The 236764-nt window shown below is 49.1% G+C and overlaps 6 protein-coding genes across 7 annotated transcripts; 2 read left to right on the top strand and 4 right to left on the bottom strand.

Moving 5' to 3' along the window:
* Positions 1-2608: 2608 nt before the first annotated feature.
* CCDC158 (coiled-coil domain containing 158) lies at positions 2609-13420 on the bottom strand. The gene is given in 16 exon segments (XM_062493680.1): positions 2609-2616; positions 3061-3162; positions 3498-3510; positions 3946-4052; positions 5031-5122; positions 5891-6045; positions 7555-7647; positions 8687-8845; positions 9538-9590; positions 9593-9649; positions 9770-9912; positions 10690-10892; positions 11607-11992; positions 11995-12085; positions 12941-13065; positions 13351-13420. Coding segments are annotated over 16 exon segments (1857 nt in total).
* Positions 13421-22232: 8812 nt separating this feature from the next.
* Positions 22233-132863, top strand: SHROOM3 (shroom family member 3). The gene is made up of 11 exons (XM_062494055.1): positions 22233-23607; positions 55014-55168; positions 107646-107774; positions 115401-115532; positions 117611-120803; positions 122880-122956; positions 125816-126712; positions 127675-128169; positions 128954-129104; positions 131391-131663; positions 132203-132863. The coding sequence occupies exons 1-11, from the start codon at positions 23443-23445 to the stop codon at positions 132560-132562; spliced, it is 6027 nt and encodes a 2008-aa protein (XP_062350039.1). The 5' UTR covers positions 22233-23442; the 3' UTR covers positions 132563-132863.
* Positions 132864-140605: 7742 nt separating this feature from the next.
* LOC134044712 (16 kDa beta-galactoside-binding lectin-like) lies at positions 140606-143400 on the bottom strand. The gene is given in 5 exon segments (XM_062494054.1): positions 140606-140749; positions 141249-141420; positions 141551-141630; positions 143304-143349; positions 143351-143400. Coding segments are annotated over 5 exon segments (492 nt in total).
* A 13091-nt stretch (positions 143401-156491) lies between these two features.
* Positions 156492-158585, bottom strand: SOWAHB (sosondowah ankyrin repeat domain family member B). The gene has a single exon (XM_062493679.1). It carries the CDS (start codon positions 158583-158585, stop codon positions 156492-156494), a length of 2094 nt encoding a protein of 697 aa, XP_062349663.1.
* Positions 158586-161625: 3040 nt separating this feature from the next.
* SEPTIN11 (septin 11) lies at positions 161626-197629 on the top strand. Of its 2 annotated transcripts, none has more exons than XM_062494053.1 (9): positions 161626-161643; positions 185760-185874; positions 187871-188066; positions 188987-189173; positions 190783-190944; positions 192535-192631; positions 193522-193690; positions 196749-196881; positions 197304-197629. In XM_062494053.1, the coding sequence occupies exons 1-9, from the start codon at positions 161641-161643 to the stop codon at positions 197493-197495; spliced, it is 1254 nt and encodes a 417-aa protein (XP_062350037.1). In that variant the 5' UTR covers positions 161626-161640; the 3' UTR covers positions 197496-197629. The 2 variants fall into 2 exon arrangements, with proteins under 2 accessions (XP_062350037.1, XP_062350036.1); XM_062494052.1 differs by lacking the exon at positions 161626-161643 and adding an exon at positions 162652-162721.
* Positions 197630-208963: 11334 nt separating this feature from the next.
* Positions 208964-232075, bottom strand: CCNI (cyclin I). Its single transcript, XM_062493185.1, has 7 exons — positions 231826-232075; positions 220286-220442; positions 214857-214991; positions 212479-212553; positions 212149-212289; positions 211175-211405; positions 208964-210581 (listed from the first exon to the last, which is right to left on the bottom strand). The coding sequence occupies exons 2-7, from the start codon at positions 220397-220399 to the stop codon at positions 210120-210122; spliced, it is 1158 nt and encodes a 385-aa protein (XP_062349169.1). The 5' UTR covers positions 220400-220442; positions 231826-232075; the 3' UTR covers positions 208964-210119.
* Positions 232076-236764: the final 4689 nt, after the last annotated feature.

The following is a 236764-nucleotide window of genomic DNA, read 5'->3' as shown; positions in this document are numbered from 1 at the left end:
TTGGTACCCACTGCTAGGGCTTGGGGAGCCTGCTGGGAGGTGTGGTAACACTGTAACAGGAACTTAAGTGTTGTAATTTATATAATGTATTAAGGAAACAATAAACATTTTCAGAGTGACAGTTCATTACCAGTTGACCAATGACCTCACTCCTTTTGGTAACTTTCATCCAAGTGAGCCACTTGACCTGAAGTCTTAGTGCTAAGGAATTGCTGAGAAGCGGCCCTCCCTCTTGTGAGTAACAAAAGGTTGAACCCCAAAATAGTTCCTTCTCTACCCCCTACTGTCCAGCAATCATCTCGGCTCAAATGAAAGGCTTGGCAGGCAGATGCACTCCTGCTGAGGGGAGAGCAAAGGTCAGAAAGGACTGTCTCGGCTTAATGAATTACTTTGTCAGGGTGGGAGGAGGCTTTTAAAAAAGCCTGGAATTCTGTGATGGCCAGGGAATAGGGTTCTGGCTGGAACAGACTCAGGCGGCCTACTGAGGAACAAGACCGCAGTACTGTCAGTGGATACTTGGCTTAAACTTGTATAAGAACAAGTGATGGAAATACTCTTACTGGGAGTTTGATAGCAGCTGTTCAGTGAGAGTGAGTTGGGCCGCCTGCTCCGGCAGACCTGGCCACAAAATAGCTCAAGGAACTCCTGGGAGAGTATTGAGGGAAGGGTGAGGAGGGAGAGACTAAGGAACAAGTGCACTGGCGAGTCACGAGTTCTGGTTTTTATCCAGTAAAACAACCTCAGATGCATTCTTTGCACTTGGATTTTCTAACAAGAAACTGAAGTGGATGCTATAGCTAATAGACAGCAGCACTAGAAGGTGATCTTGAGAAACCCCTGAAGTCAAGGTAGAACATTTCACTTGAAGGTGATTACAAATACCTTCCCCTCTAATGCCAGCTCTTCAAACAGTGAGATACTGTCAAGTTAAAAGGCACTTGTGCAGCCGCTGCTGCCTGAGCATATTTATGCACATGCTGGAGGCTTGTTTGAGGAGATCATCTGTGCTATTAGATTAAGTTATTCACGGGCAAGCTACTTAGCCCATGCTAGAATAGATGCTCTAATGCAATGGTGAACGTGTTAAACAGACCAACCCTGAGAAGTCTTTCCCATTGAGAACATTTATTTTTTTTCAATTAAACACCCCGTGCTTTGATACTGCAGTCCTCATGATTGTATCATCTTGCTGAATGATCAGCTGCAGTTTCTACAGAAACCTGCACTGAGCTTTTGCTACAGCCTCTAAATTATTATGCCATTCCCATCACTGCTTCCCCAGCACGACCTCTGCCATGTAAATAAAATGGTTTGTATATAGCGAAACAAAGAAATCTCCATTTCAGTTTTTCTGGAGAAATCTATTTGTATTTTCTCCAAATTTCACAAGGGTGTTTTCTCATTATGGAACAATCTATTTGCTCAAAGGTGAAAGTAGATTTAAACCAAGTTGCTGCACAAAAGAGATGCTGCTGGAATGGCTGACAGCTGTCTAATACAATGTCCTGGCTGTGAAAGCAGTGAAGCTGCAAGTGACAAACAATTTAATGTTGACATTCCTCTGTGGATCTAATAGCCACTGGCTCAGAAGATCTCCCAGCAAACAATAAAGTGTCTCACTCAGAGCTTGGCAAAGCTGGCAACCACAGAGCTGCCTTCAAAGTCCACCTGCTTGCATCTCTAACAGCAAACTTCTGACCAATGAGACACTTGGATTTCTTTTATGTGAAACACAGACTATTGCTTTTTGTGAAGTAGTTTGATGCATAGATGCTGAATGCTGCAGCTGGATGGTGAGCTGTGCAAGCAGCCTGAGGGGGCTGGGCATAAACCATTTCAAAGTCTCCTACAAAAACCATCACTGCAGCTAATTTGCTTTGCAAAAACCCACTGTGCCCATCCCATGTTCTCTCTGGGAGCTGGACTTACCCTTTGGAGTCTGTTCATATATTAGCCTGCTGTTAGGTTCTCTCTCCTGGGGGCTGGTTGCCATCTGTGGCATCCTTGCTGTGGGCAAGCTTGGCCTAACAGTGCTCCTGTGCCCATCCACCTGCATGACATGGAATAACAAGGGCTGGTGGGGTTGCAGAGGCCAGCATGTCTGAAGCTCATCTATTTACAAGCCTGTTCCTTGCCTGCTGCTGGTGGCAGAGGGGAAGGCCAGACGTGTCCCCAACTGTGCTGGATTCCAGCAAAAGGCTGTAAAGCTGCTGGTTTGGACTGGTAGGTGTCCCTGCCTCCTCTCTGGCTCTCTGAACCCTCCACCTGCTCCCTGCCCTTGGCACACAACTGCAGCTTCTGAAACTCTTCTTAGCTTGGCTCCTTGAACGCAACTGGAAGTGCACGTAGCAGTGACCTTTCCCAGGGGTTCTTACTCTCTACAACTGACTCTCCTCTTAAGCAAATTTTGGAAGATTTGTCCCATGTGTGTGGCAAGTCCAAACTGTGATACTTGCACCATGTAAACCAATCCTTTCATTTTCAATGTAACTGATTCCTAGCAAAGAGGAAATGCTTTCACTAATCTTTTGAGTGATCTTGCAAGATGGTTGGAAAAACTATTAGAAACAGTATAAAAAAATTAGGAAATCTAAAAACATTCCTCCAGTTAAAACACTGTTGGCAATAACAGAGGACAGCTTAGGAAAAACTCAGTAATTTCTTCTCCCCACACAAGACTCAAACTCAGGTTTGATGAGTCCATTCTGCTTAAATGAATCACAGTGGAGTGTGGAATTCAAACTTCAGGAGGAAGAATTTGGGTTAGATATTAGGGAGACACTCTTCCCTGTGAGGGAGGGGAGGCCCTGGAACAGGTTGCCCAGAGAAGCTGTGGCTGGCCTATCCCTGCCAAGTGTCCAAGGCCAGGCTGGAGGGGGCTTGGAGCAATGTGGGACAGTGGGAGGTGGCAAGGGCTTGGAATGAGATTATCCTTAAGGTCTCTTTCCACTCTGTACCTTCTGCTCATTTAAAACAAGAGCTATAAACAAGAGTTTAAAAAATTGTAAGGGCTTTTATTATTAATCCTTAAAAACATAATCAATTTTGAACACAACTTACCTACATCAAAGTGATCACTAATGCATGCAGTGCCTTCACTTGCACAGCTTTCCTTGGATTTCTTGCTCTTCACCTCCTGAGCTCTGATCACTGGAGACACGGCTGGAAATAGCAGAAGAACAGATTAGCTGAACACCACCTTCTGTTCCAAAGGTTGAGGTCTCAGGTAGAGCCACCTGAAGCTTCAGCAAGTCCTTCCATAACAAGTTATGCCTGTACCCACCATGCCCTTACAAAAGCAGCTTCAGTTTGCAATTCTTTATGTGAATATAGAAAAAACACCGAGGATATTAATGGATGGCCAAGAACAAAAATGAGAACACTTACCCTTGATTTATTTAAATAAATAAGTTCATTAGTTTTACCTACATGAGGTCACTTGTATGTCCCTAACAGAAATGCACTGAGCTATGAGGGGAAATAATCATTTCCCAGACTTGTGCAACGAGACTTAAAGGAGAAAAAGGGAAGAGACTGGATATGCAATAAGAAAAACTGCAGAGAAAAGAAACCCTATCTCATTTGGTATCCTGCCATCCCAGGAGCTCACGCAACTAAGTTTTGGAAATCTTGCAGTTTCCCTGAAAGCATCACCAGCTTGTCAAAAATTCGCTGTAATTGGCCATGACAGCACACAAGGACACCCCTGAGCAGCTGCCATGTTTGACATGTTAAGGATCCTGAATCTTATTAGATTTAAAGGGCATTGTGGAGTTAATCTAATTACTCTCCCAGGAGCAGGATAATGAAGAAGTGGGTACTGCTAGTAAAACTAGTGTGTGCTACTAAAAGCACAGGTAGTGCTTTGGCAGGTACCAAGAACAGTTTCTGGAGAGTGTGTGTTTTTTTCAATAAAACAGGAATATTTTTGGTAAACATTGGCACTTTGTTTTCTTTTATCTCTAATAATGATTCCACCAGGTTTTGCAGCCTTTGCATCATGTTCTGTAGCCTCTTTGGTGTGGGCTCACTACTTTCCATGAACTGAGAAGCTAGGGAAAATAGTAATAATATTATCATCAATAATAATAAAAAAGGTCATTATAAATTACCTAAACATTCCCTTTAAATTGAAGTTCTTACAAAATAAAAGCTGCACCAACATCTTCAGTAAATCCCAGAAGTTTGCTAAATGTGTTACAAGAAACCACAACAGCTATTACAAATATTTTTTTTTCTGCAAATATTGACGACAAGCATCCTTAGAGCCTTTTAATTTGAGTAAGGCAATTCACCAAACCTTAAAATCAGCAGTGCATGGAATTTATCTTCTCACTAGTCCTTGTTCACTTCCCAAACAGGGAATATTGTGGCTGCTCACAACCCAGGACTCCCTGTCCATTACAAACTCCTCTTGCTCAACTACTTCTCTAGTCTTCTTGGTAAAAAAAACCCTATTTGCAGCTGTTTTGGAGAATCCCTGGTTGCTGCAGTTGAACTCTAAATTCAACTATATCAGTTCCTGAAGGCAGTTTTCACAGCATCTATGGGCAAGAAAAGAGAAGGTAGTTAAGAATGATATCTTCAAACCCTGCTGCTCAAAGCCACATCCCCATATTTCTCTTAGATAACAAAATTCATGTCATCACAGTTTAAAAGGTACTGACCATCCAGTACTTGGAAAGAAAGCAACAATTTTTGATTCCTCTAAAAAGCCCACCCCTATCTAAACACCCAAATCAAGAACTCAAGAGCCTGAATTTAGGCTCCAAAAACGTGACAGTGCTACTTATGCTAATGACACAAGTAACATGGAAGTTAGCAATTTTGGGTGTGCTCATGTCAGACTCTGAGGAGCCGCTTTCCAAAAAGATAGAGATTTTGTAGGAAGTGCAATCCAGACTTTGTAATAGCACCTGCCAAGAGGTATTTGAGTAAATTCCCAGGAAAAGACAGTGTACTTGGACTATATTCTTCATAGTTATCTGTGATGTTTCAGTTTGACCTCAGTGCTGCCAGTGAAAACTTACCAAGGGACGTAAGGAGCAGGGAAACATCCTGGGGCTGATGATCTGCAGGATGTGAGCAGGAAGGAGCCCGGAAAGCAAAATGAGGGCAAAATCTGCATTCTGGAAGGATTATGCTAAAGGTTGGTCATGCTAGCCAGCATCCACGGTGAGAATGTGAAGCTCTCACATGGTCTTATACTATGTATGGAAATTAAAAGCAAACAACATAAGTATTTTTCAGAGCTCTTGCTTAGAGGGATGAAAGCAACATGAAAGCTTGGTTTTATAACTCCCAGGAAGCTCTTAGCATTATGAATAAAACAATACAAACAACCTCAGTACTGGGGCTGTATTAAAAAAGCCTTAGAAAGTGAACCTCAAATGAGTACTGTAAGAAGCAGGTTACTCAGCTAAGTGAAAACACTTCTCACTGTCCTAATATGTGCTTGTCCACTATGCTTGCTGTAGCAGCCTCTCCAGCTGCATTATGAAGTACCCTTATGTTCTGGATTAGAAACACCAGAATTTGTGCTGTATTGATTTTTCAGCTTCATGTTCTGCTGTCATTTTTGGAAAAAAAAAGAAATTGCTGCATTTGGATATTTACATATGGCAGGAAAAGAAGGAGTCGTGAACAAAAATAAAAACAAGCACTAGAGGCAAATGGTGTTGTCACCTTCTATTTCCCTACCATCTAAAGCAACTGAGGAGCCTGAGAAACAACAGAAGCTTCCAGATTATCTCAAATTTATGTGTAAACCTAACCCCTCTTGCAAAAACACATCCCACACTGCTCCTGAAGCACATCAAGAGCCAGATCCCAGTTTCAGAGGGCACTGCAAGTACACAGCACACAACAGAAATAAATCTATTATTCTTACACTGCATTCTTCATGGTTGTTAAAAGGGATTTTCTCCCACCATGGCTGCTGAGATCCACGGAGGGAATGTCACTGTCTGAGATTGTTAATTCTTGAATAAACCTCTTTAGATCTTGCAATGGTTCTTCCTTCAGCATGTCCAGCTTGGAAGGCTTCTGAAACAAAATAATTCAATTGAAAAGGATTTACAAAGGCAGTCTGTTATCAGTTCTTACCCCAGCTCATCCAAATGCACATAGTTTTTTCCCCCTTGACTCCTGTTTTGTCCCTTTTAAGCTGTGACCCCAGGTACTGATGTACAGGGCACAGACACAGCAGCACCTGGGGATGTTTGCCAGGCACTCATTGCTGTAGCAGCCGAGCTGCCTGCAGGTACAAAGCCCTTCATTGCCACAGCCATCTCACATGAAGCACAATATTATTCTCATTTTACTGCTCAGGACTTGAGGCAAAGGCCTGCTTCAAAGAACCCTTTCTTTCAGTGAAAACGGCATTATTCACTGCTGAGAACTGGATTTTTCAGCTTTTCACATGTTTGCAGCACTGTTCCCACAGACCTTTGCTCCATTGGGGGATGGAACTGGTTGGAAGCATTTTGCTACCCCATTTTAATAAAAAAAAAAAACAAGTAATTTAATTTTTACTGTGAACACACTGGTTTCTGCAGGGCTTATATGGGGAACAAATCCTCAGCTTCATAATGGGTCAAAGTGACACTGAGTCAGACCAAATGCTCCTTTTTGGCATTTCAGCTAGGAAACCAGACCATCACTAAGTGTTGGAGCTGCTTCGTTTCATACAATAACTAATGATGCAGGAACCAAGAAGATTAAAGCAGACTGATTCAAGTGCTCCTGCAACCTGTTGGGTCCTCACTGTGGTACTAAAATAAACATCAGTCCTTTTTCCTTCTATATCTTCAGAAGTACAAATTGATTAACTCAGAGTAAAGAGAATGGGAGTGCCTGATGCTGCAGGGATTTCACAGAAGGAACTATCCTTTGCTCCTCGATGTAAATGTTTGCCACCACATGAGGAAGTAAACCAGAAAATATTCCTGAAAAATGCCTGCACTAACTTGTGGTCTCCTATAGGTTTTGAGGTTGAAATTAATGAAAATACCTGGGAGCTACATCAGGCTACTTCTGGAGATTTAGACAAAATGCATGAAGAAAACAAGTAAAGATTTTTTTTTAATGAGAAATTAAGAGTTGATGTTTTCTGTAATGAAAAATCAGAGCAACACTAGAATTTCGTTTAAATCTAAAGGTAGAGGTACAAAACCAAAAGGAAGAACAATAATGTGGATAAAACTGAAGAAAATGATAATGTCTTATGATGAAACTGCTGTTCCCAAGGTACTATTCACTTACAGCAGGAGCCTCACTGCAGCCTCAAGAGCCCATGGTTAGAAATAAAGCAAAAGTAAAAACCATCCTCTGTCCATCTCAATAGTAAAGATGGGGAGTGGACTCCATCTACTGTTTTGTTGTCCTTACTGTAAATAGCACTTCAGAAACCTGGAATTACGGACATGTGCAGCACTGAGTAATTCCACATGGAAAAGGGTTTCAGAACAGATTTCTGAGAGTTGTTTGCACTCACGAGGGTTAAACCTACAGGCAGGCCCCAAAGCAAATGAAGCTTCTGAGGAAGGCACTCACTCTCACGTGCAAGGTGTGCTGCAGCCTGCAGAGCACTGCTTCCTGCTGCTGCCACTGGATGATGCACTGGCACTCTGCAAACTGCAGGGGTGCCTGCAACAGAGCACAGAAGGGCCACGAAAGAGCTGTGCTACCTCTCTGGGCATTGCACTCTTGGCTGTCCTCTCTCTCACAAAGAAACAAGGTGCACACAGGGGTGCTGTACTTACCTCCTGCTATCAGCATAGAAATACCGCAGGATGCCTTTGCTGACATGCTCACAAGAGCAACTGGTTACACAGCAGCCATAACATGCCCACCAGAATGTCCCAGAAGGGACAATACCCTTCCAGGGCCAGTCTCAGATCCACTGAACACCTCTGGGATTAGAAAATCCAGCTGCGCTAGTGAGGCAAAACTACACTCAAGGGATGGCTGAGAGCTTGGCTCACACACCTTAGTTAAGTTGCTGTCTACCTTTCCTTCCTTAAAAAACTGACTCTGTAAAGGGGTGAGAATAGCCATACCCTTCAATAAAGGTAAGCTTCCAGTGACAAGCACTTAAAATAAGAAATGCTACACTTGGGAGGAGCTATTACAATTCTATCACCTTTCTTTTTTTTAAGGAATTTGAGAATGACTTTCTATGACCTTGCATAGAAATTTACATCCGAAAAGGTTTCAATCCTGAGAGGACTCTTCCTTCTGGAAGGGCAGCATCTTACCTGCAGGGCTCCTGGGATTTCTGTGCCAGTCAGACCAGAGCTAACCCTAGGGATCAGGTATGCCAGCAACAGAAATCAAACCTAAATAAAAGGAAAAGGCAAACAGAACAACACCATGCTTTGTAAAAATTCCCTCACATGGAAGAAGAGAGAAAGCAGCCGTGCCCAGAGTCAGTGGAAAGTTCTACAGCCTTTTTTCACACAACCCTTCTACTAGAAATTCCCTGTAGTTTAGATTCTCCTGAGCTAATAAGGAGTAAAACAAGACATTTCTCAATGAAAATAGAAGCCTCTTGCTATTAAAAAGCTCTTCAGGTGAGGATCTTACAGCACGTGTGAAAACAACATATGAAAGCCAACCCTCCTCTTCCCAGGGGACTGGGAGAACATGCAGAATTCTCCCTCAACTGAGAGTTTCCTTACATTACCTTATCAAGGGCTCTCTCCATCTTGGATAGTTTTTCTTTCAGGCGTTTGTCTTGTGATCTCAGGATCTCCAAGTCCCCAGCAATCCTGATATTTTCTGCTCTAATACAGCTCAATTTTTGACTTAGTTGACTAATTTCTTCTCTGAGGTAATGCTTCTCCTGAATTTAGGATGAGGACATACTATGAGTCCAAAATGCATAAACTGTAGACGTGCTGTACATTTCTATCTTTGGAATATCTGAGCTAACCCTTCGAGAAGCTTAGGTATTGGATGTTGCACAAAGATGAGGCTCGGTAACAAGAAGAAAGGGTAACTGGACTGGTTTTAGTGAAACAACATCTCAACTTTTTGATCATTATTGAAAATGGAATTTTAGGCTTCAGGATCCACAGGATCCCAAGCCAGTGAAGAAATAGGACAGGTTACAGAGAACAAATATAAAAGATCATTCAGTGAACTACAGCTCTTGGTTACTGAGTGATTTGTTACAGAAAGTGGAAAAGGACTCATGGTGATAGACAGACACTGACACAGAGTGTTGCTGTCCAGAACTGCCTCAGAATCCTGAGAGGAAGCAATGAGGACCAGGATCAGAAGGATACTCAATGTGTAAGTTGACCATTCTAGGAATAACTGATAGGTAAGAGCCTGATTCTCATCACAACTCCTCTCATTCTTCCAAGAACAAATATAAATTAAGACCTGCCTCTGCAGAAGGCTCATTTCCATGGACACCTAGTAAAACTATTTTGGGTCCTTCATGGGCTGACTGTGCTTTTGCCCATGCATTTCTCCCAAGACAAATCTCTCTAAGTGCAGTTAAATACTTTTAAAAGGAGCATTTTTTACCTCAGCTGCATTTGCCATTGCCTCTTCCAAGATTTTCATCTTGCTCTGTATGCATCTATCTGTCCTCTCTTGGCTGTGATCTGCTTCTGCATCCTTCCTGCATCTGCTAGAGCTGGAAAACACAAGGTTAATTCTGAGTGAATAATGAGAATTATGACTGCAATACTTCCAAATACTCTCTGATTGGTAAGAGAAATGTATGTGATTTTTGTGAAATTCAATCCGCAGTTACCATTGCCATCAAATCCGTCCACAGTCTTCAGAGCAGTCCTGGCCTGTTTCAGTTCAGCTTGGGCCAACTTCAACTGCATTTGCAGTCTGTTTGCACTCTTTTCCATTTCCTTGATTTCACCCTGATAATTCCTCTTCAAATGCCTCTGGTGAGAGAAAGACCCAAATCAGAGTGACAAAAAAATTTTCCTTCTTCTAAACTGAGAATACTGATCTGCTGCCAGTTTGTGACAAAGGTAATGCTCCTAAGGGGTACTTCCTGAGGGTCCAGGGGTGTGCAGAGAGAAAAGCATGTCACCAGGAGCATCCAGCCAGCTGCCATGCAGAGTTAACTGAGAATAACCTTGGATTTTGGTGGCTTCTCTGGGTCCAGATCCTACTTTTTCTAAGTTTTAAATAACATATTCATATTTATACATTTCAAAAGTATTTTTATTTTTAGAATTTTATACATCTGTATGTATTGTAATAATATCTCTGGATGGGGTTTCCCACATATTAGTTGCAAAAATATTGAAGCCAAAGCATCTGCTTTTGTTGTAGCAGAAAATTTGCAACAAAACAAAGTTTCACTATAATTTTGACCAGCCACGGCTAATGGGATCCAGCACTGCTCCTACATACCACACTGGAAAAAAAAAGGTCAGGTTGTTATTCTGTGATTTACTACATCTGCTTTTTCCACCTCCTGACTCAGGCAGTTTCAAGTATTTCTTGCTCATAGTGAGATAGGCCATAAAGATTGTGTTCCCCCCCCCTCAGTGCCAGAGCCCCACGCCGTGACACAGCTCCCTGGAACCATCTGACCATCCTGGGCTGGCAGGAGCCTCAGGCTGTACCAGCAGCCATATTTGGATTCAGCCAGCAGGCTGCTCTTTTATTTTTAACATGAGCCCAAATTAGCAGCCATGGGAGCTGAGCTGAGGCTCCCTACCTGCAAGGCCAGCTAGCTCCCTCTGGCCAGCCTGGAGTTCCTACAGGAGCTCACCTTCTTCCAGTTTTGCATCATTCAGTGCCTGGAGCCTCTTGGTGCATGTGTTAACCTGCTGAACCCTTTCCAGCTCCAGCTCGCTCAGCCTGGCTTCCATTTCAAGTATTCTGGCTTCTTTCTCATCCCTTGCACTCTGCTTACATAAAAAACAATTTTGTGTGATATACATAATTACATAAAATAACCACAAATGTGGGTGGACAACACTGCTTACAACCCCAGTTTGGGGCAAGAAAGCAAGCCCCTGAGTGAAAGAGACCAATTATTGGCGTGAAAATTGCTAATCCAGGCAAAGAGGGTGCAGCAGAATTGGATCTGATGGCTTTAAAGAATAACTAACCTTACCAGGTGTAGCATATCAACACGATTCCCATTGTCTTGTAGCAGCCCCCTATGTGTACTCAAATGCCTTCTCACAAAAGAGGACTAAATTCCCTGTCTGGAGTGATTTTCCATCTCAAGATGCTGACCTGCATGGGACTACCACATCCTGTATTTCTTGTCTGAGAAATAACCAGTGTCCTCAGCTGGGAATTCTGAGTGCTGCCTGTCGGCTCCTTCTCACTAACACTTGGTATTTCTGGTTCTGTTCTGGCTTGGACACTCATCTCACCGAGGTCATTCCAGCACACACCAGCCTTTTGGCAGCTGCTTTTCACCAGAGAATTATTCATGGGTCATGTTATACTATTATCCTCCTCTGCCCAACTAACTGAGTGCTGTTAGAGTTCCAGGGGCATTGCCTGCCCTTCCTCAAAACAACACTATCAGCACATTAGGGCAGAGATTTAAAACCATAAAACATTTACTGTCATAAAGAGACACAAATACACTATTGTTTGCATACCTTAAGTTCTTCTGCTTTGAGTTTCCAGCCATTTAGTTCTTTTTTCAGCTGGGATTTCTCCACCTCCATTACAGCAGCAGTTTGGCCATGCTGGCCCATGATCTGGGTCAGGCTATCAATTGATTTTTGGAAGATCTCAACAATCCTTTCCTTCTCCAACAGGCACAGTTTCAGCACCTCACCCTCTGACTGCACCTCGTGCAAGGAGCAGCCCGCTTCACTCCTCCCAGGCTGGAGCTCCTGCATCCTGCTGCCAGGCTGGCAACGTAGCTCCCTGATTTCCTGGCTGGTGGCTCCAAGGGCTCTCTCCTTGTCCTGCAGACAGGCCACCAGAGCTGAGCCTGTTTGCTCAGCAGCCTCTGCTTGGCTGCCAGATGCACCAATGTGACTTGATGCAGAGCTTCCTTTGTCATCTCCAGCTGCACAAAGAGGAGAGTCTCCCAATGCTTTCGTTGGTTTTTTTCCTCAATTGCAGCCATCTGAAGAATACCAATACAAGGATCAACCAAGAGATTTTTTTATTTTCACCTTTTGAATGTCCTGGCACATTTCTGGTTTTCTGTAGAACATGTTCAACACCTGAGTTGTACAGAAAAATTAGGTCAGGATGCTTTGACTCCTCTCTCTCCATTTTAGTAACTAAACAGAATATTGAATTTTTTAAACACAGGAAATAAAAAATGTTAAACTGATGCAAAAAAATTTAATCAACTGGCCATGTTAATACAAAATTCAGGGCACTTAAGGCTAAAGTGATAAAACTCTACTGGCTGCTCTGTGAAGTTGGGGAAAAATAATCACATGAACAATTTATTACTGATTTAATTCCTGCAAGCAGAAATGAGCAACATTTAAAGCACAAAGTACTGTGACTGAGAAACTGGTAATAGTGCAAAGTACAAACGGAATAAAACAGTGAACTTCCGGGTGGGAGGATTTTCAACCAAAAATAATGGATTGAGAAAATGCAGAAGGATGTACGAGTTAGCTCAAGCCTCTGGTTTGGTAGAAAATAAAGTCATCAACTGTATCTTTACTCATCATGCAAAGAAGGTTACCTAATTACAGCCCAGTCTGGAAAAAAGGGGAGTGTAAAGGCAGTTTCTACTTCGCCAAAAGGAATTCTGACACAGCATTCACTGGTTCATAAACCCAATCTTGATTATGGTTTTATTTAAAACTGCATCAAGTAAAGCCTTATGAAAGCCTTTAAGTTAGCAACCACTCTTACAGACAGCTCACATTCAACAATGTGTTTGGTAGATGTGGTGTCATTAAACTTTCTGGAAATGTACAAAAAGCCATTTTGGAGGCTGAGAGACAAAACCACCAACCTGCCACTCCATTTGCCTGTGACACTCCATCCTCATTTCCTTCACTGCTTTTTCCATGCTCTGCAGCTGCAAGTTTCTATTGTCCAGGTGCCCCCTGAGCTGCTCCATGGGGATGCTGTTCTTTGCTCTGATCCCAAAATGGCTTTATCTGCTCTCTTTCCTATGGAGTTCAGTCTATAAGAAATTAAAGTTGTCGCCCTCCTAAATAAATTCACGAGTTTTTTGTTCTCTTAACGATAATTTAATATTTAAATCATGTTAAAAACACTGACGTACACATTTCAGAGCTCCTCATTTCAACAACATGAATTTAAAATATGGCCCAAACAGAATTACTAAGGAGCATTTCTGCTAAACATAACTTCTGCTGTTGTTTACTGCTTGAATATTGGATAAGTCTTCCAAACTACGTGTTAAAGCACCAAGGTTCCTTAACAGAGGGATCTGAACTGTGAGCTTATAGTGGAGGTAGCTCAGCATCGTCATATGATTTGCAGAGGTTTCTGTGTCTTTGAATTTATGACAAAGTCTTAATTCTCAATGTCCCTCATTGCTATTGGCAAAGGCCCTTGGGCCTTTAACAGCTAATTCAAATTTCTAGTTATAAATAATCCTCCAAATTAATTAGAAGGGGAAACAAAGCAAGGAGCAAATCTGAACACCAGAAATAAGGAGAGGCTTTTAGAAAGCAAGTTTTTTCATTACTATCACTTGTTTTTACCAACAGTTGATGAATCTGGTAATTTGGATTTCCAGATTTTTGTCCGTGTTGTGCCTGGTCTGTCTGAGCTTCTGCTGTCTCAGAAGCAGCTAGGTGCAACTGCTTCTCAAGACCTTGGACCTAGGAAAAAAGCAAATATTCATGAAGAATTATCTTAAGGCATTCTCTTTAAACAGTACATTCCATTTCTTCTAGTTTTCTCCTAGGACCTAACTGAAAGAAGCACAAATGTTATTTTTGACCCAGCAGAGTTTTCCCTGGGTATACTCATAATTGTGTTGTCTTCTTTAGTGATTAAGCTCAGTCTCATTTCAGAGTTAACTGAGGTTCTGGAGAGTAATTTGGCTGCCACCCTGATCCAGATCTCTTCAGAAGTCCCTTATCTACCACATAAATGCTGAGTGGAATGGTAAAATAACACTTGGGGGAATTATTTTTTTTTTTCCCCACAGAGGACTATTCCTTCACCATGGCTACCATCAGAAATCTCCAGAAAAACACGTTTTGTATCAAGCAGTGCTCACTTTCTCTGAAAGGAGGCAACTTCTGCCAGTGTGTAAGATGACAGACCAGTCTAAAAGGCTATTTCGTAAAGATACTCGTATGTGCAAAGCTTAAGATAATATAATTTATTCTATTATCCAGATTGCTTCAGAAAAACTATCTCTCATCAAAAAGACTTGGCTCCGGTCTCTGGAACATTTCACACCTCTACACACTCAGTTTTCCTGGCACCAATGCTAACAGGCAAATCCATACACACCTTGTTTTCAAATATCCTCCTCACTGCTTCTAACTGGGAGCAGAGCTGACAACCTGTGGATTCCAGGTGACAGACTTCATATGGATGCACCAAACTTGGGGTCCTTGCTTGTTCTCTATGGGAAGTGTGAGGTGGAGACATTAGAAACTGTAAGAACCATCAAAGGAGAAGCAGCCCCAGCCTCCTCATCCTCAGCCTGCCTAACACAAGGATGTTTTGTCTCTCCTCTATGTTGAGTGGGTTTGTGGGCTTATTTCCCCTTTTCAGTTCACAGTGCGTGCAACCAGAGCTTCACTTGAACAAAAGCACTGGGAAACCAAAAGAAGAGGGCAGAGAGTGGAGTGTAGGAGCAGCACAAGCTTCCTCTCCAATTCAGGTTACTCTTTAGCATTCCCTGTACTAGAATCAAAACCTAGACGTCATGATCTGTCTCCACCCGGCTTCGGAGGCTGCTTGCAAGCTGCAGGCACTGTCAGCGTTAAGAGGCAGTGCTGCCACCTCGTGCTCATGCTCATTGCTTACCTGCCCAATCCTCCTCCCAAAAGAAAACGCTGGCTGCAATTCCATCTTGGAAAATAGTAACTCCTTTCACTGGTCAGGAATACAGTCAATTCGATGTTCGGTTATTAAGTATCAAGCTATGGATAGTTTTACTTTGAAGGGGTTACTGTATAACTCAAGGGGGTGGTGGGGCAAACATTAGGACATCCCCAACAACAAAGGACAAAGCTCTCAGCAAAACCAGCAAGAAAAAGCTGGTTTCACCACCAAAATCACTTTCAGATTTTTTTAATTTTAATGGTGGAACTGGTGTCCCAACAAATTCCACGAGCCCACTTAAGTGACACCTGGAAAAGTAAGGTGCAGAGATTCTTCCAAAATAGAATTTTCGGGGCAGTAAATAAAACAGGAGATTGTCAGCATGGAAGGAAAAAGCAGCAGAAAGTCATCAGCAAATTGACGGAAGAATTACTGAAGTCCTCAAAAACATTGCTTGCTACCCCCTAGTCACCCCACCCCAAATACAACCATCATCACAAAGGAGTTTTCTGTGGAACACGTGAAAAATGTCTGGATATGCTTTATGAATTAAAAAAAAAATTATTTGATGTTGCTAGATTGTTATTCTTAGAGGGAAGCTACTCCCTGAGGAAGCCTGCTGTGCCTCTCAGAGCTCATACTCTCCAGAGGATACATCTGTCTCAGCCTTCAGAGCTGCTATCCTCTAGTCCATCTCTTTCCAACTGCATTTCCAGCAGTTTGCTCTGCCACTCACACTTAAATGGATTTCCTGTTGCTCACACAGCTCGGTGCTCCAAAGGAGAAAAAACAACGAATCAAATTAAACCAACCAAAATACTGAAGACACGACCTGAATAAAAAAAGAGGCTGCTCAAAATAATGCTGATGAAACTGCCCAAAGACTCAGCAGTGACAAGGACTCACCTAGATTTAAAAAGCTGCCCAAAATTTCAACTCGCTTCATGCAGCCTCTTCTGCACATCTCCACCTTTCTGAGAGAAACTGTAGAGTAAGAGGAGGGTTTGGTTATAAAAAACCTTGAGCAGAGAAGGAAGCAAAGCTGAGCCCGTTCACTCTGTCTTATTTTATTGGAATTGATCAGGCAATGGACTATTTGCTCCATTCCTGAAGGTGTGATGCCCGTTTGAAGCATCAGTCTGAGTGAATCAGTATATCACATCTCAGTTTGCCATCAATTTTCAAACATATTTATGACCCTTCTGTGGGAGAAACCTTCAAATATTAGATACACCACGGTTTATAAAAATCACTAAATCCAAGCAATACCTTGCTTGGGGGGTGGGGGAAGGACACATAGCAGGGACAGGAATTTTCTAACACAAAACTTTTGTACTACCTTAATTCCTGGATATTCTTGTTCATTGGGACAGCACCCCTGCGAAGAAAAATGTATGTATTTACTTTTTAATCTATTAAGAATCAACTTTACGTAACAAAATTAATTCTGCCCATGTAATTTTAAAACTGCAGGAGGACTTCAAGATATTTAAGGGGAGGCGAGTCTCCCTCTTTTTCCAAACCTCCTGGTTTGTTTTGTCGGGACGAACGCAGATGCGGACAGAAAAGAAAACGTAGAGAAAAAAAGAAGAGAAAAAGAAATAAGAGAAAAAAAGAAGAGAAGTAGAAAGAGATTAAAGGTAGGTGAGAAAAAAAGAGACGAGGAAAGAGGCAAAAACCGGTTACTCAGCGGCAGTTTTAAATCATGTTATATAGACACGTTTCTTGTTTAAGCTTCTTTGATTTTCCTGTGTGCCCAGTCCTCCGGAGCACTCGGGGCCACACCGCAATCCAAGAGGGAGCTCCAGCAGCGGTGGCCGTACCTGGCTAATTGAAGGCCTCACACCGGGGAGTAACGGGGAGCTCTTGGTCCCACAGCCCGACCGTGAGGAGCCAGAAATGCGAGCGGAGGAGAAAACCCCCTCAGCCCTCCCGTGGCAGGCACTGGAGCTCCAGGAGCCGCTCCGTGAGGCGGGACAGGTCCCGTCGCTTTCCCGCCATCCCTCCGCTTCCCTCCGCGGGCCGTGAGGGACGGGCCGCCCGCGCAGCTCCGCACCCTCAGCGCTCCCAGCTCCGTAAGGGCGCTGCTGCCGACACCCCCCGCCCTGGGGAGAGCCGCCACCCTCCTCCCGCCTGCTCCTCGCTCGGGCTCCATCCCGAGCCGCCGGCCGCTCCTGCCACACCCGCTCGCTCCGTTGGGAATTGCGGCGCCCAGCCCCTCAGCTCCCAACATGGCCGCCGCCCCCTCACGGCGGGGGCGCCATTTTGCGGTCGGGAGTCCCAGGTGGTTTCGCGACGCCGTGCTTGAGGCTGGAGGTAGAAATGCTCTCAGGGGGAGAGGGGAAGGGCCTGGATAGTTTTCCATGGGATACTGAGCCAGTAAAATGGCACATTTTGGAGGGGTGACCGTGAGATGCCTGAAGACAGAAGTCGGGCTGAGGGGACTTTGTCCCGCAAAAGAGCCCAGAGGGTCAAAAGCAAAAGATTCAAAAGCATCTCGCTCTAATCCCAGTTCACTAATAAAAACTGGAATGTTTATATATTTATTTTTACATGAATCTCGTCAGTGACGACAAGTTTCTGTGTCCCCTGGTATTTTCAAGGTGAGGGAGAGGGTGCAGAGTCAAGAGGGAATCACCTCCCAGGAAATCACATGTCTGACTGTGCCATGTTGGATCCCTATTTCAGGAAGGAACACACAGGTGTCCCTACGCTGTCCCTGTTTCAGGTTGTTCAAAAGACCACCGTGATGCAAGTTTCCAGGAACAGGTGAATGAACTGGGCCCAAAAGGAAGTCCTCAGCTGGAGAGATTAAGTCCGAGAAAACTCAAGAGACAGACAGGTATGTTGTTCGATTGAAATTTCTGACTAAGATGAAAACCACATAACCATTCCTCAAGGGTACCACATAATTTTCACTGACCAGAGAAAAAACCATCCACCTAGTGCTAAAAGACAGACAAAAGGAGAAAAGTCGTCTTACATGGACTTCTACAGAAAATTAAGAATTAGCCAGCTGCAAACAGACCTCTGGTCTCCATTCTTGCTGCACTGCTATCCCAAGTGGAAAACAACTCGAGGAAAGGACTTTTACTGCACCACCCAGACGAGGCAGCAGCAAAAGGGTTTTTCTTATCCACAGGGATAAGAGGCAAATGAGCGTTTAGGTAAATAAAATACCCTACAATATCCTGAAGCTTTCTCATATCCTCAAGCGAGATTTTAATGCTCCAACAGTCCCGGGTGCTAACAAAGCATGAAAACTCACCTGGGAGGGGGCCAGCACCTACCTCTGGCAGGAGGCGCTGGGCTTTGTTTCTCCGGGATTTTGGATAGGGCACTGAGATTTTGCTCCTTACTGTGGGGCTGGGAAAGAAAGGGATCACTCATCCCCCCACTGTCACTCCTGGTTTTTTTTCAGTGGTGCGGGTTGGGAATCCACCTTCCCAAGCCCTGCTGGGGACCACCTGCTCCTTACTCCAGCCCCTGCGCTTGACTCGGTAACCTCGGGAACAAGCTCCTCCCTCAGGAGCCGATCATGTGCATGAGGGAGAGCCAATAAACGCCGTACCCAGGGCTTGATTTCTCTCCCCAGTGTCCTTCAAAGCCTGGCTTCAGCGGGAAAATTAATATTTTTTTTGCAGAGCACCACCTGTCCTGACTGCTGGTGCCTTTTTTTATCCCTTGTTTCCTGGGCGTCCAGGTCTGGAACACCCAGCAGCCCCTGTCACTCTTGAGACGAAATAACTCTCTTAGGATCAAATTCCCGTGTAACTTCCCTCCTATTTTCGAATACCTCTGAAAAGGTATCGAGATGCAAATACAAACTGCTTGTGTTTAAATTAGTCCATTCCTCCCAGAGAGAGGACGGTGAGCTGTACAGGGGGGATCGAGCCTCAGAGGAAGGGATTGGAGTGATTTATGCCAGCAGAGATTACTCAAATACCTGGGCCGTACCTACCAGCCACTTCAGAGCTGGTTAAAGGCTCTGAGAGTGGCTTGAACCATTTAGTGATGACCTTATTTGGGGTGGGAATGTTGTGCTGTTGTGATGTTGCACTGTGATGACTCTTTTTGATTCCTGGTTCCTGATTCAAGCTCTGTTTTCAGAAGAGTGGTGACATGAGATAGATGAAAATTCAGAAATTCAAAAAAAATTCAGGGAAAACCTGCAGTACTGAGTTCAAACGCCCTGGATTCGCGTCCTTCAGCTGTGGCAGCACTTGTGCTCTCCTCAGAGGGATGGATCCATTCCTCACCTTGGCTTGTTGCTTTTCAGTTTGATTTGAGGAGCTGAGCAACCCAGAGCAGTTCTGTGCCAGAGGCAATATTAAATGGAGAACTCCTTTCCTGTTCTCCAAAGAAAATTCTTTCTGTCCAGACTTCAAAGACAAGTGCCTTTTCCAACACCAGAAGGACGTGGATCCATTAATTTCACATGTTACTTCTGTTTCTCAGCTTTGTTCTTTCCTTTCACTCTCAGATCTCTCTTTTCCCCTTTCACTGTCAGATTTTTCATACTTTTACCTCAGGCCTATCCAGACACACAGGCTTATTCTGTGATTTGGAAGGAAGATGAACTCAAATCCAGCTGGGAATCTGGGTGGAGGTTCCCTGTGTAGCCCTAGGAATTTTCCTCTGGAAACACCGTCTGAGCATTGGTTGATGATTGCAATCCCTTTGATACCATGCAGTGCTGTAACGTGTTTTCTCTCTTGTTATTTCTTCTTTTAGATGCCAGACTGACATTTTCCAGAGCTAAGGACATAGATATGTTACAGTCAGCCCCAGCTGATGGGAGGTAAGTATAGGAATGCCATATTTTTTATTTATTTATTCCTGATTTTTTTTTTTTTTAAATACAATGAACTTCCAGGGGAATTGCTACCCCAGGAGGAAATGATTAATTCCTGAAGGGGTCCTGGGCTGATCCAGGAGAGCTGTGTCTTTTGACACTTGTGTTTTGTTCCATCCTACTGCAGATTTAGGCGAATGGCTTCAGGACTCCTGGGGAGAGGAAGAAGCTGGGCCCACTGGTGCCTGAAGGATGTCCATTATTTAAAATTCCTGATGCTCCTCAACTTACACAGAGCCCTGTCTGGGAGGAAAAGAGAAGTTCTTCAGTGATAAAACCCGGGACCAGGGGAAAAGGAGCATTTCTTTTTCAGCCTTTTCATGCTTCCTGAGTGGCTATCAACAAACCACTCTCTCTGAAAGGTAGGAGGGCCCGCATTATTTCACACAACTTCTCTTTCGACACAAACTGTGAATCTGCTTCCTCCCAGCTTACAGGATAGAACTAAGCAGCAGGCAGATTTAAACTAAGCCTAGTGTTGGGTTCTCCTGACAAAAGGGCAGTAACGACTGTGCACAAGATGAGCTGAATTTCGTCTCTTTGATTAGATCAGGCACTTTGAGTACTCAGGACAGATCCTGCTTCATTTTTGAAAGGGGAAAGTGTAGTAAATGCCCGTTAGCTAAGGAAATGGTAGCGCGTAAATCGATCGGCTTTGACTGTGACAATTTCTGGTTTCAGCAGACGGGGGCAGTGTTGCTCTGGTGAACTTCATTTGCAAAAGAAACTTGGAGTATTTCAAGGAATTTAGGAAAAGCAGTTGCCAGCTGCCTTGATTGATGATAAATACAGGGTTTGATTGGGACCTCTGAAAAGTGAAATCAGTGGTAATTTTTCCTGCTTTAGCAATGTAGTGCTCGATGAGGGAAAGGGCTTTGACATGACCGTTACAAATTTATTTTCCCTTACACCGAAACTGTGCAAAACTTCAAATATATTGTTCTGTGTGGAAAGTACTTTTCTGAGCCCAGGTCTCTTTTGGGTGCATCCCATCAAGGAGTATCTCAGCTCTGTCCTGAGAGGAATTCCTGTGTGGAATAAGATCCTGCTGAGGAAGTAGCACAGTATTTGGCAGCCCTTTTTGGGTGATTGATCCAACCTTTTTCTTTAGCTGGTTGTGAGTCTCCGATACATGGGAGCACCTACATGTGACCTTTTTTGAGCTGGATTAACAGGATGAAAAAAACCAGCAGATCTGGAGGTGGCAAGAGGAGAAAATTCTGTGCTTGCAATGGTGATAAATTTGACGGAGTTTTTGGCAAAGATGGTACTGGATTCAGCACTTGAAATGAACCACAGTGCTGGAGAAGAAGTTTAAGTGTCTCTCAGAAATCTGTTGGTAACTTTTAATCATCAGATGTAGCAGGCCCCATAAGAAATAGAGCTCTCACTGGAAATCTGGTGTCTGCAGGCAGGTGTGGTGACAAACATTTTGTGTGGGAAATGGATGCAATCCCGAGAAGTGCCTCTGCCTGTCCGCAGGCTGGTGTGTCCTTACACAGCCTTACCTGTTCCTGCTGGCTGTGGAGAGGAGGAGGCACGGTCCCGAGAGAGCTCCCGGAGCCCTCGCCCGTCCCTGGAAAGGCTGTGCAGAGCATGGGAATGAATTATTGCTCTTTGTGGTGGCTTGGAGTGAGGGTTTTCCCACTGAAACATTAGGAGCGTAAAACCTCACAAATCTGATTTGAGTCAGGCTAAAGGGTGAGTTCTGGATAATAGCAATCCGTGAGCCGGACCAGGATGTGAGGTTAGTGAAAACTCAGCCCCAGGGAGGGAAGCTGAGGGGGTAAAGCTCAGGATAAGCAAGGATTGAGGAATCATCTACCATGAAAAAGAAAGCAAGGGGCCTCTTTCCTGTGTTCATCTCCATGGCTGTTGGGAATGAAACCTAGGACACATAGGGCAAATAGAAGGCTCTGGGAACCTGTTACATCTTGTAGGGAATGGGATGGGGATGGGAATGGGGTGGCACGGACAAATGCAAGGATCCCTGGGTTTAGACTCCCAGCTCCAAAGCTTTTCCCCCACATTCAATAAGGTTGTGTTTACACAAGGCCCTGAGGGCCTGCAAACCCGAAGGAGAAATAATGCTCATCCCAGGCATGGTGAGGTCAAAAGCTGGGAGTGCCTTAGAGGCACAGACACAACGGTGTGCTTCCTCAGCTCTGCCAGCAGGAAGGGCAGTGGGCTCTGGTCTCTTCTCTCTGTTGTCCCGTTCGAGATTAAAAATGAAATTAAAAATCAGGAAAGGTTTTGCACACCTTCAGTGACACATGCTGTGACGTATGGTAAGTGATGAGCCAAGTCCCTAAGTCTGCGTGCACATAAGGAAGAGCAGATGCACCCACATCCACGTGTTCTGCCTGCATTAATGAAAGTATCCAGAGTTTTTGGTGGTGTTTCTTTTTTCATTTATAGGGAAAACATTTGCCTTTTCTGGCAATGGAAATGGGGAAAAGAAATATGTCCCGGGAAGCTGGTAGGCTCCACGCAGAGGAAAAGCACTTTATGAGAGCAGAATTATTAGCAGTGCTCCACTGAGCTGATTTGGAACAGGTCCATTGTGTTTTCAGCAACTGGCAGTTGGGATTGTTACAATTCCTTGGCAAGGACAATAGAAAGATGGTTGTTTCCGGGGACATAATAAAAGGGTGAGCCCCGGCTTTTGCACACTGCATTTTATAATTGCGTGCTTGATGTGCACAATTGGGCAGCACTGCCGTACTTCCCTTAATCCGTCTCTCTCTCTCTCCCCCCTCGCTTCCTCACCCTCCCTCAGAGCAGCAGTAGCTGCTGCAGCTTTGGCAGCTCATCGGGGAGAGAGAGCACCGAAAATGAAAAGAGTTCAGCTCTCCCATTAACGTTTTTCCCAGAGGATTCATTTCACCTGCTTCTCCAGTTTTCCCAGTAACTTTTTTTTCACCCTTTAATCCAATAACTATGGAGTTATTTCACATTTTAAACCCCTCTAAAGGGTTTTAGGAATGGACTTGCTCTCTCCTCCTCCACCAGACTTTTTTTTTTTTTTTGACAAGTCAGAAAATTGTGAAGTAAGCGAACAGAGTAACTGAGAGCTGAGAGGGAGAAGACGCTTCCATTCTTTTAGTGCAGCGGGCTGAGGCAAAAAGGCCATTGTAATGGTAAATCGCATGCAGAAAGGAAGAAAAGACTGATAATCAATCACAAATGAAGCATTCGTTTGGATTTTGGCAATTTACTGGCCAGGGGCTTTTAAATCCATAAACTTTTTGTTTTGGTTTGTTTTTTTCCCTTTTTTTTATTTTTTTGCCCCATCCTGAAAAGTGCAGTTTTCATCTGCTGAAGGCAGAAAAAGATCTTTACCGACATTTCTCTCATGCCCAGAGTACCTGGGAATGGGGACAGCTGAGTGCAGAAGCTAAGATCCCGAGGGAGAAGCAGCGTGCTGAAATGTTGATGGGGCTGTTTTTAACTCCTCACCTTGGACTCCGGCTCTGAAGCAGAACTTTCCACCTCAGGCTCTTCTTGTTCCTCGTATTCCGGGATGACTTGTGGTGGGCTTCTGGGGACTTTGATTTCCAACCTGGTCGCTCTGTGACTGCCTGAGTGGGTTTTGCATTTGCTCGAGTATGTGATTAGGACAGATGAGGATGTTAGACAACATTAACACCAGCATATCCCCGTCAGAGTGCAGCATCACCCACAAGGGCAGATACATCTACCTGGAGGCACTGCTGCAAGGAGGGGCTCCATGGGGATTTACGCTGAAGGGTGGGCTGGAGCACGGACAGCCATTAATCATCTCAAAGGTACTTTTCTCATTTTCTATGCCATGCAAGCAAGGTGGGAGTGGTGCCCCACTCAGAGGGAAGGAGTTGTGGAAGTAACACTGAAATGTTATAACTCAGGTTGTATTTGGCTAGGTTTTTAAGTGCTGAGCACCTCTTCAAGTCAGCAGCTTTGCTTAGGAGCTGTGGATTTGAGAAACACAGGAGAGCTCTTGGCATTGTTCAGCTATCCAAGTGCAGGTTTTGTCCCACAGAAAGCATCGTGGCTTGCAGAAATTGGCTGTATTTATTTCACTGCTATGAATGGGAGGGAGTAGGGGACTCTCATGAAGTGATCTTGTGTGGTGAAGTCGTGGCATGTCTGAGCATGGTCAGCAGTCCATCCCCAGCACTCCTGAGGTAAAACCAAGTGAGTGCTTTCAGTCACACGGTGCAGTGTTGGCTAACTAGGAGTGTGTGTGTCAAACAGTGCAGCAACTACTTGAACCTGATTGCTAAGTGTGTAGTTTGTGCTGTGCTGGTCGTTTTGCTGCCCTACTTACTAAGTATCTGTTAAGTATGGGGTGCCTTCAAGATGTTTATTATTTAATGCATGGGTATTTTCAACAGCAGCATAGTTCTCAAGGATATTTTGAGGGGGGAAAATGGGAGAAGGAATTAGTCGTTCTCATCACAACTGGTCTGTTATCCAGGTACCTCAAGATGCAGGTGCTGAAGACCTCGGATTTTCAAAAGCAGCACCTTAAATCTTTGAATATCTGAAATATGTTTGACCTATGGTCCTAAAACTATTCAGAAAATAGGATATAGGTAATTCTGAAATTTCACCTCTAGTGGGTCCTAACCACATTTGTCCTGTATAATCAATCTGGTGCATTCTGTGTTTATAGTGTGTATGTCAAGCTACCAGTGCACAGAGAGACTTATGTCTACTCTTAGTCCCTCCTGCAAACTGGGATGTCTGTGGGGAATTCGATGGATCAGAACCAGCAGCAGATAAAAGAAAATGCTGATACTCAGAATCAATGGTGTTTAAATCCTTTGCAATTTTCAGATCCCCTTGCAACTCCCTGTGCAAACACATTCATGTGAAGACTGTTAGTCACTGAAGTAAATTAGTTGTGATTACTACATTTACATGTTGAAAGTTAAAAAAAAAAAGGGGGGAATCCCATTACAGTCTTTTCATCATAAAAGGATTTTAGGAATTTCACTCAATCATCTTTCTTCCAGGACCTTCTAGGAGGCAGTTTGGCATAGCCACAGACAGCAAAAGCAGCCTCACTGAAATGAGGCATATAATTTTCATTTTATAAACGCTTCGGACTAATACAGGCTGTTCACTGTTCCTGACAGTTGTGAGGGAAGTTTCTTTTTTGCTATGACATTCTTTTCTGATGTAAAAATCACACTCCCCCTCTTTTTTCTTTTTTTTTTCTTTCTTTTTTTTTTTTTTTTAATTGGGGGAAGGGAGACAGAGAGTATGGATGATGGCTCTGGCTGCTGAACACTGCTTAATCTATGGGATTTGGTTTCCACAACAACCAGGCCCCTTAATGTCAAACATGCCTGGAGTGTGCATAGTATGACTTGTGCCTGCCTATCCTGAAATAATGCTGCAAAAATGTGCTGGGTTTTATTTTTGGTTGGTTTTTCCCTTTTTCTCCTTGTAGTCCCTGATCAGTTTGTGCCATCAGCTTCAGCATTTCAGTGCTTTGCTCATTCAGGGGTGATGCAGAGCTGGAGAATGGCTGCATGTGAAAGCTCTGCTTTCTGGAATTCAGGCAGCTCCCCGTTTCCTGGTTTCCAGTTTCTACTGAGAAATTCCTCTGGTGCTTCAATTCACTATGAGCTCTTCAGAATTAATTGCATATTAGTCATTTAGTTAATTCAGTATTCCTCGCCTGAGCGTACTGTGAAGTAATGAGGAGCTGTGGGGAAATGATGAATTATGTTACAGGTTTAATTCTGTACAAGAGTGCTTGGAGAATCAAAGAAAGTTTTAGGTTCAAAGGGACCATTAAAGATGCAAGCACTGGGAATGATCCCACAACAGTTTTAAATAGTACTACGTATCAATACCATAAAATGTAGATGTCAGTTTTTAATTTCTGATTTTTCATAGTTAAGAAGTTTTATTTTCTGTTTTTGTTTTATTTCCCTGTTCTGTTGGCAAATAATTATTTGTATGTCTGCTTACCTGTCTTGTTTGCACTGACAGAGTGGTGCTAAATGCCCTGAGAATAAATAGAACTGGATATTTCAGCAATTATCTAAGCTGGTGCTCCTGACAGCTTGCAACAGGACTTAAAACAAAGTAACACTGATGTATTGTTCTGGAATAGCAGAGAGAGACAACAGGTCTGTGTGAATAAGGTAGCCCTCAGAACTGCTGGGGACCCGGACTGCTGATGTGTCTCAGATTCCCACCAAAGGCTTTAATGGAAGTTCAAAACCAAGAGGAGTGAATTCACAAAAAGGCCACATGCACAAAAACTGGTTCTCACAGCCCTGGGCAGCCCTTGGGAAGGACATGTTTCTCCACCAGTAATATGCCGAGAATTTACCCAAAAGTGAGGGAAACAACAGTTGGGAGTGCAAAAGTTAGGGCTGTGTTCTCAGCTGGTAGGAGGTGCTGGTACAGAGAGCCAGCTACCAGAGCCTGACTATATTTTTAGTGTATTTTTTTTAGCATTGCCTTCCAAATGAGAACAGGTTATTTGCTCTCCGTGCTGATTTGGAGGGGGGGAGGTGGCTGAGTGCACACGTGGGCACGGATAGGCAAACTCCCAGTTAAAACCAGTAGTAAAGCTCCGCTGACTCAGCCACGGTGCTCAGCACATCGTGCAACCCAGCCTAACTCAGCTCCTCAGAAGTGTGGGGTGTGCAGCTAACGTGAATTTGTGTAGCTAAAGCTCACAAATTTTTTATGTTAATGCTGCTCTTTTTTTTCCCCTGTGCAAAGACAGCCCTACACTGAAACAGTTCCATGGCAGCTGATTGTAAGTCCTCCAGGCAGCTCTGTTCATCATTCCTTTTGCTGGAGGTGGGAGCAGACCATAAATTTATTACATCTGACTCAAGTTTTTCCCTGAGACAAGCCTCAGAAGAAAGGTCCGTGGAATCCTCCCAGCATCTGTTTTTGTTGTACCAGCAGGAAAGGAATGGAAGGATGGCAAAAGGTAGTTAGTTGTATGTTCCTTTTGTGCTGTGCCTCAGGGAAATGTCCAAAACTCATGACCTAGAGGAGCACCAGAATGTCCCTGGGTAGCAGTGGGACAGTGCCCAAAAAGAGGCAAATTAACACTGTGTATTTTCCCTTTTATGTTGATTCTGTGGTATGAAATGTAGTCAATGACATGTTGTCAAATAGTCCTTTGGCAAGAGGGTTCTCAAGTTTTTAATTACTTTCATTTTTTTAGAAAAATAGGGCAGTTGCTTGTTTTGTTTTTACTGTTTAAACCCATGTGTGCTTAAAAAGTAACTCAGTGTCCAGCATGTGTCACTAAGGCTTCAAAATGAGTCGAAATCAGGTTCCCTGAAGTGACCTCCACTCCTCTGTTTCCAGACCTTGGGTCCTACATTTGAATTTCTGATTTTTTTTTTTTGTTATACCTGTTTAGCAATTTAGAAGCCTGTAATTTTGGCCCGATTTTGGGGAGATTTGCTTGCAGTGGAAATTTCATTAAACAAGTGGTTTCTTCATCTGGAAACAGAACTTAAATAACAAATGCCAAAGTGATCACAGGTGATACCACCTTTTTAATTAGAATCCAGTATTCTATGGCCTTAAAAATCATGATAATACCTAGAAGAAAACCCAGATTTCTATTTCCAAATTACTTTTTTGGCTCACCCTTAGCTGCAAGATCAAAAAAAAAAAAGTAAAAATGAAAGCCCGGACTGTTATAGGCAGTAAAGGCAAGCTGGTAACAGAAGGTTTCGTTCCCTCTCAATTTTCTCTAAGAATTTTTAACCTAAGGTAATTAATGTTAATCAGTCTCAACCATTTTGGAGGCAAGAGAGGTATTTCTGTGGTGTGTTTCTCCTCTCTACACAAACCTTTGGAACAGTTCTGGCTGTTGTAGGCCTCTGAAATGCCCTTTTATTTTGAGCTCGGTGTTGACAATGCTAACAAAGGAGTTGTTTCTCTTGCCTAGGAATTAAAGCATCCAAAGCGTTCTCCCTGGGACTGTGGCTGTGTGGGAACACTTTTCACATGCTGTGCTCGAGTTCATGGGTTCCCTTCACTCAAAAGGGCAGGTCGTTTGCAGGCACCTCATGCCAAAAGCATGACACAAACTCTGAGGTTTACTTCTCAGCAGGGATGTAGGAAGCAATAAAAGTTTGATAATAATGGGAATAGTTTGGGACAGAGCCTGAGAAATAATCCGGAATTCTTGTAAGATGTCTAAACCTTGTCTGGAGCCTGATGCAATGAACAGCAGTGGGGGCTTGCAGGAGCTGGACCTGCCTGCCTTCACAGGGGCTCCTCTGCCTGTGCTACTTCTCTGGTATTTTTGGCTGGGAGAGCTCCTAGAGCACTCAGTAACGTGCGGTGAGAATTGTTCCACCATTCTTGACAAAACAAAACTCAAAAGGCCATTCTGTACCCAGCTGGTCCACAGGCACTTAGCCCTGTCTCTGCTCCAAAGACTGGGAATCGGTGTTCTCCCAGTACCAGGAGCTCATAGCTTTTCTGCTGGAACGCCCAGAGCCCCATAAATGAAACAAAATTACCTGATGCACTGACAGGCAAAATTGCTTTGCATCTGTCCCCGTATCCCTTGGTGTGACAAGTGGCAGTTTAGGAACTGTTAGCCTTTTTGTAGGGCTGCAGGCACGAAACCCTTGGCCCATGCTCACGTGAGGGACACTTCTCTGAAGCTGGCAGCCATGAGAAACTTGTTGGCATGGGCATTAGGACATGAAACTGAGCCAAAGGCATGGTGACATCTTCTGTGATTTTTTAAAAAAATTATTTTATTTTTTTTTAACATTTCCACGATGTTCCTGTCTTTATATGGACTTTATTTTTCTCCTTCCTGCTGAAGAATAGCTCGGGGCCTGTGTTGTTAATATAAAAAAACCAACCAAACAAACAAAACCCTTCTCACCCTTGATGTCCCAATATTCTGCAAGTGGGCTGGTGATAGTGAGGGGTTCATGGTGCAAAAATCATCTGCTGGCACATCTGACCCTTGTGGCAGGCAGTGCACAAGGCAGATGTCTGATCCCAGGTATCAAGGGAGTCTGGATGCTGCAGACTGGCAGCTACTGCTGTAATTGTCTGGGGAAGCAGGAGGCAGTTCCTCACCACTCTTCCTAGTTTCTCAGGGCTCACGTTAGGGCCTCTCTAAAGACTGCTGATGCCAGCACAAGGGACAGGATCCCTACCTTTTCTTAAAGCCACGGAGTTGCTGCATGAAAAGGCTTCTATAGTCAGCCCCGCCATTAGGCTGCTCAGTGTTCTCCAGCACAAAAAGACTTCTGTTCCCCTCCTTCCACAGCACTGAATGAGCAGCCGCAGGCAAACCCAGTGCCTGACGTGAGCAGAGCCTGGTGGGCGCTGCTGCTGCTCCAGCAGGGCCAGGGGCAGCTTTCAGACTGCTGAGGGGACAGTGCCAGCTGTGCCCTGATCCATCACAGGGAGCCTGGCTGCAGGGAATTCATTGCTTGTCCCAAGCCATGAATCCCAAGGGGTGCAGACCGCTCCGTTATGAACGTGCCTGTGGAAGGAGATGATGAAAGAAAGGATTTCTCTGTGCTGAGGAGAGGTGGGGACGGTGTTTGCCAGGGGTTGGTGTCCAGTTGACCAGTCATGCTTTATAGAGTTTCCTCCTTAGCAGAGGTCAGCCCAGGCTGTGAAGTTTTGGCCTAAAACCCCAGAGACAGCTGCTCTGAAAGATCAGGTCTCTGCCCCTCACTGCTTCCACAGCAGCAGCATGGTCCTTCAAAGTCACAGAGAAGTATAAGAGAAGAAATATTTTTTTCTCAGGACAGAGAGGAATCCCATTGTGATAAAACGTGACACGTGATCCTTGGGGTCAAGAAATGAAGCCTTCATAAATCCTGCCCTGGCTTTAGCTTACATGAAAGATTAGACAGAAAAATGCCACATATCCTTGTTCCCTTGGCTGTGGCAGATACAGCCAGAGTTGAGGTTTAAAAACAGATCCTAAAACGAGACCCAGCGTTTCTATAAAGTAGATGTTTGCATGTGAAAGGGTCCACTACTTTCAGCCTTTCCCACAGTTCTTGGGAGTCCAAGGCATAGGAAGAAAACCCATCACTGATAATAGAGCTGGAGCTGAGCTAATCTCATCTTAAATTTCATTGGTGTTTACCTTCAGGAACTTTTGGGGAAGCTCAGAATTGTGAAGCATGAATCCAGCATAGGTCTATTGCATGGGAAATATTTGACCAGTGACAGGATCCCAGGGAACAGCTGGAGCTGTGTCAGGAGCTGGTTGGGAATACTAGGAAAAGGTTCTTCACCCAGAGGGTGGTCAGGCACTGAACAGGCTCCCCAGGGCAGTGGCCATGGACTCCAAGCCTGCCAGAGCACAAGGAGACAAAGAGCACTTGGACAATGCTCTTGGGCACACGACGGGATTCTTAGAGTGGTCTTGTGCAGAGCCAGGAGTTGGACTTGGTGCTTATGAGTGCCTTCCAACTCAGGATACTCTGTGAACTAGTCAGAATTGGGAGGGATCCGTCAAAGTGAAAATGAGGTGAACTGTCATTTGCTTTCCAGTGAATGCTGGTGTTTGAAGGAACAATGTCCAGAGGCCTTTGAAAATAGACTGCTAAGGCAGAAAATTTCTGTAACTCATTTATGTGCTTCCAAAGCCTTGAGTGAATCCCCATCCAGTGGCAGCAGAGAGAGCATCCAAGGCAGTGCCAGGAAACCCTGAAAGATGTTGGTACCCATCAATACCAACTGAGTACACCTGAGAGGTGGAAAAAACCTTTCCAAACTTACTTGTTTTAAGTAAGAGAAAGTTGGTGTCCACTCATTCACACAGCTGAACTGGAAATAGAGAGTTCCCGTCTTTCCAGTTTTAGCCAGCCACTGCCTATATCATAAAAAAAACCCCAACAAATAAATGATTGCACATTTCTTGAAATTGAAACTGAAGTCAGGAAAAGAGCAACAGGAGCGGAACAAGAGCAGCTTATCCAGGACACAGCTTGTTAACATCCTAACTGGTATTCAAGCCTAATACTAATTTTTCACACTTGCATTAAAAAATTCCACAAAAAAAAAATCAAACCTCAGTGAAGAATGATTCCTGCTGATAAGAAAATCACTGTGCTTAAATTCATTAATAGAATAGGCTGTGGGATACATTTCAAAGCACGGGGTGAGAAATAAGCTCCCAAATCCCATTAAGAAATAACAGGATTTATGTGCATTCCTCCCATATATTAACTTCCCCCTCTGGAAACGTCTTGTGCTGAGCTGGTGCCATTTTTCGGGCAGGTGCAGCGTTTTGCAGTTCCCACAGACTGGCCAGATAATCTGGCAGCCTGAAAGCCATTCCCCATTCTCGGTCAAGAATGGGGATTTTCCAAGCGCGCTGGAATGGGGGGTTTGGCAGCCAAATGCCGCGGCTGGGTGTTGTAGCGGGGCTCGCTCACACATTCTGCAGTGATGCCGTCAGCAGCCCCGGCCCGGCCGCATCCGCCCCTCCCGTGTTTCCAGCCCCGGCCAGCAGAGATCCAACAGATCCCGGGGTTTAACAGCCGCTGTCGGGAGCGGGGCCTTTCCTAAACGTGACATTTGGCAGCTCAAGTCTTCGGGGAATTGGTTTGTAGGATCAGCGAGGTCTGAAAATTTCTCAGTACTTGTGGAGAACTACTGAGCCCCTGAGAAGGAACGTTCACTGTAGCCCTAGGGAAATTTTTACCTTGGTTTTCTGTTGAGCTTGCGAGCAGGATTTATTTTCTCTGTCATGGTAGTGGCAACAGGATAAAGGTAAAAGGTACAACCCCTTTAATGCTGTTTATGAGTGTAATAAAGAAATCAGCTCCCAGGTGGTTGGAATTTACAGTTGTGATACAATCACGAGATGTAAGTATAAAACTCCAAATGTGGAGATGGGTGAAGAGTGAAGCAGGAGTGAGTCTGCAAATGCAGTAGGGAGTTCACTACCTTGTACAAGAATGTTGCTTGAGATTTATGCATCATTCGATACTGAATTTTACGATGTTTGCAGTGGCACATAATTGCTGGAATAATCGTGCCCTTGAAAACTTGCAGTAGTGCCAATCCATTATTGCTTTCTTTTTAATTTTTTCCGTAAAAATACGTGTTCTTTAAAGGAATGCTGCATTTAGAAAAGTGGATTGGTCTCCAGTGTCAGACCTCATGTTTTCATACACTGATTGATGACCAGTCTTGCCAGTAGACTGAGATAGACCCACATCTCTCCAATGCAGTCTCACAGAAACTGGGAAATGAGCTGATGGTATCCAGACCAAAGATCTGGCTGTCTTCCAGGGGCAAATACATAGCAAGACACATTTGCAGTTTCAAGAGAGGGGCTCCAAACGGAGAAGGAAATGTGAAACATTTGGACAGTGAGGGGTGGGGTCGTGGGGGGAATCTTCATTTTCTCAATGGTCCCTCTCCCCTCCCTCCTGCCCTGCTCAGTTTGGTGTTTGCTTAAAAGCAGTTGCCAGTGTTTGTTGAATAGTGTCAGCACAGAAGGGATGCAGCCGCTGACCTGACTAAAAGGCAACAGCAAAAGGTTAGCAGAATTAGTCTTGTACTGCAGACTTGTATTAATAGTTGTATTGTGGGGTTGTTGGCACAAACTCTGCAATTAAATAAGTTGTTGGCACTCTTCCCTAGGTTAAATTACTATGGCTGTTCCCCCTGCTTGCAAGTCAATGAATACAGCACTTTTGGGGAGGCAAGTTCAAACATTTTTGTTCTTTGGGGATTCTGCACATTCCTGGTCTCAAGCTAAGAGGTTTCTGCTGGCTTTCCAAGCAGACCTCTGTTGTTGTTCCGTCTCTGCAAACAGCCCGTGCAAACTAATGCTGGAATAACCAAGCAGGGAAGGAGGTGGGTGCGGGACAGACACCACAAAAGACTGATGGAGAAACAAATGCCCTTAGAAGAGGTCCTTGCTCTCTCCCCTGCCCAGATCTACGGATGTTTCTTAGCACTGGGATATTGTTGGAGAGGATTAGTTTTCCATCACAGCTTCATCAGGGGCAACTTGGCCTTTCTGCTGGGCCAAAAACACAGCCACACACACGGGAGGGGAGGGACTCCCTGCTTCTCCTTGCTCATACGTGCAGAGCAGCTCCTTTTTCCAGCCCCAGGCCCTATTCCTGCTCCTGCTTTAGTCACTGGCAGTTTGGTTTGGCCCAGGGGTCCCCACCCTCCTCTGTGCCATTCTGCGGGGGCCACTCTCAGCAAAAATACCTCCACAGTTGGAAAAACTTAGGATTTCCAATTTATGAACAGTTCCTTCTGCTTTGGGAACAGAAGTTCTTGCACTTTTTTCTGAGTGTGCCTCTAATGTAGCAACGCTTGACCTGCCAGCAGCACCTGTGTCCTCACCTGTTCACTAAGGGGTGCATCCAAAAATCGCTCGTCCCTCCATGTATCCAATACTTTGGGGTAGCAATCTGTAAACTTCAGGCACAAGAACTGCAGGTGCTTCAGTCTTTCTTTTCCTGTGGCCAGTGTGGAAAGGCAGCAAGACTGTGGGGTGACTCTGCTCTGTACAGTCTGAGCTGAGAAACCTGCACAGAGTACATCCAAGATTTCTAGGAAACTGGTGCTATGAAAAAAAATATCCGGGCACAGCCTTCATCTGTGCTTTCCTTAAGACTGGCTGTTCTTTAAACAAGTGTTGGACATTAATTATGAACTGCAGTTAGATGTTTCCCTGCCCACCAGGGACATGGGCTTTTCCTGGTTTATGGAGGTTGATGGAGACTGAGCCATGGACACACCAACAGAAGCTGGAGGTTTGGAGGAAGGAGTAAGGAGAAACAAAATTAATCGTGCCTTAGTGGCACATAATTTGCTATATTCATCAGCTGCTGAAACAAAACATTCCTGTGCTGGTTGGAGCTGAAGAGAACCAGGGTGAGCATCTGTTGTTCTGTAGGTTTTATTCTCAGGTTGGGATCTCGTCAGCTCTCTTTAGCTTAACAGGTTGGGCTGTGTCACCCCTTGGACGGAAGACTTTGCAAGGCAAAGGGAAATGACACAAAGTGGCTCAGTCTGTGGTCCTGCTTCGGCTGAGTCAGTGCTGAATCACTGAGCCCTCGGGATTTGGGGGAGAGGGTGTGATAGCACTGCTCTGTGAGACCTCCTGCCTCTGGTGAGGGGATACTACAGAAGCTCAGGCAGTGGCATATTGTACTGGGGAAAAAATGTGATGATGCCACAAGCAAAATTCTGGTCGGGATAAATCACACGTCAACAGCAGCATTATCATCTTGAATTTTCCTGAGTCACATTAAGCCCTCTTTGTAATTCACGGGGGGTTGTAGTCTGCCCCTGTGCTTTTGGTGACCAGTTGTAGACCAAGCACAATCCTCAGTCAAATGTCTTTGGTTGATAGCTGACTTCAGCACTCCAGAGCGAGTCTGCTTCTCTTTAGGGTAATTTGAAAACGGGACTAGTATCCTGCCTTTCCCAATAAAAGCATTATCTTCTATCAAGCCTGTGGCCGTGGCATTCCTCAATGACTGGAAGGGAGGAAATCAATCCAGTGGCGCTTGGAGCCGAGTTGTCTCCTTGCATCCCTGTGGGATGTCAGTGGGCAGCTTCACAGCAATACCTGGAAATCTGCAAGGTTAGTTTGTTGTGCCATAGGATGGCTTTAAAGTGCTTCCTATCGAGGTAGTTCCAGCAATTACCTCTGTATCTGCTACAAGTTGGGAATGTGGGAGCTAGATAAGGAAGCCAAAGTTAGAAAGACACATTTTTGTGTCGGAGAGATGAGAGGCTGGGCCTTTCCAAGCTCTGTAGCTGTCCCTGCAAATTCCCTAGCCAAAAAAATAAAAAAAAAGGGAGAGAAAGAAAAAACCCAGATGGATAAAAGCAAAGTGTGGTTGTCTCATAGCTGCTCAACAGGCAACCCTGAGATCCCTCTGGCAAGAGCAACTGAAGCTGAATTTGTCATTGTTTGGCTTGTGTCACCCAGCTGGCCGGGTCAGAGAGCTTCTCTGACCTGAGCCCGCGAGTGATGGACGGGTCTGTGGCGGGCATTATCACAGCATAATCACGTGGAGTGAAAGGAAAACCCTCTGTGCCTTTCTTAACTTCGTCTCACCCTGTTCTCCAAATCTTTAGGATAATACATCTTTTCTTATTTTACTCTGAATCTGCTCATGCTTCTGTTGTGTAATAAGGTTCTCACAGCAAAATATGGTCTGGAGAGTAGTAAATGGAATTCTTCCAAGGATCTCCGAAGATCTGCAAGGATTCTGTTGCACTGCTAAAGGAAGCATTAATCATGGAAATATTTCCTGCTGGGTTGTAGTGCGCTTTCTGATTTCCTCTGTCCCTCAGGCACCGGTGGAAATTGCGTCTGATAAGAAGGTGGTGGTTTTGTTGGTTTTTGTTTTGTTTTGTTTTGTTTTTTTGCTTGTTTAAGTTAGCTAATTTGGTTTTGGAATGGAACAGAGGGTCTGTAACTTCTTAGTGGTATTATTGCTCTTGCCAAAACTAACAGCAGCCAGGAAGAAAAATGCTGGAAACCCAAAGACCCTGGTCAGGAGGAGAACAGAAGAGGAATTTTGCTGGCCTGGGAGCTTATGAAATTCCTTTTCTCTTTCTGTGTATCTGGATATGTGTGTGTTGCTGTCTTGGGGGCAGTGTAGGAGGAGAAGTGCATTTGGGACAGGCAGTGCTGGGAGTTTGGTTGTTCACTTGGATTTACAGTTTTTATTTACTCACAGCATATTGAACACAGCATGAATACTAATTTTTAATGCACGGAAAACTTAAAGAACGTAGAATTATGTAATATTCTGTATAAAGAGACTGGTTCTTGAGGACCCTGAAGCAGTATCATGGCAAGATGGGAAGAACAGAATAAAACAAGGGACTCATGCCAAACAGACAAGTTTTGTTTGACCCTGTGTAATAAATGCAGGTGAATTTTGAAATGAAAATGATCACCAAAACCAAACCTGAAGTATTCTGCTTTAAAAATGTCAAAGTTAAAAATTTCAACCCTTCAAAGTTATTCCTGCTTCCACGCCTTTTAGGGATCAACACCCCTTACTGCATTTAGCCTGCATGTGGAAGGAGCCTTGTTCTTGCCACTGGAATCCCTACAGCAAAATAAGGGTGCCCCACTCTTGTCTTTTAAACTAAAGCTCTGCTTGAATGTGGAGTAATTTAGCTCTCATCCCACCTATGAATGACATTCCTTATTATCTTTGGGGCTTATTTTGGCCTTTTGTCTTCTGGTGAAGTGGAGCTGAACCTTGCCAGAATCCCCTTTTAAGACCTTTTCTTAATAGTACAAGGGATATCTTAAGCTCCTGGGAAAACTTAGGTAGTGAGGCAGAATTTTCATAAAGGAATGGATGAAATCACTGGATATTATTCCTGTGCATGTCATATTTCTAATGGAGGAAGATATTTTGCTTTCTTTATTATTATTGGTAACTGGAGCTCAGTGAAAAATGGATTTTCAGGTCACTGGATGTTAAAAAAAACATTTGCTCTTGTTTCAGATGGTTTGTTTCAATAACATTTTTCATTGTGACAATTCCCAGAGATAGCTTCAACTACTAAAATAAAATCAAATTATGACACGCTAATTTAAATTGAAAAATTGTAACTTTTTTTTTTTTTAAATAGTGGCCTTCAGGCTGTTTGCTTTGCAATTAATGTCTTACCAGAATCAGTGTGTGCTGGGAAGTGTTTTCACTATTAACATGATACCAATCCGATACAATCACCTAAGTCACACAGGCATTAGAAAAGTTGTTGAGCAGTCTTTAAAGCAGAGTAGATGAGAACTGGATTTGCAGGAACACTCAGTGTCCAGGGAGGTTTCCTTATTTGAACACTCATTAAAAATCTGGCTTTCTCACTCAAGTTCCCTGTTGGCAGCTGCTCGTATTTATTCAAAGCCGGAGCTCTCAGCCGTGATGCCTTTCCACCCGGAGGGGACACTGTGGCCCTTTGCCCGTGAATGCTGCAGTGCAGAGAGGCAGGGAAAGACATCCTGTGAGGACCGTCATGCCCAGGTCTGCCCGGGGGACTGGAGTTCCCTCTGCCTGAGCTAAAAAGCTCTGCTCTAAGCAGGAGCTGGGTAAGGCCAGGAAGGAGGCACTGTGTGCTCAGCATCTGTGCTTAACTTGGGCCCCACACAGCCCCGGCTGCCCAAATCTTGTTATTTCAACTATTCCAAATAACTTGTGAGATTTGTCTCTAAGTCTAGGGATAGCACTAATCCAGGCAAAGAGGTTTTGGCAGTGGAAGCGACTTGTGAGAGTGGAGCAGCTTTTCTTCAAGCCGGTGTGTGTCCACCAGTCCGGGGCTTGTGTGCGGTGTGAGCCACTGGCTTTGTGCATCCTGGAAGTGTCTAAGGCTGGGCTGGGCAGGGCTTGGAGCAGCCTGGCATAGTGGAAGGTGTCCCTGCCCATGGCAACGGTGTGAAACTACGTGGAAAGGTTTTTGTGCTCCTCTCCAACCCAGACCACTCGGTGATTCTAAGGTAGATACACCCCTGCGGGCTCCATTCGCATGGGTGCCGTAGGTTTGGGTTACAGTGACTCAGGCATCCAAATGTGCCTGTAGCTTGCCACACCTTGCTGGATTTTACTGGCCTGGTGGAGCATGCTATGGAGATGGGAGCTAGCTGTGTAGCAGAGCCCTCGAGCAGCAGTGTCAGCCAGAAGATCCCGAGACTCGGTGTTCGTTCCCAGCCTTGTTCTCAGTCCAGCGTCGCTGTGGCTGTAACTCCCAGCACGTGAGCCCTCGCCCTCAGGAGCCGCCTTGGCTGAGGGGCCCGGGTGGCAGTGCCCCTCCTGGGCCAGCCCCAGGGTTAACCGAGGACAGCGCGAGGGTGCCGGCTCCAGCCTCGCGCCTCCCCTGCCCACGGCGCGTGGGAACGGCGGGACGGCCTCGGAGGGAGCCTGGGGTGGGTGCGTGCGTGTGCTAATGAGGCCCAGAGGTGCTGCCAGCCCGGCCTCTCCAGGGCCCTTTGCACATGAGTGCCCCAAGAATGCACCGGCTATTCAACGGTAATAAGTTTTCATAAGCACACGTTTCTGACCATGGTAAATTTTGTATACCCATTCAGCTGCTAAAATCCATGGAATTTGACACTGGGGAAACAATCGCATTTGAGAAGAGTTTGTACAAAGGGGAACTCACATTGCTTCCCAGCTAGAGCTCTAGCAGTTGATTGGCTTTTCTAACACAATATCACACATTTATTCCTTAAGCAAGATTAAAACTTTAGAAGAAGAAAGATTAGTCAGCAAGACGGGAATAGAAAACATTCTTAGAGAGTTGTATTTTCCATAAAGAATCATCTGTTCTCCACAGCTGCAAAGCTAAAAGGACATTTTTTTCTTCCACAGTTTTGGATAACAGAGGTCTGCAAACACACAAAGGGGGCCTAATCCATTCTCAGCTTAGAAATACCATTGTTTTCTCTAATATTACCTATGTGGGTAAAGTAAAACATGCTCAAGGGTGTGATTAAGATGAACAAACAGGAAAGAATCATGTTCCTAGAGGTCTTGGTGTCCCAATACCCAGACAACAGCAGCAGATGCTGATTTGCCCAAGGGGTTTTCACACTGAAATGAGGGAAATGTGGTATCTTCTCCATTAGAAGAAAACACAGAATCTAAATCATGAAAAATCACAGGTGAGAGAGACCCAGTTAGCATCAAGGAGTGACAGCCATCACCACGGCACTAGCAACAAGGTGTCATCCCTGTGAAAGACAAAGAAAGCTCTTAGATTGGCTCTCTTGAGTTTCCTGGGTGAAGTGCTGAAGTACAGGAGACAAAATCTTATTCCTCACACTGCTGATCTGATATCAATTTACCACAATAACTACTCTCTGGGAAAATAAACATTAGCTCAGCAGAAGGCAAACTGCAAAACACAAAGAGGTGGAATATTCATAAAATGGTGAGCAGTCGCTCAGCTTGCACAGGAGCACTTAACTTCCTCACCCCAACGGCTGGAGCGAGGTGAGAGGAGTTCCTGGGAGTCATTAACCACAGATCCATTGTTCATTGGAAGCTTTTGCTATGGCGTGATGGATACTTCAATAGCTGCGTGGGAACTGAGGGAGATTAGGAACAAATAATAAAAGTGAAACCAGCTCACAGGTCTGATCCTTTCTGCACTGTGGCCTTGGGCAGTTTAATTCCTGGGCAGTGAGGAAAGTGGTGTGGGTCAAGAGAAGGGGCCCTGCAGCAGGACCAAGGGGGTGCTGCTTACAGTCCATTCCTACCTCAGGCCCTCACTTGTGCCCTCCTTTACCTAACTTCTGTTTTGGGACCCTTTGAGGTCTTGCTGCTGGCACACAGGAGATGCAAGATGAGAGCACACACATGACAGAGTTTCCTAATTGTAGGTGATGGGCCGTGAGAATAAGATGGACACAAAGGGCTTTTTGGGGTGTTGCACAACAAGGGCTTTGAAGAAATACATACCCTTGAGTGCCTCTGTGAGGGGCATGACAAGTGTCAGGGTAGGAATCAGCTCTTGGAATTATCCTGTAGTAAACCTGGAAAGAGTGAATGAGGTAACAGCAGTGTTTCTTCTGCTACAGCCTGGCATGAAGCGGAATTTGGTTCTGGGTATTTAAGTGTGATGGATGATCATTATTATCTGCTTGGAGAAACAGAGACACGATGGCAAAATCATCCAAGAACAGCCTTTGGGAGATGGCCAATATTCCAAATCAGTGTGCTTCGGTACTTAACTCCAGATGGATTTCCCCTGTGTGCATTTGGGGGCCTGGGCTTTTATACACTGATTTCTTCTCTAGACTTTCTGAATGAAATAAGCTTTTAGGGGACTGTGAGGTACAAGCCGACACCTAAACATATTGTGAGCATTTCAGCGAAAGCCCTTGTTTGAAACAGCAGTTTTTAAACCAAAGCATAGGGCTTCAGTTTTGCCAGTGTTTTACTTTTTTATTAGGCTAGGGAGAAGCCATACTTGGAGTTGCACTAAACCTGCAGGTTCTCTGGCTGTGTTTCACCCTGCCTTCCAGTCAAATTGGCATTTGTCTCCTAGTTCCAGAAATGTTACTGTGATGATGATGTGTGAAATGGAAACAAGACAATTAGCGTTTCAGACAGGCCAAGCTGGCACTGGAACCAACTGACTTGAACTCCAAGGGAACAAATCTGACGTGGAGCCCATTCGGGGTAAACAAAAGTCTCAAAAGAGCAGCATGCCTTTTATCTCTGATCACGGTGGGTTAACGACTGCTTGTTAGTCCGAAGGTGTTCTCTCCTTCCCCGCATGGAAAAAGGAATGGGGTTTGCCCTTTTTACTCAGGTTAAGAGTTTTGACCATGAAGTGATGAAGCATATGCTGTGAGCTATTACAGCTTCTTTGGCAAGTGGCAGGGCAAAGTTGTTCAGGGACTGTGAGCACAGGAATGGATGATAAGAGCCTTTTCATTTATTAATCACTTTAATTCACATCTAAAACTCAGCCAGCTGAAAAATAACCAGCTCTGGAGAATGGGCACGTAGAGCTCAACACGGTCAGCTCATAGCTCAGTCATGACATCCGTGTTTTACTACTTGTACTTTGGGACGCTGTGCCAGGATTAATGACTCTGGACAATGCTGAGAAAGTGTTCATTATATGCCGAAGTTTATTAGATTAACTGACTAAGAGACATTTGTGGAGATCTTCACTGGGATGCTGCCAATCCCATGTTTAAAATGGAATAGTAAGTGTTTTCAGTTTAACAAACAAAAACGCATCAGTGGTAGCTGGATGCTGAAGGGAAAATGTTAAGCTTAAGGTGGGATTTTTATTTTTAATTTTTTCCCCCCCTAGAAAAGAAAAGTTTTAGATCGATTTATGCAGGAAATAATTAGTCATGAACCTGTGTTATCATGCTGAATGTTCACACATTTAACACATTTTTGGCTGTATTTTAGAAGCCTTCCAAGACTTACATCCCCTGTAGTCCCTGGAGAGGGAGATGGCAATAGATACCTTGGACAGATGGGAGAGCTGGTGCTGGGAAGCTTCTAAACTCCCACAGCCTTTCAGGAGGAGAACGTTCAGGGTTAGAGACAGCCATCAGCCACGTACAGCTGTCCTTGCACCAGGGTTAGCCTTGCTGCTACTTGGAGTGGAAGGAGAAGGAGAGGATTTAAAACATTTTCGTTCATTAAAGTATGACAAAAGACCTTATTCTGCCCCCAGGCATGCAGCCCACAAAGCTGTTTAGGGCCTGAAAGGATCAATTGAGGCGATCCAGAGGCAGCAGGACAAAAGACCTCGGGCAGTGTAATTAGCTAAGTACTGCATGCTGCTCCTTCAGTCCCCTCTCAGTTAATCAATAGGGACAGGGATGGCTGGCTGGAAAACATCGCTAAGATCATGCACTGGCTGCAGTCACCTGGGCTCCTCTGAAAGCCATGACTGGTTTCTGGGGTTTATGTGTGTTTGATCAGTGATGGAAAACAGCTTCCCCACAGATGGACATCCAGACTCAGCAATTCTTGTGACAAATGGTGACAGTGCCACTGGCGAGTAGAGAGGAGGGACTCCATCCCTGCCTTGCACACTGTTCAGCTCTTGAGGACAATCACCAGCACAGAGTTAGATCTGCAATGTAATAGGGATCTCTAGGATCCAACAAGAAGTCAAGAGGACACCGTGATCACTGTGCTGTTTTCATACTTTGTATTTTGGCTCTCCATGCAATGAAGGCATTAATCCTGACCTCAGTGAGGGTCAGAATGCAGGAGAGAATCAAACTGCTCTGGCTTTGTTCAAATCTGGGGGTCTGTCCTGTCAGCAAAAGGGAGTTTCAACTAAAAGAGTCAGCTGATTCCTAATGCAGCTTGAGGAACAGATGCTGGGATTTTATTGGAACTGGTGCTCTGTGCAGCTTCTCAAAGGGCCAGCACTGTACTTTTCTAATTACTGTGTTGGCAAGGGTGAGAGCAAACAGCAGCAATTCAATATTAGTGTTCCTCATAGTCTCTGCTGGGACATCTGAAAACTCACCCTTGCAGCCTTAAGGTTTGTTGTCCCATTTCCCTGTGGTTTTGTTCTTCTCCTGCCAGGCCCTTTGAACGTGAGCTGGTCTTCAAAGCTCATCCAAGCTTTTCACAAGTTCAGCACAGCCTGCTTTGATACAGACTTTGATACAGTGCTTGGTTTTCACCAACTCACAAAAAGACACTTCCTCAGAGAGAAATGGTATCTTTAAACATTTAAAAGCCTGGAGGAAGGGTTGCTGCTGGCCCTCTGTAGCCATAGCAAAGGACATACCCATTCCAAGTCCTCTCACAAAGGGATTTTTTTCCCTGAAAAATCCTTCTGTGTTGTGATAATGAGGGACGAAGGGACCCCAGGCAGGTGCAAAGGAGTGCTATTGGTAACCCCTTCTGCATAGGCCTCATCCAAACCCCATAGAATGGAAAAGGCATATACTGAATTTAGCAATGTGTGGTCAAGTCCCTGGAAGGGTATTAATTAAAATAATTCCAAACAGAGCAGTGTCTGCCGCAGTATTTCTGCTTTGAGGTTTCCAGTGTACTTTTTGTTCTTTCCCCTTGGAACTTTTGCGCAATCTTCAAGTTTTCTACGGCTTGTCTCAAAGCTGTTGTTGCAAAATTGTTTGCCAGAAAGGACATTGTCATCATTCACAGGATCTATTTTTAAATTCCACCAAGATTCCTTAGGTGAGAATGTTATCCCAGAGAAGTGTACATCCCAGGGATGCTGCGGAGCGATGTGGAGCTGAAACAATTGACCACATTCACTGAAGTGGTGGGGAGACCATAGGGAAGCAGTGTAGTTACCTTCTCTGGAATTTGGCCAGCATCCCAGCTACCACTAATGCCTCTGTTCTTGCAGGAATGTCCTAGGATTTTCATTAATGCATAATTCAGCTTATAAAAACATGTGCCTGCTGCCTTATCCCCTGGAGCCACGGCAATTAAAGAAATGCTGTGTAGTGGCTGGCTTTAGCAGGCACATTCCCTTCCTTTCTAGTTATTCCTGCTTCTCGTCTCCTTCCTCCTCCCACCCCGGGATGCCAGGGTGAAGTTTCCAGTGCATTGTGTGAACGCTGTGAAGCAGGAATACAAATTTTCAACGGTTAAGGCTGAAGCTAGGAAAAAGGAAAAGGCCATGCACTGTACGGATATGAAGGACTCCATGTACCCTGATTCGTCCTCACCACATGTCTGTAACAATGCCTCCAGAACCTGGCACTACATGCAAGAAGAGAGGAGGCCAGCGAGCCAAATGGCCTTCTCATGATGCAGGAGTTAGGGCTCATTTTGTGTCAGACATAAAACTGGAGTATGGAATCTTTGTCATCCAATTCTTTCCTGACATCGAGGACCCTGCGCTGCCAAGAGGGGAACACACCATTTCACATCACCCTTTTTAGTGAGTTAGTGGGAATCTCGGAGATGTTTGTCCTGTCAGTTTACATTCAATGACATTTCTGGAAACATAAGAGCAGAAGAGCATCAAAAGAAAAAAAAAAGGGACCAAGTGGAGGAGCAGGTATGAAGGGCAATGCACATGTTCAATTTGTGTTTGCAATACCTGTGCGGGACTTGTCCCTGGTACAATATGGTAAAACAGCAATTTGAAATCCTTCCTCTAGAAGGGTTTACATTTACATGTCATCCTGGAGGTGCAGGGCAAGGTGTAAATCCAAAGCATGCAGGAAGGAGGAAGACAGCAGACAACGTGCCTGGTGTTCTTACAGGTCTGTCTACTTCATCCATCTCTGTGGCACCTGACAGCTCTGGAAACCTGGACCTGCCTCAACGTGAACAGCAGCTGAATTCATCTGTGTGTCTACTGCAGCTAAAAAATAGTTCTGCCAAAAAGTGTCCGGCTTGGTAAATGAATAAGCTTGGAAATGCAGGTAGAAATTCCCCTCCCTAAAATGTCTGGATAAGGCAGTTCCAAGCAGGATGTGGCTACTTCAGAGGATTCAGGCAAAGAGAGGGATGGGTGCTGTGTGTGATGGTGAGAGTGGCTTTAGGGAGCACCTGTCCCTGTCACCCATATCTGAAGGGATTGTTTTGAAGGCAGAAGGGAACAAATGTCTCTCCTCACACCCTGGCAGTTTTTTGCACAATTATGTCCATATCTGCAGTATAAAATTAACAAAAAAGTTCCCGGAATGCTATGAAATACCTTGTTAATCACTAGCTAAGCCTGCTCTTATCATCTTAGTTTCCAAATTGCTCCAGCATTCTCTTGAGCTGCTGAAAAACCCTCCCATACAGGTTAAAGACATTTTTGCTGTCCCATGGACAGGGAATTTCAGGGGCTTTTGGGCAGTAGTTAAAGAATTGACGCAGAGCATGAACAAAATCAATTCAGTGCTTATTAACATGAATGTTATATAATTTTTAGCAGCATAAGGTGCTTTCAGGACAAATTCATAGGGAATGTGCTCTGAGCCACAAAGTGAACGAAGCTGTCGGGAAAAAGAGACCTCAGAGACTGTCTCTGACAGAGTGGGAAGCATTGAAAGACATCAGCCAGACAAACTGGGAGGGTCAGGACCCTTTTCCTCTCATTTTGTGTGTAGACTGAGGACTGGAGCATTTCCTGATGAGCTTGCCTATGTTTTCAGAATTTAAATTCAGGAATAAGGTAAACACTGCTTCTTAAACAATTTATTCTCGCTTTCCCACACAATAGAATTTATTCAAGCATCTCCCTTTGAACCTTTCAGATCTTTTCTGTGGCTTAAGGGCAGCACTGCTCTATTTTCACAACACTAGTAATAACTGAAAAATTACTTCCAGTGAAAAATGAGTTCCCTGGAAAAGCAGTTGTCCCCTGGGTGTGGAGCAGCCGCGGGGTGGCAGCAGAGGACAGGGATAGGAACCTCAGGAACTCGGCGGCCAGTGCTGGGTCTCTCCCTCCTGGGGAGATGGATCCTACGTGTTGCTCCATCTCTCTCCTGCTGTCAGGATGGCCAGGAAGCACTTCAAGACATCCGCACGGCCAGAGAAACAACAGGCGCTTCAGTTCCCGTGCTCCTTCCCATTTGGATAACCTGCTACACAGAGACACCCATTTTATAGAACTAGCTGCTGCACTTGGATTTGTGGAGCTGACCATCCCTCTGAAGATCTCAGAGGACGAGTCTTCCTTGGAGACAAAAGAAACTGGGAAGAAGGTGGCAGAAGGGTGAGGTGACAAGCTGATCTGTAGGCAAGGAAAAGGAATCTCCCTGGCTGTGAGTCTGGCGTCTGCCATGGGCACTAAATTCACTTCAGACAACCTTTTAATAATTACAGAAGGCTGGGGGAATAAAGAAAGAGTGATGTGATTGCCAAGAGTGATGTGATGACAAGGCCTTGGAGCGTGACATTCCTCTGTGTGGCGCTGAGCCGCGCGCTGTTGCCGTCCGTGCTGTGCTCCGAGGGGAGCTGTGGCCGTGGCATTGTGCAGGGTGTGTGACCCAGCGCTGAGCCAGGATGCTGGGCTGAGCCAGCCCTGCTCCTTCTGGAATATCCCTTAGCTTTTCCTTCTCATCCCTAGGGGTGCCAGCGGTATACTCTTTGCCCTGAAGGACACCTCTCTGAATGCTGAACTGAGTTTTATTTGCTTTTGGCTGCTTTAAGCTTTGATCTTCAAAGAGTAACTACAGAATTTGATGTCTGATTCTCATTAAACGGAGAGAGAAGTGCATACCTAAATCCCTTTGGCAGCTATGGAATCCTGGCAAGAGTTCCAGTCAGTTCATCAGCTGCATCATCTGTTTTTATTTCCTGTCAGATACAGGCTATTTAGTGGTTAATGGTTTGTATTACTGGGCTCAGGGAAAAAGAAGAGCATGATAAAGAAGGGCAGAAGGTAAAAAGGGAAATGATAGCATCATGAGGCAGAGGACGACCACAGCAGAGGAGAATGAAAGCTGTGGAGACAAGTGGGAAGCCAGAAATAATGATGGGAGGATATCCAAGAGCACTTCCTTGTGGTTGTAGGAAAGGGAACATGGCCGTGAGAGGAAATACCTCAGTGCTGGGGACGTGGATGGAATATGAAAGGTCTGGTTTGGCATCTGGTTTGTGACCTCAGTCGGAGCAGGAATGTGGCTCCAGAACTTCTGTGTGGTGCTTTCTGTGACCCTGGAAAAGTTACATAAACATGGCTCCTGTTTTTATTCCTCTTTAATTTAGGAACAATACTTCCTGCTGTCTCCCTGTGGTGTTGAAAGGTCAAATTAGCTAATGGAAGGAAAGTTCTTGAGGATGATTACTGCTGTTTTCATTGCTATCATTATTGCTATTTATACTAGGTATAATGGAAGTGTTAATATTGGGGAAGGCAAATAAGGGAAAGAGAAGTGGCGAACATCGAAAGCAGTAACTGGCCATGCTGGGGCCAAGGATCTGTCTACAGGAGAGATAAGTGCTACCTGTTCCAGTAGCCAGAAAATCCCATAGCTTTAGATTCACCTAATTTATGGAATTACTTGATTGCAGGGTGGATATTCTTGACATTTCTGCTTTGAGTTCATGTGAGCAATATGCCAAGGCAGGAAGTTCACTGCCTAATAATGTGATGAGAAAAACCCTTGAGAACTGTATTTTGAGAGCTGCTGATTGCCTCCTTTCTCCTCCAGACTGATCCCAGGTGTGTACATCCCAGCCATATTTTCTTACCTGGGAATATTTTCCCATATTACCCCAAAATGAGACAATCCCAAGAAAGTCTCCTGGCAGCTGGTCGCCCTGTCAAGCCTCAGGGGGTTACAGCAGTATAGGTCATAAAAGCAAGTACAAAAAAAGCAATACAAAAGTCTGGGAAAACTTGTTCAACATCCTGCAGAGAAGAGCGTTTTGCCATTTGTACCTTGATTTTGGAGCAGCCAGGAGATTAAAGCAGTGAATTCCTTCTATGGCTGTTCCTGTGACACTAGGGTTGGCTTTCCCAAACCTTGAAAAGTTGTCCTTGGAGCAGGGAACAAACACAATTTTGCAGACACGTCTCCAACTGGTCTGCCTTCCTAGATGGCAAAAGAAGCCAGAGGGAGGGGATAGAAGGTACAGAAGGTCGTGCAGTGCACAGCAAAAGAATCTGCCAACAGCAACTAGCAATGACATGTTCCTGTGCTGATCCATTTGCACTCAGTGCCAAAGGGAGCCTTTTTGAGGCGGGCCAATTCTTGCACCTTTAGCCTTTTTGTGAGCAAATGGTAGTCCATAGCATCCCACAGTTTGAGGGATGCACTGCAACCACTGAGGGCTCTTTGGAGATGGTGTGTGTGCTCTGTACAAGTGCCTGTGGGAAGGGTTGGGGAACAGCTAATGCCACAGACTGCATACCCTAAGATCTGTAGGGTTCAGGCAGTGCCTGGACAGCACCTTACCTCAGTTTTAGTCGTAATAGCTGCTTCCACAGGCCCATCTCCATTTCTGAGGGATGCATGGCACTGAGTGAGGAGCACTGAGTGCCAGAGCTCCACAGTGGTGAGGCAGTGCTCTCTCCTGTGCTGGGTGGCCACAAGTTTGGTAGCCTCTTGTCTAGGCTGTAATGGGCTTGCTGTCAAAATGTTGTAGGAACTGGGTTTTTAATTACTGAAATCTTGTGAGTAATGTGAAGAAGGACCATAAGTTTGGGGGCAGGATGGCAAAGCAGGGTGAAAAAAGGAATCCTTGGGTGTGTTTGGGGCAGAGTAGAAGATCTTTCCAGCAGACTCTTTGGCAAACAGCTATTTTTAACTCTCCCTTTGCAAAGCAAATATTAACTCTCAGCCATGTGCAGCCACTGGCTTTGTGTGCTCTGGAGAGGGGCGAGCTGCATCAGCTACAGCAGAGGAACAGGGAATGAGTTCTTGTGGCCCTTTGAGCTGATATCGGCCCACTATCACCGCAGACCAAACAGGATCAAGTTAACATGCTCCAGGCTCCAATATTTGTGTCACCTGGTGCTGTACCCTCTGTGGCATGCTTGGAATGGATTGTTTGCAAAAAACAAACAGTGAGCAGAGAAGTAAAGCTCTCTGATTCCCAGTAGCACAGGCGGGGTGTGTTCCGCAGGCTGGGATGGGAGCTGGAAGCAGGAAGCAGAGGAAGAACAGGACAAAGTGGTCCCCTCAAAGGGCAAGCACTGCTCTGCACCTGCACTGGCATTGCTGACCCGGGTGCACCTGGGTCCTTCCTTGCCTTGCCTGGTTGCTGTGGGCTGTAAGCACCAGGAGGGAAAGGCAGGAAGAGGCATTGGTGATGGATTGGTGCAGGCTGAGGACCAGCTGGCTTTGGCCTGTCCTGCAGCTGCTCTTCTCCCTGCCCAGAGGTTCGGTCCATATGCTGCCAGTGTGTACCTGAGAGCTGATTTTGGTGCTGCCTCTCTGCTTGCTCATCACAGCTTCTCCACATCTGTTTTCCAGCCCTCTGTTTGTCAAACCTTGGGGCAGGAATTGTCCGTGATGAGGTGTTTGTACCGAGCCTCTAAAAGAGGGACCTGATACGGCTCAAAGCATTACCCACAGCAAACACAGGTTAGTTCATGTCTTGTAGGTATGAAGAGGGGTGGAGAAAACTTATTGTTAGTTTTGCCTCTTGTTACAGAAAAGATCCTGGGTGCTTCTTGAAGGCCTGAATTCCAAGCTGCATCACAGGCCCATCCTTCTTTGTGCATTAGTTGAAAGAAGACTTGATTTTCCCTGCCCCTTCCCCTTTTAAATGTAGAAATCTCTGTGGGAGCCTAACAGTTTTGTGCTTAAGAAGGTGGAAAATTATCTTAAGAGCTAAGCCTTCTTTCCTCCACTGGCTTAGGAATTTAGAGTCACCAAGAAGAGTCAGATGCAAACGAATCCAGGCATGTGTCCTTATCTCTTGGAGCCGAAGCCAGCAATCTGTTTTCCATTCACTTCTTGCCACTTTTTGCTGAGGGGCTGGCTGCTGAGATTAACCTTGCTCCCAGGGCAGGAAACGATCAGGAAGGAAATGGAAAGGTGTGGAAGTGTTGGAGACTGCAGGGCAGTCCTAGGAATGACCTTGAATCCTCACCACTTGTCAGAACTCGTGTCCCTCCTGCACAGATCCCTCTGGCACATCTGCAGCTGGATTGTAGCTTTGGTGCCACAGTCACTGTACCATCTGTACCACTTGCACTCACATGGATGTTCATTTACATGTTCAGGCTGAGGGGGGGAGGGAAAAAATGCCTTCTTTTGCTTGTGTTAAAGAACAGATTTACTTTGAAGTACTGCAAGGGTTTCAGAGCACTGCTAACCCTTCAAAACTGTCGAGTTTACCTTGTTCTTCCACTGAATAAATTTCAGCCTCTCAAGGTGAAGTCATTCAGTATGAACCTGGTCCGATTACCCGCAATAAATTAGTCTGCACACTACTATGGTTTGTACTTGGGAGCAGAAATGTTACTGTAGAACAATGCAGAACACTATGAGAAAAAAAATGCCTTCCTTGCTTAGCTTCAGCACAAAACAATAACTAATTTGGAAACTCTTTCCTTAGCTCAGAGTAAATGGCAATAGCTGAATTCTCTCCAGATGCCTGTATGCACAGGGATGGGGAAATCCAGCAGAGACATGGCTCCAGGGGGAGACCTTTGACTTAACTATTTCTTGATTGAATTGTCTTAACTGCTCTGTCACGCTGACACAGAGGCTGGCGACAATGGGGAGGAATTTCTGTCTGCTGCATGTCACTGCCCCCAAATTGTGACACGGCATTAAGGGGAGCAGCATAACCTCTGGAGACATTCAGCAGCTCTGCAACTTTGTTTTTGGGTTTGAGAACCATCTCTGAACTCCACAGGGGATTAAAAATCTCCAACACAAAGGCCACATCAATTCAGCAACTCAGCAAGTTTTCTGAGTGAGCCAAAATATGAGTGTGCCCTGCTTCTGCACTGGGTGCAATGCATGACTGGTCTGGTGTGGCTCTGCTACACATCATAGTGGACAGGTAAATGAAACATCCCAGTCTTCCCAATTTGGAGTTCCAGCGTGGGCACTGAAAAGTGACTGAAACCTTGGCTGTTGAATTTGCAATGAATGCAGTCAGATTCTCTGGTTTAACCCTTTCCCTCACGTTGCACTGGTGTTAATGGCCTTGTGAAGAGATGAGCCCTAGATTCAACAGAAACACATCTTTCTACTGGAAAGGATGGAAGTGGTTCCAGTAAAATACTTGAAAACAAGAGGTCTAAAGCAGAGAACATTTTCCTGTAATGCTGCTCCTGGGAAAGTCAGGGACTCCTTGCATCAGAGAAACCTCCCTCTCTCTATTCCTTCATGGGGCAAAATTTCTTCCTCTTTCACCCTGTCGGTTCCTATAAAATCTTTTTCAGCAGCTCAGGAATTCTGAACAGCCACCTCCAGCAGTTCATTTCTGGTGCTTCTCTTCCCATCATTTTAACACCTGACACAAAAAGGGCTGTAGTTTGTCATTGCAATTGCTGCTGCTTCTGTCAACACCCTGCCATGGTGGCTTGCTGTTTCTTCCAGGGCATCTCCAGGTGTCCCCCAGGAATTGTCCTAACCTGCTGCATGGCTCTGCTCTCACCTGTGCAACTGCATGTAGCGTGCACACATCTTTGCTGGATTGCTCCTCTTTTTTGTTGAAAAACTCAAGCAAGTAAGTTTGCAGCTTAGGAATCACATGTACCATTCATCAGAGAAAGAACACAAAGATGGAATAATCCATCTTAAGAGCTGCAGAGAATTTGTTGTTGCAAAAGCTCCTAGAAGAAAGGGAAGAGAGGGATAAATAAAGAAAACTTCTTTAGAATGATCAAGAAAGGCTCTCAGTTAGCCAGTGTTCTCCTATAGTAAGCTACAGTAACCATAGTGAGCCAAACAAAAGACAGTAAGTCTTATGTATCCTTGGTGATCTGCTCAAGCAACTTCTTGCTTTTACAGTAAGCCAAAAATGAGGGGAACACATGGGTCTGAAGTCTCCTGCAGGATCTATTGAGTGACTGGAATCCTCTTCTAATGCAAGAAAATGGTCTGGAATGTTCATGCAAAGCAGGACCAGGGGTGGCCTTTGGGATTTTCAGCAAAGGGCAGGGGGCATGTAAGGCTTTACTGCAGAAAAGACAACAGCAGGACTGGAGTTTGCAGCAGCCCAAGGAGACTGTGGAGGCTTTTGAAGTTGGGTGTCTTTTAGGAGAGGCCAGCTCAGCAGGGAGATCCTTGTCCTCTGCTTCCTAAAGAAACTGAAAAATTGGCTAGATGGGTTTGTAGTAAACAGGAGAATGGAAGAGGTGTGTGGGACACGCTGGAATTGTGGAAGTTTGATGGGATTTCACTAGAAGTAGGAACCATCCTGTGGATGGGTGGTGGAACGCGCTCTGGAAAGGGATACTTGGCTGTTGCGTTGTTCCTAATTGGCATGGACTCTCCCCAGGGGCAGGGCCTGGGAGCTAGGGATTTGCAGAGACATCTGGAGTAAGAGCCAAGCATCATCACCATCACAGGGCAGTGACACATGAATTAGACAGCACAGAGCAAGGTAGAACAATTGTGTCCATCTCTAGGTGGGAAAATGAGGGGTGGAAAACAAGAGTCTTTATGCTATTGACATGTTTTGCTGTACAGATGCTCCTGATGATTTCAAGGAAAAGGGGTCTTTCTCCCTTCCTGGTACTGCCTGGACTCTGTTCACAGCACCTGTAGTAGGACCAGCCATTGAACCCAGTCCCAAAGTTTCCAAGCCAGACTGATTTTCAGGTATTCCTCCACCCCATTCTTGCCAGAGTCACCTCTCATAACTTGACCTGGCAGAGCAGTTGGCCTAATTCAGCCAAAAGGAAAAAAAAACTTCAATCCCTGGCCAGCTCCCACTGGCTCCTCCTGCTCCTGATGGATGAGTGACAATCATTACACCCACAAGGTTTGCTGGCTGCATTTCACCTTGTTTATCTGAGCTTAACTAAACCATAAGAGGTCTTGTTGGCTATTGACTGACCCCTTGCACTAGGTCCTGTAGCTTATGGCCATCACATTTTTGCCACAAGTGATTACTGAAGGTGATTTTGGCAATGCTGTGGCTGCTCCACTTGCACACTGAAAACAACAGACTGCATTGCTGGCCTGTGCCCTGGCTGAGTGACAGCGCTGAGATCCACGGGAGATTTGGGGAAGAGTGGGAAACTTCTCACTTGGGATCAGGTGCACAGGGTGAGTCAGGCTGTTCAGAGCAGGGAAGCACAGGCAGAAGTGGTCCCCACCTGGTGTTTCTTGGCTGCTGTGGCCTGCACACTGCACACACATCTCCCATCCTCGACTCCGTGCCTCCAGCACGTCCTATCCTGGACTCTGTGCACCCTCGTGCAGTGAAGCAGGTGTTCATTTAAACAGGTTACCTCCATGTTGGGGTTTGTTTGCTTTGTTGATAATTGTTACACTGTGATAGAGCTTTGTGTTTATAGTGCAGCTTGTTTTGTTTGAATCACTCAATCCTTCCCATGAAATGTCACCACTCCTTAAACACAAATATTTTCAGAGGCATGCAAAGAGGAAGAATGGACATGGAGCGTCTGAGCTTTGTTTTGAGACACAAGGCCTTGTTTCTGGACTTTTGATGGAATCTTATGAGTCTTTTTGCCTTTTTTTGCTTCTCTGAGCAATAGTAGCAGGTCCCAGGCCTGTTGTGAATGTTTGCTCCCAGGAACTTTCAGGCATTTATATGCAGGTAACCCCAGCTGGATAGATGACAGATGAGAATGCTAACAGGCTATTAATAGATGAGAGAACTGTGTCAACAATAAAATGTAAGTCCACATGTCCATTTGTATTCTTTCTGAGTTCATAAGTAATACAGGTTTGATGCTGCCATCAAAAGCTTCCAAAGGCAGAATGCAGGTCTGGTTTTAGGTCTTGTTCTTGCACAGTTTAAGTACACAAGAGCAAAGCAAGTCACAGCCTCTGGAGTAACTTGCAGATGACTCTACTTGTGCCAACAAACTTTTCCTTAAAAGCATCCTTTACTCTGGTACTGTGGCTGGCTGCTTGGCCTTGCAGGCTGCAGTTTAAGAGCCCTTGGTGTAGAGATAAGCTGGAATGCATCAGGATTTGAAGAAAGATTTCTTTCACAGCAGTTAATAACATTATCAGCATTATCAGAAGTATTGCAGGGTTTAGTCTTCCCTGAAAGTGTTTGATTTCACATTATTTATGAAGGTGAATATGGAAGAATTCAAATGTCCATTTTCACTGAAACAGGAGAAAAAGAAAGGTTTAGCCCATGTAGTTGCAAAGAAAGCCTTAAAACAGTGTTCCCGTGAAGTGAAAAACCTCAGATATATGATTACAATTAGAACTGTTAGATGATAAAGCACAGACCATGATTCTGATGAATTTTTTAAGGTTAGGGTTTGTCCAGGCACAAGTTAATACGAATGCTTCTGGTGAGTATCGCAGCCTTTGAAGTAGCTGGTATTTGTTACAGAACGTATTTTTCCAAGCAGGACTTTTCTCCAGTATAGGTGCTGTAACATTAAACATAAACAAACAGAGAATCCCTTCTGTGGACTCTATCACAAGTTAATCTAACCCCTAGTATCCCACTATTGTATTTCATTGAAATGATACCCACCTGTTCTGCTTTACAGCAGCAATAAACTGCAGCAATACTGCATTTTTCAGTTGTTATTTATTTATACTGGCAGCAAGGGCTAATGTTTCATCTCTCACCCTTCCTGGTAATTGTGATACAAGGCTCTTTATGAGAAGGCTCATTCCTGTGGTTTTATCCATTCTTAAGAAGAAAAGAAAAAACTCATTCATCAGTGGAATGACTTCCTGGTAAGATGAATGACAGGTTTTTACCTCCCTTTGTAGGGGGTTTGGAGAATTTATTGGCTGATGTTCGGGGAAGTCAGATTTTACATTTCAGAACGTACCTGAGCTGGAATTCCTTGGTTTAGAGGAACAAGCCAGCTTTGCCTGTGAGAAATCACCATTCAACACTGAAACTAATGCCCTGGTAAAAACCTGGCCAGTGTGTCTGCATGTGCTGAGTTACATGTCTGGGGCACGGCTCAATTACACACTGCTTGGCATGACTTGAAATAAAAGCGACTTCCAGAAGTATGCGTGCAATTTCACCGCTCCGAAAATCGCAGCCCTGCAAAGAGCTGTCCTCCCTGCCTGGATCCCAGGCAGACTCCAACCCAGACACAGCCCTTCGTGTCAGCAGCGTGTCTGGGAAGGTGAGTGCCTGAAGGAGGCAGCTATACTGCTGTGCCAGGAGATGTTTCACAGCAGTGTGGTCCCGTGACCTCTGTAACACAGGTCACAGCCTCTGCTGAGCCGGGGCTGCAGGGTGCTTTGAATCGCTGTTTTTGTGGTGGCAAGCTGTGCAGTCACAGTAATGATCAGTTGTACTTGGAGCCGGTGGCACTCCCGAGTCTCCTGGAACTCAGGATTTGCAGTGCCTAGAGAGTGCATTAGTGCACAAGGCTGCAATTCAGAGATCCTGGGCCAGATTTTCTTGTCCTCTGCCTTGTCACTGACTTCTTTCTGGGCTTGATATATTTCTGCTGGCACACGGATGGGAAGTGACTACACCGTGTACCTGATGGGCCACACAGAGCAAAGGGAGGTGCCCTAGGACTCTGCTTCTAGCCTTGCCACTACACAGCCTGGAGCAGACTGCTTGCTTTCTCACAAAATTCAAATAATCAACTACTTTCTTTATATCCCTAGCTGAAAAACCCTGCAGAGATGCTGCACTTCAGTAACTACCTGCACCTGAGTGCTCCTGTTCTTCTGCCGGCCAATAAGAAAGAAGTTGTTGCTCATCAGGCATCTGGATCCCGAAGGGGAGCTTGAACAAAAAAAAACCAAAAATCATATCCAAGCTCTTCTAATCTTGGCTTTGCCCTTGGGCTGGTGCCTGGGTGCTCTTATCAAGTGGCATTCGTTCGTTCCACGGCTGTTTTGCTGGCATTTAGTGTTTCCAAATACCAAAGACTTTTCAGGCTTATTCTAAACTGTGCTTCTTGGCAGAACTCATCTGGCTGCTGATTCCAAACTCCCATCCATATGAAACATAGGGGTGGCAAGCACAGACCTTTGAGTGAGCTGGCTGGAAAAGGGAGACCAGGTGTTTTTTAATCCACGAGCAGAGTTTGGGGCTGGTAGATCAATTCATTTAACAGGAACACATGCTCAACTCTGCAGGTGAAAGCCAAACCATGTCAGGCACATCTCACTTCTCCCCTCTCTCCTGTGCAGATTGAAGAGGGAGGGAAGGCAGATTCCCTGCCTTCCAAGCTGCAGGCTGGTGATGAAGTGGTGAACATCAATGAGGTGGAGCTGAGCAGCTCCAGGAGAGAGGCCATCTCCCTGGTGAAAGGCTCCTACAAGAAGCTGAAGCTTGTCGTCCGCAGGTAGGCAAGAGCCACAATCATTCCCTGCCTTCCTCCTGCCCCACAGGCCACCCAGCCATGCCCCTCACTTCTCCAGCTGGAGGCCCATGGCTTGGCCTAATCGTAGTACAAGCCTTGTTTTGAGCACACAGGCATGAGCCCAAGGGTAAATGCTTGTTCTTTTCAGCCAATATTTCTAGGACTCCTTTGTCATCGATATGTCCAAGCATGTGAAACACCCAGTTCTCTTGCCCTGCTTCCCTGCCACATGACGCCCCAGGATCCCTGTTCTGTGATGTTCAAGCAGTCCCACCTTCCTCCCAAGCGCCTGGGGCTACCTGTTAAGGGGTGACAGTTCTGTACACAGCTCTTGCTTCATTTGCTGCATGTTGTCAGCATTGCTGTGGCAGCAGAAACATTTCCACTGGCTTCAGCAAGATTTGGAGCTGTTTGGTGTTCTGCAGGTAAGTGATAGAGGATTTTAAGTCAAAGAGGTTTGGGTCTGGAATTTGTGCCATTTGTTTTTTTAAAACCTTAATAGAAATGATACCTCTGTGTCTTTTGCTGCGGCCATGTCCAGTTGCTTTCTGTGCCAAGTAAGTGATAACTGGTATCACTGTATGGAGTGCTCTGTCCTCAGTCTCCACACTTAGCCAAAAAGGAATCTGGGTAAAGATCAGCATTAGTCAAGCAAAAGGTGTCATTTTGGGTTGCTAAACTGGAACAACTGAATAACATTTGAGTGGTGGTGCCTGAGCTGGGCAGGTATGACCAGCTCAGACACCCTCCTGCTCTCTGGGCTGTGCTTTGTGCTTTTGCTGACTCTATTTGGTTGTTTAAATAAAACCTCTTTAGGTAACCTTACAGCAATTTCTGAATATTCATATACACAGCTGTTACATTGTTTGTGCAGCCATTGGGAGAGGGTTTTCAAAAGGAGTTCATTGCAATTTGAGTGTTTTCTAAAAATACACGGTTGTTACTTTAAACCCATGTAGACTGTAATCCAACTGTACTGACTGAACAAAATATTGAATTCAAGCTAACTTAGCAAAACTGTGGAAACAGAACCTGTTTGTTATGTAATCCAACAGTTTCTCCCATTTTTTATATTCCCAAGACCTTTCCACCTTGTTTTCTTTTTTTCCTCTTTAAAGAGCATGCGAGCGGTTTTGATGCTTTTCTGGTTTGGATTACTATAGTGAACATGAAGAAAATCTGGGTGGGAGTCTTTCATGGCTTCATTCATCACCACTAGAAGGATCAAGCACATTAACTTGTAGAGGTATTACATTCACATACCATCCCCTTGCCAAGGTACTTCGAGTCCTTTGTGCACATTTAAAGCTCAGTGATAATCCATAAATTTAGAACTGGAAAATTGCAATTAAGAGCTAAGAGCCCAGTCTTCAGGTAATTTGACCCAGTCCCAGCTGACTCTGCAGTGCTGGCATGAAGGCAGCAAAACTCAGAAAATGTGGGGTCCTGACTGCTCTGTGGGCAGTGGGTCATAAGTTTCTCTGAATTCTCTCCATCGCCAGAGTTGGCCAGACTCGGCACACTGGTCAGGGTAGAAGAAGAGATTTTTGTCTCCAGTTCTATAGGGTAAGAAGGGATAAAATAAGGATTCCAGAGGACAGTGGTGAGAAAAGAGGAAAGAGGTGCAAGGTGATGACCTTGACCCCAAACAGAATGAATTTAGCCATTAAACCTGGTAAAGGCATCACTAACCTGCTTCCCACATGGGGTTGTGTTTGTTTCCTTGGAGAAGATGATATTTTCAGTACTACATCATCTGAAAATAAATTATTTTTGAAATGCTTGTGATACTGATTTTTGTAAACTTGCCATAATGACTGAATTGAAACAGATCAGGGCTGCTTGCTGCAAGTACCAGCAGTTTGAAAACTTCCTGGCCTCTTTCTGACCTGAATTTTTCATCAGTGCTCTCAGTATTCACAGCAACGCTTCCTTATGGAGTGGCACAAACTCCCACAGACATGGACTTCACTCCTCAAAAGTCATATACAAACAACAGCAAAGCCTGCTTGGTGTATGTGGTTCTGGTTCTTTGCAGAGCATATTCCAGGTCAGCATGGTTCTCAAGGTTTAGCTGTTTGTTTTTCAAATGAAAACCTCTGAAGTCCTCTGTAACACTGTGGTGGTGACACCAAATATCACACCAGATGGAAAGCACACATTTTTAAAATCAGATGTATTGTGTCATAGCCCACACAGCATACTCAGATTGCTGTTTAATCTTGGTTTTTATTTCAGCACAAAGGTAAGCCTTTAGTACTTAAAGGGTGAGCCTCTCTGTGTGTTACTGAGCAAAAGATGTTACAACACCTTGCAGGTCTGCAGACAGGCTCATGCAATGATGTGTTGTTTCCCTTGGAATGTCAGAACTGATGTGTCATCATCAGTCTTCATCAACTCCAGCTTGTTTGATCAGTGTAATAGAGGGAAAAAGTGAGAATCGTTTCAATTAAGGGAATGTGAAGGCAAAATCAGGAAAAATTCAGGGCGAGAAGAAAGGCTAGGAGGCTAAAAAAAATAACAGTAAGGTAAATTATCTATCTCACAGGGATATTTAATATTAATAAAAACCAATGGTTTAAATTAAATGACCAGCACCAGAGTATTTAGGACATGAGGACCATAGTCTGCCTCTCACTCCTGTGTAAATATCCTGCTCCAGGGAGGAACTTGCAGGAGGAGAGACATAAAGCTGTGAATTTATACACTTTCTGCTTCCTTGCTCACAGACTTATAGTAGGGCAGAGGCAGAGAAGGACCTAATGAGTAAATCCTGTGCCTATTCCCTAAGAGGATCCTAATTTGGGAGATAAATGTTGGACAGGTTTCATGGATGCTCTCTAGCTGCATTTCATTTGTCTCGTCCTCAGCTCAGAAGCCCACAGAAGTGACAGTTTTCAAAGGTTCCGTTTTCTCTGCTTCTTTAGCACAGCTACTCACATCTCCCTTGTTTCAAAGGCTGTTCCCAAAGCCAGGTCCTGCCTCTCTGCCCACTCCTCACTTGTTTTGCCCATTCAATTCCAGTACAATGGACTCAGATATGTGTATGTTTGCTCATTCCTGTACACCTCAGGCCCGCAACTGGTGTGCTCTGAGGGACCTTGCTGACATTCACACTCCCTTGTGCTGAGGGGAGAAGCAGCTGGAGTAGGAGCTGCTCTGCAGCCCAGGGGTGACTCAGTGTGCCCAAATCTCTGCTGGTGACACATGTCTCTCACCTGGCTATGAGCACAACCAGTTTCATCAGGCCTGAGGAATTCACAGGCTGATGCTGGGAAGGTCGATTTGCTCAGGGTTTGCCCATTTGGAACAGTGGGTGTGAATCACAATGGAAACTGGAGAGACCAGTTTGATGGATTCTGTAGCGGAAGGCTGGTCTACCGTCCTCAGCAAACCTCCTTACAGCGGTTTTGATACTCAGTTGATCTTTAACCAGGTGGAAGAAAAGCTGTTTGAAAGCTACAGCTACAAAAGAAGTGAGACTTAGCTCGTTTTTTGTGAAATACATCATTTTTTTCCAACCTGGTTTCTTTCTGCTGCTTCTTCTCCAACTGCAGTATCCAAGCAGAGTGGGATGCAATTTAAAAAAGACCCTTTTCAGTGGTATCAGGCTGATCTAATTGTGTTGTGCATGCCCTCATCAGCTGAAGATAAGGCTCAAGCATGGGCATGGCCTGTGTGCTTTACAGCCCCCCTCCCCCCTCCCCCCCCCCCACCCCCCAAGTAAAGTGGCCTGGAGCAGTTGCCAAAAATAGGCTTTTGCACAGGTCAGTGGGCAGGAATGGCTGCAGGAGCATCACACTGTTTACATGGCTGGACATGCAGCGTGTCCCTAACAGCAGCAATTAGGGCAGCCAGGCGTGGTGGCACGGGGCCCGCAGGGGACAAGTCCCACACACCCTTTCCAGGGCAGACATGCCTGAGCCAAGGCCTCCCCAAGCCACTCCTCAGCAGGGCAGGCAGAGGACACAGCACGTGGAGTTGTTCTTGTTGAGGGGACAGCGCGCTGTGCAGGGTTCCAGCCGCGGGCTGGGTTAATTAATGCAAAGCTCTATTAAAAATTGCTGGTGGAACAGCAATGGAAAATGCTCTGCACAGAATTACCAGGGGTTTAGGCCCTTGCTCTGCCCATACCGATGTGCTAGGGCCCTGCACATCTATTCCAGGCTGTTGCTTTTGGAGCTCAGGCCAGCACAGACTGGGATGTGAAGGCCTCTCATGGTGACACTTGTGTTTGCAGAGCCAGTGAGACTGGACAGAGCTTTAATCTCAAACTACCTGTGATTGACAGCAAAGCTGCTTACTCTAAGATCCACATGTGTGCTCTTAGCATATATGCAGTCATTCTGACACCAGCAACTGCAAGAAGCCTCTTCAAGTATTATTTATGTGGTATAACAATATTTCAGCAAAGATTAGTATTCAGGGTGGTTGATTTTCTGTTTTCAGTGGTAGGGGCTTGTGTCTGCCTCAGCCTTAGCAGTGCCTGCAATTCTTTTCCTTCTCAAAGAACCTCAGACTAAAAATACAAGTCAAATAAAGGACAAGCGGAGATAGAAAAAATCCTCCTTTTCCTGTTGTGCTAAAAAACTGTACAAAAAGGAAGGATTAAGCTTATCCTTGGCTATGACCATAATCTGCATGTTTATTTTCATGCTTCCCTACAGATCTCCCTGCACCACTTGGGTCATTTGGGTTATTCTCTTGGTACATCCCTGTCCCTGGGCCCCCTTGCCTGAACGATGAGACCTGGGGGAGATGCTGGGAGCAGAAGGTGCTGGGCTGCATGGGCCTCCCGGGGCCAGAGCTGTATTTTTCAGACAGATCTGGTTCTAATCAACTGATCTAAATACCTCGGTGGCAAGATCAGGAATTAAACCCAGACATCCTGAATACTTGTACTTATGCCAGAGCTACAGAGTTGTTCTTGGTTTGGTTTTACTATAACTAAGGCTTTAGGAAAGAATACAGGAGGAAAGTCTTCCTCTCCACCTGATGAATGAGCCTGTGGAGGTGTCGAAGGGTGGGAGGAAGATGTCAGTACAGCTGACATCTGCGGCTCAGAGCTGATTCAAGCCCATGGAAATCAATGGAAAGATTCCCACAGACTCCAAAGGCTTCGGCTCAGACCCTCACTGAGCAGTGATTTCCCTCATTGACCAGGAGAAAATGGGCTATTCCTGGAGAGAGGGGAAGCTGCTGGCATTTTTACAAAAAGACAAGTGCCAACACAATTCTTCAAAGAAGTCTGTCGACTAATCCTTTCCTCTTATGACACTAATGTAATTTTGTACCGCATTTGACAGCATGCCAAAAAATTGCATCAAATAAATCCAAGTTTTGTGAATGAAATTAATTAGAATTGGCATTGGCCCACACCCCGCTCCGCAGCAGTGCAGGAGCTCCTTCCCAAAGAGCTGCTCTGCAATGTGGTTGGGTTTTGTTCAGTGGTGATGACTGGGGGACAGGCAGAAAGGAAGGCTTCATGCACATGGAATGTGCAAGACTGACAGCTTAGAGGCTGAAGCTGGCACTGGAGGGCTGGCAGGGTGGTCTGTGTCTAGCACTGTTTTATGTTTGTTGTGAACCCCTCCTCAGCTCTGTGGCGTGCCCCTGCTTATGTCCCCTTGTGTCTCAGCTCTTTCAAAGTGCATCTTTTTAATGCTAAAAAAAAATGAGCCTTTGGTTGGAGTCTGCAGCTCCTCATGTGATGCCAATGGGTGCGATGGGCCAAAGCCCACCAGGGCCCTCACCCACTATTTGGATGGGATTTCCAAGGACTGGATACCCTGTGCCCTGATAAGGAAAGGCCTTAAAATGTCCTTGTGTCTTGGATCAAACTGGTCAGTCTTTAATATCTCTAGCATCAGGATTTTTGTAGAGGAGTTTTCCATACATTCATTGAAATGTTTGCAGTTCTTGTCTCATTAGGAAGGGACAGACCGCTGAGAGGTGAAAAGAATTTAATTTTTAAATAATTGAGAAATCCTTCCTGTCTAGGATTTCATTAGCTACAGCTCATGATTGAAAGGCTTTTAGGAAATTTACCACAGGGACTAATAAATGTGAGGAAGATCTAGATACAATTTTGGAATAAAAGAAACTTTTAGGTCACTGGTAGGGACAGTGGGAAAGTGCCTTGGAATACATGCCAGCCACCATGATGTGTTATCATCTCTGGGGTCTTAGAGACTGACCCCTCAGCTGAAGCTGTGTTAGGAACCCAGGAATTCCCAGCCACTGCCATTCCAGTTAGCTGCTCCTCTCACCCCGTGCCTGTGAATTAGTTTGCCTTCTTCAGGCAGTAATCAGCCTGGGGTTGTATTTTTCAGCAAGTGACTCTGGAAAAGCTATGAAATCTCTTCCAGTGCTGTACAAAGTACTTTTTACAGCATGAATTTCCTTCTTTTGGAGTTTCCCAAGGATTAGGTTGGAGCTGGATCAGATCACAGTAGTATGAGAACTCATACAAACAAGCATGTGTTCTCTCAGCACTCCGTGCATCGTTCACTATCTGCGATGGTGTCTGGGGTGACCTTTAGTCCACAGGGCAAATACTTGGATTGGAGAGGGATTCTGGTTACCTGTCCAGGTGCAGAGGGATGCAGGGTGACACCTTCACTGGGCAGCTGCAGAGGAAGCTGAGAATAGCTGCATTTCATCATCCCTGCTGTAAGGAGCTGCAGTTGCATGACTTTAATGCTGGGAGCTGACTATTAATACAGATTTATAAGGGGTTTCTTGGTTGGGTGGCATTCATGTGGACAGATGTATTTGTGTACACAGCCACAGCCAGGTTAAATATTTAGTTGCTCAGCTACTAATATAAAATCATTTCACAAAATCTTTGCTTTTCCCGCTTGGTCCAAGGTTTTCTCTGAAAGGGAGGTGGGGTCAGGAGAGGTTAATGAACACTGATGTAATCCTACTGATATAAATTGTGTTTGCCTGGATTTACTTCAGCAAAACAGATGTTAGGGTGTAGTGATTACTGTAACTCCCTTACGGTTTTTTATGAATGGGCTTGTACAGGTCATCCAAATCCCGTGGTATTGTTTCTCCCTTAGGGCTGGATACATGGAATATCTCAGGCAAAAGAACAAGGAAGAGCAGACACTACACAAACAGTATCGAATGGTCTTTTATATGCACAACTCTTCCTGTGTGTAGTGCACAGCAGCCTGACTAACTCACCCAAACACAGATGGACAAAGACTATGGAACTCTTGTTTTTTCTAATCCCCCTTTCTTCAGCTTGCTGCTTGACTTTGGCGTTAGAAGGGAGGCAGGGATGACCTTCAGTGTATGTATGTAAAACATTTTTGATAGGTTATACTTGCATAATAATCCATAACTTTGTTTTTTCCCTATTGAGAATGCCTAAGGAAATGAAAATCAGAAATAGTGGTTAAAAAATATATGTTTCTGGAGCTGAAAAGAGACTGTTAGCTCAGAGTTACCACTTAGGCTTTTGTGTTTACCAGGCTTTTAAAAATTATTACTATTGTCAGGTGAAATGTCAGGGGGTGAGTGGAGTCATTCAAGAAGGTAACCGCATGGAAGAGAATGATGTATTCCTTTTAGCTGAAGTAAAGGGGACATTGGAGTAGAGAAAATGTGGTGAAAAGTAGGGGTGAGCTTTGAATGTTTTGGTTTTACATCAGGGCTGGAAATGAGAACTGTTTAGGGTTGAATGGAAACGCCGTTGTGTGTTCTCTTCGGCCTGAAATGAACCATTTTGCTCCTGGTAGGAAAAGCATGTGATTTTAATCTATCTCATGTATGTTTTCAGCTTTCTCTTGGATGTTAAGGCAGCCGGGCTGGGTATAGAGCACTTGAACCTCCCTGGCTGCATTAGGCTGACTTCTGTAACGGGATGGGTCCAGCGGGTTGAGGGCCATGTGCTTTCCCGGGATTATTTCCATGGACTTCATCCCGTGTCCACAGCCTTCTCCCGTGGCATCTTTTTGAGTCCTGCAGTCGATTGCTGAGCCCCAATTTAGGGGCCAGTGAGCAACAGGGACCAACATCCCTGCCGCACCTCTACCCCACCGTTTTTATCCCCCACCCTTACTCCCAATTAGGTTTTTCACTTGCAGTTTCAGAGGTGACCTTTGAGAGAAACAACAGATCATTCCTGGCTGGCTGAAAACACTTTTTTCTTGGATATAGTTTCTTTTCTCCTCTCTCCCCGCAAAGCCCGGTGTTAATTATGAGGGGCCAAGCTCAAACCCGCGGGGAGCCGGGGCAGAGCAGACTGGCACTTTCACTCAGCACATTCCCCCTTTGCTCACGGTCCCTGCTCCTGTCTGTCAGGCTTGCTGACGACTGCTGGGTAGGAGGGCGGTAATCTGAGCCGCCTGTGCTGAGCGAACCTCCCGCTCTTTCCTGCGGGATTAGCGCCGAGGTGCCTGCGCGCACAGCACCTGTATCTGCGGCTCGCTATCGCAGCGCTGTGCGCCGCGCTCCCGGGAGCTGCTGCCATTGCCCTCTGCCAGCACCGCGCTCCCCTCGGGCCGGCCGCACCATGGGAGCACCTGAGCCTGCCTCTGGGGGCTACAAAGGTAAGCGGCCTCGGGCGGAGCCAGCCGCGGCAGGGCCAGCCACGCACGGCTTCGTGCGGGGGCCGCAGCTGGAGCGCGCCGCGGGGCTGGGGACAACGGAGGGCGGCAGTCTCAAGGGCTCCCTCTGTCCTAAAAGTCAAGAGCATCGTCAAGTTCAGAGCGAATGAGTGTTCATGCAGTGCCGGGGGACATTTTTCGGCCCCTGTTTTAAGCCGATGTTGCGCCGGCGCTCAGGGTCTGTCACTGGGAGGCTGTTGGGCGATCCAAGCAAATCGCTCAGACTTGAGGCTAGTGAAGTGCCACAAACTCGCAGGAGAGGTGAACTTGGGAGAGCCTCCAGAGCTGTGCAGCGTGTTTAGGGCCATCCCCACCCTCGATGTCCGAGGGTAATATATTAAAGCCGTGCACTTGGGACGCTGAGTCTTTGCAAGCAGGGATCTGACTCACGTCCGCACCACGATCTCCAGGGTGCAGTTTGCAGTTTTATAGTCTGGAAGAATCCACGCGGAAGTTCGTGGCACTCTTTTTGGCCTTCACGTTTTATAAGTTGGTAGTCGTTTAAAGGGGGTGTCAAACCAGGCCAAGGCTTTATGTCACTGTTCAGCAGAGATGGACCAGCCACACAGTCTGGGATATCCTCTTGGTTGGTCAATATGGAAACGTTGCAGGGAGCAGAGAGAGAATGTGAAAGAGGCTGGCTCATGTGAGATGGCCATTAGTACAGCTCCACTGCTGGCAATCAATGTAGCTCCAGTTGGGCCTGAACAGATTTGCATTCCTTGAAGACCTGTTGTATATTGCACACACACCTATCCACCCTTCTGGATTGGTCATGAATCATAAAACTAAGTTCATTGTACTTTGATTTGATTTTAATTATTTTCCGACACATGAACTCCTTTAGTAATCCCATTAACTAATCTTTAAACTCATTAGCTGCTTCATTGCTATCAGAATATTTTTAATTTGAAGTTGTTTGGGGTTGTTTTATCTTTGACTGCAGGCCAGAGCTTTAGCTGTGCTCTTCAAGCGAAGTTGTAACAGTTTTTTTTTTTCTTCTAAACTGTGGTGATCCAGTGCGCTAGGGAAAGTTGGCAGTGCAGGTCAAAGCAAGCTGTAGTGGTGCTAGTGGAATACTGGGGCAAAACTAGTTGCCAAGGGAGTATCCCTAAAGATTCCTGTGGCAGCGGAGCTGACAAGACTCCAGAGCATAAAGGAAGAAGTTGTTTTACAGCACAGATCCCATCACCCTGTTGCCTGGCCTGATGCCTACAGGGGTGAGCATGTTCCCAGGCTGCGGCTGTGAGAGGAACCTCCCATTTGAAATGTGAAGAGATTCCTGAATTAAAGAGATTTGGTGGTGACCCCCTTCAAGCAAATTGAAAGAATTCATCTTGGGCTGATGCTGCTGTTTTCTCTGGTGCGCTTTATATTGTGTTCAAGAGAAGTCTTTGGGATGCCTTCAAAGGGCTAAAGGCAATACCTCACAGAACCCCAAGTGGCTGAAGAATTACCAGATATTAGCATTTACCTCAGTTGCCAAAGCTTGGATGTTTCTTTCTGCCTTTCATAAATTACAGCCTGCAGGGACCATTTAGTAATAAATCGTAGCAACTTGGCTGTTAGAGGGCAGCCCATGTACAGAGGCACTTCAGGTCTGTGCCAGCATCTCCTTTGTTCAATAAAAGTAACAGCAGGAATTTGATTAAAGACTGATAGAAAAGACAGGGAGGGAGAAACATAGGAAAGATTAAAGAAAGAAAGAGCCACCTGGAAACTTCATTCCTCCTTTATTTCTAACTTAAGCTCGTAAATACCAAATCTAAACCATTGTGTGTGTGAGAGGGAGGGAAAATTTCCTGCATGCCTGCACAGAAAAGACTGCACATGCAGCCACCCAAAAGACTTTTAGCAAAAGTCACATTCTTTCCTCCAACTTAAGGCTTGCTCCGTGTCTCCACTGGAAATAAAAGAAACTGGAAAACAACATTATTCCCCCGGTGCTTTGGGAGGACGGCATTGAGGAGGATGAGGCGAGTTCCATTCCTGAAGGAGAGTGGCGCTGGATTTGGGCTGAGCCTGCCTGGGAGCAGGGAGCACATTTCCCAGGAGCAGCCCTGCGGCTCAGCACAATGCGATGGCCAGCTGCACACGGCCAGCCCACAGCATCTGCCCCTTTGTCTCCATCATCCTTGCTGTAACACCCCCCAGAAAAAGGAAAACCCGGTGACTTCAGCAGCCAAATGCAAATTAGCCCCAAAGAGCCGCGTTCCGTGTGATCAGCAAGCGACAGGCAAATCGCATTCAAATTCCTGAGTGAGGAGCCAGCCTGGCTGTTGTTTGGGTGTAGGAGACCAGAACGCTGCCATGACGGCGCTGGGTCACCTTTTCCTGAGCCTGGCTCTGCCCTGCAAGCTGGGAGAGCTTTGCTGGGGTCAGAGGCACACTTTGGTTCCCAGGCAGCATTTGCAGGACACAAAAGAGGACGTCTGGGACCCTGAACTCCCCGGGAATGGGGAGTTCAACCCTCAGCAAGGTTTTGCATCCTTTGAGGGCTCTTGCAGGTAATCTTGTCCTACCCCAGCCTAGATGGAGCAGCAAGGCAGAACAGAACCCTGTACCTGAAGTCTTTGGCTTCTGCATTTGATATCCCTTTTCTATACACTTGGACGTCTCTGCTGCTTAAATCATGCTTTTCCCCACCTGCCACTTCTCCTAGTCCATCTTTACATTGGTTTCTCTCTGCTTGCTTTCTCTCACGCCGTTCAGCTGTTTGTGACACCTGTTGGACAGTGAATCCTTTTTGGCCGTGGCCTTGGCTCTGAACTGTGTGCCCCTCGAGTGTTCAGGATGCGATGATGTCTTCACAGCAAAGAGGATGTCCCTGCCTCAGTCCAGCCTTCCCAACTCAAGCCCTTATCCTGAGGGCTGCTGCCTCCTCCATCCAGGGAGCAGGAGGATGCACAGCCCTACGTCAGGGTCTGGACGAGGCCCTTCGCTGCTGTTTGCTCACTCCCACTCGGACCGCTACAAGGACGCACGAACAATGTCCAGGACCGAGCCTCCGGTTAGCAAACCACATTCTCCCAGTCAGTGACACTCTCAGAAGAGAGAGTACCGGAATCCTGTATCCCGGCCGGATTTGTTGTCCCGCTGCTCCTCACATCCCGGCGCCTCGGGGAGAGGAGAGGGCGGCGCGGTGTGCCGGGGACCGCCCGGCCGCCCTGAGCCGGGGCCACGTCCCGCCGGAATGTGGGGAATGCGAATGGCATGCTTGAGTGGACAGCTTCAGAGCGGGGCGCGGGGATGGCTCTCCTGCCATCTGTTGTGAGCCCCGAGGGCCCATAGCAACAGCAGCTCAGGAATGGGGCTGCTGTTTTTTTTTTCCGTAAAGAAATTCTTCCCGGCCCTCTTCCCCGCTCCTGCATGCACACACTCATGAATAAGCGGCAGCGGGGCTGGGATTCCTGCTCCGGAGTCATCAGTGCTGAAGGAGAAAAGGCCTTTCAGAGCGGTGCGGTTTGGTTTGGTTTGGTTTGGTTTGGTTTGGTTTGGTTTGGTGTTTTCCTTTCTGAGCTGGGACATGAGCCCATGCATGTAATTTATTGTTAATTTCCAAAATCATGTTCTGTTCAAATCAGGTGTGAAGCTGTATTTGCCATGAGGTCAGTAGAGTGTCCGGTGGATGTGCAACCACTTGATTGTCCTCAATAAAACAGAGATCACTTCTGCCTTATATTACAAATACCAAGATTGCAACTGATGTAAAGAATCCCAGTGTACTGATTTGTTGTGTCCATAATTTTCATCTGGTCCCAGAGCTCTTCTGTTGTGACTGGGGAGTTTTGCTGCATCATGAAGTGGTGGGACTAGATTCTCTGAGGTTACAGGTAGCTCAGCATCACTGGTGGTACTGAGAGATGCCAACTTTTATTCCAGGGAAGATTTTGCCACATAAGAGCTCTATCTCCTGTTCACCAGTGTGAGGTGGTGTGCCATGGGGAAGGGTTAGTGCTGAAGAAGCCTTTATTCTGTCAGCAGGGATGGGAACAGACTGTCTGTCGGAATGGCTTTGCTCCTTCCTTTTCGCTGGAAATTCCCTTCTGAAATGCAGATTTCTCCCAACACTTTAATCTTTTCTCCCTGCTGTCAAGTAACTGCAGCCTCGGTCCTTCACATTGCTCAAGCTCTCGCTGTGGCTCAGCAAGGTGGATTGTTTTTAAGTGTTTCAATTCCTTTAAGATGAGGACTTACAAGCTGTAAATATACATGAGCGTTTCAAGAGGTTTGACGTGAGACATTCAGAAGCTAGGGGTATTTACCTTTCCCAAACCCTATATTGGTTTCTTCAGTGTTCTTTTAGTATTTTATTTCTATGCATAACAGCATGCAATAAATACCAAAATTTGCAGACAAGACCCCATGGACAAGAGGGAATCACAGAACTGGTGATTTTGTGCCCTTTGCAAAGAGATGTTCATGAAGAGGAGAGGGGAGGAAACCCAGTAGTTTTCCCCCCAGTGCTCAGGGCTGTGTTTGAAGCTGGGCACACAGCTACAGTGGCTTGATCACAGGGAGCAGGGTATAATTTCAGTGAAAGCTGATACGTACAGGGAGGAGGGATAAAACTCTCCCTATTACAGGTATTTATTATCACTTGACAGCTGTCAGTTTGCAGTAGAGGATTTGCCTTCCTGTCAGCTCTCTGAGAACCAGGTATATTTGCCTGAGGTTGTGGGGAAGGATAGAAATCCTGCTTTCAAGTATGGGTATCATTTAACCATGATAAGAAGGCAGGTAAAGCATTTCTTCTGAAAGACGGCTGTGGAGAACAGGGGAGTAAAGTCTTTCTGGCCCTACCCAGATGGGAAAAAACAAGTCATTAAAATCTGATACCTACCTGCTTTTAATGAGAGAAATGTTGTTCGAAGAAATAATCTCAGTCCTATCACCACCAAACTATTTTCAGGAGCCATTAGCCTTTCACCTCTTCATATGTTTTATCTCTTACTTTTGATCTCGTTCAGGGAAAACTGCAGTGCTACTGCAACCAGAGATTTGGCCTTTAATTAGGAGCTTACTCAGTCATGGCCTTGCTCTTTGCAGCCATCCTTCCCAGTAAATGACCCCCAAAAGACCATGGGGAGTGGAGTGGGGAAGCAGCAATTCAAATCAAGGACTTGGTGTCTTTAGTCATGTTTAGTTCTTCGCTGAGCCAGTATGGGTATTCTTACAGGTTCTGCAATACTCCCTCTTTAGCTTCTTCTCCCCCCACCAGGCACTCCTGCACTGAGAACAGGGGACTGTGAGCTGCCAGCCTGAACTACAGGCACAAGGCAGTTGGATTTTTGGCTGGAGACAGCCAAGAGCAAGAGCCAGCTGTGGAGGGATGTTCTCAGCTACACTGAGCAGTCACAAACTCTGGCTCAGTTTAACTGTACCTCAGCAGCAGGTTGTATCTTTGCTGTATTCTCTACTTGAAAGTTGCTGTAATGTGGAATAAGATACTTAATCTAGGCACGGATGCTCCCACAATCCCCCAGTTGGAAGGGAAGGAAACCAGATTGGGTTATTTTGGTTTTGGACAGTGGGATCAGCAAAGGGAGGCTGGAGATGACTGCGGGCTGTTAAGGTTCAATCTCATTCTCTCTCTTCAATGTTTAGCACGAGTTTTGTTCTTTGTACCATTCAGAGTAATTTCGAAACAAAGCCAGGAATGCAGGCTTGAGTCTGCTAAGATGGTCTGTGTCTTCTGGCTCATCCTGCCCAGGAGCCCACTTCTCCCTACAAAATGTTGCTACTGTTGTTGCTGTTCCTACACTGACTGCAGCAGGTCTCCAGAATTGTCAGTGTTCCTCAATATTTTCTGCCTCAGCTCCAACATACTGGATGGTCTTTGATGCTCATTTTTTTTTCCTTGCATCTGTTTAATTCAGACTGGGATCCACTTTAATGCCAACCCAGTTTTATTTCACAAGTTATCCACCATCAGTACGTGAGGATAAACAGAAATGAGTGCAAGAAGAATGTGACTTATAAATGAGATATAATACATACACATTTATTTCAGTGCTGCTTGTCCATATTTATTTCTTCTCCTTATCTATGGATATCAAAAGCACCAAAAAATGCCAGGAATGCCACATCCCATTGAGCTTCTCCTGACGGGACATTCAGAGCAACCCGCGGCAACAGCTGTAGCGCCTATTTATCCTGAAGCAGAAAATTGTACATGGCCCAGGACAATGCCCGACGTCACAGAGCGACACGGGGCCACGTCTCTGTCACGGTGGGAACTGTCCCCGGGCTGTTTGTGTGCACAAGAATCATGCTTATCATATTGCTGTAACACAGCACTTTGCATCTAATTTAAGCAATACTGGGGCTTTTGTTTGGCTCACGAGGTCTAACCCGGAGACAAAAGCCGTGGTCCAGCCTGAAGGTTATGAGACGTTACCAGACATTCATGTTCACACATACATGCTCGTCAGAGGAATTTATGGCCATTACCATGTTCTCTAATGAGTACAAAATGAGACCATTACATATTCACATAATTAGTTTGACAGATTTTCATTTAAATATAAAAAGACTTCTCGTCTTTAGAGAACAAAGGGAGGGGTTTGTTTCCAGGGCAGTTTTTGACTCGGCTTTGCTGGAGCAGGAGGCTGGGAGTGACAACTGAGGGGAGACAATTTAGTGTGAATAATTCTCAGCTATTGATTTCATGTTGCTATTTCTTTGCTGCTGCTCCAGTTCTCCTGAAGCACCTCAAGGAGAGTTGTGTGATGGGGCTTTTCAGGGGCAGCCAGGAAAGCCCAAGTGTCATTTTTTGTTCTCGAGGATTTGGGCATCAGAGAAAAAGATGTTTTTGGTTTTGTTTTTTTTTTAATTAATTAGTATTTTGAGGAAATTCTCTTTGGAAAGGCTAGCAACAGCTCACCAGTTTGTTCTGTGCCTTTTCCCATGCCTTTCTCACAACTCTTTTACCTGAGGTCACTTGTCCTTCAGGTTATTTATCTTTTTGTATTTTACATGCACTGTTGGCATCACTTCAGCTGTGGTTTTCCTGAGTTGCTTGGGATATGCAGCTTCTTCAGGCATTCATAGAGGAGCACTTGCTTGATTTCATGTCTGGGTTTTAGAGGCCACACGTTGGCCTGGTCATCTCATAACCATGAGCACTAAACATGACATGTTCCAAGCAGGAATTCTTAACAGTCAGCATGAGGTGTCCTCCAAAACCCCTGTGTGTACCCCATGTATCCAAACCAAAAGTCCTTGGATTATGGTAGATTTGGGTTGCTTTAGGCTTGAATTAAACAGCAGTATAACTGAGCAGTGCCCTTAAACATGTAAAGTTCATGTGATTCATTGCATGCGTCTGTGGGGCCACTCACCTTTGTGTAACCAGCCCATGTCCTTATCAGAGCTGACAACATTTGTTCCTAAGCAGGAGTTACATGCTGGGAGCCAGGACTAAGTGCACAGCTACTTTATTTATGCATCTAAGTGCCTCTTGGATGATGCTGGTGAATTCCAGGACGCTTGAGGTTCCCTGTGACATTTCAAAAAAAAGCTTTTTTGCTAGAAGATCTTGAGTAAAATCCACACGGGCTCGGTTGTGACCCTTCCCAGTCCTCACTTGAACCAGGTAAAGCTCAGGGCCCATTTGTCCTTTCGTTTACCATGAATGTCCCATCCCAGGATGTGCCTCCCATACATTGTGCCCAGCTGAGAGTAGGAAAAATCTGATTCACAGATCACACGTAAGTAACCATGCTGTGGAAATAGAGCTGTGAACCTGTAGAGAGCATGAGGCATTTTGCCACTTCCACATGCTGAATCCTCCCAGGAGCCTTATGTTTATCACCTGAGAAACCCCGCTGCCTTGTTCTTCCTGGACATTGCCAGGTAAAAGGTGACCTTTTCCCTGACCACGTGTGCATATAGCACATTTATGTTTTGTTCAGGATCCAAGCACTTTTATTCTGGGCTTTTTAGCTCCATCTTCCTTGTCTGGCATAGACTTTTTAAAATGATGTCATGGAAAGGAGTTTGGGCTTAGTGATGAATTAGTGCTGTTGGAATTTGAACTGCTCTTGTTTTTCAAGTTGTTCTTATCAGAGAGGCCTCGTTTCTGGAAGGGGAACAGCGGCGGCTCCGTTCAGTAAAGCTGACAAAGCAGGAAATGATCACCAGCCCTTCACAAAATCCTAACTGAACATTTACTTAGAGCCGCTGTGGGAGAGAACCAGACCCATAAATCAACCTATTAAACTTTCAGACAGGAGTTTTTGGAACTTCTCAGGCATTTCTTTTTCCTGTTGCTCTTAAGAAGCCTTTTAAAAGCACGAGCTTCGTGATGTCATTAAGGACATGAGTAAGTGACTCCAGGCCTGGGATCAAGGCAGTGAGTGACCTTACCCCTCCAGAAACAAATCCCACTGACTTCAGCCCCGGGTATTTATTAGATATAAGCACAAGCTGACATGGGGTGCCAGTTTATCAGGCAGGAGAGGTGGTTGTGTCTCTGTAGAAAGGGTAGAATTCCCTGGAATGTTTTAAGAAGGTCTGTGATGCCTTTTATGGCAGGGTGTGAAGGTTAAGCCTAGCCTGAGTGAGTGGCTGAGGGGAAGCATCTATCCTGATCCATCTATCCAGAGCCAAACTATCATCTTTTCACAGTCCAGTTCTGCACCACAGGGGACAAGAGGCATTTTGGTGTGTCTGAGATGGAGCCCTTCAGTAAGCCCTGTGTATACTGTTACTACCTGGGAGTACCTCGTGCTCTGCAGAGACACAACAACCCTTCAGGGCAATGTTTAGGGGCAAAGAAAAACACAAACTGTCAGCACTCAGCATTTAAATTCGGGGGTAAGGCAGCTAGTATTCTTCCTCTGTTTAATCCCCATGGAAGATTAAGGAAAGGATAATTAATATCTGCTGTTAAAAAATCAGCAGTATACTTCTTTCCTCATAGACAACATTAAACAAAAGGCCTGTGGTTACATGTGTAAAGCCTGATTCATAGGTATGCAGCTATTAGAGGGCCAGGATGCCTGGGTTTCATTTCTGCCTGTGCCACATACTCACTGTGGGATGAAAGGCAAGATGTTTACTGCTGTGTATTTCCATTTCTCTGTCCAGACAGTACATGTGACAGCCCTTCTTGAGGCAAGGAATGTTGTGAGGCTTAATTGCCGTGTGCGGTGCACTTTGTAAAATGCACTGCACCTCTGAAAGTATGAAAAGGAAATTAAAAGAAAAATATAAGGTCTTTCTCTGTAATTTTCAGAGGAATGTCTTTGTACTTTTAGTTGCTGTAACCGCAGCCCAGATTTTCCTGCTGAGTAGATGGTGAGAGCTGCTTCTTAGAAAAGATCACCTTCCTCAGCTGCAGTCACCCAAGAATGAGCCTTTGGTAACAAAAAGAGAAACAGATTCTTCATCATTTTCCCTCCCATCCAGGGCTTGGAAGATGGGGCTCTGCTCACAGGCCCAGAGTATTTCTTCATCTTCCTGCTTCACCTCTGCCTCAGTGACTGATTTTTGTCTCTTTGGGATGAGGCTGCCACCGTGAGCATTACAAATGTGGCTGATAATTTCAGTGCCTCTGAAAGTGTGGATAATAGAGACCCCAGGTGCCTGTAGCTCTCCCTAAGAATGAGAACATATTGGACACTGGTCTGCTCTTGGCTGTAGGCCCTTGGCTGAGAGTTTTGCTGCTTAACTTGAGATCTCTGCTGGAAATCACTTTTAGTTACAGCGTTGTGCTGTCCCTGAGGATTCTGCAGCGTTTCCGAGTGCAGTGCTCACAGGGTTCCCCAGGAATAAAGAACACATGACAAAGAACCATAAAAGAGGTACCATAAAGCAATCCTGCTGCAAAGGAGAACCCAGGCAAACTCAGCTTTATGCCTGCCTTTGTATCTTTCTTTGCAGTTGAAGATAAATCATAAGCTAAGGGGCTGGAGGTTCTTTTACTGCTCCTAGTGTGGGAATAGGTGTGGGTGGGTGTGGTCAGAGTAAAAGAGAGCTGTGCTGGGACAAAACCAGTGAGGATCAATGGTGGAGGCGGGTTTTGCTCTGCAAACTGCCTATTTGTTTCTTGGGGTATGTTGTTCATTATGTAAGTTACATACACAAGGCCAGCAAGTCACAAAAAGCAAGTTGCAGCTCAGACGGGTCTGTCGATGGAAGTAGGGAAAAAAGAGCCTCTTCCTCGCCCTGTGCTGTTTAGGAGGGCAGCAGGAAGTGCTGGACTGGCCCTGTGAATGGTGGTGCAGCTTGAAGAGAACTGAACAGCCAGAACTGGGCATCAGGAAGAATTTCTTCACTGAAAGGGTTGTCAAGCATTGACATGGGCTGCCCAGGAAAGTGTAGAGTCACCATTCCTGAAGTGTTCAGGAAGCACCTGGATGTGACACCCAGTGCCATGGATTAGTTGACAAGGGGGTGATGAGGCAAAGACTGGACTTGATGATCTTGGAGGTGATTTTCAACCTAAATGATTTTATGATAACATTACTGCACAGCACATCCAGCCTGTGATGTGTGTGGGCGGGCCATCAGGAAAACTTTCCACTGGCTTTTGCCTCACTGACAAGATCAAACACTAGAGGAAGAACAAAGGGATGGACTGGGAAATTCGGTAAAGTCCCAACAAGAGAAGTGGCTGATAAAATGCCCCTGTGCATGTCTCAGAACTGTTTCCATGGCTAAGGGCTCTTCCCCTCCTCCTGCAGGATTGCATGGACACCCCCTCCCTCCTGGCTGCAGTGGGACTAGTCAGACAGTAGGATTGCTCCTGTGAGTAAAGCTTGCAGCCCTGAGCTGCCTGCGAGTGCTGCCCCCCATTCCTGTTTATTCTTCCCAGCACTCATCTGGGGCATGAGCAGAGCACTATTTTCCAGGGCCCTGAACCTTTTTGAAGCAGACAAAATGTTAATTTGAACTGTGTCATACAACCTTGTGACCTACAACGTGCGCTGGGGTGAAAGGGGCTTTGTGCCTTGTCCCAGCTTTGTCACAGCCTCTGAGGGATGAGCAGTCAGATAATGGACAGTGGTCCAGCAATGTCAGCTGTACTTGGCACTAAGGACCAATCCCAAATTTCAGTTTTAGCAGGTGGCAGGTTGGAGCAACTCCTTTGCAATGTCCTAAATATTTTTTTACAAACAGCTTGGTCAGCTTCATGGGCTGGTTCCTGTCCAGTGCATGCTTTGGATCAGTGCTGCAGTGAGGGGATTAAGACCAAACATTTTACAAGGAAGAGAGCAATGCCCTGCAGAGAGGTGTGCTGGATGCAGGAATCAGGACTCTGGCTTAGAATTATTGCTCACTGCTATCTACATGCTTGTATCTCATACAGACAGGTGGGTTAGGAGCCGGCAGTGCTTGCTGCCATAAAAGCCGAGCAAAATCCGAGGCAGGCCCTGAGGCAGCAGGAATCTCCAGGTCTGGCATCAGGCAGTCAGCATCAGCCTGGAGGGCATTGCGGGAATCTTCAGGGCTGATTCAGCAGGTCCCTGTTTACTGCTGACAGAGTGTATTGCCTTTGGTAGAAATTTGTGGTGTGTATTGCCCGTGATGTGAATTTGTTTTATTAGTGGCATTTTGTGTGAGGCCAGTTCTGGAAACTGTGTGCTGTGACAAACACCAGTAGCTCCAGTTCTGTGCTGGTCAGAGGTGGTGTCACTGACCCTTGCAGCCTTCCTCTGCAGCAGTCCAGACATGGGAGATCCCATTGCACTCTCAGTTCTGTCCCTCACCTCCAGGGTGGCACCCGAGTTGTGCTTCACCTTTGCCTAAAGAAAAGGCCTAAGAGCTGAGCATTGTTTTTTTCATAGTTAAGGTGTTTGTAAGAGGGTCTTGCTTTAATTTCAAAGTCATTAACATCTTTTCTGTCAGGGAGCTTAACAGGCAGACATCTTTCATCTGACTCTCCCCTCTGTGGGGGGGGTGAATGGGAGTTTGTAACAAATGGCTTTTTAAAAGAATGAATAAGGGTTCCCAGTTACCATAAGCTGCCTAAGAATTCTGAAGGATCTTATCTTTTTAATGAAAATGACTCTGTTTTAAATCTGCCAGCTTGGAGTTCATACTGTCACATTTCAGGTTCCTTACCAACCTTTGCTCTTAGGGGCTAGCGTTCCAAGCTGGATTCAGTACAGATCAAATTTGCTAGTTGAGAAGATGTTTATTTTTCAGTGTCACTGCCATTCCAGCTTCCCCCCAGGGAAATGAAGAGTGCAGTGTAATAGCTGCTGCTGGGATTGCTTGCTGGCAATCACAGTTCATGCTGAAAGGAGGTGGTATGTGGTGATGCTTCCATAAGGCAGGAATGAGTAAAGTTTACAACAGTTTTCCAGGAAAGGAATACACTGGTTGCCCTGAGGAAGATTTCACTGTGATGATGCACAGCTGTGCTGCTCTTCCCAGTTCCTGAGCTCTGCCTCTGGTTCTTTTGCTTCTCCTTTAGGCAGATAGCCAACATTTTACTAGTTCCTTCTTCAGGAGTAAGTGAGGAGAATGGAAAGAGGATCCTTGGCAACTGTCCTCTTGTTACACCCCGGCATTAAAAAAAACCCAACAAAATGCTTTGCCTTGACTGCTTGCCTGTGTATTTTAAGGTTAGGCCAGGCAGGATTCCTGATCAGGGCCTGATCTCCAGCAGTACTGAGCACCTGCCCTTATCACCTGACACAAGCACAGGATGTGAGGGCGGTGGGGACATCTGTTCCCTAAAAGAAGTGGCAGGATTTATTCCCGAGGTCAAGGGACCAGCTTGCCTCTTTGCCAGATTGGAAGCACAACCTTTCCAACCAGTTTGTCAGCTCAATTGTTCAGCACCCTGCTTTGTTTATGCTATAAAACCTGGCTCCTGCATTCAGTGTGGAGTGCCAGGGGGCACAGGAGCAACAGGGTGAGCTGCTCTAAATCCTTTGCTTAAACTCCGTAAGTCCTTAGAGATGTAAAGAGAAGGTTTCTCTCTAGCTGATAGATTTATTCTCATTCCTGTGTCCCCAGTGGAGGAAACAGCCTGAGCAAATGGTGTGGAATAGAGCTCCTGGGATGTGGCTGGAATAGCCAGAGCTCCAGAGCAAAGACCCAAACACATCTTGCACCAGCAAGGATTAAAGTCAGCCTGTCAGTAGGGCTTTAACTCCCTGCCGATCTTTCACCTGAGTTGTCTTTAAACCCTTTTGGGCTCTAACAGAAACAAAGGAGAATTAGAGGGAGATTTTCCTTGCAACTTGAGCTGCTGAGTTTCAAAGATCCAGTGCTCACCTTGGGCTCCGACCTGCAGCATCCTCCAGTGAGTCCCCAGCAGTTCAATGAGCTGCTCCAGGCCTGGAGGTCAGGAGGTTTCCTTTACAGTACACAAGTACTGATGTAGCCAAAGGCAAGTCAAAAATTCATGATTTACACTTCAGTCTAGCTCTGACCAGTCCCAAACTCTGGCAATTGCTGCCCTCATGGTTTCACTGTGTTTCTTACTAGGGGTGTTTGCTGGGCTGCTCAAGCAAAAGGGCTCCTAGAATACGATTCACCAAAAGAAGTGATTCCCGAATTACCCAGTGCCGAATGTTCTGGTTTGATCCAGCAGAGCTTTTCAGGTCGTGATCAGCTTTAGGAGTGTGAGTAGTTGCACTGAAATGCTCTGGATTACCCTGGTGCTGGTGTGGGGACAGCGGACACAGCCTTGCAGGATCAAATCCTTGGATATAGGGGCCAGAGGCCATGTGCTGGAGGAAGAGAGAGGGGTCACTGCCAGCAGTCCAGTCACAGAGTAGCACTCTGGAATTCAGGGCAAAAGCACATTGGACTTTTTTGTTTAATGCCAATCTGCCTGAAGTCGTCAAACTGTGTAAGCCAAGATCAACAAAGGAGGCTAAAACCTCTCAACACGGGCTTCTCTTCTTTCCTGACAGCGATGTCAGGCACAAAATCAAACTCTTTCTGCGTGTCAGGTAAGTTAAAGACTGCAGAGTGCTCCAGAAGGGGATTCTTGGGGATTTATGTTCCATCAGCAGGATGAATTATAATTAAAGCCTGAATATTTCTGCTAAGCTGGGAAACAAAAAAGAACCATCTTAATTCTTTAAATTCCTCATGCCAGGCTGTAAAATATATTCCATTCATGGCTGTGTCTTGCTGCTTGTTCTCTCTGTGTGTCTTTCTTTAGCTTTCAGCCACCTGTTTGTAAGCAGTGTCCTGCAGGTTCTCAGGGCGCTTTGCTCCCCGCTCTCCCTGCTCTTGGACGTGCTGCTTTGACACTGAGGCCTCCTTGTCTACGGGAGACAGTCCATCAGAGCTCCCTGGCCTGCCCCGCTCCCATAACTTCATTCTTGGAAAGTTTCTGAGTTTCCTGGGTGATAAAACATGAGCAACATTTGCTCTGACCTGAATCGTTTCTGAAGCCATTGAGCCCTGTTTTGTTATGAAGGTTAGTCAGGGTGGGTGGTGGGGCATGAGAATTCCCAGTGATGGCAATTCCTGACAAGTGTCAGAAAGTCGCTGCCTGCACCTTTCACGCTGCAGGATTGTTTTGATTAGTTTTTTAGTGCATGCTGAAAAGTACATGTGACAAGCTGAGGGTGAGAGAGGCCGGCAGAACAAATCGGCACGTTACAAGATTGTCTGCCATGGCTTGGCCCCAGCTCTCACCAAAAAGGGGAAAAAAAGGAGGAAAGGGAAAAAAAAAATCAAGCTCCAGCTCTGTATACACAGCAGCTATCAAACTGTCACAGATCACCACTGCTACAGCTGGGGTTAAAATAATATAATAGCAGAGTGTTTGCTGGTCTTGTAAAAACCTCCTGTTATTCACTGGAGACCAAACTCATGAATCAAGAGGACAGTGTTTAAAACTGTTAAAAAAACTATAAAAAGACAAAAAAACCCACACAGTAAATAGCTCTGGAATGTTGTGGGTTGACTGTGGGATTTTTTCTTTCTTTGCTCTGCATTATTTATCCCCTTAAAATTAATACCGTCTGCATGATGGGTGGCTTGGGGCTTAGAGAGACTTACAGAGCAAGCTCACTACCAGTTCTCAATTACTGGGGAGTCTGATTCTATTCTCATTTACTCTGGAGTAGATGGGAAATGATTGTGCTTCCCTTCATACAGTATATGCAGGGCATAATAAAACCTTGAGTGTCTGGCCTTTGTAAAGAGAGACCTAAGCCACTCCAAATACTCTCAGTCAGTTGATTTAGTTTTTACTACATTTCTTGTGGGGATGACATGCTGTGTCTTTGCTCCCAGCCCAGCTCACAAGACCAGCATCACTTCTGGCAGAAATTAAAAAGCTTCAGGTTTGAACTTTGGAAATACTCTGTCACATGCCCAAGCTTTAATAAAAAAGCCCAACACCATTTCCATCCCGAGGGGAGTTGCTTGACCACACCTGGTAACTGAGCAATCTGCACTTCCCAGATCCATGGCAGACATTGGGTGGCACTGGCTTTTCTCATGAAAATAATCATCATTTTCTGCTCAAAACAAAGCATTTACTTTTAAGCTTGAAATTTCATTTCCTCTTAGAAGCATGACAGCTCAGGAACAGCATCATCTGGCTATCAGACACCCACTGTGCACACTCACTTGGCCTTCCCTGAACCTTCCCAGCAACTGGCAGCTCCTGCCAGCATGGCTGAAGGTCATTCTGCAGCATCTGTGCCATGAGGAAACAGGAAGGTCATAGCTAATACTGTGCCAAATTAACAGACAGGGTTTTAATTCAACACCAGTTATGGATGAGTACTTGCATAAGGAATCCCGGGCCTGCTTTAAGCAAGGCCCCTGGGCATGCACTTGAGGCTAAGCTAAGTACAAGTGCTTCCTTGGGTTGTGTCTTCAAAGAATAGAAATTTTACTGTGCTGCTGGTGGAAGGAAGTGGAATGTTACATGGGAGATTTTGTGCCCTTTCATGACATGAAGGAAGGGAATATAGGGGTTTTCATCTGAGCAAACTACTTTGCACGTAGGTTGACTGAGTGAGAAGTTGTATTATAAGGATGTTGTTTTTTTCTTTTGCAATATGGAGAGCCCATCCAGCAAAGCATCTTGTGAAGTATTAACAAGGTCCTGGTTAGCATCCAGGGGATCTTTAATCCAGGCTGTAGCTGCTTTCAGCATTAGCAGCTCCAGAGATGTATCTGGGCAGGAGTGAAAAACCACACCAGGCTAATTTGAGAGAGCAGCTGGCTACCTGGCAGTCTAGGGACCACGTGTAATTAAAAACGTTCCTGTCTCCAGCACAAGGCTTACAGATCTGTGCTGGCAGACTGTAATCAGAGATGTGGAGTGGATATATATTGGTTTGGGAGTGGGATTATTTGTACTTTCCTTGTTTCTGGTCCTCCTGTTTTATGGTGACACGTTTTCTGAGACGTGTGGAGGAGTTCAACATCCAAAGCAATCCCGGAGGGAGCAGGCTGAAGATCAAAGAGGGAGCACTGGTCTGCTGCATGTGTACCCTGTAAAGAAAGCATGCTGGATTTCAGCACATGGTTAATGAAGCAGGAGGTACACTGATCTCCTGTTACTGATACAGTGAGGAGGAACAGCCTTCTTGCATGGGGACGGGAAAACACCATAAATTTAGGACACATACACTATACCAGTGCAGCTGAGCCTGTGATGTGCCTTCATTTTGCTTAACCCTGTTTCCCATCCCAACCCTGACTCACAGGCTTTTCATCAAAAGGGATTCTTATCTTTTTCCCCCCGCTTTTCCAAAAGTGTGCGAATAACCAAGACTGGCTCCTTTAATTCAGGGGGGGCTGCAAAGTGCCCTGCCCTGCCCTTTGGAAACTCAGACCGTGAATTTCAGCACCTGCTTTTTTACACACTTAGCAGTGTTTCAGCTTTACTGTCCATATGACAGGTCAAGTAATTCCTGCTTCCTCCAGGATTGGAAATGACCTTGTTTAATTTAATGTGGGTGGGTGCAGGATACACCTCGCTGAGGCATTATCTTTTAGAATATAATAAGGTATGAAATCCTTTTAATCCATGTTTAATGTACCGTCTATGAGACAATTAGAGGTTAATTTGATAGGATGGCACCAGATATGCACAGAAAGGTTATCCTGTGTGATTCTGTTAGGTCACCTTTTCTCTAAGGATTCCCTTGTCTGCCTTTCTCCGTACTTCTTTGTGGATTCTCTCATTTCTTCGGGTGTTTCCTTATTAAATTCATCCTACTGTTCCCTTTTCATCCCTTTGCCCCTGGGGCAGAGGAGAAGTGTCAGCAGAGGACGAGGAGGAGAGGGATACTGTGTGACAGCAGCTTTTCCCCAGTCAGCTGTACAGTATCACTCCGTACCAGGAAGCGCAGGACCTTCCCAGGACTGGTTCTCATTGCTGGAGGAGGAAAGGCACTGTCTGAAGAGGCAGTGTCTAAGCCAGGAGGGATCAGGCTGTTACCCAACCACGGTCCTGATGTAAAGGGCTGGGCTGAGAGCACCCCTAGGTGTGGTTGTGAAACTGGCAGTAAAATTTGTTTCTGAGCTCTCTTCATGGGTGTTGGAGATCACAGAAGGAGCTGACTGAAACCAAGAATAGAGGGAAAACCGCTGACATTGCCTTGGCTTCTTTTTATTATAATTTCCCAAGGAGCTGTGACTCCACTGTGACACTGGAATAGGAGCCTTTACAGTTCTAAGATCATTCCAGGCTCTGGAAAAAGCGTTGGATGAGGCTGCTAAGTCATCACTCCTTTGTGCGAGCCCTTGAGACAGCGCTGGTGTGTTTGAGCTTGGACAACTCAGGATCACTAAAACACAGGGTCCTGCCCTAGCTTGAGATCCATGGCAGTGCTTTTCTGGGGGGTGACAAGGCAGCCATCTCCTTCCTGCATCCCTACTGCTGTTCCTGCCCCAGTTTAGTCACCTGGCTCTGCTGTGCTCTTGTCTCATCAGCTGGGTGCCTGCAGCAAGGGCAATTACTGCAAAGCCATGGCTGGCTGCTGGCGAGCGCATCTCTGTCATTAATCCTGCGTGCTTGTTAAAAGGGTGAGCGGGGCTGGCTGCTTCCCTTCCTGCCCCCGGCCTGGCTCCCATGCGCTGCCTCACCTCGCCCGGCACGGGCTGCAGCGCTGCTGCTGCGGACTGGGAGGGGGCTCCCGGCAGCGCTGCCCATGCAGCCCCACTCCTCCCTCCTGAAGAGGATCCTGGCGCTCTGGGGCGCGTCCCAGCGGTGCGTACCCGGCTCCGCGGCATCGGGGACGTGGCTGTGCCACTGCACACCCTGGCCTTCCTCACCTGTCGGGAAAACTTCGGCTCCTTTTGTCCGCCTGCTTGGGTGAGGGATGGGATGCTCGGGGGAGCTGCACTTTGCTCTCGCTTCTCGTTCTCTCTGGTGTCGTTTGCTTGTTCTTTTAGACGTGAACCTGTCTGGTGAGCACAGCTGGATCTGTTGTGCTGACACAACCTGGGCACAGGAGATGGTATTGAGCTGTGGGGCAGTGCCAGCCTGCCCCAGCCTGGGCATGCTGCTGTCAGCGGGCTGCTCTGCTGGCTGCTTTGCTCCATGTGGGCTCCATATGGTGAGAATGTGTCTTTTTGATGTTTAGATGATGACAAGCTGATCAGAACAGCGTGTCACCTGGAAGGTTAACCACAGGTGGCACTGTGTCACTCAGACAAGTCCTGCCTTTGCTCGGTTGTGCGCTTGGTCACCCTCCCTGTCAAGTGCATGGTATACTTGTTCCTTTTCTGCTGGTTGTGTATGTCCGGTGGAGGGGATGAGATCCAGGAGCTAGTTGAAGTACAAAAGACTGCAGAGAGATCTGTTTTGAGACCCAACACTGAGTTTACAGTCCTTTTGATCCAATTCTAAAAAACAACTTATTTGCCTTTGCGTGGGTGCATAATTAACTGTGATGGTACTGAGGATTTTCGCCCAACAGGATTTAGTGCCTAATGATAACAGGTGTGGAGCGGCCTTGTTTTATAGCAACAGAGTGTCTTATAATTTATTCTTGACCTTATGAAATTACAGGACACCTTCCTTTCCTGCCAGGGCACCATGCCTGCCTGTGGCACCGTACTTAGCGCAAATTGCTCCAGGGTTTTGGCAGGGTGGCCTTTCTCCTTTAGAGCAGATGGAGGGCACGGGCTTGTTTTCAGGCATTAAATGATGCCTCTTTCAGAGCTCTCTTGTCACGTAGTCTTGAATTACTATGCAATGTCTGAAAACTTCACTATTCAAGTGCTTACTTTCCTTGCAGACCAAATATCTGAGAATTAAGATATACCTGCTTTGGCTTTTCAAAAGTGCTTGCTATCCATGACAATCCCAAGGAAATTATTGTGAGCTGCAGTTCAGACATACTTATATAGAGGCATTTTTATTTAGATGTCTAAGATTTTAGTTTTTACCTGTTTTACCCAGCTCTAGGTTATGTCATTCTCTATCGCTTGGAGAGTCAAGTGTTTTTCTTTTGCTGTTTACTTGATAAGCGTTAAGTGCAAATTCCTCGACCTGGCCTCTTCCAATGTAAATGAACCAGAATTTGTTTTAGTGATGGAAGTTAACAAGGGTTTAATTGACGTCAGCACAGGGTGAGCAACATCACGCTATCACAGCATCAGAGTTATGATGTGGAGTGGCTCCCTGGGCTTTTCCCTCTGCCACAGCTGTCAGACCATGAGGCTGCATATGGCTGGGAAATGGCCAGTTCCAAAAGTGCCAATTGGAAAACTTCTAGAAAATGTGGATGGGACTGCTGCATGTAAGCTGGCAGAAAGGTTTTTCAGACCAGGTGACTTGCAGATGGTAACTTTATTCCTACAGGGGAAGTAAAACTTTATCCAACTGTAAAAGGGAATTCAGGCACCTAAACATTTAGTCTGCAGGTTTTGAAAGTTGAAAAAATAAAGGTTAGTTGAAGTGTGCCTTACACATGTGGTAGGTGCAGCTGTCATTGCGGGAAGGCGTTGGTGAGGTGTCTCTTTGAGGACTAATGACAGGGCAGAGCAGACAGAGTCGTGGTTGTGTGGAACAGCCCCATGTGCTTGGAACAGGCACCAACAGTAACTACAGCTGTGCCTGACACAGACTTTACCACAGGCTCCTTCCTGGGTGATGCAATTAGGCAGCTCACAGGCTTCTGGGTCTTGGCAGAGACTTCAACAAGCTCAGCCTGTTCTGAGGCAGGGCTCAGAGATCTTCCTAAGGGATCTTACAGGATAACAAATTCATTTCTTCCATCAGCATCTTGACAGTGTCTCAGACCGAGTTCCTGGCTTGCTAGGAGCAGTGTGGTCCACTGGTTCTGTGCAGCTCCCAGTGCTACATGATTGGCATTTAAGGTTCCTTTTCTGGCTTTATTGGTTGGCATAGTTCCTACTTAAACAGCATGTGCAAGAAATGGAATTATTCTTCTTACCAACACTTTGGAATAGCTACACTTATCCCAAGTGTATTTTAGATCCAAATACATTAAACTTGGACCAGCCTCATGCATTTTTTTCCCCAGTTGATCAAATAATATTATTCCTTTCAGGAAACAAATTCCAGTTGCCTTGACCTCTTGTCACAGAGGCGGAGTCCATGTACATGAGGGACAGTTCTGACTGAGGATAGTTTGACAGAACTAGACCAGGATCAGAAACTTCACACCCCTCACACTTTTGAATCATTTTTCTTTGTTTTCCCTCACAGCATTCAAAACTTTGATCTCTACTTTTGGGCCATATTTTCTGTGCTCTGGTGACCCTGCCTTTCTCTCCTGGTTTCCCTGAGCTCTGTCAATAATTCAGTGTAAACCACCCCTCATTGCAGCACCAATTCTCAAGTGGCAGCAGCAGCAGCTCTCATCAGATGTTGAGCTGCTGCCTGGCACACAGGGATGCAACCAAAACCTCCACTTGTGTCTTAAACCTTTATCAGCCCATTAAAGCAGCAGTGAGCACTGACCTAGAAATGCTGCAGCTGCAGCTCCGGCCGTGGCTGAAGAGGCTCTTGGTGACCTACTTTGTCCCATCTGGGAGCATCTTGCTGCACAAGGGTGGGTACTTCCCAGGAAACTCATCAACAAATGCCTCCTGTTGCTGAGGCTTCTGGGGAGGCTGCAGCTGAAGGGGTTAAACAGCAGGAAGCATGAAGTTCCTTTTCAGGAACTTTCCTGATGCCCTCCTTTTTCACACCCAGCTGTTAGCCTGACCTTATCTCTGTAGTGACAGTGGGATACCTTGGACATGCACTTGGAAGCCCCTGGAGGAATTGCCCAGTGTAACCAGCACAGATCAGGTCACAGAATGCTCTCCTGTAACTTTATTTTGGTTTAATCATCTTTCTTTGCTTTCCCGTTTTGCTTTGTGTAGAGCAACAGTGACATCCATTGGCTTATTAGGTGAATCTGAAGTCCTTTACACACACCATGTATTTACTCGAGGGCTAGACCAGACTGTGTCTGAGAGCTGATGAAATGCTGAATTCTCTGAATAACTGTCAGCACTGCAGAGCTAACCCAAGTAGGGAAAAGTTAGAGCAAATTTGCTTCAGGTTATTCACTCATGATGATGTCTAAAATGTAAATTGCTACAATAAAAGTCTGTTCTATTTTACAACTGCATCCTTTCTCAAAGAGGGCTTAGAAAAAAAGAAGAAAATTAGTAGAGGCTGTGGGGGAGGAACTGACAACCATAGGGTTGTAAAAAGACCCAGTGAATGAAAGACCTAAAGTCTGGAATAGAGGATTCAGTGATGAGAAAAAACAAAACAAATCATTCATGTGAGAAGCTGGTCTGGAGGATTCTCATTCCATTCCAAAAAGCCTGAAAACAGTTCAGTTTATTTTTAACCATGTGAGTGAATCAGTAGACGTCTCCTGCAGGTATTTCATTGAACAGAACCAGTGTCTGCCGTAAATTTTTGACCAGCTGTAGTTACAATCCCATTCCAAGGTCCAACGCCTTGACCTGGCCGGGAGTCCCTGTGAGAAGGAGGACTGAACTCTGAGCCCATGGGCCCAATATTGCTGCTCCAGCTCTTGGGGGTTGTGTCTGCAGCCAGGTGCAGCTTGTCCTTGTCACTGGGACACCTGGGGCTCGCACAGGCAGCACCGGGATTTTCCCTGCCAGCACCACCAGAGATAGAGGAAAAAGGGAGTTGTGCTGATTGACACCATCTGATTCAGATTCTGGTCCATGGCTTTTAATTAGAAATTAATTTTAAGTGCTGTGCAGAGCAGGCATAACTAAGGGGAGCTACAGGTGCTGAGCAAAAGGTTTTCCATTCCCTTCAGCAGCTTTGGAGCAGGCATCATGTCCACAGCACCTAAGAGGGATTTTCCCTTTATTTAGGTTTTCATTTCCAGTGGAGGAGCACATGAAACATTCCCAGCTGATGCTCAGTGTCCTGGGGAATTTCAGATTGCTCTTTGTGGGTACGTGCACAACAGAGCAGAGGAGAAGTTCATGAAGAACTTTTGTCTCCTATCCCTCCAGACTCAGCATGCTGGAAATGCTTTCATCCAGTTAATGTGATTTTAGCCTTTAGAGTCTCTCTGCTATATCTTCATATCCCATTGCTTGCCTTTGGCTGGCTCACAGCTTGAAAATGTTTCTTCTTGATATGTCAGACTATTTGACACCTCAGTCCAGCCAGAAGTCTCCATTTGGAGACCCTCTCTTCTCCTTGCCTGCCTTTGGGGACTCCTCTGTGGAGAGTTGTTGATGCATTCCTTGCTTTCCCTCCTTCCTGTGAAGTGCTTCCATGCCTCTCCAAGGCTGCATGTCTGCAGATAATGCCGGGGCAGTGTTGCTGTGCTTTCATGGACTGAGAGAAAAGCATGTAATTTCTCTTTTTTTATCTCTCTTAGTCATTCTCTGGCTGATCTGTCTCTAGCAGCTGCTTTGCAGGTTAGCTCGTACAGCATTTGGCTTTGTAGGGGCTGATCTTCCCAAGCCTTACGAAGAACTGGAATTCCCCTGGGTGTTGACTTTTTGGTGCCTGCTGAGCTCCTTTTCTCATTGCTGCAGAATGTGTTTTCACGGGGAGTGGCTGGCTGTCGGCTCAGGTTCCTTTGACTGTCCTGTGTGTGCATTTTCCACGATCAGAGAGGGATGCGGGCGGATAAAATCCCGCTGTTTGCGGATAACAAGGGATAACATTGCTGTGCTAACAGCCATTTGCAGGGCAGATATGAAAACAGTCCCATTCATACCCTCCTGATGCTGTTGAGCCTTACAGCTGCTTTGAAATTCGAGGTGAGCTGTCGCTCGATTGCATAAGGCACCGGCTTTGCCAGTGCTTCCCACAGGTGCGCTGCACTTCCCTACCCCTGCTCAGCCTGGCAGCAGCAGGAGGGTAAGCACAGCCTTCCTGTGAAGCTCCCAGCATCTTGGGGGAAGTTACAGACTGCTCATAGCTGCCATGTCTGCACATTTCCAAAGATGGAAGGGAGAACACTGTATTTGCACTCCAGAGCAGGCTCAGCCCTGTTCTTACACAGGGATACCGTCGGGATAATTCAGCAGAACACCATAAACATCCGATTTTCTTTTGGTAAGGAATAAGCCAAAAAAAGGTGGGCTTCTTTCCACTGACATTTCACTGAAAACCAGAATCCCCCCCAAAGTGCAGTTGCATGTCCAGAGACTGCACAGACCAGTTTGTCCCTGCAGACCTGGCGTTCAGGCAGCCTTTCCGGCGAAGACAAAACACGGTTATCTCCTCCAGTGTGCTGGGAGCTGCCATGAAAGGGAGGCTTTCTTCCCCATTTCCGAGAGCAGCTAGGCTTGATGCTCTCCTATCACATCAGGACCTCGTTGGGCCTGTTTGTCCCCAGTTAATGACGTCCAGTGCTGATTACTGGTGTCACGGTGGCTTCCAGCACTGCCCACTCTGCTACTGCATTTTTCTTGTGCTGCTACACCACACTGCCAAAATGCAGTAGATTTGAGGCAAGCTTTAACATGGAAAATTCAGCCTGACCTGGGATCTTGCTGGGAGCTGCTCTAAGACTTGTCCAAGTAGCACAGTGTGGCCCATTTCTCTGGCCTGCCTGGGGTACTGCGGGGCCAAGTCCCTGCCTTGGGCTTTCATGGCTCTGCTGGGGCAAAGAAGAACTGTTCCCAGTGTTTCCTGGCTCTCACATGCTGGAACTATTTGCACATTGAGAGCAAGTAATGCTTTATTACTGTTTACATGAAAGGAAGAAGGCAAAATAAATTTTAAAAAAGGGAGAGCGAGAACATCTTGTGAACCTGCTGTTCTCAGATCTCTCCGATAAGGACAGTTCCAAGCGTGTGAGAAGTTTCCTACTCCAAGATTTATTTACTTCTGAAAGAAAAGCCACCTTCATCGCATTATTTTATTTTCAATACAGGTTTTAATTTGGTGAGAAAGTATCTTCCCCTTAAAGAACCTATTCTGCCTCATTAACTCCTATAAAAAGCACCCCCCAAGCTTGAAATGTTTAAAGAAGCATAAATTAAGGCTAAGTTTGTTGCTTGCCGCTTTAATCAACAAACAACTTTAAAAAGGACTCACAAAAGGTTCTGTAAACTAAATTTATTAGTGAGCAGGAAAACAGGCCCTCAGCTGCAGCCTCCTCCCCTTTTCAGCCCCCTGGATTTGGAGGGGGGTGGGTTTTTGGAGTGTCTGGTTTTGTTTACAGTGTCTTGTTCTCTTGGGCAGGTTGTTGTGGTCCCATGGATCTCTGTCAGACTTTTGTGATGCTGCTTAACTGAAGTGACTTGGCGCAGTCTGTTAATTAGGTCTTCAAAGCCTGCTCCCTTTTTTCTTTGCAGTACAAATGTCCTTTTTTCTTCTTTTCCCTAAATCTTTTTGTCAGTAGCTCAGAAGGAAAGAGGGTTTTTTTTCACTGCCAGAGGAAACTGCTGTTCTCTCTGCCTTCTTTTCAGCTCTTGGGGATATTGGAGGAAAAGTGGATTCACACCTATTTTCTGTACTTTTCCTCTCCTTGGAATGTTTAAGAAGCCTTCTACTGTTTCCTCTTTATGCTATCATCAGGATGTATTTCTCCCTTAGGGATATCTCCACGCACAGGGTGAGGGGCGCTCACAGTGACTGTGGTAACAAGAACGAAGGACAAACTTAGGGGCATAGTCTAGAAAGTTTCAGTGCAGAGGACAGGATAGTTGAATAAAAACATTAAGAATTAACTTCCCCGAGTCACCACATGTGAATGTGTGATTTCTTTACAAATTCCCCTTAGAATTTCCTCATAATATAACAGTGAACTTCTGTAGCAACCTCTTGCATCCAGACACAGTTCAATGTTAAACTGATTTTTCATGGGGTTTATTTGGGTGAAGTCTTCATGAGGAAATTTAATAATGGGTTTTACTCATTGATGCAGGATTTGGACTTCCTTAATCTGAATTTTTTTCATGGCTATCTTAAGTTCAGTCTGAGATATGTAGTGTAAGAGAGATCCAACCAAAAATCCTTTTTGTTCACTGGAAAAAATGGCCTTGACCCATTAGAGAGCGATTTGATATTTATCTTAACACCTCCTCACCTTCCAGGAGTTAATTTGACTTGGAGATGAGCCAAGACAGGGAGTTTCTCTCAACTTCTCCCAGCTTTACAGGCTTGGATTCAAAGAGTCCTGGCTCTGAACAGCTCACGGTTCAAGTTTTCAAAACCAAAAGGCGACTGGGCACGTTTTGGAAAACCAGAGCCTCTCTGGGAGTTCTGCTCCCCCTTGATTGATGGCCCCGGCTCCAGCCCCTCTGCTCTCACTCTTCATGGTCTGTGGGTAGGTCAGCACTGCAAACACTCCTCAAAGGAAATCATCCTTCTCCACTGCAGCCCATGGTTTATCTCAAAACCCAATTTCCTCTGTCCATCCCACGCCTTCCCTTCCTCCCCCAGCAGACGTGAGGAGGGTCTCACATTTCACACCAGTTGCCTGAGCAAATGCAGGATGGGCCCTACTGTGCTGCAGCCTGGCATCTGCAGTGCCCAGAAAGCCCAGGGCATGAGGAACAGCCACAGGACAGCTCCTTTTGGGGCTGTTTCACGTTGTCTTTTCATCCTCCAAATAAGAGCTTTCCTCCATCTCTGTGGACCAGCCATATCCCAGCCTTGTGTCCAGCAGCTCATGTTACCAGAAACAAGAGGCTGGGAAAAGAGGGATGTGTGGGATGAGGGAGAGCACAGGGATTCAGGGCCACTCTTCAGAGCCATCACTGCAGGCATGGTGTGCTCCCTCCTCTAACAGCTTCATTTAAACAGGAAGAGGAGAGCTTCCTTGGTTATCCCATGTCCCCGGGAGCAGCCTTTTCACTGGGCATGGCAGTATCAGGCATCCAGGTGCCAGGGAGCCAGGGGGGTGGAGAACAAGAACACTGGAGGGGGGTTTTGTGGTGCCTATTAAAAAAAAAAAAAGATAAATGACTCCTGGGTGAATGCCTGAGTCCTTTGGCTCCCCATAGCAGAGATAGTCCTGTCATCTCTGGGAAGGGATGGGATGTGGATGTGCATCGTCCTAGGGCGTCTTCATCTACTCCCAAAGGTAAACAAAGGCAATGCCCAAATGAAGGCAATGTACATTGGTGTGTACACGGCGTTTTTAGGCTCTCTGTCCCTGTTCCAGCCCAGCTGGCAGGCTCTGGAGCTGATGGCAGCAATGTGTACACTGCCTGTTTGCTGTGACGTGGGAGCTGTAGTGAAAGTGCCTGCATGCTTTTGATCCAGGTGGGAAAGGGCAGGGAGATGGACAAGGCCTTCACTGGACCTTCCAGACACCAACTGCTATCTGTCTCTGCTGTAATTCACTCTTGCTTCCAGTGCAACTTGCTGCAATGGGAGACACAGGTCAGGAACCCATCTGGGCACTGCAGGGTCCAGCTCTGATTTCTTCAGGTTTTCCGTAAGTCCAAGGACAGGCGTTTCCAAAGCAGTGAGAACAGCAGCAGGACAGAGGAACACTTCAAACGACCCGTGATTGTTGAGGGAGATTACATGACCTCTGCTCCTGAGCTGAAATACCATTAAACTGCCATCGGAAGCAAACACCAAGTAAGAAACCAAAATCCTGGAAAAAAAAAATTAAAAAGCCCTGAGTCCTCCCCCTGGCTCTCAGCCCATGCAGGATATGATATTTGATACTGATGTCACCAGAGTCAGCCGGTAGAGAAATCCTGCTTAGTTACAGACATTCATTCTTTTTTTTTTCTTTTTGTATGGAAGGGCTTTTCCTTCAGAATAAGCACTGAAGGGCATGTAGGCTGGTCCTGCTGGGAAATGTTGTGGAGGTAGTTCAATGGGAGCTGAGCTGTGCTGTCCCATACAGGACATGCCATCTGGGGCTGCTCCACCTGAACAGGGAACAAACAGTTTTCCACTGAAGCAGGAGCAGGAGGGAATTGCCCAAAGGCCAAGGTGTGACTGGGATGGGTTATCTATGCAGTGGGCAATGAGGCATTCCAGCCAGGTCTCTGGGCACCTCCGAGATGTGAGTGCCATCAGGCAGGGCTCCCTGCAGCTGTGCTGGCTGCTCCAGGGCAGCAGGGATGCAAGTTGTGCGGAAGGTTTCGTTTTGTCAGCAGTATGTGCTTATTGTGATCCCTCCCAGTAAATTCCCACTTGGATTAGTTGCTTGTCATCCATCTGCCTCAGGGTGAGTCACTGTGCTATCCTAAGTGCTATCGTGCTTCAGTAAATAGCCCAAGGTTATGGGGAGCCTCAGGTTTATGCTACTGGTGGTAATGTTTTTGTTATTGTTTTTATCACAGAAGGACAAGCGTTCATGGCTTCTTACGATCACATCCCAAACCCGGACTTTGTTTCATTGCCTGGTAACATCTGTGGCCCTGTTTGCCACTCAGTATCTTGCCAAATGGCTGGCCAAGATGCAAAGTACACTTAAAGTGTTTAAAATATCAATAAAAACATCTGGAGTCATTTCATGGAGCAAATTATCATGGGTCCTTCTGGCTCCTAATGGAATGATCCTGAGCAGGTGACACACACTGCACGTGCAGTGTGGGAATATACGGCGTTCTATGTAGCCTTCCAGTCAGGGAGGGCAGAAATCATGCCTTTGGGAGAGATGACAGCAAAAGCCATGCCTCCAGTGGGTGACACCTGCACAGAGGAGCTCTGCTGGCAGCAGGGTCACCCTGGCTGGTGGTACACACATCGGCTCTTGGGCTGGGTGATGGGTGTGCTCGGCTTGGATCAGAAAGGACCTCTTGCCTTTTTGAAAGGGGACAGGAAGGCAGCACCACCTGAGTCATCCTTATTACCAGGCTATTTAATCCTGCTTCCCAAACCTGCCCTTTGTGTCACAAGACAGGGATCTAGATCCGTTGAAATTATTAACCCGTCCTGGTGACGCATCCCTGTAGGCACGTGCACGGGAGGGGTCTGTTGTTGTCCCGGGTGGAAATCCAGCTGAGAACTCAAAGCCAGGTGTGTGACAGCACCCCAGGTTTTATACACACCAAATATTCTCCCTAGGAAGCACAAGTGAAAAAAATATGCAGAAATGGCCCTTAATCTGCTGGGACAGGTGCCACCTCATGATGAGCTCCATCATTAGGACTCAGAAGAAATGCTCACTGCCTTTGTAATCTCACCTCAGGTGTTTTTTCTGCATCTCCCACACTGGTTTATCACTATGATTCCTGCAGCTGATGAAGTATTAAACATTTCAGCTGCTGGTTATGAGTGTGCAGGTAAGGAGAGAGACATCAACATGAAAAGTAGCAGTGGCTGAGCATAATTTCACCTGATACAGATGCACCTGTTCAATATTCTGGTTCAAATGAAACCAACAGGAACCATTTTAAGTGAAGTCAGAATAAAGCTACATGTAAACAGAGTAAAATTATCTATGTAGCATGACGTGATAGCTTAACAGTGGGTGAACAAATGGCTTCAGGGAGGCCAGTGCCTCTTGTGAAGAGCATGTGGGGAGTGGGATTCTTTCCTGCTCAGATGAAGATCCCATCCCTTTCCCTCACTCTATAAAATATCACTCTTTTTCTATATAAAATAGGGATATTTTTGAGTGATGTTTGAATGTTCCTGGATAAAAGATCCATTATGGGCCAGATACTCACTTTGCAAAGAGCAACTTTTCCAGCATCTTCTTCAGTTCACCTCTTTGTGTTCAAAAGGTGTTTTCTTTCCTTCACATTCCTCCACTTGCCATCTTTGTTCCACATGGCTCTCTGGTGCTGCCAGCAGCTTGCACAGGAGTTTGAGTTCAGGGGTTGTTAAAGGAGCAGGCACTGTATTTGCATCCACGTGCAAATCCAAAAAACAGGGGTGAACATGGAGACACCACTTGAGAGGAAACAGCTACCTGAGAAAAAAACAGGAGGCTTAAAGGAGGGTACAGAGCAGCAAGGTAGAGGCAGGTGTTTGGAATCAAAAGGGCAGGAAGAAAGATGGCAAGGGGCAGGAAAGCAGAGACCGATTTCATTTCTCCTGCAAAATCTGTCACCACTGGGAACAGGAAAATTAAATCCTGCAGTCTTTACCCAGGAAGGCTTTAATTCCCCAGGCACAAACCAGCTTGGCTCTGTGAGAGCACCGTGCTTGTTGCATGCCAGCCCAAAGCAGGGCATTAGAAGTACAAACTCTTGTTTGAAACTTGAACACCTTCCCGTGCGTGACACAAATCATTGTGCGGAGTCAAGGGTTTTTAGTTTTTCACAACACTACGAGAAATGGAAAGGATTTATTTATCTTGGCTCTGCCTGACATCTTCCTTTGTGAGACACAAGAGTTCATGTAGTTTCAAAATTAATTTCATATGGCTCATTTGCTGGTTAAATGTCCTGCATGAAACGAACCTAGCAGGTGCCAGCAGACGCTGTTAAATCCGTCCCGGCAGGAGCGCGGCTTTGCTGCGGCCCGTGCCACTCGTTCCCGAGGCGGGACATCAGCGGGCAATCGGAAGCACCCGCAACCTCCTCTGATTTATGAGAAGGTGCGACTGGGCTTTTGCAGGGACAGGGGAAGAACGGCGGGGCTTTGGAGGGAGCCCGGTTCTCCGAGCCGTGCGCCCGGCCGGGAGCTCAGGCGGAGCTGGCGCTGGTGCTGCGGGGATGGAGATGCGGCGGCCGGGCTGTGGCGGGACGGGAGAGCTCGCCGGGGGCTCCGGGCCGCGGGCGCCGTGCCGGGGGGGCTGTCCCGGTGCGGGGCGGTGCCGGGGGCGGGTGCCCGCCGCGGCACCTGCCGGGGGCGGCCGGAGGCGCCGCCGGGCTCCGGCGCCCTCGCCCGGCGCGACTGCGAGCGCGGAGCCGTCCGCGCCCCGGGGCACGGTGAGTGCGGGCGCTGCGGGAGGAGCGGGGATGCGCGGGAGCGAGGGATGCGCGGGCAGCGCATCGGGGTGCTGGAGGCGGCGCGGCGGACGAGACCCGGTGCGATGGAGCTGCCTGGGATGCGGGGCGGGCGCGCTCCTGCTCCGAAGGCCGGGCAGCGCGGGATAACAAAAGACGGCGGCCCCGCAGCCCGGCCGACTCCGGCGGAGTTTCCCGGAGAAGGGCGCCCGCCCCCTTCCCTTCCAGCTGCTGTTTTCTTGTTCGGTGCCTTCGGGGCCTCTGGGTGCTGGGAAGAAGCAGTCGGGGAGGGAAGTGGTGCGGGATGAGACCCCGTCGTGCGGCTCTTTCCCCTGTCCGTACGTGAATCTCCTTCCTCGGAGGGGTTCCCAGGCGGGAGTTAAACGCCGTCGTTGTGCTGTGATTGCCCGGACCCGTCTGGAGCTGTATCATCCTCTGTCCCAGCGGGGCTTGTGGGTCCTTTACTGCTCTGTCTCTGGATGCAATTGCCGGACATCAGAGCAGCGGGAAGTTTCGCGTGCGCTCTCGCCGCGTTACATGTTTTAGTAAGCAGTGTAGTGTTCCTGCACGGAGTTCGGCTGGCAGGCGCCTTGCAACGAGATACTGGGACAGAAGCTGAGAAGTTTTATCTTCCGGTTGGCAGTTGACCCACAGACTCCTTTAAGTGGCTAAGAAGAGAATTATATTCAAACTTAACACTATTAGCCAGCATTTTCCTTTATAAATTTGGGAGGAATGAGGAACAGACCTCATTTGCCTTCACTCCAACTTTCTCCCCTGCTTCTTCGCCCACGAGGTCCAAAGGTCTGCTTTTCTCATTCCCTGCTGTAATGCTTTTTAAATTCTGATCTCTGTATGTTGTTCTGCCTAAAAAAATCCAGCCTAAAATTTAGTTTGCTTTAGGTGCCACCAGCAGCACCCACTGAAACACGTTCATTTCTCATCCTATAGCCTGAGCCGTCTTCAACCCTGTCAGCAGAGGGGTGAAACTCAGCAGCTGGCTGTGTTTGCTCAGCCGTGGGGGGCTGACTCTGCTCCTGCAAGGTGCTTGTCCAGATTTTCCTCAACACCAGCAGAAACAACAGTAGGGAAAAATCAATGCCCTAAAACTCCTTTGACTGAGAGAGGTGAAGTCCAGGCCAGCCTACAAGTGGGAGAGGGAGGGGTGCTGTGCACATCCATTATATGGGGATTTAGAGGATTGAGAGCTTGTTGGCCCACATTAAATGGTGCTTGGCACCTCTGGTTCTTTAATCGAAGGGGAAGTTCAGTTCGACTGAAATCAGGATTACTGTAAATTTTAAGGGAAAGTTCATTTAATAATCACAGAGGCTTATCTTCCAGAGGTCAGCAGGCCAGAAGTTTAACTATAAAACATTGCTCAAAAGGCAATAAGGATATAAAAGAACAGCTGCAGCCTACTTGGCGTTGCTCTGCAGAGAGGGCTGCTGCGGTAGCATGTGGGAGCCCTGCCTCTGGGAGACAGGCAAGCTGTGGTCCTGCAGCAGCCAGGGGCCTCCACAAATGCCCCTGTTTTCCCCAGGCCTGGACAGATTTTTTTATGACAATAAAAGCAGGGTGATGTAGAGCCCTTCTCCCTCTGTAGAGTATCCTAGCTCCTGTCAGCAGTGGGAGAAAAGCTGGTCTGTAGCAGGAGGATGCAGCTGGCATTGGTGAGCAGATGGACTTGGGAAGGCTGCAGAGGGAAGAGCAGTGATGGGGAAAACATCCTTCCTGCATTTGTTTAGTTAGGGTGGACCCTGCTTTAATGGTCAGCCCCCTGGGTGAGCAACCATCCTTCACTTGATGTTTGCAGAGCAGCTGGCATGGTGGGGCCTGGTCCATCCCATCCCCTGGCTTCTTCACTCCAGCAGCAGTGTAAGTAAATAAATCAGGAGGATATGACATCAGACAGGGTGTTTTATAATGCCCTGTGTGATTCCCACTTGGCTAACATTTGTTGAGGCCCAGAGTGACTGTGGCTGGCGCTAGCAAGCTGCTGGACTTTAATGGGTGTGGAGTAGAGAATGGCTCCTGGTCAGCAGGATCAGGCTGTAGAGACACTGCTCTGTATCTCAAGGTGCACACTGCTAGGGTGTTCAAGTCAGTGGAAAAGAAAACCCGTGTGTTTGAAACCGTGGTTTAGGAGGTTGTTCCCAAGTTAAACTGGAGTGAAAACTTTGATGTGCTGCACTGCTGCATGCTTGCCTCTGCTCAGATGAGAGCCACTTCCCTAATCCCTGGCATTCAAGTTGCACCAGGGCTCAAGTTAGTGGCAATGTCCTTGGGTTTAAAGAAGCATGGGGAATTTCAGTCATCAGTTGCTCATGAGGGAGGGGGATTGGGTGGGTTTTTGATGTAGCAGTAACTGCTGTATTGGCTCAGTTTTAGAGGTTGGGATCAGAAGAGTAAATTTATGCCTTTAAAAGAGGAATTTGATGGAAATGAAACCAGCCCACTTCACCCTGATTAGATTTCATCATGTTGTGCCTTCAAAATGCCTTCAGCATCCTGACAACAAGGGCAGAGACTTGAGTAGCATCCAAAAGTTAAAAGGACACGGTTCCTATGGATTATCAGCGTGTCTGTTATGTAAAAAAAAAAATCTAATCTTTACTATTCTTCCAGCAACTCAAAACGGTGTTGAAGAAAAGCATTCAGGGAGACAATAAAAATAGCCAGGCCAAGTGCTCTCCAGCAGGGACCTGATCCCATCTCATGCGCTGCAGAGGGCACAGATTCCTTTGCACTTACAAATGGGCTCCAGGCTGGAGACAGACTCCATTTCAGCCTAATTTAAGCAAAGGACGTGATGATAACTGGTGGCCAGTACAGTTATAGTGGGGACAGGGCCCCCGTGCACGATGGCTGCATCCTCATCATGCTGTGGCAGCTTAAATTTCCCTGGGTAGATGGGAGCAAATATGTGCTATAGTGAGGCATAGCTCTGAAAACTCAGCTGCAGCCCTGATGGAAATACGAAGCCTGGAGTGTGTTTGTCCAATACTGCGTGCTCCCATCCAAGCTAGGGAGAAGTAAATGGCCTATACCACCCCCCAGGAGCAGAAATTATCCACAGGGAGAAGGAGAAGCTGGGATATTTGAAGTGACTCTGGCAGCCAAGGAGTTTGCCTTGTGAAACCGTGGTATGATTTGTTTGTCTTCCTGTGCAGGCATTGTTTGCCTAGGAGCCCACTCACCCCTGGCCAGAGTGCTTAATTCCCTGCAGGCCAGACCTCTGGAGGGATCTGCTCTGTGTTGGGGAGGCAGCAGTTAAGCCAGGCCAGAGAGGTGTGTGTTGAGAGGTGGATTGAAAAGGAAAGGTTTTATGGGGCCCAGTGGCTCTGTTGTGAAGGATGCCAAACCTCCAGGCTGGAAACGGGGGGCTATCACTGTTGAAGCAAAAAGGGAGCTTAGTTTCTAAGTGGCTACTGAGTTTGCTACCTTGTTTCTGTCAAAGGTTTGCAGGGGTGATACTGATTAATGTCACATCCTTTCCTCAAGCCTGTCTGTTCCCTTCCTATTCCATCTCACCAGGCTCAGCCTGACACTGTTTATTAGGCCACTTGTCCCTGATTTGTGAGGAGTAAATATTGACACTGATGGCTGCTTAATAGGCCTTGGGTTTGCTGCTTTCTCTCCGAAGAGTTTGGCACTTGTGACTGAATTTGTGTTTGGGACTGGCTCTGCCAAGGTTCCATTTTGGGAGGGATGTTGGTAATGACTATGTTCACAGCTTGTGCTGCATATGAAGAGAGGCTGGGAGTGGGGATATGTGTTGCTCCCCTTTTTCCTGTTGATATGCAGAGATTTCCAGGCTGTGACTCCGAATCACTACATGTCCCTAGCGAAGGTGTGGCTTCCTTTGAGAGGATGCTGCTGTTTTTGCTGGGAAGAAGAGTTTTCGGTGTCTTGTTAACCTCTAACTGCTGTGAAGGCCTCAGGTCAGACTGCCACTTGGCCATGCTGTGAGTGCTCCTCTCCTCTCTCCTCTCCTCCTCCTCCTCCTCCTCCTCTCCCGCTCCCTCTCCCTCTCCCTCTCCTCTCCTCTCCCTTACTGTGCTTGGGGGTGGCCACTCCAAGGAAATGCAGCTCATGCTTTTCCCAAGTGTTTGGGGTGCATTTTTAAGATAGGTCTGAAACGAGGAAAGTCCAATTAAAAGCTGATAGGCATTTAGGCTAAGTGGGATTTCCTGGGTTTCCCAAGAGCTGTGAAAGGTTTTGCATCTACAGAGCAGCATCTTCATGTTTCTGGAAACCCAGGAGGATCCGAGACTTTCCCCTGGAAGTCAAAGCCATATGCTAAGCTGTAGTGGAATTTCTCTCCACTCTTCCTGGGAGTGCTTCACCTCAGAGGTACTGGAGGGCAGCATCACTGGGGAAGCCACAATCTCATCCAGGTGAGATTCCCACAGCCTCTGCAGGTGCTAAACCAGCTCCACAGCGCCTGCAGAGAACATCCCAATGCCCAGCCTCGGATCTTGCTTCAAGCCGAAGCAATGATTTGGATCTAGACTCAGGATCATCATACCAAAACACAGTAGACAGGCTGATGGGGAAGAGTTTTTCTGCTGGCAGGGCACATGGAAGAGGTCCTGCACACAGGGCCATGTACAGGACAGATGCTCGTGGTATCTCCTCAGCAGAGGGATGGCAGATGACTCCCAATGCTGCTAAAATGGCTGGGGGCAACTGGAGTCAGGAAGGCCAGTAGCCCCTTTGCAGGGGGTTGTGTGAGAACAGTGGGGATGAACTGAGGCATAGGACCAGGTGAGAGGGGCCTCCTTCATCTCACATTCCTTGTCTCGGTTGCAGCCCTCATCCTTTTCCAAGCTCGCCTCTGCCAGACTGGGAGATGCTAAAAATATTTGGAGTGACAAACAGATATTTATTAGCTTAGCAGCCAGCATTTCTGTCACTTGCTTTGGGCTCTCTCGCTGAGCTGGCCAAGTCCTCATCTCCTTCCTCAATCTGTCATCACTTCTTGCTTGGGCAAATCTCCTGCTGAAATCCCCAGGAAGTAAATGGAATGCTGTGTTGAGTAAGGTGTTCAGGAATTTGTCCAGGAAGAGGTTGGCATGTGAGATGGAGAAGCAGCTCATAAGGAGTAGCTCATATTCTGAGGATTAGGCATTGCTACACTTTGAAAGGTGATTTAGACCTGTACACTCCACCCATCAAGTAACTGCAATTAAAATCTGGAATACCAGGAAACACTGCAGATAATCAGGTTAGAGAGAGCTGAGAAACAGCTCAGCTGCTGCAGACTTGGCTTCTTGGTGCTGAGTGTCTGCTGTGCCTGTGACAAATGTGAGTATGAGGCTTTCTTTTGCCCCCGCTGAAGAGATGCTCATGTTGTCACTCCAGTAGTACACATCACTGAGACCAGTTTTCAAAAAGCAGCTGAGCCACTGTTGCAGCACTTTGGTAACATCCGTATTTCCATAGGAGAGCTGCTGGGCTAAAATTTCAGGGTGTGTTCCTTAAAGTGCTAGGTGTCACCAGTACAGGGGAGGAAGAGATCCAGCTGTGCTGGCAGAAGAGATTAATGCCCCACTTGCTCATAGTGCCAGACCTCATCCATCTGCCACTGGAACAGTTCCTGTAAGCACTCCCTTAATCTTTAGCTTTAAACCATTTAAATTGTTGTTCTGAACTGACCTAGTTTGGTTTGCATGGAACATATTAGGAGCTGCACCAGCAGATGCAGCCTGGTCCCAGCTCCAAGCTGCTGGCGGAAAAGTTTCACAGTGAAAGCTGGGCTTGCCTTTCAGGTCTCAGGTCTGCACCCTGTGGCCAGGTCCCACGTGGGACATCCCTTGCCTGACATTCCTGACATTCAACCACCCCTAGGATGGCCCTTTGGTAGCTGGAAAACATTGCTGTTCTGAAGGGTGAGTGTAAAAAGAGTAACTGTGGGGAAATGCCTTCTGCTGATTGCATCTCTTGCTGTGAACATAACTATTATTTCAGCACGGAGGGCCTGTGGGCTTTTCCTGTGGAATCATTTTGGTTCCCAAATCCTAACATGGAAACTAATCCTTATATGAATATGATCTTTCCTTCCTCCTTGTTGTGCTGCTTTTCTTTGTAGGAGCTGCAGTCACATTTTTTGTTTTGCTTACACTTGTCCTTTAGAGGCAGCTTGTGCTTTGGTGTGTGTAATGTAAGTTAAACGTTGTCATTTCTCAGAAGGACTTCAGATCCATCCACATGATTCAGTGTGAGGACACCCCAGAAGCTGTCAGAATGATGATTTACCTGTGTGTGGTGGCCATGGCCCTTACAGGGACAAGTTAAAGACCCTGCTGCTTACCTGAGCACTGCCATACATTATCTTCGTCTCAGGCACCTCTGCCCAACAGATCAGATGCACAACAGAGAGAGCTGATCCCAGTGTTTTATGGCCAGGTCTGAAGAATTGTTCCTCACAGCTTCCTGGTCCTGAACAGCCTGTGAGGAAAGGGGTTGCTCTGATTCCCCAGGCTGATCCTGCGGTGTCCCCAAAGGCATCTCTGAAAAACATCAGGAGATGCTCAGTAATTGTCAAGAACAAGTCGATAGGATAGCCCTGTTAGCTGTGGGATATAAAAGAATTAAAGTGTCATTTCTCTGTGGTTTTACTCCTGTCTTGACACACTAAGTAGGTAGATCTGGTTTTGAGAGGGTTAAAGCTCTCTGAGCACAAGGTGCAGGAAATCATTTCACATGCAGGTAGAGGTGGGGTGAGGGTGGATCACACACCACTTTCTTGACAGACCAGGACAGTTGTCACTTCTCAGTTGTCTTCTCCTGAGAAGGTGAGATCTCCCCTGAGCAGGCAAGGTGCTCCTCAAGTCAGTGCTGCTTGGGAGTCCTTTGCTTCCATTGAACTTCATCCCAAATTAGAACTTCAGAGAATTAAGCCACAGTCGTAGGAAGATCTGGGCCAGAGCTGCACGGAGCGCACTTTGGGATCAAGCTCTCTGGGTGGTACTGGGGCACAAAGGGCAAGCTGTGACAGAGTAAACCACTATTACAGACAGCCAGGAATTCACTAAGGATAAAAGCTCATGCCTGAGCCCTACAGGTTCTCCCTTCCAGCCAGGACCCAGGTTGTTTTGGCAGGGCCGTGCAGGGAACTGTGCACTCCAGCACCAGCTGGGCAGCACAAGAAAGGACTGGGGGCTGTGGGGCTGCGTGCCCAGCTGCCTCCGAGGGCCAACTGCTCATGCAAAGCAGGGGAGGCCCCTGATTCAGAAAGCGTGGATTTAGGGTGCCTTTAAAACAGTGGCAGTCTCCGGGTCGGGGTCTGGGTGCAATGGAATGCTTATTGTCAAAGCTAAAGACCAGAGGGAACGCTGCATATTGTGGGCACAAATGCAGCTGGCACGAACCAAAAATGTGCATGTGAGTGCCTTTCTAAGTACCCAGTAATCCTCCAGGGCAAAACGGGGATTAGGGCTCTCTGGCAGACAAAGAGGGAGTTCATTTTCTCAAAGATCCCTTGGCCAATGAAGTGAGGAACCCAAATGAATGCCAGGGCTCCTTTCAGCTCTCTGCTTGCAAACAGGTACGGCGCCGGAGCAGCTGGTTTGTGTGGGGCTGTGCAAACACAGCACGGCCAGATTGTGGGATTTGGGTCAGGTCAACTAAAACCCATCCAGTCCCAGAGGAAAGGGGGAGCTGGACAAGTAGGACTAGACAGCGTTGCACAGCGAAAACGCGGTCTCCATTCTCCAGATTTTTTCTTGGTGGACCTGAAGGTCAGCACTCATTGAGGTTGTTTAAGTAGGAGTTGCCTGGGTGAAGAGCCCTCCGAGGAGGAAAGCTGTGAGTCTGGATTAATTCCAGGTGACTTCTCAGCCTCTGTTGCTTTGCCCTGAAATTCTGCGTGCTCGGAATCTCCACGTAGGAGCCATTAGACAGAAAGTGATGGGTGCCTGAATGGGGGATATATCCATCTAAAATTCACCATCCTGTGATTTCTTTAATTTGCCTCCAAGCAATGGCCTGTGCAGGTAGAAGAGCACAAATCCCTCTGCACTGTTTCTGGGAAAATTCTTCTTTTGCCTTTTGGGCATTGGCTTATGGCACAAAGATCAGCTTTAGTAATCCTGTCTTACCAGATACCGGGGTGGATGTGCCTGTGATGTGTACAGAAAATGTGCCTGTGATGTGTACAGAAAATGTGCATTCAGTAGTCCTGTTTCTTAGAAGCAGGAGCCAGCAACACTGTGAATGCATTTGGGTTGTTCTGGCTTTTTCCCCTGAGTTTTACTGACCCATCTGAATCCTACACACGGGTGTTATTGTTTCTGCTTGAGATCCTGGATCTTGCTGCAGATCTCTGGAAAGAATGTCTAATTCAGGCCCAAGATTCATGTGCTCAACAAGCCTTATTGGGATTGCAAACTCTGTCTTGCCCTGCTTAGGATGAACATGTGCTTCCAGGAGTTACACAGGTGGAGCCTGTTGTGCTCCGGATTCATGGACCAGACTTGAATTTCTTGTGTGCCTAATTTAAAACTGTGCAGTTGAACCTGGCTGTGTCCCATTTCTGGTGAATGTCCTAAGTCACAAGCTAGAGGTTTCACCCAAGGACTGAGACTTTTTCTGGCAAAAGTTTTACAGATTATTAGTGTGAGAGATTTCAGTGCAATTTATAATTGTTTTTCATGAAAAGCTGTTTCGTCCATATGTTTCCACCTGGTCTTGGCTCTTGGTGTGGCTAGGAGGTCCTGTGAGCAGAGTAACAAACCTGTGCAGGCCTTGCTGCTAACAGGAGAGCACCTGGGCCTTAGTGCTCTGACACACGGGGCACTTCCAGTGCAGCTAAAGGAGATTCTGGGAGCGTGACAGAGCTGTGGATTACAGGCTATTTCTGGACCAGCCACGGGAGGTAACAAAATAAGAAATACGTAAGCAATCCAGTCTTTTCACTTCAGGCAGAGCGGGAGGATCTGCCAAGCAGGATGGCCACAGCCAAGGTCGGTGCCTGGGATGAGTGTGCTCTCTCCTGCTCTGCATCCCTCTCCCTGACAGCATGGAGGAGACAGGAGGGTTTGCTCTTTGCCAGGAGATGGGGGCCTGCTGTGGAGGTGGCGTTTGCATTCCCAAGGAGACGTAATTCCGGCTCCTGAGCTGCTGAGAGCTTGCCTGGGGGATGAGGAGAGCCAGAGGTGAAGCTGCCCAGCTCTCCTTATGTCACTGGGCTGATCTGGGGCTCTCAGGCTGCCCTGTGACATTGTGTAACGTGGGGTGCCATGAGGATAAAGCAGCAGTGTTAACTCCTCAGGCTCCTTCCTGCCTGTCAGAGCCCAGCTAGGTTTTGTTGCTGCTTCTCTGTTTTTTTGTGTCTGTGATGTGCTGTTGGCTGTTTCTGTAGTGGAGGGGTTGTCTGATTTAAGACAAAGGGAAGAATATCAGGAAATGCGTACAAATAGCTGTAGAAGTTGGCAGAAGAGTTCCTTGCTTCAATCTGGGTTTCAGAAGCATCATTGTGTGAGCACCTATGATTCTATGATAGCTCTTAATTCTGTCAGTGGTTGCAAATACTCCTGTTGGTCCCAAATGATTTAAAAACGAGAATTTAATCTCCATCCTCTCTTCTAGAACAGCACTGGATTTAGAGGTAACAAGATACTAAAAATTACTAAACCTGTTAACATTTGGGGATTGGATCCTCTGGGACTCGGGTCATCTGTTACTGTGGCAGCAAACCAGGTGTTGGTTTAAACTCAGTGATCATGGCTTCAAGAGGTGGAACTATTAAAAAATACCTCTTGTGAATTTTTTTTTAGGAAGTTAATAATTTCTAGACGTAGTTCCAGGTGCTGTTTATGGCTGATCTCAGGTATGTCCTCGACTCATCCCTGGAACTACAGGCAGCTCAGTCAAGAGTACAGGATGGTGGTGCAGCCAGAAGAGCTGTAATGCTGTTTTCCTGGAAAAGAAATGCTATGAGCAGACAAAGCTGGGTTTGTGCCGCTTCCCTGTGCAAAATCTGTCTCCTCTCTGGGAATTAACAGCCAGGCAGCTGAGCTTGCACTGTGTCATTTCCTCAGCGAGAGCAGTGATTTATGCTGCTGCCATTACTCAGGGAACTATTGTTATGAAACATGGAGTTTAATTAATTAAGAATATGATCTCTGCAGACTCAGATAATTGCCAGGAGAGCTGCTGGGCTGAGGCACCCACCCACACTTTCTGTCCCGGCTGGCTTTAGAAAACCTATCTGTGTTGGAATGTGAAGGTTGTAAATAAGGATAAGGAGGACTGAAGAAAGTGAGGAGGAAGAGCCAGGAGCCCAAAAGGTGAAGATAAGTGCTGTGAAATGTTCCAAGCACACAGGTAACGGGAGGTCAGCACAGGAGGCAGATAAAATGGCCAGAGGAGCTCAGAGTCAGCCCTGCTCAGAGGCAAAGGATCTCCCTAAAACACCAACCAAGTTCTGCAAGGACTGTGGCAGCTCAGGAAGGCCATGAGACATCAGATGGCAGCTAGTGGAAAACCAGTCTTATGGGGAGTTGATTAATATAAAATCAGGCCACCCATGTGTTCTTGAAGAGCTCCAAGGAAGGTGGTGAAAAGCAGGGAGAGGATCACAGATGCCTGCAGTGGAAAGGCCGTGCTGGCTTTGTGGGGAGAGATGGATGTGGGGTCAGGAGGTGCTGCCTTTCTTCTGGAGGGGGCGCTGAAACTTCTGAGGGAGGTTTTCCGTGAAAAAAGCCCCCAATCTCTAGCACTGTATTCTTTCACTGTCAACCAAGCAGCAAGGAAAAAATCCAAGCAGCCTGTATTTTTAGATGAGGGAAAAGCTGAGCAGAGAGTACTCATGGACATGTGTGGTATTAAGTACAAAAGGCACCGTGGAAGCAGCAAGTATAAACAACAATTCATAATTAAAGTACCAACTTGGCTGAAAAGGGAAGATTTCAGGGGCAGCTGCCAGCCTCAGGTGGGAGGTAAAGGAGTTTTAAATAGACTGTGTGTGCTGGGTTTCCTGTCTCCCACTTGAGATCTTTAGAAACAACATGATAACAAAAGGAACAACTGCAGGCCCCTCCTTGCCAGGGATACTTTTTAGCTATGGAATTGTGAGGCCCTTTGCAGCATCCCAAAATAAAATGCAGCCGCAGGCTTTAAGAGCATCCCATTGGGCAGGGTGCTGCCACAGGGAGCTGAAGAGCTGTCCCGGGACAGCTGGAGCTTTGGGAGAAGGTGCACTCCAAGGAGAAGGTGTGAGCACAGCCAAGAGAAAAGGTAGGCCCTCAACACCTTTGCACAAGAGTGGCCGTCTCCATGTTATGGTGGAAGAAGTGTCTTTATAGGGGTTAACACCCTCCTGGTTGTTAGACTGAGCTGCCTTACTTCAAAATGCCATAGGAAATTTTCTGGGATACGCAGCCAGATGAGGCAGGAGGCTGCAAGGGGAGGACAGGTGCTGGGCTTGGGGTCTTGTTTGGGGTGTGCAGCCCTGGCTGGCCTCAGCATCTCTCCCTGCCCTGCCAGCCTGCTCTCACAGGAGACACCCCTGCATGGGGACTGTCCCTCTGGCTGTGCTCTGGCCCTGAGGTGGGTGTGCTTCCCAGGTGGAAGGATCCTCATCTCTCGTGCTCCCCACTGGGCCTGATTCATGTTGTTGTTTCTGGAGTGGTTGATTAGTTTTCAGTGCCTTACTGAGCCTGCCACGTATCACAGAGCTCTGTAATTACAGTTTTTTAAGAGGGTCGGGAAAAACTGTTGCATTTCCTTGTTCCCCCCAACAGCACCTCCGGAGCCCATGGAGACACTAATTAATGTGTCTTTGTGAGGTAAAACCCCAAAGCTGTGCATGCTGGCAAGCACGGGGTGCTCCTGTGAAGGGGAACGCCCAAGCTGCTGAGGGACTCGCTCAGAAAGCTCTGCTCACAGCAGTTTAGAACCTGTGGTGTCTCTTGCTTTCTCAGCATCCTTCAAAAGCTGTTTTTTCTTTAAAAGAAAAAAAAAGGGAAAAAGAACCTAAGTGCTGATAGATCACTAGGCTCTGGTTCTTGGGGAGCTGTAGATACTTAGTACTCCTTTATATCAGTTCCTCAGGCAGCTGATGACTCTTTTCTTGGCACAGGGGCGATTTTCCAGCCCTACATATTGTTAGTGGCTCCCTCAGAGACAGCTGGCCAGAGAGAAGGAATGAGCAGCTTCCCCCACTGCAGGAGTACTGCAGAGCCAAACTCTGCTCTTCAGGAAACAAGCAGGGAAGCACAGGCCTCTGTCCTCCAAACGCTGAAGCTGTGAATATATTTTGCTCACAAAATTGTATGGATAAATTGTTTATATGCAATCTTTTAAATCCTCATCTGTCTCTGGCCTTCTGTCCTTTCCGTGTCTTGCAGTGAAATCTCCTCTGGAAATTGGTAATTTTTCATGGTAAGCTTGGTGAGCAAAGAGAATTAGAGCATTTAAGGATATTGACACTTGCAGTAAAAGGAGATTGTGCTCCTGGTGTACAGTGAGGGTGGAATGGGAGCAGGGAAGGGAAACTTTCAAGTTTGATCAGAGATTTGACATCATCTCAGAGGATACGATTGGCAGAGACAAAGCAGGACGGGACTTGGCACATGGAAAGAAAAGGCAGCCAAGGCAGGATTTGGGGTAAAAAATGGGTGAAGATAAGCAGGGTGAGCGAGGAAGGAAAAAAAAAAAAAAAGCCGTTCCGGAGCAGTCGCTTTCCCTAATGTAGGTGAAAGTGCTGCTGCGCTTCCCTGCTGTATCTCATCCGCAGAGCGAGGCTTAACATTCCTGCCTGGCACGTGGGGGCGCGGGGAGGGAGCTCGGGGGAGGACCCAGCCGGACACAAAGACGGCCGGTCTCTCACCGCAATGGCATCCAAGCCATCTCAGCTATCCAAAGCCCCAGCTGCCGGCATGTGGGCTCAGCACACAACAAGAGGCAATTCCAGCTTATCCCGGGCCGGGGAGAGGCGCAGGGGGCTTTTCAGCAGAGCTTTTATTCAGCCTGGGGCTTCCTTGGGCGAGCCGAAATTTCAAATGTCTTCTGCGCTTCGGGGCTAAAAACGGGAGTGAGTGGGAATAGCAGGGCGTTCCAGGGGAAAGGAAGGAGCTGAAGCAATGGTTACACCGTGTTTGTGTGACTTGGAGCGGGGTAAATATGTGTTTGCTGACTTTGTGGAAATAGCAGTAGAGGGGGTAGGACTCTGACTGTGTGGCCCTTTCTCTTGGCTTTTCTCTTGTGTGTTCGGAGCATTCCTTGAGCTCTCATAAGGTGGTTACATGTGGGAAAGCATTATCCCCCACTGGAGTTCCCCCTGAACTCCACGCTTGGGGCTTTAGTGTCCCCACATGCAACTGCAGGATAATGAGTTTTGTGCCGTGGGATTCGGCAGCTCCTCCAAAACAGCCGTGAGGGACACTGGCAGAGCCAAGCGCTGCCCAGATGAGAGAACAAGGATAAACATGGCTTCCTGCGACATGTACTTGACACGTTCTAAAAACGAGCCTGATGCCCCTGCCTCGTCCTCCGGGTCTGTGCGTTGCCCTCTTTCCTAAAACCCTGATGAAGCGTGCTGAAAAGGCTGAGGTTTTGCGTGGTGGTGTTTACATGTCCTTGCTCTCCTTTGGCAGGGACACCCATGCAGCACAGGGATGCACCGAGCTGTCTCCCAGCCCACTCAGCCGGGACTGCGTGACCACTGACTTCCAGCCCAGCAAAGCCACGTGGGCAGCAGGAGTCAAGTTAAGGCTGAAGACCAGGTGAGAACGTGTTTGTCTGTGTCCCTGAAACATTTGCAAAGACAGGGTGGGAAAGAAACTGTTACTGCTTTGGCTGCCAGTGTGCCTGAGAGGCATTCATGGGGAAGGAGTGCTGAAATTTCTCCTCAGAAGCTTTTGTCAGTGCTGGTAAAGGTCATCCGAAATGCTGAACCAAAATATCTCCGAGGAAGTGCTGTAAGTCTTCTCTGACTTCTCAGCTTCAGGTGCCTGGCATTTCAAAATCACCTGGCTTCTTCTGGGAGTTTTAGTGGGGAATTTGCATTCATGACTTCTGAGTACCTGTCTGCATTTTTGAACGATCACATGTCTTCAGAAATCGGTTTCGTCATCTACTCTGGATTGGCTGTTGTTGTGGCTGAGCCTGACTCCCCTCCTTTAGCCACACAGTTTAGGACCAAATCCTACAGCATTTACTCAGGCACAGCTTTTGATGGCATCAAAGGAGCCTCTTACATCAGTCAGATGTAATCTCGGTGACCTCATAGATTTTTTTGTCTCCTGAGATTTGTGCCATGAGGTTGAAGCAGTGGATTTTATATGCAGCACTGCATTTGGGCCAGACCTGGACTTATTTGAAGTCAAGAAGCTACACTGATTCCCTAGAGCTGGCCAAAATGTGGCCCAGTGCCTGTGAGTGAGCAGCTGAGAAGGGAATTCCACATTCTGATCTTATCAGCAAGGATGCACCTCTGGAGCAAACTCCCTGACCTTAGTGGAGGTGCTCCAGCTTCTGGCCTCTGTAGGCAGTCACGGATGCTGACCCTGCCTGGCCTCTGATAGAGCAGATTAAGAGGCTGAAATACCTCCTCAAGCTGATTTTATTGAGGAGAAGTTTATCTCTGACTGAGGAGTGGGACTCTGCCTTTCCCCAGGTACGTGACCCACAGGGAATTTGGGAGAGAAGCTCCCCTACATCCACCAGCTCCCTATAACATTCACCATATGCCCCCTGTAAATCCTTCTTGCCCATCAGTTTAGTAGCAGATCTTCACAGAAAGCTCCAAAGTTTACCGTGTCACTTGGGTAAATTTGCCTTTGGGTGCAGAGCCAATGTTTTGCTTCACTTTTCCGGCAGTGTTGGAGGCTGTGTCTGCACATCTCAGCTTGACCCAGGCTGGAGCTTTAGTTACGAGCAGGAAGCTGCTTTAATGTGTAAGAATGTGCCTGTGGGAGGGTGTTGGAGGCTCAGCAGCCTTTCCTTTGGCCCAGGCAGCAGATGAAGTTCCCCAGAGCATTTTACTCACCATGTTCCCCCCCCAGATGTGTGCAGGTACCTCCACAGATCCTCCTAAAGGCCTTGCTGCTTCTCTGCTGTTCATCACTCCTCCAGGAGCGTTGCCAGTGATTTGTAGCCCTGCAGCTCAGAGGAGAGCCCAGCTGCAGCCTGAAGCCTTGCCCTGCAGATCCCCTTGGTTACCTGCCGTGCCTCATTGGCCACGTTTGGTTTGGATAATCGGCCTCACGGGGCAGCGTTCCTGCTGCCAGCCACCCAGTTCCTCCTAAGCACTGAACAGAGGCGAGGAAAACACATTCCTTCCATTGTTTCCAAGTCTCTCCTGTTGCAAGTTGCTGTGTGTTGGATATCGGGTTGTGAAAGAATCTAAGATATGCTTGGGTTTCTGTCTTTTAAACTAATTTACTGACTGGAGAAGAATGAGAAAAAATTATTTGAATTGAGCCCGTGGGACGGGTTTGTCAGTCTGGATAAATCAATGCAGTGAAGAGGTGCAGGCAAGGAAGCCACTGCAGGCTCTGGCTGCTAGGTTTTTCTACCCTTGCTCTGGGAGAGATGATGTGAATCCCTGGAGAAGACAGGGAATAATAGGGTCCTTCTCAGACACTCTTAAGCCAATCAGCTGCTTCTTTTCAATGTCTGTTCTTTCTTCCTCTTTTTCCAGCAAAGGAAACAGAATAAAATTATAGAAAGAAGAAGAAAGTTGCAGAGAATCTTTAACCCAGTGCTCCTCTGCTCCTCACTGTAGCCTATGCATAGCCTAAGTATCAGGCTGAAGATTCTCCTGTCTTCTCCATGTCCAGGCTGCAGTTCTGTGGGAACAGCACAGATGGACTGTCTTGGTGGCAAGCACTTCTAAAAACAGAGATCTGAAATACTCTTCATTTTTCAATTTAAATCAAACTTAGTGTGTTGCTTGATAATGCTGTCTTCAAGATGGAAAGCTGTCAGAAGATCCCAGCAGGACAAAGTCCTTGAAACCAGTAATCAAGAAAAGTGAAGTTTGTATACATCACCTCTGTTCCTGTTGAAGCCTGTGTCTGGTTAGTGTCAGGGAATGCCAGTGGGACCCTTTCTTTGTGGAGGGAAAAGTCCTCAGTCTAAATATTGTCTGTCAGCCCTGCTCTGGGGTGAAGGGAAGATGGAGCTGCAGTGCACAGCCCTTCTCTGAGCCCTGCACTCTTTCTTTCCTTTGCTGGACATTGGCTAAATGCCTCTTTCTTGGATAAGACAGCGTGGGGGTTCCCAGAGATGTGTGATAACACAGAGGTGTGACTTGCAGGACCAGTAATCATTAATTACAATGTTTGACTGTTCCTAAGTTCAACGAAGGAGCGCCTGTTGCTCACAGCTGCCATCACCTCCGAGCAATCCCAGCATGCCCATCTGCAGCTTTTGGCTGAGGGCACTTAAGTCAGGAAAAGCCAGTAGAAGAACTCTGTCTCTAGCTCCACATACATGGTTGTCATCTCTCCTTTCACACAGGGATTTGCTTCCCAGTGGTACGGTGGGGAGTTTTTCCCAAAGACTTCAGGATGGTAATGGTAGCAATTCTGAGCAGAAACCTCTGATTCCATTGATCCTGATCCCAGAGAGATTTCAGGGAGATTGGTACCTGTCTCCCAGTTCCCACATGGCACTCAGGGCATGGTCTGATGCAACGCAGACATCCCCAGTGATGCTCATCAAAGAGGAAAAACAAATGGTGTCTGATGTGTGAGCTGGAAACACCACACAGGCACAACACCTGCCTTGGCCCCTGGGAAAGGAGCTGGAGAGAACAGTGAGGCTGGACACAGGACACACCCCTGAACTGGCCTGAATGGTTTTCTTATGGCTTTTTTTCTGGTTTGGTTTGGTTTGGTTTGGGTTTTTTGTTTGTTTTAAGACTGAGACTGGCAAAAACTGTGAGATAGTGCACAGGGATCCGCTGGGTGGGGAGCTGTCCTCTAGCAACTGCAAAATGAACATATTACGGAAAATCAGGTTGTGTCCTGGTATGAGAATATTGAGAGTATTGACACCCAAGTGTTCTCAAGTGAAGGGTTTTTCAGTGTGTTTTTTACTTAGGGAAAGTTTTCATCTGAGCATTAATGGGTGGGGGGTGTGGGCATGATTCTGCCTTTCCCCTACTGTTGAGGAGGCACTACTGGCCAGGATCCATGATGTGAAATATCATTTCATAGACTTCAGGTCTTTCTAATGAGTCTTCATTTTTTTTTTAGTCAGACTTGTGAGGGGACAGAGCTCACTCCAGATCCTTCCTGCCCCAAAATTTCCCAGAAGGGTTCTGTGAGCCTAAAAGAGAGATTTAGTGAAGGACACAGCAAGCTGATGCCATTCTGGTCCAGCTCCTTTCTAATTGGCCTCGTCTGTTCTGCTTATTTTTAGAACCATGACTGAACCTTAATTAAGAGCGACGTTGCTTTGAGTAGATTGTGGCCTCGCTCTGTCGAAATCCTAATAGGCTTCTGAGTGCTTTACTTTTTCCTTCATCTCCTGCCTAATAGATGGGAAGAGAGAGGCTGCAGCAGCATGTTTGGGTGTCTGGAAAACATCTCCTTGTCATGCTCCTGCTCCTTTAAATGTGTCCATCTTGGAGGCAGGTCTGTCCTGGTGAGAATTCAGATGGTTGTTCTGCTTTCTGTTGGTGCAGGTGCACACTCCCCATGGAAGGAGGGTGCAGGTGAATTGCTGGGATCAGGATCTCTCCATGTACGAGGATCCTGCTGCTGCATGCACAGGATGTGGCTCAGGGCATAGTGCCCCTGCCATGTGGGTTTCGTTAGGTTAGAATTACCACCAGCTTGAAATTTTGACTGCTGTGAGGATGATGTGGTAAGGATGGGCAGCTGCCCTCTTGACTTTCTCTCTTGTGACTCAGTGCCTGGGATCAGATCCAGGAGGCACAAACTGTGCACCTGCATCCAAATCTTTTCATTTCTCCTGCAGGAGGAGGGTCTGTGCTGCAGGGCCCCCATCCCTTCCCACCTCCCCACATGATGGGCTAGGCCATGGCTATTCCCTTGGAGCCATGCCTAGCCCGTCTAGCTCCAGCAGCCTCCCACACAGCCACCTGGCCAGGGATTGTGGTTGTGAGTGATGGCGGAGCGACCCCCTGGCCTTAGTTCTCTTCTCTGCACGTCTCATCTTCCTTGGACACATTTACACCAGCCCTAGTCAGAGCCATGCCCTCAGGCCATGGAGATGTGTCCTGGTGACCACTGCTCCTGCCTGCATCCACAGGTGGATTCTGCTTTGACAAGTTTTGCTGCCTTTATCTTCGGCGTTCCTTGTCTCTGCTGAGGAAGGGTTTGGCGCTTGTGGGGACAGAGAAAAATGACCACAAGGTCAGTGGTACAGGAAGCATTGTTCACAGTTCTCCTCAGCCACCTGGATGATGCTTCGGATGGATGTGAGAATGATGAAAACAACTCACCAGGAGCTGTGTGGGAGTAGAAAAAGATCAGTTTATTGGGGCACTGATGACCCTGAGTGGCTGGTTAATCAGCCACAACATCCCTCTCTGGCTTTCCCTTGTTAGCTTTCTAAGGATGTGGAAAAAATGCAAATGGCAATTTGAAGAGGCTGGATTGTTTGCTCTGGTTGAGGATGGGCCTTCTCACACGGAAGGATTGCACTCCTGGAGGATGCTGGGCTTGAGGTACTTTAGAACTTGCATAGCACTCAGGTTGTATATGTGCTCTAGCACTGGCAAGGAATGGTATGTGAAGAACAGGAATCAGACTAACTACCCTTTTCTGGATGGTTTTGGTTTGTAACCTTGAGAAGAAGATAACCTTTCAGTTACACTGTGAAGAAAGCCTCAGATGCTGATTCATCTGTAGAGTTAGTGCCAAAGTGTCATTGTAAAGTTCCATTCCTGTTTTGCATGCAGTATAAAAACAATCTCCAGAGATTACAGAGAAGAGCACACTCAGCTGTTCCTAATGAGACAGAGCTGCAGAGCAGTTCCTGGTGAAGGGCCTTGGAGATGTGAATGTGGTCCCTGCAGCCCAGACTGCTCCCAGAGTGTGCCAGGCTGCCACTGAGGAGCCTCCACTGGGCTGGTCATGTTTCCATCTGCTAACACTGGGACCAGCATAGCAACGGGGAGCAAGCACCCAGATAACAGCAGCTGGATGAGATTAAAGGCTTTCCCTTTCCCTTTGGTTTTCCAGCCTCCAGGGTGAACTGGCCGTACCTGGTCTGTATCTGTGTTACAGCTGCCCCTCAGATGCCAGCGTTGCATCACGTCTGGCTGGCTTCTCCAGGTATCTTCGCTCCCAGGCATGTGTCATGATGCCAACCTGACCTGGATGCTCAGGTTATCTGATCACTGGGAATGTCCATGAGGAGCCAGCAGTCTCTTTTTCCAGCCTCGGCATTTACAACTCAGGGATCACTTTGTCTGTTATTTGAAGTGGAGAATTTCTTGGTAATAAGGTTGTCCAGACACCTCTATAAATACAGTACAGCATATATGAAAGATAAAGTAATGAGGTTGGTTTGTTATTGTTATTGTACTTACTGCAGTTTTAAATTCTGCAGCCTCCTTTGCCAAAGTGTCACCTGTTGCTCCTGGTTTTGTCGAAGGCAACTTAGGTGCACCAAAGTAACACCAGTTAAAGACCTAATGATTTATTTGTCTTCGCTCAGGTCAGGTATTATCTGCTGCATTTGCAGATTTTATCACTCAGCCAGTTTGTCTGGGATGAGTCAGGATCTGCCACATTTCCAAGACTGGGCTGGTGTGGAAACAGTGCAAGGTTATCCCACACAGAGCTGCTAAGCTGGTCCCATGTGTCTCGTGGCTAAAATTCACTGCTGTCCACGTGCTGCATTATTACAAGGATATCAAAACAAGAGAGTTTAAAATACCTGTGGCTCAGATGATTGACTACGCAGCTCCCTCACTGTTTCTACTGATCAAACCAAGGGATAACATGCTTTGCAGGGGATCATTCATTTTCCAAAGCGAAAAACAGATGCTGATGGCTTGCACTCCACTAAAGTACTTAAAGTCTTTAAATGTCTGCAGTGGAAGAGGCAACAATGTGGGTTATTCTTAATGAACAGTTTTGTCAACTTCTCCTCTGGCAGTGTCCTGGTTCCTTGTTTTTTGGGCAAGGAGCTTAACAGAAGAGCTCTGTCTTAAACACACCTGCACATGTAAAGGTGAAGTGGTGTTGGGTTCAGCTTGCCCTTTGCAGACCTCCAGTCCAGTTTCCCTTAAGACAGTCCTGCCACAACAGATGTTAAAGGGAAAAGCATGTTCCTTTTTTCTTCCTTCTTTTAGCAGACGATGAGAAAATAACCAGTACTTCTGAAATCTGTCTGGAAAAAATGATGGAGGAATGGCTCTGACTCTCACTCTCTGCCTCTTCTTTTCCATTCTATAGAACATCAGCAAGTGCTGCTGTTAGCTGCTACTAGGAAAGGACCCGGCCCTAAAAAGCACATTTTACTTTTTTGTGCTTTCCTGTACCATTTCTTTACCCAATCTTAGGCAGCACTGGTAGAATCCTCTCTCAGTGTCTGTGTGCCAAAGGCATTTTAATCTATGTGCTGATGTGTACAGGACATGCTGTACTGTGGATTTTTCAGGGAGAGAAAGATTAATGATGTGTCATAACCTCTCCTTGCATTTTTTGCAGTGAGAATTGTCCTGCAAGCTGTCGCATTTCAGCAGGACACTGGTCCAGTGCTGCTCCTCATTCTGCCAGCGAGGGAGTGAGAAACTGTGGAAATGAGTGCTAAAGCAGGGGAGAGATCCCTCATGGAAAGCAGCAGGAGGATTAAGGACAAGCCCAAAGGCAAAGGAGAGGCTGTGTGGCCTCTTCGGGGGACTCATCGCTAATCCCTGCTTTGACTTTCCCTTGCAGCACTGTGTGCTTTAAATAAGGTGTCAGTGGGGTTTTTTCCCTCAGGGCTGACAGACGCAGACCTTGGCGCTGGTGACTGAAGGCACCAAAGGGCAGCCCTGCCGTGCCACGCCTGGGGACACACCCTGGGGACAGCTGTCTGCCCCGGGTGTGGGGTGTGCGGGACACACATTGCCAGTGCTTGGTTGTCACGTCTAGTCCTGCATTTTTAGCAGCGCCGAGGAGAGATCAAAAGTCCCTTTGCAGCTTCCACCCCCTCATGGCATTCAGTGACCCATTTGTGCAAACCCCAAAGGGAGCGTGCTGTGGGAATGTCAGGGACATTCACATATGGGCACTGTGGGACTTGCTTGGAATGGACAAAAACACAGCAGCGAAGCACAAATGAGCCCGAGCAGTTTGAAATGTTGGTGTTAAGTTCACATCCATCTTCCGTGGCAGAGCTGGCCTGCTGCTGATGTGCAAACCCCTTCTGCTTTCCCCTAGGCGGAGTGAGACCCCAGGCCGACCTCACTCCTGGCATTCAACCAAACTCGTGGAGAACCAACCCGATCCCAGCATGATGCAAATATCTCAGGGTACGCTTGGCACCCCTTGGCATCAATCCTACCACTCCAGGTAAGCACTACACAGCCGTGGAGGGAAGGAAGGGGCAAAAATGCAGTGGGAAAATGGTACCAGTCGCCTCCGTACAGCTGGACAGGTTTACAAACAGCCAGGGTTCAGATTAGAGTTAGGAAGGCTTCAGTTCCTTTTTCCCAGATAAAGTGTCTTTGCTTTCCTCCTGTAAGTGCTCTGTAAGGTGATGAGCAGCTAGGAAATTAATTGCTTTTAACATCCCCCTTCCTATGAAGATGGGAGCCCACTGCCAGGATGCTGATACAGCTCTCTGTGGATGCCCCCATTTAGGAACACAGCACGGTTGTTTCCTCAGCAAAGGAAAGGAAATCCAAAGTCTAAACTGGCCTATGGAGAAAAAGGAAGAAAAGGTTTGTAGGTAGCAGAGCCTGTTAGTGTAAGAGAGCAGCCAACAGCACATCAGCCACAGTGCTCCCAGGGTGAGGAGTTCAGGGAGGAATTTCCTGGTTTGGCAGTGGCTTTCTGCAGGAGTCAGTTCTGTCACAGCTGAACGTGCAGGGCAGCTTGAGGAAGGACAAGTTTAAATTCTACCCTTGAAAGGTTTTCCCCGGAGAGGCAGAAGGGTTTGAAACTCTCCATTATAGCCTCTGGGATTGAAACATCAACTTTGTTCTGCTGGCAAGACTGATCCTTGGCAGAGGAGAGGAAAGAGAAAAAAAGAGCATTAAAGAAAGTGAGGAGATGGTTGCAGAAAATCAAGTGTGTTGTCCGTGGCCTCAGCACAGCTCATGCTGGAGTGTACTCCTTTCCCACCAAGGGGCTTTGCTTCCCAGGCGGTTCCTGGCAGAGCCTTTGGCAGCATGGCTCTGTCTCCCGGGTGCTCGAGGAGGAGCACGGGGAACATCTAGTGGCCAGCTGGCTAGGGCTGTGCTGGGCATTGCCAGGGAGACGCTTATTTGAATGCAAAATAGAATGGTGCATTTAAATGAGTAAACCAGCTTCAGTCTGAGATTTGCTGTATCTCTTCCTGCCTGTGTTCCTCTGCATCTCTCTGCAGAGCTCCCGTGAACAGGTTTCCTTCTGCCTTTCCTCATCCTTAGCAGCCTTCTCCCCTGGGTCTGTCCCTTGTTTGGGGTGTGATCTGGAGCCAGCTGCCAGCTCTCTGCTTTGCCCTGCCACAGCCTGTCCCTTCCTGCTGCTTCCCTGTGGCTCTGCCAGGACACCACATGTAGTTCACAGGGAAGTAGAGAAAGCGATGCCTGAGGAAGGGAAGCTGGGAAGAGAGGGAAGAAGAGTGAAATCCTCAGGCTACACTCTCCAGTCCTGAGTGTATTTGCTTGAATCTGGAAGGGGAGATTAGCTAGAGCAAACTGTGCAGAAGTTTGTGATATCCCCTTATGGGATGTAAAACGGGACTGTGACTGGCACAAAGAGCTCCCTTCCCCTAGATAGAAAGATCTCTGAATATCTCTCTTTCCAGATCACTTTTCTGATGGCCAAGGTGTACCTGCACCTGCTAAGCTACAAGAAGAGGTGGCAGTGCAGGCTTCCTGGGAATTCTCAGACTGTTTCTATGGTTGCACGCCGCTTTCCTCCAGGCACAGGGACATACATCTCTCCTCTTCTTGTCAGCTTAGTGTTCTTGCAGCAAACAAGCTGTCCTTGGGACAGCTGAGTTTCCAGGAAGACTGCCAGGGCATAGCCTTCATCTCCATAAAAAGAAATGAAAAGGGGAAAAAAAGAAACAGATTAGATTCTTCCCCAGAACGCCCCTCATGTTCCTCTCCTCCTTCTCCTCCTCCTCAGTGGCGTCAGTGCTCATTCAGCTTTCCAAGGGCTTTGGATAGGTTTGCTGGGTGGGGTTGATCCTCCCTGGCTCCAGAGATGCACCATCTTTCTGTCTGTATTTCCCTCCCACCCTTCTGTGGTAAATAAGAGCCATGTGTCGCAATGTCAGGCAGTTCCTCTCTGTGAACTGGGATGACTCCAAACAGGGGATGGAGCACGGCCCAAATACGGGTTTTCATCTCAAAACTAAACATCTTGCTTCTGAGCTCACTTATAAGTTGTTGTGCCTCTCCTCTGTTGGTTTTCACTCTTCTCTCGCTGTCCCCCAGCTCCTCCACCAGCGATCTCTCTGCGTACGAGCATGGCTATCTGAGGAGGAGCCCCGACCAGTACAGCTCCCGGGGCAGCATGGAGAGCTTGGACCATTCCTCCCCTGCCTACCATCCTTGCCAGCTGTCCCCGGCCAAATCTACCAACAGTATCGACCAGCTCTCCCACCTGCACAGCAAGAGAGACTCAGCCTACAGCTCCTTCTCCACCAACTCCAGCATCCCCGAGTACGCCGTGGCTCCGCCGGGCAGGGAGCAGTCCCGGGGGGCGCTGCCGGAGGCCATGAGGCAGGCGGACATCCGCTACGTGCGCACGGTGTACGACGCCCAGCAGCGCGTCTCCCACGAGTACGAGGTGACGCCCTCGGCGCTGCCGCCCGGCGGCGACGGCCGCGGCCACGGCAGGCTCCTCGCCTTGGGCCGCCGCGGCGCGGCCTCCTCCTGGGCACAGCCGGACAGCAAGAGCCAGCCCCCCAAGGGACCGCCCCTGCCTCCCGCTCGCAGCGACAGCTACGCGGCCATCAGGCACCACGAGCGGCCCGGATCCGGCTCCGGCACCGGCACCGGCCTGGAGCACGGCAAGCCCGGCCGCACCCAGCCGAAAGGGGCCTGGGCGCCACTCGTCAGCTCCCTGTCCCAGGGGCCGCTGCTGAAACTGTCCTTTGGAGAAGGGCACCTGCACACCGTGGTGGAGAAGAGCCCGGAGAGCAGCCCCACTGTGAAGGCCAAGCAGAGCTATTCCCAGGCAGCCCAGCCAGGCCAGCCCCTGCTGCCCACTGGTGTCTACGCCGTTCCCTCCCCAGAGCCGCACTACGCCCAGGTGCCCCAGCCTTCCTCCAGCAGCACTGGGACGCTTTACCCAGCTCTGGCCAAAGAAAGTGGATACTCCCCAGCCCTCCCGGTCTCTTACGACAAGGCCACAGCTGGCAGCGCCCTGGGCTCCGATGACAGTGGAAACCAAAGCACTACAAACAGGTCGACCATCTTCTACCAGCCCCTCTCCACTGAAAGGAAGCACGAAGACAAACTCATCCAGCAGAAGGCTCCCAGCGCAGCAGGCCCGGAGCTCTGCCTGGCCATGTCACGAAAGGAGGAGCTGTTACCCCTTTGCAAGGTAGCGCACAGCCACCGAGACACCGTGGGTAGCACACAGGCCTCCAAGCCTGTTTTCCAGGGCCCACAACCCCCGCTGAGGGATGCTAGTGAGAGGAAAACCCATTACCAACCCAAAGAGGACTGGACACCTGGATTCCAGGAGGAAAAAAATGGCAACGCACAGGTAAATGAGAGCGACACTGGTGCTCCCCACCCATGGAGTCACAGCAAGGCCAAGCAGTATGGCTTCTCTTCCTTGCAGAACATCCCAGAGAGCTCCAGGAGGCAAAGCAGCTCTGAGCTAAGGGAGACCCAAACAGGTGAGGCTTATTCCAACACCAAACTGTCCTTCCTGAACATCAGCGGCAGAGAGGAGAAGGATCACAGGGAACAGGGGCACAGACACTGGAGTGATGTGGACCCACAGGCCTTCACGAGGCAGGAGGAGGAGGGCACGAGCATGGCTCTGTTCCATGCTGCTGAGCCAAAGTGCAAAGAGCCCCCTTCTCCTCAGCTCCCAAAGACCTTGGATTGTGGGAGGAGCCGGCTCAGCTCTAGCAGCACCCAAAGCTTTCCCTACAGCAAAGCAGAGGCTGGCAAACCCCGCTGCTCGGTGCTGGAGAAGGTTAACAAGTTTGAGCAGCGGGAGCAGAGCACTCCCCGGCCCCAGAGCGCCGGCATTCCCAGCTTCGGCCAGCACTATGGGCCCAGCAGGACGAGCCAGCCTGCTGGCACGAGGTGCTCCGTGCACAGCCCTGAGGACATGAGGACCAAGCTGCCCAGTGAGCCAGGCAGGGGCTCCAGCCCGTCCGTCAGGAATGGGAAGCTGGAAGAGGCTGACTGGCACCCCGTAGAGCTGCAGATGGTGGCTTCGGTGAAGCAGGCAAGACCCAGTGAATACTACAGCCCGTGTCCTGAGAATGAGGTGCAAATAAGGGCAGGTCAGCTTCCGCGGAGCAGAAGCACGTTCCAGCTGGGAGGCGAGCCTGAGAGGGAGATCCTCTGGAAGGATAGCATCCAGGATGCGCACGGGTCGCAGCTGGACACGTCCTTTAACAGGGCCTACAGGAACAGCATTAAGGATGCTCAGTCCAGAGTGCTGAGGGCCACCTCGTTCCGGCGCATCAGCCCCCCGTTCGGGAACGCGCCCAAGAGAGTGCCCCAGAGGCCTGCCTCGGCGCACGTGGGCATGAGGAGCACGGCGGCGTCCCCACACACCCCCAAGGAGAGGCACAGCATCACGCCCACGGAAGGAGGCTTCTCCAGCCTGGACTACACCAGGACGCAGCACGTGCTGCGCATCGGGGGCCGGAAGCGGCTGACGGTGGAGCAGAAGAAGCGCTCCTACTCAGAGCCCGAGAAGATGAACGAGGTGGGCATCTCGGATGGGGAGCCATCGCCTTTCTCCTTCCAGAAGAAAAGCATCCATTTTGTCTTCCCGGAGAACACGGTGGCCGACCGGCGCAAGATCTTCGAGAAGGACGGCAAAGCTTCCTCCACAGCCAGCCTGTCCAAGCCGGAGCTCAAGCAGCTCCAGCAGAGCGCCCTGGCCGACTACATCGAGCGCAAAACGGGGCGCCGGCCGTCCTCGCAGGACACGGGGCTTCTCCGGGAGCGCTCCCACAGCTCCTACCTGCAGCTGGGCGGCCCCGACAGCCAGAGCCTTTCCTCTGCCTCCAGCATGAACTCCCTCCAGGACCAGAACCTCTACCGCCGCAGGGAGTCCGTAGAGCGGATATCCAGGATGGGACGGATGTCTTCCACCCTTCCCCCTGGGCTGGTGGACTGCTTGGACACGAGCGGAGATGAGAAGGTGCCGGGGCGCCAGGACAGCCTGGTCACCAGCAGGCCCAAACCAGAGAGGTGCCGGGATTACAGACCCAGGTCGGATGTCACCAAAGGCACTCAGACAGATCTGCTGGGCGTGCAGGGCCAGCCCCGCTACAGGAAGCAGGAGCAGATCTTTGAAGCACCCTCCACCGCCAGGAAATCTGGGAAATCGGTGTCTGTGGAAGACCTGCTCGATAGGTACGACAGTCGGCCAGTCCCTGTGCACGTACGCTCCAGGTCGTCTCCCACGGCAGAAAAGAAGCACCAGGTATGTGGGAACAGGATCATGTGCACCCACAGGTGGGGCTCTCAGAGCCAGGGAATGGGGGAGGATGTCGGGGAACAGGCTGATGTCCAGTCACGGCTAGGACTCCATTGATTAGAGACAGATTGAGCACGTGCTGAGGCAGTTTAGTGCACCTTAGTTAAAAAATCACTGGTGGAGTTCAGCTCTCTCCCTGCTGGACTGTGTCAGGGATTTCAGTGCATATGCTGGTGTGGTCTTGCTGCTCTGGACATCCTGTCTTGAGGTGTCCTGTCCTTACCTGCCAGCAGCACTGGAGAAGTACTGAACACTTTTCTGGTGGAGTGTCCCACTTAGGATAGTGATTTCCCTCAGCCCATTTTCCTGGTGCAAAGTAGAGAGGATTAGAAGCTGCTTGGAATTGCCTTGGCTTCCCCTGTGGCTGACAGTGCTGGGAAGTGCTGGGCAGAGGCAGTGCCAAATAACCATTATGTTTAGCCTCCAGCTCTGGAGAGAAACATCACAGAGAAAGCTGAACAGAGACCCTGGCCCTCCCATGTCTCCTGCTTGGTGGTTGGGAACATTGCACTGATGTCACAAATGGGGAATTTGACTGACTCTCCTGATGGTAAACAGTAGAACCAGGCTAAACTCTTAAAAGAACAACTGCCCAGGCCAGCTCTTCAGCTGAAATCTCTTCAGGCCTATTTAGGAAACTTGAACTGGTCGAGCCACATGGATTTACAGCGCTGCCGGGTCTGCTGCCCCATCCCTATTTTTCCATGCCAGGCTCCATACCTCACAGAGAGAGGCAGCAAACAGCCAAAATGTGTGGACAGGCTCCTCGCCCCAAATAGGCTGAGTGTTTGGGGAGGCTCACATACCTACAGGGCAGCTGGGATCCAGGATATCTCCTACTCATGCACTCACTGCTGGCCCAGAGCAGATTATCCACAGGAGCAAGGGAAGTGGTCCTGAGTCAAGTGACTACAGAGGAGGCTCTGGGCAGCTTCTCACAAATGGACCAAGCCGGGGTGGGGGCAAGAAGCTGCCCTCCCAAACTCCTGGTGTGCTTCATTCTACACATCCTCTCTCAGCAGCCCTCAGCTCCCACACCACATCTTTAAATAGAGTGAATTTAAAAAGCAGCTTGTGAATATCAAGTGACCGGAATGCACTTCCAGAACCACCCCTGTCTCATCCCACCATCAGTATTTTTCCACCCCAGCCAGGCACCAAGCCCATCTGTGCCATTTTGTCATGCTTGCTGATCAAAGCAGCAACAAAACCAGACATCCAGAGAGACACAAGTCACCAACATGTACTTTTCAGTGACAGGTTGGATGGCAAGCAGCCCTAGTTCATTTTTCCTTGCCCAACTCTTATCAGGCAGGAGGTACAGAGCAGTTCTTGAGATCTTTATTTCCCACTCCTGGATCCTTTTTAATTGCTCATACACTCAGCAGCCAAACCAGAGGTTCTGCCTGTTGGAAGCCAAGTTGAGGAAGAGGATGAAGAGCACTGCAGATGTGCTCACAGGATCTTAATTCAGGCACTGCAGAGAGGAGAGCCCTGGCTGTTTCCCAGAGGGATTTAGCTGTAACCACCTGTGAAAATCCTGTTCTTAAGTCCTACCTTGACTTCCAGCATATACACCAATCCATAGGGTTTGTTTGAAAGGGAAGTAAATGTTGAAGTGCTAACCTAACCTTCATTATGTTTATTTCTGATCCATCTCCAGTGCAAACCCACAACCATAAACACGGGGGTCAAAGCCAAACCAACAGGATGATTTTTTTTAATTGTTGATTAGCTTTCTTTTGGCCTTTTCAGGTTTTTTTGTGGGAAATGTTTATTTCCAGTTTAGCAGCAGACTTCTCTGCCTCACTCACTGTTCCTTTTCAGGGCCTTGTGTACAGTGCCTGATGTTCCTTTCAGGCTGCATAGGAATCACGTTGCACTGTCGCTGCAGGCATTTGTTTAGAGATAAGAAAGAGTGGATAGCCATGGGGAATGACTTGTTCTCAGGCTTTGGAAGGCATTCTCATCGTGTTTTGGTATTTTGTTTTCCTTTCTGCTGACGCTGCCTTGGAACCCCAGGAGCTGCTGAGAAGGGAGAGCAGTGAATTCAGCCCCATGGTGAGGGATCCCTTCTACGTGGTGAGCGCAGGAGCCAGGTGGGTGTATGTCCATGTCCCCTGTGTCACGGCAGGGCCTGCTGTGGCCATCCCCCTGCCAGCAGCAGCTGTCATGGTTTGTCTAGAGCTAAGACCTGCACAATCACAGCTACAAGTGTGCTGTGCCCAGCAGGCTTAGGAGGAGTTGCTACAAGCTTCTTCTTTCACTACAGACATTAATTTACGATCAGTTCCTCTTCATGTCATCGTGGAGCATGTTTGTGCAGCCAATTGCCACTTACATGAATTCTAGGATGTGTTTGATCTGCTCTTGAAACTCACATTGGATGATGCCGTAACTGAAGGATCCCTAAGAAAAAAATACCTCCACATCCTACTCTGGCAGGTTTTGTCCACCCAGGATGCCGTCCCCCCAAGAAGTCCTGCTCAACTGGAAGCTGGCCTTTGAGCTGCTTCTCTTCATCCAGGCAGGAATTTTTGCTCAGCAACAGGGGAGAGAGAAATGTTTTTAAAAACAGAAAACTGTAATCACAAAATTCGGTGTCTTAGGACTTATGTAAGTCTCCACTTAGCCCCAGATTGTTTTGAAGTTAATGAGAAGTGAAGTTGATCGCTGTATTTACATTTAAATAATAAATAGATGTTTGCCCTAAGCCCCGAGTGCCCAAACAGCTAACTCCCATTACAGTAAAAGCCATCAAGAGGGACTAAAAGCATTGTTCACAAAGGAGCTCTGTTCCTCACTAACTTGCAGTAAATGCCAGCCCTCTCTGTGGTCACAGTGGGAGTTAACACTGCTGTCTCCAAAGGTTTCTCCATGCAGCTCTGGCTCAGGGAGTGAGTGACAGCCGGAAGCAGAGGAAGGCTTCTACTCTGGCTGATCTTACTTCTTGCCATTTTTGCCCCTAAGAAGACATAAATGGTGTTTTAAAGGGACTCAATCTGCATTCAGGCACATCCTTGTAGGGTTATTTAAAACACACTAGTTTACTTTGATTTGGAGTAACTTTTTCCATGTTTTTTTCCTAAGAAACAATGCAGCTGTTTCAGTTCCTCCTGCCTCCCCTCTTCTCCTGAAGATGGCATTTCATCCTGCTGCTCAGTCACTACTTGTGCCTTCCTTTTTTTTTTTTTCTTTCCCCAGCCTATTTTCCAAGTAATGGGATTGAACACACAGACTGAAAACAAGTTTATTGGGGCACGAAATGCAAGTTTCTCATTTTCATGCTCCACTGGACAAAGATTATTGGTTATTAACAGTTTTATCATGTTTGTGCAGCATAGGCATCCCGCATGCTTTGCAAGCACGTTTCTTCTGGGAGATGGGAGGTTGCTTTCCCTTGTTGCTTGGAACTGGATTTCCCAAAAGACAGAACAGAAGGATGGAAGTCTTTTTCATTCACAGGCCATTCAGGGAGGCAAGGCAGGCAGTAGGAATTAAGTTTCTAGGTTTTCTTGGGACACAGCTGCCCCCTGTGCTGGAGACGAGATGGGACCATCCCTGCTACCTCTCATGCTTGAAGAGGGAAACAGATAGTGAGGAAAACCTTGGTCAGCAATCACTTGGTCCCACCACACGTGCTCTTCCTCTGCTCCTCAGGTGTCACACAACATTGGGAACTGCTCCACCAGTTTTAGAATCCACACTTGCTTCCCCAGTAGGAGAGATCTCTGAATTAAGAGAATCACCATCTGGCGTTCCCAACAAACACTGAGCATCTGAAAAGAATACTTACTGCTACTGTCCAGAAACCACAGACAATACCAAGAGCAGCCTGTCTGGAGAGTTTCCCCACCCCCAGGCACAGGCTGCCAAATTCTATTGTCAGTCACACCAGAATAGAGCCAGAACAACCCATGTCTTTGACAAAGTTGTTCTTAATTTGTACCGGTACATCTCAGAGCAAATTTGGGGCCCAAGTCTCTAGCATCACAGATGGGCAGTGTGGGGATTCTCTCAAGAGCAGAAAATGCACTGGCAGTAGAGCTTCATTGTGCTTTGCTTGTTTATGGTATGGCCTTGTGGTTCCAGGCCACCTTCTCTTGCATCTGCCACTGCCATTATTACTGCTCAGTTTGTTCTACAGCTAAACAGCCAGCCAGACAAATAGGCTTGGCTCTAGATTCCAAGCAGGATCCTTGCTCCAAGGGCAGAAGCTGTTTCTCAGACTCACATGTGAACACCCTAAAAGACCTGGAAGGAATAATTCCATCTGCTGGCTTTGCAGCTTTAACATCCGCTTGCAGTTGGAATGTGTTAGCTTTGGTGTTTGTCACACCTGCCTGTCTGCAGGAGCTCTTTCTTCCAACAAGATTCCAAGGCTGCAAGAGATTTTTTTCAGTTTTCTCCATAGTGAAAATAGTGCATTTTTTGGCCTTGCTTTTTTCTTGAAGACAGTTGGATCATTTTAATGACACCTTTCCAAATGGAGCAGATAACATTATGGGAATATTTGACCCATAGAGCTGAAATTCTTAAAATTACAAGCAGTTGAGAATGGAGTTTGATGGCAGATAATATCCAATAGTGTCTCTTAAAACAATTGCTACTCACCCCATCTGAAACAAACAAAACGGAAAGCAGATCAGGAAAGGAAGCCAGGCATTAGGCTTTCCTAATATTTTTTCCACTGAGTTACTGCTATGGTGCTTGCTGCATGTGTGATGTAGCACAGGCTGAAAATGATGGGAGATGGTGAGAAGAAGTGGATCTGGCTCGGGATTTCACTTCCAGTTTCAAAGCACAGCTGTACCTCACGTAGACCAGCAGGCAGTGATGCTGGCCTCTGATAGCGTTGATATTTTAAATGGATAACCTCCATCAAGGAGGTGCACAGTAAATTTTCCTGCTCATTGATGAGTTCTTAATCTCACTGTGGTCTGTCTCTTGGTATTTAGGTCTTTCAGCAAGAAAGAAAGAAGCTTCTCAGAGAAAATGGTGCTCACAAGTTGCTATCCCCGTCCCCTCCGCAGCACTGAGGTTGTCACCGGGCCTGCCACGCTGGTCGAGAATCACAAGCTCCCAGAAGTTTCCAGGCCAGATGGAAGGACTTCTGCATTTTTCCCAGCCCCAACAGAGGCAAGGAGTCAGTATCCTGAGCAAAAGCAAGGCTTTAAACCCTTGTTCCTTAACCTTACTCCTTCTGGGTCTGGCCACTCTTCCCCTAATACGCCCGCCCCAGCTCCCTCCGACTTGCAGAGCGCAGCTGACAGCCAGGCTCTGAGACAGCACCAGGCCAAACGAGAGGCTGTTCCCCCCGAGGGCAGCGGGAGCACTCAGGCACAGCCTTTGGATGCTGCCCAGGACAGATCCCCCGAGACTCCCACAGACGAGATGATGTGGAGGAGGAAAGCCGGGCTGCTGCACAGGTCCCTCCCGCCCAAGGTGGCGTGGGCTCATTCGGCCAAGGACAGCAGCTACGCGAAGGCCGTGGTGTCTCCTCCGGCGGCCGGGCACAAGCCCTCCCAGAGGTGGCAGTCCCTGCCCACGCAGAGCAGCACTTCCTCCGAGCCAGAGACTCCTTCTCTGCAGGGCATGACCCAGCTCCACATCTCGGAGTCGGGGCTGCAGCTCACGCCCCCGCCATCGCTGCAGGACGAGGAGGACGATGAGGTGTTTGTCGCGCCTTCCCAAGCGCCCTTCTCCCCGCCACCGCCATCCCGTCCTCTCCCCGAGCTGAGCTCTTGCACTTCTGCCAACGGCACAGAGGAATTCCCACCTCCTCCCCCTCCCCGTGAGGGCCATGGGGCAGCTGGAGACAAATCCTCCCGGCTCACAGAGGAGGCCGGTGCGAGGTAAGGGCGGGCTGGAGCGCGGCGGCTCGGTCAGTGCAGGGCCATATACAGTAAGATATGCAGGGCTGGGACAGGTGGGGCTCATCCCTCGGGCCCTGAGACCCCCAGCTGCTGGCTGAGCAGGGGGCTTGCATCTTGTCAGGGGACAGGGAGAGACTCTGCCAAGAGCGGCCTCAAGGATCCACCAGCAGGTGCAGTGACAGGTGCTCCCCAAACCTCCAGGACACGGGACTATGGCAGAAAGCTCCTGGGCTGGTTCTTCCTGCAAATTTCAGTGCAGTTGCTTCTGACTCCCTCCAGCACAGAGCTGGAATGGCTGCTGGCTCCTTCCAGGTACTGGATTTTGAGACAGCTGTGGAAATCCATGATGGCTTTTTCCAAACCAAAGTTAATATTTCCCAGAATATAATTTGGACCTGGCACAAAATAATGCTGTTACAAAACAGTGACTGTGTGCCAAGAAATGACAATGCAAATATGTCACAGTCAGGCTGTAAAGGGAAATTCTCGTGAGGCATAGGAAAACCCAGGTGGTTGAACTCAGCACAGCTTCCCTCACTCCCGGGGAGCTGCTCTGATATCCATCTGGGAAGAATCTGGCTGGGGCTGTAGTAGTGATTGGCTTTTCCAACACAGCAAGGACAAATGAGTAGAGGCTGCTCAGGATGGCACTCCCAGGTGGGGAGGCTCAATGTCACCAGCCTGCCAGCAGAAAAGTGACTTGGTGTTCACTAATTCTTTCTGTGTTGGAAGGACAATCCAGCAATGTCCAGACCAAAGGCACAGAACAATTCTGGTGCCAGTGGCTTCACGCTGTGGATCCTCCATAGTGGAATGAGAAGTGAGACACAAAAACAAGTGAGAGAGAAGGAAAACTCACTTCTTGTGGGCCCTTACCTTGTGTTCACAATGGTCCTGAGTGGTAGATTTCTCTTCATCTCACAGAATGTTTCTGTCCATAGCAGCTGCAAAGGCTTTCCCAAAGCCCTGGCCAAGAGAGAGATAACAGGGTCGGGCACCAGCACCGGAGGAAATAATTCATCAACCCCATTAAAGAGGACTAGCTCTCCATCTGCTGTGGATCAGCAGCACCAGTCCCCTGCTTCTTCTGAAGGTCCTCAGAGCAATGACAGACAGCCCATAACTCAGCCTGAAAGTAACTCCAGAGAGCCAGCATTGGAAAATGCCAGCCTGGACTCCAGGATAACCAGCACAGCACCCCCAGTGAAGGCAAAGAACAAGACCCCAGAGGATATTAAGTCAGAGGCTCTGGCAAAAGAAATTGTCCATAAAGACAGGTCTCTGGCTGATATCTTGGATCCAGATTCCAAAATGAAGACAACCATGGACCTGATGGAAGGGATTTTCCCCAGTGGAACCAGCGTGCTGAAAGAGAACAACATGAAGAGGAAGATGTCGCAGACACAAGCCAGCAGGACAGCAGTGGCGGGTGACACGTAAGCACTGCTGGGCAGAGCTCCCTGCTCCCTTGCTTCTAAGGACACCCTGTGCCAAATTTTTCTGCATGCCTGTAGGTGAGAGTGAGTTTTGCAGTTCAGAGGTGTGAGGCCTGGCAGGGCATTTCCAAACAGCCTTTCCTATGAGCTGGGCTCTGTTTGGGCTCTGAGGTCACCTCTCTGGACTGTGTAGTAAACAATGCTGAGCTTGGGCGCAGAGCAGGAAATGAAACATTCCTGGAGATATAATTGGATTTTGCTATCTGAACCTTAGTAATCTGAAGCAGTTCAGTCTAAAGCAGAGAAACAGAGATACCGAAGTAAAATCAGGATGAACATAATGGCAGGCACAGAGATAGCAAGAGACCAAATTCTGGAAGGAGGGACGAGGGGTCCTTCTTATTACAAGATCAGCCCAAGTTCCCCCAGTGTTGGTTTTTTAAGACGGAGACTTCCAAGTGGCAGCTGGAGAACTGTCCAGAAGTCAGATGTACTGCATGATGCCAGGTAAGGTCAGACTGGCCACCTCCAGCCGAGCTGTGCTGGCTGACCTTCAGCATGGGAAATCAAATCCTATGCAGGGCTGTGTCCTTTAAGCCCAGTGGCCGTGCTGTGCTGGGACAGCAGCTGACATGCACCCCCCTGAGGGCAAGAATCTGCCTTGTCCTGGTGGGTAATCACACTGGGGAGCTACCAAAGAGGGAGTCCTGGAAAACCATGGACCTTATCACTTGGACAAGTCAGGCTCAGACTGAGCTCTTCCTTTTTCTTCCCTGTGGTGTAGGAGAGAGGAAAAGGAAGCTCCTGTCACCCTCATCACCTGTCCTGCTTACTACAGCGTTTCAGCACCCAAAGCAGAACTGCTGAATAAAATCAAGGACTTGCCAGAAGAAGTTGGTGAGGAAGAAGAGCTGCTGGACATCAATGAGAAAAAGGTAAATACGGCACACAGCACTGTTCTTTTGGTGCTCACATTCCTGAAATAATAATGAGCCCCAAAGTGAAGTGCATTTCTATTTCATGTCAGCTTTTGGCAGCACCCAAAATTGCATGGGAGCAACTGTGAAGCTTCGTTAGAGTGACCCAGGTTGTATAAGAGTGTTAATCTGAATTACTCACTGCCGATTGAGTACCAATCTTGCACCACCCTGAGGCGGGCCTGGAGCATACCAAATGCTGAGTGTACAGACTGTCAGGAGCAGTCCCTGTTCTGCAGCAAGGAAGGACAAGGGAGAGGTGAAGCAAGTTGTGCAAGGCCAGCTAGGGTTGGAAACAAGGACAGAGTCCAGCTAGTGTCTGCAGAGTGTAGGAGATGCTTTCCCAGGACTTTCCTCTTCAGTGAAGTCAGTTTACCGAAGTCTAAACCATGCCACACTGTCATGGGCAGAGTAACACAGCCCAGATTACATTTTCTGTTCACCACCTCTTCTTTCTATGGCCCTACACAGATTCTGGGTCACAAATACTCACTAATCAAAAGCATTTGCCCAGGGCCTTTGCCTGCTTCTTTCATCATCTGGCCCAAGACACTGCTTGTAGGCACCCAGCTCCAAAGGGAATGGCAGCCCTGCCACATCCATAGCATTACTTGGATTCCCTTCAAAATCTGCCTGCTCATACCAAGGTGAAAGGTGTGGAGTGACTGAACAAGACAAGGGTGCTGCACCACGAGCCTGCCACGGAGGGCAAGTCCCAGGCCTCAAAGGTTACATTTGCATGGAAAGCCAGAAAGAGATGGGAATGATTAGGCCCAGACAGTACAGTCTGGCATCTTTGCTCATGGTTGTGTGTGCAGAAACATTTGCACAGGCTTACCTGACAAGGGGCTCCTGAGGGTTACCTGAGAAGGCAGCTCCTCTGGGAGATCATTTGGATAAACCAAGTTCATTTCCACTGCAAGTATGGAAAGGAAAGGGAAGGGAAAGGGAAGGGAAAGGGAAGGGAAAGGGAAGGGGAAGGGAAAGGGAAAGGGAAGGAAAGAAGCTCTGTTGGCTGGTATTTGGGATTGCAGGAGAGTCACTGATTAATAAACACACCCCTAAGCCACAGGCCCCTCCAGCTCCCAGGCCTTCAGAACAAAGGTATCTCACTCTCAGGAGCTCCGTAGCCTCCTGCTGCAGTTGGAGGGCAAATCTCCTGGAGCAGGGAAGAACAGTTCCCAGCAGTTAATCTGCTTGAAAACTTGCTGAGGTTAATGCCAGACTTTGAGACCAACAACCCACAGAGTCCTGCCATAGAGATTTCTCCATACCACTGAACACTGGATCCTTCCATTGGCTCCTTTTGGGATTTGGTCCAGCAATCAACTTCTGAGGATCTTTTCTTTGGAAGGGAGCATTAGAATAGTAGCCCCAGGGAAGGGCAAGGGCTGGGTTTTGTCTCTGGGTGTTTCTCAGGGAAGAATACCCATAAAGGTGTTTTTGTTGACCCTTAGGAGGTGGGATTTAATGCCACCTTGGCTCCCTCTCTCCTGAGCTACCTGAGCTCTCCTGAGCTAGGCAGTGGAGGTCATTCCAGGGAGTGGATATCATTTTCAGGGAATATTACTGGCCTTTTGCTCAGCCTTGGCATGTGTGTGGAGCTGAGAGCAGGCTGCCGCGCAATGCAGGTCCAAGTGTTCCGTCTAGTGGTGCCTGGCCGTACAGAGCCATGTGCTCCCTGCTGCCAAAGCAGCCTGGGAACCCCACTGCCAGCCCACTCTGGCCACCAGGGCCAGCTCAGTGATCCCGGCCTGACCACTGCTGGAAAATCCTCCCTCCTCTGAAGCAGGACTGCCTCCTGCCTGGAATGACACTAAGTAAATCTTCGGTGTGAACGCTTCCTCGATGCCTCTGTGTGCGAGGCACTTGTTTGGTGCAGTTCCAGGTGTTTCAGGTGGGCTGAGGAGCACATCAGAGACATGGCTGCAGCTCTTTTCACTCAGAGGTTTTAAAGAACATTCTTCTGGGGGTAGCTGGGTATAAGAATAGGTGCACCAAATCAGAGATCTTTCTTATAAATGTTCACTGAACAAAGATATCCTCATGCAACCTGATGGGCTACTTGGGCTATCTCTGAGGGAGGGAATTTCAGTATTTTCTCTATTTCCTCCCTTCTTTGTCAGCTGTTGCTGACCTGACCCTGCTCCTCAGGAACTGCAGCCTTATCCTCTTGTTGTCATCACCCATACGAGCAGGGTGATGCTGGTAACAACCACTGTGGCAATGCTTCCCCTCCGACAGGCGGAGCTCATCGGGAGCTTGACCCACAAACTGGAAGTCCTGAAGGAAGCCAAGGAGGGCCTGCTTGAAGACATTAAGATGAATAATGCTCTGGGAGAGGAGGTGGAGCTGTTGATCAGCACGCTGTGCAAACCCAACGAGTTTGACAAGTACAAGATGTTCATTGGCGATCTGGATAAGGTGGTGAACCTCCTGCTCTCGCTCTCGGGACGCCTGGCCCGCGTGGAGAACGTCTTGAGCAGCCTGGGGGACAGCGCCAACAGCGAGGAGCGGGTAGGTATCCTATCATCGTCTGGACACAGCCCTGGGCTGCTCGGGGTGTGGGGCACAGCGCCACCAGCACGGCATTGCAGCGACCTCCAGGGGCTGCCGGGATGGAGCACAGGGCTCTCGGCACCGGCGGCAGCTCGGGCATTGTCCCTGCCAGTCTTAATCCCCGGCTGCATAAATGGCTGGGATCCTGCAGCCTTTCCCTGGACGCAGAGCAGCTGCGTTGGGGACTGCCACATTTTAACATTTTTGCGGTGGTTTTGAAACCAGGTTTTCCTGGTAGTTGTTGCTTTCAGGTGAAGTTCCCTGACTTTCTTGGAGCATTTTCTCTCTCCCATTGGCAAGGTCGTTCAGCATCCAGTTCAGGGGGGTTCACATCCACTCCCTAATGAGGAATTAATCCTCCTCTGCCAGGCTTTTGACCTCGCGTCTGGGAGCTTAGCAGCCATCCCCAGAGGTGGCAGGCGTGGTGCTGGGAGGAAGGAAAGGGGGATCAGGGCCTGTGGTGCTGCTGGTACTGAAGGGCTCTCTCTGGTGTGCAGAGTTCCCTGAACGAGAAGCGGAAGCTGCTGGCTGGCCAGCACGAAGACGCCCGAGAGCTGAAGGAAAACCTTGACCGTCGGGAACGGGTGGTCTTGGACATCCTGGGCAACTATCTCTCTGAGGAGCAGCTCCAGGACTACCAGCACTTTGTGAAGATGAAGTCTGCGCTCCTCATAGAGCAGCGAGAGCTCGACGACAAAATCAAACTGGGCCAGGAGCAGCTCAAGTGCCTGATGGAAAGTCTCCCCAGGGACTTCACGCCCAGGGATGCAGCAGCCGCAGCTGCCCTGGCTGCAGCACTTGCTACCTCCTCCGGGGTGGGTTGTAAAACACCTGCAGCAGTCTGTTCCTCACTCTAACCTGTCCCAGGTGGAGCTGGATACAGCCGTGCCCGAGTCCCTTTAATCCCAGGACATGGCAGATGGTCCTCTTCAAAGACAATGGACAGAAACAGGTCTTAACCAAGATTTTAATGAAGGAAAAAAAAAAAAAAGCAGTAATAAAGGTTTTATTTTCCTTTCCTTCCACCTCTGCTTCCTGGAAACTTAAATCATTGTGGAGGGAAATTTCCTCCTGCCAGAGATGAGGAAGATTCTCACAGGAATTAAACACATGATGTTTAATAAAAAACATTACCTCCTCCCTTCCCTCCCTTTTCTGCCTACCTGACACCTCATTAAATAATGAAGGATCTAAGAATGAAGCCTTAAAAATAAAACCAACCCATTTGACTGAACGTTATTGATATTTATATTTTTTCAAGAACAAGACAGAATGTGTAAGTTTTTGTACATACTCTAATCAGTTCTACTTTGTTCTGTATGTAGAAAAGACATTTAATTTTGTATTTTGTGAAGACCTTAACAAAAAGAGGGAACCCCAAAGATAGTCATGCAGTAGCTTGAAACATCTCATTGTGGTTTTGTTGCTGTTGTTGTGGTTGTTTTTTAATATAATAAAGGGCTACCAGAAGCAGCTTCACCCTGTTTCAACACGTGCTGAAGATACCATTAAGTGGCCATACAAAGGAAATTTTAGCCATGAAGATAAGAAATTTTTCCTCTTCTGGATCCTGCGATCCTCTGAGTCTGGAGTTCAAACATCTTTTATGGCAACCTGCATCTCAGGAGTCCAAGTTACCATGAAGCAAGGAATTCACTGTAGGAATGTGAGGGAAATTCTGCCTTTATTTTGAATAGTCATGGCTGTAGTCCGTGTTTCTGTTGCAGCCTGAGAGACTTCGCTGAGGTGTGACAGGAATCTCTACTGACGTGATTTATAGGCCCCTCCTTGAGTAGAGTTTCAGGGAAACAGTGGGGGGAGCTGTTTCAATCCAATCAACACATCTCATTTGCCCTAAAAGAATCCTATTCACTGCTGCCATTTAATTTATTAGATTTAAAAACATCTTCAATTCAGATTCTTTTTTTTTTTTTTTTTTTAATGCAGCCACCCTTTCATCTTATACTTACCAAAACAGCTCACAAAGACATGGTAGATCCAGGAGGTGTTTGTGCATTTTTTCTGTATTTTCCATTTAGTGAGTTCTTTCCTGCAAAATACAAATCCTGCCGTTTATCCCCAGGTCAGGAAGAGGCTCCATCCAAACAGGATCTGCCTGTTTACTCCAGGAACCCACATGGCTTCAGGGGAGCACCTCCAGCAAGTCTGGGGTGGATAAGGCAAGTCCTGTGTGTGTTCCCACAGTACACAGAAACATCAGCTAATGAGGCAAGTGATAGTCATTGATATTTTTATAACAGCTTGTATTTTCAAGTGAGAAATTAGTTAAAGCCACAATTTTTGTGGCAAGTGCAGATAAACTCTCTTTGCACAGTTTTGTTCAAAAATCAACCTCCTAACTGCAAAGTTTACTGAGTTTGGTAGAAGTACACCTTGATATGTATCTAAAGGTAATTAAACATGAGGCAAGGCTGAAGATTTACTTCGCAGGAAATATTTTACCTCTGGCTAAAAGGGGAGTGCATTCATTGCTCTTTATCCCACCTTGCTTTTCTCTTGTGGCCATGAAGCTAGGGGTTAATGGAAACTCAGAATTTCCCACTGATTACATGATTTCATGGGACAAGAATACCAGGGATAGAATTTTACCCTTACTGTCCAGTCCTTGTAAGCTTACTGACGGAAATCTGTATTTTGGGTCTGGCTACATGAGATTTTTAAAACTGAACCTGTATTGCAGTATCTGCTGTAGAGAAAGCCAAATACAGTGAGCCTGATAGGCTGTGCAACCCCTTCCACAAAACTCATCTCAGGGAAGGGGTTTTCTGCAGCCTGGCAATTTTTGCTCAAAATGAGCCTTATTTGTTATAACAGAAACATCTGGTTTGGATGTTAGTGTGGAATTCCCTACATCCCACCCTGCTACAGGGATGTTTGCCAGCCTGGGTGGCCTCTGTTTGTAGGTAGCAATGGGTGGGACTCCTTCCCATGTCATTTTGTGGTACCTGGGTCAAGCACCTTCTCCAGAGCTGTCTCCAGGTAAGTCATGGACTGCTGATGTGTGACAGCCACCTCCAGCTGGCTACAGGCACAGTGGGAAAGCACAGATCTCCCTTGGGTGACTTGAGGAAAACCCCAGTAAGGACAAAGCACTTACACTTGTGACACGTGGTACCAGTTCCAAGTAAAATCTTGTACAAAACCAAAACCATTATGTTACGTTTTCACGTTAGTTAGGAACAGCCATTTTCCTGGGTCAGCTTCCCTTAAATGTGTATCCTCAGTCAAAGCAGGCCAGCTCTCAGTAAGGCCTCACAAGTGCCAGGAAAATCTACTCATCCAACTTAAAATTGGCCTCTTTTTATCAGAGCCCTTGGGCAACTGACGGTCACAAGGAATTCACATCAGATGCTTTCCTCAAGACTAAACCTAGTAAAGAGTGTTTACATACCAAGGTCTGTTGGTTGTAAGTTTGCACACAAGGTCTTTTGTGAAGGTTACCTACAAAATTGGTCAAAGCCAGAGCACGGCAGCAGTTTCTGTGACAGTTTATCCATCATCTTTACAACTCGGCTGCTGTGATTGTTTAGGCTGGTAATTAAGAGAAGCAAGAAAAGCAGACTGGATAGCACTCCATACTCACTCCACATAAATCCTGTCCTTTGCAGAACAGGGAACAGAACAAGCTTTTTATCCAAGAGCTCCTGCTTTAAATCAGAGCAAACTGAGACACACCTGAAGACCCCATCCCAGCTTTCCCCATGCCTCATTGAACCACCCCCCGAGGCAGTGTTTACACAGGAGCCGTTTATCCCTCTGTACCCCTGCCGAGGAGATGTGTCCCGACTGTGGCACAGTGTCAGGCTTGGCTGCGTTCCCACAGGAGTGCTGCTCGTGCCTCAGCCCACGAACCAAGCGCCGTGCAGCTCTGCTGTGTTACGGGGTTTTTCTGTCCATGTGTTGCTGAACAATCAGCCTTTGTGTTGTGCAACTGGATGTGTGTCTGTGGCCAGCCTTTGTGCAGCCTGCTGCAGTGCCAAAACTCATTGCAAAAATCTGCTTTTTTCTTGCCTGTTTCAAGATGTCGGGGAGATGGAGCCAGCCAGGCTCAGCCCCCTCAGACAAGCTTGAGAGGGGTGCAAGTGTAGCTCTGCCTGCTTTGGGATTGGGAAAAAGGGTTTGTTTTCCCCTACATCATATAGAAAACAGTGTATATGTGAGCCAGGCAGCCTTTTCTCCTGTGGTTTGCAGCCTGACTCCGTGGCCTTCTGCTAGGGCTGCACTGAGAAGCGGGAGGACTTCAAGTGAGAAAATCCAGCCTTGCTTCTTAAATTCTTCTTTATTTTAGTAGTAAATGAACTTGGAGAACTGTAATGCAAAAGAAGAAAAAAAAAAGCAAAAACAAAACAAGGGCACAGTTCAGCTGGGGAGGATAAGAGCTGGTGAAAGCGTGATGGAGGTACTGCTCACGAGGTACTTGGGCTTTTGCTGAGGAAAAACACAACTGATTAAGAATAAAAAAGGAAAAAATCAACTCAGGATGAAATTGGAATATGAGAAACCGTGACAGGAGGTTTTGGGAGAGAAAAGGAGCCCTCAGCACAAGTTTCTCATGGCTCTTCCCGCCAAATTTTCGGCGGGAACCATCTCACCTCACAGAGAGCCCCCCCCCCCCCCCGCCATCTTAGGGGGCTGCTCTTGGTGAGGGGCTCTAGGCACCCAGCCCTCACCAACACCTCCAAAACCCCCCAGAAACCTCCCCAAAGCCCCCAGAAAGCCCAGCAGGGCTCCCTGCCCGCCCTCCCGCTGTGTTTGCATGGCCAACACCTGTGTGGCAATCAGGGCTCACTGGGGCAGCCGGGCAGGACGGGCCCTGAGGGACCCTGAGGCACAGCAGCAGGAGGACGAACAGCTCCGCCTGAGGCCTGCTGAGAAAAGGTGAGGAAAACCGTGGGGGTTTTTTTTCTCTTCATGGGGCAGATTGGTAGCACGCAGGATTGGGGGGTTCAGGGGGAAAACATTGCTGTTGTTCGGAAAGCAGAAATGTTCGGTTTCCCAAAGGAGGGAGTGTGCTGGCCTGTGGGGATGGGAGGGTGCCCACACCACGGGGGCCTCTACAGGGTAGGAGCTGCCCTGGTCACACAGCCCGGACAGGACAGGTACAGGGGCAGTGCCCGTCTGACCCACAAGGATATCCCACCCCAGCAGCATCCAACGGTGTGCCCAGCCCTCTGTGCCACGCTGGGGAAGGGGAATGGTGTGGTTATGGTTTGCTCTGTGCTGCCCCAGAGCAGTTATGGGGTAACCCAGCACGAGGTTTGAGGCTTACTTTGTGAAGTGAGTGGTGAAGCTCCTTTGGTTTGTGGAGCTGGGGCTGAGGGAGGAACATGGCAGGCACCTCCCACAGAACCTCCTCATTCTGTATGTGGCTTGTTGGTCCATTTCCTATGTGTATTGTTCAAAAGAGATTGTCAGGCGATGTTTTGTTTGTGAATTCCATGGGAAGCAACCTAGGGCTGCTCCTCAGCTTCCCTAGAACCCAGATCCTGGGTACACAGTGTCCTCTGACTGCCTTTTGAGGCTGTGACAATCAGTGGCAAATGCAGACTCGTGTAGCCACACTTGGATGGCCTATTTCTGTCGAGTGAAGTTAATGTGAACTGCTCAGGGAGAGGTTATTTTCTGAGAAGACAAAGCTGCTGGTCTGTCGTAGCCCTCATTGCTCTTTTAAGCAGTGCATGAGATTTTAATTCTTGTCTAATCTATTGCTGCCAAACTCATATTTTTTTACAGTTGGTTTTTTGTTCTCATCTTTTAAGGTGTGAGGTGAAGGCACCTATCACTTGATTTGTGTTGGTAAAATCATTTAGGTTAGAAAAGACCCTTCAGGTCGAGTGCAGCTGTGAACCTGACACCACAGAATCCACCACTGTGCCCCAAGGGCCACATCTCCACCTTTTCTAAGTACCTGTAGGCATGGTGACTCTGCCACTTCCCTGGGCAGCCTGCTCCATTGAAAAAAGTTGGTCTCACACCCAACTAAGTGTCTGTGTAATACCACAGCCTCACAGCTGTTTTGTGGGGAGGTTTGAGCTCCCATTTTCCCTGGCTGTGATGCTATGAAGAAACAAAATGGTGACTGCACACTGTGCAGGATTTAAATTCAAAAGAGAAAGAAGACCTGCAGCCTTTGGCCAGGTTGTGGTGCTTTCTGTTCTTCCCCACAGCAATCGGGGCTCAGGGTTCTCCCAGAAACCTTGACATGGATTCCCTGTGTGGTTCAGGAGAGCACACTTGACAGGGACAAGCATCACTTTGCCCTTCACTGTGACCCTCTCCTGAGCAGCAGGCCATGGAGTTCTGGCTTTCCCAATGGCTCTAGCAGGGGCCAAAGCCTTGTCACTGCTCCAGGGACCAGCCAGGGCACTCTGCATTTACTGGTGTCACTTAGAGGAGCAGGATTATTTATAGCTCCTGGACATGGGAGAAGAGACTCAAGCAGCAGGAAATGCTGGCAAAGGGGGATGCTTCCTTCCTACCCTTTCTCCTGAGTGGTGACTGCCTGTGCTAAAAAGCAGGATAAGGCTAATTAATTATTGTGGCAAGTCCAAGAGGGGTTGGCCCCCAGGAAGGTGCTGTTTGTACCGCAGTCAGGAACACTTGTGGCTAACCTGCCTGGCAATCAGGACTGCCAGCTTAAGGGCAAAAAATGGGATTAGCTTTATTCTTGACAGTTCTGAGACACTCAGACCTCACCTGACCAGGGCAGCCTGGAAAAGAGACACACACAGAGCTGTAAGCTCTCCTACAAGGCTACATCAGGGCCTTGCACTTTTTCAGTGTCACACACCTGATTGAACTTACCTTCAGCCAAGTTACGTGACAGAGCAAGAAACAAGACCAAAACTGTTCTCTTTTTCCCAACACCCTACCCCACGTAGCCTGCAAACCACAAAAATCCTAAGTCTTACTTGACAAGGCAAAGCACCAGCAAGACTTGTCTTTAGCTTTCCCTAATAAACACACCCAAGCCTCTAAACCCTTAGCTTCCCATCTCATAAATGATGGGGTGGCTGCAGGACAGGAACAAACCCTTCCATTATCCCTGCTCCTGCCCTGCAGTGCTGCTGATGTGAAGGCAGCCCCTCAGCCTCCCCATAATACTCCACTGTTGGGACACATAGGGGTTTGACAGGAAGGTCTCACAGATGGGTATGTTTAGCAGAAAGGTCTCTGAAGAAGGAATAGAAATGAAAGCAAGTTGTGATCTAGAAGAGAAGAATTGCTGAGCCAGTCTTACTGGATAACTAAGAAGGCAAAGGGTACGTTAGTATGTGAGTTGGAAGGGTGTTTTATGGCTCAAAGCAAAGGATAAATCCACCTCAAACTGAAGATGATTTTACCAAGCAAAAAGATTTCACAGGAAACAAGAATGCTGATATTGCAAGTAGAAACAAGATCTCAGAATTTTCCACTGCAAGAAAACTGAAAAAACAACTTCTAGCTTAAACTGCAACATAGTAACGTTTTGTGATTGGAATGTTAGTAGTTATGGTAGGCTGTAGGTAATAGTAGAGGTATTGACTGGTTGTTAGATACTAAAAGAAAAGTGTATAATGCATTGTAACCAGAACTAGAGTTGTCTTCAGACAAGCCTTCAGCTGCGGCTGACAGCTGTAGGTTAGGCTCTTGTCGCCCAGGACCCGTGAATTGCTGCACGGTCTGGATAGAATAGGCAGCATCCCTGTTCCAGCTCCTACGCTCCCCAGAGGGGTGTTGCCCTGCCCAGGCAGCTGGCCCAGCCGCGGAAGCAGCGGCTGTGCCGAGATGAGCCGGCAGGGATCCCATCGCAGCCCCCCAGCAGCTGGGTTTGGCTAAGGAGGCCTCACCTGCACAGGCTGTTAGCGGCTGAGCCGCCCTGTCCAGGCTCCCAGTTCCGCACGGCATGCAGGACTTCCTCACTTCCCATCGGGTCCTCAAGTGCACAGCGGTCCCAGCTCCAGCCCTGTCTTGGGTCAGCACGACCAGCAGGCTGTGGGGAAAGAGCAGTAGCAGACACGCTCCAAGGCATTGCATGAGCACGGAGCTTGTAAGCACAAGAGACTTACGAGGCGCTTTTCCTTCCTCATCTGCCTAACTGCAGTGAGTTGTGTTCAGCGTACTCAGGATTAAACGCCCAGGTAACTCTGTTGTGTAGAGCCCTTTAGCAGGGAAGCATTCCAGACACTGACCCACAGACAGCCACCGGGTTTGTCACGCATACCTGACGTGTTGCTCAGCCCCTGACTTTATGGTTCCTGATCTTCTGGCAGTGTCAACACCTCAAGTCTTTAGCACCAAGGACAGCCTGGATTCTCTCAAGTCAGTCCTAAGGTTTCTGTCAGGCTGCACCTTTCATTCCACTTTTTTTCCCCAGCAAGTGCAGGTAGCCCAGCCTGTCTACTCTTCAGCTACACCAGTGCCAGCCTTTAATGCACACAACTGCTGAGCAGGTTTTGGGAAAGCAGAGGTCTTGGCAAGAGCAGAAGCCGTGACCCTGTGTTACCTGTCAGTCCCCCATCCCCAGCAGGGAGCAGCATTTAGTGGTCAGAGGTGGCACAATGAGCACCCAACATGCACTTGTTCCTGGCTGGGACTAGTCCTACACTGCAGAAACCAGACAGGGAGTGCTCAGCAGGGTGAACGGAGCAACTACTGCTCAGGCAGCTTCACTCACAGACAGTCAGGCTTTGCCACGCTCGTGCCTAGCTCAGTACCACTGCAAGGCTGCAGTGGAAGGAGGAAAATGGCTGGATGCCCATGCCCTCCTTGCCCACCCCCATAGCACACAGAGGAGCAAGCAGATTAGAGCAGGAAACAGCAGAGGAAGCAGCCATTGCAAGTTTTGGTTTATTTCACTGCACAAGGGTCAGAAAACAAAACAAGCCAAGCTATAGCTGTTAGCTGAACTTAATGGCTTTGACTTTGAAGTCACCCTCCACTGCCAGGTATTCAATTTTCTCCATGCCCAGGCGATTTGGGAACTTGAACTCTGCCTCGGGCAGCTTCACCGTTGCCTCAGTTTCATCGAAGGAGATGCATATCTGTAGAGAGCCATGAGAGGGAAGGAAGGAAGGAAGGAAAGAATGAAGGCTGACACATCACAGCTCCCAGGCTTTGCTCCCTCCCCAGTGCCTCCAGTCTGGGTGCAGGACAGGCGAGGTGGCTGCTGCTGCCAAGGCCATGCTCAGCAGCTCAGCCTCCCCCCTGCCTAGCAGAGGCATAGAAGGGAGAAAGCTTCTGCAGCTGTGGGATGAGACAGAGCCAGGCTCAGTCCCAGCTCAGTGCTGTCACTGCTCCAAGGTGCAAGGCCTCCAACAGGAGCCCAGAGTGGGGCACTCAGCACACATGAGCTGCTGGGCATTGACTCGGACAGCACAGCTTCAGACACTTCCTTGGTTTTAGCTGCCAGCCTCTTCCCCTGTGGCTCACTCCCCTTTCCATGCTTGCTCCTTCTGCACCGGGGAGGCACAGGGCAGCATTAAAAAGCTGTGCCCTTGGCCCCTCAGTGCCAGGGCCTTTTACACACCCCTGTGGCCTCACCTCAACCTTGTCGCCCTGCTGGAAGGGAAAGTCAGCCTTCCTGTCCTCCTCTCCCCACGTGCCATCCTCCTTGGAATTGCACACGATGGTGTTAACATCGCCGTGACAGTCAAAGCGAGGGTTGAAATGCAGCATGAGGGTGTGGCTGTCCTTCCCGACGTTCACAGCAAACCTGGGGAAACAGAACCAGTGCACAGAGGGTGCCAGTGCAGCAGCTCCAGCTGCCAGTGCTGGCAAGCTGAGCACAGCAGGAGCTCAGGCTTCCCCCAGTGCCCCAAAAATCCATTCACCACCTCACTCACCCTTTGGCATCAGACTCGATCTTCCCTTTCACCTTGATGCACTCACCAGGCTCAACATCCAGCTGAGTAACAACCAGTCCCTGCAGGGCCAAACCACAGTTAGTCTATCCCAAGGCAGGGCTTCCAAAGGGCACAAAGCAGCTCTGGCAGACCCAAACATGAGTTTTGTGCTAGAGGAAGGGTTGAGTCAGTCCACCTGCCTGTCCCACAGGCATCTCCCACTCCCCTAAGCAGTATCAGGTGACAAGGAGCTGTGGTGGGTTGGCCCTGGCTGGATGCCAGGCACTCACCAAAGCCGCTCTGTCACAACTGGATTTGGGGGGGAGAAAATACAACAAAAGGCTCATGAGTTGAAACAAAGACGGGAACAAGTCAGTCCCTCACTACTTACTGTCACAGGCAAAATAGTCAACTTGGCGAGATTAATTGAATTTATTACCGATTAAAATCAGAACAGGATAATGAGAAGTACAATAGGCCTTAAAAATGTCTTCCCCTCAGTCCTTCCCAGCCTCTGCCTCTTCCCCTTCAGTGGCACAGGGAGACAGGGAAGCGGGGTTACAGTCACTTCATCACAGGGTGTTTCTGCCACTGCTCCCGGAGTTTTCCCCTGCTCTATGTGGGTCCCTCCCAAAGTCCTCCGTGTGAGCTACAGCTCTTCAGCAGCTGCTCCAAGATGGGTCCCTTTCCCCGGGGTCACAGCCTTTTTTGGGCATCCCTCCACTCTGCAGAGAATCCTCCCTGGGCTGCAAGTGGCTTTGTGCCTGCCTGTTGACATGCGTGGGCTGCAGAGGGACAGCTGCCTGGCCATGGCCTTCACCACGGGCTGTTATCACAGAGGCATTCCTGCCGTCGCTGATGACTCTGCCTTGGCCATCCCTGTGCGTCCGTCCTGGACCCTGCTGGCCTTGGCTCTGCCCGACACAAGAAGGGGGACCTTCTTGGAGCCTCTCACAGAAGCCGCCCTGGTAGCCCGCCCTCCCCCCGCTCCGTTACCAAAACCTGGCCACACAAGCCCAGTGCAGAGGCAACTCACCGGCTGCTGCAGCAGCAGTGTACGGAGCTACAGTATTGTAGTGCAGACAGTCCCGCTACACTTACTGAGCTACTTCACACGTGTGCCGGTCAGGGAGGGAGGCAAACTGCAAATCACTTTGCTTGGGCACTGCCCCCCAGCCCCCTGGCGCTGTCCTTGCCCTCCTGCCTGCTCCCTGCTCTGCCCACACACAGCCCGCTGAGCTCAGGGTTCCTCGAGTCACTCAACTGCTTATCCCCCCGGCACTAACTCTGCCTCCTGGCTCTGGAATGCAGCCGCTGAGCCCGGGGTCTTTCGAGGAAAGGAAACCTGCGGGGGTTAGAATACACTGCCAGCTTGCTTTCCTCTCCTGTTGCACTAAGAGTTAACCCACTCCTGCACCCAAAAGGCATTTTTCCGGAATAAAAACCACACAGATTAAGGGGGGAAATTTATAAAGAGTCTGGAAACTGTAGGGTTGCAAATGGGCCCAAACCTTTAGAGTACTTGAGAATATAAACATTGCTCAGCTTCCCCACGTAGGTAACATGCTAGAGAAGAGAAGAAACACACCTGGACATCCCTAACTATTCCTCCCATAGCCATGTATCAACCTCGCATTTCCTCTCGGCTAATCCTCTTCTCCTACCTCTGGCACCACTCCCAAACCCCACGGGCAGCCCAGCCGTAGTCCCAGCGCTGCAGGGCACATCACGGCGGCTCGCAGGCGGCACTCACTTTCTCCATGCTGCAGACACCAGCCCCGAGCCCCTTCTCCGAGCAGCAGTGACGCAGCGCCGAGCTCCAGCAGCTTAACTCGCTCGGGCAGCACCATCACATGATCGGGGGGAGGTGAAGAAGGGCATTGTTTGATTGATCGCGGCTGCTGGGGCCGGAGCTTCCCAGCCATTGACACCTCTGGTGACACTGTTCTTTGCAGATGGTTTGTCTGCGATGTTAAGGACTGGTGATTGCTCCTGCGTGATCTTAGAAATCCTTACTGTGAGCTCTCCTAGCTGCTCTGCAGCGTCTCTTGGCTCCGGTCCCAGGAGCCGGAGTGGTGCTCTGTGCTGGGGGCGAGGTGGCTGCTTTTTGTTGAGCGGTCCGTGTCTAAAACCAGGGATGGGAGTCCTCGTGCTCTTGCTGCCGAGTGGCCGCCTCTGTGGGTAGGGGTGGGTGTGCTCTCCCAGCCCAGGCTGGTGCCTGTGAGGAGCCTGGACTGGCGGGAGACTCTGGCTACAAAGCCTCGCTGCTTGCAGTTAAATGAAATTAAAAATGGAATGAAAGCCGAGGGCTTGGTACAGCCCATGTCAGCATTTCAGCAGTGCCTAAAAGGTTAAGGTTGGTGGTGTGGAGCTCTAAGTAGATGTGAGAATCCAAGCTGAGGCTTTTGAAAAGTAACACGGCCTCGCTGGTTCCATTCCAGTCGCAAAAGCTCCGGTGGGAAAAGAGAAATGCTTTGGTAGGGGAGGAAGAGGCCGGGCAGGGTTTTGTGCAGGAGAGGAGGCTGCTATCCCAGAGATTGCCCAGCGCCCGCCATTCCCGGTTCCTGTGCCCCAGGAAGCACCGGCCGTGACTGCCCCGAGGCTCTGTGCAGGGCAGGGAGGTGAAGGGGGAGCGGCTGCAGCGGGGCCGTGTCGCTGCATTGGTTTATACCTCTGCGTGTGCTTTTGCAGGGTCCTCGGGCCTCTGTGCCTCAGTTTCCCTGAGGCCTGAAGTGGCGCTGAGGACACGCAGCTTCCCAATCCTGCCTGTAAAGCCGCAGAGAGAGCCGCTGTGTAAGCGCGGTGGGCTCCTTGTGGCTGAGCCGTGGCCAGCCCGGACGCCTCACAACACGGTGTGGGAACCCGTGGCTGGCTGGTGGTGGGAAACACGCTGCCCTGCTGGAACTTCATTGGAGCTGTTGCAGGAACAGCATCCTGACTCCTGATGCCATCCTTTGCCCCAGATATCCCCCACACCTAAATCAGAACATTCCCGTGACATTTCAGCCAAGCTGATCTGCATTTGAGCTAAAAAGTCACAAGCTCAGATTGCAGCCCTGTGACTGGGGTGCATAAAAGAGGACAAAATGCTGACTGAAAGTGCTGTAGGGAAAATCCTGCACATGCTCTCACCTGCAGCTAACTCCCTGACCATCCTATGCACACGCAACAGCCGTGCAGAAGTCAGGAGTTAGCTGTGGGAGCAGAGATCATGCAGGTAGCAAATGCCACTGAGAGCAAACCCCCTCCACGGAGAGTTTGGAGCAATCCCAAGTAATTCCACCTTAAGTTAGCCCCCTTCTCCAGCGGCGTTAGCCAGCATCACGTGTTAGGGACGGGCTTTATCCGCCTGAGCTCCTCGCCTGAGTTACTGTGCAGTTGTTCCCCGGTCGCTGGCACGTGTGAGGGGTTGATCAAATTCCGTTTGGTCGGTTGGGTTTGTGTATTTGTTTTCCTTTCAGCTCTGTGAAATCCCTGGAGACTTCTGTCCTCCTTTCAGTGCTGGACTCTCTGACTCCCGATATGCACGTTCTGTGTGAGCTGCTCTTCTGGCCTGAAGTTTCCTCCTCCGTCCTTCAGACAGTCTATTACCTTTCTAATACCACAGGGAGACTGGCCTGTTTGTTGTCCTTGAGTGCTCCGCACTGGTTGGTTTGGCAGCAAAACCTTTGGTCTTTTGATTTAAAGCACTCCTTGTCGTGAGCTCTGTGCAATCAGCAAGGTGTTTCTTGTGGGGCTACAGTGTTTAATCCCAGGGATTAAGTGGAAGAAAGATACGGGACACATGGGTGTCTTTCCCCTTGAGAGGGCTGGTAAAAGAAGGCACCACTGGCCAACCCCAGCCGTCAGGGATGATCCCAGCCTCCCTGCACAACGTGAGGCAAAGTACACCTTGGAACTCCCGCAGGGATGGAACTCACGCACCCACAGTCCCCGTGCACCCACAGCAGGCAGGCAGAGGGTTGGGCTGTGTTTCAAAGGCCTGGGAGAGAAAGGGAGAGGCACTGCTCTATGCAAGCCCCTCTCATTCCCCAGCTCCAGCAGGGGATGTTCTGAGAAAAAATCCTGGGCAGAAGAGCCCAAGTGAGCCCTGCCTGGGTTGTTACAAGGGCCTTGAGGGAGAGTATCAGGGCACACACAGTGCAAGTGTTCCCATTTCTGGTGTCACCTGCTTTTGGAGGAGAGTGTTGCACCCACGTGGCAGCTCTGGCAGAAGCTGGGAGAAGAGAGTCATCTCCTGCTCATCCAAAGGTGATGCACAGAAGAATTTTCAGCTCTGGGGAAAAGGAAGGCTGGTCTCCCAGTGCTTGACCTTGCAGGCTTGCTTGTGGGTACAGGGTCCTGTCCAGCACCAGGTCTCCAGCCCAAAGTCTTAATTCATCTCTTGGTTTGCACATGCTGATGGCAGACAACTGGCCAGCCTGATTTCCTTATAACTCCCTAGTAATGTCCCAGATTTGCTTGGGAAGCAAAGGGTGCAGCAAGATGAGTGCTACTCTTCTTAATCTGTGGTGAGAAAATATAGGTCCTAGCCACTGGCCAAGTCACATCCCTGGCTAATCAGTGCTGTCCTTAGAAATGGTTTTCCCCTGGTTTGGGAAGGGCTGAGGACACACCCTGCTGCTGGCTCCCCCAAGGACCAGGGTGTGACCCGGGGTGCAGAGGCTGCTGGCTGCTCAGTGCCCGTGCCTGGTTTGTGTGCGCTGAGCCCGTACACACTGCTGGATGTTGGTGCCACACATCCCGGGTCACTCATGGCTACAGCTGAGAAAGAGCCCTCACTTCTTGCACTAAGAGCCAGCAGAAGCTTTCTCCTGCCTTGGAGAAGGCATCCAGCCCCGGGGCCAGCACAGCAATTCTGTGCATGCCCCACCCTGGGAGGGCAGCACTGCTTCAGCCACTGCCCCTCCATCGCTGACACTGACCAAGCAGGGAGAGCTGCTCCAATCCGAGCACGGTGCTGGTAAAATAAGGACAGGAGAAACCCCTCACCCTTTCCTAGTGTGGGAGAAAGCTTTCGGTTTGCTTGAAGGCAGGGTTTGTTTTTTCACTTTGAGTGGGGAAGATTTGTTCTTGTCTCTGTAAGCTCGTTCTCAGTTCATCAGACAAAGGCTGCATCTTTCTCTCGGGGCTTTAGGGAATATTTGTGTCTGTACTGTGGGGATGGGGTTCTGTTCTGAGCAACAGCCCCTGGTTACTCTTACAACCCAAATATTATTCTATTGCGGCATAACAGATATATACATTGTATTTCTATATACACTGATGGGCTGTTTTCTCTCTCTTGGGATATCTGGGGACTTGAACTTAAGCAATCCTCTGCTTCTACTGTTGAAGAGTCTGGTTTTCTCTGTTGCTACCACAGCACATAAGTTTGTCTCATCTGAGAAATTTCTGTGTTTTTGCTTGGGTAGTCATGACCCGAAGAAGAGTTTAGTTGCACACAGTTTCCCTGGACCCTTCTGCAGAGCTGGCTAAAACAATCTTCTCACGACCATGCTATCTCCCAGCCCTGTGGTATCCTTGGGAGAAACTCCAAGGCTCGGCTGGATACCACAGAGGAACAGAGCCAGACTCTCAGGAAGAAGTGCTCTTGAAAGACAAAGTGATTCAAGGATCCACAGTCCAGTAGGCAGGAGGGAGAGAGGCACTCCCAGAGCCTGCTGGCACCCAGGCTCCCAAAGCACTTCCTCCCAGGGAATTTGTGCCAGGAAGGTCCAGTGTGCACTGGATACCAGCTGGGGTTGCAGGGCCACATGTCACTACAGCGCTTTTATCCCTGAGGGCTTCCTGATTTCAGCTTTCCCTACATTAAAAGGGAAGCACCTCTATTCCAGGTTAATTATAAATTAAGTTAATTATAAAGAACTTCTTGTACTGTCACAAAGTGATGAAAGGAGTTTGTTGATTGTGTCACTGGAATTTAAAGTATGTCTCCTCATTTTATTTCCCTCATTAACACTGACCCAAGCTGATAATCCATGTGGTTGTGTCATCTCTCAGTGGGTTATATTTAACTAGAGCAAATTGTTAACTACCCAGGAGAACTGGGCCTTTGTTTTGTTGGACTCACTTCACTTTGGCACATGCCTCCTTAACCTTGTAAGTTTGCAGGCAGCAAACGCCTCACCTCAGAGTTTACTGTCTCATCTGAAAGGAGCTGTTTGCATTTGTTCCTCACTGGATGTCCCTGCTACCCTAAAGTTAACAATCTAGGTCCATCTTTCCCTCCCCTTTGCGGGTCACCAGGGATCTCAGTCAAGCAGCTGTTGCAGTGGGAACTCCTAGCAGGGCCCAGGGGTTAGTGACCCTTCAAGTTTCCTGGAGGTCTGTCACCTCGGGCAGCTCCAAGAACTTGTTTTTCTTAGCAGCACATCTGTTTACTTTACCTCTGTGACCACACTGCAAATTTGAGCAGCAGGGAACAGACCCTGGAACACTTTTCACCAGGATGTTGGGGCAGGATAAGCAGCACTTCCCAAACCTTACGTGTTCCTGTGGTCTAGCCCCAGACAATCTGGGTTTGGTTTGCACCTCGTGGTCAGCTGCAAGGGGACTTGTTTCGGGGCTGAAGATGGGGACCTAGGCATTTTCCTCTCCTTAACCCGCTGAATAAAACCCGTAGAGGCTTTTAAGGTGTCCACATGGAGGACAGGAGGTGAGGAGAGATAAAAGTGAGTGTGCCTGCATTGCCCTCCACAGGGTAATTCCAGCAGTAGAGCTGGAATCTGGACCCCATGCAAGTGAAGCAAGGTGTCAGTGAAAAAGTGATCCTCACTGGAGCAAGCCTTCTGAGGGGCTTTCATCTTGAACTGAGGTGGCTGCTCCAGGCTGGGGTTCTAGCCTTTGTTTTGTTTCCTCTTCATAAATCAGCTGTTATTACATACTGCCACCCATAAAGTCAAAGCTCCCGGGGTTTTGCCAAGTAACCTGGGATGCTCTTCTGAAAGATTTGCCCCATTCCAGGCCTCAGGACTGGATCTGTGTTGTCGTAGTAGACACATCCAGGACATAGTAGACACGTCTGTTGGTCCTTTAATATTATCTCCTTAGGACTGTAAAGCTTTATTTTCCTTATATCACTCTCATTCTGTAAAACCTGCAAGGCAGAGGTTTCCCTTGGACTGAAAGACAGTGAAGCAGTTTCTTGTTTTGTGGCTTTGCTCTACTTAAAGGAGGAAAACCCCTCGCAGTGACTTTGGGCAGGGTGGGACCAGAGTCCACAAAAGCATTTCAGCAACCTTAGGTTAGACTGCTTTATCAGAGCTCTTTTCTAGCCTGACATAGCACATACAGCATGCCAGGGTGGCTTAGAAACTCGAGCCATCTGGAGTTCTTTCCCACAAAAACATGTGTGTGCCAGAATTGGTCTCCTTTGAGCCACCCACAGTGAGAAGGGATTGTATTTAGGCCGGCTCAAGTTTCTTGAATTCAATTTTCGGCAAGAGAAAATGGTCGGCAAGTATTTGAAAAATGCCTTGGAAAGAACACACTGATTAAAAATGTAACCATCTTTGAAGAACATTAACAGGATCCCTTCTGAGCCACCAGACACTGAAGAGCCATCAAAATGATATCTGAGGTGAAGTTCCTTCCTCTTCCTGCTACCTTCTCCCCGAGAGGTTTGTCAGCCGGATTTAGGGTTTACCTGAAATGATTCATGAGTCACGACGACTCCCTTAGCCGACAAAACAGCTCTGACTTCTCTGGCTGTTGAGGTGCAATAAATGAAGAGACACTCAGGTTTAAGACTGAAGTGCTTTATACAGCAACTGTAAAAGAGTATCAGGTGCAGGCAGGTCATTTGATTGTCTCCCATTATTCATCAGGGGCCATTTCACAGGGTGGCATCTCATCTGATAGGTCGTGGTGATCTTGGCTGGATTCACGAAAGGATTCTGGCCACAGCGTGGTGAAGCAAGGCAGCGGTTCAGAGCCCTGAGCACTGCAGCATGCAAGGAAAAGGGAGAGCAGATGGGATTTGTCACCCCCGCAGGAAGGGCTGGGAGAGTGTGAGTGATGGCAAAGGCCCAGCCGTGCCTCAGTCCCATGGGAGAGCACAAACCCAAGCGGCTGCCCTAATGCAGCAGCCGGCAGAGGTGGCAGCTCCACTGAGACTCTGCCCTCCCACGGCAAGTGAGAGTCTGCCCAGCGTGAGCTCAGCCCCAGGGAGGGAGCAGCCTGGCAGCTGGGCTGCACGCATCCCACAGCACCTGGGGACACGTCGGCCCGAGGACGGGCAACGAGCATGGCATGCCTGCAGAAGTCCGCAAGATCCCAAAATCCAAGGGAGCGCCGCTGCGCCGGCCCTCCCCTTGGGCCACAGGCAGGGGCTGGGCTTTGCAGATGTCATGCCTGATTTCATGGACATACAGATCCACGGCTGACTGCTGCTCGTCTCCACCAGCTGAAAAGTCACTCAGCATTAAATCTACAGGCAGCCACTGTAAGGAACAGCAATCCTGGGCTTCTTGTGAGGCAGCAGTGAGAAACCATGGAGAGGGCAGAGTTGCAAGATCTTTGATTGAATCATCTACTCTCTACTCATCAAGGAGAGAGGCAAAGAATCCAAATCACATGCAAATAACTCCAGAGCTCAAGCATCTGCATTCCCCCTGAGCATGCCACTCACCATGTGACTAAACCAGTTCTAGTGTTTATGCAAAGAAAAATGTGCAACTTCCCTTGGCTATGCCCATCTGTGCATCTTAACCTGCAGGCGAGACTGCCAGGCTTAGTGACCTCCTGGAGATGGTGTTTATTAAAGCCACTTGCCTGGAAGCCTCCCTGCTTTGGCAAGAGCATTTCATTCCTCCTTTTTCCCTTTAGAACACTCCCGCCACATCCAGTCAAGGAGACGCACGACTCTGTCTGGTGCCATGCCTTGGCTCATTTTTGTGCAGATGTGTTTGGATTTCTACGTACCCTGTGCTGTGGAAGAGCATTTGTCATGCCCCCTCTGCAGGAGCCTGTCTTTACCTGAGGGGTTTCTGAGGGGTTATGTCAGCTTCTTGCACTCCCTGTGAGCTCAGATCTCCTTCCTCCTGCCCTGGTACATTCCTTGCCTTTGCCTGTGGACTGCAGTGACCAGGACTCAGCTGCGGAGAACCCATACAGGTTAGCAGCCTTGTGGCTTATACAGCTCTAGCAGAAGGTATGTTAAAACAACAGTGAGGCTTTACATTTTTTGCCACTGATGATAGGAGTCAAACAGAGCTGGAAACTCAGGGTAGGTAATTTAACACAAGGAAGGAAAAGAATGAGATTATTTTTTAATGCATTGTAGTGTTCCACACACGTTTTCTTATGTAAGAGTTAATCCCCTTCCAGTGTTTGCATTTCACACTCTCCAGTAATATTCAGCATGTGCCCAGCAGAGGTCTTCCTGCCTTCGGGGTGACTCGATGCCACTTGGCACAAGGCACTGGCAAGGGACCCAGCCTGGCTCAGACACAGAAGGCAGTGCAGCCTTGGGGGTCAAGGCAGGGTCACAGCACAGAGTCCCACCTTGGTTCCCCAGGCCGTGGATGAGGGCAGAGCCTGGGACACTGGTGTGGCCAGACAGGGATTTGAAGCAATCAATCCACAGAGATAGGCAGGCTTTCCCTTGGGTGAGGAGAGCTGCAGGAGTGGGAGCCAGCAGCGGTGCAGGGGAGGGATTGCTGCTGTCCCCAAGCTCGGCACAGCCTGCACCAAAGCCCTGCAGGCTGCAAGTGAGCAGCAGCCTCTGCTTCTCCCTTAGCCCCGCTGTCTGCCCTGGCCACCAGCAGGCTTGAGGACAAACGCTGCCCTCATCCTTATCAGCTCCCTGTTTGGTTCTAGGGTCACTTTAGATACCATCACCCGACAGTGTGAGAGCCACTGGGGAGATAAGGAGGGTGCAGTGTTTGTGAATGGGATGGAGGGAGCACAGCTCTTCATCCCTGTAGCAACAGCACTCCCCGTTAAGGCCTGGGAAGTACTTCTTGTCCTCTCCCAGAGTGAGACTCACTCAGACCTTCCCATTTCCCTTACACATTCTGTGCTATTTACCGGTGGCAGGCACCTCCCACGTGGACTTTGGACAGCCTGCAATAACACCTGCCCTGTGCTTGGCTCTGCAAGGCTATTTGTTCCCTGTGGAATTACTATGGGACTCCAGGTCTGTGGCATGCACCAATTCAAATTCTTCTAATTCCTAGTGCCACTAAAATATTCTGGACTTCATTAAGGTCTATAGAATACCGCTTCTGGTATCAAATTTATCAGAACATTCCTTCACTCTAGAGCTGTGACTCAGGAAGGCCAAAAGAAAATATTTAAACTGAGAGCTCTCCTTACAGAGGCCCCGCAGCAAGGGGAAAGCTGCTGGGACACATCTTGAAGGATTTTGCTCCCTGCTTGCCATGGCAGTGTTAGAAATGCAAACTGAGGCCAGCCCACACAGACAGACGTGCCTTCATGGATGACCTTGCCTATGGTTTTGATGGGCGTTTCCTTCACAAGAGAAACTGGGACTTCCTAAACAATTAATTTGAAATAGCTTGTGGCTTTTGAGCACATAGAGCGTGGCTGCCCATGAAACACTATCACACAGCAACAAAAGCACCCAAAATCTTGATCAGACCTGTTTGCCATGAGCAGTTTTGTGCTTTCCTCCAGTACCATCGGAGCTAAAAAACCTTAAGAGTGTAGAGATATATTTCACAAACAGATTGGGGCTGCTTTTATTTTATTTTATGACAGGCTGTACGGTAAGGAAGTCCTGACAGGTATGAGGAGCATAAGTGCCTTTGCTGAAATCCAATCCTAATTTGAAATACTATGAGCCTTAGGCTTATTTAAACCATCCAAAAAGTAGCTTGCTCCACCAGGTCGAATGAACAGCTCTAAGGAAAAAAAACAACCTCCACAAGATCACCCATCTGTGTCTTCACAGACAAGTATTGCACTATGTGCTCAGTTAGGTATTTAACACAGTAGAGCCCCTGTACCAAGCTTTTCCTGGTATCCTAAAATACTTTTAATTAATGGTAAAACACATTTTCTGTGCTTAAATAGACTCATGATGGGGATGAGGGGTGTTCATTTAACTAAACGAAGAATTAGTGCTTAGTCCTTTTAGTGCTTTCCAGTGTGACTGATTTTCCAAAGACAATATTTGTTTTTCCCTGAAAGGCTAACAGTTCTCATTTACTCGGGAAATTTGGGCTGTGCTGTTAACTGCGGGGAAGGTTCTTGTTCTAAACCCCACTCTGCTAACCTGCCATCTGCTGCTGCTTGCAGTAAATGTAGGCATGAGAAATTCTAGCTCTAGCAGGATTTAGTAGCAATTGGGATTGTTTCATTACTTGCTAAAAGAATGCAAGACTTTCTTCTCACTGTGGAGTTGCATACAAACTATTTAATTCAAATTGCATTTGTCACAGTAGGGAAAAAAGTGTATTTTGTGTGATGGGCTCTTCAATTTTTTTTTTTTTAATTCTACATGTTTTATTTGTGTGCTTCATAAAGTGCTGTGATATAAAGGGTCCCCTGGCCACTAGCTTCGGTTTGCAATGTTCTGCGCTCCTGCTCACCTGCTTTGCCCAAGAACACTAAAGTAATTGCACAAAAACCTCTTATGTTGTTTGAGGTGGGTTCCCACCGCTGCTCCAGCCTTCGGTCCTCGTGCAGAGGCATGAATCCAGCCGACCATCCAGCCGAACATCCATCCGTGCCGTGCCCTGCCGTGCCGTGCCGTGCCGTGCCCTGCCGCCTGCTTTTAGCCACGGGAGGAGTGGGTGTGAAGAGGTGTGCCCCGGGAGCAGGGGCGGCTGATGAGGGGTTACCTTTGGCAGAGCGTCCTAAGGCTCAGGTTTGACAGCCTGTGCTGGGCAAAGGCCAGCACATGGAAACACCCTCCCCCTCTGCAGGGCTGGGCTTTGGAGTACGGAGCAGCTGATCGGAGATAAGCGTGGCACAGGAGAGGGGTGGACTTGGTCAGCAGCAGCCGCCAAGTGGGAGGTGTGTTTTAAACGCAGCGAGAGGAGAGGGCAGAGTCCTGCTGTGCGTTAGTCCATGGCGTGTCCTGCGGTCCAGGGCCGTGCAAAGTCAGATACCTGGACTGGGCGTGAGGCGAGGAGCCACGTCCAGCTGCAATGAGGAAACAGCAGCGTGCACAGGTGTGGAAGGGGCCGGGCGGGCTGACAAGTAACTAAGGAGATCAGGAGGACTTGGAGGTGCTCAGGCTGCATGTGTCTATATCCAGCGGTGGATTAATGACTGAATCTGTGGTGCACCAGGACAGCAGTGTGATTCCTCCAGACATGGCTGAGGGGGCCCTGCCTCCCACCATGAGCTGGAGATGGATTTCAGCCTGCCCACTGCTTATTTCACCAGCAGAAAACCTGGGAGGATGAGGCTTTCTGGGAGTTAAGAGTGGTAGTTCCCCCAAGCAACTGTGTGGTGTAGGAGCTATGCAGTATTGGCAGTGTAAGCAGTCCTAGTACCACTAAGGTGATAAACCAGAGTGAATGCACTCTGAATCCAGAATGGAAAGTTTTGAGCTTCCTAACAGTTGCTCTGTAATTTTAAAGTTGGAGAAACCAGCTTATCTGTGTCATCGCAATAGGCAAGCAAACAGCGATCACCAAATTAGGCCACACTTACTTAGTTCAGCAGTCTGCCAACACTGCTGGGGAGAGAAAAGGGCTCTGAAAAAGATGACAGGCGAGATCTGAAACAGTGTGCGGGGAAAAAAGAAGTGCCACTTAGGTTTGCGTCATGGAGAAAGGTCAGGGAAAGGCTGTAAGGTGAGAATCCCAAGGTAGCACTGTCTTAGCAGCAAGGAAGGTACAAAGGGGGAAACCTTGTTCTTTGGAAGCTGTCTTTGGAGAAAAAAAATATGCTCCCCCCACAGCTTTAGTCAGCTCAGAAACTTCTTTCATTTGGGGTTCCTTCTGAGAACCTCCCTGCACAGCAAGGCTCTGGTGGCATCCCTGGCATCCCCTGTCAAAAGGGTTGCTTTGAGGAGCTCGTAGCCAAGGCTTGTGGAAGGCTTTAGGGAGCACTTTCCCAAGGGATCCTGGTGCATGATGTGAATAATGACAATGGCTCTAAATGTGGTGGAAAAGGCTTCATTGTTTTACCAGGCAGCAGCCACTTGGTGTGATTTAGACTATAAACCCCAGCTGGATTGAAGAGGAAAGGGGGGATACACAGGATCCCTCCTGCTGGGGGAGTGTGGTCCTGGAGGACCCTCCATGTTCTCGTGCTGATGCCTCAGAGGCCACTTGACAGCTGAATTTCTTAGGAGTTCAAGTTTGTGTTGTCTCAGAGAGGAATGATCATTGACAGGACACTGCTTACTGTTTACTGAACTCTTTCCCCTGTAAGAGGAGAAAAACGGGCTGGGAAAAGGCCACAAACTTCCGTGGCCCAAGAGGCGGGCAGAGTAGCTTCCCTTGTGCAGGAAAGAGTTCCTCCCTCAAATAAACCCCGAGCAAAGCAGAGACCTCAATTAGTGCTTGAGCAAGGACTCGAGGCATTCCTTGGCACGCGCGTTATGCAAGGGTCAGGTTCTGCTGCCCTCATTCCTGTTCCTCCCCGAAACTGCAGGCATTCACACACATGCTTCAAATGCATGAGCGCTCCTACCTACTGCCCTGGTGTGCCCCAAAACCTCCCACTGCAGCTGAGACGGCAGTCCCAGTTTCACTGCTCCTACACCTGGGGTCACCCAGCAGCAGCAGCAGCATTGACCCGGCAGCATTGGATCCCTGTCTCATGGATCTTAGCTCTCTTCCTGCCTCCATAGAGGATCCATGGGAGAGACAGATTAGGTGCCACATTAACTTTTTGCAATTTTGGACACTTTAGAAGCTCATTAGTGCTAAATCAGAGAGCAGAGTGCATTATAGGACCCACACAGTCCAGTGAGATTCTTAAAGACAGTTTGTTTTCTGTAAACTCTGAGGAATTACTCCACTGGACATCTCTTGACTGCATTTGGCCCCCAGTTCCACCTGTCCCCATCACATAAACACCTAACAGGCAATTTAGGGCTGGTGTCTCTGGGAAAATACAGCTCTGGTTATGAAACTGCCTTCCCTCTGCAAGGCTGGGTCCCGTACTACAGCCCAGCTCCTTTTCTGCCCAACGCACGATCCTGCCGCAATGCTTTCCGTCCCGAGGCGTGGGAACAGGGCTCTAGCCACAGTACCACTTCCTAATCCTGTGGTGTGAGGAGAGCAACTGGAGGTGCAGGAATGAGGGAGCAGCAGGGATACTGCTGGGCAGCCCCGGGCAGCTGTGCAGGGGAGCAGGGCTGTGGTGCTGCCCTGCATTCCTTTCAGCATGGGCTGGTGGGCAAGGTGGCCTGGGAAACGCCCTTCCCTACTGGGCCTCTCCCGCTGCCGCCCTCTGCCACAGCCAGTCGCTCTCTGAGGGCTCTGGCTGGAAGGCTGGGTCTTGATCAGCTGCATTTTTAAAAGAGGGACTCATCCTTAATCTGCTGGGATTAAAAAGGGATGTAGTTTTACTGCTCTGCAGAATTCAGGCAGTGTAAACAAGTGTTTTGCAAACCCCAGGAACAACAACAATCTGTCACTGTCAGCAAAAGCAAGTGCTCTACCCTGGTTGGGGCCAGACTTGAGCCTCATCCCAAAGACATGGTCCCACTAATGCTGGTGATCGTGGCTGCACCCAGCAGCTGATAGAGGCCCTGTGGGCTGCAGAGAACTTGCCTCCCGAGGGTTCTTCCTGCTTCCAGCAGAGTTGCTGCATCCTTTTGATGGTAGAAAAGCAAGGAATAGGAGGGGTGGCAGAGAGGCTCAGACAACAGTTCATTGGAATAATTTAAAAGTACATTCTTTGCTAGGTTCAGTCTGTTTCACAGCTTTTGTTCTGCTTGCATGGGTTCCTCTCACAGGGTGGCCACCACGGCCCCATCTCCTCTGGCTGGGGATGCCAGGGAGCTGGCTCAGTCACTGTCACTGCCAGATTGGTGGGACACTGTCCCACGGCCGAGCTGCACCCTGAGGCAGGCAGGCAGAGCTGCCCTGCCGGTGGACGGCGAGCCCTTGCTGACAGAGGATATGCTGCGGGCCAGGGGCTGTGTGGGGAACATGATTGTGCCACGGGGTGCCTCCAGGAGCTGCCAGATCTCCCCCGAGGTGGAGCTGCCTAGGTACTCCCACGGCCGGCGCCCGCTGCCGTCCCGCACCTGCACCTGGCAGCCCAGCTGCAGCACCAGCACCTTGATGACAAGCTGGTGGCCGTGTATGGCAGCCAGGTGCAGCGGCGTGTACCCGCAGCCCGAGCGGGCGTCCACATCCAGGGCCAGCCCGGCCTGCCGCGCCGCCGCTGCCAGCTCCTGCAGGCCCGGCCCGTCGCCGTGCTTGGCCAGCCAGTGAAGGACCGTGAAGCCTGAGATGAAGTCCCTCTGCAGGGCCAGTTCAGGCTCTTCCAGAAAGAGTCCTCGCACCTGAGCCCAGCAGCCCGCTGACATTGCCACCAGCCAGGCGTGCTCCCGCTGCCCCAGCGGCACCAGGGGCCCCCGGCTTGCGGTGTTCCTGGGGGAGCTCTTGGAGAGCAGGGAGCGGGGCTGCCACCCGCAGTCATCGTGCAGCGAGGGAGGGGTGCCCTGCGCCTCCGACAAAGCAAGCTGGCGCCTGATGCTCCGAAAAACAGGCAGCGGGGCTGGGGGCTGGCTCTCTGGGGCTTGGGGCGCTGCGGGGCCCTGTGGTGGCAGCAAGGACTGGGATGGGGGTGACCTGGCGAGGTGCGGCCGCGGGGAGCGGGATGGGCATGGGAGAGTGGCAGACTGTGGCAGGGATTGGGGTGGGGGTGACTTGGTATGGGGCAGGATCCCAGGACTTGCCGCCAGTGTCAGGCTTTGAGATGGGTACAGTCGCAGGACTTGAGGCTGGGTTGGCTCCTTGGGGACCAGCCCCCTGGATCCCCTCGGCAAGTCTGGGGATGGCCTGGTGGGGAGCTGCTGAAAGGACCTGGACTGCGACGGGAGCAGCCTGGTGGAAGCGAGCACCTCGGGGCCTGATAAAAGCAGTGGCGATGAGGAGGGGCTGGCAGGGAGTGCCTGCAGGGACCGGGACAAGGGTAGCACCTCCGGGACGGACAGCAACGGCAAAGATCGGGATGGGGGCAGGTGGCGGGGGGACAACACCCTGGGGCCCGATGGCAGCGGCGGGGACTGGATGGGTCCGGCGGGGGGTCGCCCCCCCGGGCTTGCTGAGGACCGTGGGGCCTTGAGCAAGGGCATCCCGGTCGCGGGCTGCGGCAACCTGTAGGGAGGCGGCATCTCCGGGCCCGGTGGCAGCGGTGGCGTCCGGGAGCGGGACGCTGCGGCAGAGGACAGCCCGGGGGCAGGCGGCGGCGGGGACAGGGACCGGGGCGTCACAGCGGGGGACAGAGCCCCGGGACCCGACGGCAGCGCCGGGGGCCGGGGGAGCGCTGTGCCGCCGGGGCGAAAAGCCCAGGGGCCCGCGGACAGCGGCTGAGTCCGGTACGGGGGCGGCTGCGGCGGAGGCGGCGGGAAGCGGCAGCGGGGCGGCCGGGGGGCGGCCGCGGTCCCGGGACCGGGCGCGGGGAGGGCGGCGGCGGCAGCGCGGCGCGCCCGGCGGCACTCGCAGCACGGCCCGCCGCGGCCCCGGGCAGAGCAGCCCCCCGCCCCGCCGGGCCGCCCCTGCTCCGCCGCCTCCCCGCGGGGGCCGCGCCGCCCGTCGGGGTCGCGTCGGGGCGGCGGCTGCGGCTCCTTCTTTTCCTCCTCCTGCTCCCGCTGTTCCTCCGGCGGCGGCAGCTCCTCATCGAGGAGGTCGCGGTACCTGCGGCGGAGGACGATGTCCTTGGAGGCGCCGGGGGCGGCGGCGGGGTGGACGGTGGCCAGGGAGTTGACGAGGCTCTTGAAGTACTCGCGGCGCTCCCGCCGCTGCTGCTCCGTCAGCGCCGGGTCGCGGAGGAACCGCTGGAAGTGGCGGAGCAGCGCCGTGTTGGGGGCTCGCCCCCCGGCCGCCCAGAGGAAGTCCAGCACAGCCTCCTGGCTCAGCTCCCGCGCCATGCTCCGGGCCGGCCGGCTGTCAGTGCTCGGTGCTCGGTGCTTGGCGCTGCACCCAGGTGCGGCGGGGAAACCCGCCTCCTGCCGCGCCGGGCCTCTCCGCCTCCTCCTCCTCCTCCTCCGCGGCCGGGCCGCCACCCCACGGTCGCCTTTGCCCAGGGTGGCGGCTCGTGGAGGTTCGAGCTGGGGTGACAGCGCTGAGGAGAGGTGACATAGAAGGAGAGAAGCCGGCTAGGGGGGCGGGAGGAGCTGAGAAGTGCGAGAGTCCTTTGCTGGCGGGCAGAGAGACCAAAGAGCTGCTTATCAGTCATTGTGTCCGTGAAGGGACAGCAGATGATAGGCACGGATTGAAATGCAGGAAACTCCAAATTAGTGTGCGAGGAAAAACTACTTTACAGTGAAGACGGTCTGCCATGGGAACAGATTGGCTGGAGAGGGTAGGTCTGCATCCTCAGAGACATTCAACGCTCCATGAGACCCCTAAACACTACTGGTGCCTCCCAACCTGAACTGCCCAGCGTCTTAGGAAAACTGACAACAAAGATTCACTGGTGTGCTGTGGTTTGGGGTGGCTGTTATTACAAGTGTGTGGGATTATACCCATGTACGACGGCCACACACAAATATTGGGAGTGTCTGCAGTCGAATCCTATCTCACCCCATCTCATCTACAACTAAAACCTTGTGCTGTTGTGGGGATCTCACTTAGTTCTGTACTGCCCATGCTGTCACCACAAGTGTGTACGTAGCAGCTGAGAGGGACGGGTAAGGTCAGCGCTGCCATGGGCAGTGTGCCCTGTGCACACCAAACCAATGACAGCCCCGGTCCCAAGCAGTCCAGGGACTGAAGAGTGGGGAGAAAGTGTGGGAGAGAAGGTGTGCTGGATTTTCTGTCTTGCAGTCAGAGAATGGAGGCACTGAGCTCGGTGTAGGCTCCCTGGCTTTAAAGAGGTCTGGATCAGGCCCTAAGTCACACTTGAGAAACCGTCTCTTCTGCAGGCTCCTGGCTATCCATAAATATTTTTAGCTGCCTGTCATGTAAGTGTGCGCAGCCCTCACCAACCACGGAGGGAGATTGCAATAGGTGCCTGTGTGCACAAGCTACATCCCATCCGCAGTGCTTATCTGGGTAGGGTGCAGGGACTGGGGAGAGCGTAAGGCTCACCTTAGCATTTTATCACTTTGCACATTCCTTTGGTGCTGCTCTCCAAGGCATGAATACATTTATCCCTCCTCCTCTGATGAGCCCTGGATTGCAGTCACAACAGCGTTTGTCAGCAGAAGCGACTGAGAGGAAATGAATGGGGGGAGCATAATGGTTGTAAATGTGATCACGAATAAGAAAGGAGGGTATATTGTGACGATAAAAAATCCAAATAACAGTGGCAAACACTACTATGGAAAGTGTTGCCTTGGCTTAAGCAGGAGGTTTTCCGTGGTATCCCGTTGGCTGTGACCCATTTGGTTGTGACAGGCTGTTGATGCACAGGACAAAATCTGTGCAGAGCTCCCTTTGCTTCAGGGGCACACTGCCCTTATAGCCCGGGCTGAAAAACACCTTTTGGGTTTAAGGGGGTGTAATGCTGCAGGCAGGCAAGGAGAAGCACAGCCCCGCTCCCTGGACTTGCTTCGTCACCCACTTCATGCTGAGAGGTTAAAGAGACTCTTGTTTCTCCTTATCATCCAGTGATTTACCCTGTCTGCAAGTTGGTTACTTTTGGTTGTGGGCAGGGCTCTTCAGAAAGGCTGAATTTACCCCAGTCTCACCCTCTTTGGGTGAGGTCTTGTGATTTTTTGGGTGAAATTTGGGTGAGCCCTGAGTAGAACTAATCACAACATAGAGGCAGGATCAAGCACTACAACATGAAAGAAAAAAAAATAAAGCCTGCCACTTAGTCTTGTAGGTTTCTGTTGTTGTCCCTGAAGATGTTACCTTTAGGGAGTTCTGTACCCATGTTTGTCTTTAAATAAGAGGGAAGTTACCAAAATTCTGTGTCTGCTTGTGTGTCTTCTCATCCCATTTAACTAGCAAATTGCCTTGTCATGACACAAAAGAACATCACAGCCCTTTTTTTTTTTTTTTTTTTTTTTTTTTTCCCCCAACCTGCAAAATGATGCCCAACTGCTTTGGAAACATTGAAACAGTTCTCGTGGGGTCTCTAGAATGAGGGGCTGGGTGTTGATTTGTCAGCAACAAGCGTGAAACTTGAAGCAAGGAGGCGCTGAGCAACACTAGGAGTTGCAAAGAAGTGTTCCAGCTGAGGTCCGGGAAGATTGCAGAACATTTCTTTGTGCTGATGTTTTCCTCCCCCTGCTCTTTCAGCGTGGACAGCCATACCCAGGAAGGTGCATGTGCCTGACTATCACGGAGGAAACTCGGCCGCAGCTCTCCCCGCTCCGGGCCAAGGAAGGACACGGTGAGTCACATCAAGGTTTTGTGAGCGCAGGAGATTTTCGTGTTGGTTAGGTTATGCTGATGCAGGAGTATCATGCATCTCTAATCCAGACGAGGGGAAGCTCTGTCTGCCTCACCCACAGGTGCCACAAGGGCAACTCTTTAGTTAGGATCACCAGGTTTCCACTAGAGGCTGCACTGGCCCGGGCGCATTTCCCAGCACAGGTTCTGCTCACCTGGAGCTGTGCACGCAGCCGGGATTTGCTACAAGAGCAATAATGAGTCTAATACCAGAGCCTGCCTCTGATATTGGCATCGACGCCTAACATGTTGGAGTGCTAAAAGCACTGCACCAACTACGCTTGCATAATGCTCCTGGTAGACACCCTTGGATGTCTGTTGGTGTGGCAGCTTTGCCGGTGAGGGCTGCCCCTGTGCCCAGCTGAGGGCACTGCCCAGCTACAGATCCTCAGCTGCGGTGGGGAGCAGGGGCAGGTGTGGGGGACCACTGTCCAAAACCAGCTCCTGAGTTCTTAAAAAAGCTGCGGGAAGGAGGCACCTGAACTCTGTAGCCTTCTTCAAACATCTCTGTGTTACGAAGTAGCCATAAAGAAATGGCTTCTGGAGGGAAAAGTTACAATCTTGACATCAAAGGGACTACAAATGGTAAGAGTACCGAGGCGCTCTATTTGCTTACCGCTACCCCGCGGCATTTGCTTGTGCTCTCAGCTTTAATTCCGCTGTCCTTTTTTCTTTTGAATCTATGGATGTTCACATATGGGGGTAGCTCTGGTGTGTCCCTAATTTAGTGTATCCTTCATGTGTGCAGCAAATAGGGTCTCTTGTCTTCTGTAGCTTATGCCTCACAGAACAATGCAGGGCTCTTCATCACCACTTTGGTCAAAGATTTGCGAGCAGGCATGCTGAGCTTAGTCCTAGGACTCCCCCTTTTTAGGAGAAGGGATATCACGCTCAACAACAGGATGTTAGGTGTTTGTCAGCTAGAGCGGCAAGGAGCCAGCTGTGCTTCTCTTCATCCCTGGAAAAGGTTTAGTGGAGTGGGAGAGCAACTGGCCACCGTGGCTGCTGTTTGGTGTACCAGGTTTGTTGAAAAACTGTGTGTGTACGTGTTTGACAGAAGAGAAGTGCTCGGAGAAACCAGAGGAACGAGGTGTCAGTTTTGTCCTGTGTTGCTATACAAGGGAGTTAAGGGCTCCCGTGCGCCTCTTTGTTAGAAACACGTCTTTGCCGAATCCCTGCACTCCTTCTGCACCGAACCGCTGGCAGGAGGACCTTGCTGATCGCTTGCTCGGCCGTCTCTTCGCAGGGCTTCACGGAGCAGATGTGTCCGTGCGTTCAGCCGAGGGTCCGCCAGGGCGGGCGAGAGAGACCCTTCGCGGTTCAGGGGTCGGGTACCCGCGGCCCGGCGTGGGGGGGCGTGGGCAGGACAGGGATTAGTGGGGTCGCGGGTGGGCGCTGCCTGCAGCCCCCCGGGGCTCCCGCTGGCTTTCGGGGTTCCCCGAGGGACGGGGCGGCGCCGCCCGCCCGCCCGCGCTGCCCGGCGGCCCCGGGGGAGGGCCGGGGGGGTCCCGCCTCGCCGCCCGGCCCCTTTGCATTGCGCATGGGCCCTCCCCGCCGGGTGGCCATGTTGCAGTGCTAGCAGGCAGCGCAGAGGCGGCGGGCGGCAGAGCAGCGCAGAGCACCGCACCGCACCGCGATGGCCGTGGCCGTGGGCAGACCGGCGGTGCGCGGGGCCGGGGGGCGGCGGGGCCGGGGCCGCATCGCCCGAGCGCGGCCGGGGGCTGCAGGGGCGCCTTGCCGGGGATGCCGTGCCGGGCTCGTAGGGGCGCGGTGTCCGCGGGAGGCTGCGGGGGCGCGGTGCCGGAGGGCACGGCGGGCTCGGCGCGGCGCCTCTGCCCCTTCCCGGGGCCGGGGGAGCCCGCGCAAAACTTTTCTTGGCCCCGTTTTGGGGCCGCGGCTCGTGATTGCGGCGGGGCCGTGGCGGCGGCGGGCGGCTGCTCCCGGAGCCCCGCGGGCACGGGGACGCGGCGGGAGTGGTCCCGGACTGCAGGAAGGAGAGAGGTACCGCGGCTCCGGCGGGGGTGTTTCTGCCCTGGCGCTGCCCACGGGTGGGAAGAGCTGGGAGCGGGAAGGGCTGTGCCCCGTGCGGGTGGGCAGGCGGCCGGCGGGACGTGCCCGCGGTCCCCGGGAGGCTGCGGCGGGTAAGGTACGGCATTCCCGGCATGGAGTTCTTCCGAGGGGCGCGCGTGTCCTGCGTTTTCCAGCGTGACCGTTTTTCTGGGGATGTGGTGGCCGAAAGGGTTTTTACGTTCCTACTGAGAAAGACAAAAGATTTCCCCCTCACAGGGACAAAGCGAAAAAAACCCCAAACCCACAAAAACTAAAAGACGGCGGAAAAGAAAAGCGAGTCTCTCTTGTATCCAGCTTGTAGAAACGTGAATGAAAGCACCGTGACCAGACTGAATGCACTTTTGTGCATCGTCGGCCAGGGGAGGGAGAGACTTGTCCGACTTCCCGCTAACTTTTTCAGTGCTTGGGAGTAACGTAGAAGTTGCCCACGAGTGGAGGGCTTGAATGTGACTCCCTCAAAATAAGGTCACGGTCTGCGTTCAAGATGTGACCCGAACAAGACAAGGGTTTTTTAGCGTTGATTATGTGCTTATGGGTGTGCGGGGCTCTATGGTTCCTCTGATGTGGCAAAGCATATGTATGGAGATGGGGTTAATGGTGTTACTGGAGGTGGGGAAGTTCAGCTACTAAGCAAAATAAGAGCTGGTGTTTCTTAACAGAATACCTATAAATTATACCAGCCATTTGTAAAGCTGCTTTTGAAGTGTTTCCTTGATCTTAAGGTCTAAAGCATGCTTGGAAATTGAAGTTTGTCCTTCAACGTAAGAATATGCATTGACATCATGGTTTCAGATGGTTTTTTAGGGCAAAGCTGAAGGGTATTGCTAAGCAGAGCCTTTTGGCTTTGCGCGGAGCAGTAAGTTTGCAGCATGAATAGGCTCAGGAACGTGGTTTATTGCAAGACGTGATTGCTGTTTGTTCTTGTGGATGTGTTTGGCGCTCTTTTTTTGTTAAGTTAAACTGGTGCTGCTGCTGAGCCTCTCGGGTTATTTTGGTCATCCAAGTCCGCGGGCCATCCCAAAAGGACATCCACAGAGGGTTTTGCACCAGTTAAACCAAATTCTTGTCTGTGGACCGCTGGGTGCAGTCCGGTGGGACTGACTGCAGGATAAAGCATCCCTCTCTGAAAGAAGCATGTGCGTGTGGGAGAGGGAAGGAGGAGGGTGCTCGGCTTCCTCACGAGCAGCTGGTGGGCAGAGCCTCCGTCCTCGGGAATCTGTGCTTTTTGGTCAAGGGACTTGTTTTATCTCAGGCTGATAAGGGAAGAAAGGGCAGTGGGGTGGCATTCAGGGCATGTTGGGGATGTTCTCTCTTACATATCTCCTCACCTTATCCTCTCTGCTCCCACTTTGCATGCTGCTGCTGTGTTGCTGGGAGGGCGGCAGGGAGTTGGAAGGAATAGTTAATTATATGTTAGAGCAAGGCTGGTGAATGTTTGCCTTTCCAACTTAGAAAATATGATTAAGTGGAGCTGTGAGTGGCATGCATCTTGTTGGAGGGAGAATTAAAGCAAGTTGGAAGAAAAAAAAAAAAAAAGGAAAGGAATGAAACCAAAAGCGAGTCAGTTGGAGTTAAAATGATGATAACATTCCTGAGTCACAACCTTTTACATCCTGGCAGGAAATGACATTATGTTAATTGTAAAAGTATGCATAAAAAATAACTTCAGCAAACTGCTCTGAAGTGTCTGTGTTAAATTGTAGCCGAGCTGGGTGTGTTCTGGTAGGATGGGCGGCTTTCTTTGTAAGGCCCTGATCCCACAGATGTGAAGGCACATGTGCAATGTGCTGCCTGTAATTTCATTGGGTTTAATGGAGACTGATCTTAGCATGCAAATGTAAAGGCGTGCATAAGCCAAGTTTTGGCAGGATTGGTGCCGGGAGCTGCCGTGGGAGCTCTCAGCTGACGAAAGCCGTGCCTGTGCTTCAACATGCACCAGGCTGAGGGGATGCTGTGGTCATCTGGGCTCAGTGTGAGATAAGCCACTTCCAGTCTGGAAGCTGTTGGGATGTGCTGGACAGGGGACACTTTTCTTCCTCTTGGGCTAATTCCCAGCATCTTAACCAGTGTTGGATAGTTTCCTAGTAGATCAGAGCATGGAAGAGGGCTCTGACCTACTACCTTTTTCTTTATGTGTTTATCCTAAATGTTTACAGAACCAGAGCTTGATTGTGTTATGGGGGTGAGCTTCACGTTCACTCAAGAGTATACATCGGTGTACTCCCCTCTCCAAATCCCAACAAAAACTGAGGGAAAATGGACCTGGAATGCAGATTTTGCATGGGAACCACAGAAAACATTATGTGAGAGATTAAAACAGCACAGTGTATTCTTATTCTTCAATCTGTTTTAAAAATACTTGATAATGAGAGACTGCTGGTTTCCATGGAGGGGAGGAAGGAGAGGGAGATGGGAAGGTAGAGCGGGGCTGAAGCTTCTCTGCTTTGTCCTTGGGCAGCAGGTTTGCTGGCACCTGCTGGGGCCAGCAAGAGCTGGGGGCAGCCCCTTTGGAGAGCCACGTCCATGTGTGCTGCTGGGTGTCACAGGGCCACCACGACCACTGCCTTGGGACCAGAGATGGGCACCAGAGAAGGAGGTACCCCAAGCTTCTGCCTTGCAGGGCTGCGGACTCCTCACAATGAACGTGGTGGTGCTGTGGCTGTGGGTGGCACTGCTTGGGCTGCTGAGGTGGCCAGGGCACAGGGCTTGGCTTCCTTGCCTGCTGCTGCCAAATGGGGCTTCTGGGGCCTGGCCTGGCTCAGCTGTCTGCACCAAGGAAGCAGCCCTGGGTAGTGCACACAGGGCTGTATTTTAGTTTGTGACCTTTTTGTTTCCTTTGTTCACCTCAGTGCCTTGTTTGCAGTAGGAAATTCAGACAATTCTTGTTGCTGCTGTTGATGTTAACAATGGTGGGAACCTGCCTCCTCCTTGCTTTTATTTCAGCACAGCCTGGGTCACGGGGCAGCTCGTGTGTCCAGCCCACCACGCGCTCAGGACCTCTAGCTTTTGCAGTGTCAATGAGCTGAGCTGCAGTCAGGACCTGATGGAGATACTTAGGAAGTCCTTGCTTTGGATAGGTGAGATGATGGGGAAGCAATTTTAGTGCCTGAGTAAGTTAATGCTGGGGATTGATTAAGTAAGCGGCATGAATCTGAGAAGTAAAATGTTTACTGAGAGCTGAGGCTCTGTTTGCTGTGTCCCCTTCCCACCCCTGCAGCCCCTGAGAGAGAGCTTTCTTGGCTGGCTGTCCATTCTGAAGCCACCTGAGGGTTGTTGCTTCTCTCATGGCTTTTCTGTGGCTCTTCAAGGTGGTTCTGGGAGCATGGAACTGCTCAGTGCTTGCTTGGCAGGAGAGATCTAAGGGCACAGGATCTGCTGTTGGCTTGGCCAATGCTGCAGCTTCATCCAGCCTTGCCCTTGGCGTGGTTTGGCTCTAGGCTTCAGTCCTGTGAGCTGCAGGGGCTCTTTCAGGAAAAGATACGGAGGCAGATTCAGCATAGGGCAGTTGGATGCGACCAGGTGATGTAAAAATGAAAAAAAAAAAAAAAGCCTCCCAATAGTACTGGAAGCTTTTTTTAGGTCTGCTGTGTAGCTGCCTTCACTTCCAGCTCCGTGAACAGCTCTCCAGCCCGCTGGAGTAAGCGATGCATGATAATGGTTCAGACAAACACCACGGCACGGGGAGAGTTCAGCGCTGCTGCTGCTGCTGCTGGAGCGGGCTCTGGAGCAGAGACACGGAACCAGCTCCGGGTCTCGCTCTCTGAGGTAGCAGCAGTGTCAACAGAAATTTATCCCAGGCGTTGTTCTTGCTCTGTGTGGTGGGGGTCCTTGTTTGTGTCCGCTCTGCAGTGGCAATAAGAGATGCTTCTTCTTGGCTGCTTCATCCAGTCTGGATGTCTTTCTGGTTTAGACAAATGTGGGCCAGGACTTTGTTGCCACAACTGTTCCTGTCCACAGCTTGGGCCAGTGTAGACAAAGTCCACTTGGCCGTGCACAGGGTGCTGAAGGAAGAGGCACAAGAGGGAAGAACAGCTCTCTGTGGTTTTCCTTTAGCAGTACCCAGCCTTTCTGGAAGCTTTCTCCCTTTCTGGAGTGCTCTGCTCATCCCATCTAAGTGGTGCTCTGCTGGCACAAGTTGGAGTCCAAAGGCCATTACTGCCTTTCCCTGCTAGTACAGTTACTTTGCTGAGCTCTATGATTTATGAGTCTTGAGCTATCTTTGGGGCTCCTTATTTAAAAATGCAGGCTGTGCCTGTGTTTTTGGCGATGTAGGCTTAGGATCTGAATTTGCAATTAGAGCTCTCGAAGTGTCTGAAAACAGGAAGAAGCTTCATTTTTTCTTGCAGACTTCAGGTTTTTGTTTTCTGTAGTAGCATCCCACATAAGGTGCTGTCAAAGAGCAGACTGCTCCTGTTGAGAGGAGCTGGTCCTTTCTTCCATCTGAGCTTACAGCTTCTTTAGATCTTCCTATTGTCTAATTGGATTTTCTGTTTCTGGGTTTATTTTCAGATGGGATCTGGCTGCTGGAAATATGTTCCTGAAGTGCTGTAATTGTGGGTTATTTCTTTACCAGATCTGCTCATGAATACTTGGCACAAGCTGATAGAAAAAGGCTTGGTTTAAAAACCCTTTGGTTTTGCCACGGTTGTTGCCCCCGCTTTGCCAGCGGCTCTTGAGAGCTGACTGCTGTGCACAGCAGTAATTCCAATATAAATTGTTCCTGGAAATCTGCATGCCTCTGATGTCTTTCATTCAGGAATTGTATGAACCTCTCTCACGTGATGGGTGTGGAAGTGAGGAAGTGTTTTGACTCCTGAGCGGGATATGTTTAAATGTCTTGCTGGGCTGTTCTTGCTGTCTGTGGATCTGAAGGTGTTCTGCCTAGTCTGGGTGTCTCATTGGTGGCTCCCCTGGGTGCAAAGTGAAATACATATTACAACGTCCTGTGCAAGCAAAAGGCTCAGCAGAACTTAGTTTCTACACGTGTTGAGGGCACCAATTGTGCAAAGTCCTTTATGTAAGCACGTGAACTTGGCTTGAATTAAGTTTATGGCAGTCTGGTGGTGGCAGCTCTGTTTTTGTCTGTAGAGAAAACAAAAGGCTCAGGTTGGGGAGTTGGCTTGTTTGGTGACCCTGTGAGTTTGTGGCTCTGCAGGGCAGTGCAGAGAGGGGTTCTCAGGGAGAATAGTAGTGTGTGAACTGCAGCAGAGGTGGAACTGCAGGCCTGCTTTCAGCCTTCCAGAGAGAGGGTTCCACCTATAGCTACAGACACATCTTTAAACCCTTCTCCTCTGATCTGGGTCAGCCTGGAAGCTTTTGGTAGCTTTCAGATGCATGAACAATGCCAGGCTGATGGTCCTGGCTTAATTTTTCTAGGACAAAATTTGTAGGCAACAAACTAGCTTGGAAACGAGAAACTTGCAGCCTGGAAAGGTGAAAGTACCAGGTTATGACTGAAACTCATTCCTGGCATCTCCTTGCAGGAACATGGATTTTCCCACATTGCCTGGATGTGTCTAGGAAATGTGCAGGGCTGCCAGTAAAGAGGTTGTACATAAATGTAGTTGGGTTTTCCTTTTCTTGTTTCATCTGTGCTTAAGATTTTACTTTTCTCTGCTGTCTCCTTTAGTTTTAATTGGTAGAATTCAATTTCTTGGATATCTGCGGAATGAACACAGAAACAGCATGGCTCATGTTATTTCAATAGTCTTTGTTGTTGTTTTGTTCCTAGTTTTAGGTGTCAAGGCTGGTAGTGTCAGAAACTGGTGAATTAAATAATTGGGAGCAGTACTCATCTCTTCTGAGCTTTTACAGCACAAAGATTAGGTTGTCATACTGTGAGCAGGTAAATGCTGGGAGTGATTACAAGGCTTAACGCAGCCATCTGGGACTGAACATATGCACAGTGCTCAAATCTTCATGCCGAGGCCCCAAGAGGAGCAGGGATTTTGGGATATCATCTGGTGACAAATCACACCACTTCATCACCACATCCATTGGCTGCTGCTTTTTCCTCCTTCAAATCTGTTTCTTGTCTGGGTTGGCCTATGGCAGGCCTCGTTGTACCTTTGCTTTTTTTGGGCAGTCAGAGTTCTGAGCTCTGAGATTTTTTTTTGCCTGAGTGTAAGCACAAGGGTATGGGCGCTGGGGCATGTATTTTTTCAAATCTTGTTTCAGCAGTTTATCTAAAGCTTCCCGTAATTCTGGCCAGGTAACTCAATTCCCTGCTAGTGTGGTTTTCTTAGCAGAAGAAACAACCAGTCAACCATTATGCTTTTGTTAGCCTATAGAATCAGAAGAGCAGGACTTTTAATTACATTTGAAAAGAGGTTTTTTTTTTTGTTTGTTTGCTGTGTCTTGGATGCGATTTCCAAGCCAAGAGAAATCCCTAGTGCTTATAAATTAATGCTTTTCTGCCACAAGCTGTCTTTTATCACAGAAAATGCCAGCCTAGTCCCATTCTGTTTCATCTGCCTCATTAATATTAAATACATGGCACTTTAATATGGCAGCCAGAGCAGGGAATTTCAGCTAATACCTGACAATGGCAAACTGAGATTAAAAGATATCAGAGTGCTGTCGCTATATATAAAGTAACTGGCTTTCTTCAGGTAATTTATGTCGATTCTTTTCTCCCCCCGCTCCCTTAAACCTTTCCATCTTCAAGTGAGCCCTTACATGCTCCTGCCTTTCTCGCAGGTCTGGTTCAGTGTTCTGGGAGAGGGAAGGGTTTGGTGATTGCAGCACAAGTCCCTGGTGTGCAGTGGACACAAAAAGTGGCCCCAGACGTGGGAGCTCTTTGGTGCTGGGGAGAGCCTTCACTGAACAAGTGTGGACTTGGGCTGTGGGGCAGCTCTTCAGCAAAGCTGTGCTGGGCTCTCCTGATGCCCTGCATTACAGAGAACCTGGCTGAAGGTAAAAGAATAAACAACTTTTCAGAGAAGTGCCTCCCCTTCTGGGACGCACAGTTGATGGTCACTGAGCAATTGGAACGATTCACATCAGATTCTGATGCGTGATTTGAGTAGTGCTGGGGTCCTTGGCTTACATGTTTCCAGGTAGCTGAATATTCACCCGGCTGGAAAACACTCCTGCTAGTCAGCATTTGGAGTTGAGCGATTATTAATTATTAGAGCAGTCATTACCAGAGCCACTCGGCCTTAGGGTTTGTGTGGCTGACAGGCTGCGAGTGTTCCAGCCTCTGGTTTGGTGTGTGGTCTTGGGCAAATGGCCTTGTCTTGGTGTGCCTTTGTTTTCTGCGTGTGTAAAGCCAGAGATGTTCCTTCCCTTGTTTTGTGAGGTGCCAAGCTGTCATCAGTGAATCCACAATCCACGGCACACCCCAACCGTAGTCACCTCTGCCGACCTCGCCCTGTTGCACCAAACAGCAACAGAACTCCTGCGGCGCAGAGGCACCACCAGATTAATGCTTTTAATTAAAACTCCCTTCAAGAAAATAACTATTCAAATAGGGTGATATGCAAGTTGTGTTTTCAGGGAGATGTAACAATAAGGAGGAAGGGTTTAAAGGTGAGCAGTGTGAGTAACTCTGACCTTGTTTCTCTGGGTTTGCCGGAATGCAATTGAGGGCAATTTTCACACAGAGCATTCCTCAGAGATACTTAATTTCTCTAGTGTAGGCCAGAACCATTTAAACACAAAGCCAGAGGTGTTTTGTTGAAATTGTGGGTTGCCATGTGACTCCTGTCTGTTCTTGAACACAGCTACGTTTCCTCCAGGTTTGGCTTTGCCAGGAATGGAGCTCGGAGAAGCATTTTTATTTCCCAGTGGGATGTGCTTTACAAGATTTTGATATAACCTGAGGAAAGCAGCATTTTCATAGCCTAACCCAAGTAACCTGATGATCTCTTCCAGTGGGTTGAGCCAGGAAGCCAGAAGTATAAATCCAGGGTAGCTGTGATACAGTTTATGTGCTGTCCTGGTTTCAGTTTGAAGGGAACTATGAAATTCTATAAAATTCACACGGGCTGGAAAATGTTTCTGGCGTCAAGTAGGTGGTTGGTCCCTGTGTAAAAGACAGAGTAAGGAGTCCCAAAGGGAGGACGTGTGGATGTTGTCAGTATCCATGCTGTGGTAAATGTATCTTTTTCTGAGCTGTGTGTGCGGAAACATCTTGGCAGTTGGAAGCTGCTCAGGGCTGGAGCCTCCTATTCCCATTTTGGTGCCTTGCCCTGCAAAGGAGACGGTGGCCCAGAGTCTCTCGGGTTCAGCGGTGCTGGGTGCAAGGAAGGAGAAAGGAGATGGCTGGATGTGTGCCATCCTCCTGGGCTCTGTGTGAGTAGGAAGGTTGTGCGAGCCCGCTCTTGAGGTTTATGCTCCACTTGGCACCCTCAGGGGCTACCGGGTGACATGAGAAGATGTGAATTAAGACATCAAGTGCCCGAGGAAGGGCTGCTCCAGCCTGCGCTGGCTCTGCTGGGGTCGGTGTGCCGCTGGCCCGGTGCAGGCACAGCCTCTTGGGCTGCGCTGGTGTGTGACTCCTGCTGCATGTACAGACTCAGCTCCTTCTCCTGGACAGCCGTGGGAGGGACAGCTGGGCATCTGCCTTCCTCTTTGAAGGCTTCCCAAGTTCCTCAGCAGGTATTTATCTGTCAGACCCCGGCTGCTCTGGGGTATGAGCAACCCAGGCAGGGCTGCCTGTGGCTTTGTGCATCACCTCCTGCTTTGAGCAACGGGGAGGTGGAGACTGCAATCTTGATAAGAATGTTCAGCAGCAGATCCCTGGCTTTGGTATCTCATTAAATAACTCGACCCAGGGGCAAAAACATGCACCACGCATGGGAACTGTGCCCCAGTTTTGGGCTAGGCCGGTCCGCAGCTCTTGGAGTTGCAGAGCATGTCAGAGCAAGGAGCTCCTTCGTGTGAACTAATCTTCCCTGGACCTCCGCAGGAAGTGCTTGTCTGGAGCAGGCTTCGTTTACCTTGGGCTGTGTTTGTCTTCCCGAGTCCTTAGGTTTGGCTCCATGGATTTGTGGCAGGATTTACCTGCTCAGTCAGGTGTTCACAGGAGGGCTGGAGCAGCAGCTGAGCAGAGCCTGCTCCTCTGTCGCAGCTGTCCTGGCTCCGTGCGGGACTCGTGCTGTGTGCCAGGCTGAACAGCCCCGGGCTTTGCTACTGGAGGGATACCTGATGTGCCCTACTGCCTGTCCTGCTGCTTCCAGGGCAAGAGGGGACTTAAGGGGATAAAGGGGATGAGAAATCCGAGTGCTGCCAAGCACAAAAAGCTACAGTGTAAAGTAACCGCGGGAGCTGCAAGCTAATGGCAAATCCTCTTGCTTTATTGTTATTCGGAGAAACAGCCTTGCAAAATGTTCCATTCCAGAAGCTGTCCTTGAGCTATGGATTTCAACCAAGAGCAGTGCAGTATCTATCATCTGCACTCATAAGGCTGCGAGAGTTTGGACTGTGTTTAGCTTAACTGTTCTGGAGAAATCTGAGCAGCTGGACTGTCCAGAGGTGTAGTACTCCAGATAGTTCATTCTGTTTGCTTTTGGGATGTAAGGGAGGATAACGCTGCAAGTGTGGGTTTCATTGAACGCTGCTCTGTTACAAGCAGTGGGCTGCCACAGCACAAGTCTTGACAGGAGGGCTGAAATTAAAATGGCATCTGAATCCAACTACTTCTGCTTTCCCTTGGAAGTGCAAACATGACTGGGGTGGACAGTTGAAGCAGAATGTGGTGGCCAACATTAATTAATACGTGGGGGTGGATGCTGGCTCCAGTTTAACCTTCTAGCAGGACTGCTCCAACAGCTAATGGATGTTGCAGCAGCTTGTGTACGGAATAATTTATGAATTTGGAAGGACACGATTCCAGAGAATGTGGGTGAATGCCAGTGGTTTGCAAACCTCTGCCAATGGTCTTGTGAGTGGCGGGCTGCTGTGGGAAAAATAACATAGGATTAGTGCAGGGTGATGTTTGGAAGTGTCCCACTTAGCTCCTAAAGCCCGGCCCCTGTGCAGAGCTGCACTGGGTTCTCAGCAGGGCACGCTGAAGTAGCAGAAGTGCATTAAATATGCACCGAACAAGAAGTGGGAAGCAGCACAAGGAGATGTTTTTAGCTGCAGGCTTTTCCCAAGCAGCATCTTGGTCGTTCTAGAGGACTGTTTCCTCGTTCCAGGTAATTGGACAGCCTGGACACATGCCAGATCACTTGATCTTTTACCTCCAGGGCAGCTCGTTCCCCCTGCAGCCCTGTCCCCTGGCTCGGGAGCTGGAGTCGGGCGTCTTTTGTGCAGCCGAAGGAATGGACCCCTTTCCTCGGCACCAGGCTCCAGAGCCGGATGTGAGCCCAGCAGCCCTCCAGGCCTCTTTCCAGCTCTTCAGGCTCCTGCTTTTAATTAAACTGTCGCGACACTGGGACAGCCGGAGCTGCCTGGGATCCCAGAAGCCAAAGGTCCGGCTCACAAAGGTGTAGGGGAGCCTTGGAATGCGGATGGGAAGCCTCTGACAGCGCATAAGGCAGGATCGGTGCCTGCCTCCCACTAGTTGTGGTTTGTCTGCTCTCTGCTCATCCCTCTGCTCTGTGCCAGGGCTGAAAACATCTCTGAGGTCTGGTTTTAATAACAGGGTATCCTCGGAGCTGAGGGGAACCAACCTTAGGGGATAGCTGCCCCTTTGCAAGCCTTCACTCTGCAGAAGTTGATGTGCACCACTTAGCTGTGAGGCTCCTTGTGGATTTGAGATAACTGCAGAAGGCTCCAAGGACATTTGCTGCACTTCATCTGTGTTACCTGGCATTTCTTTGCACTTTATGCCTCTAGGCTCAGTCGCACAATAGAGCAGTGCTCCCCTCTGAGCAGCTGCCTGCCTGCTGGATCGCTTCTTCTCCTCATGGAGCTCATCCCTTTGCCAGCCATGAAAACATCTTCCTTCACACTTCCTGGCCAAGTGTTGCTTCTACTCCGTGTGTAAAGGACTGCTTGCTGCCTCTCCTGTTACAAATGCCCGTTGTTCGCCTGGACGGGTTGAAATGCAGCAAAATCCTTGAATGTTCTGGAGATTTGATACATACCACGAGGTCACTGAACATGCAGGTCTGCAGGAGGCTTTGTTGGGATGCAGGATTTGGGAAGAAGTAGCAGCTAGGGGAGGTCTGCTTCTGGAACTCGTGTGGGGGGAACGCACCAAACACTGCGTTGATAGGAGGTTTTGGATCAAGTCCTTGGAATTATTTGTAAGTCCAAAGATAATTTTATTGTTACAGGATACATTTAATTAATATCTGGAAGATAGCCACTAATGTAGGTTTGTGTATAGAAAGACTGTTAGTACTTTCCGTTAGGAATTGTTGTTTTCTACGTGTAGATGTTCAAATAATAGTTAGTGTTAATAAAACTTAGCAACAGCCAAGAGCAAAATATTTTTCTCTTGCTTATTTCCTTGTGCTGTACATTTAGACACTGTTCTCATTGTTGGCTTTTTTTTTTTTTTGAGCTGTGTATGTCCCTTTTTGTAGAGCAGAAAGGAAAATTGTTCACCGACAAAAGCTAAGTTTATGGATATTACCAGTTGGCTGAAGGTTCAGGGGCTGGGAGCATCTGAACCTGCTGACACAAGGGGACTTGAGGGTGTCACTGGAGCCTGCAGAACCCTTGGAGTGAGGAAGGAGGAAAAGGGTGACTGAACAGGCTTGTGCTGTAGTTAGAGCCACTGAGGAAGGGGGACGTGGGGAGGTTTTTTCACATGCAGCGGCTTATGCCTGTTTTGCATCTGACTTTATTGGCATTATTAGGATTACACTAATAAATCTGCTCTAAACCTGCTTCAAATGCTGTGACATTGCTGTTTGCCAGTGCTGTGCACACTGCCCCTTGCCAGGATTCAGCCCTGGGGTGGAAGCTGTACTCACACAGCTCCGGAGGCTGCTGCATCCATCCCAGCTGTGGCCTTGTTGCCTTTACAATAAAACCCCGCTTGCACCAATGACATTTTTTATTTTCTTCCCCAGGAATTGCCGCCTCAGTTAGAGAGGTGTTTGGAAAAGAGGACCCTGCAAAAGAACCTTGTCAGATAAGCCTGTTGTTGGTGTTGTTGCCTGTAATCGAGGGAGAGGTCCTTCCCTCCTGGATGGAGTTCCCAGGCTCATCTCCTGTGGCAAAACCCTTTTCTTGTAGGGTGATGGTGCTGCCTGAGCCGCCTTTGGAGGCCACCATAAGCTTTGGATTTCTGCTGGTGTGTTTGCAGGGGAGGCTGAGGATGTTCTGGAAAGGACAGGGATGGTCAGCTGCTAGAGGGAGTTGGGCTGTGCTGCCTCAGAGAGAAGCCTTGGTGGCTTTGCTGTGGTGGGGACTTGTTCTGTCCCGTCCTTCACTCTGTGTTACTTTGTCACCAGCAGCTGGAATGCAAGGAAAGCCCCTTTTGGGGGTGGGCAGGAACAAGATCAGCTCCAGAACACAGGCGTGGGTCAGCGTGGGACTCTCGATACTTCTGGGAGTTGCTTTAAATCTGTGGAATGAAAAATTTATCTCTGCTCCAAGTCAAAAACTGGAGCTGTCGAGCTAATCCTTGGATTCCTTGTGAGTAGAGAGTTAATCCTTTCTTCTGGTGCCATAAATGTTTATTTAGCCATGCATTTATGGAGGTCAGATGCTTTGGAGTGTATGTTGGGCAGCTGCTGGTGTCCTGTCCAGGGACTCTTTATGACTTGGAGCATCACCAGGATTGTAGTGGCCATCGCACGTCTTTGTGGTCCGGCCCCTCAGCAAGTAATGGATCTGGAGAGGACTGTGGGAACATTCCTGGCTGTGGGCTGCGTGTGAGAAATGTGTTCTGTCTTGCACTGTCAATTGACTCCAGAAATGTGACATTTCTGTAGCAGTTATCAGTGCACCAAAACGTAAAGGAGGATGAAAAGCCTGATGTAGGGTGGTCTTCAAGTCCCATCTCCTAACAATCCCAGTGTTTTGGCTGTGCTGAAGACCTGGGTCAGATGTTCCTTTTCTCTGGAGGAAGTCTGGCCAGTGAAGTTTTTTTTGGAAAGACAGAACATGGTCTGTCAAGGTAACCAAAACAATTTGCAATTAGTGAGGTGGAGGAAGGAAGTAATTCAGTTGGAAAATAGAATTGCTCCTTTTCATAAAAGTTTTAGTATTGGCTTCCCCTGTTTAAAGCAGGAAAATCAGGACTTTCCTAAGGCAAATGGGGAACTTGGTTGCCTTGAATCAGTTGAGAGCTCAAAGTCTTTGGACTAATATTTCCAAAACTGTCAGCCAAATGACTGAGGAAACCTTCGCCTTGTTCTCTGTGTGCACATTCAGTCTACCTTAATTGCACTTTCATTCTTGCTGAAGATGAAAAAACTGTGTGCTAAGCAAACAGTATTTGTAATTTTCAATATTTATTGATTGCTGACCTTTTCTTATTCACGTCGAAGGATTTCTGTGGCGCCCTGGAAGAGCTCTGTGTGCCATAAGGGGTTCTGTGTGTTCTGTTTCCCTTTCTGAAGCAGATGTGAGGGCTGTGACTCAACACTCAGTGTGTTAGACTGTGCCATTAATTCACTGGAAGCTGGTTCTCTTGCTTTGCTGTTTTCTAGTTACTTGGTCAGAATCACACCCAAGTGTACCTGTTGTGGTGAGAGTGGTAACACTGGACTTGGCTAGACCCAAGATGTTTTCTCTGGCCTTTTACTTTACAATCTCAGTGCTATATGTGCACATACACCTTGCATATGAATTTAAGAAGAGCGGGTCTGAGCCAGCTGTTTTCAATCCAGTTGATACTGGATTGACACTTCCTTTGTAATGCTGGACCAGTGAAGTTTCCCTGGAGAATTCCGGTGTGTATCTAGCACTTGTTTGGTCTCTAAAAGTCCTGGTAGGGATTTTTCCATGAGATGGGTGATGATTAGTTTGAAGTTAGGACCTGTTTGTACTCACTGCTGTGGTACCTGGGCATGGGATAAGCCATGTCCATCTGTGTTACCTGAGGATTTAGGTGTGAAGAGAGCTAGTGGGGTAAATTTGAACTCTTGAGTCCAGAATCAAGAGAAGTGGTGAATAAATGAGCTGAAGCTGTGTGCTTTGATAGGCACAGCTGCAGTGCCCCTCTTGGGAGCTGGGTCTGTGCAGACACTTGGCAGCGTGGCCACAGTGAACCCCACCTGCCTCTGAGCAAGCCAGCAGGGCACAGGATCAGCATGGATCCTGCTTGTGAGTCCCAGGGATGATTAATTGTCCAGAGCACGATCTGGGAGCACCTTCCAGTCTTGGAGCTTGTTGAATAGGAGCTGACAGAATGTGTCCTTGATGTATGGCTGCAGCTTTTTAGGGAGGAACACATGAGGTTGAGGAACTGCGAGGCTGCCCTGCTGGGCTGTGCCTCCACCACCTCAAGGAAAGCTGCTGCTTTTAGTGTCCCAGCGGCCCTTAATTTGAGTCGGGTATTGGAACGGGGCTGCCTTGTTACAGCTTTGTAAGCAAGCCCTTTGGGCTGCTTTCCCTTCTCAAAATCCCTCTTCTGTTCTGGCTGTGTTCACAAGCCTAACTGGACTGGAGCTGGTGGAAGCCTGAAGAAGGTTGGAGGAAAACGTTTGTCTTAATTCTACCTTTTTGTGCCCGGGGGCAGTGTCCCAGGGAGCTCCCTCCTCCCCGTGGGTTTAGCTGGAACCCTGCCGAGTTCATCTGTCACCCTTCCCTCTGTGTTGAGTCCCATGTCAGGCAGTGCCTCCAGCTTTGAGAGAAGTATAGATCCGATGACTTCAGGGCCCGTGGTGCAGCTGTTTTCACGGCTATTTTAAGTGCATGACAGAAGGAAATGGCTGTTGGGTTTTTCCTCTCTGCTGCCTTGCTGTACCATGTCAGTGGTGGTGTGGGACTGTGGAGCCAGAAGGGCTGGAAAAGGGCAAAGAACTGCAAGAGAGACAAGTATTTCTGATGGCTAAACAGCATCATGCCCTCCTGCTTCTCCCAGCTGGCTTCTGTCCTTGTTATCAGAGTTGTTTTTAACTCCTAAGGTGCCACGTTCTCAGGTCTGACAAAGACTGGGCCTTCTCTGGTCCTTGCTGGTGTCAGCTGGCCCGGAGTCATAGCCTGACCCGGGTGTCGTGTCACTGTGCCGAGTTTCAGGGCTCAGGTGAAGGAACCCGCAGCTCTCCCCGCCGTGCCTGGCTGAGGGAATGGCTGGGGGTGCTGGGTTCCCTTTCCCTGCGTGTGGCATTGCAGAAGGCCAAGGGCAGGGAATGGAACCTCAGTGAACCACACGCTGTCTCCTGAAGCAGGAGCAAGGAGCAGGTCGGCGTGGGGAGCTGCCGCGAGCAGCAGCTCCCGTTTTATTCTCTCTGCCTCACACTGGCGGTCAGAGAGGTAATTGCACTGTCAGGAGAGAGATTGGCCAGAGGAGCAGAGAGCATCTGGTTCTCATTGGGCTCTGCCTTTGGATGGTCTTCATTCTTGTTTGTCACATTATGTCTTTTTTTTTTTTTCCCTTCCTTCCTCTCTCCTTTTTTTCTTTTTTTCCCCTTCAGTGAGTTTACAAGCCTTGCTGGAATGCACATATGGTCCTTATCATCCCTGAAGTCCAGCTTTTTTTTTTTTTTTTTTCTTTTTCTGGTTAGCAGATTGTGACATCAGAGGCTGTTAGAAGCATTAGTCACTCTCCCTCCAAATAGAAAGATCCGTGGTTTTTGGAAACCTGTGGAGGGAAATGTCTTTTATGTCAGTTCTTGGCATGCGTAGAACTGTGAGTGCTCTGAGCTTGTGCTGACCTTTAGCCAAACATTTTGCCTGCCGACAAATGCTCATTCCCACTCTCTGCCTCCCCTCTTGAATTGTCAGATTTTGCTGACTTCCCTCTTTCCAGAAGAATGCAACTGTATCCTTTTCCCTCCACACTCCTGCCGAGTTCCTGCCGCTTGCCAATGTAAGCAGTTCCCCTCGCTTCCCTGCCAGCCCGCCGATGGGATGGGATGGGATGGGATGGGATGGGATGGGATGGGATGGGATGGGATGGGATGGATGCAGGCAGCGTGTCCCTTGTCGTGTGGCAGCGACTGACACTGGAAACCAATATATTTGGTGCTGCACGTCCTGGAGGTGGGCCCTGTGCTTCCCATCCCTGTGGCAGCCGTGCCGTGGGAGCTTTGGGGGGCACTCGGGTTGGGGCACGCTGACTTTAACTCTGGCAGGCTCTGTGTGCGTGGGCTGCACCTAAGCAGGGGCCAGCTTGTGCCTCCTGCTCGCTGTTCCCTCTGTCATTCTGCCCTTCACTTAGGGGGCCGGTCCTGGAGGGAACATCACTCCTGTGTGCTATTCCCTGTGCCTGTGGAAGCTTGTCTAGCATCACCCAAGTCTCTGGGGGCATCTGCTCAGGGGAACCCCTTGCTTGGTCTCAGTGGCAGCCTCCTTTGGCTGGTGGTTCCCCAGACCCACGAGATTTTATCTGTAGAGCAGCATTTTCTGCAAGGAAGGGCAGCACGAGTCCCACACCTGCCCTTCCCTGTCTGCTGCTGCCCAGTGCTTTGTTGGTCAAGTTGCTTCCAGCCTTCCTCCCACAAAATAATCTTTTCTGTTGTCCTGATGCTTGGGGATTAAAAGGAAAATCCAGTAAATTGAGGGAGAGCTGTTTTGTATTCCCTGTGACCTCCCTGTTTAATGAGCAAGGGAGCCAGCTGTGGCATGGCTCTGTTGACAGCGTTCCCCGTTGGTGGGAGCAGAGACCTGGCTCCTTGCTGTTGTGGTAGACATTGCTGGAGGACTGGGGCAGGAGCCTGGTGAGGAGGAGCTGTGTGTCCCTAAGCAGCTGCAGCTGCTGCCCGCTTTTATCGGGGAAGATCAAGATGGTTTCCTGCAGTCCATTCCTCAGGGACAATAGCTGCAGCAGTGAGTCACTGGTGGGGTGGTGGCAGGGAGGGGGGCACAAATCTTCACGGCTTGATTGACACATTAATGTACAGAATGAGAACATGCTTTCCACAGGGGTCTGCTCTCCCTGATAAGAGAAAAGGGGAAAAAAGAAAGCAAGGGGGAAGAAAAACAACCACGGACCTCCCAGACTAGAGTAGCATTTGTCTGAGCCTCCAGCCAGCCAGCAGCAGCGTGGAGCCAGGAACTCCCCCTGCTCTGCTGGTGACACTGATGGTTATCTTACCCTGAAACAACAGCCAAGAAGTCCTTCCTCTCTTTACGAACTGATTAACTGATTGATTGCTATCAGCCCTTTTCTGCTGGCGTCCCTGAATGCCAGGGAGGGGAAGGGAGTTGGTCTTGCTTTCCATGTTCTCCCCATACTACTCATAAATTAATTTGTCCTACAGTTAAAGCTTTGGCCATCCCTTAACCCTGTGTAAGGAAGGGGAGTGGAATTATGGATGTTGTTACAAGGAGCAGGGAGCTTGGCTGTGGCGCAGGCACTGGGAATACTTGGTGCCCTGCTGGCAGGGACAATAGCTCTGGGAGAGGGATAGATCTGTCTCTTGCTGACTACTCTCTGCTTCTGTGCTCCTGCTTTTTTATCTGAGCAGACTAAACTATCCCTGAGGTCCCTGGCTTTGGATGCAGCATCTAAGATGATTTGACCTAGTAATGGGCCAAAAATGTTGCTGGTCTGAGCTGCTGACAACCGTAAAAGCTTTTAGAATTTCTTAAAGGTGCCTCCTAAGTCGTATGGCCTCAAATAACTAAACACTTGCTTCATATTTGGGGTTGATCTCCATGTTTTTCATACCAGCCTTTTTCGCCTCATGAATCTGAGGCTGGTTTTTGTTTTCTTTAACTCTTGGGAGGCCGTGTGAAGCTGACCCCCAGCCGCCAGCAGCCATGGGCCGGGAGGGGCCCGAGGGGAATGTTTTACCAGCAGCCTTAAAGCAAAAGGGGCTCAGCCAGGAGCTTGCTTGGATTGGGGAATAGCCACCATCATGGTTAAGGCCTGAGCGAGGAGAGCAGACTGGAGACTGGGACAATAAATGTCCTTGTGGAACTCTCTCCTTGGCCTTTTGGGAGTGGGGCTTTTTTTTCTGCCTAGGAGAAGAGGAATTTTGCTTTATTTCCAATCAGCTGCCAGACACTTTGGGAAGCATAAGGACCCAGCTCTGCTTTGTGCTGCCTCTGGAGGAGTGACACGGGACCCACCTTTATCTCCCGCTCCCCATCTGCCCACAGATGGACTGTTCCTGACTCCAGTGAGGAGAAGAACTTTCTCTTTATTCCTGCTGGCTCTGCCAAGCCACTGTGGCTTGGGAGGAATGAGCTGACTCTCCTTGCACGTGCCTCATCAGCTGAATTGTTTAATCTTCACTGACTCCCATCCAGCCAAACCCACTGTTTGCCACAGAGCATCCATTACAGCATTGTTTGACCTGTGAAACCACTGCCACCAGGAGCTCTGTGTAAGAAAAACACATCTCCAAGAGCCTTTTCAGGGTTCTGAGACTGCAAACCCGTTCTTGTCTTCTGCAAGGTGTTTTTACCCCCTTAAAATGAAGAGCAGTGGAACGTGGGTTCCTGACAATCAGTCTCTTCATAGTGATGGAAGGTAGCATTTACTGTGTCTCTGGGGGCCTGTCTCTGCTTAGCTTACCCCTTCTCTTCCCCTGCTGCAGTTAAAACCAGCAGCTGTGATAACAGCAGCTCGAAGATTGTTGTTGATCCAAGAAATAGCGACTGTGAGATGCCTTGTAGGGCTCTCTGCAAAGAGAAGTCAAGTGGTCAGCATCTTTCCCAAGAAACAAGCATTTTTTTGTTCATGTTTTTGTTCAAAAACTCCATAGTTTTTGTAGGGGTTAGCACATAGCTCCGGATGTTCAGAATCGCTTCGTGCTCATGGATGGTGAGGGAAGAGGGAGGGAAATGATGCCCTGTAATGCAGGGCTCAGTAAAGGAGATGTGACTGCCTTAAAGGAGGAGTTGTAAAATACAGACTGCTTTTGGGATGTCTCAAGCTCTCTGACATGTGAGGACTTCCAGACGCCCAAGTCTAGCAGCACATCTGGTGCAAACTGGCTGGTCTCTGCAGGAGTCTGTGGAGCTGCAGTTCCACCCATGCTCATCTCGTCCCTGGATCCTGAAGCTGGGAGCAAGGAGAGGTGCTTGCCAAGTAGTTACTCCTTAAGTGTGCTTGTAAGAAGTCAGTGCTTCAGACACTGCCACTTGTCTGTGGCTGCCAAGGCATGTCCCAGGACTGTGTTCCTGTGAGAGACTCCCGAGAAGCCGTTTTAGTGCAGCGGGACGTTTAGGTGCAGTGCTGGGCCAAGGGAGGAGCTGTGCTGAGCTCTGTTCATCTCAGGGGAAATGAGGGATGTGCTTGGGAAGAAGGCAGTGAGCAAGGGTGATGAGATGCTTTTGCACTTGGGCTGAAGCACCTGAGCAGCACTATTGGCCTTCTCTGAAAGAGGAGTCATGTGGCAGGAGGAATAATAAAGCAGTGCCTGTAGCATTCCCGTGGCTTGTTGGTGTACCAGGGGCTCTGGGGTGGAGCAGGAGCCACGGCAGCCTGTCTTTGACTGCTCTTCAGCCCGAGGTGCCCAGTTCTCTGGCAGAGTGGATGACTCAGTTGGGCTCACAGCCCACAGACTGTGCTCAGGAGTTTGTCATGGCAGCTCACAGCTGGGAAGGCAGGGCCATCTGACTTAGCATCCCCTTGTTGTTGCAACACTTCTGTTCTGCCAGACCCAAAGTGTGAATCACTTGCCTGCTCTGCTGCTGATACCCTGAGCAATCAGGCTTGTGGCTCTCCAGCAGAGGCTTCTTTTCCTTGTGGGTGAAGCTGTCCCCCTGAAGAGGTGAAAGCAGAGGCCTGGCTGCAGTGCTGAGTGTGCACCTCTTTCCTCTGGAGAGAAGCAGCCTGTAGCTCCCCTGGGAACGTGTCAGCTTTCCAAGGGCATCTGCCTGCTGCAGAACTGGCTTCGATCGTGTGTGGAGGAGGGATGTAGAGAACCAGTTCCTTTGGCTCTGCTGTCTCCTCTGAAATGGGTATCTGTGGGCCTTGTGCAGAACTGCAGCGATTTTCTGTGTCTGCTCTACTCAGGGAGATGTGCTGCATCCTGGGAACACTGAGGGAGGTGGATGCTTGGCTTTGTGTTTCATCTCTGTCTGTGCCTCGGGCCTCAGAACTTTTCACGGGCGTTTTGATGTTTTGAGCAGATATCAGGCTACTCTTGGCTCCTGTTGTGCAGCACAGCCTGTGCAAAATACTTGGCACTGCCAAGTGCAGAGATAGGTTTTTGTTGATTCCATTGTTTATGTTTGCCACTTACAGGGGAAAAAAAAAGAAAAGTAAGAGGTGGGAAATAAGCCAGAGAAGGTCTGCAACAAAAATAACTGACACATATGAGAGAGATGAGTCTAACTCCTGTTCCTGCTGAGCAACTGATGATGAGGCAGGACTTGCTTTCCCAAAATACATCAGGGAAGGAGATAGTGGTGCTGTGCTGAGAGATGTTCAACGCCCACCACTTTGTGTGAAGCCTGTGAGTCATGGGCCCTAAAATGCTTTCTGGGATCTGCTCTGAGCTCCCTTCCCTTGATCATAAACCCAAGCCCACTGGTTTTTTAGAAACACTAACATTACAAATATTTCATTTAACCAGTTCATGTCATACATCAATCCCAGGGCTTTTCCAGGGAAATCCCTTTAATGAGTCAGTGAGGTGATGGTCTTTCTGGGTGATTTTTCTTTACCTCACCTGGGTGAAGGAGGTGGCATCTCTCAACCAGCTTTTGCTCCAGTGGTTTGGTGCTGGTGAGCTCCCAGCACAGAGAGGGATGGAGCTGAACAGGCTGGTAAATTGGCATTTTCCTACCACAAGCCTGGTTTAGATGCTAAGAGAAGGCTCAGGTATCTAGCCCAGGTGCCAGGCTGTGTGTGTCAGCGTGGCCCAAAGGAGCCCTTTGCCCAGACTCCTGGCACAGACTGAGGTATTTTCACTTGGAGATGTTGTTTTTCTCAGGGAGTTTTTGCATGTCTTTAGGTCTGAGTTCATTTTCATCAATGCTCAGCCCAGATGTAACTAATTTCTCCCTGCAGTTGGTGGCTGGTCCCTTATATTTTGAGAAGGGAAGTGGAGCTGCTCAGCAGTTGTGCAGAGACTGGGAAGCTCTCCACTGCTTTTGATTCTTAACAACCAAAGAGTTGTCCCTGTCTGGTCCACAGCCCACTGATTTTGTGGAAACAAGCTGGTGCTTCCAGCATCTTTAAACCAGGCTGAGGCTGCCCACAGCTGTGATTTATTGTGGCCTTGGTGGAGTGACTCCATTGGAAGGATTTGGCTTTGGAGAAAGGTTAGTACTTTCCAAGTTAAGGACAACCAACTTTAGGTGAGAAATGCTGTGAAACAGCAGCAGAGCTGCTCCAGGTCTCCCCAGGTGGGGGAGTTTTTTTGTTTGCTTGTTTTACTGTGCTCGGGACCTTGGCATGGGAAGAGGTAACTGGGTTGGCTTGTTTTCCTCAACTTCTCTGTGGACTGCCATACAGCTGCTGTGGGAAGGTCCTAAATACAATCTGGGGGTTGTGTCAAACCTCCTTTCTGCAAGGTCTGTGCTGCTCCCATGCCCTCCACAGAGTAGCTTTGGGGTGTTGGATGCTGCCTGCTGAAGCCCCCGAGCAGCTGAGGAGGAGAGCAGGTCACAGGGGGTGACTGGCACCTCTGGGCAGCCTGGCCTGGCTCCTTTTCCTGCTGAGGACAGGCAGAGGCAGCGCCAGGGGCTTTATAGGTCACTCAGGAAATGCTGGGAACAGTGTCCTGCTTCCTCACCTCGTGTCAAATGAGGTGATTTGTAAACCAAGGCATGGCAGAGCAGGATGCTCGCTTTATTCCCTTCCTGTCAAAGCCTGGAAAAGCTGGAAAGAGTTGGAGCTGGCTCTAGTGGCACAGTTGCTATCTGAGCTGCGTCCTGCTGTGGTCATGCTGAGGAGTTGCAGGGAAAGGGCAGGAATGTTGGCATTTCCCTTGTAGTCCTGGGAGGACAGAGCAAGTGTGAGAGCTGCTCCTTCCCTTTGGCACATTGATCTAAGGAAAGCACCACCTTGGCTCTCTGCTCACCTGCAGATGGTGTCTGTCAGGAAGAACTCTTGGAGCTGCAAGCAGGGCATATCACAACCTGTGTCACTCCTCAGTGTGCCTCTGGAGACGGCCAGCCTCACTGGGAAGTTTGGGGAGTTTCCCATGCTGCTGGGCAAGTTCTGAGGTGGAAGGTTGGCTGGTTTCTGTTGTGTAGCCGTGCAGTGGACACGGAGGAGGCAGCCTAAGCTGCTTCACCAACTAAACAGGAGCTGGTCAGCTCACAGCTCTGATCATGTTCTGGCCTCTTTTCCGGGTGTCTGCCTAAATAATCTTAGGGTAACCCTAGGGATATGGGATGCTAGGGCTTCAGAAACAGCATTTTGGTATTGCAGATGGGTAAAGAATCCTGGCTTTTTGGTGACAGGCATGGAGAACCAGTGTGGTGGTGTTTGCCTACCTTGGGATCAGGAACATTTTAGCTCCTGAGCCCCACAGCAGAGATGGATAAGAAAAGTAGAAAGGAATAGGAAGGGAGAGTGCGTTTGGGAGGGAAACCTCGTCTCAGATCCTGTGTCCCAAAAGCCTCTGTGTCCTTAACACAGTCCTGACAGGACTTCTTCCCTGACAGGGGTGTTACAACCCTGCTGAATGCTTTTCTTCTGGGTCTTACAGAACGATGACCTCAGGAACCTCTCCCTGTCTGGCCACGTGGGCTTCGACAGCCTCCCGGACCAGCTGGTCAACAAGTCAACATCACAGGGCTTCTGCTTCAACATCCTGTGTGTGGGTAGGTCACCCTCAGGGGGCACGGCCCCACATTCACACCTTCTCCCTCTGCCCAGGGCAGGGCTGAGCCACTGCACACCGTGCTGCCAGGGAAGTGACACTTTCTTCCCAGAGCTGATCCATGGTGAGATCTAGTGTTCCTCTTTCTCTGTCTTGTCCCCCGAGTCAAAGCATGGAAATTGCTACCTGTTAAAATCTATCCCTTTGATCATGCAGCGGTTCTGCTTTCCCCAAAGGCTGCCTGTAAGGAAACTGAGAGAACTTGGGAACTAAATGTGTTTTTAAAAGGATGTTCACTTACATCTGCTTTTCTCTGGGTTGGGTGTGGAGGCTGTTTCTCACCAAATTACATTCCTTCCCTTCCAGGGTTTGCCTGTCTCCTTACATTCTTAGTTTCTCCTCTTGGAAACGATGCCATTTTTAGTCTCCAAATGATGTACTGGAGAACAAAGGCTGCCACCTGTCCTCTGCTTATTTGATCTGCAAGTTGGTTTAATAGCCTGAGTTATTTTCCCCAAATTGTTCAGAGGGTGAAATAGGAGGAGGCAGTATCTTTTCTTAGCTGTGGTGAGGTAGCTGCTGTCCTGGTGCTCTGTGGATACTCCACAGCTGGGAATCCATTGCTCAGCCCCAGGGAGCTGTGAGCCAAGCCAGTTTGGCTTGTCAGTGAATCCAGAATCTGGTTCTGGAAATGGACAAAACTGCTGGGTTTTTCTCTTAGCTTGGCAGTGCAGCCTGCAGACATCATCTTTCCATTCATTGTTCGTGTAAGCCTCCAAGAGGGGAGCATTGTCCCTTCTAATTAGTTACATTAATTAGCTGGAAAAACCCCACAACTCTCTGACTGTGATTTTTCTACAGCAAATTGAGAATTTCTGTGAGCTGCCTGAAAAGAAATCTGGCAAACTCGACTCCTCTCTGTAGCTTTGCCTGTGAAAGAAGGAGATAAGAGAACAGTTGCAGATCTGCACACTTGAGCTCCCAGCCCTCACGTGACTCTTGTAGCAGCATGAAACCATTTCAATCCAGCAGGGAACAGCCCGATTAGCAGGCAGCTCTTTGATCAAAATGGCATAAATTAATTGCCTCTCTCTCTTGCAGTAAATATGCCTTTCTTAGCGTGATTTAATATGTCTCCATTAGCAGTTTGACCCACCTCTTTTTTTTCCTGATTTTCACCTCATATTAAAGTTTCACACAAACTGCTGCAGTTGGCCAAGGAACAGAAATCTCACCCTTGAAAAGACTTATTGTTTAAAGTTGTGATTTGTGGGAGAGGACAGAAGTAACTTGGGTGTCGTGATTTGAGATTTCTGATTGGGATGTGAAATGCTGCAGAGCCTATCTGGCAGAGAATGCAGCAGTTCACATCAGGAGCTCCCTAAAATTCGCAGCTTGAGCCATGGGCAGTCTGTGCCATCACTTTGGGACTTGGCTTTCCATGTGAGCTGCCTCAACCCACCCCTGCTCACAGCATGGGTAGCAGTAGCTCTTTGAGAGTGTAATTGCTAAACAAACAGTTTTGACTGAAAAATGGGATTTAGGCTAATGCTTTCATCCATGTTACTTATTGCACTGGGGATTAGTGAAACTGTAGTAGTTTAAAAAGTTGGTATTTAAGCAGTGTGCCTTTTTTTTATGAACTCCTTATATATTTCTGTCTCAGATTTTTATTGTCTTAAGTTGCACTGTGGGTTTTGGATGATCTTCTCGAGACAGCACAGCTGCCTTAAAAAAAAAAAGGCTGAAACAAAATCAGGACATCAGACATGGAGCTAGGAGAATTTGCAACTTGCTAGCACAAAGAAAGTTCCTGGGGCACTGGTGAAGATGGGGACTGTCTCTGAAGACGTCTGTTCCCGCAGGGATTATCTGTGTGCACATAGCCAAATTCCACTGCTGCCCAAGTGGAGTAACTCCCTAACCCGGTGAAGGTGCCACAGAAAGAGGCAAGGGAGAGCAGTGGCACCATCCTGACGCTTCCTCTGCCTGCTCAGGTGAAACTGGCATTGGCAAGTCGACGCTGATGGACACTCTGTTCAACACCAAGTTCGAGAGCGAGCCCGCCACGCACAACGAGCCCGGCGTGAGGTTGAAAGCGCGGAGCTACGAGCTCCAGGAGAGCAACGTCCGCCTGAAGTTGACCATTGTGGATACGGTGGGCTTTGGAGATCAGATCAACAAGGATGACAGGTGAGCCCAGCTCTGCCGGGAGGGAAATCCCGGTGCCGGTGCACGCTGAGGTCTCCAGGGCTTCCCTCTGTGGGCAGCTGGTCCCTCGCTGTTCTGGGCGTGTTTCCCAATCCCTAAAGTGATGCTGCTCCTGCCTAACCCTGTGGAGAGAAGGGCAGTGCCAGGGCTTAGGGAGAGCTTTCCTTCTGCTGTTGTGTCCTGGCACATATGGCTGTGGTGGGTGCAATTTGCTCTGTCCTCCAGTTTGAGGCTTCCCAGTCCTCCTTTGCCCTGCTTTTTTTATGGGGCTTTCTTCTAATATTTCTCCCAGTGTGAGGCCTTACTGCTTTCTTTGCATGTGTCTCTGGGGTTTTCAGTGTCTGATGGTCAGAGACAGATTTTCCATAAGCCAAGAAACCCTAGCAGCAGTCATTTTACAGATCCACCTAATGATATCCATGTAGATGCACTTGGTGGAGGGGGAGCACATGGAACAGTTTTCTTTCCAGAAGCACAAACAGTTAATTTGAATAAGGACACGTTACACTACATGAGCTGCTTTTTCTCCAACAAAATGATCCCATCCAAGGCCATGAATGATGCAGTTGTCTTCTGAGCTTTGCTCACAGGCTTCAGTTCCTGAAAAGTCCCTCTTATCTTGTGACTCTTCCTTTCCCCTTTTAAGATGATGAGATTTTGGACAAGCTAGGGGGTAGGTCATGATTTTACATTTAATTTTTTTTATGTTAGATGATTTCTCAGAGAGATTGGCAGAGCAGCAGCTCAGACTTTAATTGGAGGCACTGCCAGAGGCCTTGTTTTTCTGGGTAGCAGCCTTGTGTGGTTTCCACACACCTGAAATGGAGGGCTGGGTGTCCACCAACGGCCCGGGTGGTCCCAGCAGCCAATTCCCTGCTTCTCTCTGTGCCTTCTCTCTGCAGCTACAAGCCTATAGTGGAATACATCGATGCACAGTTCGAAGCCTACCTGCAGGAAGAGCTGAAGATCAAGAGATCACTGTTCAACTACCACGACACGCGGATCCACGCCTGCCTCTATTTCATTGCTCCCACCGGACACTCGCTCAAGTCCCTGGACTTGGTCACCATGAAGAAGCTCGACAGTAAGGTACTTGCTGCCTGGGTTACCACGGCCCTGGCGTGCTTGCATTATCTTGCCATCTGCTCAGGAAAATGAAGTCTGGATTTAGGAGTGGGGAATTTCAGACAAAAGGTGTGAGAAGTGTACCTTGGGCAAGCTGCTGCGTTATTCTGCTTCACATGCTGCAGAGATTTATTGAGAGGTTGGACTCCTGCTCTTTTCCAGCTCTGCCTCGGGTAGGGAACTTGGCCATGTGCTCCACAGCTAATCTTTAAAGTCAATAAAGACAGTTCAGGTCGTCTTTCTAGTCAGTGAAAAACACATGGAAGTGCTCTGTCTGATCGCTCTGACCACATCCAGCAAGACAAAAAACAGTGATTTGATCTGCTATGGCAAATGTAGTGCTGTTCTAGCATGTTCTTGTCTTAAACAAGAATCTGAATAAATGTGTTACTTGGCATCTGCTTTTCCAAGTACCCTCATGGGCTTGGTTTAAACCATGGTTCAAAGGAGATTGCACCGCTTCTAGGAAAAATAAGTGTAGAGCCTGAGTAGCTAAACTGAGCCTTCTCTGTGCTCCTTTCCATCATGATTAAGCAATTTAAATCAGTCCATTGTGCACCTTTGGCTCATTGGATCCTGATTCTGCAGGGCATCAGTGATGACAGTGGTTCTTTGTTTCTTAGAGAGGCCAATCGATTGGGTTTTATGTGGTGATGGAGAAAGTTCCTTGACTTCTTCAACTGAAAATAAGGTTATGGAGATTTATCCCAAGTGAGCTAATTGACATTCCTGTTCTATCTTTTGGCCAAGGGGGATTTAATAACTCCAAACAGAATTAAGTGATGTAATAGAAAAGGATTTTCAAGTACTGTAGTTAAAATCCCTGCATATAGGTCGATATTAGTTATCCTCAGTACAATTTCTGTCTGCTGTTGCAGGGAAAAGCAGGCCTGCAAGATCAAAAGCAGAAACTGTCCCTCTGGAGGGGCGAGAAGGGGAAAGAAGTCAGGATCTCTATCCTTGCCAACAGCTTGTCTAGGGAAGACAGTAACTCATCATTCATCTCAGAGCTGTGCAGGGAGGAGCGAACCTTGGTCCTGAGGTGCAGCAGTGTCCAGGGGCACACGAGGGCACACAGGTGGGGGAAGTGTGCCCGTGTTGCTGCCCTGTCCTGTGTGTCCCAGGGCTGCCTAGGGACATCTGCTTCCACCTCCCATGGGGTGACAGCAGCTCTGCTGCCCCTGTGGTGTCCCTGCTGACATTCCCAAAGCCAGGGCCCGTGGCAGGCTGTTGTCTGAGCATGGCTCCTGCTGTAATCCAGCCAGCTGCAGTACCAGGGGATGTGCAGAGATGGTCATTTCCTTTCTTATTTTTTTGGAGCAGTTTATAATAATCTTATGACAGCATTTCCTGTCCAGCCAATTCGGATGAGGAGGGGAGTGTGACAGGACAGGAAATAGCATGCTGCCAAATTGCATTTGACTTCTTTCTAAGGCCGTCATTTCTGCTGCCTGGAAATTCTGTCTGAGGTGGTGCTGCTGCCAGCAGCAGCCCCAGGGAAGTTAATCTGTGGCACTTCAGGGCTGTCGCTGTCCTGTCACGGTGACACAACCTGTGCTGTCCTGTCTTGCAGGTGAACATCATCCCCATCATTGCCAAGGCTGACACCATTGCGAAGAATGAGTTGCACAAGTTCAAGAGTAAAATCATGAGCGAGCTGGTCAGCAACGGCGTCCAGATCTACCAGTTCCCGACGGACGAGGAGACGGTGGCCGAGATCAATGCCACCATGAGTGTATGCCATCTGGGGGGGCTGCTGCCACTGCTTTGCCTGGGCCTATCCTCGATGGCCATGCTGTGTCTTACTTGGCTTTAAAACTGCAATTTAAGCCCGGACATCAGCCTGGCCAGAAGGCTTTTGGGGGCTGGAGATAGCTGGTCTGACACGTTCCATTGTGTGCCAAAAGCTTCTCCCCTGCTGCGGTTTTCACGTCCTTCCCCCGCTGCAGTATCCCTGTCTGGGGAAAGGAAGAGGATGGGAGGCAGGGCGCCGATGCGGTCAGGGCAGAGAGCTGAGGTTTGGCTTTCCTGTCCCGCACCGCCGCTCGGTGCTCACAGGGGGTGATTCATTCCCTTTGTTTCGGTTTCCGGTGGGAGCAGGGCAGCGCCACCGATGTTCCAGCGCTCCGCAGGGCCCGTGGCCATCAGGCTGTCACCTCCTTCCCTGCTCTAGCAACGGGGTGGCACTGAGGGCACTCAGGGCTAGGCTAGGCCAGACATTTTAGTGGGGATTACCAAGGGAAGCAGCTGTTTGCCATCGGCCTGGCTCGGGGTGCAAAGGGAGGAACCTGAGCTCAGCGTTGCTGGCAGTGAGGTGTTGATTGGCCCTAAGAGGATGTGCCGGTCCTAAAGCAAATGCACTCAGATTAAGCTGCTGGAAGGCTGTTGTGGGGTTTCCTGCTCAAGGGCTTGTAGATGGACAATTAGCTCATCCAGCTGAATGTCAGACTGTCTCCAAAGCTCCCCTATTGCTTCTCTTCCCTGTCGGTGTTGTTCTGAGCAGAGAGGAGCTGGCACAGAGAAGGGATGTGGCTCTAGCGGGGTACACTGTCTGCAGCCTTCTGCCTTCCTCAGGTGCAGCCTGGCTGCTGGCAAACCTCCAGATAATCCCATCTCCTCTGCCCTGACATCTTGCCCTCCCACCCAGCCTGTGACCACAGCTTGGCTGACACGGGTCTCGCTCCCAGAGCTTGTGCCCAGCCCCTTTGGATGCTGTTAAGGCAGGGAGAGTTCCATGGGGCTGGGCTGGCAGCTGAGGCGAGATCCCTCCTTCAGCAGCCGAACTTCTGGGAGTAGATCCCAGATTGTCACCACCACACCCAGGGAGAGAGCACAGCTCCATGACTCGGGCGTGTCAGCCCAGGGCTGGGTCAGCTCGGCTCTTCCCCTTGCTCGCAGCTTTGCCCTGTTTAAGAGGAAGCATTAGCAGTTCCTTGTAGCAGCAAAATCCCCCTGAATTTTGAGCCTGCCTTCCTTGAGAGGGTGTACTTTATTTTCTTTTTTATTGTTCTCACTGTTGTTTTTTTCTCATTCGGTTCCAGTTGGTCAGACTTGCTCTGTGCTTAAGACAGTGACGCTTTGTAATTAAATGGAAGCTATGTACATATCTTGTATTTTGAGGACTTCAGAATTTTGGCCTTTAAGTCTGATCAGGTTTCTCATCCAGATTGTCCTGTTGCTCTTCCTGAAACACCAGACGAATTGCCAGGGCCTTTAAACAGCTTAAATCTAGCAGAGCGGCCCCAGTAAACAGCTTTGTTGAGAAACAATCTCTGGCAAGGCAGCAAAGGAAATCCCTGGCCTCACTGTCCCTTTCCTTTTGCAGGTCCACCTTCCTTTTGCCGTGGTTGGCAGCACTGAAGAAGTGAAGATTGGCAACAAGATGGCAAAAGCCAGGCAGTACCCCTGGGGTGTGGTGCAGGGTATGTCACCAGGGGCACAAACTTCTCACCCTGTCCCCTTGTGGTCCGACACTTTGGTCTCTGGACGGCCCTTGCCAAAATCTGGCTTGAGAAAGCACAGCTTAGATCTGAACGTGGGCATCTGGACATGGAGCCAAAAGCTTCTTCCTGCCAGCGGGCAGAGTTTGGCCAGGGCACTGTTTGCAGCCCAGGCTAGACTGAAGCTGCCAAAAATACAGAGCTGATCCTTGCTTCCCAGCCAGCACTGAGAAGTACAGGGTTGAGATGGTGATGGTTTCTTTGTGGCTCCACTTGTGTATCCCACTGGAGAATGGCCCAGAGAGCTGCAGGGGAGCATTCACAGTGCAATTCTGCACAACTCTCTGGCTTCTCAGTAATACCAGCTGGCCCCGAGGCAGCTTCAGAGACTTCAGCTATGTTCACCAGAGGATGATACTGGGAAAAACAGTTAGGAAAGAAGCTGATGTGTTTGGGAGGTCTTGGACTTGTCCTGTATCTTTCTGGGTTCTTGCTGTTCCCGGAAAATTAGCACCAGGTAGTCTGAGATTCAGTTTAGACTTTGCCTGCGTGAGCCCATATGAGTGCCAGGATTTCGAGTGGGTTTGAGTGCGAAGTGAAATTCTGTGAGGAAACGGATCATCACCTTGCTGGTGCAAAAATGGATGGGAAGACAGGAGCCCTGTGACAGATGGGTAGCACACAGATCTTGCAAAGCCAGTGCGGGCCTTGAACTCGGCCCCTGCTGGTGTGGGATGGCTTCAACCTCAGTTCAGCAAGGCATTTTTGACTTGGAGCTGTGCTCGTGTGCCTCAAGAACTCTGAGGTCTGCTACACCAGGACCCAGCTCCAGGGTTTAATGTTGTCTCCGTGATATTGTGTCGTTTGTGCAGTTGAGAATGAAAACCACTGTGACTTTGTGAAGCTGCGGGAGATGCTGATCCGAGTGAACATGGAGGACTTGAGGGAGCAGACGCACACCCGGCACTACGAGCTGTACAGGCGCTGCAAGCTGGAGGAGATGGGATTCAAGGACACGGATCCGGACAGCAAACCCTTCAGGTGGGGACCTGCAGCTCGGGCTGGCACTGCTGTGCTTTGCAGCCAGCTGGCTCTGCCTGCAGTTCCGGGCAGGAGGAGTGCACCTGTGTCCATGTGCCAGGGAGGTGGCCCGTGTGTTGGGGACATCCTGGGCTGAGTGATCTTTTGACCTTCCTGAAGCTCTTCACAGCTGGTCCAAGGTGAGCTGTGAAGAGGATGTCACGGTCTCACGCCTGAGGTTTGGCTGATTACTGAGCACATACATAGTTCATTCTGTCAGACAGCTTTATTGGTCTGCAGCCCACGCCATTAGCCAGGGACAACAGCTGTGTGGGAATTTGAGAGGGGGTGTTTGTTTTCTCCTTTCATTTCCTGTTTCCCATTCCTCCCCAATTTTTCCCCAATAATTGCACCTCCTGCCTTCCAGCTTCCTATGTTCCTCTCTGCCTCCCGGGGAAGGCAGTCAGAATTCCAGTGCACCAGTGGGACTTTGCCCCTGTGACACACGTGCATGTCAGGGGTTGCCGTTGGTTTGGGGTCTTATTTCTGACTTGCTGAGTTGATGCAGCTGCACCTCTTCTGCAGCAGAAATTCTGTTGGAATCAGTCAAGCCCAGTTCTGTTACTAAGCCCAAGTGTGAGGCTTTATTGGATTTCCTTTCTGGAGAGCAATGGCTTAAGATGGGCTCAGCCCTTCCTTTGGAGGAATCCGAGGAATTTCCATTGCTTCCTGTACACGAGGCCTCTTTTGAGCAAGCTATAAGTAGAAAGGAAATGAAAATGTACAGAATTTCTCCATCTGGTACGTGCTTGTTCAGAGCAGTTCACTCTGGGTGCCTTTTCCCTCCAATAAACAAACAAAACCTATGATCCCAAGCTGTTTGGCCGAGACTGATGCATAGCTGAAACGAGGGCAACATTCTCTCTGAGCTCAGGGATCAAAAGGATGCTTTTCCCTGCATCTTGGTCCCAGGAGCCACAGGAACTACTGCTCTTCAGCCAGCTTGCATCAGCCAGGGGCAAGGGAGCCTTTGGCAAACCTCGGGGGGAGGAGGGCAGGAGGTCCCAGCGAACCACGGGTGCTGCATAGGGGCTTGTGTGAGGTGTGGAAAAGGGGAACTGGTGATGTCTGAGACCCCCACCTTGCTTGGCCACGCTGCAGGAAGTCAGGAGGGAGCACCAGGATCCCAAAAGGCATCAGCCCCATGAAATGGAGTCTGTTTGCACAGAGATCCTTCTGCTGTCCTGTGACTGTTGTGGGCTGGATTCTCTGCTGCTCTGGTTAAACTTCTCAAGATACTCCTTTTTCAAATAATATCATTTGCCAGGGCGTCCTTCAGTGTGTGGGGGTGTGTTGGGAAATCAAGTTACTCTTGTAATTTAGGTTCATCTGTTTGTGTACTTAAAAGCCAATTCCCTTGTCATCTTTGCCTGTGAGAAGCTGCAGGGATCCCAGTTGGTTTGGACTGGTATTCCTTAGGGCTGTAATTGGTTTTTGTTCACATGCAGGCTGGGAGTTGCCAGGCCAGTTTCTCTGAGAACTTGGCTCCTCTGCAAGTCAGAGTCACTGTGGCAGAGAATTAAGCTTTGAACCTGGGACAATCTAACAGGAAGCCCCTGCCCCTCTCACTCCTGCCAGGCTTTTCCTGCTTGCCCATCACCCAGCATCATGTTTTTGGAACTGAGCTTTGGAAGAAGTGGTTTGCAGTCCGGGATCTGATGAGCTGCGTGCAGCTTTCCTTTTCCCTCTGTGAGGCTCTGCCGCTCCCTAGGACAGCGTGTCGCTAATTGCAGATTCGGTTTGTGCTCACTGAGCAGCAAAGGCTCACCTGCCCTCGGGCTTGGCCAGATCCTTCAGAAGGGCTTAGGAATTTAAGTTTCAATGTCCACAGTCAGAGGATTAACAAATCCAATGCTGAATTCTAGAGAGATTTTGTTTTGAGTTTCCTGAAGTCTGTGTGCTCTGAGAGGTCTGGTGCTGCATTTAGCTAAGAATGGAAAGATGCCTCTTGCCCTGCTCTCCCACGAAAGGATTTTTGTCATTTTTAGATGAGTATTTCTGCTTCCATGTGTAGGAAGCTGGTGTGGTCATGTGGAATGGTGTGATTTCTCTGGGGCTGTGCCAGTGCTTTGCCAGAACAGCTCTGGGCATCCTGTCTGGAGAGTATTTTAGGAAGTAACTGAAGTGCCTATTCATTAGCAGAGTTAAAGACAAGGCTTGGGATAAGCTGACAAGTTGTGTTCCCCATCTCAATATTGCATCCCCTAAGAAAAACCCCAACCCATAAAAAAAGCCATCAAAATCCCCAACACTGCCAGGAAAAGCAAAAGCTTGACTTTATTGGAATTGGGACGTTCCTTTGGCCCAATGCTTAATGTGTTCCTTAGGCAACGTGTCCGTGTGACTTCAGTGGAGTTTTCATTTAAAAAATGCGTCCTCAGAAAAGCCTCTTGGGGGAAATAGTTATCATTCCCACACTGTCATTATGGCTGGGCTATGCAAGTCCATTTAAGGAATGAAACGAGAGGCATTTGACATCTAGAGTTCCTGAGAGGCTTTAAAAATCTCAGAGGTACACGGGCAATGTAGGTATTCACTGCCTATCTCAGCGCTGGGGAAATAAAGGAATGCCAAGGAGTAGAGGGGGAATGAAGGAATCCAGTAATGTGGTTCTTTGGAGGAGGAAGGCTGCTGATGCTTTGCAAAGGTCAAAGGAGAAAGGGAGTTCTCCCTGGATGACTTAATCTAAACCAAGCCCCTGATCTGAATCTGTTAGCAATGAGCAGTGAAAATGAGTTCTGCTCTGTGTCAGTGTCGTGCTTGATGAACTACACGGGGGCAGATTTCACCCCGGGTGTGCTACACGAATCTTGCCGGGTGATGCACAGCATCGTGAGCAGGGATTTTCCTCCCACTGCTGCCACCTAGCAAGCTGGGACGGGTTTCCGTGGAGGTGCTTGTGCCTCTGACACGACGTGTTTTGTGACAAAACAGCCTAAGTGCCAAGGTCTCCAAAGGCTGGAAGCTGGTGGCTGTGCTTGGAACGCTGCTCTGATTGGGTTTCCTGTGTTTCTCACAGTCTCCAAGAGACTTACGAAGCGAAGAGGAATGAATTCCTGGGTGAGCTCCAGAAGAAGGAGGATGAAATGAGGCAGATGTTCGTCATGCGAGTGAAGGAGAAGGAAGCAGAGTTGAAGGAAGCAGAGAAGGATGTGAGTACGCTGTAATTCAAAGGGCTGTCTGTGAGGGCTTGGGACAGGGCTGGGACAGAAAATGTCCTGCTGGGCTGCTCCTCAGAACTCCTGGAGGGGCACGTGCTGCTGCAGAGGTGCAGACAAGAGCACAGCCCTCAGTGCCCACGTTCCCTTTGCACGAGCCTGGCAGAGGCCATTAGGTACAGAGCACTGAGGGATGGAACGTGGGGGTGTGCAGGCGTCCAGAGGCCTGCTGGAATTCCTACAGCAACAGGAATTCCCACCCTCTGTGTGCCAGTGGGTGTTAACTGCAGGGCTTTTCCCACAGAGTCAGGCAGGCTGGGCACAGGGAGGGCTCGGTGGCAGCAGGAGCACGGGGCATCGTTGCCACTCCACACGCTCCTCTTCCCAGCCAGTTCTCAATGTCTCTGTCCCGGCAGCTCCATGAAAAGTTTGACCATCTAAAGAGGACTCACCAAGAAGAAAAGAAAAAGGTGGAAGACAAAAAGAAGGAACTTGAGGAAGAGCTGAGCAACTTTCAAAAGAAGAAGGCAGCAGCTCAGCTATTACAGTCGCAGGCTCAGCAGGCAGGTTCTCAACAAACCAAGAAAGACAAGGACAAGAAAAAGTAAGCGGATGTCACCCACACCCTCTGTAGGGTTTGTTACAAGTTCTGGGAGGTTGTTTTTTTCTTTCTTGCTGCATGTCTGTATTTGCTTTTCCCCATTACCAGACTGGAAACAGGCCTTTTCTCAGCCTGATCAAATAAAATATTTTTTTTTCCTAAAGGGTGGGCCAGGGACATGATCTTAATCTTTCTCTAGAAGAGTACCTTCAGATTTTTTGTTCAAGTCTGACTGGCGTGGGAGAGCAATTGGTCGGCGGAGGTTTGATTTGTGACCTGTCCAGAATCTTCTGGAGCTATGGGATGTTCTGGACTCAGATTTATCTGCCTGAGCCAGAATTATAAAGGGAGTTGCCACCCATCCTTTGTTTCACTGGTACTCTCCAGTTCCCATTCCTTAAGGTTATAGTTGTAAGTAGAAGTAAATTAGAAACCAAAACCACCATGTTATTTTTACATGGGGAATGCTAGTGCCAAAAGCGTTTACTCGGGAGGTTGCTTTAAAGACAGGAGGCTTTGGTTTTGTATTTTTTTTAGAAAAACAAACTCCTATGGTACCGTAATTGCAGTTAAATGGCATTTGTGGTCGTATCAAGTTGACATAATAAGCTAAGAAACCCTTTTACTCAAGATCATGGCACTGTTTTCTACTGTTTTATATTCCTGTCCTAGGAGTGTAATCCTTTACCCTCCACTGTTTTTTTCCATTCCTACTAAGAGGGTGCTCATGCGAGTCCTTTGTGAGTCACCTGTGCTAAGGGTGCTTAGTTGGTACCTGCCACTGGGGAAGCTGGGGATGCAGCAAATCTCACTGGGAAACACTTGGTTAACCCACACACAAAAATGACAGTTCCACACTGCTTTCGCTGCCCGAGAGAGAAAAGGGGGTGTTCCTTAGAGTAACCTGGCTGATGGTGAACCCCCAGCTGTCACCCCTGGAGGGGCCAAGTGCCAGCAGGGACGTGCCTCAGACACTTGTGTGTCCCGTGCCGACCCGGGAGCTCCAGCCTGGCCTGAGCTTCGTGGTGCACCTGAGTGATGCTGCAGGTGCAGCTCTTGAGGTTTGGCAGCTTTTACACTCGATGCACAGCCCCGGTCAGTGCTGCTGCCTGGGGAAGGTGGGGAGGGCCTGGGCTGGTTCTCCAGCTGGTGTAAATTGTAGCTCCCATGGAGCCGTGCTGCTCGATGCTGGCTGAGGACGTGGCACAGGCCCCCACGGGATCTGTGGAGTGCTGTGTGCTGCATGCTCCGCTCCCAGGGGAGAAATCCTTAAGGACCACACCCAGGGGTGAGCACTGCAACCAGCCAGGGTCACAGCTAAGGCCCCGGCAGGCTGAAACACATTCTGCACACAGGCTGGGACACTCGTCTTCTCTCCCCAGACAGCTCAGACATGGTGAAGCATTCCCTAAAAAGAATAGAAAGTTTTTACTTATCTCTCAGAGTTGGTAGCCAAATATTCTAAAGAACTGTGCAGTCCGTTTTTTTTCCATCTGTTAGCTGTAGGACCAGTGCAGTGCAGAGCTGTGTGGGGAGTTCAGTCCCTTTGGGTAGTCAGTGGGAGCTCCTGTTTGATTCCAGTGTGCTGGATGAGGCAAGGCTGTTCCCAGTGACTGTGACAAACACATGTTCTGCTTTGCTGCTGCATTCACAGAAATCCAGCCTCGAGGAACATGCCCTTTATGTCGCTCCACGCCAGGTGCTGTACCTGCTGCAGGTGTTCTCTAGTGACAGGGTTACTAACAGAGGCTTTAAAGGGGAATGCTGATGCTCCTGCCTTGTAGCTCACCTTGGTTTTCTAAAGGCTTTAGGTTTCTCCTTGCACTCTAATGTGGAGCTGCAGTTTGTGTAATTAAGGCTTCCAGCCTCTCTCTCTGCTGCCATGGACCGTGGTGCTTCTTGTGTAGTTGCCAGAGGAAATCCTTGCTGTGCCCAACCCTTGCAGCCTCCCCACAAAAAACTTCATGGGAATGCTGTCTTTCCTCAAGGTGGGATCAGAATTCTTCGATTTGGACAACAGAGACTTTCCACGTGCTGTGCATGCCCGAGGAAAGGCTCAGGGTGAAATCTGCTGCTGGCCTCACTCCACAAGGGAGAGCTTGGCCTTCCTGATTTCCAGACTATTCCTCCAGAAATTCTCTAGCTTATACTCTTTTTTCATCTCAGTTGTTTGAGGCTCTGGCCTGACAGCAGCAGTGTTTGGGGGCAGCACACCTGTGTCCCTGCAGAGCAGACTCAGGCACTTGCTGGGACGTGGGGCTGAGCACTCTGCCAGAGCCCCTGCTGTAGTGTTGGAGTGGGATTGTGCTTCCACCCTGACCCGTGTGGAGACAGCTCCTGGCCACAGACCCAGTGGGAGAGGCAAGCAGCCTTCTGGTGCTTGCCTGCTGCTGGGTAGATGGCCACATGCCTCAGCATGTGCCATGGTGTTGCTGCTCATCCCCAGCCCCCCAGGAACCAGGACCATCTGTTTGGGCTCTGTCTCAGTTTATTTAAAGCTGCTTCTGAAAGCCAAGTGTAAAACTATTTTTTTTTTTTTCAGTTTCCTTTCCACTTAAGTTTCCAGTCCAGTGTGCCTGGTCTGGCCATTAGGGGCCATGCTTGTCCCAAAGCAGTCCCTGAGCTGCAGCATCCATGTCCGGGCCGGCCCCAATGCCCTGTAAAAAGAGGGGTTTGGTGGTGCCTGAAGCATCTGACCTGGCCATGAAAGCCCAAGTGCTTGGAGACATCCTGGTGTCCAGATGTGAGATACCTGAGTTAGCTCTTGCAGGGATGCCCACGGGAAGTAACCCAGGCTTGGGCAGCTGCACCCATGTCCCAGCTGGCAACAAATGAGCCCTAAAGCCACGAGTGCTGTGGTGACAGGCTGTGACCTGCACCAGCTGACAGGGTTGGCGGGTCAGTACTTCTGTACCCACAGTTTTTCTTTTTACTTTTGCTTGTCTTAGGCCAGAGTAGAGCCCAGCCTTGAGGTTGAACTTCTTTGCAATTCCATAATCCATCTGCTCGCCCACCCACTGGAGCAGTTGCTGGTGTCGGCTCTCCTGGCTTTCTTTCTATTTTTTTTTTTTTTTTTGCATTTAGAGTTCAATTAGTGCTAACTTTTTTGTTTTTTGTTCTGTTTTTTTTTTAACTTGCAGTGCAAGCTTCACATAAAGCCTGTCGAGCCAAGGATGTTCCAGCATTCACCTGCTTTTGCAGTAATGTGTCTCTGCCATCTGTTTTCTTTTTATATATTTTTTTCCATTTTTAACATGAATAACTATTAACTCATCTAATAACATAGTGGGAACAAGAAGGAAGAGGGATTGGGTGCAGGACTGTATGCGAGTGGAAGTTCAGGGGTGGGTGGAGGGACGAGGTAATGATGATACCATGTATTTTTCTCACCAAAACCATCAGCAGTAAATTATTTTTGGCCCCCAATCTGAACCAAGAGTCAGAGTTGGATGTCAGCATCTCGGGTATTGACTGGCTCAGGTGTCCTCAGTGCTGCTGGCTGCAGGAGCCCTGTGCTGTGGGATCCCCTGGATTCACCAGCCCCAGGGAATGAGTGTTGCAGGAATGTCCCAGCCAGCCCAGGCTATGGCTAAAGCTGGAGCTGAGCCTGCCCCACGTTCCCCCAGGAGCTGAGGTGCTGCAGCAGCCCCAGTCCCTGCCAGGGAGAGGGAGGGGGGTGTGTGTAGATAACCAAGTGTGACTGACCTTGCATGCCGTGACATTTGCATGATCATTTGTGTTAGTTCCTGTTCTGTGCTACCTGCCCTGGCCCTGGGTTTGCTGGCCTGGTTTTCCAGCCTCCCTTCCAGCTCAGCCAAGCAGCTGAGGCTGACTTGAGGAGGGACCATTCCCAGCACTGCTCTCCTTGCACTCATGGCCTCAGACCTTTGGAACCTACCTTAAAATCCGACCTGGTTTCCAACAGGCAGGATTTTAGCAGCCCTTACGGGATCAAATGCCTGGGCAGGGGGAGGACAGAGCTGTCAGCATCCCCTTGGAGCATCCAGCAGCATGCCTGCACCAAGTTAAATACAGACTACTTGCAAGGCTGTGGGATCCAGAATTCCAGGCCAAGGGAGAGAAGGTGCCTGGGCACAGGGTGGCTGCACTGCCCCCGGGCCCTGGTGCAGCAGGAATAATGTCCCATGGAGGTGTCCCTGGAATGAGGAGATGGAGGACAAGCCAGGCCCTGCTCTCTGGCCAGCACACAGTGCAAGTGGGTCTCCTTGAAGTGTTTTTTTCCATGCCATTGCTTTCAGACAGAGTCTTTCCCTTCCTTCCCAAGGAGTGGCAAGCTGTGCTTAGCCTGTGCCTCCTGAATTTCTTCCTCTGTCACTGCACAGGCAGCACTTGCTCTGCTCCTTGCTGGGCAGGCTCCTGTTGCCTTCTTTAAAGCCCTTTCACACAAAACTCTTCCTCCCTGAGTCTTCCTCTACAGCTGTTTTCTTGCTTCCAGGTGGAATTTCTCTGGGGGAAAAAGAAAAGGCAGGATCCTCACTCTTGTTAATCACTTTTTCCTCAAGTGTTGGATTGGGACGTGCTTGGAGGTTTGCTTATGGGTTGTCCTGCTTTTTAACCCTCACAACTTAAACATGGCTTTAGGAAGTGGATATCTATGTACCATGTCTTTATCAGACAGCAGAAGATGAAGAATAAGCTGGAAATAAAACAATTGAGCTTTTTGTCATTAATTTTTAAAACTAAAAAAAATTATTACTATTATTTTTGTTGTTGTTATTTCGGTTTGGTTTTTTTCCCCTCTCCTGGACTTGCCAACTATGCACTTTTCATCAGGTTAAATAGGTTTGCTGCAGGGTTGTTTGGAAAAATGAAATTCTGGTTCTTGTGGCTTCTGGCAAACCCAGCTTTAAAACCCTGAGTTATGAAGTAAGAAGTTTGAGTTGTTTGCATGAGTTTTTTGCAGTCACATCACATGCCCGTCACCAAGTGCTCGTGGCAATATGCTTTGCTTCAGCTGCCTCTGTGCATGTCCTCCTTTTAATTACCAGTGTTTTGTGCCAAGTAGAAAACTTAATTTTAACATTAATTTCTCCTGCTTCATTTAACAGCCCTTCAAGGGATGTTTAGCAGGGGAAATCAGCTGAGTTGAGCTTTTCCTTTTTGACAGCAAGCTGTGGCCAAGTGCATTAGTGTCTTTTTGGTTGAGTTTTTCTCCAGCAGAAAACAAGCTGTGTTGGAGAAACTGGGAATAAACCACAAACTTTAAGATGTCAAAAGTACCGTTTTGTTTTTTTTGCCAAAGGACATGGCAGTGACTTTTTCCCCCATCTCGAGCCCCTGGGCCATGTTTAGTTTGTTCCTGCTGCTCTTGTTGCTTTTCCTTCCCTGTGCCTTTTTCCACAGCAGCCCCTGATGTGCATGGAGTGCATGATACACTCAAGTCTGGCTGGATGTGCTTTCACCTCTGCATGTAAGTAGAGCAGGAGGGGACTGACCCTTCCTGCCTGGCTCCTGACAGCGCCCCAGCTGAGCTTTCCTGGCAGATTCTCCAGGCCCACTTACTTGCAAGTGGCGTGGTTAAAACTCCTCTAAAACCGCGTGTTCCTGACGAGGTGGATTTCAGTCCTTAGGCTAGTACAAAGCACGCTGAAACGTGCTTTTTCTGGGATGGTGATTTTCCCAGGGTGTGAAGCAAACCCCCAGAATGGAGAAGCAAAGACAATCCAGGTCTTTGAGAGGGGCTTGGCTGCTCTGTAGAGAGGGGGCACAGGTGGGTCTGGCAGGCAGTGGAGATGGAGAAGGGTTTGCTCCCCCAGCACCTTCCGGGAGTCACACAGTTCCTTTCAGGGAGGGCAGTGAGTGGGAAGGTGCCCCTGGAGCTGGTGATGGTGAAATGCATCATCATGAAATGCATCTCCTGTGGCACTCCAGGAGCAGGGAAAGCAGGCACTGGCACCCACCCCAGGCTCCTCTCCAGCTGGAGAGCTGCCACCCCTGTCACCCCCTCCGTGTGCTTCTGACAGCTTGAAATGCCAGCAGGGAGATGGGTGTCTCCCTGCAAGCACATCCATGTTAAACAGGGCCCATGTTTCTGCAGGCAGCTCTGGTTCTGCTTCTTCCAAACTGTCCGAGTGCAGATGGAATTGTCTTTTTGTGTGTGACCACATCAGATCTGTCCCTTGGACTCCAGTCCCCTCCCGTGTCCCTTCTCCAGGGCCCGGGCTGCACATGCAGGGTGTGATATCTGTGGTGCTCTCACCAGCGTGTGCCAGCACGGAGCTCTGCAAATATGAAGGGTTTTTTAATTATCGGGAAACAAAGCTGTGAACAGCGGTAGAAATCTTGTATTTTTAATATCCTGATTGCCTTAAACCATAGATGTAGGACTTTATTACCTTGCTATTGGAAAATAACCCATGTTTGTAACGAAACAATTGTGTAACCTACATACAGTGTTAATGCAAATGATATGTACGCATCTGTTAGATATTGTCACTTTATTTGATGTTAAAATATTTCAGTTTTTTGAATTACAGATGGAATTATAACCTTACAGCATAAGCTCAGTTATTTCTTGTATATGCTTCAGGTTACAGATACAAATAGTGCCAACACTTGAAATGGGGAGAGGAAATATATTTTTACCCAAAGCTTTGGTCTTTGCGTGGCCTTTGTGACGTGTGCTGCTGCTGGACTGTGGCAGGGCCCCAGGAGGGTCACCTGTCAGCCTCGGCCTGCCCAGCAGGTTGTTCTGTGCCTTTGGGGTGCCTCTGTAGGTCCGTGCTGGTGTTTGTCAGTCACTTCTTGTGGTGGTCATGAGCTTGTTCCTCACCTCAGCCGGTGTCCCGGGCAGCTCAGGCCGGAGTTGGTGTGTGTGACACCTGCCCAGTGCATTCCTTCCCCCATGACTTATGTTAAAATGTTGTTCCTCCTTTGTTTCACACCACCCCCCCCCGCCCCCCAAACCATCCTCACTTTTTCATTTCAATTCTGAACCTCTGTTTCTTTTCTCTTCTGTTTTTCTCTTTTTTCCGTAGCTTCTTCTTTATGTAAGCGTCACCTTGCCAAAGCCCCCACACCCCCTCTCCCAGTGGACCATAGGGCACTGGAAGAGCTGCAGATCCGGGCACCCCTGCCAGGAGAAGAGCCATCTCATTCCTCCATCGCGTGTGCTCTCCTCTCCTTCCCCCTTGTTCCCACCCGTGCGTCTGAGGGTGTGCTGTGCTGTGTGTCTGTGCGGGATCCGCCCGCTCCGACAGCGTCCGGGCTTCCAGCACTGCCAGAGGGAACGGCTGCCGGAGGGAGCTCGGCACACTGTGACACCTTGCTCCGGGTTAGTTGGACTTGTTTGCCTCCCTCCCCGTTCTCTTTTGCCACGACGTGCCCGCACTGCTGGTGACACATAGAGCGACAGACTTGGGGGTGAGTGTGCGTAGCTGGAGGATTTAATTTCTGCCTCGAGCCCTGGCTGCTTTGGACACCACAGCTTTATCTCAAGGGCATCCTGTGCTCCTCTGGCATGGCTGGAAATCTCTCTGTAACCTGATGATGTTCTCAGGTTGTCGCTGTGGGAAGGTGGATGGCACATCCTGTGGCACTGGTGGAGCCTGTCCTGGACAGTCAAAGCCTTATTTTCTGGCTGTGCCTCGCTATGGGCAGAGCAGGATTCTGGTTTTGTACAGCTGAGCTGCGCTGGCTCGTACTTAGATCGAGGGCTTCGTTTTGTTCTCATGAAGCCTAATTAGTGATTATTTTTTTAACAGTCCTGAATGTGGGTAAATTGTTAAAATTTCTACCTTGTTTACTTTGGATGTGAACTCAGTTGAAAAGCTTGAGAAGTGCCAAAGGATTGCTTGAAGGTAAAACCAAAACCTGTTAATGTGTGTAGCGAGCTCCATCTGGTTTGGGGTGGATGGAAGGGGGCAGCCTGAGCCTCTTGGGATGTTGTTTTGTGTAGAGTGATGCACTTTTAGTTTTAACCGAATACTAGTGATTTATTCTTTGCATCTGTGAACCTTAATCAAGAAATTGCTTTGCTTTAGCCTGCCAAGGTAAAGCTAGCCTGACTTGGTCTGAGCTTGGCCCCTGGCAGTGTGTTTATCACCAGTGCCAGCTGCTGAGGGGCTCTGCTGAAATCTGCTGGGTTTTTTGGTTTTTTTTTCAGAATCACATTACTTTGCAGCACTCTGCAGTGACAGGGGTCAGCTCCCTCCAGCCAGGTGGAAGGAAAACTGCCTTGTCCTGGAAACCTTTGCAGCCAAAGAAGTGACTTTATGGGTACACTCAGAAAGGTCATTGAGTGTTGGCCTCACGTGTGCTGTGCCCCTTTGCCTGGTTCGTAGCTGGATTTGATGGCTGTCCCCCAGACTGAAGGGCTGTGAGTATTTGCACAAGTGTAGCTTGGGACAGCGTTTGCAGTGATACCAAAACTAGAGCCTGCCCTGCTCTCGAGGCTGCAGGGGCCTCAGGTGGTGCCCGGTGCCCCCCACCAGAGGGCCAGGATTGAAACCTGTTCAGTTCAGCCTTCTGAGCACAAAGCAGGGTCAAGACCATTGCTGGGTTAAACCTTGGCTGTGTCTGTCCCTCTCTTGCTCTGCAGAACTCTGTGGGTGTTTGTCTTAACTGGGAGCCAATGATTGCAGGATGGGATCCCTGCATGCCCCAGGCTACCCATCCTTACCAAAAAGCCATGGCTTGAGATGCACACTTTCAGAAAAAATAGTGAGTAATCATGAAAATGCCTGCAAATAAGGATTAACCATGTAGCCAAGGGCATGCTGGTGCTCGAGCCCCTCCTGTGCCTCGTGCAGGCCAGTGTCCCCCTGGGCAGGGCTGTCTGCACACAGAGGTGGCCCCTGCTGCCTGAGAACATGCCTTGCCCATTGAAGGCCCACACTTCAGTCTGTCTTTTCTTCCAGTAGGGGCACCTGTGTCAGTCTGCCGTGCCGGTGCCAGCTTCTGGGGACCCCAGGGCCTTGCTGTGGGCTGTGCTGCCGTGGTAGCCCACAGCTTGCCCGGGCACCCTGCTGGTTCCTTGCCCAGCAGCCACCCCAGCTGCTGGATGGCTCCTGCAGGCTTCTGGCAGACCCTGTTTCAGGGAGGGAATCCTCTCCTTAGGTTCCCCTCAGTCCTTGCACTTTTTTGGTGTTGTTACTTCTGAACTCCAGATGGAGTTATTTTAAAAGCTTAATATCAAGAGAAGCAGATGGGCACAACCCAAACGCCCCTACTCACACGGACTGCCTTTATTTTGCAGCTCTGTAGAGGTTTGCTGTGCTTGAGTCCTGCTTGCAGCTCTGAACTTCGTGTCTGCAGAAGGACAAAGCGGAGTTAGAGAAGGGCACTAATGGTAAATGGGATGCAGCAGCGTGCCAGGTGAGGTGGGTCAGTTTGGAGAGGGCAAGGCAGAGGAGAGGGAGGATCCAGTCCTGCTGCGAGCCGGAGGTGGCAGCACATGTCCTCTAGAGGTCCCCTGCAGCCCGAATTTCTTTGTGACTCTTAGAAAGCTCGATGGTGGTGCGTGCCGTCTCAGCTGGACTCAGCTCGAAGGAAAGGGGCTCAAAACATGGAGTAGCTTTCCTACAGGGTAGGTGCTAAACTTCCAGCGTTTGTTGCCCCAGGTTGTTCACATGTCTGGAGAGCAAATCCTTGCGGGCTCAGGGAAGCCGGGTGCTGCAGGGAGCAGCACAGTGTGCGAGGGTGAGCTGGGATTGCAGCTCAGGGCTTGGGAACAAGCAGCACCGTTCTGCTGGGGTGTGCCCCGGGGAGCTCCCTGGGCTTGGGGCACTGAGCCAGCACTGGGGTTTGTGAATGTGGTGCTTTTATCCCAGTGCTGTGGCCTGCGCTGCTCTGGGGCCCCTGGAGCACAGCCCCTGTGCTGGCATCTTGGGCAGGGCCCTGGCCTGAAGCACTGGGGTGCCGTGAAGTTTGTGGGAAGGTCACTGGATGTGAGGAGTCAAGGGCATCAGGGAATGTTTTCCTGTGGGAAACAAGGAGCCCTGGCTGCGCTCCAGTACAGCGCTGTGTTGGGCAGCGGGAGCAGCACAGAAGTCAGCCTGCTGCCGAAAGCCATGGGGGCCGTGCAGGGGGGGCTGCAGGGAAGAGCAAACCCGAGGGGATGCTGTGGGGTACTGCAGCCAGAGAGGTGCCCACAAGCACCCAGGGCCTCTGCCAGGACAGCAGCACACTGCAGAAGTGGCTCACCCGCACCAGGGACAGGCTTTGTGCCTGAGCCTTCTTGTGTTGGAGTTGCCTGGCATGAGGGAATCGGGGTGGGTTTGTGCACAGCGCCAAGGAAATAAAACGTGTGTGTCTCTTTCTGCAGCCCCCCGGGGCTGGGGCATGCCTGTGTTTGGGACTGGGGAGCAAGAGAGCTGCCTTGGAGCCAGGGGAACTCAGCTTCCCAGGGCTCACCAGGTGAGCACTGCGGCTTGGCCGGCTCCAGGCAGCACGAGGAGGCCAGGAGGGTTCTGGGCAGTTTTGGGAGAGCCACTGTGATGCTGTTAATTGGGTGCATTTTGGAAGTCAGAGCTCTCCCTGCACGGCTGGCATGAGGCGGGGCTATGCCCAGTGTACGGCAGTGCACGAACCTGCTCCTGTCCCATGGCTTTGGGGAGCAGGAATTGGTGACAAGGACACAGTTACCTTCCCAGAGTGACACATAGCCATGGCTGCAGCACACCTGGGACAGCAAACTGCCCCAGCAGCACCCACATCTCTCCTGAGGCCCAGCTCCCCTCCTTGCTGTTCCAGCCAGGCTCCGCCAGCTGGCACAGGTTCCCTGTTCCCTTCCTCGTGCTCACTCCTCTCCCTGCGCGCATCTAGGAGTGCCTGTGCACTGCTGCTGCGAGCAGGGAAGTGGGAATATGCCCTTAAACCTTGGGGTATGGAGTGTGGGGAGGGGGACAAGCCAGTGTAATTCACCTGGAGAAGACGTGTAACAGGCCCTGGGCTGGAAGCAGTGAGCCACGGGACTGCGAATACCCTGCAGTGACAGGGTCCTTTGCCTGGGGGTGTGCCAATGATACCTTGAGCTTGCTCTGTAGCCTGGCTTTGGAAAACTGAGCCGTGGGATGAGAAGGTCAGGGACGGAAAATACCGAAAGGACGGCAGGAAGGGCTGGAAGGAGAGGAAGACACACACCCTGCTGAGAAATGTGGTCTTGAGGGGGATTTTTTGAGCTGTGGCAGGAAGAAGCTGGAACCCAAGAGAAGGCTGTTCTGGTGGACTGCTGCACTGAGATGGCAGCTTGCAGGGCAGGGAGCAGGAGGGGGACAGAGCAGGGCACACGGAGCAGTGTCCCAGCCAGGCACTCGGCCTGAAGTGAGGAGCACTGGAGCCAGTGCTAAAGCTGGCAGTGCTGGAGAGGCAAGGAGTTCATGCTGGGTGACTCTCCTGGCTGCCCAGTACCTGTCGTGTCACCTTTGCAGAGGCCTGGCACAGAGCAGCCCCCTGGCAGCCTCTGGGTGAAGCCAAGCCAGGTCTCGGGTGAAAAGCACAACACCAGACTGGGAATCCAGGACAACTTTCTTTATTGCTACCAGAAGGCTTTCATCAGTACAATGGCTCTGGATACGATACCTTCCTCAGGGCTGTGGAGAGAGCTTACAGTCGGGACGGGGTGTTCTGAGAACAGGGTGTCACACGGAGGAGACGCGCTCAAGGTCAGACTCGTGGTTAGAAGTGACGTGAACACAAAACACGGGGGAGGGTTGGGGTGCTTTGTTTTGGTTTTGTGGCTGATAATGACAACGTGTTCCAAAGCTCAGGCACCCCAGCACCTCACCCAGCAGTGCAGGGAGATGTGCTGGGAGAACCGGGCCCTGCACAATTCAAGGGTTACATTTGATGGAGAGAACCAAGCCTTGGTGAGAATCCACACTGAGTGCAGCACAGCAAGAAAAACATGGTTTCAGTTTTAGTGATACAAAACCCAGTAACTGCTTTCTGTGTTGGGAAAGGCAAACCGGTGTAACTGGGACAAGTCTCTGTGCAAGGCACAGAGCACCTTCACACTCCTGTGGGAACTGCTGAAGTGTGGAGCGGCTTGCAAGCATTGGTTTGGGATTTTTTCCTGCCTAATCTTTAGTTTAAATCCAGTTTTTCAATATTATCACATTTAAACACCCACCTATTAACAAAAGAGGATTTCTGTTTAGAAGGGCAAAAGAAAGCTGTGGTGAAGGTGGGGCAGGACAGAAAGTCATGCACGAGACTGGCTGAGAACTAAAAGAGAAGCAAGCAGAAAGGGACAAAGGAGCAGGTGGGAATGGGATCAGAGAGGCCTCAGTTGGCTGGGAAACCTGCAACAGCTCCGCAGGGCTAGCTAGTGTGAGCTCTCGGATGTGGTGAATGGGTTACAACACACAAGAGCAGAAAAACAGTAGAACCAACAACACTAGAAAGGAACAGGTTTTTGCTACTTTTTTTTTGTTTGGTTTTTGGGTCTTTTTTTAGCTTTTTATACTTTTTTGTCTTTTTAAGTTGCTTAAATAGTGGAACTATAATTAGCCGCACAAGAAATAAAATTCAAAAGAGGGTCGGGATTTTTTTTTTTTTTTTCTCCTGGTTTTCTTTTGGCTCCCTTCAGTTCAGCCTGACAAGGTACGGCCCCTCCTCGCCCCGCCCCGCCGAGGCCACGGTCTGCCAGGCCCCGTGGCGGCACTCGCAGCTACATGACAGACACCGGCTGCAGAGGCGGGCAGGGGGACACGCTGCCCTCCTGCCGCGACACGTCGGCGCCGCAAACAGAGCCCACGTTCTCCAGGGCCACTGCCTCCGGAGCCAGCTCTTCGTTGTAGAGGCGCTTGATGCCATCGTAGAAGTCGTCCACTTCCATCTCCTCCACTTTGCGCTTGGCGGAGCCTGGCTTGCAGCCGCCGGCGGGAGCGGGCAGGCGCGGGTAGAGCGCGGCTGTAGCTGTGACGGGCGCTTCTGGCCGGCCGTTGTCCTTGGAGAAACCCGGCCCTGGGACAGAGGAGGGCTGGCGGTGGAACGCTCCTCTGTTACAGGTCACCAGGGTCTGCTGGAGGGGACTGTAGACATATACAGAGTTGGGCAGCAGAGAAGGCTGCAGAGTGGAAAGGTGATGTGCCGCGAGCTCCCGGCAGTGGATCAGCTGCGAGCTGTCCATCTGGAGTGGGAAGACAAGCAAAGGTAGGGCTGTTTTGGGATGGCTGGCAGGGTGAGGAGAGGGCACGGGCTCCCAGCACCCCAGCCACCTGCGTTCCTCACTTGCCAACACCACGCTGCACGCAGGAGCCCTACCACGGTGACTTCCCAAGATACACCCCTTGCTCCTTCTTGCACCTCCTGGGAATCCTGGGGGGAAGGAGGCAGAACGCTGAGACATTAAAGGATTTCGCTGCCTCTTTTTAGCAGCTGGAGTGTGTTCCCAGAGTACCACAAGGTTCCCTGCTTGCTGTCAATGAATTGAAGAGCCACAGACAAGGTGATTTTCCCTGTTGTGTTTTCTGCCTGGTGCAGCAAGGGCCTGCGTACATCAGGGCACTTGGCCCCTCCCGGTGTCACCCAATGGAGCCGGTCAGGTCTGGGACCTGGCAGCCCTGTCCCTACAGCTGAGGCCCAGCCATGCCCACAGCAGCGAAGCAGCAGGCAAACATCAGCAGCAAGGACCTGCAAAGCCCCGGCTGGGCCGGAGCTCTGGAGCGCGGAGCAGGACGTGGCCCCGGTCCCTCCCCGCTCCCTGTGCGCTGCCCTCCTCACCTGTGCCTTCTGGAGCAGCTCGATGATGAGAGCCAGCCAGTCTGGGAGCAGCTTCTCCAGCTCCAGGCTGACGATGGCCAGCGCCAGCATGGAGCCCTTGAACTGCAGCAGCTGGAAACAGGCCATGCAGTGCAGCAGCTGCTTGGTGAGCGCTGCCACGTGCTGCGACGGGCTCGGCGTGGGCAGCAGGGCCAGGAGCTGCGGCCTGCTGGACACTGCCACGGCGTGGAACTGCGGGACACAAGCACAGGGGGTGGCTGGTGGCACCTGGGACCGCACCTTGGGAGCGCACGAGGATCCTCCGGCCCGACCCTGGAGGCAATTTCCGCCCCATGGGGAAAAACCTGACGTGCTGAGCCCACCAAAGCTTGGTGCAGCCTTTGTGGTGGGACCTGCTTGGCAACAGGCTCCAGGGCTCTGCAGAAGGCCTTCCTATCCACCCTACTCTCTACAGCACACACGTGGCATTCAGAGGTCCTAGACACTCCTCAGGCATGGAGTGAGGGTAAAATTCCACAGAGAATCTCAGGATATGTTCCTTCATCTGCTCTCTTGGCTGTGCAGGACTGCAGCAGGCACGGATCCACACTCACAGCCCATCCTTGGGGCTTTCTCCATGGCTGCACCCCTGGATTCCCTGCAGCCTGATGCTTAGCTTTGAGGAAAACCATTGGCAGTGAAGAGTTAGGGGCAGTATTTTCAGGGGCTGTGCATCTGTGGCTGAACACCCCCCAGAACAGGCCAAAGGGTCAGACAGCAGGCCCATTTTTTTGGATATGGAACTTCAAGAGTGATGGGTCTCCCCTGGAATTCACTGGCAAGGCATGTTCCTTCAGAAACTACAGGTACAGAGGAACTACAAATATATTCCAGGGTCTTTGTTCCCCCAGAGGTAGAATTTTTGTCTAGTTGCTTCTTGACAGATGATTTGCACTGACAGACACCAGAAAGAACATCAATAGCCCTTTACTTACAATATGAAGGAAATCCAGTGGTGTTGCCATGTGAAGATCCCAGTTCAGTTTATCCAGGATGATCTTCTCCATTCTGCGAATTTCAGCTGGAGAACAACCACAAAAGCTATCCCGAGCCAACACTTTCAGTACTGGAATCCTCTGCAAAAGCAAAGCCAAAAAAAAAAAAAAAAAAAAGAAACGAGAGAACCAATCATTAGAGAAATGACACCAAATGCTTGGTTCCTGTCCTGCCAAGTGGCAGCCACCACGAGCGAGCAAAGGTAGGGCTGGGGGGGCAGACAGTCCGACAGTAGTGGACAGTGTTCCACGGAGGAAGAACCGAGTTACCTCATCTTCCTCAATGGTCTTTGCAGCGAGGAAGAAGCAGCTGATTGCAATACAGTTCAGGTACTTCGGACGGGCCTGTGGGACAGGAGAGCAGAGAGGGCTCTGTGTCAGTGGGATGCAGCAGTGACGCCCTGATTCCCTTGGCAGGCTGACCTCTGGGCACGCCCTGGCAGTGGCAAGCTGTGCCAAGCACAAGTCCCTGCTCCATGACATCAGGGAGGGCAGGGATTTGCCAGCCCCGTGATCGGAGTGGGCAGCACTGGACTGGAAAGAGCTCTTTAGGGTTTAGGCACTGCAGAAGTGCCAAAGAGAAAATCCTAAGGGGAGAAGGAACCCTCACAGAAAAACCCCTTCACCTGCTGCAGCTGAGCTCTGCTCCCAGTACTGCTGCGGGTCACGCGGAATGGGAAGGGGAATGGGAATTGGAAAACACTGCCTTTGCTTGGGGAGGTGTAACTCAGGAAAACTTGCTAAAAACATCTTGTGAAATTACCACCTGTCATTTCAAACTACAGTTCCCAAAACTGTGGCCCAGGGATTAGTGAGGGAGAGCTGGTTCCGTCCACAAGAAGATGGTTTTTAGGCAAGGTAATAGCAATTTGGAGGGGAAAGGGGGATTTTTTGTGAGCTTTGCAGATGGGACCACCTTGACAAGGGGCTCCACTCCCACTGGCAGTGAACGACCACTGGCCATGATCACATCCTGCAGAGTGGCCGGGGCTGGCAAGGCAGAGGCTGTTCCTAAACCCTGGCACAGCTGCAGAGCTGTGAGCAGCTCCTGGCAGCTGGGCTCTCCTGGCAGTGCTCAGAGATGCTGAAGGCCAAGGGAAGTGAAAATCCTGCGCTCACAATTTGTGCGTTCAGGTGTCCTAGGGAAAGAGTTCCCTTAGGGCAGGACTGGGACAGGGCCTGCCAAGGTGCTGTGCAGTGAGGTACTCGGGCTAACAGCCACTCCCAGCAATCCCCAAGTCTGTTCCTGGGGAAGGGACTGGTGGTGTTCACAATAAAGTCCCTGGTGAAACAACAGGACTTCAGCTGCATCAGAGCCATGAGCTTTGTGGGAGAGGAAAACTGGGGAGAGAGCACCAAGCCCCAGTGCTCAGCCAGGCAAAGCCCCTTTCCCCTTCCTGCTCACTGCCCAAAGCACACGGTGAGCTCTGGACTCCTAGTCCCACACTTTCAGAACAGACTCCTTGGCTGCTCCTCTCTGCTGAAAGAAAACCTGCTCTTGAGGGCATTGGCTGCTGAGCGATCTAAACCTTTGCCATCTCAGCATTTCAGTAAGTCAGTTACTTTAGATTCTTAAAAATAATAACTTCCATGGCTTGCACGAGAACATGATCAATATTTATTAATATTTAAGAGGTGAGTTAATGAATGATGGCACCTGTGTTCTACCACAGTCTCTCACACGGGAAAGCAAAGGCCCAGGCTCGGAATGCATCCTCCAGCTGCCATCTCCTAAGGGATATTGCTTACCCAACACAGTGGTGGTGTGGGGTGAGACATGTGCAGGTGAGACCACAGACTGCTGAGCATGGAATGTAACTGAGCAAATGTGGTAAGAGGTAGACTTCCAAAGCCTGACTTCACAGCTCCAGGCCAGGCATTCTAGGTTGCAGTACAGTGTGTTTGGTCACTTGGCAGGTGCAAAGCACTGCCCAGCTAAGGGGACCAGAGTCCCACTTGCAGAAGCCCAAATGTTTTCCCCTGCTTTTTAAAGCAGTTTCTATGGAGGAACAGCCTGAAACCCAAAGGGGCTCATCCATTCCAGTTGGGTTGAGCACAGCAGGAGGGCACAGATGTGACATGGACAGCCTGCAGCTGTGTTTGCTTCCCTTCTTCCTTCCCACCTCTCGGATATCCATCCAAGATGGACTCCATCAGGCTGTAGAGCAGCTTGGTAGGGAACTACTCCCCCCAAAAGCTGGTGTCTGTGTCCAACTCCTTCACCCATTTTTTTTTCCCCTTTTCCTTGCACCAGCTCCCTCGCCAGGCTCAAACTTCTCCTCGGTTTTTGTTCCAGCTGTTTCCTTTAGCAGGGGTGGCAGCAATGGGAGGAACGCAGCCATGGAGGTGAGCAGGGCCCTTGCCTGGTGCTGCTGTCGCAGGGCTGGCCTGGGGCACGTGGGTGCTGCCTTTGCCTTCCTGAGTCCCCCAGGCTGAGGCAGGCGCTGCTCTGGGTGCCCCCACCCCCCAGCCCTGCTGTGCAGAGCAGAGCAGAGCAGGTGCTGCCCACCCACGTGTGAGCTGGGCAGGGGTAGGGGCAGGGCTGGGGGAAGGAAGCGCTTCCATCCGGCCTCACGGCTCACACTGCACACACCAACCGTGTGCCAGGGCAGGAATCTGTTCCCATCCCTGGAGCTGCAAATATTTACCTTCACTGCTGCTAAAAACCTGTCCAAGAGGCTGATGGCCAGGGCGAGCGTTTCTGGGTAAAGGTGGAACTGGTACTTGAGCTTGGCCAGCCACTGGATGACCTCATCCCTCTGCCTTGGAGAAATGGCTACATCCTGGGGGAGAGAAAGACACGCTGTTCTCACACATGGCCTGAGAAAGTCCCAAAGGCTTTACCTCTGCAGGAGACACTCAGCATGGAAACAAAGCCTCCTTTGAAAAAAAGGGGGAACCTGGAGCCAGCCCCAGTCACCACTTTGTCCCTGCAGTAAACTCACCCCATCCCAAAAACCTGCCTTGGAAAAGAGAACTTTCTTGATAGAATCCCAAACCTCACTCCAGTGGCAGTGTACAGCGGGGACAAGAGGATGGGTGACTTGTACTTCGTCAAGCACTGGTAGGCCCAACTCCAGAGTAGTTTCCAGAAATTTATTATTTATTTAGTCATTATTTTTTTATCCTCCTGAGAACCACATGGACACACAGAAATTCTCAGCTGGAACAAAACCCTCCTTGCCAACAGCAGAGTGGAAGGACTGTTGGGGTTTTGTAGGGAAAGGGTAATTTTTATTCTTTAAAATATGGGGGTTTTTTAGCTCAGTGCCTGTTCAAATAAAGAAAATTGCAAACAGCTGACACAAGGTTCTCAGTGGCTCAGTTGATTTGGAATGGGGAGGCAACAGCTGCAGCTTTGCCTGCACTTTGGTTTAGGTGTTTGGCCCATGTCTCCCCCATCGATCTGTTTGGACAACAGCTAAATTTCAAGCACACGCACAGCTCAGTCACTGACACAAATTCCTTCCCTGTGATCCAGTTCAGAAATATCTCCAGCTTTCCTAAAGCCTTTCCCATCAACCAAGGAACTGCCTCGTCTCGCTCCAAGGGGGATTATTGGGGATTATCAGCACGGATGTGCCCAGAAGCACGAAAAGCTGGGCTGTAACTGCCCCCAGTAATGCCATGAGGGCCAAGCAGCAGGAATTCAGAATAAAACCATCCCAATACTGATAGAAAAGAAATACCCCAGGCTATGTCCACCACTGGAACACCCACGAGTACCTTCCACAGACAGTAACAGTGCCCTGGTGTCACAGCACAGATGGGCCTGTGCTCTCAGCTGCTGCTCCACTACAGCCTGGCTCTTCAGTAACCAGCACCTGCTACTTTCTCCATCCAATAGTGGTTCTTTCTAAAATCAATGCAGTTCCAGGGTGAAATGTGAGCCCCCCTGGGGGCAGGGTCCAGGAGCACAATGAACACACCACACACCAGGACAGGTTATTGAATGCTGTTCTGGTCAAGATGTTCCCAAGGGTGGGAAGGGACTTGGGCTGTACCTGGGGGGAAGAAGGGGGAATGTTCGAGGAGGGAGTGGAAATGGCACAGCTGGTGTTCCTGCTGGGGGGAGGCAGGGCTCTGCCTCAGCAGCATGGGGAGATCTCAACACCACCACCCCTCCAGCCCTTCCATTTCTACCAAGTCCTGTTCCTGCCTGATCCCACCAAAACAGGCAGCAGCTTCCACAGTTCCCAGTGGTGTCTATGCTGGTTGGGTGCCGTTTCCCTGTGCCTGCCAAAGAAAAAGGTGAGATCTTCTCCTAAAAATAGCCTGGCTGGCAAGGGTGAGAATCTCCCTCTCTGTGCTGCCTCTCCTCCAAGCCCTTCCAAGACCTGGCCTGGGATCTTGCTGCCCTTCCTGGGCAGTGTTTCAGACGCAGTGAGCATTCCCAGCAGGGCTGGAACCCAGAGCAGCAGCAGCACACGCAGTGCCTGCAGGGCCTGTCCTTGCTGAGTGAAGGGAAAAGTGTTTGACCCAAACCCACAGAGGAGCTGGGATGGGAAATTAAACCAAGCCCAGCCCCACAGTGCCTGTGGGAGGAAGGAGCAGCTGCAAAGCACCAACAGCTTGGGGCATGTCCAGCACAAGGAAGGCTCCAAAATTCAAGTGGCTCCTAAGAACTACCTGGGGAAGCAAAGGGAAGGAGGGGAGTCTCCAGCTCTTTCTGGCACCCTACAAAAAGGGCGTCTACTCCAGACCCTGTCTGCAAACAAAGGAGCAGGAGAATGGGGCAGAATCCCCTCACAGGCAGACAGACAGATAGATAGATAGATAGACAGGTGAGTTTAAACACCAGGCAAAGTTGTTGCAGCCTGGTTCAGGAGACAGGCAGGAGTGAGAGCTGGTCCCCTGCTCCCACAAACCCTGCTGCTGCTCCATGCAGGATGAAGAGCTTCCTACACAAATACCAGGCTCTAGCCATCTCCCTCAGAGGCGTCCCTGTGACACCCTCAGAACACAAATAACAAAATGCAGAACAGTGAAATTAATTAAGCGCCGAGGTCACAGATCCTTAGTTAATTGAAACTAAAAGCAAAACTGAGACACTCTGGGGGCTGAAAGTGAGAAAGTCCCTTTGGATGGAAAGCAGAGGTTCCTCCTTGGAGCAGAGTTACTTTGGGTGCGTCACCCCTGCTCCAGGCAGGAGAACCAGGACCCCACATATGGGTGCTCCCGAGGGCAAGTACAGAACAAATCATCTCTAGGGACACTGATCTCTCATACCTTGGGACTTGTGGAATATGTAGGCTAAAATAAATATCTGTCAACTCACACGTGACTCTGTTTTACTTCTGCCTATTTGAGAGAAAACAGCTCAGCTGATAATCATGTCCTTAATGTCTCCTGTCCCAGACAGGTGATCTGCTCTCTCCCCATGTCTGTTGCTGCCTGTGGGCTCCTGGGCAGTGAGCAGGTGACCCTTACGAGGACTGGAAATAAACTGAGCTCTCGGGATTCCTCAGGAGGTACAGAGAACAAGTGGGGAGGCAGAGAGAGCCAGAAGAGGAAAGAAAGGAGGCATGACACAAGTGACACTCTCCTTCTATGAAAATAAATCCAAAAATCTTCACTCAAGCCCCTCTCAGCCACGAGGTTACTCGGTAACAAGCAAACTCAACCTGTGACCAGTCTTTATGGCTCCATTTCTCCAGCATTAATCCCAAGAAAACTCCTGAATGTCACCTGCATCTTATGTAACACATGGGGGGTAAAGAGAAGGGGAACCAGAAGGGGAAAAAAATCCAAATCCCTTCAGAAGCAGGAGGAGCTTCCAGACTCAGCCCACTGTTTTTTCAGGCTGGAAAGCCTATGTGAGATCTGGCTTTGGTATGCTGGACATGCCCAGAACACTGGCCTGCATTTAAAGGAGGGAACAGCAGTTTTTAGACAAGAAGTACAAACAAAAGAGAAGAATCACGTACATTAAATCACCAGGAACAAAGTCCCCAACAGACTGTGCACCCCATACTAAAAATGGAAAGTCTTCCTGCTTCTGTAACTATGGGTTTCTTTCTTCCTGTCGAAGACCTCAACCGACACATATTTAGAAACTGAGTTTGTTCCGGTTTTAAACACCAGAACAAAAATGTCTCCTAAGGAGTCAAAACAGAAAGTTTACTGCCCAGAAATGCTTCCCTAGTGTCTCCAATCAGCTCACTGAATTTCTGCAGACACTGGCAAAGCAGGTGAGTTCATTAAAGCTCTGTGCAGCCGGTCCACCCTTGGAGCAGGGAACGGAAAGTTCCACATGCTTCGGGGTGCCAGATCTGATCCACACAAGGATGCAGATTTCCCGATTGCCACGGGAAATAAACAACAGTGTCATGCAAGGGAGGTTTTGGGCTGCTGCAGCTGCTTTCAGAGGAAGGCAGCAGGTGTTAGGGAATCTGACCCTCTCCCAGATATTACAGAAAATAGGATAATTGCCATTGCATGTCCATCGCTCAAGCGAACGCTGGGGGAACACGGGACAGTTGGACAAGTTGGGTGTCATGAACCGCAGGAACAGAGGGAAATGTGTGATTACAGACAGGAGTGTTCTCAGCTGCTCCGTGGCCTCCCAAGCCCGGGTTTCCCCTGAGCAGGCAGCTGTGTTTATGCTCTCCTCTCCCTCTGACCTTCCTACATCTCACACTCACACACACGCAGCTTCCCCTGCCAGTCAGCGATCCCTTACTGCCAGAAACGTTCAGTTAGCACAGCACCAATAATGTCAGTGTCTGAGCTGACATGCAAGGAAACAGAAAGAACAAGGTTACACCGAGACAAGAGTTTTGGGGGTGGAAATTCCAGGAGCAAGGACAAGCACAGAGGAGGGATTGCTGGGAAGTCTGCCTGAGGCAGGTGGTGGTTTCTGAGCCACCAGAACCAACTCCAGCAAGGCAGAAAGGCAAGTGCCTCATCCCTGTGAAATCTTCACCCATGAATCTGGTTTGGTTACATGGAGTCCCTACCCTATCTTGTTATCCTGCAATCTTATCTCCCTACATTATAATCACCCCAGGAGTACAGCCAGCAGGGAATTACAGGCTGGTTTACCATAAGCTAGAGTCTTAAGCTGTACGTGCCTCAAGACAGCCACAGCTACAACACACTCCACACCTCTGACAACCAGATCACTCCTCTGGAAACCGAAACGTGGATTAACAAAATACTGAGGCCCTTAAAAATGTATTTGCTCCTGCCCAACAGCAGCAGCATCTCATTTGCCAGACAGAGAAAACAAACACGACAGGGATTAGCTCTGACAGCAGCTGACTTACCTGTGTCAATGTCTCATGTGGTGCAACAACAGCAAGCTTGGATCTGGGCCCTCAGTGTGGTGATTTCAGCCCAACCCAGCAACAAAGGGCCAGAAATTCTGTAACGCCATCCTCACGTTTCACATTTTGTTTCAGACACAAGTTTGTGGAATGCACAGGTGTTTGTGAGTGCTCGGCTGAGACAGAGCCTCCTCCCAAAGGAGCACGGATGCACTTTGGGCTGGGTGAGGCCATGAGCATCCTGGTCCAGCCTCCCTGCAGCACAACAGGGGGCCTGGACTGCGGAACCCCCGTGGGCTCTCCCACCCTGAGTTTTCCTGCAATCCTGTGACAACATTCCTCCCTTGTACAGGCCAGTGCCTGGCTCTGCTTCCCCTGACACGAGCTTGCACCCTGCTCCATAAATAGACCTGCTGGAGTCAGTGGGGCTCTTCCTGGAGCAGGCATCCGATCAATGCTGTCATTTGTGAATTACTCCATAAAATGAAGCTGCTTTTAAGAACTGTTGCAGAGTTGGTGCCCAGCAGAAACAGGCACTAATAAAGCACACTAGTTTGTAAAATTCATTTAATCAGGACAATGTATGTATGTATGTATGTATGTGCTGTCACGAGCCCAGCAGAGATCTAACCCCTGTGCTGGGTACCTCCGGGGCATGTCCATCAAATAAAGAGGGAATTGTTTCCTTCAGAGACTGATTCCCCAGGTGTCAGGAAAGGTCAGTGAACACCTCCAGTTGCTCCCACACCAACCCCCCCGGACAGTCTCCTGCCTCTGCTGAGATGGATGATGTGAAGGACAGACATTACCTGATTGGCCTGAATTTTCGGCACATGTGCTTTCCACATCTGAGCTTCCCTAGAGATTGCCATCTCCAGAAGGAGAGACAACCTCTGGCTCTCCAGGGGTCCTGAAAACTTCATGGTGACCCTTGGATCCACCTGCCACCCAGCTGGATACAGCTACCTGTAAAACCAAAGACAGCTTGGTGAAACACTGGGCTCTGCCTGCCCAGACACTAGGCAGCACAGAGGGCACTAAAAGCTGCAGGAAATGGAACTGTGCCCCGGGCCCTGGCACAGCCTCGCTCAGCAGTAACAGCCTGTCAAAAGACCTGTCCATTACAAACGGAAAACAGAGCAGAGACAAGGTTCTTGTCTTTTATTTCTTTAAAGACAACAGATTCCACCACCAGCTCTCAAATGCAGAGGATGGTCTGATGGAAAAGGTTATTCATGTAGTTCTGAGACTGCCTACCAGGACCAGGGCTGCAGATTTTTGACAGATTTTTGAGAGTGTTAAATGACTTAAAGTAAAACAGTGAAATGGTAAATGAAGGGTAAATCCATGAGGAAGTTATTGAAACCTCCCATTCTTTGCATGAGGCCTCATGCAATCCCCCCAGGTGGATATTGGCCAAACACTAACCAGGCACTTTCATGTGAATACAACAGCCCAAGCTGTATTTACAGGAAATAAGCAAGGTGCTGGCTCTGAGAAAATAAACAGAATTCAGAGGGAAAACAATCTGTTATTATAAATAACAACAAAAGCAGCTCTGAGCAAATGAAGATTCAAGGTGCTTTCCCAGAGATAAAGGAAACCTTAAAGATCAGGAGTGATAGAGAACAAATATTATTCTTTATTCACACAACCTGCCCCAGGTATAAAACCACACTCCAGTCCCACTTAAGAGCCCAGAAGGTTTTAAGTGGCAAATAAACGTCAGGGCCCCCTGTCCTGAACAGGAACCGTTTCTGTATTAGATTTTTAGAGAACAAATCCTGCTCTAAGAACAAGGGACAGCCTGTCCTGGTTTGGCATATCCCTACAAGAGGTGTACAGACATCAGTGAATAGACAGAACACCTTGGAACCAGGAGTCTGAGCAGTGCTCCTGAAGCTCTGTGGTGTGTCTCTTCTCACCAGCCCCCAAATGGCCACTGTGGGCTGAAAAATCCCTATTAAAAGCTTCTCACTTGCCCAGACGGAGACTGCCTGGGGAAGTGAAACTCCAGAACCTCCAACCACAGCTTATTTACGTGCACTTACTCGGTTTTGCATTTCTTTTTTAAACCTGGGGCTGATCCTGAGGACACTTACTGTACATGGGGCTGAAGGGGAAACAGGGATGCACAGTCACAGCCTTCCCTCGGGGGCTTTATTAGCACCTCCTGAGCCTCCCATCAGAGCCACAGTTTTCCCCGTGGCCAGACTGGTTCCCAAAGGCTGCATCCCTCACCTCTCATGGCAAAGCTGTGCCTGAGCACTGCACCAGGTGGAATGTGGCAAGGGCAGAGCAGACCCCCGGCAGAGGCTGAAGCTGGGAGCGGTGCAGGGAGCCGGGGGACCGGGAGCAGCTCGCTCCACCATCGTCAGGAAAAAAACAGGAGCTATATTTAGCCCGACCATGTCTCCTAATACGAAATATCGATGGTCCTTCCTTGGTTTTGCAGGAAAGAGAGAGTAATTAGCCAACCCCCAAATCACTGGAGACAACACAGGGAAAAATGTCAGGCAGTTTTCTTGTTTTGTCACCGATAAACATTCCCACCATGTTTACAACACAAATGGGTTTCACAGGTCTCTGGAACCAGAAAAGAGCTCTCAGTTACCCCGATCCCCTCTGAGGCTGTCCCTGTGCTGCCTGGGCTGCTCAGTGATCCCAGCAGGGAGCTCGGGATGTCCCTGGAGCCCCGACGTAGCCAGGGCCTTGCAAGGGGCGTTTTTAGCGAGCACCGCTGCCAATTGCTCTCCAGTTGGCAAGGGCAGAAGAGAGGGGAATATAACCTTTCCTTCGTGAACTAGGGACGTAATTCAACTTGGGGCTGAGGCACAATAACCTTTATAAGGGAAAAAAGAGGAGGAATGACGCGCTTGAAAGTTTCCCTTGGAGCAAAAGCAGCGCAGTTTTCCAGCACAGAGAGCACGGCCAAGCAGCCCGGGGCTGAATCCAGTTTGCATCTCCATTTACATAGCTCTCCATCAGATAAATGCGTGCCTTTGGAAAAAACCGCCAGCAGGATTGTGTGCAGGCTTCCCCAAACACAAGGGAGCAGAGGCAGAACAGGCTCTGGGAGGATGAGGAGCAGGAGGGCAGGCACAGCTTCCCAAAATGCAGCACAGGGAGGGGCACGGACTCTTGCCTCTGCCCAGCTCGGGACGGTGGCACCGGAGCAGCCCAGAAAAGTGACAGCAGCGCTAGAGAACCCTGCCGGGCTGGCAGCACCTCTCAGCCAACAGCAGGGCCAGCAGGAGGCCTGAGCCTGCCCCCACACCAAACACTGGCTCCGGCCAAAAACTCCCTGTGTTGTTCTGCAACCGAGCCCGAGCCACCCACGGCTGGAGGAACTGCCCAAGCCGGGACAGTCACCAAGAACTAACTCACCCCAGCTTTCTGCTTCCTTTCCTGATCCAAAATTAAGCTTTAGCTCCAGGGTGCTGGCCTTTTGGGTTCAGGTTTTTTTTCCCCTATGGTTATTTTGGGAGCTTTTCGACCACCGTTCAAACAGTTCCTGAAGTTCCTAATCTTCACTGGAAGGTCAAGTGGCTGAGCTGAAACCTCTTAAAGAACTGAGGAGTTAATAAAGGAGAAGTGAGCCCAGACAAGGCAGTGGCTTTGATGCCTCCTGTGAGGAGTGGCAAGTCGGATCTTGCTCCAAAATTAGAGAGTCAAAACCTTGGTGTGAGGTTTTCACTTGTGAGAGACATCAAAAATCACCTCCTTATCCATGGCAAACACCCCGAGCTGGTCCATAAAATAAAGATCTCATAAGGATCTCTCTTTGGTCCAAGTTTATAGCTACCTTGACTCAAAGAAATGCTTTCCAGTTCCCCTGGAGAGATTTTAGAATGCCAAATCCTGCAGGCTACAGTTTCCAAAAGCAGTTTTTGCAGGAATTGGGGCAGACAACTCCCTGATCAAGTAACACCTTGTGGTTTGGGGGGACGCATTCGTGTGGGATGCAAACTAGAGGAGTTTTTTCCTTATTATTTTTAGGCTTTGTAATCACTTGCAGTGACTATAAAAAGTACCTCCTGCACAAAAGATGCTGCTCCAGGAACATACCATCCACTGGCAGGACAAGCTCCTAACACAGCTCCTGATTTTCTTGCCTCCAGTTGCAATTTAACTGTCCTCATACAACTGAATTACAAACAGGATCGCTGAAATAATTCAGGGCAGTAACAAAAACCTCTTTGGTTCTGATTGTGGCTTGTTTTCTGTTTGCTGTGGGGGGTTTGTTTGTTTGCTTGCTTTTCTAACACAGCTCATTTTGAAAACAATTAACAAGACTTCTAGGGCTGGAGACAACCCAGACCCCATTGTGTTTGTTCTGCACATCAGTCCAGGTGGATATTCCGAACAAGGGGGGTAATTCCAGTAGAGCTGAAGCACCACACCAATTTCTGCAGGCCTCATACTTTCAGGGACCAGCGGCCAAACCTGCTTCAGCTTTAGCAAGCAATAATAAAATCTCACAGATGACCTGCAAACAGATTTTTCTGGGCAGCAGGGGGGAAGGCGAAGCAGAAGGAAGAGAGGAGGAGACTGAATTCCTCAGAGCTCCAGCCAGCCATCTGTGATTTCAAAGGATCCAAGCCTACTGCTAGCAGAAATGTCTAACTGCAAGTTGTGATTAGTAATTTCAAAGCTGTGGCCGGGGGCTGGGATGGATGTCAGTTTTAGTACCTGGGGCTTTCTCTCAGCTTAACTCTTTCCTCACACACCCTGGCAGTGAAGCAGTCTGGGCAGAGGGAAATGCCAAAGCACAGCCTGGTGTGACAGCAATAAATGAGCAGGTGACAAGTGTGGGCTCAAATCAACTGCTTTGGAATGTACAAAATAAATGGCCAATGGGAACAGCTCAACAGCGTTGTGAGACAATAAAAATTTTTCAAGCTAAGTGGATGGGAAAAGTACGTTTGGGAATACAATTTCAAATGTTAACAGCTACCTAAGCGTGTTGCTGTTTGAAGCAACAAGCTGACTTCTGGTCATATAGGAAGCCCAGTAAGAATTCTCCCCATGAGCAATGGCTTAGTGTCACACCTAAGGGCCTGCAGGTGATCTCACACCTCTCACCAGCAGCACCTTGGAGCCCTGCTAAGCCCAAATTGGCAAAGAGGAGATTTTCTGGAGGCTGGCAGAGGGCCCTTGCCACTTGTCTGTGTGACTCAGCCCGAGCTGCCTCCCACAGCCTGGTACAAAGGCAAGGCTGTGAGGTATTTTGGCAGCACCGTTCAGGCGGGCTCACGTACATCACTCGCTCGCCACTTCTTTTCCTCCAACCAGATTTTTCCCTGGGAGTGCAAATAAAGCTGACCTCATTTTAGTGCCGGTTTACCGAACAGATGAATTTTTCCAAACGTTTTAAAGGGACCTGCCAGCTCAAACCACGGGTGGAAAAGGGAATGCAGAGCAGTGTTTTGATGGGAGGGAGGGGAGGGGTTTTTATGTCCTGTTTTGAAACAGAAATCCCAGGGTCCGTTTAGCAGCTAGGAAGGAGGAGCCCTCTGGAAAAGAGCTGCTCCATAAACAGGACCAGTTCTAAGAGATTTCTGCTCTCCTTCATTCCGCCAGCCTTGTGACTAACATCAGGGATTTGCTGTTTACAGGAAACTTAAAATGGTATTTTCCAAAGTAGGGACTTTTTAAAAAAAAAGGTAGAGGATGAGCTCCTGACTGAAATTTCAGACAGTGTCACCATTCCTCCCTCCTGCTGAGACGGGCATGCTTCCAGACCCATGCCCACCCCACTCCCTGCTCTAGTGGCTCTGGTATGAAGGGCCAGAAGAGCAGCAGGAGGAGGAGGAGAAAGAGGTGGAGGTTTGCATTTCCTTTTTGTCTGGCACCTGCCAAGATGAGTCCATTCAAGCAGCCTTTGACCAGAAAGATCTTTGGTCAGTAAGGGCTTAAATATTCCACGCCACAGCTTCCGAGTGGTGCAAACAGGCTGCTTTAATCACAGCTCCTTTCCCTGCTGCGGCAGACGCAGACCAAGCAAACTGTGGATAAAAGGGACACTCAGGATTTAGCCCTAGGACAACAGCTCCAGCTGCAGAACGTTATGTGCTGATACAAAAAAAGGAGATGAAACTCAATATATTTTCATGAGCTCTGCTCTGATATTTTGGTTTATTTGAACCTAAAAATGAGTGGAAGACGTAAATTCACCACAAGGTTTTTACAGATCAGCCACGGGATAGACTTCACTAGGAACGGGCCCTGCTATTGTTTGGCAGCAGATCCCAAGGCTCAGGAACAGGTCAGGAATGTGATCCTTTACTGTGTGAACTGGGGTGTCATGTCAAGGACAGTCAGCCCTTGCCTGGGACAATCACAAGGGTCCCATACCAAAAAGATGGTGCCATCTTCTTGCTCAGATCTGAAGCAGCAGGCAAAACAAAGCAAAGAGAAACGAGTGCTTGCTGAAACGTGCCCAATTATATTTATACTTTTTCCAATGTAAATGACAGATAAATCCAAGCCAGCAATAGCTGAGCCTTGTGCAAGTCCCCTGTACACCACTGACAGAAGAATGAGCAGCTCCCACGGGCATCTGACCAAGGCTGGCATGGCAGCCTCTGGGCTCTGCTTGGGAACTCTCTGGGTCTTTGGGGACAAGGTTCAGGACTACTGGGGAAGACCTGTGAACCTCTGAGGAGCTTGAGGGCAGCGCTGTCACGGAGCCCCTAAACCAGGGGGCTGAGGGAACCCCAACAGCCTCAACGAGCACCCCCAGCTGCCCCCAATTAGGGAGAGCCAAGCACCCACTCAGCAGCACCTGGGCAGTCTGTATAAGAGGCAGCTCGAGGCAGCAGCCCCTTTCGGCAGAGCTGATGTGGAGCTGTGCTGCTGTGACAGGGGGCTTTGGTGGCCCTGCCCCTATACAACCGTCCTCAGGCATGGTGGTGGCACAGCAAGGGGGCATCTCCCCTGCAGGCACTGCCCAGGGCCCTGAGTCTGCAGAAGGTGTGGTTGCCTTTGAAGAGCCACGGTGCCCAGGGAAGGACTGTTAGAAGTTAGGGGGCTGCACAACATCAGCTTTTATGGGAGATGGGCAGGATTTCCTCTGGGACTCGTCAGCTCGGAGAGCCTCGGCCCCATGTGCAGCAGAGAAGCAGGCAGTGCCTCCCTCCACCCTCAGGGTAAGTGCAGGATCTGGGGAGAAGGGCAAGGGTTGGAAGCAGGTGATTGCTGGGACTCAAAGGAAACTTTCTGCCCTATCTCAAGGCTTATAACTACAAAATAGGATCAAAGCATGTGGTGGGAGAGGATGGGAAGGCATAAAAAAACCCAGCAAATGATGCCTAAGTGGTTTCACATTCAGCATTTGCATCTATGAGGTTCCGTTCTGGAGAAACCCCCCCACAGCTTTTTCTGGTGGGCAAGCATGCTGGGGGTGCTTCCCTGAGGTGTGTGTCTGCTCATGAGCAGTGTGGGAAGGTAACATGGAAAGGTGTGTGCACGTGAGAGAACGCAGTCCTGGATTACAGAGGGGTGGTGGGGTGGCCTGGGAGTGCTGCAGTGGAGGGATACAGGCTCTATTGCAGAAAGGAGGTGCTGGTGCCTTGGTTCCTGTGGGGGACTCCCAAGGAGTGTGAGGTGTGCAGGGAGAACAATGTGGCAGAGCACAGGGAGCCCAGGAGCATCCCGGACACAGGGGTGCCACTGGACACCACATCTTCCTATAAGGGGGGCTTGTTGGGACATGTGAGGGTCAGAGGCTGCCTTGGCTGCAGTGACCATGGTGTAGTGGAGGCAGCTGGGGATGAGGTCAGACAAAAGCCAAAGCCCAGCCGGAAGGAATTGTGTTGGGCAAGCCGTGGGAGAGACTAAAGAGGCTTGAGTACTTGGGTAGCAGGAGGAAGGCCAAGGAAAATCTGGGCAGACTCCTGGCTGGAAGTAGAGTGTGGATGAGGGGACAGGTGGATTGAGAAGTAGCTCAATGACTGTGACCAGAGGATGGTCATCAGTAATGTTGCTTTGCTGTGAGGGTGACAGAGCTTTGGCTGGGTTGCTGAGAGAGGCTGTGGACTTTTCATCCTTTGTACGAGTGTTTGGACATGGCACAGAGCAACTGCTTTTAGGTGGCCCTGCCTGAGCAGGGGCCTCAGACAAGTTGATTTTCAGAGGTACTTTCCCAGCCTCAAGCATTTTGGGATCCTAAAGGCTCAAAGCAGCCCCGGTCTAAGGATCCAGAGCAGCTTGTCCCTTCTTCAGGAAGGCTTTAAAATGCAAAAAAAGGGGCAAACCAAACCTGGCATTATGTAATGTCTCACTGGTAGTCTCCTCAAAGCAGCACATGCAGAGTGTGATTCACTTCTCCCACCACCAATGTAACTTGGTATAAATCAACAGCAACTTGAAGGAAGTCACTCCAAGGAAAACCAAGCTTGCAAAGGATGAGAGAGAGCTGTAATCTCATAAAATAGGGCCAGAGGCTTTCAACCCCATAAAAAAAGAGCTCTCTAGAGGCAAGGGCCAACAGGCATTTGGAATTTGAAGCATCATGCACCACCTTTTGAGTAATATAATCCCCTGAAACCAAATGAATGCAATGCCTCTGTGGGCAAGAACACAGAGACAGGATTCAGCAGTGCCTCTTTGTCTTTGGGCAGTAGTCAGTCATTAACCTCAATGAAGGGTGATAAAACCAAACAAGTTTGTACCCAGTTCAACTCCCACATCCCATAAGTGTCTGACTACGATGGCCTGATTCCTCTTGACAACAACAAAAAGAATTTTGCCTGAAAGCCTAAGTGCTCACCAAGGCCAGTATTTTGCTTTATAGCTTCTGATTGGCTTCAGGATAAATAAGTGATTACAGCCAATATCAGGATACAGTGTGAGGCTGTAAAAAGAGATAATTATGAGGAAATGAGGACTTATCTGCTGTTGAAACAATAGATCAATTATGAGGTACAGCACAGTAGCTGCAGAGCAGCATTCTTGTGCTCTGAGGGTACTGCCTCCTCTTTCTCATCAACCAAAGAGAACCCACAGTTATAAAGCTTAATTATCCTCCAGGAGCTCGAGCTTGCTGACTAATTAGCCTCTTGTTGAGACAATACAGAAAAGGATATAATTCCAATTGTCTGCCAAAATAGCATGGCACAGGGACAGTCCTGGCTCTTCCCTGCGTGCTCATCTCTCCTGTCCTGCGAGAGCCTAGATATGCCCACAGTTCTGGACAGCCTAAGAACAGTCCTGGGCCTAAAATAAAATAAACCCAGATGTGGGAGCTGTGAGGCACCAAAAGGGTCCAAAAGCCTCTGGCAGATGGGTTCACCCAGCACCTCCCATCATCCTGGTAGAGATGTCTGGTGTCTGGGCTGCTGAGCAATATGGAGTATCTGCAGTAACGTGTGATGTAGGAGTGAGCTTTTAGAGGAGTTAATGGCACAGCAAGTGCAAATACCCACTGTGGTTAACAAATGAGTATTGATAGTACTTGGAGTCAGCAAACACACAGGAAGGGAAAATGTCAGACCACAACTGTTTCATACAGAGACTGGAGACACCTGTAATTTCCTTCCATCTCAGTGAGTTCACTTTTGTTTTTTTTTTTGGCTTTTGGAAATAGCTACTGTTGTGCTGTATTCTGGGAAACTTTTCTCAGTGAGGCAGAATCCCCCTTAAAATGTACCTCCTTGATGGGCAGCCTGGCTTTCCTGCTGCTTCACTGGAGTGTGCTGCTGAAAAGGTCCTTGGTCAGGACCTCCTCGGACCCCACAGAGTCGTGGGAGCCAAGGAAAGAAGGCAAATACGGGCAGGTTCCCAGCAAAGTTAGTTGTGGGCACACATTCTACCTATTGCAGGGGAGGAATTCAGATCCCACAGCTGTGTTACACTCTGTCTGGAGATGCAGGTCTTCACTCACAGTCTGGTCCATGCTCAGGCAATTGAGTCCTAAGGGTTATCATTTGGCACTCAAAATAGGTTGTCTGGTTTTCCTGAGGCCGGTGGTCCTGCCTGTCCTTTTTAAAATCCCTCAGTGTGGTATAAGCTGCAGATGTTGTTTATCTATCCCTTCCATCACCCAGTTCAAACGGATCACTTACATTGGTGTGAAGCTGACCTTTATTTCATAAATACAAAAAGTGCCTTGTAAAAACACAATTATTAGACCTGTGAATCTAAGTGCTCTCCAGAAAGCCAGGTCAGCATGAGGTCAAGACTAATTACTGCTTTAACCATTGGGTGGCTGGAGGTGTGCAAGGGAAAGCATCTTCCAGCAGGCCCTGAGGGAAGGGACCTTCCACCATAGGGGAAGCCTCACTTCAGTCTGTGAAGGAGGAATGCTAAGAGCCAGGTGAGCACAGAAAGGATGAGAATGGAAAATCAAAGAGGCTGTGATTACAGGGGGAGATGCTCAAAGCTTTACCAAGCTGTAAACACTTGGTCCACCAAAAAGCTTCTCCCAGGGCAGTGACACAAGCCAAGACAGCAGAACTGAACCGTGTCACACTGGGACTGACCCCTGATTAAACGGATAAATGTAGGGACATATTACTGGGACCACCTGAAAACAGGAAAACAACTCATTTACTCCAAGTATTGACTGCATCAAAGGGTTACTGTAAGATGGAACACAGGTCTGGAAGCAGGGGAAAACACAGTTCCAAAGACCCAGCCAGAGAAGGGCTGTGCAGTTCCTGCTCAAGGCAAGCTCTCAGCGGCACGGGCTGCAGCCCTGGGACACCCCAAACATGGAACAGGGGGAGAGCCTGGCCCCAGCTGGCATCCCACAAGCAGGAAGGACCTTTTGGGGACAGGATCTCCACAGCAAGGTTCTCATCAGAGGCAGTATCAGTTGTTTTAATAGGGTCCCAGACCAAATGAAGAGCGGGACTTGGGAATGCAAGACATATACAGTAAGACCAGCAGCTAAGATCAGTCCTGCTGCATCAAACTGTGCCTAAGTTCTACACGTGGGGAGGATAATTAAAACTGTGTGTGTGTGTGAACCTATATACACCCTCCCCCCCCCATGTGAAGTTCAGTTCCTGCTGGAGAGAAGCCAGAAAATCGGCTTCCCACACCCCATGCCAAGGTCTGTGCAGGCACCGATGAGAACAAGCCCTCCCCCTGCCCTACCAGCCAGCCGAACTACTTGAAAACCAAATGTGAATCATTTGCCGGGATCCAAAATCCAACCCCCGAGACAAGGAAAAGATGCCATGATTTGCTTTTAGAGACACCCTGGCCTTGCCTGACCCGGGCTCCAAGTGCACCTGCAGTGGAGCAGAGGTGGGGGGCACAGCTGCCACCCCTGCAGCCAGAGGGTAGATGCTCCCCTTTGCCAAGTGTGTCATGCACCACTCACATCTTGCTCCGTTTAAACATTTTATTAAAAAAAAAAAATCTCACCCTTTTGTCTTTAAAAGGGGCTGTGCCATGTACATGCTGTTGCAGCACACCACAGAAAGAAATGTCTGGGAGCAGACAAAGGCTGATGCTGAAACAGTGTTTTAACCACAGGGTTGAATTAGCCTGTTGTCTAACACCATTACTTTTAAGAGTGGTAAAATGAGGGTTTGTTCCTTTTTCCCTCCTTCTAAGGGTCAAAAGGGGAAGATAGGAGAGCAGGTTATTTTGTGTTCAATGGACAAGTTTTCAGTAGGATTTTTTTCTGTAACTCTGCTTTCTACCACAGGCACAAATACCCATGGCTATCTCAATCCCTTCAGTGCACCCCTTTGGAGATGGAATTAAAGAACACAGTGCTGCTCTTGCTTCAAGAAAACTTCTTCCATCGGAGCCAGGACGGCTAAGAGGGGACTGGGGGAGAAAGTGGAGCCCGTCTCTGCAAATCAAGTACACAAAGACACAAGAACAAAACCCAAAACCAGGAGGCCTACAGGGAAGCTGGAGAATCTTCTTCAGGTACCGTAATGACAGGACAAGGAGTAATGGGTACAAGCTGAAAGAGGGGAATATTAGGTTCGATATTCGGAAGAAACTCTTTACTATGAGGGTGGTGGGAGACGATAACAGGCTGCCCGAGGGAGGCTGGGGATGCCCCAAGCCTGAAAGCGTTCCAAGCAAGGCTGGATAGGGCTTGGATGGACCTGGTCACCTGGAGCTGTCCTGCCCACGGCATAGGGATTGCGACTACGTGATCTTGAAGGCGCAGTCCAACCCGTTCAGATCCTCTGATCGCTAATCCCGTGCGTCGCACCTGGGGCACAAAAGCCCCTGCGTGGAGCGGGGGGACGGGACAGGGACCCGCCCGGGCACACAAAGCGCGGCTGCCGGCATGCCTGGCGCCTGTACGACCGCAGCGTTTATAATCACACCCCCCCGCAGCTCCGATCCCCCCGAGTCCCCTCCCGGCTCTCACCTCCCCTGCTCGGCGGCGGGGTGCCCGGCGGGGCCCGGCCATCAGCACCCCATGGCGGGGCGGCGGCGCCGGGGCTCCTCCGCGGCGCTTCAGCACCGTGCGGGGCCCATGCCCGGGGCGGCGGCGGTGGCCGGCGGGCTCCTCATGTCGCCATGACGGGGTAGGGAATGGTGAGGGGGAATCTTGGGGGAGTGTAGGGGCGGGGGGAGGGAGGGGGGGAAGAGGGGTGAGCGGGCCGCCGCCGCGCGGGAGGGGGGGGGGGGGGAGGGTTAAATTAAAATAAAATAAAATAAAAACGAAAAGGGAGGGGAGGGGAGCGAGAGGCAGCCCGCAGCCAGCCGCTTCCCGGGGGGTTCGGGGAGGGGAGGAGGGGGGGGAGGAAAGAAGCGCCGGCGAGGCGGCGCGAGCGCCCCTCAGGGCGGAACCGCCTCGCCTCAGCGCCGCCGGCAGAGGACAAAGCCCCGCGTCACGGCTGCGGGAGGCCAACGGCGGCTGGAGGCGGCTCTCAGCCCTCCCGGTTCCACCCGGTGGCTGTGGAGGGGGAGCGGGAGGGCTGGAGGGGGAGGAGAGCGGGGACTCTTTTTCTCGGCGGAAGCATCGCGCGGCAGCGGGGACTCGCCCGGCGCGTGCGCGGCTCCGTGAGGGAGCTGGGGGGGGGGGGGGGGGAGGAGGTGCCGGGGCCCGGTGCTCGGTGTGTTATTTGAAACGCTCTCGAAGCGAAGGGGCAAAAGTGTTTATATGTCAGGTAATTGTAAGTGAGCCCTGAGCTGTGCCGATCCTCGGAGAAAGGGTCACGGTCTCGCCTGTTCCTTGCGCGTCCCGTGTCTCCCAGCCTGAGTGTGCTGGAACAGAGAACTCCCTGTGTTATCCCTGCTTGATCCCTTATTTACTGCGCTGCAGGATGTAAACAGGGATTTGCCCTGCACTTTATATACTTCCTTAGGCCTTTCCCCAGCACGAAGGCCTGCAGCGCTGTCCTTTTCCGTGTCGTTTCCAGGCTGGCATTCCCGCTGATAGCGCAAGATGCCTCGAGTGCTATGGAAGCTGAGCTGTTGTCTCTCGGCTCCATTTATTGCTTGAGAACTGGACGAGGTTTTGAGTGTTTAAATCCTTTTGCGACTTCTTTTTTTTCCTTCTCTCTCTCTCTTTTTTTTTTTTTTTAATGTGTTTGTGGCTGTGTTATGAGACTGTACAGCAAAGACCAGGAAAAGAATAAATACTTGGCATGCAAATCCTGGCACGATGACGAGTGTCAGAATCTTGCCGCACCACCAGAGGTTGAAATGAAGAGATAAAAGCAAGAAGTTCTGAGCAAAGGCAAATTGTTTTCTTTAAACTCCCTCCAGTATTTGTAGTTATTGGCTGTTCAGACAGCACACACAGGAGGATTTCCTCCTGAGATAATAAGAATGGTGACATAAATCATGGAGAGAGAATATAGGTTTTTTTGGTTTTCTATTAATTTTCTAGCAAATTAACTCTGAGTCAGTTTTCTAAAAATTCATCCATCTCAAGCGTTTTTTAACCCTTTCCCTAGTAAGGTATAAGACTGAAATGAAGAGCTGTTTTTGCTGTAGCAGCTCTTTTATGCAGAGGGTCAAACTGTTCTTCAAATCCAAGCCTGCCGTGTGCTGCTCCCTTTCATTTTTCTTAATTTTTATCTTGAAACAGAATGCGGCTTTTAGAAGTGACAAGGTGTATAGAAGGGCAAGTCCTGCTGGAGCTGTCTTGCTTTCACAATTCCATTCTCATTCTTGTGGGTCTGATCGCCTAAGTGTTGCTGTTTAAGAGGTCTGTAAAGCTGTGGCACTTTTCCAAAATCCCGGTGGTAGTTTGTGGCAGTGCCCACAACCAAGGGATTTAGCTGAACTGCTGGGAAGGAGATGGAGGCAGACAGCATGAACTCTGTGTGTTTGGGCCTGTTTTTTAGGGAGAGATGGAAAGAGGCAATGGGGTTTTGTGCTGACAAGAAGGGGAAGAAGGTTTAGGTGGGATTTTAGAATAAATGGTTCTCTGGGAGGGTGGTGAGGCCCTGGCGCGTCCTGCCCGGAGAAGTTGTGGCTGCCCCTGAAGCCTTGGCAGCATCCAAGGGCTTGGAGCACTCTGGAAGAGGAAGGTGTCCCTGCCCATGGCAGGGAGTGGAACTGCCATGATCTTTAAGGTCCATGCCAACCCAAAGATGCTACGATTCCGTGTATCCTTAAAGCTGACGTTTCCTTCTGTGCTGTTTAGGAACCCTGCGGAGGAACAAGCAGATGCTCTGGTGGTTTTGGCTCTGTGGTGCCTTGCAGACCCAGCTGCTGCTCCCTGCCGTTTTTTCACCGACCCATGGATGCAAAGGTTGGTGGTAATTTCATACCCACCCGAGTTAGGTGCACTCAGAGCTCAGCATGGGCATGCAAAGCTCGGGGAGCTCAAATCTACGAGCACACAGCAGCTTCAGAGCAAGGGTAAATGCACCTCGGTGTCAGGCAGGTTGTGGGGCTACATTAAAGTACTTGGTAAAACATTTGAATATCCCAAGGGGCAGGAGACATGCAAGGTTATAAAAATAACTGCTCTTTGGGTTCAGTTGGTCAAGTTCCTTCTGTGACAGAGCACTTATCCCTGTTGTTATCACTGTGTTTGTGCTTTGGCTCCTGCCATTACATAACTTATCTATATTTATTGCTAACCTGTGATCCTTGGAGTTCCGAGCAGGCTTTGATCAGCCCAGAGACGACAGTGTTGATGTTGATTTAAAAAAACGAAACCTTAAAGAGGAAAAAAAAAAAAAGGAGGGAAACAGATTCTGAGGGTTTCTCGATTTTCCTGAAGCTGAGAAGAAAGTTAAACTCTCTTTTCTTTGTGAGAAGGGCAGTTTGCAAATGTGGAATGCTGGGGGAAGCAGCGGGAGGAAAACAAGGAGAACCCTAAAAACGTGGTTTCTGGTGAAATTACCTGACAAGGCTTTGCTCAGCTTCCAGGGAGTAAGTGCTTGGCATGGGAAAGTTATCAGCACAGAGGAACTCCCCCAGAGGAATGAAATGGGTTTGAGCACAGAACTGTCTCATCTCTGTGAAAACTGAACTATACAAAATCACTACTAGTTTCTGAAAAACCTTACCCTTTTTTTGTGCAATGAATTAATCATTGAATTAATGGAATGCTCTTTTTGTGAGAAAGCAGTGTTGAAATCAGTATATACAAATTATTAGGCTGTTCTACCTTATGGGTACATCAGCTGTGCTTGTTCCTACAGGCAATAATTAGCTGCCCTTGGGGGCGGGGGAAAAAAAAAAACTATTCCTGAAGAATGTGGCAAAGGAAAAAGGGAAGCTAGATGCAGGCTGTTTGATTTCTTTTAGCTTAAACGTAGCTTTCAGCTGTTACAGAAGGCTGCTGGCCTTGGGAACCACCATCAGTGGAATGACAGGAGTGTCAGCTCGAGTGGAACATCTCCACGGCCTCTCGTGACCTTGTGTAGCTGTTCCCACCCTGCTCTTCCTAACACCAGGAATTTAAGTTATTTATTAGGAAAACAAGCCCTTCTCTTTGAGCTGTACAAGATGCTCTTCCTATCTGTTCCCAGCATGGAGCTTCTCAAAACAACAGGACATGGTTCTTCTTTCATCCAGGGCAGTGAAATACGTGCTCACATGCAGCAAATGAAGCGCCTCTTTCACCTCACTCAGTGATTAATTCTGAGAGGGGAACTGCAGACGCTAAATTAACCTTTTTCCCTGATTTACTTTTACTAAATAAACAGCCCCATAATGTAATTTTCTCAAGCTGAGCTGCTATTTTCTGCCGTTGGCTTTGCTATTTGGAACGTGCTCTGTTCCGGCTCTATTTCATTTAACTTGGTGACACTAATACCTTCAGACTGTCCCCTTCACCCTGGGGATCCCACCACTAAATCCATCATTCTTCCTTGAAAATAGATTATTAGTCAGAAACGTGTGTCACAACGTGCAAGAGCACCAACAGTGACACGCATCCTTTGTAGCATTCCCACTTTTACCGTTTTAGTATTGGCAGAGTGGTGTCATGGAATACAGGTTTTCTTCCATTTTGCCCTTCCAAAACCTAAAAATACCTTCGTTTGCTCAGTTTTTAAAAGGCAGTTCATGTTAATTACCCAGCTGTGGCTGTGCTTTACTGTAGACATCAATATTTATAATTGGATATTTTGTGTCCTGGGGAGTGGATACCAGCACTGTGGGAGTTTATAACCTTCCAGAATGAATACTGCTGCTGTGGTGGTTGTAGATGTGCCTTTTCCCATGGATGATTTGCACTTTTCTGTGTGGATCAGGATCACATTCACTGCTGGTGCATCTGAGAAGGTCTATCTGAATTATTTCTTCTGGCAAGTAGCAGGAGTGTGTGAGTGAAACGTGCCTGGGTGAGGTATTTGAAGACAGAACTATGCTGGAAATGTTCCTGCAGCTGTTCCTTGGGAAACATCTGTGGTGCTGGGCGTGGAAATCCATGTGTCTCCGTCCACCCTTCGCACAGCAGTTCATCCCAGGAAACAGAGGTATGAGTTACTGGGGAATAAGAGCAGCCCATTATGCACCAATGGATATGAAACGACCAAAGGTTGTCATTTGGAAAGCAAGGGGAGAAATGGAATATTCCTTATTGGCACAAGGATAGGGTCAGCAGAATCTACAAGATGTCCTGAACTCCAGCTGCCAGTTATTTCAAGGATAACAGATCCATCCACTAGACTGATTTTTTTCCATATTGACAGTTGGAAAAACCCCTTCTGTCTGTGATAGTCCGTGTTTGTACTGTCTGATAAAGAGATCAATATCCTGGCTGGTGCGATCTCATAATCATTAGTGATTATCCCTGTGCAAAATGTAAGTACATTGTCCCAAGATCTCAGTTTTAGCAAAAGGCATACAAGAATTTAAGACAGCCTGGGAAAGGAGAGAAGGATTAAGTTGTT

This window comes from Cinclus cinclus, chromosome 5 (assembly GCF_963662255.1).
Source record: "Cinclus cinclus chromosome 5, bCinCin1.1, whole genome shotgun sequence".
NCBI classification, from domain to species: Eukaryota; Metazoa; Chordata; class Aves; order Passeriformes; family Cinclidae; genus Cinclus; species Cinclus cinclus.
This window is presented reverse-complemented; position numbering and strand designations above follow the sequence as displayed.

Coding starts and splice junctions, on each gene's coding strand:
- CCNI (XM_062493185.1), bottom strand. CDS start 220,399: ATGAAGTTTTCAGGACCCCTGGAGAGCCAGAGGTTGTCTCTCCTTCTG. Junction 212,290..212,478: donor AGACCATTGAGGAAGATGAG/GTAACTCGGTTC, acceptor TTGCTTTTGCAG/AGGATTCCAGTACTGAAAGT. Junction 211,406..212,148: donor CACTGGATTTCCTTCATATT/GTAAGTAAAGGG, acceptor TGTGTCCCGCAG/TTCCACGCCGTGGCAGTGTC.
- SOWAHB (XM_062493679.1), bottom strand. CDS start 158,585: ATGGCGCGGGAGCTGAGCCAGGAGGCTGTGCTGGACTTCCTCTGGGCG.
- SEPTIN11 (XM_062494052.1), top strand. CDS start 162,695: ATGGCCGTGGCCGTGGGCAGACCGGCG. Junction 192,632..193,521: donor CCCCTGGGGTGTGGTGCAGG/GTATGTCACCAG, acceptor TCGTTTGTGCAG/TTGAGAATGAAAACCACTGT. Junction 196,882..197,303: donor TGAAGGAAGCAGAGAAGGAT/GTGAGTACGCTG, acceptor CTGTCCCGGCAG/CTCCATGAAAAGTTTGACCA.
- SHROOM3 (XM_062494055.1), top strand. CDS start 23,443: ATGAGGATGTTAGACAACATTAACACCAGCATATCCCCGTCAGAGTGC. Junction 107,775..115,400: donor AAGTTAAGGCTGAAGACCAG/GTGAGAACGTGT, acceptor GCTTTCCCCTAG/GCGGAGTGAGACCCCAGGCC. Junction 120,804..122,879: donor CGGCAGAAAAGAAGCACCAG/GTATGTGGGAAC, acceptor TTGGAACCCCAG/GAGCTGCTGAGAAGGGAGAG.